Raw genomic sequence first — 283,601 nt, 5'->3', positions numbered from 1 at the left:
TCCACGCACTAAGAGCTGACTGAGTTGACAAAAACACACAGCAGAGAAAGCATGGCTCTTTAAAAGATGGGGCATGTACACCATGGAATACCACGCAGCAGTTAAAAATGAAAGCCTGCCATCTGCAACAAAAGGGAAACCATCATGCTGAGTGAAATAAGCCAGTCACAAAGACAAACACCACATGGTCTCTCTGATCTGAGCAACTAATAGAGTACTTAGCATGTAGACTACAGGAGTGAAACTGACACTCTGAGATGCCCCGACTTTGAACAGCCCTTGCCTTGACGGTAGGGGAACAATGATGTTTTTCTTGTTTGTTTTTGTTCTTTACTTCTTTTTTCCTTCATGCTGATCAGTGAACTCTCTACTTGGTGTAGAGTTAATCTTTTGAATATAAAAATTCACTGAAAATTCATCTGTGTAAAACATAGGAATGGGAAAGCAAGAGGGAAGAGGAAGAAAGGTGGGAGTATGGGCGGGAGGGAAGTGGGGGGGGGGGGGAGGAAGCGTCATGTGCCCAGATCTGTATATATTAAATGCATGAAGTGGTATTCCTTAAAGAAAATTTAAAAAATTAAAAACGATGCTGGGAAAACTGGATGCCCACATTCAGAGGACTCAAACTCCACCCCCCCGCCCCCAACCTGTATTCAATTCAGCTCAGAATGGCTGGGACCCACGTGGAAGAGCTGACACCATGAAACTATTGGAAGAAAACATGGGGGCACCACTTCAAAACACTGGTGTAGGCAGTCATTTTCTGGACAAGACTTCAAAAACACAGGCTTCACAAAAGCCAGCATTAGACAAACTGGATCATATCAAACTAAGCAACAGAAACAATCAACAGGCCGGCGCCGCGGCTCACTAGGCTAATCCTCAGCCAACCGGGACACAGGGTTCTAGTCCCGGTTGAGGCGCCAGATTCTATCGCGGTTGCCCCTCTTCCAGGCCAGCTCTCTGCTGTGGCCCGGGAAGGCAGTGGAGAATGGCCCAAGTGCTTGGGCCCTGCACCCGCATGGGAGACCAGGAGGAAGCGCCTGGCTCCTGGCTTCAGATCGGTGCAGTGCGCTGGCCATAGCGGCCATTTGGGGGGGGGGGGGGGTGAACCATTGGAAGGAAGACCTTTCTCTCTGTCTCTCTTACTGTCTAACTCTGCCTGTCAAAAAAAGAAAAAAGAAACAATCAACAAAGGGAAGAGATGACTAACAGAATAAAAGGAAAATGTTGGCAAGCTATGCTTCTGACAAGGGGTTAACATCCAAAATATATAAACAATTCAAAAAACTCATTGACAACAACAGATTTAAAAATAGGCAAATGATGTGAACAGACACTTCTCAAAAGAGGAAATTCAAATGGCCAAGAAACTTGTAAAAAAAAAAAAAAAAAGCTCAACATCATTACCTTTCAGGGAAATGCAAATCAGAGCACCACCTCACCCCGAGAGAACAGCAATGATCAGAAAGAGGCAGAGAAAAGGGAGCCCCGACGCCCTGCTGTTTAGTGCAGCCCCCAGGAAGAACAGGCGAGAGTTCTCCCAGCATGGCAGAGCTGCCCTGAGACCCAGCTATCCCACTTCCGGGGCTAGACCGGAAATGAAGCCAGCATACCCAGGAGACCCCTGCACTCGCAAGTTCACTGCAGCACGTTCACAACAGCCAAGACACGGAAGCCAGTGTCCAGTGATGGATACGTAGCTAAAAAAAATGTTTCACACGCACACACACACACACACACTATGGAGAGAGTCACAGAAAAGGGATTTTAGTAAAATAAGTCAGACTCAGAAAGACAAATACTTGTGTTGGGGATTTGGGGACTACATCCCCTATCAGAGTCTGTTGAGTTCAGATCGCAGCTCTGCTTCCTGCCAGTGCACCCTGGGAGGCAGCAGGTGATGGCCCATGTACTTGGGCCACTGCCACTCACGTGGCTCCAGCCTGGCCACGCCCCAGCAGTTGTGGGCAGCTGGAGAGTGGATCAGCAGATGGGAGGTCTCTCTGTCTCTCTGCCTTGCAAATAAAATGAAAACAAAGAAAACTTTTAAAATATTAACAATTGTTTAAGATTCCACCCTAGATAGAGGAAAAAAATGAAGATTAAAAAAGTTAAAAGCGAGAGCCCTCACTCCAGCGTCACGTCCACCCTGAATACTTGGTGAACGCACTCCCAAAGTCGGGTCTCTGCTTTAACTTAAAAGCAGTGATTGTGACACTCAGGACAAGGCTGCAGGAGAGACAGTGAGGAGGCCAGGGCTGCCAGCGACGGGGGAGAGGTGAGGACACCGGGCAGTAGACATTCCCTCTGCTGGTGAGGTGATGGGCGTAAGGCCCCACACATCTGCCCAACACAAAGAGTGACTCTCATTAACAATGTATCCATATTGGCTCAAATGGAACAAACATACCTTAACCCAAGGAGGTAGTAAGGGAAACTGAGGCAGAGGGTGAGGCAGTTACTACATGGGAATTCTCTGTTCTTTCTGTGCAGTTCTCTGTAAAGCTGTAACTACTCTTTAAAAAGAGTGGCTGGCGCTGTGGCTTGTTAGGTTAAGCATCTGCCTGTGAAGCTGGCATCTCATATGGGCGCCGGTTCTAGTCCTGGCTGCTCCACTTCCGATCCAGCTCTCTGCTATGGCCTGGGAAAGCAGTAGAAGATGGCCCAAGTCCTTGGGCCCCTGCACCCACGTGGGATACCTGGAAAGAAGCACCTGGCTACTGGCTTCAGATCGGTTCAGCTCCGATTGTTTGGGGAGTGAACCAGCAGATGGAAAACCTTTTTGTCTCTCCCCCATTCTCTCTGTAACTCTGCCTCTCAAGTAAATAAATAAATCTTAAGAAAATAAAAAAGTCTATCCATCAACAATAAACACATCACCCTAAAATGAACATTTCTTTAATAAACATTTTAAAATAAAAAGCAGTTCTCAGTAACACCTGGAGCTCCCTAGGTGGGAGGACCCCCGAAGCGGCTGCAGCACCACAGGGGCCGGCCACAGTGCACAGCCCAGCCCCTGTGGAGGGACCCTGAGGTGCTCCCACCTTTGTCAGGTGGGCAGTCTTCGCTCACCTGCATGAGTTCTCTCGGGCTGTGCTGTCCATGGTGGGAGCCAGGAGACACCCATGGCTGCTAAAGCTAGACACGGGGCTAGTCTGGACGGAGACGTGCTGCATGGGTGAGACACACACCGGACTTCCGAGAGCTGCATGGGTGGAATGGCAAGTGTGAACAGGAAAACAAGGAAACCCACTGGCTTCAAGAGGGAAAATATACATTATTTGGTTAAAAAAAAAAGAATGGGAGCAGGTGTTCGGCTTGGCATTTCAGATGCCCAAGTCCCACATCAGAGTGCCTGACTCTCATCCCAGCTCCAGCTCCTGACTCCAGCTTCCTGGAGTCCCCAGGACTGCAGACCCCAGGAGTGACTGGATTCCTGCCACCCACGTGGGCGACCTGGATTTGCCCCAGGCTCAGGCCCAGCCCAGCCCTGCCCAGCCCAGGCCAGGCCAGCGGACGGCAATTCTGTCACTCTGTCTCCCTCTCCATCTCTTGAGTAAGCAAAACATTTGAAAGAACATCAAGCATCTCAACCAGTCCTGTGCTGATGCCGAGCTGTCGTGATAATATCCTAGATGTGCTGGGTTCCAACCATCAGAACTTCTCTAAGCGGCTGCCAGCACCCCTGATGCAGCGCCCTCATGGTTTGCGTCACGTTTCTTCAGCTGACCCAGACAGGGCAGATGTGCGCAGGAGGACCTGCTGGGCCAGAAGCGCCCGCGGCTCTGCTGCTGCGCGGTGCGGCTGAGGGGGCGGACAGGCTCTATTTCATAGACAGCCGAGTCCCTCTGAGTGTGTACCAGCAAGCGTCGGGAAGGACCCACTGAGCAAGAGGCTCCCAAGGAGGAGCACCCTCTCCTGAATGGTTTGAATTCCTAGTAAGGGCATCTGCATTTATTCAGAAACAAGGGATCATTTTAGAAAGCTCCGTGCACTGGGAAGCCTGGGGGAGCTGCCAGCACGACTCTCGAGGCGGAGGGCCACGTGCTCCCGGCCTGTGGCCCCAGGCACGACCTGGGCTCCAGACAGGAGGAGATACTGAGGTCAGGGACCTGGACCCAGTCTGAGTCTAGGCTTGCCTTCGTGAGGCCTGGGGCAGCTCCCTGAGGCCCTGCGCCCACTTCCCCGTCCACAGCACAGGGTGCAATCCCTCCCACACGCACACAGCCGCACTGAGCAGGCGCCAGCGGCTGGAGCCAGAGCCTCAGTGAGCCACACCCCTCTCCCTCTCTGCACTCACATTGTCGGCCACTGCTGCTGATGGAAGCCAGTCCTGCCCCCTCAGGGACGCCCCCCGGCAGCCCTGGGCTCCACCTCCTCCCACTGCCCACTCTCCAGTGTTGCATCACTCCCGCCAGCAAACAGTCAGCTGTGTGCTCCCGTTTCCAAACCAAACTGCTGACACCCACGTGCGCCTGTCTGCCCTCCTGGGCGCCACACCTGTCAAGTGTGGCGGTCAGTGCTGGCTCTCCAGGCTGCTCTCTCAGCCCACTCCATGTGGCTCTCCTCACCCCGGCACCACACACAGATGCAAGGTCACATTGCTAAACCACAGCGACTTCTGAGTCTACCCCCGACACAACTGCCCCACCACCCCTCCCCTCCCCAGCAGGCTTCATCTGGAAGCTGTCCTGGAGCCACGCGGCCCTGGTTCCTCCCACCTCCCTCGAGAGAGAGACCACCAAAGATAATCACACCCTAGTCCTGCACCTGTGCCTGTGTGATCTTATGTGGCAAAGGGACCTGACAGATGGTGGAATTAAGGACCTCGGGCTGGAAGATCACCCTGAATCCTGGCCCAGTGTAGTCACAGAAGTCCTTATAAGGGAGAGAGGGAGGCAGGGTGGGAGTCAGAGATTGGGGGTGGGGGTGCATGGCTTGGCAGGAGCCTGGGAATGCTGGGAGTCTGTGGCAGCTGGAAAGGACGAGCACATCCCCATCTCCATCCCCATCCCCATCCCCATCCCCATCTCCATCTCCATCTCCATCCTCCCCTGGGCACCCAGCAGAAAGGCAGCCCCATCTACACCTTGACGCCAGCCCAGGGCCTGTGACCTGCAGAACTGTGTTTCAAGCTCCAATGCTGTGGTGCTGTTACGGTGGCACCAGGGTAATGCTGCGATCCTACCTGGTCTTGCAAGTTCAAACGTGGACAGCACTCTACCTAACGTTATCACCTCCAGCCGCACGTCAGTTCTGACATCCAGCTGCCTGCTCGGCGCCATCACGCTCACATCCCAGTTCTGCACCTCTCTCCCCATGCTGTCTCCACTCCTGCCCTCCCTGGCTGCCGTGGTGGCCACAAGGCCTCAGACCCAGGCAGAACCCTCTCTCACACTCTCCCAAGCAGGGGCAGAAGTAAGATCTCCACTCTCAGTTGGAACGAGCCCACCCCTCACCATGTCGCTTCTACACCTCAGTCCAAGCCCACGCTCTTTCCCCTCTGTGACAGCCTCTGCTTTCTAGCTCGGCTCCCTGCCTCCACCCCTGCCCCTTGCAGTATGGGACCCTTAAAACAGAGTGCCATTCTGTGCCCTCGCCTCACTCAGAGTGAGTCACGTCCCCACGGCGGCTGACAGCACCGTTCCTGATGTGCGAGCTCGTCTCTCCTACCCCCCACCTCTGCTTCAGCAGTGCCGGGACGCCCTTGTCACAGATACCCCTCGCTGCTCCTGGGTCGCAGCAGAGTGGTTCTTAGCCCTCTTGGTTGACAGAGCAGGGAGGTGTGCGCACGCACGTGCTATCCCAGGGCCTTTGCACAGGCCATCCCCCCGCTAGCACTCGTCCCCGAAATCCTCATGACCAATTCATTCACTGCCTTTGGGTTTGCTCAATGGTCACCTTCTCAGCCAGGCCTGCCAGATCACCATGAGCTGCCACGTGGCCCGGACACCTCCGTAACGCCCAGCCGTCCTCACTCTGCCCTAAGGCTTGTTTTCCTTTCGACACACTATGTGACTTCTGATTCATCTGTCACGCTTGTGTCCTGCGCCGGACACAAGCAGTGTGTGGTGGACTGGGGAGCTCTGCCTTGCTGACTGGGCTCCAAACACCACCCAGCCCGGAGCGCATTGCATCAGCCCAAAGTGGACAAACAACGTTGCGGAATGTCTGTCCCTGCATACTGAAATGGCTCCATCAAGCACACGGACAGTGGGCGGCAGGAGGCAGGTTTTCCTGGGCTGGAGCTAAGGGGAGGCACCTAGCGAGAGAGCAGTTCAGAGGGTTACATATGGAAACACGTGTAGACATGTACAAGCCCCTGCGTGTTGGCTCACAAGGCCGAGAAGCCACAGTAGCCCGCAGCCACGAGCCCCCCTGCACCCACATCTTGGTCCCTAGCACCAGGCTCCAAATAAAGGAACCAGGGCTCCTCAGAGAAGTGGCTGACTCTTGAGTGAGTCCCGGGCATCTTGTAGTAGCAGAAAGGATGGAAGTGCTCATGACTCACAGCGCCAGGGCCAAGGGCCCCAGGAACCAATGGAAGGACGCCCGATACCCAGCGCTGGAACAAGGCGAGCAGGAAGAGAAAGCAGTGTGGCCACCCCGGATCCCACACTGACATGGACGATGGGTGAATCAGCAGGGAGGGGAGACGGACCCCCAGTGCGTGTGTGCGTGCAGGTGGCAGAGACCCCTCTGCCTCCCCCGAGGTGGGCTGCACAGGGGGCTACCGAGGAGCTCTGGCTTGGTCCCTCTTCAGTAGCACAATCCTGCGTAACAACAGGACGTTAACCGTGGCTGGCGGCTCTGCAGGTCCAAGGCTGAGGGCCCACGACTGCTGACAGCAGAGTGCTGCGAGGCGCAGGGCATCGGGTAGCGAGAGGGGGTGCACGCGTGTGTCTGGACCCTCTGCCCCCTCTCTCGCTCTTCCTGTAGAGCTGCCAGGATGCGGGGACCTTATTCAGGCCTAGTGGCTCCCAAGCCTCTCCCCTCTCGACCCTCCTAACGCCTCACAATGGGGATTCTTGCTCTTTCTCATTTAAAAAAACAAAAACAAACAAACAAACAAACAAAAACCTGTATTTATTTGAAAGGCAGAATAACGGGGTGGGAAGGGGGAGACACAGAGAGAGAGAGGTCTTCCATCTGCTGCTTCACTCCCCAAAGGGCCTCAATGGCCAGGCCAAAGCCAGGAGCCCGGAACCCATCCATACCACCCACGTGGGTGCAGGGGCCCAAGTACTTGGTCACCTTCCACGGCGTTCTCAGGTCCGTAGCAGGGAGCTGATCTCAGGCCCTTCCACTGGGATGCGGGCATGGCAAGCACATGAACACACTCAAGCCACAGCCACATTGCAGGGAGCCCAGTGCCAAACTGGGGTGGGACAAGAGCCCCTACACAGTGGGGAAACAGCTGGGGAGGAAGCTCAGTGCCCCCAGCTTCCAACCAAACCCTGCGCCCGACTGTGATCATGAGAAAAGCCCCAGCAAATCCCAGAAGAGTGACACGCCGCCAAACAGCTGACCTGTGTGCCTCGGACAAGGGAAGCCACAGCCCCGAGGGGATGTGCTGGGCACAGGGAAGCACCCTGGCTGCTGAATGGGGCAGCAGTCCCTCCCCGTGGGCGGTGCCGGGTGTGGGGCCCTGACCCCGAATCAAGTGTGCAGTTTGGTGAAGGTGTCGACCGCGACAAAAGTGCATGTTGATGGGGCCAGTGGGCAGACCAGATGAGGGGTGTGTGGGCACCCCTAACTGGGTGCCTCTTCCCCAAAGAAAAGACTTACTAAGGAAACACAAGGATCCCACAGCGGTACAGCCCAGGCGCACGGCGAGTACTCACACATCCTGATGGCCATTGTTTTCCACCGTCTTCCAATCATGGCAATGACCTGCACACCATTCAACACTCAGGACAGGGCACGCCTGGGCCATGCACTGATCATTTCCAGACAACTGCAAGACGAGTGACACGGAGGGAGCCCTCTGTAGTCCGGCTGCCGCCGCGTTCTGGATTGTGCCGCCACAGACGGGGGCACAGGGGATGCTGGCCAACATTTGTCACTGGCTCAGGGTCAGCACTCTGCGAAGGGCCATCCACATCAGTCCCCAGCCCCCCACAGGGTCCTCCTGTGAGGCCGTGACCCTGATCACTGGCTTGCACCCACAAATGCTGTCTCCAATCCCCCTCCTCAGATAATACCCCAGTAACCATCCTCCCTTCCTGGCCACAGAGCTGTGACATCATCTGACCGCCAAACTGCCCCCTACCATCCTGAGAACTGAGAATTAAGGACCACGTCCCTCTCCCGCCTTCACCTCTGGGGACATTTCTCCCTGAACAGGTGAATGTGGATGGCCATTGTGACATCACAGATGTGGGGGTGGGATGGGACGCACCTCAGGGGACAGGACGGGGTGCCCCCTGGAGACTGGTGTGTACAACCGTCAGAGCCCACGGCACCAGGCCAGGCCGGGGAAATGCCAGTGGAAGAACTTTATCACACACAACGTCCAGTCACCACACACTCAGTAAGCACCTGTGTTCCCGACAGTGCCAGCATTGTCGCAGTGGCCGTGTGGCAGCCCCGATCCCAAGGAACCCCCATTCCGCGTGACACCAACAACAAACCATCAGGGGCCAGGGCTGCCGCCCACAGGGCAGCCCCCCCCCCCCCGGGTGCCAAGGCGGCTGCCTTTGGCCCCAGGCTTTTTCCAGACCACCCTCCCCTCCCATGTCAGCTCATCCGTCCTCTCGCACTGGGGTCTCCTCACAGCCCCTCCTCCCTAACCTGCACTACACATCAGAGGGAATGTTGAGCCAGGGCCTGGGGACCAGTGAGGAGCAGAGTGTGCCACGCGTGGGCAGAGGCAAGCCCCCTCTGTGCTGTGGCTGGAGGTGGGCGTTTATGGCCAAGCAGGCAGAGCCGTATGGGCCGGGGTCCCAGCTCCCTCCCCAGCAGAGCACCTGCCGTGGGCAGATGCTGGCTCCTTCTTAGCGCTCAGCTCACAGCTCAAGTGTCACCCCCAAGCACCCTACACAATAGCAGACCCCCCGCGTGCTTGTCATCAGTGTCCAAGTCTCCTGTTCATTTATTTGCTGACTTGGCTATGTGAGCTAGGAGGTGAGCTCCTTATGCGCAGCGACTCTCATCTCCTGCTCGTCCTGTGTTCCCAGTGCCCAGAGCAGTGTCTGGCACACAGTAGGTACTCAATAAAACCCCGAATGAATCAATTATCTGGGCTTCTGGCTCAAATGCCTGGGCTGTCACCCAGAGTATCAATCTCTGCCATGTTGTGCCTCATGGAGACCATGCTGGTGATGTTTAAAAGCATTCAGTGCCACAGGGTTGGGGATGGTCATTTTAAGTAGGCCCAAGTGTGAGCCACTGAGTGAGAAGTGCCCGCTAGCCTGCGACCTGCCAACACAGCCCTCCTGCAACTGCGGGCTTTACCTCCAATCCACTCCCCCGCTGCCCTGGGTTGGGGGCTGGGCTGCAGGGCCCTGGCTGTGCCCCTGCCCCTTGCTCCATCCTACAGCAGTGTGCTGTCCCGGGCAGACGACCAGGGAAGAGGCTGGGTGTGGTGTTCGGGAGAGCTCTTGCAAGACGCCCCTCCGGCCCCTTCTGCCTGCCTGCTCGGTGGATGTGGCTGATTCCAGCAGGGCAAGGTGGGCCCTCAGTGTGCCTTTGTTCAAGCTGGAGCGGTGGCATTAGGAAACAGGCCGCTCCCTCTGGGTGCTGGCCCAGCTGGGGCGAGCTGACCGGGGCTGGGTTTCAACACTGACTCGAGCCTGTGGCTGGGAGCCTTGGGCAGTTCACAGACTGTACAACTGTTCTTGGCAGGTCTGAACTTGGACCGTGAGGCAACTTGGAGGCTAGAAAGTAGCTGCTTAAGGCAGAGCAGACCCCCGATGAGAAGGAGCTCACACCAGCCCAGCACGGCCGGCCTTCCTCGCTTTTCCTTTTTTTTTTTTTTTGGAATAAGTTTAATAATTTATTTGGAAGCAGCTACAAAATCTCGGGAAAGCTGCAGGAACTGCACAAAGCAGCCCCTTCTCTTCCCCTCCTCTCCCTCTACGGGCAATTTTTCAGAATGGCGGCAGAGTGGCTGGCTAACTGGCCACGCCCCTCGTACTCCAGTATGCATCCCCAAAGGAGGACACACTGACAAGCACCTGGTCCCCTCTGCTCCGTGGGAGTCACCCGCTGGGATTCTCTGTGAAGTGGCCAGGACTGATCTAACCGCTACCCTCTCCACCCCTGGGAAAGATCAGAGTCCAGCCTGATCCTGCCCGCACGCCCCACTGCCCTCTGCTCCAGCCGCAAGGCCCTCCCTCAGTGCCCGCCACCGGTGCCCCTCCTGGCCTCACAGCTTTTCCTGTGTTGTAGTTGAGGTGAAAAAACTCGCCCTGTCCACCCGGGGCAGCCAGTGCATTCACAGTGCCGTGTCACGACCTCTGCCCAGGCCCGAGAAGGAGCACGCCCCCTCCACGGCCTCTCTGGACCCTGCCCCAGGCGCCAGACAGGCATGGCCCAGAACACTCCTTGGACGCTCTTCCCCGCTCCAAGGCCACATCCCGCAGGCTCCCTTCACCTCATGGCCTCAGGGGGCTTTCGCTTTTTTTTTTTTTTTTGAAGCAGGATCTCACTTTGAAAGGGAGGTGTGTATATATAGCTGAGGTACAGAGCGGATGCGGGCAAGGGGTGGGGTGATGTGATGCAAAAGGGTCTTGGCCACTCCTATTATACCACCTTAATGATCGTTAGGCAACAGTGCCCTGGGGCTGGGGTGTTTGCCACCAGGGATTTGAAACTTAAAGACAGCCCAACATGTGGATCGGGGTACGGGGTACACCTCGTGTACCAGTGTACCCTGGGCCCAGCCAGCATGTAGATCAGGGTACAGGGTACACCTCATGTACCCGTGTACCCTGGGCCCAGCCAGCATGTGGATCAGGGTACGGGGTACACCTCGTGTACCCGTGTACTCTGGGGCCCAGCCCAGCATGTGGATCGGGGTACAGGATACACCTCATGTACCAGTGTACCCTGCACTCAGCCCAACATGTGGATCGGGGCACAGGGTACACCTCATGTACCAATGTACCCTGGGGCCAGCCAACATGTGGATCGGGGTACAGGATACACCTCATGTACCAGTGTACCCTGCACTCAGCCAACATGTGGATCGGGGCACAGGGTACACCTCATGTACCAATGTACCCTGGGGCCAGCCAACATGTGGATCAGGGTACGGGGTACACCTCATGTACCCGTGTACCCTGGGGCCCAGCCCAGCATGTGGATCAGGGTACAGGGTACACCTTGTGTACCAGTGTACCCTGGGCCCAGCCCAGCATGTGGATCGGGGTACGGGGTACACCTCATATACCCGTGTACTCTGGGGCCCAGCCCAGCATGTGGATCGGGGTACGAGGTACACCTCGTGTACCCGTGTACTCTGGAGCCCAGCCCAGCATGTGGATCGGGGTACGGGGTACACCTCGTATACCCGTGTACTCTGGGGCCCAGCCCAGCATGTGGATCGGGGTATGGGGTACACCTCGTATACCCGTGTACTCTGGGGCCCAGCCCAGCATGTGGATCGGGGTACGGGGTACACCTCATGTACCAGAATGTGGCTCACGGTAGGTGCTCAGTGATGTTTTACTTGAAGGACTTCACGAATGAATGAATGAACGAGTGAGCGAGTGATGACCCCCACAGCAGCCTCACGCTGGGCCCCTTGACTGTGACACGGGCGGCCCTGGCACGAGGCCCCGCCCGCCCCACACATGCCCGTATATGGACGTGAGGCAGGCACTCAGGCCCTCGTCTGTGAGGTCTCAGGCCTCTCTGACCTCACAGTGCCCAGGGGGGCCCCCCGTGTCTATAAGAGGCCCAGGCCTGGGCCCCTGGCTCACAGCCCACCAAGATCCACCTGCTCACAGGTTGGCTGGCTCAACCAGGGTTGTGCCCCGAGCTCTGAGCCAAGTCTCGGCCAAGTCCACCCGGCACCATGGTCAGATACAGATGCTGCCGCAGCCAGAGCCGGAGCAGATGCCGCCGCCGGAGACGGAGATGCCGCAGACGCAGGAGGCGATGCTGCCGGAGGCGAAGAGTCAGGAGTAAAAGAGGCCCCAGCCCGGGACTGGGGGGGAGGGCGTGGGGGGGGGGAGACCTCGCCCTCAATGCTTTTCTTGCCCCCCACAGAGTGCTGTCGCCGCACGTACACCCTCCGGTGTAGACGATACTAAACGCACAGAACAGCAGACCCACCAGACTCCTGCCTGAGAATTCTACCAGACTTCAAGACCCTCTCGTCACACGCCATCTTCAAGACTTCAAGACCCGCTCTTGACAATGCCATCGTCCCACGACACACAGGAGCCTGCTAAGGAACAATGCCGCCTGTCAATAAATGTTGAGATCATCCCAATCACGCCTCTGTGTCTTTGAGGGACTCGGGCCGGGGAGCTGGGGATGTGCGGCGGAGCCTCCGGGAAGGCCAGGTGGGACAGGGATGGTGTCGCCCAGGGTTTTGTTCCCAACTTAAAACCCATTCCCAAGAAAAGCCTGCCGTCAGCCTCAGGGGATCCCTGCCAGGCAGGGGCCTGTGACCAACCTGAAGGCCAGCTATGCATCTCACCCCACAGCTCATGGCTCAGCGGCCGGAGCTGGGCACCAGTGGAGGCATTCACACCACAGCAACTTCCTGGCAAATGCCACAAAGGGTTTCTTCCAGCCCAGAGGAGCGCGGCTCCCTGAGCAGTTACCCATTCACGGACCCCGTTCCTGCCGGCACACCACTGCCCACCACACCTGTGTCACAGGTATGCTCCAGCCCAACGCTGGAGTTTCCCCGCTCAAAGGCCTCCTTGTTTGTAAGCAGACGATTAAACCAGTTATCAGAAAATCAGGATCAAAATTTTTATTCCTCAGGGCCAGTGCTGTGGTGCAGTGGGTTAAAGCCCTGGCCTGCCAGGCCAGCATCCCATATGGGCGCCAGTTTGAGTCCTGGCTGCTCCACTTCTGATCCAGTTCCCTGCTAACACACCTGGAAAGCAGCAGAGGATGGCTTAAGTCCTTGGGTCCCTACACCCAAGTGGGAGACCTGGAAGAAGCTCCTAGCCCCTGGCTTCAGATTGGCCCAGCTCCAGCCGTTGCGGCCATTTGGGAAGTGAACCAGCAGATGGAAGACCTTTCTCTCTGTGTCTACATCTCTCCCTAACTCCATCTTTAAAATAAAATCTTTGAAATTTTTTTTTATTCCTCATCCGGCAGCCCTGTGGAGTAAGTTTTCAGTGCCCTTGGGTAACTTGGGCAGACAGCAGGTGAGCCAACCTGGGACTGTGTGGAGGAGGGACATTATGATGCCCCTGGAGAGGACAAAGGCCCACCTGGTATGACCCACACTCCCTCAGCCCACATGAGGCACTGCACTGCCTGGACAAGTCAGCACCCAGACCAGGAAGCCCTCCTGGACACTGGGCCACCGGCTCAGGCACAGCCCGGGAACACCACCTCGGTCATGGGTCTTGGGGCACAATCATCTCACAGCACTAGAGTCCAGCTCAGAGCACTTGCTCAGTGACCAGGGACAGGGGACACCTGGTGTCTCATGGCTGGGATCCTCACGCCAGCCAGCCACAAACGGCAGGTGTCCCCCAGTTTTCTCGGGCGAGTAGGCGCACTCCCAAAGCCAGATTCACAGCCCAGCACAGCAGCTTCCAAGGCCCTGCCCTCCTCAGCACTGCTACCCACAGCCAGCCAGACCCCTGGGCAGGCCAGTGGTGGTGGTAAAATGTTCTTTGAGGAGCAGAGACGGGGGAGAGCTCCCACAATGGAAGGGGCTGGGCTGGACCAAAGCCAGAAGCCCAGAGCTCAATCCAAGTCTCCCGCGTGAGCGGCAGGGCTCGGTTACTTGGAGCCACATCACTTGCTTCCTCCTAGGGTATGCGTTAACACGAGGCTGGAGTCAGAAGCCAGAGCCAGGTATTGAACCCAAGAAGTTCATTATGGGATGTAGGTGTCCCAAGTGGCATCTTAACCATCAGGCCCAACGCAAGCTCCGTCTTTGTTTCAGTAACTTAATTGATTCCTGTTTTCATCATCACACTCTAGCTGCGGAGATTCAGACTTAGCAGGATCTGGGGTAAGGCCTAGATGATTCTGTTTTCTTTACATTTCACTTGAGAGGGAGTGAGGGAAGGAGAGGAAAAGAGAGAGAGGTCACTCCTATCCACCAATTTACTCCTCAAATTCCCAAACGGCCGAGACTGGGCTAGGCTGACGCCAAGAGCCAGAAACTCAATCCAGATCTCCCAACGTGAGTGGCAGAGACCTGACTACTTGAGCCATCACTGTCACTTCTCGGGGTCTGCGTTAGCAGAAGATGGAAGTGGGAGTGGAGACAAGACTTGAACCCAGGTACTCCATAAGGGATACGGACATCTTAACCACTAGACCGAACACTTGTCCCATTCATCTTTTTAAAGACTAACTCACTTATTTGAAACACAGAGTGACTTAGAGAAGAAATGGGGAGGGAGAGGGAAGGGAGAAAGAGAATTCATGTTTTAGAGATTTAGATATTTGAAAGAGAGACATCAAGAAGGAGAGAAAGAGAGGGAGGGTCTGGGTGGAAGGGGAAAGAGAGGAAGGAGAGGGGGAGGGGAAGGAGAGGGAGGGAGGGGGAGAGAGGGAGAGAGGGAGAGAGAGAGAGGGAGAGGGAGAGAGGGAGGGAGAGGGAGGGAGGGAGAGGGAGAGGGAGACAGGGAGACAGGGAGAGAGGGAGAGAGGGAGAGGGAAAAGGAGAGAGAGAGAGAGGGAAAGGGAGAGAGGAAGAGGGAGAGAGGGAGACAGGGAGAGGGAGAAAGGGAGACAGGGAGAGGGAGAGAGGGAAAAGGAGAGAGAGAGGGAAAGGGAAAGGGAGAGGGAGAGGGAGAGGGAGAGGGAGAGGGAGAGAGAAGAGAATCCTTCATCTTTTCATCGCTAATTCAGTCTCCAGATCCTGCAACAGCCAGGGTGTTGCAAGGCCAGGCTGAAGCCGGGAGGCCAGAACTCCAGCTGGGTCTCCCATGTGAGTGGCAGGGACCCAAGTACTGGGCCATCATCTGCTGCCTCCCAGGTCACTGCATGGGGCCTGAAGGAGCTGGGATTTGAACTACTCGGACATGGGATGTGGGCACCTCAATCTGTGCCATGGCTCCTGCCCCTGCCACTCCTGTTTCACCAGGTGCCCGGGGGAGTCTGAGAGCCGGCCAATGGGACCTTCCTACGGGAAAATCGCCCAGCGCTTCAGGATCAAGCTTCCCTATCCATTTCCCATTGCCACTGTGACAAAGTACACAAGCTCCATAGCTTAAAGAAGACAAATTTAATATCCTACCATCTGCAGGCAAGAATTCCACAGTGGGCCTCATGGCGCTGGCACCAGGCGATCGACAGGGCTGTGTCCCCTCCGGATGTTCCGGGGCAGGAACACCCATTTCCTGGTCCTCTCCCAGCCTCAGAAGCTGCCTACATCCCCCAGCTGGCGGCCCCCGCCTCCATCTAAAAGCCAGCAGCACAGTGTGTCAGTCTCTCTTCCTGGCACCTCCTGCCTTCCTCTTCCATCTCAGAAGGACCTGGGAGGCCCCTGGACTCACCCTGCTAACCTCTAGGTCTTTAACTTAATCACACCTGCAAGGGAGCACATTCCCTGGTGCGGGGATTAGACTGGGGCCATCTCAGGGAGCTGGGAAGTGGGAAGTGGGTCAAGGGTCTGTGGGTGGCGTCACCGTCTGCCCTCAGCACAGTGACCCTGGGCAACTGGCCCCATCTCTTCAGCCTTGGTGTCCCCCTTGTGGAATGGTGAAATGGTGATGATGACACTGTTGGGAGAGAAATGGTAACTCCCAGGCAGCAGCTTGCCATTACTCTTTGTGTGCACAGAGAGCCAGCACACTTTGGTGCCCCAGACCGTGGCAGGGCTCGGAGGAGATGGGGAAGTCCTTGGAACTGGACAGTAGGGGGTCGCTTGCCCTTCCAGCCTCCATCCCCAGCCCTCAGGGAGGAGGCTGGGCAGAGTGGGGACAATCATGGGGTGGGGCCACGGGGTCATAGTGGGGGCCTCCTTTATATAGGAGCCCTGAGCCCCAGGGGGAGCCCTGCAACATTAACAGCAAGAGCAGGTGGGCAGGCCTCAGCCCTCCCCCCCACCCCCCACCTCTAGGCAGCCCCAGCCTCGGCCCAAGCCGCCTGCCGCCCAACGCAATGGTCCGGTATCGAGCGAGGAGCCCGAGCGAACACCCACACGGGGAACATGGCCCGGAGCATGAAGCCGAGGGCCAGGAGCCGGACCAGGAGCTGACCCCCGAGACCGGCGATGCCTGCGGAAGGGCACACAGAGGCCGCCACCGCCGCAGACAGGGCTCTCGGAAGAGGCTGCACCGGATCCACCGGCGGCGGCGGCGCCGGGTCTGCAGGAGGCGCAGGAGACGCGTTTGCCGGCACCGGAGGAGGCCCCGCAGAGGTTGGCCCGCCCCACCCTGTGCACCCCTGAGGACCCCAGGTCTTTGACACTTGTGTCATTGCAGGGAAGGGCAGGAGGGAGGCTGGGATCTCCCCAACCTGTCAGCCTCCCAAAGGGAAAGCTCCCAACCCCCAGCCCCACCCAGATTCCCGAGGTGGCCCCTCACCCAGAACTTTCTTTTTTGAAAGCCGGCAAACGAACGAGGAGGAGGAGAAGATGCAGGAGGCGCCACTAACCCTTCTGCTACCCTGGCCAGAAGTTTAAGGAAAAGTCAACGGCCAAGAACCAGAGGCGAGGCCCTAACAACCCTCCCACGCCAGATGCTGAAGCCCTGAGCACCCCAGGAGCCCACGAGACCTGCATGAAATGAATAAAGCTTCACAAAGACACTCACTGGCTCCCGACTCTGTGTGGACACATGGCACCGAGCCAGCTTGCGTCTGGGGCGGGCGGGGCGGGCCTGCGGGCTTCCAGGCGGCAGGCATCCTTGCCCACCACACAGCCTCAGGACAATGTCAAGATCCCACTCGTGCTTCCATGGTGCCCAAGGGCCTCTAAACAAACGAGTTTTGCTCTCAACCTAAGACTCTGGTGGTGAAAGCTGTGTTGTGTGCATCCTATAGGGTCCTCACACTCTGGGCTGGTGTCGTGGCACAGCTAATGCGCCTGGGGAAGCAGAAACAGGTGGCCCAAGCGCTAGGGCTCCTGCACCCACGAGGGAGACCTGGATGCAGCCCAGCCCAGCTGCAGGGCTGCAGTCATTTGAGGAGTGAGTGAACCTGTGAATGGAAGCTCTTTTTCTCTGGGTCCCTCCCTCTTTGTAACTATGTTTTCCGTCTCTGGTCTCGAGGGGAAGTGTGGATTGTGCCATCAGAGGATTAGTGACGGCAGAGGCCCCGAGGCGGGAACAAGGTCAGCGTAGAGGGGGAGAGAGCACGAGCCGGATGGTGTGAGGCTGTGCTGGCCAGCGAGTCCCACAGGCTGTGCTGGGGAGACTGCTCCTTCCAGCGTCCCAGGGGCCGTCCCTCAGAGCCCGCCTGAATAGGTAACCAGGCTCTGGGGTCAGGGCACCACCACATGGGGAGGCAGAAGATGGACCCAATCCAAATCGGATCCCTGCAACACAGGGGTCTCCCCTCCGCCTCCCAGGCCGACCCTGACTGCAGGCCTGGGCAGCCTGGCCAAGGGCAGTTCCTCGTGAAGCTCAAGCTTCCGGCTGCCCCTCCCCCACCCCCGGAACCAGGAGGTGAACAATCCCGAGTTCTTTATTCACAACCAGCAGCAGCAGCATTCGGGAGGATACACAGGAGGCCCGGAAGGAAGAGGCACAGCGGCCCAGAGCCCCATCCAGCACGAGCAGGTCAGGGCCGCCGCTCTCTGCCCCGCCCCACCCCCACCCTCACAGACTGGCCACAGCCCTCCCTGGCCCAGGTTCTGGACGGCCCCCCCACCACCACATTTCCACAAATAATCCCCATAACCCTCATCCCAGCTACTAGGGGACTCTCCCAGGGCAGAGGGGCCACAGGGGCGGCCACGAATGTGACGGGGAAGCCGCCCAGGCACTGACCTCCCTGCTCTGCCCTGGGGTGGTGGTAGGAGTGGGCTCAGGCTCAGGGCACCCCCTGTGGGGGGAGCTCTGGGGGGACCCCTTTGTGATGTCAGCTCCCTGCCTTTCACCCTCAGAGCCCCTGCGCTGCCCCAGCTGCCTCCCCTGCTAGTTCAGAGAGGCACAAAGTGGGCAATGGGTTCCCGCTGTGCCAAGCTCAGCACGAGCCACAGCACGGGCCACGGCACGGGCCACAGCCGGGGCCACGAATCCTCCATGAAGAAGCTCGTGGCTTGCGTGAGTCAAGATAACTTCTCCCTGTCTTCTGAGGGTGAGGAAGAGGAAGAGGAGGAGGAAGAGGAGGAGGAAGAGGCGATCCCGGTGCAGGGCAAGCTGTTGCTGATGGAGCCTGAGCGGCAGGAACAGGGCGCTACGGACAGCCCCAGGGCCCAGCAGACCACGTCCAAGCAGACGCGCTCCTGACCACGTCGCCCACGGCAGCCGCGCCAGCCGAGAGGCTCCCTCTGTTGCTCCAGCGAGAACTTTCGGAAGATTCAATAAAAAGTCTCCAAGGAATTGGCCTCCTCTCTGTTCCTTTTCACCACAGCTCTGGTGCATGTGCGCACATGTGTGTGCACGCGTGACTACACGCATGGGCACATGAGGGTGCCTATGGGGGAGGGCGAGGCCAGCTGGCAGGAGAGGCAGGGCTGGTGCCTTGTTTCTGACGCCCATCTGCAGGTTCTCCCGTGCTGGGGGGCAGGGGGCCACTGGGCAGCAGGGGCTGGGAGTCATCCCAGCAGTTCCGGCTTGGGCAGGGGCTGTGCTCTGAGCAGAGTGCCAGTGGGAAGGCACCACCACCCTCTGCGGGACCCCATTCTGCTGCCCTAGCCCAGCACGGTGGGCTCTAGCCTCTGTTCTGATGACCGTGCGACCTGCAGCAGGCCACTGTGCATCTGAGGCTCAGGGTGCCCCCCTCACTTCAACGGGAAGCCAGGGCTGGGGCAGGGAGCCTGCTGGGAGGGACAGGCCTGAGCGAGCGCTCAGCTGAGACAGCACCGTGGCTGGGGTCACCGGGGTCCCACCTGCCTCGCTGGAGGGGTCTGGCTCCTTAGCCACTGATTCTGCTGTCACCCCCACCTGGGGGCTCACTCCTGCCTTCACCGAGGGATCTGGCTGGGGGGACAGAGGCAAGGCCCCTCTCACTGGCAGCTGGGTGCACCTTCGGTTGCCCAGCAGGCCCCTGGCTCCCTTCCCCCCTCTACGCAGAAGAAACGGCAAATGGGCTCTCTGCCCTGTTCCTGGCAAAGGCAGTTGAGGGGGTGGGGAGGAGGCAGTGTCCCCAGAGAGGCCTCTGTTCCCTTGGGGTGGGTTTGAGGGGTAGGAAGGGGCCCTGGGTTACCGGAAATGAGGCAGCTGCAGGTGGCCCAGGGCAAATGGGAGGAAGGAGGAGGCCCTGTTGGCCCAGGACTGCCACCCCACCCCAGCCTCCTCTTCCAAGTGGGTCCCAGAGGCCCACCTGCCCATGCGCTGGCCCAGCAAACATCTGTTAAGCCCCTGCTGTCGATCAAGACCAGCCATGGCGCTGGTCCCCAGGGCCCGGGTGTTGCTAAAACACAGCGTCCAACCTGAGAGGCTTTGCAGTGCCAGGGAGGCAAGGTACGCTGTGTCCCGGGGTGGTGGGGACATCACTTCTCCAAGCGAGGGCTGGGGAGCCTGTGCTGCCACTGGCACACTCCACTTGAAGGGAGGGAAGTGGGGAGGGGTTCAGAGACCAGAGTTCTCAGGGTGTGGGCCGCTCCCCAGAACCAGGCTCGAGCCCCACCAAGGCCCTCAGCAGTCCCTGAGGATCCAGTTCCAGGAGTGACCATCAGAGGCGCCCAGGCCTGGGGGAGCTCACACCCCATATCAGAGCACCTGGGTTTGAGTCCCAGCTCTGCCTGCAATTCCAGCTCCCAGCACACGTGCACCTGGGGAAGCGGCAGTGTTGGCTCCCAAGTAGCTGGGTCTCTGCCACACACACAGGAGACCCAGGTTGAGTTCTGGGATCCTGGCCTCAGCCCGACCCAACCCTGACTGTCGTGGGCATCTGGGGAGTGAACCAGCTGATGGATGATGATCTCTGTCTGTTCGTCTCTCTCTGTGTATGTGTGTATTTGTGTGTGTGTGCCTTTCACATAAATGTTAAAAAACAAAAACACGAGGCAGCCAGGCCTGGATTTGGATCTGGGCTCTGTCCCTAGGAGCTGCGGGCCCAGGGGCTGGTTCCTCAGCCTCTCTCGGCCTGTCCCCTCTTTGCGACATGTGCTCACCTTAGCTGCCCCACGGGCTGCACCTGCTTCTCAGGGCTGCTGTATCAAACTGTCACGTGCGTGGTGGCTTACAGCGGCGGCACTTCCCGCCCGTGGGGCCTCCACGAGGACGCCCTGCCTCCTGCTGTGCACCGGGGTCCGGGCATGGCTGGGCTATGGCTTCACCACTCCAGTCTCTGCCTCCATCTTCACACGGCCTTCCCTTGCCCTGGGGTCCGGGGTGACCGTAAGAGGTGTCCAGGCCCAGGGCTGGTGTGCACACAGCAGTGAAAGGCTGAGGTCCGAGCCCTGGCACCCCTGGATGTAGGGCCCACTCGGACGTCCCCCGCTCGTCCCTAAAGATTCTCAGCTTAGCGCTCCCTGCAAAGCCCCTTGTCCCAGATAAGTTCTCGCGGGCGGGTTCCGGGGCTGGGATGTGGCTGCAGGTTTGGGGCTCCCTGCGAGGCTGGGGCACAAGCTACCTGGAAGGGGTGGGGCTCCGAATCCAGCCCGCAGGCGCTGTTCAGTAAACACAGCAGCTTTCCCCCTGAGCCACGTGACAGGGTTCCTAGGACATGGATGCCAAGAAAGCAGACGGAGCAAAGCCTGTGCGAGGAGACAGCGAGACGCGAGCCTGGGGGCCGGCAGTGGGGCTGCAGCTGGGGGGGGGGGGGGGCAGACTCCGGAGGCCTCAAAGACAGTCAGGCCTTCTTCTCGAGGTGCAGGCAGCGCTGGGGGTGTCTGCCAGGGAGGGGAGTGGGATCCCAGGGGCTGCTGTGGCTGGGCAGGCGTGTCAGGCTCGCGAGGACACAGAGAGGAAGGAAGGAAGGACGCCCCTGTCACCTAAGGCCACCACCCGGGAAGACTGCAGTGACCTGTGTAAGAGCAGACCTCCCCACACACTGGTTTGGACCCTGGCTGAGTCCTGCCAGGCCGGCCCCAGAGCGTCGTGTGCACACTCAGTTGGGCTCGTCTCTCAGCCACCCTAGGAGCTGCCTGTCAGGTCACAGCCACCGTCCCCTCCCTGTGCACACATCCTCCCTCTCACCCACGCCCACCTGCCCAGCGACTGCCACCAGGGCGCGGCTGCGCCCCTGCATCCAGAAAGGAGAGGCGACAGTACGAGCGGAGGCTGTTTATTGGGCCCTTCTTGTGGGCTGGGCCTGTGCCGGCTGCTAGGCCCGGGTTCTCTGAGTTCTCGTCACCTGTGAGGTGGGTACGGTTACAGTCCTCATTCTACAAAGACGAGGACACTGGGACTGTCCAGGGCTGACCGCTACGGCTCAGCCAGACCCAAGGGCCAGGCTCTCAGCCAACACATGGGACAACCCACAGTGGCCCTCAAAGCTGCCCCACCCTGATGCGGGTGGGGGAGGAGGTGGCCTGATCCTGGCCAGGCCCTGTCTGTCACACCCTTGTGTCATCACAATCGGCCACAGCTATATAACCAGGGCCTGCTGGAGCCCCTGGAAAGCGGGGCCTGCTGGGAGAGGAGGAGGAGGCTCTGCCCCTCCAAGCGTGACCTCCCATGGACACCAAGACACAGAGCCTTCCCATCACCCACACTCAGACCCATAGCAGCTCTCGGCCCCAAAGCCACACCTGCAACCAGTGCAAATGCAGCCGTCACTGCCAGAACTGCAGCCCGAGCTGTAGCCGGTGCCAGAACCGCAGCCGCAGCCGCAGCCGCAGCCGCAGCCGTAGCCGCAGCCGGGGCCCGCCTGGCTACCGGGGCCCGCCCAGCCACCAGAGCCAGAGCCCAAGCTGCAGCCTGCCACCGAGGCACCACAAACCAGCCATGCACTCGCACACGCGGCCCACCACCCACTGCAGCAGCTGCCCCAGGAACAGGAAGACCTTGGATGGCAAGGTGAACAAGAGAAAGACGGCCAGGAGGAGCCATCAGGTGTACAAAACCAAGAAACGAAGCTCAGGTACACGCAGGGGGAGGGGCTGCCCCGCTGCATCTCTGCTGCTGTCTCCAACCAGGGTCACAGGGGGCCGTGGGCAGAGGCGGAGGCTGGGCTGGTTCTGCAGATAAAGGTCACTGGCTGCCTGGACAGGAGAACAGCCCACAGGGCAGATTAGCTAGCCCAGTGCGGAGGGGTGGGTGGGAGGCTGGACGGCTAAGCGGGCGGGCTGGTTAGGCGGATAGGCCACAGAAAGTGGCAGGGGAGACTGATGGATCTGCTTCTTTGCACACATGGACGAGTGGACTGGACTGATGCAATGGTTGACGGGGAGGAGGTGGTCAGTCAGCGATGGCTGAAGGATGTGGTTAGATTTTGATAGCTGGGTTGCGTGAGGTTTTGAAGGACAAAGGGTTTAACTAGTTATACAAGGTGGCTAAGCCGAACACTAGACTGGACAGATGAGTGGATGGGTGGGTGACACACTGATAGGTTTATGGGGCGGACGAATGGAGTCACTGAACAATGCTAAGGCTATTGGGGTAAGCTGGAGAAGAATCAGATGATGTTGGGTAAAGGGATGGAATGAGTGAACTAACGAGCAGGTGGACGCGTGGGTAGACTCACAAGAGCCAAGAGGACATGAGTGACAGCTGAGCTCTACCCATGCCGTTCAGCCATTAAAGATCCCTTTCTCACTTCTGTTCCTTAGGCCGCAAATGCAACTGATGAGACGGCACTCCCTGGCTTGTTCCTGCGTCAGCTGCACCTAAATGAGAAATGCCACCACGCATGGAATCTAGGACAGTGTCAACCGTTTTGCAGGAACATGTTACTACGGTGATTTCTATGCAACAATGATTAAAGCTTGTACACTGGAGGACTGTCCTGAGTCAGTGTTTTCATTTCATGAATAAAGGCGTCACGTGTTTCGGGGCTTGCTTCGGAAGCACAAAGCCAGGGAGTTGCCTGTGAGGGACGCTCGGTGCCAGCACCGGGGCTGAGATGCCAAGAGGTCAAAGAGCACTGGAGACCGTCAGGCAGTGCCATCGTCCCCATGCGCTCCCACGTGTGTACGCACACAAGGCCCACATGGTGTTCATGGGATTCACACACAGCAACCCGTCTACGCATGGCAGACAGGGGCAAGAGGGGCCAGGAACATTCCTTTGGAGGCCAGAGCATCCTGAGTTTGATCCTGGCTCCTGTTTACCTGCTGTGTGACCTCAGACTGGTAGCCAGCCTCTCTGAGCCTCCCTTATCCATCCTAGGAACTCATACCAAGCTCAGAGGAGCTCCAACTGTCACCAAGGGCTCCAGTGTGTGCAGGGACGGTGCTAGACTGTGGGACACAGAAACGGGACACGTGTGGCCTGCTCTGATCGGGGTTTCAGTCCAAAGGTCACACAAGCCTTGCTGGTTAGCATTCGCTGTGTCAAAGGGATGGGGTGACTTGGGGGGCAGGTCAGGGAAGGCCCTATGGCAACCTCAGAGAAGAATGCTCCAGGCCAAGGGAGCAGCATGGACAAAAGTCCCAAGAGAGAACGTGGTGTCCCCAACACCCAGAGCAGCCAGCACGAGGTGGGCAGGCGGTGGGTGGACCATGTGGGGGAAGGCCCCTGCTGGGCCACCTGTGGAGGATGTGCAGGCCAGGCAGGAGCGTGAGGAAGACGGGAGTGAGGAAGGGCTCAGCTGGGAGCTGCCAGGCTCCTGGGTGTTTGTTAAGATGCTCTGGCCCACCATGTGGAGATTTGGGAGCGGCACGGAGACCCTGCCACACAGCCTCGGTGGCACCACCAAGCACCGACTTGGTGCGCTGGGGCTGAGGCCCCGAGGGGAGGCGAGGCGAAGGCAGAGGCGTGTCAGCTCTTGCACATGATGGGCAGGTAGACACGGTCGCCCGTGACTCTCAGAAAGGTGCCGGGGCGCTCTCGCTGAGCACCTTGAGGCTCAGCGCCCAGCAAGCCTCTGCCACCAGCGCAGCACAGCCCCAGCGCGGCAGCTTAGCCCCGGACCTTCAAACCCGGCAGCCCTGGGGACCCTGGGCGAGCGCTGTCTGCTCCCGGGACCCCTCTCCTCGTCTAACTACTGGGAGTAACTTTGGCCTCAGGGGATTCGGCCTGACTTGCGCTGAGGGCAGCAGCCGCAGGGCCACTGGGGCAGGTGTAGTCCGGGCGGCAGGGTGTGCAGGGGAAGACCTGCTTTCGGATCTCTGCAGGGGGCCTGCAGCAAAGCCACCTCCCCTCCAGCAGCCACCAGGCCCAGGCCCAGGCCCGGGCCCACAGGGCGACTGGCACTGCTGGGTTCCGACTACACCGCCCCACCTCGGCCTTCCTTCCGTGGGGCCCTCTGTCCTCCGCTCAAACAGGGGAGGCTCCTCCCTCATCAGAGGGCGTGGGGAAGGGCCCTGGGGGCCAGGGCCTCTGCATTCACCCAGCGCACGCCCTCCACAGGTGGCACTGCTGCTCCCACCTCACAGAAGCGGAGGCTCCACGCTGAAACAACTTGATCAGGGCCTCCTGGCGGGTGGCCCTCCCACTGCCACCCAGCCCCTGGCACCAGGCCAAGTCTGTGGATCCTCCAGGGAGCACACGTGGAGAAAGGAGGCAGAGACAGCAGGTCAGAGGGAAGGGCCGGGACTGAGGGCCCCTGCCCCGCCCTGCATGGGCAGTGTCCTTTCACGATGGCTGAGGGCAAGGCCTCCTCTGTACCCCAGGCGCAGCCTGCGCCCGGCAGAGGTTCATGGACTCATCGTTGTCCACATTTCCTGAAACCAACACTCAGACACACAGACAGACAGACACACACACGCGCGGCAGCAGCTGCCCAAACTCACGCAGAGGGACTGCCACACACACCCCCGGCCTGCCCCACACACCCCCGGCCTGCCCTCCACCCCCAGCTCCAGGTGAACACCCCAGGGACTTAGTGTCAGACGCAGGCAGGGGCAAACCGAACCACACGCTCATTCTCTGACTCCCTCGAGGGGCGGGGTGGGCGGAGCCTGGGGCAGGCCTACTGGAAACCCAAACTCAGAAAACGGAAACAGAAGTAAATTCAGCGTCCCACAGTGAACGTGGGCTCTGCAGGTGGCTGGTCTTAGCTCTCCAGTCTGCAGACCCAAACGGAGCGGACACAGCGGGACAGAGCGAGCCCTGGGAACACTGAAACACAGCCTGGCCTCTGGGGGCACCGTCCGCCCACTCACCCAGGCGCTATCCCTCCTGCAGGCCTGCGTGGCTACTCGGGGACCCAGCGGTCCTGGGCTGGGGTGGTGGTGAGAGGCAGGCAGGAAGAAGGCAGAGTGCCGCCTTGAGATGTCCATGTGAGGGAGATGCAGGGGCAGAGACACGGAACCCCCAGCTACACAGACCCAGACTCAAATAGCACGGCCTGGCCCCCGCTGTGTGACCTGGGCCTTTCGCTGAGCCGATCTGAGCCTGGTGGAGAGGACCAAAGGGCCCTGCTACTTTTATTCCTGTACTCCAGTCCTCAGCATGGTGCCCGGCGCAGGGTGGGGGACTAGTAAACATTTGCTAAATAAAAGGAAGAAGGAGCAGGCACTAAGGCGACACAGAGATGGCACCCGTGTACCCATCAAATAGGCAAAGCCAGGAAAAGCGACGCTAGAAGCACGGGCAGACACCGGGGCCACAGAGCTGAACACTGCCGCCGAGCTGGCGGACGTGTGTTGGTGAGCCGCGGGCTGTGCCTGCGGGCGCTGAATACACGCAGACTGCCGCTCACGCACGTGTGCCAAGAGCCCGGCGGGGAGACTGGGGGCCACGGCACATGTGGTAGCAACAAACAACCTGCGTGTCCACTCACAGGGGATGGCCAGTGGACACGCAAGGCCCACGCTGAGGACCCTCACAGAGTTCTTCAAAAGGATGGGGCATCTCTACATGCTAGTGTGTGAGAAGGGCAAAATGAAGCAAGACACACCACGTGTCCAGGCGTGATTCCCACACAGAGCAGCACCGTGTTGTTATGAGCGAAATGCACATTTGTGAGCATACAGGGAAAGATCTGGGAGGATAGAGACCACACTGCTGCCTCAGGGGCAGGAAGCTACTTTCGCAAAGAAGGAACACGTGAACAGGAGCGAGCATCATCGGTGAGCACATCCCACGGGTGCCCACAGGCAAAGCCTTGCTGAAAGTGAACCAGAGACCGCACTGCCAAGGCGGATGCTACATCAGCCCCTGCCCAGGGCTCGCCCCAGGGCTCTCCCCAGAGGGACCCCCTGCCCACGGGCCAGAGGCCATTCCCTTCCGCCTCCTCTCCCGCTGCTGGGGCCTCACGGGGGGTCCCATGGGGTGGTTTACGGGGTGCTCCAGTCCTGCCCCGGGCTAGATGCCACCTTCTCCTGAAACTTAGTCAAGGGCCACCTCCTGCTCAGCCTGCTCAGGACCCTGCCAGCTGAGTCAGGTGCCTCGTCGGGTGCCAGTAGACACTGGGCTTCCCGCGTGGGCAAGTGTGCACTCTGCTGCCGCTTCTCCGCGCCCTGGAAGGATGCCTTGTCCATCTGAGGGAACCGGGTCAAGTTCAACCTCTCGTCACGGAGCCTGCCAGCCTCAGGCCTTGTCCTGCCCCGACCCCCAGCGTCACCCGCCCGCCCAGCTGCAGTGTTTTCTCCTTCTCTGTCATGGCCAGAGGTGAGCGTGCTGCTTCTTGCTGTCAGCTGCTGATGCTTCATCTGCCACTTAGGAAACAAGGTGGCGTGAGCTGCGTGAGCCAGAGGGCTCACGAGAGTGGCATCAAAATGGAACCCCAGGTCCCAAGTGCTCCGCTGCCGACAGGTGCTGCGCCTTGCAGGCAGGGCTTTTGTGACGGTCCTTTGGGCCACCAGGATGAAGCCAACTTGCCGGAATCACACGGCTGGGAGCTGGCAGGCCTGGGCTTCACAAACAGTGCTGTTGGGAAGCCACGAGCCACTGCACCTCTCAGGGAGTGGTTAACACGGAAGCAGAGCCCACCGTCTGTCTGACTTCACTGGTCACCGGGCTGGGAGAGTCTCTCGGGACTGCCGAGCCCAGGGTGCCCCACGAGGCCCCGCCAGCAGCCCGAGTTGGGCTTTCCTCCCAGAACAGTGGGAAAAGTGAAATGAGAGAAGGGACCGGAAGACTGCCACCTGGCCCGGCACAGGGCCTGGGGAATGGAGTGAGGCTAGCCCCAGAATTCAGGCCAGGCCCCTCCCCCCCCAGGCCATGCTCCCTATGGAGCCCTTCCTTGGGACTGTCCCTGTTCCCACTGCAGGGGAGTGTCCCACAGAGCTGGGACTCCAGAGGGCTCTCCCCACACCCAATCCTATGGTGATTCCTGGGCTGTGACGGCTGTCCCATGTCCCTCCCGCTGCCCAACAGGGCCCTGCCGGACTGACCAGACTCGGCCACCCCCTTGGTTCTACACCAACTCTACCTGGCTCCTTGGTGGCCTCAGGCACGCCAGTCAGCCCCGCCATAGGGCCTTGGCACTGGCTATTCCCTCTGCCCCAGGACCTCTCCTTCCTTCTCTCACAAAGACCTCCCTGTCAACGCCACCTCCTCCAAGAGGCTTTCCCTGGTCTTTCGGCTCACCCACACTGTGCCCTCTCTCCTCAGTGCGCTCTCTCTCCTTGTTTCTTTCCAACACAGCCTCAGCATCGTCTGAGATGGCTCCCTCGGTCTGCTCGAGGACCTTCAAGTCCCCGGTACTTGGCATGCACCTGGCACTTCGTACCTACCTGCGGCATAGGTACTGAGAGACTGCAATAGGTCTATCGCTCCCCCCTTTGCAGACGGGAAAACTGAGGCACAGAGAAGCCAAGACACTTGCTCCCCGCCGCATGCTCTATGGAGGGACAGATGTCAGCTCAGAGAGCAGATGCTCGAAGCCCCGCAGCCCAGGGCTCCCAGGGGACGGACTCCCAGGGGACCCTCGCTGGGCGCTGTGTCACGGACGAGGCAGGCCGAGGAGCACTGGGGCAGAGCGCAGGCGCAGAACTGCCTTGCCCAGGGTCTGCTCTTCCCGGCAGGACCTTGCTGAAGCTGGAAAGAGAAACTGAAAAACTGGATTCCTCAGGACAAGATGCTGATGGTCTCCAGCTGCTGGCTGGGCCCCTCAGTGCTGGGCCAGCAGGGCCTGCAAGGTGGGCAGGAGCGTCTCACACCCTGGGCTGACCCTGCTTGCAGTCAGAGCCTGGCACTTTGCTCTGGGCTTGGCATGCCTTGCTGCTCCAGGAGCAGCACAAACTTTCCAGAGCCCATTTTGCAGACGGGGCAAACCAGGCTCCGAGAGGCAAAGTCATTTGCCTAAAGCCACTCAGCTGGGAGAGAGCAGGTCAGGTCTTCCTCTGGAGTCTGAGTTCCCAAGGGGTTCCCGCTGCCTGGCATCCCTCCAGGAACAATGGCCTGGAGACAGATGCCTGGCAATCAGCCAATTTCTTTTTCCCTTGCAGCATCTGGATTTAGTTTCATTTTGAACTCAGGACTTCAGAAACTGAAAGCAAAGTCACGTGACTGTCAGTGGAGGCTCTGAGAACACAGCAGCCTGTGCCTGACACACAGCAATTGTGCAACCTGGCCAGGGTGGAGCAAGGGGCCAGCACTGCTGAGCAGGCCAGGAAACGGAGACTCAGAAGGACCCAAAGCCATGTCAACGCAGAGGCTGAGAGGCCACGACCTGGAACCTCCCCGGCATGTATAAGCTGCAGGGAAGCCAGCAGCTCTGTGCGCCCCTCGTGGTCAGCTCAGGGCCCAGGGGGGTCTGTCTGGGGTCTTTGTCTGCAATAGGTCTATCACTTTTCCAGCAGACATGCCAGGATGGGGACCACCAGGAACGGGGGAGTGGAGAATGAGACTACCGCATAGGGCAAGGGCGAGCAGTGTGGTGTCAGACAGCCTGGATTTGAGTCCCTGCTCAGCCCTTCTGAGCTGTGTGTCCTTAAGTAAGTGACTCCCTCCTCTGAGTCTCAGTTTTCCTCCCTCTGCAATGGGTCAACTGGATTCTGACGTCAATCCGATGATCTCAGGATGTAAAGCAGTGAGCACAGTCAGCTTTGGCCATGCGGTCACAGCAGATGAAGGCAAGGGTGCACGGGGACAGGTGGGAGACACCAGGGAGTGGGAGGGACAAGAGGGAGTGGCCCCAGTCCCCAGCATAGGGGGTAGCTCTCAAGCAGCCACTGAGGCCACCACAGGGGACAGGATGGGCATGTATAGAGCTTCTCTGTGCACGAGTGAGCAAGCACAGGAGCCCACCCTGCCTGGCTGTCTCTTCTGGCCCTGGACCACCTGTCCCCAGCTCAGGTGAGAAGGGGGTCTGGTTTACCCCCCAGAAGCACCCATCTGCCGCCTCAGCCCATGCCCCTGGGGCAGGACTTGGAAAACACACAGGACGAAGCATGTGCGTGCAGCCCCTGGGGTGAGCACCCGACGCACAGTCACTTGCCATCGGCTATCCCCTCCGTTCTCACCCGTTTCCAGCAGACAGCTTCGTCACAGGCGCGGGGCCGCAAGGCTGGAGAGCAGCAGCACTGGAACTGGGTCTGGGCCGAGACGAGCTTTGAACTCTGACGGAGCTTTGTATCTTACACCCCCAGCCCCCAGCAGACACTCCATCCACAGCACCTGACCCCTGGCACAGGCACGGCTCTGCAGCTTCTCTCTGGTCCCCTTGCACGCTTGCCTGCGTGCACGCACACACACACACACACACACACCCGGGATCACACGGATGGGCACACCACGGACCACCACCAGCCTGACACACACAGCCTTGGGAGCTGATGGGGCTCCTCACCAGCTTGTGTCTGGGCCAGACCCGGTCCTGTCCAGGAGGAAACACAGGATTGGCCTCTGCTTGGGGGACTGCACCAGCAGGGAGGCGGGAAGGGGGGCCCCCCGGCCTCCAGGAGAGGAGCCATCTGGGCTGCAGCCCGAGAGCCGCCTGCAGAGGGCAGTGTGTGCCAGCGGGAGGCGGTCACCAAGCCCCCAGCCCGGGTGCCTTCCTTGGGACCCCTCCTGTCCGTGGCTTTGCCCGACAGAATCACTGCATCACACACCTGCACAGGTCACAGCCCTACCCCCCCCATCCAGCCCAGGATGCGGCTGTGCGTTTGGGGGGGGGGGGCGGACTGTGAAGGGCAGTGAAGGAGCCGCGGGGAGGGGAGGCCCAGGTACCCAGGGGCTTGGGGCCCGCACATCTGAAAAGGCCCCGTTTTCCCACTGGAAAGCTGCCTTTCACAGTGCAGTCTGAAGGTTCCCAGCTGCCCCGCTCCCCAGGATGAAGATGCGGAGAGCGGGCGCCGGTCCGGGGCCTGCCCTGCCCTCCCTGGCGCCTCAGTTTCCTCGGCTGTCGCCAGCAGGAGCGCTCGGAGCGGACGGAGGCTGCTGGGGACCTTGCCCAGCCGCGCCCGGTTTCCGAGGAACTCCGCGGCAGCGTCGTCACTGGGTTCTTCTGAAGCCTGTGGTCAAGCAGCCGCTTCCTGGGAAGCGCGAGCAGAGGCTGGGCACCGCGGGACCCCGGGGCGGGTGGCAGGGGCGCAGGGCACCGCGGCCGCCGGGGTTCTGGGACCCCGGGGCGCAGGGCACCGTGGGACCCCGGGGCGGGTGGCAGGGGCGCAGGGCACCGCGGCCGCCGGGGTTCTGGGACCCCGGGGCGCAGGGCACCGTGGGACCCCGGGGCGGGTGACAGGGGCGCAGGGCACCGCGGCCGCCGGGGTTCTGGGACCCCGGGGCGCAGGGCACCGTGGGACCCCGGGGCGGGTGACAGGGGCGCAGGGCGCGAGCCTCCCCGCCCCCAGCCTCAGCGTACGCAGGGACAGCTCGGACCACAGGTCGGGGCGAGCTGCGGGGGCTGCCTGCAGGGGAGCCGAGGGCAGAGCCCCGGCGCCCAGAGCCCACTGGGGAGGGGGCGTGGAGGGACCAGCCCGGGCGGCGCACAGCGCACGGAGGAGCCCCGGGGCCGGCGGGAGCAGGGCGGAGTGGGGACGCCGGCGCTGAAGCGGGATTCCGAGCAGCGCCCAGAGGTTCGGGAGGTGGGGCAGAGGGGTGCCAGGACGGGCGCGAGGCCGCCCGGTGTCCCGGGAGCGTGGAAGAGAAGCTGGGCGCCACCGCGGAAAGAGAAACCGAAAGCGGCGCCTGCGGGGCGGGGCCTTTTTCGGGGGGCGGGGCCTGCGGGGCGGGGCCTCCGCCGGCGCCCGGCCCCGCCCACCAGGCCGGTTAAAAGACTGGTGCAGGGGCGGGGCCTGCGGGGGCGGGCCCGGCGGGGGGCGGTGCCGGCGGGGGCGGTGCCCGCGGGGCGGGGCCTCCGCCGGCACCCAGCCCCGCCCACCAGGCCGGTTAAAAGACTGGTGCAGGGGCGGGCGCCGAGCAGAGCGAGCTGCGGCCGTGGCAGCTGCACGGCTCTCGGCCCCGGAGCATGCGCGAGAGCCGCCCCGGAGCCCCCCGCCGCCCCGCCCGCGGCGCCCCGCGCCCCGCCGCCAGGTGAGCCCGGCACTGGGCGAGGAGGCGGGAGGGAGAAGGGAGGAGAGGCGAGGAAAAGGGCGCCCGGGAGCCGGGCCGGCTTCGGTGGGGTAACGGCCGCCACGCCTCGGGTCCCCGCCGGCCCCACCCAGGCCGCCCCCCGCGCGCGCGCGGGGTTCCCAAAGCGCAGTCTTTTCTCCAGCCTTTGCCCAGCGCGCCCAGCTCGGGCGCCAGTGCCCTGCCTGGCCAGCAGGCGGCGGCCGCGGGGCGGTGAGCGGCGGGCCGGACCGCCGGAGCCGGCACCGGCTTCTCTCCTGCACCCCTCTCCACGCCCCCCTCGGGGCGCCCCGCGCGGAGCTGGACGCCGCCCCCCAGCCCCCGCGCCTGGACGGGCCGAGTGCCTGGAAAGGCCGTGGTCTCGACGAGCCTCCCCTTCCCACGCGCGGCCGCCGCGCCGGCTCACTGCCTCTTCTCCTCGCTAGCGCACCCCCGGACGCTATGGCCCACCCCTCCGGCTGGCCCCTCGTGTAGGATGGTGGCACACAACCAGGTGGCAGCCGACAATGCAGTCTCCTCGGCAGCAGAGCCCCGACGGCGGCCGGAGCCTCCCTCCTCTCCCTCCTCCTCGCCCGCGGCCCCCGCGCGCCCGCGGCCCTGCGCGCCGGCCCCGGCCCCGGCCCCCGGCGACACGCACTTCCGCACATTTCGCTCGCACGCCGACTACCGGCGCATCACGCGCACCAGCGCGCTCCTCGACGCCTGCGGCTTCTACTGGGGGCCCCTGAGCGTGCACGGCGCGCACGAGCGGCTGCGCGCCGAGCCCGTGGGCACCTTCCTGGTGCGCGACAGCCGCCAGCGGAACTGCTTCTTCGCCCTCAGCGTGAAGATGGCCTCGGGCCCCACGAGCATCCGCGTGCACTTCCAGGCCGGCCGCTTCCACCTGGACGGCAGCCGCGAGACCTTCGACTGCCTCTTCGAGCTGCTGGAGCACTACGTGGCGGCGCCGCGCCGCATGCTGGGCGCCCCGCTGCGCCAGCGCCGCGTGCGGCCGCTGCAGGAGCTGTGCCGCCAGCGCATCGTGGCCACCGTGGGCCGCGAGAACCTGGCGCGCATCCCCCTCAACCCCGTCCTGCGCGACTACCTGAGCTCCTTCCCCTTCCAGATCTGACCGGCCGCGCCCACCGGGCAGGCAGCATTAACGGGGTGGGGGGGGTGCCCGCCGTATTATTTCTATTATTATTATTATTTGCCTGCAACCACATGGGTGCCCTCCCGCTGGGGCCGGAGGGAGCGGTGAGGGGGGGGAGGGTGGGCGCGCCCTTCTTGGGCTCCCTCTGGGCTCTCCCTGGTTGGTGTAGCAGCTTAATTTAACCGGATCTGGGGCCAGGACCTGAACTCGCACCCCTACCTCTTCATGTTTACATATACCCAGTATCTTTGCACAAACCAGGGGCTGGGGGAGGGTCTCTGGCTTTATTTTTCTGCTGTGCAGAATCCTATTTTATATTTTTTACAGCCAGTTTAGGTAATAAACTTTATTATGAAAGTTTTTTTTTTTTAAAGAAAAAAGGTTTGGATGGTGTGTACTTTGGGCCAGAGTCGTCCCTGGGAGGCCGGTGGGTCGGACTCCGGGGAAGGCAGCCTGGGTCTGGGGGGGTGGCAGGTGGTCCAGCCTGCTGTGTGCCAGTCCTGTGAGGAGCTCTGGTGGCTGCAGCTCGCCTGGTGCTGTGCAGAGCCACCCTGCCGAGGAGGCACAGGCGCCTGGCCCCATTTCACAGAAGAGAAAACCAAGCGAGGGGGCCGGTTGCCCCGAGGCCGTTTCTCTGTGTGTCCACCCAGGATCTCGGAGATGGGTGACACAGAGAAAACTGGCTGGCTCTGAGACCACAGCAACTTCCAGGAAGAAGGTGGGGGCAGCCGGGAGGAGGGGGCGCCGATGGCGGGGATGTGGGGCAGGGGTGGACTTCCTTCTTCCCGCCCTGTCGGGGCCTGTGTACTTTTTGGTGAACACAGTTTGGAGTCAGAACGAGGCTCTGTGGTCTGCGGCAGAGCGAGGGCCCTGCTGGCGGCTCTGGGTAAATCCCTGTGGCTCCCCAGGCCTCCGCCTGGGCCCTCGCTCAGGTGGGGAGGCCAGGGCTGCTCCGGACGCTGGCCTGGGATGCGGCTTCCACGGCTACTCCTGCGCCCGTGGCCGGCCTGGCAGAGGGGCCGGAGAACTGATTCATTCTCAGGTTAGGCGGCCTCGTGGACACGTGCCACGTTGTCCGGCAGCCTGGACGCACAGAGCTGCAGGGGCCGGGCTTGTCTGGGCTTTGATGGAGTGGGCTCCAGGTGTGAGGCCCGGAGAGCTGGAGGAGCTCACAGCCGCTGCTGCTGCCCAGCCCCCCTAGGAGGGCAGAGTGCGGGGCGGGGGGGCCGAGTGCCGGGGGAGGGGGACATCCCTACTTTTGCTCTTTCAGAACCACCTCCTCGCCCCTCCCTGGCTGCCCCGTGTGGCCTGGGGCGGTGCCTGCAGGGACGGAAGGCAGCCTCTGGAAAGGCCTGAGCACCAGCGGCCCCGTGCCATCCTCCCCGCTAGCCCCCACCTGGCAGATGGCAGAGCAGGGCGCAGGGCCCACGGAGGTGGCCGACCTGTGCTGTCCAGAGGCCACCCCGGGACCTGTGGCGCAGGTACGCGCCCAGGCCCTGCTCGCCCAGGTGGCGCATTCGGCCCTCCCGGCAGCCTAACGGCTTGGCACCCGCTGCAGCTGGGGAAACGGGACCTCATCTCGAGGTGGGGGGAGGAACGCGCAGGCACTCTGCAATAGGTTCAGGGTGTTTTCTTCCCCCTTTGAGAAAAGTTTAAAACCCGAATTTTCATTACACACTGCTGAATACACACACAGTCCGCTTATAAAACCTGAAGCCACAGCTGCCAAGCATAAAGGGCCCTCTGATCGCATTCCCCAAGTGGGCCCCTTCTTCCTTTGTGAGTCATTTTTCAAGAATCCATACTAACACACGTCCAGGGGCGGGGGTGGGGCGGGGGGCGGCTGAGCTGCAGACCTGTGCAGACACCACGCAGGGGAGCGCGGCTGTGTGTGTGTGTGTGTGTGTGTGGCTTCCCCGGTGGTGCAGGCTCTATCTCATTCTCAAACCTCAGCTTCGTGATTCAGCAACACTGACGTCAATTTACAAGAATGAAAAGTGAGAGGAGGGTTTGTGTGTGCAAAGGCCTGAGTTGGGGGCCCCGGGCGCGTTGGCGCTGTGCTCTCCGCTGGGAGTGCATGAGTCGGGGCGGCCCGGGGGCAGGCAGAGAGAGAGCAGCAGCTCCCTGGGCAATGAGGACTGTGCACAGGTGCAGCTGTTAGCTGGGGACTCTTAAGAGTGGAAGCTCACAGAGCAGTGACCTACTCAAGGCCAGCGCGCACTAGGTCCACCCAACCCTAAACACAGTGGAACTCCCAGAAAGTGAGCTGGGGGCGGGGAGCTGGGAATCCCGGGGTTCCTCGGTGCTCCCGACCTTCGGAGCAGTTGCTGTTGCCCCGGCAGAGCAGGAGCTGGTTACAGACATAAAGTGACACACAGCAGGTGCGAGGACACCCGGGGTGGTACAAGCGCCTGCGCACCTGCTGTGTCCCAGGCACCGTGAGATTCCAAGCCCAAAGGGTACAGTAATTCAGGGCTCGATAGGCAGAGAACAAGAACATTCCAAACAGTGACCATGCTCAGAGGACCACGCGGCAGGACGCTTGGACGGTGCAGAGTGACCACAGAGGGGCAACAGAGAGGGCAGGAAGGCTGAGCGGGACCAGAGCCCACAGGTAAAGCAAGAGGGAGAACACCGGAGTGGAGCTTTCTGGGGGGCCTGGGCTGACCTGCTCCACCCTAGGCTGTGAGCACATCCCGCGTGCGCTGGGTTGGAGTGGACACAGGCCGGGAGGCCCGGAGGGACCGGCCTCCTGCCTCTTGCCCTGCATGGCTATTTGGCGAGCCCCCCCCCCCCCCACCAGCGCCAATCAGGCAACCAGCAAGGGCAGGCCATGGGACCATCGGGGTGGAATGCTGGGACCCATGTGGGCTGGGCCTGGAGTGGCCAACCGGGGTAGGGGGGCAGCCATCATCCCTGGAGGCAATGTCACCTATGTGGGCCAGAGCTGGCCTCAAGTTCGGGTAGGAGGCAGAGACCTGAAAGGGGCGGATGGGGCCCCTACAGGTGGGGGTGGAGGTGGGGCGTGGGTGTGGCCAGCGCCACTGGACGCCCGCTGGGCATCACCCTCACCTGGCTCTCCCCCCTGCCCGGCCCCATGGCCTCCCCCGGTGCGGGGACCCCAGGAGATAGCATGGCTGGCGCGGCCTGATTCTGGGAGAAGTTTCAATCAACATCCCTCAGGTTTCACCAAAGCAAATTCACGTTAGCCAAAGAAGACCAAGGCCGGCATTCAAACGGCCCCTCTCGGCCCTGGGACCCGACACACAGCCCTCGCTGGAAACTTGCAGGCTCTACAGCGACCCAGTACAACATCGCCCCTGCCCGACGGCCCCACGCCAACTGTGGCCTCCAGCGGCGCGGAGTGGGCCTGCCCAGGCGCGTGGCCCCAGCACTCACCACACTCCTCCTGTCTTCGGGCCTTTGCACGTGCTGTCCCTGTGTTGCACTGGCGTTCCCCGGAGAGGCCAGGCTAACCGTCGCTCGCACGAGGGAACCGCGCGGCTCCCAGGCTCCACCGCCGCACTGATGACGTCACCGCGCTGCAGGAGCCCCGCCCCGGGTGGGGTGGGGGGGCGGCGCTCGGCCAGGGCCCAAGCCCGCTTGGTCGGTTCGACAGTTCTCGGCTCCCTGGGCTCCTCTGAGCCGCAGTGTCTGGCCACCGGCCTGCAAGCTCGGGGCTCCCGGGGCTCCCGGGAAGACCCCGAGCCCAAGAGAGGCCGTGTCCCAAGGGCACGGAGGGTCACGGCCAATGGGCCCTCCCCCTGCCTCCTGGAGCCCTCACCGAGCCCCCAGTCTGGAGCCTGTCGGTCAGTCCGCGGAAGTTAGAACCAGAAATGCTTAACTTGAGATGGGCCACTTCATCGGAATTGGCCCTCTCTGCCTTTTGATTTTTTTTTAAAAAAAAATTTTAAATTTTTGATGAGTTTTTAACAAATTCAATGTGCTTTGTAGATAGAATTCTAAGAACACAGTGGAGTTCCCTCCCTGCCTGCCCTAAAACAATACTGTTCCCTGAGCCTCTCCTGGGTGCTGCTGCTCTGTCCAGGACCAGCCTTCTGATAAGGAAGGCTTGGGAAGGTGATCAGAGTGCCAAGGGCAGCGCTGGAGCCACGGGCCAGGTGGCCTCCCACCCGCCCAGAGGGGCGATGTCTGTGCTGTGCTTCCCAGCCCTGGGAGCAGCCTGGAGGCCAGTCGGCCGCCGAGCCGGCCAGGGCTCAGAGCACTGCCAGGGCTGCTCGTCACAGGGGCCCTGGGGAAGGGCTCAGGGCGGCCAGCAGCCCTGGCTGCCCGCTGGGGGCCTTGGAAGCAAATAGAAGGGCAGGGATGGGGGAGGGGTCCGTAGCAGGCAGGGCTGGGAGGGAGGCATTGGGGGCTGGCCCCATCTGGGGACCGGCAGGGGCCTGTGCTGTGAGACTCACCCTCCCTCCCATACCTGGGTGCAGCTGGGAGGGGCTGGCTTCCTCACCAACATCTCATGCCGCGAGGCAGCACGGAGGGGCAGGGATGGGGCCCAGGACTTGGGTTCAAGTCTTGGCTCAGTCACCTATGTAACCAGAGTGGCCTCATTTATAAAACGTTAGCATACCCAGCGTGCTCTGCTTCGGAAAGGTGGTGACGATGGTTACTTTCGCATGCTCTCGGCTGCCCAGATGTCCTTGAACAGACAGACCTGGCCGGCCCTGTTCTGGGCTTGCTGCTGGCTAACCTCAGCAGCGGCCACCAGCTGGGTCAGGCACGGTGGGCACTGTCACTCGCGGGATGGAGCCTGCCAAATCCTCACGAAGACCGTGTGAAACCGCAGTGAGTGTTGTTAGCCTCAGGAAGCCAGCACAGCGCTGAAGCAGCGCCCGGGGCCATGCCTCGGGGAGGTGGCCGGGCCAGTGGATCCCAGCACAGGCGGCCTGGGAGCCCACCCTTCTCCAGTCTGAACTCCCGTGCTGAGGTCGTCAGACATCGCCGGAGCTTCGCTTTGCCAATTCTCCGCCAGATCCAGCCAAGGAATAGCCGTCTGGTTATTCTGTTTTCTGTTACTTGGTTTCCTTTTTTTCTTCTTCTTCTTCTTTTTTTTTTTTTGACAGGCAGAGTGGAAAGTGAGAGAGAGAGAGACAGAGAGAAAGGTCTTCCTTTTTGCCGTTGGTTCACCCTCCAATGGCCGCTGCGGCCGGCGCATCTCGCTGATCCAAAGCCAGGAGCCAGGTGCTTCTCCTGGTCTCCCATGTGGGTGCAGGGCCCAAGGACTTGGGCCATCCTCCACTGCCTTCCCGGGCCATAGCAGAGAGCTGGCCTGGAAGAGGGGCAACCAGGACAGAATCCGGTGCCCTGACCGGGACTAGAACCCGGTGTGCCGGCGCCGCAAGGCGGAGGATTAGCCTGTTAAGCCACGGCGCCGGCCGACTTGGTTTCCTTAAGTACGATTTATTTCAAGGGAAATATCACCAGACCGGGAAAGCCAAAATGCCCGCTCCAGTGAGGCAGCGGGTGAACAATACAGCCACGTCCAAACAATGTCAGAAACGCTGCTGTCCTAGGGCTGTCTTGCTCCAGGCTGCCCTGTGTTTGGCTGAAGACGGAGAGGGAGATGAGGTGGGGAAGAAGAGGAAGAGGAAGGTTAGCCCAGGTGGTGAGGGGGACCTGAAGAAACGGGCACGTCTGTGGAAGCCCCAGGAGCCCAGCATCCTGCACTTCAGAGTCCTGCCCAGACCCTGACACCCCTCCACGTGGTCCCAGCCCTAACCCCGAGGAAAGCTCCCAGAATTCTCTCTCCTCAGGACCAAATGGGTCTCCTGGCTGGATAACACGGGGCAATAGAACCTTCACAGACGCCCTAGGGGAAGCTCCTTTGCCCAGCGCCAGGGCTTCCCACCCTTCACCCTAAAGGAGAAAGGGGAGGGAGTAAAGAGACGCCCTCAAAGCCGGGAGTCTGAACACAGACGGCGCGCTCAGCCCTCTGCTCTCCGCCTCGCAAGGTGTATTCTCTCCATTCACCCACGGAACCTCGCTCTCCCCCAGTCCGCGTGACAGGGCACTCCCTGTCCCTTTGTTCTGACGGATGCTCTGTCCCCAGTAAAACCTTATCACTTTGCTGTCTCACGACTGAATTCTTTATTGCGTGAAGGCAAGAACCCCATGTCTTCTCTACAGTGACAGGTTTAGGCGTCCAGGCACTCAGGCCATCTTCCACTGCCTCCCCAGGCGCATTAGCAGGGAGCTGGATTGGAAGTGGAGTCGCCGGGACTCAAACCGGTGCTCTCGTATGGGATGCTAGTGTCACAGGCGGTGGGCTTAACTTGCTGTACAAGGCTGGCTAAACTGTCCCATCTAAACCCAAGACTGAGAGATGACCCACTGTCCCTTATGTGGGAGAACACAGTCTGGCATAGCTGCCAAGCCCTGCACTGATTCTGAGCCTCCCCTGTGAAACAGGGTGGCGTGGGAGGAGGAGGAGGCCCCGGCCCTCGTCCCAGCTTGAGCCACTGAACATGAAACTGTGAAACGCCCAGGCCTGGGCACCTCTGTGTCATTTATGTCACTTTTACCAAGTTCCCTCCACGCTAGCCTGGTGACAGGAAGGGCCACAGTTCCCAGAAGGTGGGTAAAAGTGAAACCACCTCTGGTCCAGCCGGGATGGGCCTGCTCGGGGAGGGGGTGGGGCGGGAATGAGCTCCTGGGTCCCAGAGGCCCTTCAGGGGACCTGAGACCGGAAACAGAGGCCGGTGCTGTGGGCTCCGGCCCCTCGGCAGCCTTTGGAGGGAGCAGGATGTGACTGCCCAGGTCGCGCTTTGACCCCCTTGCAACGCACAGCACCTGGGCATCACTTCAGCCCCCTTTTCTAGCACCTTCTGGGAAGGTTCCGTTTTCTGCCAATTTTTTTTTTAAGGATTTATTTATTAATTGGAAAGGCAGAGATACAGAGAGAAAAGGGGAGAGGGGAGGTCTTCCATCTGCGGCTTTACTTCCCAAATGGACACAATGGCCGAGGCTGTGCTGATCCGAAGCCAGGAGCCAGGAGCGTCTTCTGGGTCTCCCACGTGGGTTCAGGGGCCCAAGCACGTGGGCCATCCTCCCCTGCTTTCCCAGGTACAGCAGCAGGGAGCTGGACCAGAAGTGGAACAGCTGGGACTTGAACCAAAGCCCTTAAGGGATGCTGGCATCAGGTGGCGGCTTCACCCACTACACCACAGTGCCGGCCCGGATCATAGAATTTTCCAGGCATGGACACTGAGGCCTGAGGAGCCAAGGTTCCTTGTCCAGGGCCTTAGGGCTCACAGAAGTCACAGAAGCCGAGCTTGAACCAAGCAAGGTGACTCCAGCACTTTATAGTAGCTCCCATCTGCTAGAAGCTAAAATGTGGCCCCCTTCCCATGGGGCTGACCCCTCGCCCCCAGCCTCCAGGTTCCTCTCTTGCCCCTTGTCGTTTGTGTCACCTGCCCTCCCGTTTCCCTGTGTTCTCTGAGGCTCCTGCAGAAAAGCCTCGATGTTTCCCTTGCTTTCTGTCCTCTTGGGAGAATTCCTACGCAGACTTCAAACCCCAGTGCAGCCATCGCTTCCCCACGGGAGGCTGCCCTGAGCCCCTGTGTGTGCTCCCGCTCAAGCCCACATCAGGTGCCCTGCGGCCCCCCGCCCCATCCCCAGGCAGGACATAAACCTGGCCAATATTCTGAGTGGTCCCTGCAGCATGTGTCCCACACCCACCCCGACACACTGCAGCTACCATGGCCTGTGACAGCACAGAAGTGGGGACTCAGGTTTTGTTCAAACTGGGTGGCGGCACTTGGTTACAAGATACTGCAAGGACACTGTCTGGGGTGAGTGAGGAAGATCCTGGGTGCGGGACAAAGAGAAGAAAGCAAAAGGAGAGAGAGATGGAGCAGGGGGAGAGAAACAGGAGGGAGGGAGAGGGGTGGGGGGAAGGGAGAAGGGAAGGGGAGGGGGGGAGGGGAGGGGAGGGGAGGGGAGGGAAGGCGAGGCGAGGCGAGGAGAGGAGGGGGAGGGGAGGCCAGAGAGGAAAAGGAAAGCAAAACGGAAACACAGACAATCACAGGGCACTCAGATTGGCGAATGAGGGTGGGGGAGTGGATCGTGAATGAGTCGGCGAATGAGTGAATGAATGAGCGAGCGAGGGGAGGACTGAACTGACCAAGGCACACATAACACGAAGGACGCGGGGCTGGCATTTGGTAGAGTGGTTAGGCACACATGTTCCACGCGTCCCTTCACTCCGGCTCCCTCGCTAAGCTGCGCTCCGAGAGGCAGCAGGTCACGCTCAAGTACGTGGGTCCCTGTCGCCCATGTGGGAGGCCTGGATGGAGCTCCCGACTCCTGGCTTCCCCCGGCCCAGTCCTGGCTGTAGCAGCCATTTGGGGAGTGAATCCGTGGATGGAAGATCGGTTTCTCCCTACCCCCTCTCTGTGCTTTTCACATAAATAAAATGCGTAGATTTTTAAAAGGTAACGGTCATTATTACAGACAGGAAATGAAATAGGGCAAATGAGAGAGGGATCAGTGACGGCCGGCCCGGGTCTCAGCCCTCATGTAGCTTCTGCCTGGAAGAGCCTGGGCCCAGCAGCTCGCTGCTCACAGGCTCCTGGCCACGGGGACCTTGGTGGGCTCCAGGCACGCTCCGTGTCCTGAAGGGCTGGTATGTCATTGACCCCAGGAAACCATACCTGTGACGCCATCCCCTCCCGACCAAGAACCCCGGCACTTGGCACCTGCTCCCCGCCAGCCCAGAAAACTGAAAGTAAAAGCCATCCGGGCACCTTGCCCCAGCCTTCCTGTCCCTTAGCTGGTTTCTTAGAAATCAGCTGCCTGCCCTGCCAGTTGCAGCCTGGACTTTCTCCCCACCCCCACCCTACCCCAGGCCCCCTCCTCTGGGTGGTGCTACACTGACAGCAGGGACAGGGAAAGCGGTGGCCCCAGAGAGTGTGGCCACCACACCGGCGCCCTGCAAACATGTATTCAGTGCCTGCTGCGTGCCTGCGGCAGGAGAGCAGAGGACGAGCGGCTTCCCCTGGATGCTGGTCCAGGCTCAGCAGGGCCATGGTTAAGGAAGCCCAGGGATGGCAGGGGAGTGGGAGATGCGGAGTCAGGGCAGGCTCCCTGGAGGAGGCGCTGTCTTCAGGAAGGAGTTCACCCAGGGAGCTGGGGCGAGGGAGCAGCACTGGCCAAGGTCTGGAGCTGTGAGGTCTGGAAACTGTCTTTTATTCTCTCATCACGTAGCACCTGTCCCTGCAGGTGCTGGCACTGAGCCTCAGGGGCCCACAGAGATCATCCGCCCAATGCAGCCCGTGTGCCCGTCACCCTCTACCGTCTCACCAGCCCCTCAGATCTGCTCACGGCTGGGCCCTCGGCTCCCCGTCTGTTCACGCTGCCCCACTGAAATCCTTGGCCAGGCCACCCCTGGGGAGACACAGGTGGCCTGGCAGGCAGCAGCAGGGCTGGGATTCTCAGTCGTTGCCTCCCCCTTCCTCTGGGTGAGGCTCATGGCCCCAAGCACCAGCTGAGCTGAGCGCTGCTGCCCCAGGCCATCAGAGACCATGACCTGGCCACAGGTGGGCATGTCCCAGGCCTGGCCAGAGTTAACCCGGTTGGGGGAGGCGTGTGACCTCAGCTGGACCAGAGACCTTCCCGGGACTTTTCTCCCAAAACTAACAGGGACACTTTCCTGTAAATGGGGACCTGGTGGCAGGTACTGTGACCACTGTGTGAACAGAGTGGAAGGCAGAAGAGGCCTGATGTCCTGTCCGAGCGCCTGCATCCAGCCATGCCTGAAACCCACCTCTGGACCCCTCCAGTTCATGCACCACAACTCCCTTAAGCATTTTTCTTAAATAGCATTTTTCCTTATTTCTTAAAGACTCAGAGGGAGAGGGAGAGAGAGAGAGAGAGAGAGCGAGCACACACTTCCATCTCCTGATTCACTCCCCAAATGCCTACAACAGCCAGGGCTGGGCCAGGCTGAAGCCAGGAGTCTGGAACTCAATTCAGGTTTCCCACGTGGGGGGCAGCGACCCAAGTCCTGGGGCCCTCACCTGCCACCTCCAAGGACACACACCAGCAGGGAGCTGGAGTGGAGCGGCTGGGACTCCAACCTGGAGCTACAATACAGAACGCGCACGTCTCGGGCGGCAACTTAAGCACCGTGCCGAACACCAGCCCCACGTGTCGTCTTTTCTGCTGGTGCCTGTCCAAGTTGTGTTTCTGTCCCTGGCAACCCAAAGAGTCCTGGGTAACCAGAGTTTGAAGAGCAGCAGGGTCAGGAATGGGCTTGGCTGGTATGAAGCAAGAGTGATGAAACGGGCCAGCACTGGGCACAGTGGGGTAAGCCGCTGCCAGTGGCACCAGGATCTCTCTTCCACTTCTGCTCCAGCTCCCTGTTAATGCGTCCGGGAAAGCAGCAGGAGATGGCCCAAGGCCCTGGGCCCCTGTCACTCACATAGGAGACCCAGATGGAGCTCAAGGCTCCTGGCTTCAGCGTGGTCCAGCTCCAGCCATCATGGCCATTTGGGGAGTGAACGAGTGGATGGAAGATCTTTCTGTGTCTCCCAGTCTCTCTATGTCATTATGCCTTGCAAATCAGTAAATAAATGAAACAGAGCCATGTGTCTGGGGAATGACGAAACAAGGCCACCTATGCCGGGAGCTGGGGCCGGGTGATCATGCCCCTCCGAGTGTGTCACAGAGGACGGCGTGAGAGGCCGCGACTGGAACACGGACGCCTGCTCACCACCTCCTGATTCCTGCTTGCTCACAACTGACTTTAGGAAAATAATTCACATTATTATTGCTTCTTAAAAATGTCCTTTGCATTGGCCAAAAATGCAGACGTGACTTTTGAGAGTGGTTTTAGGGTCACGTGAAAAGGGAGGGAAAGGACGGTGCCACGCACCCTCCCCACCGGCAGCCCGCACCTGCCGCGGTCTTTGTTGAACCCACGCATAAAGCTGGAATGCAGACCCTGGATGTTAGCAGCTGCAGGTGCAGGTGTCCTTTCTTTAAGGGAAAGAGAGAGCTTTCCTGCTGCAGCCTACTCTCCTCCTCCTCGCCTTTGGTGAGCGTCCTTCCAGGCAGGACATTCTCACCCCAGAGGCTCAGCACGCCCAGGCAGGGGCCCGGTACGATGGCCGCCATCTCATCCAGTGACATCCAGAGGTGTCCCATTTCACTGGACGGGAAAACTGGGGCTCAGAGGGAGGCCATCTCTCTGGGGTGGGGTAGGGGAGGGCCAATCCCTGCTCAGCACCCTTGAGACAACACACGGCCCAGGGGCTCTGACTCCTGGAGGAGCCCCTGGGGGACCCAGCACTCCAGTCCCTGAGCCTCAGCCATCCGCCAGTGGGCTACGCGGTCTTAGGCGGGTGCTACAGGGGTCGGGCTCTGCCGTGGACCTCCCTGGATTAGGCCTCAGCTCGAGCAGGTGCATGCTGTTCCCATCAAGCCCCACCCTGGGGTTCAACAGGACCAGCAGGACTTCTGGTCTTAACTCTGCAGCCGGACAGAGGCTGAAGAACAGAGACGCTGTGTGGCTCGCCGCAGTCGGTCAAGGCCAGGGTGTGCAGGACGAGAAGTGTCCCAGAAGGAAGTGGGGCCTGCTTGGGTGCCTGCTTTGTGTTCACGACTGGTGCCCCCACCGAGGGGCGGGCCCGGGGAAGGCTGGGGCCGTGGAGTGCAGTGATGGGGTGACGGATGCTGCCACCTGCCCCGGGCACACAGTCCACGCTCGGGAAGGGCTGAAAGACCAGTCCTGTCACTGGATGGGAGATAAAATACGCTTCGTGTGGCACAAGGGCTACTGCTCACCGAGCACCTTCCCGACACGGGGCCCGTGCTGAGCGCCCCACACTCTGCAACCTTCTCAGTAGACGGCGTGAGGGTAGATCCTACAAAGCGGCTTTTGGGTCCAAACCATGCGGTAACGGGCAATTCCCTACGGCCGGAGCTGATTTCATCCTCCTTTACAGATGAGGAAACTGAGGCCTGGAGGAGCCACAACCCGAGGGCCCAGGTTGCCACCTTCTTCCTCTTCTGTGCTCCCCGCCCCGCCCGTACCTGCGCGCCCGTGGTGGCCTGATCTATATTTACATGCCGGTTTCTGTGAACCGGGGAACTGGGCAGTGACTTACTCCACAGTCTTTGCAGCCCCTCAGATATGAGGCATCCAAACCCCTGAGCTTCAGAACCACCCCTCCCCTGCCTAAGTGGAGACCCCGGCCCCAGCCAGACAGAAATGGAAGTCGTGTGCCTGCCTGTCCTAGGGGCCCCTGCCTGGTAGGGGATTTGTGTCCATTTCTCTGAGGGTAACACTGAGGCAAAGCTGTGCCAAGCCCGACTGTCCACTGCTCAGGGGCAGAACAGATTGGGTGGTTTGGGGGGCCTGGGGGGTGGGGTCCCGCCTGGTCCAGTCTGATCTAAGCCCCCCAGGGCAGAGCCCTGTGGACCAGGCATGCTTGGCCGCTTCGGGGGGAGTCGTGGAACCGGCTGAGGGCGGAGTGTTTCCAGGTAGTCAGACCGAGACAGCCGCGGCAGCCGCGGAGGCCGTGGAGGAAGAAGGGGCGGCCTGGTCCCCGCTGCGCGCAGCCCGCCCGCCAGGCACAGCCGGTCTTCGGGGAAGTCGCCGAGTCGGAGTTCCAGGAAGCGATAACGCTTGTTGAAACCCCTTTCTTGTGGCCTGGGCTCGTCACATGGCTCGCTGGGGACCAACGGCAGGCAGGGCAGCAGGCCTGGGCAGGTCTGCACGCTGACACTGAAGTGGGGGGGAGGGGCCGGGCACTGCGGCCACCCCACCCCAGACACCTGCCTTGGGCCCAGAGCACTCCCTGGCCTCCCCCGCCGGCCGTCTGCACCCTGGGGAGCTGGCGCAGTCAGATCCCATCCCCGCCGAGCGGCAAAGGGAGCGAGGAGCCCTGGGCCACAGGCTGCCACGGAGGGGCCTCTGCTGCTCTACCACGAAGCCGGGGACGGCGTCTGGCCCTTCCTTAGCCCCGAGCTGCTGCCACTGGGGCTGGGAGACCCATGTCGGGCACAACAAGATGCTCAGCAGTGCCCTGGTCTCTCCCCATCAGATGCCAGCAGGGCCCACTCCCACCTCCGATTTGTGACACTGAAGATGTCTCTGGACATGGTCAAATGCTCCCGGGGGGGGGGGGGTTGGGCAGAACCCTGGCTTAGGTGCAGTGCCCGGCACGCAGCAGGTGTTCACGATGCTCAGGATGCTGGCTCCGCGAAAGAAGAACAAGATGGGGGGGGGGGGGGGCGGGGGGCAGCACGCAGAGCCCGGGAAGGGGCCAGAAAGACGTCAGAGGAAAGGGGACCCCAGGGCCTCTGCTGGTGAGGAGGCCGGGCAGGAGGCCCACATCCCACATCCGGGTGCCTGGGTTCGAGCCCTGGCTCTGCTCTCGACTCCAGCCTCCTGTTCATGAAGCAGGCGACGGCTCAAGTGCTTGGGTCCCTGCCACCCACGCGGGAGACCCAGGCTGAGTTCCCAGCCTAGCCTGGCCCTGGCTGGTGAGGGCCCTTGGGGAGCGAACCAGTGGCTGGGAGCTCTCCCTGCCTTTCAAGCACATAAATAAATCCATTTCTAACGTAAATCAAGAAGACAAAACTGTCAGTGGAAGTGCTGGAAGAGAAAGTTGAACAGTCTCTGCGGAAGACATTAAGTCAGAGAGGAAAGCCAAGATAATGGAGGGATCACCCCAGACGCTCTAAATTTCCACCCTTGGGAAGCAGAGAGGAGAGTGGGGGGCACTCCGTGTGGGGGGCGGGGGGCGCTCCACCCAACGCTTGCTGCCATGGCAAGACTCGCGCCCCCATTCCGCAGAGCGCATGCACTCCGTGCTCCTTAGTGACTTCCGGGGCCGAGGGGTCTCATCCCAGGAGCCTGCGGCAGGCGGAGCGGCCATAGCACCCAGGCTGCGTCGTATCCCTCAGCACGGCTCCCCTCACCCACGGGAGTTAATGCAGACGCCCTGCTTACCCACCGGGGCTGCGGAGAGCAGAGGGGACGGCAGAGACGGCAGGTGCCGGTGACACTGGCCGTGTCGCGGCCGGATGCAAGACGCAGGAGCCACCGGCCGAGAAGCGGGGGCGCCTTCTAGGACCCACACGTCCTTGGCCCCATCTGGCAAGGAAACCTGTACCTGGCTCCTACAGCCACAGGAACTGAGTTTTGTCAAAACCAAGAACGAATTCGGGAGAGGATGTCCGCGCCCAGAGTCTCCACGTGGGAACCGTGACCCCCCCCCCCCCCCCCCCCCCCCCCCCCGCTGACCACCGGATCGGAACCCAAACCCCACCTCTGCCGGTCACGCTGCACTCAGCTTCTTTAAAACCAAAGCTGGAGAGGCAAAGGCCGTGGCTGGGCCAGGCTGGAGCCAGGAGCTGGGACCTCAGTGCAGACCTCCCACACGGGCGGCAGGGACCCCGTACCCGAGCCGTCACCTGCTGCCTCCCTCGAGTGCATGAGCAGGAAGCTGGAATCCGGAGCCTGCGCCGGGAGCTGAACCCAGCGACTCCGACCTGGCACGCGACGTCCTAACAGGCATCGTAACCACTAGGCTAACCCCCTGCCGGGTCCAAGCTCCCGTCCGCAGTGCCTGTAATAGCACACGCGTGGCTTCTGTGTGCCATGCAGGAACAGACAAGTAACGCGGCAGCTTCAAACAGTGGGCATTTATGATCTCACGCAGCTCCCGACCCGAGGCTGTGGCGGACACGTCAGCCCGGCTGCTGTCACCTGATGGTTTGACTGGGGCTGGACGGCTGGCTGCCCGGAGGCTTGCTCCCAGGGCTGCTGGCTTTCCCCACGAGGCCTGGCCTGGGGGCGACTCCAGCATCCTCACACTCGTAACCCAAGGGCAAGTGTCCTGGGGCAGGGCAGAAGCATGTATTCTTTCTTTTTTCTTTTCTTTTCTTTTTTTTTTTTTTTTTTTAAGATTTATTTATTTGAGAGGCAGAGTTACAGAGAGAGATTGCCATGCCCTGGCTCACTCCTCAGATGCCCTCAAAGGCCAGGGCCGGGCCAGGCCAAAGTAGCAGCCAGGAGCTTCAGCCAGGTCTCCCACATGGGTGCAGGGGCCCAAGCACTTGGACAATTTTCCACTGCTTTCCCAGGCACAGTAGCAAGAAGCTGGATCGGAAGTGGAGCAGCCAGGACTTGAACCAGTCCCCATATGGGATCCCAGCATCGCAGGTGCCATCTTTTATGACCCAGCCTTTGCTATCATCACTGTCATCTACCCTGACACATTCCTTCTTAGCCAAGTAGCCTCAGTTTCCACATCTGAGAAATGGGAAGATGCCATCCGCCAGAAGAATCCTCATAGGCTGACATAAGGTTAAGGTAGTGCCTCTGAGGGACCCAGCTCCCATCTGCCTCCCGCGCTGATACCCAGGCTTGAGTTCCCCCTGGGATCTTCAGCCCAGGAAGACGTGGCCGGGGCAGGGGCTCAGGGAGGGTCTGTGGGCCCGATTCCACCTGTGGCCCCTGTGCTGGGAGGGACACTGCCCTCGCTGGGGTTGATCCTGCTCTCAGGGCCTCCTCTTGCCACCTGCTTCCTTCCCAGCAAGCCCTCTGTCTACCTGGGTGCCCCTAGACAGGGCGCTCCCGCCCCAGGCCACCGTCAGAGCCCACGTGAGGCTGCAGAGCTGCGTCCGGGGCAGAGGGGAGCTCCAGCCCTGCAGCTCGGGGTCTGGAGTCGGGAGTCTGCCGCTCGTAGGGCTCTGCCGTGGCTCCTGCTCCTGTGCCCGGGGAGCACGTTTCCCGCCTTGACTTGTGCATCCCAGCTGAACAACGGGGACAACCTACTGGGGCACACACTTGGCCATTCGCACACCAGACATCAATTAGACACCTATTGTCTTCATGACCAAGTCCTCTGCCCTTAGTGAGCTCACAGCCCAGCAGCAAGACTAACCAAGAGACAGCGTTGATACGCACGGCGCTGGGGAGTAAAACAAAGCAGGAGGGGGGCTAAGAGGGGCTAGGAATTGGTTATTTAACTTGGGAGGTCAGGGGAGGCCCCTCTGAGAAGCAGCGGGGCGGGGAGCCCTGCAGGCAGGGGACAGAGCGGATGCAAAGGCCCTGCGGCAGGTCTAGCAGATGCCTGAGAAGGGGTGGGGAGCAGATGAGGGTGCTGAGGCCACGTGGTGACTGTGCGACCCTGAAGGAGCTAGGTTTCTGCTCCAAGGACAGCTCTGAGCAGAGGGCTGCTGGGAGCACTTGGCAGTGCCCCCGGCTCAGGGCAGGCATCTGTAATTGCTGGCTGCCAATGGGGCCAGGTTAGGCTGCTGCCCATCTGAGTGCAGGCTTGGGTCCTGGCTGCTCCACCGCTGATCCAACTCCCTGCTAATGTACCTGGAAAAAGCAGCGGCAGATGGCCCCACCGCTTGGGCCCCTGCCACCCACATGGGAGACCCGGATGGAGTTCTGGGCTCCTGGCTTCAGTCTGGTCTGCCCTGGCTGTTGCAGTCATTTGAGAAGTGAACCTGTGGGAGGATCTCTCTGTCCCCCTCTCTCTAACTCCACCTTTCAAACATAAATACATCAGTCTTTACAAAGATAAGAATGTTGAACAGGCCCGGAGCACGTGGGGTCCACAGCACAGGCCTGCTCCAGGCTTTCCAAGGTGCCGCCGTGAAACGTTAGCCACGCAAAGGGCAGTTTGCCCTCTTCAGTTTATGGAGAGCTGTGTACGGCTCAGAGAGGTGAGGACATCTGCCTGGTGTTGCACAGCCCAGCTCGCCAGCGCGGAGGTCTCCTGGATCCAGGAGGGTGGCTGCAGGCCTGACCCCTGGGCCTGAGAGTCCTGGGCACAGCGGGCAGGGCGGCCCCTGTGACAAAGGGCATAAGGGTGAGGGTTGCACCCGGGCCTTCTCAGCACACACAGGGGCCTTCAGAAAGTTCGTGGGTAATGTGTGGATTTCAACTGCTTTGCACTGAAAAACATTTATCCTTCTCTAAAACCCTAAGCGGCTGGTGCTGCGGCCCAGCGGTTTTCCATATGAGCTCCGGCTGGGGTGCCAGCTGCCCTGCCTCCGACCCAGCTCCCTGCGAAAGCAGCGGAGGGCGCCCCAAGTGCTTGGGTCCCTGTGCCCGTGTGGGAGACCCGGATGGCCCAGCCCTGGACTTGGCAGCCATCTGGGGAGTGAATGAGCAGCTAAGACGATCTCTGTCTCTCACTCTCTGTAACTTCAAACAGATTCTTTTTTTAAAAAAACTACAAATTTATTTGCGAGGCAAAGAGAAAGAGAGGGAGAGCTCTCATCCATCCATTTACTTCTCACATGTCCTCAGCTGGCGGAGCTGGGCCAGCACTGAAGCCACGAGCCAGGCACGCAGTCCGGGTCTCCTGCACAGGTAGCAGGGACCCAAGGACTCGAGCCATGCCGGCTGCCTCGCGGGCTCTGCGGGGGCAGAAGCTGGTCCAGGCACTTGGGTGTGGGACACCCCCATGTTACCCTGCAGGCCAAATGCCCACCGCTAAACTTAGCCTTGCATTCCGTCTGCCACGAACCCTCTGGAGTCCTCTCGCACTGTGGGCTGCCCGACAGGAAGTGCTGGGCAGGGCGTCGGCTGGTTGAGTCGGCAACTCCACCGGCTCAATGCACCCAGGTTCTGCGCATCTGCGCTCTGACGTCTGTGCTGGGTTTGGCGGAGCCTGGACCTGGGAGGACAAGGAGGCTCCCCGGGCTCCACCCATCTGTCGCCCCGCCACTCTCCCCACGGCTCTGGCCAGGACGGAGCTCCCTGCCCAGGGACGGGTGCTGATTTCTCTGACTGTGCAGTGGGGCAGACCCCCAGAAGAGCAGCCCCAACTCTCCATCCCTCCCCGGACCCGTGCCCTTGGCCACGTGACATGGCCACCGCCCTTGTCAGGAAGTCGCATCCGTGTCCCCATCCCTAGCACCCGGTGGCAGTGGCCACGGGAGGCGACGCAGGGAACGGACATGTGGTGCTGGACTTTGGCGCCCTTTGGCTTCTGCTTGCCGTCGGGGCTGTGAAAACCAAGCCGGAGCTAGCCGGCTGGGCGATGGGGGGAACCTGCCAGTGAGGCGCCCGGCTGACCGCAGGTGCACAGTCAGCCGGAGCGGAGCGGCCCGGCCCCGCCCGGGCCAGGAGACCCAGCGGACGGACCGACGTGCTCAGGAGCAGGAACGGCCGCTTGCCGCTCCGGGCTTGCTCTGCTCCCCATTGATAGCGGATGAGACGGCCTCACACACTCAGCTGCCCATTCGAGGACGGCCCCCCAGAAACATCACCCGTCACTCGCTGCATGCTCCCGGCCATTCCCAGCAGGCTCTGGGCTCCCTGTGGGAACTCAGACTGCCTTGGGCGGCCCCCCGTCCGAGTGTGAGGGGGACTCGTGGACTGAAGCTTGCAGCTCCCCCGTGGGCCAGGGCCTTTGCAGCCAGGGCTGGCTGGAGCCTCCTTCTGCCCTCTACATTCCCCCAAGCCCACACGCTGTGCCCCTGGGCCTTTGCACGTGCTGACTGCCCCTGCTGGACTGCTCTGGCTCGCCTTCGATGGCTTCTCCTGAGACTCGGCCTTTCCAGAACCATCCCCTGGGCTTCCTCTAGCCCGGCCTCCGTCATTGAGCTCTGCACAGAAATGGTCAACGCTTTGGTCCAGCTGCCTCATTCACAGAGAAACGGAGGCCGAGGGAGCAGGTGACTGGCCCAAGGTCACCTGGCCCAGGGTGTCTGGGCTGTGTCCCTGTGGTTTCTGCGTCTTCTTTCCCTCAGCCTCTGGCCCGCAGGAGCCCGGCCATGCCGTGGCAATGCCATGGGGGAGGGGCCTGAGCCCCTCCTGTGAGCCACGTCTGGGGCTAGGAGGGGCTTCCTGAGCTATCCCAGGGAGCGACAGGAACCAGCCCCTCTGCATAGCCCTGCCAGGTGGTCATGGGCAGCGCGAGCACAGGGGCTCAGAGGGAAGAGGCGGGCCAGGTCCCAGGACCAGCAAAGACAGAGCAGGGATTCGAACCCAGACCTCGGTGCACCCACTTCTGCCTTTCTTCATGGCTTCTGGGTGGAGCCAGGGCCAGGCATGCTGAGAGGGGGGTGCAGAGTGCAGGCTGGGCAGGCAAGGGGGAGGTCTCTGTCTGGGGGAGCAGGGGCTGGCGGGGAACCCCCGAGGCAGGAAGAGGCAGAGCAGAAAGTGAAAGGGGCCCAGGCCCAGAATAGCTGCGGTGGCGGAGTGGGGGCTGCAGAGCTGCCGGAAAGAGAAGCCAGGTGGCGCCCTGGAGGCTGGGAGCCCCCGGGGGTGGTGGCCGGGTCCTGGCACCCCGGGCACAGCTCCTGCCCGTGGGGATGGCGAGCCCAGCTCCGCTGCTTCTGGTTGCTGGGCCAGTGGTTTCCCTTCTCTGGGTCTCAACCGGCCAGCGACGCTGCGGACGCCACGGGACTGTCCTGGGGACGGCTCTGGGGACAGCTGAGAAAGCACACGACTTCAGCCTGTCCTGCCTGCCACTCACCTACACGGCTGACCACACACGCGTGCCGGAGCGTGCACAGGCGCGTGGGGACTTTTGCTCGGTCACTGCTGTGTCTCTGAGGCCTCCAGGAGGGCCTGGCACGCAGCAGGTGCTGTGTAAGCGACCGTGGGGGCGGCAGGGACCGTGGAGGGCGGAGAGAGGACCCAGAGAAGACTGTCCCCCAGGCCACGCGTGGGCGGGCACCCCCTTCTGCTTCTCGCTCCTCCCCAAACCATGCGCCACTTTAGTTAACTGGAAAAAGTCACGCACTGCCAGGGCAGGGTCGGTGCGCTGGGATGGGTTTTCCACTCCCGACGGCCCCCAGGCTCCCCCGGCTGCCGTGCAGGGGGCCTTGGCGAGCAGCCTGCCCCGGGGGTGGCAGCTGTGGGGCCGCAGGCAGCAGGGGGAGGTGACAGGAAGCTCGACGGCACAGGCTGTTCCTGGCCTACCCAGAACCTGTTCTCAGGCGAGGACACGCTGTTCGGGGCTGAGCCCTGCACTGCGCCCGCTGGGGCAGGGCGGCGGGAGTGGGGGAGGAGTGTCGCCGGCGTCCAGAGTGGGGACCGGGCCCTGGCCTGGGGATCTTGTGGCATCTCCTTCGCTCTCTACCAGGAACTCGCTTTCCAGGAATCGCTTCCTGTGCCCGCCTGCGGGTAGATGCTTCACAGCCCCGGCCTGGGGAGGCCGAAGGGCCGGCCCCGCCCTGCTCTGCGCTCGCTGGCTCTGCAGCTGGGCCGCTGCAGGCTGTGTCACTCATCTCTCGGGCCTCAGCCTCCTCACCTGCAAACTGGGAAGATTCAGAAGGAAGTTCACGCTTTGTTTTTCTGTTTCACCATTGCTTACGTAAAAAAAAAAAAAAAAAAAGATGTATGTATTTGAAAGTCAGACTGTCAGAGAGAGAGATCTTGCATTTGCTGGTTCAGTCTCCAGATGGCTGGCAACAGCCTGCCCTGGGCCAGACCCAAGCCAGGTTCTTCTTCCAGGTCTCCCATGTGGGTGCAGGGGCCCAAGCACTTGGGCCATCCTCCACTGCTTTCCCAGGTACATTAGCAGGGAGCTGGATTGGAAGTGGAGCAGCGGGGATACGAACCAGTGCTCATATGGAATGCTGGCGCTGCAGGCGGCAGCTTTACCGGCTACAGCACAATGAGGGCCGCCATCAATTACTTGTTAATAAAAGTCATCCTGTTAATCAGCCCAGCTGCTGCCATGGCGGCCATCTGGGGAGTGAACCAGCGGATGGAAGACCTCTCTCTCTGCCTCTGCGTCTCTGTAACTCTGCCTTTCAAATAAATAAATCTTAAAAAAAAAAAAAGTCGCCCTGTTAATGTGAGCAGTCCCGTGGCACGTGGCACAGTGCTGTGCCCCCATTCTCCCACCCTGCCCGGTCTCGTTCCAGAACATCATCCTCACCCTAGACAAAACCTGGAGCCCATCCGCTGTCACCCTGTCCTCCCGCCCAGCTCCTGGCCACCAGCAGTCTGCTCTGTGTCTGTGGATTTGTTCTGGACTTTTCCTGTGCGTGGACTCACATGATACGCGGTCCTTTGTGCCTGGCATTCACTCAGGATAAGGTGTGCAAGCCACACCCCCATGTGGCGGCAGGTGTGTGGATTTCGCTGACTCCTCCTATGTTACACGGGTGACCTTTCAGGAACGCTTCTGGGGTGTGTGCACTGAGGTGGAATGCGGAGGCGTCCTTCCAACAGTGTGTGGCCATGAGGGAGCCCGAGACCACGCATGTGCACCTGTCCGAGACGACCCGGCTGACTGATCCGAGACCACGCACATACACCTGTCCGAGACGACCTGGCTGACTGACCCGAGACCACGCACATAAACCACGCACGTGCACCTGTCCGAGATGACCCAAATGACTGACCCGAGACCACGCACATAAACCACACACGTGCACCTGTCCGAGACGACCCGGCTGACTGACCCAAGACCACGCACATAAACCACGCACGTGCACCTGTCCGAGAAGACCTGGCTGACTGACCCGAGACCACGCGCATACACCTGTCCGAGACGACCCGAATGACTGACCCGAGACCACGCACATAAACCACGCATGTGCACCTGTCCGAGATGACCCGGCTGACTGACCCGAGACCACGCACATAAACCACGCACGTGCACCTGTCCGAGACGACCTGAATGACTGACCCGAGCTCCCAGCTGCTGGCTCGCTCCCCACCTGCCTGGCAGGCCAGGCTGAAGCCAGGAACCAGGGCTTCCCACGCGGGTTTCCTTCATGGGGAGCAGGAACCTGACTGCCTGAGCCCCAGGTCTGCATCAGCAGGAAACTGGAGTCAAAGCCAGGGCCATGGAGGAAGCCCAGGCTCTTCAGTGTGGGGTGCAGGCAGCTCCATCCCCAGGCTAAGCACCCACTGCCACGTCACGCCTTCTCACAGACACCACACACCAACCACACGTCTCCACATACATGGCCTGTACTGCACACACGTGTTCCACTCATATACACATGCCACAGATACGCTCACACACACCCAGCCATAGAGCAGACTGGTCGGGAGCACTTCCGCCTGGCACGCAGGGACATTCCTTGATGGCCGGCTAGGCCCCAGTTCCTGCTCCCTCCTGGACTAAGATCTGCTCAGGGCCCTGCAGGCTGCGCTGGGGACCCCGGGGCCCCAGGAGGCTTTGCTGCAGCCCCCGCTGGCGGCTCTCATCACCCCGGGCCAGGCTTTCCTGGGTTGGTTTCTCTAGACCCTCACAAGGAGCCTGAGAGGTGGGATGCTAAGCCCATCCTGCAGAGGGGCACACTGAGGCCCAGGGCACAGAGGCCACGTCCAGCATCTGTTTGCTTGCTTTCAGGTCCTTGCCCTTACTCAGCTCTGTATGGCTGCCCTGGGGCCGGCCAATGAGGCCGGGTGGAGACTGGGGTGGGGGCATGGTGCTTCTCTCCCTCTGCTCTCGAGCCCCTGTGCAGTAGCAGGGCCTTCTCTGTGGCTCTGGCTCCAAGGGTAAAATCCCTTCTCCATGCAACTTCCTGCTCCTGACCTGGGGCCGATTCCCAGCCTCTGGCGGCCGCATCATGCAATAAAACATTTCCACCCAACCCAATGCCTCAGGGGGTCTGTTTTCCCGAGTGGACCCTGGCTGACATGGGGCCTAGTGGGGACCTGGACTCAGACCACCTGACTCCCAAGGCTGCTGATTTACCCCTACACAACACTGCCTCTCAGTGGAGCCTTCCTTCGAAGGGCATCTCCAGCTGCACCTATACACAGGCATCTCCCACCTGCCTCCTGGTAGAGCTGAGTTGCAATACCAACCGTCACCAGGAGGGGGGCGATCACACAGCAGGAAGTGCTTTGCCACCATGTTTGGAAAGCTTTCCTGAGGCTCTCAGCAAACAGAATCCCTGGCGCCTCCATCCCATATGGGTGCTGGTTCGAGTCCTGACTGCTCCACTTCCTTTTTATTTTTTTTTAAGATTTATTTATTTATTTGAAAGCCAGAGTTACACAGAGAAGGAGAGGCAGACACAGAGAGGGAGGTCTTCCATCCGCTGGTTCACCTCCCAATTGGCTGCAATGGCCAGAGCTATGCCAATCCGAAGCCAGGAGCCAGGAGCTTCTTCTGGGCCTCCCACGTGGGTGCAGGGGCCCAAGGACCTGGGCCATCTTCTACCACTTTCCCAGGCCATAGCAAAGAGCTGGATAGAAAGTTGAGCAGCTGGGATTCGAACCAGCGCCCATATGGTATGCCCCTGCTTCACTTCTGACCCAGGTCCCTGCTAATGTGCCCGGGAAAGCAGCAGAGGGTGGCTCAAGTGCTTGGGCCCCTGCACCTGAGAGCCAGGATGAAGCTCTTGGCCCTGTCATTTGGGGATTGAACCTGGAGATGGAAGCTCTCTTGCTCGCTCGCTCTCTGCCTCTCTGTAACTCTGCCTTTCAAACACATTTTTAAATAAATACATCTTTTAAAAAAAAAAGAGTCCCTGGCAAGAGCAGAGAACTTACGTCTTCCTCTCCCTGCCCAAGCCTCCCGGACAGGGAGCGCAGACGCACACTTTCCAAGCCGCTTTTGCCAAAAACAGCTCCCGCAGGCCCCAGGCACGGAACCTCTGCTCTCCCGCCCTGTGTTCCGCAGGCCCGCAAACCCCTTGGCTGCCCTGTGTGCTGTGCTTCCCCCACTCAGCAGGCAGCGCCCTGCCCGGGCTGGAGGGTCGAGCCAGAAAGACCCCACGCCGGCCCCTGGGAGGCCTCGAGGCGTGGGGTACCTCCCTGCGCTCCGGCCGCCGGCTGCCACACACCGGCCGCACACCTGCCCCGAGGGATTGCCGGGAGGAAATGAGCTAAGGCGCCAGGCTTGGTGCCTACAATGATGCCGGGTCAGTTCCGGCTTTCCCTCTGCTCCGTGGCGTCCAAGGCCACGGACTGCACGTGGAGGCCCCGGCGCCATGACCCAGAGGCCAGGCCCCCGGGACGGCGGCCTCCTCGGGGGCCCTGGCCTTCCGTCCAGCACGGCCACTGAGTCTCCCATTGGAGGGTGGGGACCCCACGAGCACGGGTTCCAGGCCACGAGGCGGAGCCACGTGGCCTCCCTCCATCCCCCTTAATTTTACTGACCGGAGTGGTAGACAGACTGACCGACAGAGCCCCATGCACTGGGCTCACTCCCCAAGTGCTCACAAGGCCGGGGCAGGGCCAGGCTGAGGCTGGGGGAGGGGGGCTGGGTCTCCACTCGGGTCTCCCAAGCACCTGCGCTGTCACCACGCCCCCCCCAGGGTGACCATCAGTAGGAGGAGCCAGGCTGGGCTGCGTCGGGGACGCGGCCACCTAAGCCACCAGGCCAAGTGCCCCACCACCCAGTGTGGCTTCTAGATTTCTGCGCGAAGCCCACTCAGACCCAGGGCAGAAGAGCCCCGCCTCTCAAGGGCTCCGTTCTGAGCGCTCCCCCGTGACGGGGGCTCCCCGGGGCAAGCTCTCTGCCGCGGTGGCCCCGGGGAAAGTCGCGGGCGCCCTGTGCCCCGGGAGGCCGTGCAGGCGCGTGCACCGGGCCCGAGGCCCAGGGCAAAGGCGCAGCGGAACGTGACCTGCGCCCACCGCCGCCTCCCGGCGCCCGCGCCCCCAGGCCCACCTGTGTAAGCAGGCGGAGACGGCGGAGACGGCGGGGACGGGTCCTCCGGCGCCGGTCAGGTGTGCCACCATGGCGTCCTGGGCCTCGCGCCCCGACGGGAGCCTGCCGCCATGGTGTGAGGCCGCGCAGGTGCAGGCGCCGGCGTCCACGTGGCGGGGCGCGGAGGCCCCCTGCCGGCAGCCGCGGGAACTAGCCAGCCCGAGGGCGGACCTGGCTGCGGCCTTGGCCGAGAACTTGGGCGCCTGGGAGGCTGAGCCGCACGCACCGGGCCCGGTGGCTCAGACGCTGTGGCCTAACGCCGGCTGGCGGTTATTGCAAGCTGTTCGCGTGGGGGCAGCTGCTTCTGCAGTCCTGGGGAACTGCAGGGCGTGCACAGTGGTTCCCAAGGAAACAGGCGAGGCTGGCAGGACAGGCACAGCCACAGTGCTCTGTGTCCCACCTGCATTTCGAGCCATCTTTTGGGGTCACTTCGCCTAGCGACCAAGCTGCCGCTTGGAACACCGGCGTCCCACGCTGGAGTGCCTGGGTGCGAGTTCCGGGTCTGCTCCGATTCCAGCTTCCTGGTTAGGTGCGCGCCCTGGGAGGCAGCAGGTGAGGGGTCGAGTGGTGGGAGACCCGGATGGAGTTCCTGGCTCCCGGCTTCCACCTGGCTCAGAACTGGCTGTTGAGGGCATCTGGGGAGTGAAGCAGCAGATGGAAGATCTCCCTGAGTCTGTGCCGTTCAAATAAATAAATAAATAAATCAAACCATCTTTTTTAAAAGGGCGAGTGAACTGTCAAACACAGACACACACAGCACGTGGTGTGGTCTGGGTGTCTGCGTGGATACATCCTAGACCAGTGCTCATGGGGAAGACGGGAGTCACGTGGGAGCCCCACCACGTGCCAGCTGTGCGCTGGGGGCCCGTCACTCATCCCCTCTGAACGCTGTTTCCCTATCTGAGAGCGTCGTGGGTCAGCCGTTCGGGGCAGGCCAGGTGCAGGGGCAACACCTAACAGGATGGAGGGCAGCTGTTACTAATAAGGGTCAAAGAGCCTGCCCTGGGCAGGGACAAGGGAGAAGCCACCGGCCCCTGGACCCCACCCTTCCAGGCCAGCTGGGGGGGAGGGGCAGGGACAGCCAAGCAGCGTCTCAAGGTGGGAGCTGGATGAGAGGGCTATGCAGGCCAGAAGGGAACACGAGAGAGACCCCTGCCCCCTCCCTCCAGCACCCAGCCCCTTCCCTGTGCAGGGCTGGCTGGAGCAGCCTGGCCACAGAACACGTGCACCTGCTGCCCTCCCGCTGCAGGAGGGAGAGGCCACCCCTGGGCCCTGGGAGTCACAGCCAGGAGGGGGAGAGGCAGGGCCCGTCCACCTGCCCCCCCCCCGGTGTCCCCTGGAGGAGGAGGAGCATGGAGGGGGTGGGCAGGGGCCCCTAGGTTGGGGATGCCCTGGGCACTTGGCTTCTTACCCCGCAGTGCCAGGAAGGACGTCTGAATGACTGGCACGTGCACACCAGGGTAAGTCCACTGGGAGCAGGCGGGGCGGGGGGGGGGGGACTCCCATGTGAGAAGCCAGGGCTGCAGCCTGGACGGCACAGAGGGGTCAGGCAGCCAGGCTCGTGGGACCACGTAGCCTTGGCAGTCCGCAGAACGAGCCACATCCTCTGCACCCAGAGGGGTCTGCACGCTGCCCGGGGCTGAGGCCGGGCTCGGAGGAGGGGCAAGGCTCTGGGGAGGCACCTCCTGGCCTGGCCTGGCCGGGGAAGGGGCTGCTTCCCCCGTGACTCACACTTCCTGGGGCCAGCCTCGTCCCTGGGGAGGCGCTTGCCAGGAAGGCCCCCCTCCAGCCCCTGTGCCCTGAGCAGATGTTCCGGCCTCAGCAGCAGCACCCGGCCCAGGCCAGGAAAAGGCTGACCAGCGCTGCCCCGTGGCCTGCAGGGACTGCTCCGGGGGGGGGGGGGGGGAGGGGGACCCATTTTCTGGATGGTGAACTGAGCCTGTGTTCAGCTCGTTGACTGTCCCAGTGCACTTTGGGTGACTTGCCCCCCAAGCCTGCATCCAGGGGCCCCGATGACCCTGTCATCGCCTCCCTTCTCAGCCCCCGCCCGCGCCGTGTGATCTGTCAGCGACCTTGGTGTGCGCTTCCCAGAAACCATCCTAGACGAGGTCTCAGTGACCGTGACGGGGGGGGGGGGGCTCGGGGTTTTTGGACACCTCCCGCCTTCCATGATTGGCTAAGGGGCCCCTACACACACACACACACACACAGGGGGCAGAGCATGAATTCCCAGGGCCACGGGCAGGCCCAGCTGGCTCCAGCAGCGGGTGACGGTGCCTTGACGGAGCTGTGCAGGTGCTGGCCGCCGGCAGGGGATGCTCCCTGGGAGGAGGCAGCTAGGGCATGGGTGGGGACTCGGGCAGAGACCCTGACAACATCTGCAGAGCTGCCGAGTGCTCTCAGCTTGACCGCGGGTTATTTCTGGAAAATGCTGGCTCCTCTTCAACCCGCAGCTGCCCGGAGCCTCCTCGCTGGACGCCCCGTGGGGTCCTCACAGCAGCACAGGGGCATTCGGAACCCAAGTCTGAGCCAGGGACCCTCAGGGAATGCAAACTTGGTGGCCTCCAGCTCCAGGGAGGGCCCTGGAAGACCGTGGGAGCCGACAGGAAGTGAGCGTCACATTAAGACACAGCTTGAGGGTGGCGACAATCGGCAGTGTGGTGGTGCTCAGGAGGAGCTGAGGGCACAACAGCCAGGAGCTGGGGAAAGGGACAGTGGGGGGGGGGGGCAGAAGGGGGCGTGGGCTGGCGACAGTGAGCAGGGTAGGATGGAGGGCAGAGCAGCGTGGCCCAGGCACCAGAGGAGCAGGTGCCCGGAGACCAGGTTGAAGGTCACCGCCACAGACAGGCAGGTTACAGATGAGGCGGCTCAGACCTGAGTGGTGGCCTCAGGGATGGAGAGGATGGACAGGCGTGGGACACAGCCAGGAGGCCGTGCAGGAGCGCACGGGCTAGGGCCGTGCAGGCTGCAGGCTCAGCCAGGGGACCATGCCCCAGAGGGCCCCCTGCTGCTGCAGGAGCTCCCACAAAGCAGCGCCTTGTGGCTCTGGGAGCTCCCTGGGGAGAGGGGAGGAGCTCAGGCTCCTGGCCACATTGCTGAGCTCACACAGGCGTCACACACACTCCGGGGCGCGGCAGGAGGTGGGGTCAGAGAGCACCTGAGGATCCAGGGAAGGGAGGGAATCCCTGGCCCAGGCCCCGTGCTCCAGGCCCAGGCGCAGCCTCCACTCACCTTCAAGGTGAGGCAGAGGGAGGCAGCCTCCACCTTCCTAGGGTGCAGCTCGGGTCACCTGCCCCAGCAGGACACCCCGTCCCCAGCCGCCATCGGACCCCGCCCACGGTGAGCAGCTGCACGGTCTCCCTCGGCCTTGCCTTGCAGGGCTTGGTTCCAGGATCTAAGAGAAGTCATCCGAGGCCCCCAGGGGATGGGGTGCAGCCATCCCAGGTGCGGGAGAGGAAGGACACGGAGGAGGCGTTGGGGACAGCCTCAGCACTCTGCAGGCACTGGATGGGACTGCCAAGGGCCCCGCGAGGGAGCATGGCGAGACCAGCAGGCTGACGGACAGCGCACCTGGGTCCTGGGACCTCCGCTTGCTGTTCAACCGTGCGATCTGGGGAAAGCAACAGAAAAATCCAGTGCTTCGTCTGACTTTGTTCCAAGTTCCCATCCTGCACATGGTCCCAGGGTGCCCCAGGGACAAGACTCAGAGGAGTCTGGAGAATGAGGTCAAGTGGGTCAAGGGGGAACCTTGAACTTGGCAGCTGTCCCTTGCTGTCCTCTGATCTGCCACTGCCCAGCCCCCTGCCCTGGGGTCCCTCGCAGCAGACTCCTGGGCAGGCAGGGGACAGCTTGTGCCCTCTCCCCCCACCCCACCCCCAGACACCTCAGTGCATGTCCCCAGACTCAGGCATCCCTGCCGAGGGCCTCTTTCTGGCTGCACCTCTGCTCTGGAGCCCACAGTCCAGGGCCACACCTGGCAGTGCAGGGCACAGATCTGTCATCCACTCTGAAATGACATCAGGAAGCCCACACTGGGAGGACTCCCTGGCAGGCTGGGAGCACTACCCGAGCAATCAGTGAGCTGCTGGGCCCCAGCTCATCCAAGCCTTTGGTGGCTCCGACTGCCTGCCAGCCACATTGAGTCCCCGCTCTGCCCTTGCCCCTGGCCACCACCCCAGTCTTCTTCCTGGCCCTCATGACTATCTGCTGGGACTGGTGCAGTAGTCTCTTACCCGGTCTCCTGCTCGCCTGGTCTGGCTTCCCCTACAGCAGAGTGAGACTTCTGAAATTTGAACATGATCAAGGCACACTCACGCCCAGTGAGGACATGTCCCAGGGTCCCCACTGCCTGCAGGAGAGCACGCACGTTTGCTCTGGGCCCAGCATCTGGGACCTGGCACCTTGGGTCTGCTCCGCACCAGCACCCCCACCCGGAGCCTCACATCCCAGCTCCGAGGATCTAAGAGAACTAAGATCTAAGAGGATCTAAGAGGATCTAAGAGGAGTCGTCACCCTCAACATTCCCGCCGCGGTGCGCGAACCCTGACTGTGGCCTTGGGCAGCTGTCCCGGCTCCCCAGATGCACTTCCTGTTCCGCTGTCAACGTGACTCCACCTCCAAGGTTGATTCCAGTCTCCTGCAGGGGAGCCTCCAGTCTCAGTGACCAGCAGAGTCCGGTGGACGCCCCTTTAAGCACAGGACAAAAACACAGATACTGGGGGGCAGGAGGCCCACGTGAAAGGCAGGTAGGTGGGGGAGGTGAGATTCACAGCTATCACAGCCCAGCGAGGCCCCGGCTGCCTCACAGCCAACCCGGAGCTCTGAGCTGCCGAGGCTCCTACAGAAGGAACTCTCCACAGGGCCGGCACTGTGGTGCAGTGGGTAAAGCCACCTGCAGCACCAGCATCCCACATGGGCACTGGTTCCAGTCCCCGCTGCTCCACTGCCTATCCAGCTCCCTGCTAATGCACCTGGGAAAGCAGCAGAAGACGGCCCAGGTGCTTGGGTCCCTGCATCGAGACCCGGATGGAGTTCTGGGCTTCTTGGCTTCAGCCTGGACCAGGCAAGGCTGTTGCCACCAGCTGCAGGGTGGCCCAGTGGATGGAAGCGCTCTCTCTCTCTGTAAGTCTGCCTTTCCAATAAACAAGTACATCTTTAGAAAGAAAGAGAGACCTCCTTGTCCCCCTTTCTTTGCAGATGGCTCCCAGCTCAGACTCAAGAGTGAATGCCTCTGATTGGCTGAGCCACACCCTAGCTGCAAAGGAGGCTGGGAAAGTGAGTGTGGGTTCTTCGCCCCAGCCTCAAGGAAAAGGTTTTTCTCCATGTGGGAAGGGGGTTCAGATGGGGGGCGGGGACTCAAAGTGGAGCAAAGCGCAGTTCTTCCTGGAGCTCCCCATCCTGGGAGAGGCACAGTGGAAGCCGTGGGTGACGTGAGGGTGGGCAGGGGCCTCGGGGAGCCCCTGGTCCAGCTGGGAGCACCTTGGAAGGCTTCTCAGAGGTGGTGATGCTGAGTGCTGAGGGACAAACAGGAGTCACAAGAACTTGAGAAAGGGCAGTGTGAGCAAACCCCTGAGGCCAGAGGGGAGATTCCGGGGAGTTCCGGTATCTTGGGGACAACACATGTGGCAGGGCTGCCAAGAGACGAGGCCACGCAGGGGGTGGGGGGCCTGGCTTTGGGGTCCCAGGGCAGGCAAGGGACACGGGCAGACGTCAGTTTGAGGACGGCGCGTCGGATGCAGGGATATGGTAGGAGTCCCGGCCCCCCCAGGCTTGGGCTGGGACCCGGGACTGGCATAGCAGTGGGGACCAGAAAAGGGAATTAGAAGCCCTGATTGGCTTTGGGAGGGAGTGAGCCCCAGGCAAGTCCCTGGCCTGTCCGATGTCCTCAGTTTCCCCATTTGTACACAGAGGCACCGGGTGGTGATCCCTGGGACAGGGACCAAGAGGCGGCGAGGCCACCGGCTTCCCCTTGTCAGATGCACACCTGCCATGTACCAGGGTGGGATGCAGTGCTGAAATGTGGAGGCCTTGGCCTGGCTCTCAGCTGGGCTGGACATGTGCGAAGGACCCAGGTCTGGACTCGCCCCGCAGGGTGCCAGGAAAGAAAGGGACTGGAGTCATCCCTAGCCTCCTCCCACGTCAGCCCCGCTGGGGCCGGGTTTCCCGGGACAATCAATGCCATGGTTCCCGGAACCCTGCCCCAGGAGAGGCCCTAATCCCCCACTCCCGTATTTGCATAGACACAGTAACAGGAAGCAGGATTTGCATCGCCTCATCAGCATAGGCTGGGCTGGCCTGGGCGGCTCGGGGCTTGGTTCCGATGTCCCAGCCTGGCCGGCCCCTGGACAGCAGGCAGAAGTCCCAGCTGGGCATCCCAGCCGGGGCCCGGACAGCTGTGCCGCCCGCAGACCCGGCTGAGGGCAGACGCGCAGACTCCGAGCAGCCAGCTCCAGCCCGGGAAGGGAGGAGGCTGGCAGTGACAGCCGGGAGCTCCCAGGGGCTCAAAGTGCACCACGCTGTCGCCACCCCAGTTCCCAGAAGCCACGAGATTTCCTCCTGCGGGAAGTCTGCTACCTGGCCCCTCTCTGTCCCTTCTGGGCCTTGCTGGAAAGCCGGGGTCGGAGCGGGAAGCTTACGTCTCGGACGCCCCTCACCTCGGCTCAGGCGGGACTCAAGACTTCTCGTGCTGAGCCGGGATCTGAGGCCGGGCGCTCGGGGAGGAGCCAGGGTGAGGTCTCCTGGGAGCCCTGGCCCTCTTGGGCCTCAGTCTCCCCATTGTGCACTGGCGACACCTGCGCCTACCTCTCAGGCGGGGAGGCATTGCACAGACATCAGGGGCTGGCATCCCAGCACTTGTCCTGTCCATCGCAATGCTCATCGCGGTAGGGGGTCAGCACCCCCCCCCCCCCGAGGGCTGCCTCGGGTGCATCCTAGGCGAGCTCCTAGCTTCTGTGCCTTTAAGTGGGAATAAACAGTGGTACCTGCTCCCAAGGGCAGGAGTGAGGGACTGATAGGAGGGCCTCCCCAGGGAGGTGGCCTGTGGCAGCTCTGTCACAGCCCCCGTGGGAAGGGCTGCGTCTATGGGGTCCAGGGAAGGGCTGAGGAAGGTACCTACATGGTGGAGACATCCGAGAAGGCTGCCTGGAGAAGGCCAGGTGTGAGCAGGGAGGAGGACAGCTTTGGTGACCAGGGTGGAAGGGGAGGCATCTGGGCCAGACCTCTTGGCGGGGCTGCAGGCGAGGGGAAGATCGGCCGGGCCCTGGCTGTGGCACCCCCTGCCCCCTACCGCACACAGCCTGGGCACTGCCATTCTCTTCCTTGCTTTCTTCGGCCCCCACCCAGGGGATGCCCCCTCTCCCAGGACCCAGCGGCCACTGTCACAGGAGACGCAGAGCAGCTTGGTGGCCCCATGGCTGGCGGGCTGCACCCTGTTCTTTTTTTTTTTTTTAATGAGATTTATTTATCTATTTGAAAGTCAGAGTTACACTGAGAGAAGGAGAGGCAGAGAGAGAGAGAGAGAGAGAGAGAGAGAGAGAGGAGAGGTCTTCCTTCTGCTGGTTCACTCCCCAGTTGGCCGCAACGACTGGAGCTGGGCCAATCCAAAGCCAGGAGCTTCTTCCGGGTCTCCCACACAGGTGCAGGGGCCCAAGGACTTGGGCCATCCTCTACTGTTTTCCCAGGCCATAGCAGAGAGCTGGATTGGAAGTGGAGCAGCCGGGTCTCGAACCGGCACCCACATGGGACGCCCACACCACAGGCAGCGGCCCTACCCACTATACCACAGCATCGGCCCCCTGAACCCTGTTCTTCCCCAGGGACCCTGTAGCTCCTGCAGGCCCGCCGCTGCCAGCCTGTCCCACGCCGTCTTGTGGACATTCCTCTATGCATCTAATTTACAGAGAAGCAACGACAGGGCTGTGGGTCTCCGTTCCGTACCACCTGCCTTGTCTTTAAGGATACGCTGTAAGCATTTTCTCCGGAATCACCACACTGATGGTCCGTAGACCAGGGAGGCCCGGGGCCATAGATGGGCCACGAAGAATTCCGCCAAGGCTGAGTGTGTGGCCCGAGGAACGGGGATCTGAGTTCCGGTCCTGGTTCCTCTTCCTGGAGCTGTGTGACTCTGGACAAGACCCTCAACCTCTCTGTTTTCCCTTGGCTTCCTGAAAGATGGGGCACAGAGTGGCCACTGCTCTTGCCTTTGGGGACCCTGCGGACATGTGGGAGATGCCACGGCCACAGGGCGGTCCACTGGTGCCACTTGGAGCTGGGCCCCCCGTTCAACGTCTGGGAAGGTAAGAGCTCCGGCAAGATGGCCCCAGGCCTCCTCCTGGGGAGGAGGGGGTTCATACAAGGGTGTGAGGCGGAGGGAGAAGCCCCTTCCACGGGCCGTGTCTGGGTCCTTTCCAGGAGGGCTGCTCACCGACTCCCAGAAGACTGGGGGGCAGGTGGACCACCCGAGAAGCTGAGGGCCTCCGTCCTGGGAGGAACATTCTAGAAGCACGCTCTCCAGACAGGAAGCCATGCCTGTCTGCCCGGAACACCTCCATCATACACCCTCCCTCTGGGCCAGCACTGCCCCTCCCCCACCCTCACCAGCTGTCTTCTGGGCACAGAAAGACTCTTTGGATGGATGGACAGATGGATGCCCAGCCACGCCCCCCTGCACACACACACATACATGGGGCCCCTCGAGAGGGCAAGAAAGCCCCTAGGCAGCCTCCAGCCGCCCAAAATCCCCTGCCCTGAATTCCCCGGCCCGGGGATCACCGCGGTGGCCCTGGTGCTCAGCCCAGGGCAGGTGCAGCCCAGCCTGGCCCGGCGCCCACCCCCGGCCCCTCTGCTCGAGGCTGTGACTTGGGAACACTGCGGCGGGGCGGGGCGGGCGGCACAAGCGACTGTCATCTTCCCTCGGACACTGGGGCGGTCGGAGGTAGCCAGAAGTCACTGAGAAACGGACGGGCAGCCTTGGCTTGGGGCCCGGCTGAGTGCACACTTCACCATCCTGTTATGTTCTGTGGGGGGCGCCCCTCATGCGCTCCCAGTACCTCCGCGCCTGCAGCCCTTCCCCGGCCCTCCCTGCGGCCTCTGACTCCCACCACCGTCCCCCAAAAGCCCTGACTCAAGTCTGCCGGGCTGGGGGAGGAACCGTGACTCAGGGGAACCTGGAGTGACAGATATCTGGGAGTGATTAAGCAGGCCTTGTGGGCGTGTGCATCCCCTGACCTCTGACCTCGCTCTGCACTGAGGCTGCTCCTGCCCCACCCCCTCCCCAGGCAAGGGAGGCAGACACCGATCACTCCATTCATTGATTCACCTCCCTCGTTCGTCCATTCATCGCACCGGATCAATCATCCGGGTGACTCCTCGGCTGGCCCAGCCCTTCATTCATTAGTAATGAGGCCAGCGACCTAGGCCAGGCAGTCCCCTGGGCCCATTGCCCGGCCAAGTGCATTTTCCCATTCAGTCCTCTCAGTGCCCAGGAGGAAGGGCTATTACTGCCCCCATTACACAGAGGGGAAAACCGAGGCCTTGTGAGCGTCGCCGGGCCCCAGGGCTGCGCCTCCCTCTCCAGACTGGGAAGGCCTCGTCTCATGCCTCCAGCCGTGCACGCAGCTGGCAAGGTAGAAGCTGACTGCCTAGGTCTGCCTCGCCCCAGAGGGTGGCCCTTGGCCTACTGCAGACCCCCTCACCGCACTCCTGGACAGTCCCGTCTGCACAGCCAGCTGTCCCGAGGCCACATGAGGTCCCCCAGCCCGAGGCTGGGTTTCCCCCTGGATCGTGGCGCATCCCCGGGGATTTGGATGGCTGAACCAGCCCTGTGTGCCTCTGTCCCCGCCTCTGCCAGGTTTCCCAGCTCATGAACCAAGGCAGAAAACCCACCTGTGCCCGAGCACAAACCCACACTCCCGGGAGGCCTGTCTGTGGACAAGGAGGTGGGTGTGTGGACGGGGAGGGGCTTGGCCTGGGACCTGCCCACGGTAGATCCCCACTTCTCAGGGAGGGGTGGGGTGTGGGGGGCTCCTCTGGACCCCCTGGGCCAGGGGAGCTTGCTGTGGGGCCGCACCAGCAGGGCCCCAGCTTTCATGTTTGAGATCCCAGCCGCTCAGCCGGGAACAGATCTAGACCCCAGGCTCCCCGCCCCACGCCCACTCCACTGTCACCCCCTAGCTGGGCTGAGGCTGCCTCCCTGGGTTAGGGCGAGGACTGGGGGCCCTGCCTGCAGGCCACACCTCTGCTCCTGCTCCCCTCCAGCGTTCCTTGGCTCCAGGTGGGCAAAGGCAAAACTTCAGATCACGCCCTGTCTGCCCGCGCCCTGACTGTGTGGCCTGGAGTTGCGTTTTTATTATTGACCCCCGGGATTTGCTTTGCTTTTTTTCCAGGTGGTCCCTCTGCACCTGTAGGGGATCCGTCCCGGGACCCTGAAGCCCGCAGGTGCCCCGGTGCCCCATGCACAGCCTGCCGCATGCGCTCTGTCACCTCTCGATCATCGGCAGGGCCGGGTCCCATGTGGACACTGGCGCACAGAGGGGACCACGGCGAGGAAAGGGTGCGATTCTCTTCCCGAGGATTTGGGGGCTGCCTGACCCGTGAGCGGGAGCCCGCGGATGCCAGGGCCGGCCGTACCATCGGAGAGGAGAAAGCTGGTGCAGCTGGTGCCAGCCGCAAGCCCTTTCAGGGGAAAGAAACAGGCTGCTTGCTCCCCCACAGCCTGGCTGAGCTCCCTGGGCCCCAGGGTGACGTCCGGCCTCCCCGAACCCGGGACTTCTAAGAAGGTAGAGACAACTGAGGCTCAGAGAGCAGGCGGTGCCCAGGAGGGCAGAGGCGCTCTGCCTGGTGGGCGGGTGGACATGGAAGGGGAGAGGGGACCTCAGTGTGGAGGCTCCTCCCAGCCACCCCTTGGCACCAGCTCCCCGGCCCCCAGGGCTGCAGCCGAAGGGGCTGGCTCTGGAGGCTGCCTGGCTGTGCCCTCCGCGTCCTGGCTGCAGGCCCTGGTGCCCGGCAGACCGCCCCGGGTGTGGCCCCTCCTTCTAGGAACAAGTGACCCCAGGTTTCCTTCAAGGGCACCAGCAAGGCCGTGCAGGTCACAGCCTTTCTTCCCCCAAGCAAGTGGTGGGGAAGAGGGGGAGGGGAAGGGAGGGGGGGAGGAGGGGGAAAGAGGAGGGAGAGGGGAAGAGGGGAGGGGAGGGGAGGAAAAATGAGGTCAGCCGCTGGAGCCCAGACCTTGAGTGCCACGCCTCGTTGCTCTCCCCCCTCCCCCATTCATCAGAAGTGCACTGTGTAGCACCCGCCGCACTTGGGGGCAGGGGGATTTGAAGGCGGGCGTGTCAGAATTCGCAGTCAGGCCTCAAAACCCCCATCGTGCTCGACCGTTTGCGGTCGCCTGCTGCTGCCACCCGCCTGGGCGTTTCAGAGGGGCCGCACACCCTCGGTGCACAACGCACGCTTACTGCAAGCATGAGCGCCTCCAGGGGTGTGCAGGTGAGAGCGGCAGGTGGAACGGAGAACGAACGAGACAGAAGGCGCAGGCGCGAAGGCAGGAGGGAGCCGGGAGTGGGAGAGGGCGAGGAGGGGCCCGGGGGGGCCGGTTTGCCCACTGCCCTCCCCTGCCCCTCGGCCCCTCCCTAACGCACAGTGATGGCTCAAGGAACCGGGTCCCTGCCACTCCCGTGGGAGACCCTGATTGAATCCCAGGCTCCTGGCTTTGGCCTGACCCAGCCCCGGCTGTCGCAGGTGTCTGGGGAGCGAAAGGGCAAATAGAGATCTCCAGCCAGCTGCACGTCCAATAAAATGGAAACATTTCAAACTTGCTGGAATAAATACATAAAGTCACGGCCCCTTGCTTCTCCTTGCGGCCGGCCCACCCGCCCCGCTCGTTCTATTTTTATTTTGTCATGCACTCAGCACTTTCCCGCTCGCTGTAGAATTGATGGGTTTTTCATTTCCTTCGCCGTCTGTCTCCCTTGCCGGGCTCCAGAGGCCCCGGGCCCGGTGCTCAGCAGGTGCTCTGCCAGTGGCTGGGAAACGCACATTCACATCACCAGGAGAGCCAAGCCTTGCCCGCCTGCCCACTGCGGCCTCCCCAAGGCCAAGGCCAGGTGTCAGTGGGGGGGGGGGCAGTGTCCCCAGGCTTTCTGGCAGCAGAAAGCTGGGTTCACCCAGGGCATTGGCAGGAAGTCAGCTCCATCAGTAGCACGGGAGATAAGCCGCTTCGGGAGAAGGCTCTGAGACAGGGCAATCCAAGCAGTTCCAGTGAATTCCTGGGGTGGGTGCGGGGCAGGTGACCTGCTCGGGCCTGGGCACGGCGTGGGGCAGTGGCTGCTTCTGTCCTCCGACCGGCTTCTAGTCCACTGCCCTGAGCTGTGGGACCTGGGGTCAGCGGCAGTCCCCGAGTGCTGGGGGTGTTGGAGGATGGGCTGGGCCCCGGTGTGCAGAGCCTCCCAGCGCCGAGGACACGCCCAGGAAGCAGCAGCTCAGCAGCTGTGTGACCTGGGTAAGTCCCTCAGCCTCTCTGGTCAGGGCCTCGGCTGACCGCACAGATGGCTGGCGAAGTCTCCCGAATGTAGTGAGGCTTAAATGTGCCCGCGTCCCATGTCGGAGAGCCTGGGTTCAAGTCCTGGCTCCGCTCCTGCTTCTAGCTTCCAGCTAATGCAGAGCCTGGGTGCTGGCTTGGGGGAGACCTGCATCCCCCAGCTCCTGGCTTTCGGTGCTGGCCTGGCGCTGGCTGTTGTGTGCATCTGGGGTGTGAATCAGCAGATGGAAGATCTCTCTCTGCTTTGCAAGGAAATAAAAGAAAAAAAAAATGTAAAAAGTGTATGGCAGGTGCTAGCCGACAGGGGCTGGGACGCCGGGTGGCTGGGGTCTCACAGGGCCCAGAGGAGGCCTAGGAACAGTGGGCCGGGGGCCAGACAGGGGCTCGTGTTGGGAAGGCGTTGGGAACTCACGGGGGGGGGGCGGGGTACCAGCCTCGCTAGGGGCCGTGCCGATGCTCCGGGATTTTCAGAGGCTTGGGGCATCTGTGAGCTGCTCACAGACAGCAGAGACAGAGGTCTGGGGGAGGGGGCCCCAGGGGGACAGCAGAAGCGGCTGCGCCCTCCAGCTGGGGAGACAGCTCACCCCGCCTCCGGCACACGTGCCTGCCGCCCGGCTCGCTCCTCTCTGGGAGTTCCCAGGAACGCAAGACTCACCGACGGAGCAGGACAGGACATGAACCCGAGGCTCCAAGGCGTAGAAATGTTGGCAGGAAAGGGGCGGGCGAGGTGCTCCCCGACCCGGGACAGCACGGGAAACCCCTCCGCATGGCTGCCCGAGCGAAGCGATCGCACAGAGGTCGCGGCCACGCGAACGGGCCGGGCCTGGGTGAGCGGGTCAGCTCCCAGCAGCGCTTGCCAGACCTGCAGACAGATGCCAGAAGCTGCCCTTCCCCCACTCTCCCCGCGTGTTCCCCCCCCCCCCCACCTGGTATTTCACCTCCTAACTACGTCACCGCCCACCTGGATTGCACTTTGTCCCCGCCCATCCTGCGTCACCTGTGGGTACGGAACGCACTGCTGCCCCAGTTGAACACCCCAATGGCTGCTCAGGCAGGGCCCCCGCCCGGGGCCTCGGGTCCCGCTGTGTCCCAGTCTCTCCTGCGCCTCGTGCCGCTGCTGCCGTGTGGAGCCCTGGCCAGGCACCTGTGATGGAATGAACTGGAAGGTTCTATGCCCCCAGGAGTGTGGGGGCACGAGGAGTGGGACGCACGAGGGCTCAGCCACTCTCACCCCTTTTCCAGGTGTGGAAATGGCGGCCTGTGGGCGGGCTGGGGTGAGGGTGGGATGGGGGTGCACGGGACAGCAGCTGCGTCTGGTCTGTGTGCCCAGGGAGCAGCGCAGGCCGGCGGGCAGGTGGCTCTCGGTCAAGCGCTGGCAGAACGGAACCAGACTTCAGAAGCGGAAGGGAGAGATTTGCAAACCCAGGGTCACGGAGGTGCCATCCACGCTCCCCGGTGGTGGCAGCAGCCCAAGTACGGCCAGCAGATGAGAGGCGCCGGTCGGCGGATGCACAGCACGGAGCGTGACTCGGCCCCAGACGGGGCCTCAAACAGGACTCCGGGAGCGAGAAGCCAGCCGAGGCAGCGCGCACGAGTCCACAGCCCAACGTGTCTGAACACACAACTCCACGGACACATGAGGGCTTGTGGCCGCCAGGGACCAAGGCAGGGGGAGAGTGCAGGGGGACAGCTTCATGGCCTGGGGTTGCTTCTTTGATGGAATGTTCTGGAACTGGACAGAGTGGGCAGCTGGCGCAATGGTCACAGGCGAACCCCATGCTCCAGAACTGTTTGCTTGAACATGTCTCACTTTATGTTGGGTGAATCTGGCCTCAGTTAACAATCGTGATAGTAATCGGGGGCCTGCTACGCTGCTACGTGGTACGCTGGCCCCCATATCAGAGTGCGGGTTCGAGTCCTGGCTGCTCCCCTTCCGATCCGGCTCCCTGCTGATGTAGCTGGGAAGGCATCAGAAGATGGTTCAAGTGCTCAGGCCCTCTCCACCCGCATGGGAGACCCAGATTGGAGTTCCTGGTTCATGGTTTCCGCCTGGCCCAGCTGCAGCCTTTGCAGCCATTTGGAGAGTGAACCAGCGGATGGAAGGTTTCTCTCTCTCTCTCTCTCTCTCTCTCCTCCCCGTTCTGTCACTCTCAAGCAATTCAGAGCTAAAGGCAGGGTCATTCTGACGCCCACTCCGCACTGGGCAGGCAGCAGTGCAACCACTCTTCTTGATCACCATGGAAACAGGGACAATGCCAGGGCCCGGGCAAGGCGGGTGTGCAGAAGGGCCCCTGCCCTGCGCCCTGCCCCAGCCGAAGGGCCTCTCTGCGCCCGGCCCTTTGCTCCCAGGGACTCGGGAGGTGGCGGAGAGAAAGCGAGAGCCCTGGCTTGGCCCAGAGCACAGCGACGGGGATATTTCTGCTGCCTTGGGGGGAGGGGGCAGCGGGAGGCCTAGGAAGGTGGCCTCGGTTTCCCGGCAGGGGCTGGCTCAAACACGGATCGGGTCGTCTCTTCAGCAAGTAGGGCAGGGGACAGCAGGAAGGCAGGCGCTGCTCTCAACTCCTGGACCTGATGAAGGTGTGGACGCCGGGCTCAGAACGTCACAGACGCAAAACAGGAAGCCCCCGAGACCCAGTCCCCGCTGCAGCCACAGGGGAGGGGAGGGCTGTGGGGGTGGCGAGCCCACCCTGCCCGGGGCTGCCCGGACCTCACCTCCCGATGGAGATGGGCCCACTGACTCTATGCCGGACATTCACAGAGAAGCCAGAGACCCGGCCACTCGCACGGGATGTGCAGCGTCTGACACCTTGGCTTGCCGTTACTCCAGAAGTGCCGTGGGGCACGTGCGCAGCCAGGGTGCAACCAGGTCCCCGGGCTCCAGCCTCCGCCTCCCGCACCTGCTAAGGCTCCAAGTTTCTGTCTGGAGGAGGAGCTTGCTCAGGAGGAAATCAGCTGTCCCCGCCCCTGGACAGCCCTCCACCAACCCGGCCCCCTCTCCATGCCCCGCAGGTTCAGGCCCTGAGTGCCAGGACCCCACAGCACACTGGCTGCGGCTCCTGCTTCCTGGGACACCAGCTGCCCCCAGCACTCGCTCCTCGCAGGCTCGGCTCTCCAGGTTTCCCAGATGAAAACAATGGTATTTGGAACAAACATCCTTCGAGGTGTGACAGGGACAGGAAGGAAATGGGTGGCTGCCGGGACAGAGGAAGGTGGTGCTGATGCTGTGGCCAGGAGTGGCCACGGGGACAGGGTGGGGGCGGGGCTCCAGGAGAAGAAAGGCAGGTGCCAGGGTCCTGCTGCTGGTGGTGGTGGGGACAGGCTGGGGTCCTCGGGGAGAGGATGGAGGGTCCCTGGGGCAGGCTGTGGATGGGGCCTGGGCTGGCTTCTTGCCTGGCGGCTCCATCAGTCAGGGTTCTCCAAGCGACTGGAACTAACAACGGGCAATCAGAAGAGAGGCGTCGGAAGAGGTGCATCATGGGATTGGGCTCGCAGAGGCCATGGAGCTCCACAGGCCGCTGTCCGCAAGGGAAGTCATGGTGTGGGTCCAGCCCGGGTGCCAGGCGGCCCAGCCCAGGCGGGGAGCGGGCCACCCTCCCCCACCCCCACTGACGACAGGGGTCTTCTGTAGCCCACACGGCACCGCAGACACAGCCAGGCTCGGAGCTGCACCGGCCACCTGGGCCTGCTGGGGCCCGGGCGAGCTATGCACCCGGGGAACCAGCACGGCTGCTCTCGACAGGGTTCTGTTGTTTGTTTTAAATTTGAGAGGCAGAGTGACAGAGACAGGCAGGCCCGGGGCGGGGGGGCGGGGGGGAGAGGGATCTCATTTCATTTGCTGGTTCGCTCCCTAAATGCCCACAACAGCCAGGACTGGGTCCAGGTGAAAGCTGCAGGCCTGAGCTCCATCCAGGCCGCCGGCGTGGGGGACAGGGACCCGGCTGGGTCAGGGCCGGGGCTGGGACCAGGCACTCTGATGTGGGGCGTGGGCATTCATTCCCCCAGCCTATTAACCACTGGGCCACGCCCAAACCCACCCTGCAGAGACTGATTCGCCGTGTCCCAGGAGGCCCGGGCAGCTGGTGTGACCCTCGCTGGACTGCGAGGGAGGCCCGGGGCGGGGATCGCCCGTGCCAGGCTGCGCTGAGCCATCACTGAGTTCTCTCGCTTCACCCGCACAGCCAAGGGCCCTGCCCAAGGGGCTCCTGTGTCGCCCGCAGAGGCTGAACTGTGCACTCAAGGCTGCAGGAGGGAGGGCGTCGCGGGCGGCCAGGGACTTGAGCCCCGTCCGCTGCACCGGGGTCTACCCTGCTGCCGAGGTAGCCCTGGATGCGAGGAAGCCGGCAGCGGCTCTGTCTCAGCTCAGGTGCCGGGGGAAGCCTCTGGTTGTGGCAAAGGAGAGCCCTCCAACGCTGCTGCCCCGGCCGATTCTTCCAGAGAATCCTGGCTGGCCTTGGGGAGACCTGCAAGGCCCCAGAGTGCAATAGATAGGATGGGGTTGGAGGCCACGGCCAGGGGCACGGACACACCAGTGTGACCATGGCCCGGGCCCAAGAAGACTGGGTCGAATCAGGGGCAGCTGCTGCCCAGGGCCGGGTCTCTGGGAAACGGGGACTGAGAGAGAGAGTTCCAGCACGCCATGACCTGTGACCTCTGTGCACTGCCATCGGGCGCCCCCAAGATGACCGTTAGGAGCACAAGGACACCAACTGAAACGGCCTAGCTGCAGAGAACCCTGCCGACCTCGTCAGAGACAAAGCCTCGGCTGGGTGTGGACGGGTCTCTGACCCCAGCCGCCCTCCGCTCTAACTCAGGGCGGGGGGGGGGGGGGGGAACCACGACCTGTGGATTTGCTTTTCCTGGGTGTGTGCATGGCGTCTTTCGTTTCTGGGTGGTAACCCCCGCATAAGGACGTGTCTGTCCTAACCCTCGGGGCCCAGGAAGGTGACTTTGTTTAGAACCAGGGTCTTTGTGGAGGAAGTGAAGCATTTCGAGGTCACCCTGGACCAGCGTGGGCCCTAAATCGACGACTGGCATCCTAACCAGGGAAGGCGAGGGGGCTTCGACACAGAGACGCAGGGACGCCAGAGGCCGAGTGTGCGGTCATGTACGCACAAGCTCCCCTCCCCTTTGCCGGGCGCTGCAGGAGGCAGCAGGAGCGACGAGGGCGGCGAGCCACGGGAAGGAGGCGAGTCGGCCAGCACCTTGCGTTTGGGCTCACGGCCCCCAGAGCTGAGAAGAGAACGCTGTTTTCTGCCGGAGCCGCTTGGTTCTCGATCATTCTTCACGGCAGCCCTGGGCAAGGAGGGCGGCAAGGGGCGTGGCTTTGTTTGCAGCAATGAGTTTAAAAAGTCAAGGGACCCGGGGTGAGGTGGCTGTGGGTTGGGTGGGCACAGTTGCTGGCTCGGAGCTGAACCCATGTGGCTATGGTTGGGGGGCCGGGGCCGGGGCTGCTACAGTGGTCCAGGCAGAGGGGCGGCGAGCAGGCCGCGGCTGGGGCCCCAAGGCTGCACGAGGGTTGAGGAGCCTTCACCGCTGGCTTGTGGGGCCCCCTCGAATGAATCCCGGGAAGCCCCGCGTGGACCCAGTGATCCAGAACCCCTCTTCTTTGGAGAAAATCTTTAGATGCTGAGGGCTAATTCCCAGTACCCAAAGTGCCCCGAGGCAGCGGGACAGGGGGGAAGGGGGTTTCCAGCAGCTGCCTGGCCGGGGATGGGCTTTTCCCTGGAGTCACCTGCAGGTGGGACACTGCCACCTGCCCTCCCCTGCCCCCTGCCGCCCCAGGGCACTTCCACCTGCTAATAGCAACTGACCCTCGGCGGGCTGCTTCTATCGGACACCGACTTCCCGTCCCCCCAAACCCAAGGACCCTGCGAGGGCAGGTGGGGGCGCAACCCAAAGGCATGATGGGCTTTTCTCCAAAGCCAGAGAGGAGGAAGGTACCTTCCTCTCCGAGTACCACGCGTGCCCAGGACTGCACAGAGGGCACAAGGGGCTCACTGGCCAGGTCTGTGAGGCCTGGTTCTGGTTTAGGGATGAATGTTCTCAAGGATTCCAACACCATCGACTGCAAACTGTTGCTTCCTCCGTCCTATGCCCGGCCCGGAGATGTTCCGGCTGGAGCAGGCAGGCCTCAGTTTCCCCCTCTGTATGAAGAGAGCCCTTGCACGCAGTAGGGTTGGGGAGGGAGGCAGCTGGAGCCCCAGGACCTGCCCAGCCCGAGGCCGCCTCCGGCCATCTCTGTGGGTTCCCGGCAGGTGAGCCCCTCTAGGATGACACTGACCCATCGGTGCCCACGCGGTCAAGGGCGGGGGCCTCCACGGTCATGGCACCCGGTGGACATGGCCGGGGGGCTCGGACCCCGAGACTCCGAAGGGCTGGGCCTCGCAGTCAGACTTGCAGGGAGCGGACGGCCAGGGGCCAGCAGCCGCGAGCGCTCCGCTCAGCCAGGCCACGGCCTCTCGCGCCCAGGAGCAGCACGCCACATGCTCGGTAGCCTTTTTCTTTTTTATTGCCAAGATCAAATTTACAAGGAAGTTCCAGTTTTCGTTTCCACCCTCGTGTTCAGTACCCACGAAGCGTGACTCACGCTGGCCAGGGCAGGTACTTCCCGAGAACGGCCCGAGGTGCAGGAGCACCGAGACTTCCTGGCCCCTGCCGCTTCCCGGGACAACTTATTTACATACTTTCGGTTCAAGGAAACACAAGGAATTCTAATAATTTATGCCTGACGTCAGCATGACTACATCAAATGTCTCACACTTATTGCGTCTAGAAGAGGGTCAGGGTCAGCTCACCCGTGCCTCTGTCTCAGAGACCTTGGAGAAATGCGCCCTTGGCTCACCCCTGGATGGCTTGTTGACCTCAGAGATGGCCGGGGGCGGCCTCGGGCTGGGCAGGTACTGGGGGTGGGGGCAGCCCCTGCTCCCAGGAAGACGGCCCCCCAGCCCCAGCCTGGCTTTGCAGCTGGCTCCCTACAGGTCCACAGGAGCCCCTCCCCTTGCCCTCTGACCTGCTGGGAGAGGAGTCCCGGCTGCCCAGGTCGCCATGGCAACTCTCAAAGCCCAGGTGCAGAGTCACAGGGCCACCCTGGCTGCAACTCAGCAAACCGGACCGGCCCACCTGGGGACTGGGAGAGCCCTGGCCCAGGCTGCCTCTTCCACACACTCCTGGCTCCGGCTCCTGCCACCTTGTGCCAGACAGGCAGTGTGTTCTGCCTGCCAGCTGTTCCGGTCACGGCATTCCTGAAGACGCAGCTGTGGCCACTGCCACCAAGCCTGCCAAGCCCGGGGCCAGGCAGGGTCCTTCCTCAGAGCCTCAGGGCTGGCTGCCTCCCCTAGACTCCCAGACCTCCCAGTACAAGGATTTGCGCTCTGTCTGCTCCCCTCCAGTGCCGGGGACCCACCCCACAGCTGCCGAGGGGAGCCACCAGCCGCAGCTGAAGCCGGCCTGGGATCGGGCCTGCAGGCCCACCCCGTGTCGGCCGGCGGCAGTGGCCAAAGACGCTGGCCTGGCCCTCCTGGGAACACCGTCACCCCTGCCTGTGGCCGTTCTCCTGGGGTGCCTGGTGGCCACGAGGCCGCTGGAACCACTGGGTTTACGAGGCAGGCGAGGGTCCCGGGCGTGGCTGCGGGGGGCTCCAGGCTGTTCTTTTACAGCAGTGCGGCTGGGCAGGGGAGCCCCGGGCCCACTGCCATTCCTGCTGCGCAGACAGGTGTTCCACAGCCAGCTGTGCGTGGATCTGGGCTAGCCTGCTCCCACGTCCACTCAGCCGTGTCTACAAGGTCAAGCTGGCTGCTGGCGTGCAGGTGCCCCCTGGAGGAGGCGGCCCCTCCCCCAACCAGCCCTGCTCTGTGCTGCAGCTTCCTTCCACCCCCCACTGGCCCTTCGGCCTCCACTGTCTCCTCTCTGCTCCCGCTCAGGCCCCAGGGCCGGGGAGCTGGGTGGACAAGCCGCTGGGGGCCTCTGATGCCTGCAGGGAACGCCGCTTCCTTCCTGAAGCTGGGGTCCCGCCTTCGCGGAGGCCGCCGGCCGGCGCTGCTGGCTTGGCAGGGGGCTGAGGGCAGTGTTCCCCAAACAGGTGGCTGGCGCCATCTCAGAGCATCTCCTGAGGCCGCCCCATGGCCGGGGCGTGGGTGGACGCCCCCGTGGACGCCTCCAGAGGAAAGCTGGGCAAGGTCCCGCCCCCGGCCCCTGGCCACACCCAGTCACTGCGCGGAGGGCGGCCTCGCCACGGGGGTTTTCACTTTTGCAACGTGAACTTGGCCTGGGAGCCGGGGCGGGACGCTCCGGGTGCCTCTGCTCCCACCGCGTCGCCACGGGCGCTGCAAACCCGGCTCCTGCTTGGTCTCCGCGGACAGAGGTGCTGGGCCTCCCGTTTCACAGAAAGCTCTCACCCAGGTCACGCGTGGCCTCCTGGCGGCGGCGGCGGCGGCGGAGAGACTGCCCTCCCGGTTCTGGGTGTACCTGAGAATGTGTGTATCTCCCTTCTTTTTGTTTAAAAAATAATCTGACCTTCGCAGGAATCGTTCCACAGGCTTGCAGAGTTAGGGGCTAACAAAGAAGAATGGACCACTTTCAAAACCGCAGACGGCTACGCTGAGAACTCAAAAAAAAAAGAAAAAATTGGAAGTTGAAGGGAAAATGAAAACGAAATCTTAACCGTCTTACTACACTTCCAACACGGCATCAAACCGTGGCGCTGAGGATTGCGTTTGGACATTTTTTCCACGGAGGTGCTTTTCAAATAAATGCGTCTCATCTGTTGCCAAAGGCAGACATAAATAGCCAGAGGAGATGTTTATCTAAGTCCATTTCTACCAACTTCTACGCAGGTTCCCCCGCGCACGCTGAGGCTGGTGGGAGGGAGGGAGGGGTGCCGGCGGGTCCTGCCCCCGGGGGCTGCCCTCTCCAGGGGGCAATCCCAATGGAACAGTCTCCATTTGCGAGGGGCGCAGGGAGAGGGGGCGGAGATGGCGACAGGCCGTGCGGTGCTGTGGGTGCTCCCCATGTGTCTTGCTAGTTGCCTGCCCCGCGGTGCCTTCCAGTGGGGCCCACACGCACCACGGGAGGCCCCGGCACCCACTCAGTGCTCGGCACATGCGGCCTCCTCGTCCGGGGTCGCCGTGCACCCTGCAGCCGGCACGGGAGGTCCGGGGATGCCGGCCAGGGTGTGGAGGCTGTGAGGGTCGACGGGCGGGACGAGCGTCAGCGACTCCACACTCAGCGAGTCGGCTGTGTCCTCGGAGAGCAGGGAGATGGTGGGCTGCTGCGCGGGGAGGAGGCTGGGGGACAGGTGGGCCGTCTCCACCTCCGCGACCCTGGCCAAGCTCTTGCTGGGCTTGGAGTCTGCTGTTTCGTTGACGATCACCAGCTGGTCAGGAAGGTGAGGCTGAGGCTGTTCCGGGCTCGTGGGGGCATCTGGGTGGCGGGAGAAGAAAACGGGCACACTCAGCGCTGGACGCACCTGCTCACGCCAGTCCCCGGGTGGGAGGTGGCTGTGGGGGGCGTGGCCTGGCCCCATTTCCCCCAGGGTTGCCCAGGCCTGGGGGAGCAGGGTCAAGTCCTGAGGGTTCTAGGGTCTTCTGCCTGACAAGGAACAGTAAATGGGAATGGACTCAGGGGTGCTTACGACCTCGGGTCATTTCCAGAGTCTACACTGGGGACAGTCACCTGCGAGACAGCCCACTGCAGTATTTAAAAAAAAAAAAAAAAAAGTAATGTCTGTAGAACTTTTAGCTTGCAAAGTCACAGTAAAACCCCGGACCCTGTCACCTCGCAGTGCTGAGCGGGCAGCAAGGAGCTGGGCCCGCCCAGGCTTCCCCGGAGGGACCACGGGGAAAGCACACGGCAGCAGGCGGGCAGGCCAGGCTCCACCTGGCGCTGTTTTTCTTTTGGGTGCTTTGCAAAATGATGATGATATTCTGGACAAACGAGAGCCCATCTGCTTCCGAGCGAGGAGCTGGCCTGTGGGCAACACGTGCCAGGACCCGAGACACTGGGCACCCAGAGAGACGTGGAGAAGCGGATGGCGGCGTCCCGCTCAGAAAGCAGATTTGCACTTGACCGGATCCTGGGGCCACCAGGCGGCTGCTCAGAGCTGCAAGTGTGACGGCATTCCGGGCCCAGGGAACAGGGTAGCTGTTTTTTGTTTGTTTGTTTGTTTCTGTTCAATGGATTTTTTTTTTTAGTTTTTTTTTGTTTTTTAATTAAGCCAAAATAAAACAGAAAGGCAAACTGAACATAGAGCAAAAGGAATGGGAAAACCGAGAGCAAAATAAGAGCCAAAGAGCAGCCAGACGGGGCGGGAGGGGCGCCCCACGGAGGAAGCAGAAGCAGTGGAGGGACCCCCCAGAGCAGGTGTCACACATTCCTCCCCACAGCGCTCCGGCGTCCGCTCCAAGGTGCCAACCAATGCTTCCCAGGGCCTGGTTTTGTCTTTAGGGGAAAAAAGGGCCGGGAGGGGGGTGGGCGGAGAGAAAGAGGGAAGGTCCGAGACATCCAAGGCATGGCACTCGGGGGGGGGGTCTGTCCTTGCCCTGAGAGGGTGGCTGTGACCAGAGCTGGACACTGCTGGACACTCACTACACGTGGCCTCTGCTTCCCCTGAGTGTCAACTCCACCCACTCCACTTGGTGAGGACGCTGGGGCCATCCTGCCTGCTGCGCTCAGTGTGGCTCCCTGAGCCGGGCCCACCTGCTCCGGCGGCCTCCACCAGTTAGGCCGTTGAGAAAGCAGGAATCCTGCAAACCCTGCACACTCCATGTGAGTCCCCTCCTGGCCCGGGGCTGCTGTGTGCAGTTCCTGAAAGGGCTGGCTGCTCTCTCTGCCTGCTCCCTAGCGGGGGCTTCTGACAGTAACAACTGGATACTGGAAAGTTGTAGGTACGACTATCCAAAACGCAAGTCACCAAACCACAGTAGGCACACAAAACTGGCCACTTTTTAAGGAAAAGAACCGACACCTTTTATTACAAGCGTGGTTTTCCCTTAAAAAGAGCCTCTTCCTATTTGGGTGCTGGGGAAGCGTGGTCTCTCATCCACCACCTGCAACGCTGCCCCGCCTCTCCACCTGCTTCCTGAGCGCGGCCTCCGACCTGGGCGCGAGGACAGGACTCTGGTCCAGCCGTGGGCTGCACAGGCTCCTGTCGAGGCTGTGGCCTCACTGGCCTGCTGGGGCTTTTGAGTTAGGGTCCAGGCTGAGAGATGGCGGATCTGGAGGAGAGTTTGGCCAGCTAGCCATGGCCGGGGAGACAGAGCCGAGGCTGGAGCAGGCATGAGTGAGGCATGGCCTCCACGGACAGCCAGGCATGGGTCTCCCCTCCCACGTAGCCTCAGACACGCACGTGTGGCCTCAGCGGGTCCCTGGCAGCTGAGTGAGAGTTTCCAGGCAAGCTTTGGTTCGCGGTGCCGAGCCGGGTGGGCGGGGCTGAGTGGTGTGGGGGGAATGTTGAGTCCTGTGCGGCAGGCTCGGGGGACAAGAGCAGAGCAAACGGCTGGGAAACGAAAAAGAAGGCGCGGGGCCCGGCTGACAAGCGGGACTGCCACGGGAGGGGATGCGGCCAGACACACGGCTGCTCTGCGTGAGCGCTGCCGGGAAAGCGGCACCCGTGCACCGCCCGGGGACGTGCCTGCTGGCCTCCATCTGGCCCCTGGCTTTGAGCAACCGGCCGGGGTAAGAGGAAAAGGAAAGTGGCCTCCTGGTGGCTCGTCACAGATCCTCATTCTCCAGCTCACCGCCACCCAACTCCCACGGCCTACCCTGGGGTCCTGCGGGGACTTGGGGCGGGGACTCGGCCTGCTCCTCGGGCGAGTCTGACACTGGGCTGTGTTTCTCGGACAAGGACAGCTTCCAGGCCGCACAGGGCTGGCTTGGAAGAACCGGCGGTAGGGAGAGGGCTGATCAGGGACAAGACAGGGAAGGGCCTGCTTAGGGGGAGCAGAGGAGACGTGACCGGGAGGCTGGCGCAACGGCTGCCCCGTGGCGGGAGGAGGTCGCGGGCCCGCGGGGCTAACGGAGGAGACCTGCCTGAAGTGACTGTGCGTGGGTTGCCGTGGCAGCTGCCGTTCGAAGCACTAAACCCAGTGGCCGCCGTGACTGTCGGCCTCCGACAGGCTGAACACTCGCCGGCATCCTTTCCTGCCACTCCTGACTAGAGGGAAAACACAGCGACAGATCACACAGAGCCTTCAACAACGGCACAGCGCAGGGGACGCGGAGAGAGGGCCACGGAGCAGCAGCGGACGCCAAGCACTGGCCACGGGAGGGGGGGGCGGGAGGGGGGCGGGGCCTGGTGAGGCACCAGCCGCCACCACGGGCAGAGGGGACAGCCGTGTCGCTCTCCGCAGGACAAGACAGGGTTGGGACATTTCAGAACCATGGTGTTCACTCGCGCATCTGGTGTAGGTTACGCACAGAGAAGGTTCGGTCCGGTGGGAAGAAAGACCGGGGGCTGTCGGTCGGCGTGGGCTTGGACAGACACCAATGTCTGTCTGTTCTCGCTGCAGGCCAGAGGTGAACAAACAGAGCCCCCGCGTGCCCAGGGCAGCCTGAGCAGGGCAGGGTGTGTGGCTGGAGGATCAGCGCCAAACCAGCCAAGCAGACCAAGCAGATTTCCAAGTCCTCCGTGTTGTACTGGCGAACGGCAGCAACCCGGCTCCGTGAGTTCCGGGAAAGCACAGGCTGCCCGAGCTGCTCCGTGCCCTCCTCCCTCAGCCCCGGGGAGACCGCTGATCCACACCTGCCGACGCCAGGACCGAGCCACAGCGGGAGAAGCTGAGGCCAGGTGGAGCCACCATGTCAGAGACACACCGCGGACCAGCGAGTACCCCCTGGACCCCGGACTGCACCGAACAAGGCGGACACGGTACACGACGCTGCGCGGATTTTGCCACACACACAAAGCTGGGGAGAAGAGACAAGGCCTCCTTCTCGGAGCTTCTGTCTGGGAGTCCCGTGGACTGAGGTGTGGAGTTAGTGACAGGAGGGCCCGTCTGGGGCTGTGTGGCTCCCCAGTGACCCAAACGGGAGGGGTGTGGTGAGGATGCTGTGCTCAGAGAGGGGCCCAGGGAGCAGGTGCAGTGGGGGGAGCACTGCAGAAGCCCGGATGTTGGCACCACTGGGGATGACACTGCCTCCCTTCCTCCTCCTCTTTCTGTAGGACCTTAGGGAGAGTGGCAGGTGGCCATGGCTCAGAATCTAGTGCGCCTCACAAACCCATGTTTCAAACGGCGGGTGCCCTTCACTGATGTCATTTTCTGATCTCCTCTGCCCAGCAGCTAGCTCACTCTGCACACGTGGGATGTGCATCCAACCTGGAGACCGGAGGCTGCTCCGGGAGCTCCGTGCAGGTCACAGAGCCTTAATCTGGGACGTGGCTTTCTCATCAGAATTGACTCAGTGTGTGCATGTATGTGTGCATGCATAAGCACACGTTACTGGGTGTGTGTGTGTGTCCCTGTGTGAGCATGTGCACTGGCCTGTATGACTGTGAGTGTGTGATGAGCGGCTGGGTGCGAGTGTGTGCGCGCTGGGTGAGTGTGTGCACTGGCACGGGTGTCCCTGTGAGCGTGTGCATGCGTGATACAAGTGTGCACGTATGAGAGTGTGCATGTGTAGGTGCGCATGTGCACATACACGCAGGGGTAACCCGAAGATGCTGCCTATTGCCCCCACATGTGGCTCTAGAATCGGGCCTATCTTCCCTTCCCCACCATTTGTCCTCTGCAACCTCAGCTTCTCCAAACCATGAACCTTAGGGGGTAAAATGCTGACTCCAGGCCTGTAATCTTCTCACTAGGGACAGAGCTGAGGCCTCTCAGGTGGTTATGGTGGATGTATAGGCAACCAGAAGCCTGTGTCCTGGATACGGCCCAGGGCAGGGTATCCAGCGCTCCCACAAGGCCCTGGGCCCTCTGGCACGTGCAGGAGACCCAAGCAGGAGCTGCTGGCGGTGTCTCTGGGTGACCCCTCGGGGGTGCCCTCCACGCGCCAGCTGAGGCGGCGCCACCTGCTCTGGGCCTGCACGTCTGCCCAGATTTGTGCCCCTTGGCCTGAAGTCACTGCTGGGCCCTGGGCCTTGGCCCTAATGGGCCCAGGGACTGCTTCTCAGAGACAGATTGCCCCCTGGTCTGTACCGGGAAGGACAGAACTTACAGGGACCTTAGGGGGACAGGGAGAGGAATGACGGGTCTCCAGCGAGCTGGTGGGCTCGGTGGACTCATGTGGGAGCCCCCCATTCTCGGGGTGTCCTCTCCAGGGCCTCCTGCAGCTGTGCCGTCTGGCTGTGGAGTCCCACACGCTGCCTCCCCCCACTGTAGCTGGTGGCCACACACTGGCCGCGTGGGAGTCCGAGGGTCTGCGCCTCCGCTCACATGTGAGAGCCATGTTTTGCCACCCAACATCCCTGACGCCTGTGCTCAGTAAGGGCTTGACATAAACCTGCTTGTTTAGCCAAAACTAACACAGTCAGAGTGGGGGAGGCCACGAGTGGGCGGGCCTCTCGGGTCCGGCCTCAAGTCCACAAAGCCAAGTGGGGAAGCTGGACTTCCCAAATCCCAGGAGTGCACACTGCAGGCCCGCAGGAAGCTGCGGACATCTGCGTCTCAAACCCAGGCAGGCAGGAAGCCCAAGGCCTTCTGAGCTGATGTAGGCTGGAGGCAGATAACCTACCCGAACATCAGCTCCCTTGTTTGGGCCACGCAGGTCGAACCCACTTAAGCCGGTAGAGGGGCCACGGTATCTGGGGCCTTTCCGTGACAGGGCCCGCCCAGCCCGGCCTGCTGAGGGGCGGTGGTGTGTGGAAGGTGCGCCTTGGAGCCCAGTGCCTGCCACCAAGTGGGCTTGGTTTCAGGAGCAGTGTCTGCTGGGCGCCATGTAGCAGGTGCGCACTGAGGAGGTGGCTATGGTGGGAGCCCGGCCCTGTTAACTGCTGCAGTGCCAGGGTTACCTTTACCCCCCACTATTAACTCAAAAAACCCACCCCTACACACAGTGTGCATGTTTGTGGGGTACACGCCGGCATTCTGACGCTGTATGAAATATGTAATGATTAGAAGAGGGCAATCAGCATTTCCCTTGCCTCCGACATTGACTGCTTCTTTGTCTTGGGAAGATTCACAATGCTCTCTTGAAATTCACAACACATTATTATTAACTAGTATCACCCTACTGTGTTATAGAATTAATCCTGTTTAACCGTAGTTTTTAGTGATATCCTCGTTTAGTTCAAGTCTCCAAAACCATGGGGCAGAGCCATAGAAAGCGGGGCCTGTCTTGTCACCTGGCAGGTGGCAGCTGTCACGCACTCGCCCAGACACCTGACCGTGCAGTGTGGCTGCGGTGGCTGAGAGGCACTCGGAGTGCTGGCTCTGCAGCTGTCTAGGCCCAGGGCAGCGGGGAGTTGCGTGGACCGGCTCGGGCGGGCCCTCCAAGGGTAAGAGATGTCAAACCAGGCAATTGGCAGAAGGGCTCCCCTCCCAGCCTCCCTTCCTTGTCCCTGGTTCCCCCCTGCATACCATCTCACTACACCCACGATGACGACGTAGAACACGGACGCCCCCCGGCCTTGCCACTGGATGGACTGGGGAGGCTGAAGGCAAGCCTGGGGGTCACGGCCTCTGACACCTTCTCTTCCCAGGGGCCAGTGGCTGCGTCCCAGGGCAGCTGGGCTTTCAGTGTTAAGTGACATTAACAAAAAAACAAACCAAAGATCCAAAAACTAGGGACCTGCATGGTACCTCCTGGCTTGCCTGGGGTGCAGACCTGGGAGGTCCTGCCCTCCACTTGTCACCTGGCACCTGCCAGCCAGGCCAACAGTCCCTGGATCCCTAGGATGAGAAGCCGGGTCCTCGGCACTGCAGGGAATGGCAGGGGTAGGAGAAGGCTAAGGAGAAAGAAAGCGGCGCTCAGTGAGACACCGGCTTCCGGCAGAGCCCAAGCCACAGGTGTGGTGCTCGGGGGAGGCTTGGTTTTGATGATGGGGGTCTTTGCTGGCTTTCTTGTTCACTCAGCTGCTGGCTGTGCCTCCCTGAGCATGAAGGCTCCCTCGGGAAGAGACCTTTCGCCCCATGCATGTGTAAATAGGTGTGACTGGGTGCACACACAGGCACAGATACACAACCCTGCACGGGACCAGGACCAAGAGGGACCCTGAGGGCTGCGCTTAGCTTCTGGAGGAAGCTCCGTCTGGACTTCCCAGCTACGAGCCTGGAGCCAGTGATGCCAGTCACCGCTGGAAATATATGTGTGGCCAACCTGGAGTCAAGCTCAGAAACATCTGAGACAGGCGGCCACCTCCCCCCAGCCTGGGCTGCGGCTTGGGGGTGATCTTGGGGCCTGGGCCTTTGGCTGTCAGCACACATGGAGGAGGCACAGGCGAGCAGGGATGCCCTGAGCCATAGGCATGGGCACAGCTGCCCTAACTCTGCTGGGAACACAGGAGCAGAAATGGCTGCAGGGAGAGGCGCGGGTGCCCAGGGAGATCCTGGCACTGCGTAACCCCTGCCCCGCCAGGTCTGTTTTGTTGCAATCCTTGAATCCATAACTTGACGAGATTCAGGTCAGGTGCCCCTACAGCACAACGGGTGAAGGTTCTGGATCAGGGACAGCAAAGGACCTCAGGCTCCTGGACTGGGGGAGCAGCCTGAGTCGCTGGGAACCCCCAGAGCCACAGCGCGATGTTGCCACAGTGTGAAGTGCCACACTGGCCACCAAGGCCCATCTGCACGCGGGCCCCGCTCCCCGAGAGAGAAGCCCAGTGTCTGCTCCCTGGGATCTCACACAGTGAGGCAGCACTCATGTGCAGTGGCTCAGGGTGGTGACTGCGAGGGGTGGGGGGAGGGACCCACTTGTACGTCGGTTCCTGGCTGGCTGCGGGGCCTCCCGCCTGCTCCTGGCTTCTTCCGTGCCGTGCCGGGACTGGTGTAAGTTAGATGGCTGTGCGCCTCCAACTCATCACATAACGGGGCTGCACAGACATGCAAGATTCTCCTCCCAGGGCTGGAACAATGGCCTCTGGGAGAGCCCTCCTTGCGACACCTGGAACTCAGGGGTGCCGATGGGGTGGGCCGGGGCTCAGCCCGCCTGCTGCGGGGGCCCCTCGGCTCTGCAGGCAGGGAAGGCCTTACTGTGCAGCAGCCTTGGCAGGAGCTATTTCTCCCCAGCAACTCGCGGGCGTGTCTGGGGCAGCTCCTCCAGACACCGTGACGAGGAGGAGCTGGGTGACGGTGGTCGTGACTACGGCGGTGAGGAATCGGGGTGCTCCAACAGGCCCCCGCCCTGCCCCGGGCCCATACCTGCAGGACTCTGGGTGGCGGAGGGCGTGGACGATGAGCTGGCGCCTCCTGAGTCACAGTGGCCGGTGCTGCCGCTGGGGCTCCCGCTGGCGGAGGGCGGTGACGGTGAGGACAGGGAGGGCGAGCTGTGCTGGTTCATGCACTGAGCCACGGCGAAGCCTGCAAGACGAGGGAGGAGGTGAGCAAGTGGAGAACTCCCAGGCCTGGCACCGCTGTGTTCAGAGACGCTGCGGGGGGAGCACCCGATCCAAGGGCCACACCAGGGGCCTCAATGTCAAGGCCCCAGATAAGCTCAACCCAGCTCCTTGGAACACCTGGGCTGTTCCCTGAAGCAGCTGACCTCACAGGTCAAGGGGCGGCGCTGGCACACGTGAGGCCGTTCCAAGGAGAAAGGAGCCGTCAGCCATAGGGACGGAGGCAGGCCTGGGAGCCGCAAACCGGGGCCCGAGACGCTGGCTCAGCAGGTCGCTGCCTCTGCCCGGAAAGGACACCCGGCCTCGGGCTCCGCCTGCTGCACCTACTACAGTCTGTTAGAGGACGGGCAGCGGGCCTAGGGTCTGTCTCATGTCCAGCAGGGGGGCGCCCCAGACCCATCAGAGATTCACTCTGCCCCGGAGGGATGTTAACAAGGTTGGAAGCCGCGAAAGCTCTGTGCACAACTACCCATGACCGTTTTGGAGGTCGCTCAGAGCGACGGTGGGGCCTGCACCCACGCTTCTGGGGTCTGCAGCCTGCCTGGCAGTCAGGCCTCTGCACTGCCTGCATTGCCCAGCGGCCAGCTCTGGGCTGACACCTCTTCCAGGAGGCCCTCCAGGTCCTCACCTAACCTCTCCCAGCACTCAGGAAGGCAGAGTGGGGTGGGCAGGGCCTGACTTACACTAAGGCCCCGTGCCTGTTCGGTGAGGAAACTTTTGCTGGGACACAGCCATGATCCTGGGCTCGCACGCTGCCCGTGGCTGTTTCTGCGCTCCGTGGCAGAGCCACGTGGTCGCCTGAGGTGGCTCAGCTGGCACAGCCATATGCCAAGATGGGTGTGGGGTGTGGGGTGTGGGGTGTGGGGTGTGGGCTCTGGGCCCAGGGAAGCCCCATCTAATCACTCATCTGCTGTGGGACCCCAGCCTACCTAGAAACGGGGCCTGCTGTTCCACCCTCCCCTCGGGACCTCGAGAGACCACATGGCTAGCCACGGACAGGCAGGCAGTACCACCAGGTGGGGGAAGTTATTTCTGTCTAAGGCCCAGGTCTGTCAAAGTCAGGGGCCCAGGTGGGTTTTGGGAATGGCACAACAGGTGGACACTGTGAGCTTGAGGCTCGGCGGGTGCAGGGTGGGGCATCTGAGCTACGCACAGGTCTGCCTGCACAGAGGCCAGCAGGCTGGGAGGCCGGGGGTCCGCATCACGGCCAATCACAGCCAGGAGGGAGGAGAGCCCAGGCTCCCTGTCAGAGGTTCGCTCTGCCCTGGAGGGCTGTCTGGGTTGGAAGCAACAGAAGCTCTAGGCACAACACGATGCGACCAGGTGTGTGTGTGCCGGGGCTGCCCGGCCAACATCTGGCAAATCCAGACACCGGGCAGGAAAAGTCCTCGGGGACACTCAGCCACGCCTCGCAGAGCCCGCGTTACAGCTGCTTCCTCCTTCATCACCTACAGTGGTAGCCCCCAGTCTACAAGCTGCTTACTTGCCTCGAACAAGAGTTACCCCAGTACTAATCAAAACATCAAGGCAGCTGCCCCAAGCTGCCCATTTATCGGTGCCACAAGCACAGGGCTGGATGACGCCTCGGCCGCTCCCCGACAACAGCGCCTGCGCCCGCGGGGACGAGAGCAGCCCAGGTCGGTCACACTCCCTTCTTGGCAGCCGCGTCCTTTCTCTTGTCCTCTTCCAAACTCTGGTGAGTTGCCGTGACACCACGTCCTCGGTTTATTGCCATCACACGTCTGGAGTGAGGCGAGTGGGGCCACAGAGAAGGCGCAGGACAGACTGAGGTCATGCCATATCTGGCCGTAACATTGCCACTCACTGTGTGCTCAATAGGATGAAGTAAACAAATACAACCCCAAACCTCTGTCCTCAGCTCTGGGCAGGCACCTGGCCGTCTTTCCCCCACCTGCTACCACAGAAACCCCACCTCCCTCCCTTCCGTCCTCGCGCTGTCCCCGGCGACACTGGGACCCACGAGGGTGCCCAGGCTCTCTCCCATGTCAAGGTGGCGAGCGCTTGGTGGTTGAATCCACCGCATCAGAGGTGAGGAGGCCGTGGGAGAATTGCAGAGGGCCACGGTGCCCCTCCCGCGGGTCCTGATGAGTGAGCTTTGGCGGGGGCCACTGGCAGCTTTCTGGGCTTGAGCCAAGCACACAGGGCCCGCCAAGACATGGCGGACATACAAGCTGCAGGGCACGGGACAGGAGACAGGCAAACAGGCCTCCCACACAGAAGATTCTGGGCTCTCCCTGGGTGTGTCTCAAGAAGAGCCTGCAAACTGGGTGTCAGAGGGCACAGCGTGGATTCCCTGCCAGCTGACCCACCCTGCATGCAGGGGGCCACTGGAGTGCAGCCACACGATGAGTGACAAGGATGTTCGAAGGCCTGGGGGAGGACGGGGAGTGACGACGCACCCCGTGGGCACGGGGCGGGCGTGAGCGGACGGACGCTAACAGACGGACGCGTGTGATGCAGCCTGCCGCTGCCACCACAGCTGCCGGGAGGAGGGATTCAGGCTGGAGCAAGGGGCACGCAAAGCGCAGCCTGCGTGCTCCCCGCAGTGACAAAGGCTGGCGCTGGCCCGGAGCACGGGCAACACCAGGGTAACTGAAGCAGCTCATGGAAATGCAGTTACAAAGACAAGCTTATTTGGGTTCCCCCAATTTTGAAAACCATGCCTTTTTTTCCCCTCTAATACGCATTTTCTACAAAGCTTTTGCAACCCCCCTACCCCTGTAGACTGGAGGCAGGGACGCTGAAGCGGTGAGACCCAGGTGCTGCGGCTGAGCCGAGCTTGTGTTTTCTGTGCTTGGCGGCTTTTCCCAAGGTGCTACTAGGAATATTATTTTAAACTAGGGACAAAAAGGGAGGCTGGGGAGAGGAACACAGACTGGAGCTCCGGGCCCTGATGGCCACAACCCCCACCTGTGCTGGCCTCTGCTCCATCAGCTCCCCACAGGACGTGGCTGGATGCTTCCGAAGCGGGTGGACCGCGCCGATGGTGAAACACATCCCCCGCTCTCCAGAGCCCCCGGTCTTCCTGCTGCCCCCGGCAGCGCTCTGCCCATTATCCTGCAAAGATGAACTAAGGAACAACTCTGGCATTCTTCAAGCACAAAAATACCACGCAAAGGTCAGCCTTCTATTTTGGGCCTACTGATAGTGGGAGTACCGCACTTGGAGTCAGAACAGCGGATTTGAGTCTAAGCTCTATTCAAAGGGGAGCGGTGCTGTGGTGCAGCTGTGTTAAGGCGCTGGCATCCCATATGGGCACTGGTTCGAGTCCTGGCTGCTCCTCTTCCTATCCAGCTCTCTGCTATGGGCTGGGAAAGCAGCAGTAGATGGTGGCCCAAGTCCTTGGGCCCCTGCACCCGCTTGAGAGACCTGGGAGAAGCTCCTGGCTCCTGGCTCTGGATCAACACAGCTACGGCCACTGTGGTCATTCGGGGAGTGAACCATGGATGGATGACCTTTCTCTCTCTCTGGTTCTACTTATCTCTATAAATCTTTCAAATAAATAAAATACATCTTTAAAACAAACAAACATAACACTGTGGCTTTGGAAGCTTGGATCAGGCCCCTCTCTCCTGTGGGCCTCTGGGCGTTTACGTTTCCCTGCCAGATATGGGTTCTATGAGTCAGGACGCAGGGCCCACCATGGGGCCCCAGGGCCGGCAGCTGAGTTTTGCTTTGCTCACATCAAGTCTGTATTTGCTGTAGGGACCATTTACACCCTGGTGGCTTTGGCCTACAGATTCGGGTTTCTGGCTGCTTCTTCAGAAATGAAAAGATCTAGGGGGCTGGCACTGTGGCATCGTGGGTAAAGCCACCGCCCGCAGCACCAGCATCCCATACAGGTACTGGTTTCAGTCTTGGCTATTTCACTTCCGATCCAGCTCCCCTCTAGTGGTCTGGGAAAGCACTAGAAGACGACCCAAATGCTTGGGACCCTGCATCCCTGTGGAAGACCCAGAAGAAGCTCCTGGCTCCTGGCTTCAGCCTGGCTCAGACCCGGCCATTGCAACCACTTAGGGAGCAAACCAGTGGATGGAAGATCTCTGTCTCTCTCTGCCTCTCTCTGTAATTCTGCCTTTCAAATAAAATTTTTTTTTATAAAAAACATGAAAAGTTCTGGGGCAGCTATGTGGCACAGAGGGTTAAGCTGCTCCTTGCAATTCCTGCATTGCATATCAGAGTGCTGGTTCCACTGCTGGCTGCTCCACTTCTGATCCGGCTTCCGGCTAACACAAGACATTAGCAGTAGATGAAGGCCCAAGCACTTGGGATCCTGCCACTCACATGCGAGACTTGGATGGAGCTCTTGGCTCCTGGCGTCAGCTTTCCTGGCATTTTTGTGGGCATTTGGGAGTGAACCAGTAGATGCAAGCTCTCTCTCGCTGTTACTTTTGCTTTTCAAATAAATGAATGAAAGAATAAATGCATATTTTTTAAGAAATGAAAAGAGATCTGGCCTCACTGAGCACCACTGCACACAGAGGCTCAGGGAGGTGCCCTCCTAAGTTGACTGGCATGGCCTCGTTTGCATTTTCAGTTGGTCGTCTCAGCTTTCCATCCTGAGATTCTTGGTCAAATCCACAGAACCCAGGACCATTCTAGCCCTCGGAGACCTTATGAGCCAGGTCCCTTCTCAAGCCCCAGAATCCTTGGGCGGGTGTGGGGAATGATGGAAACGTGGCCACCTGCCACCAGTGGCCAGGCCGGCGTGCAGACAGGATCCGCCTGCTCTCCACTCTGCTGACAGCTCCCTGTGCCTCCGCTTGGTCTGCACACAACCCTTCCCAGCCTCTGGGGCTCTCTCTGCTCAGGGCTGGCTTGGGCAGGAGTTCTGGTAACAGAAGGGGTACACTGTGCTGTCCTCTGCTGGCCTGGAGCCAGTGCTGGGGTTCTGTCAGCTGTGTGTCAGTCAGCCTGCCCAAGCGAGGCCAAGGTCTGCCCCTCTTCTCACAGCGAGTGCCGGGAGCCTCTGGGTTGAGATGGCGTGGGGACAGTGCCCCTGGCCTTGCTGGCTGTGTCCCAACAGCACTCCCCCTCTCCCTCCGAGCCGCAGTCACAACCGCTGGCAGCTGAGCATGGCCATGGGACCAGGTTGTGGTCAAAGACTAGAAAGGGAAGCAGCTGTGGGATTTCCAAGAAGGTTCTTTTTTTAAGATTTATATTTTTATTTATTTGAAAGGCAGAGCTACAGAGAGGCAGAGGCAGAGAGACAGAGAGAGAGAGAGAAAGAAAGAGGTCTTCCATTCGCTGGCTCACTCCCCAAATGACCACAATGGTAGGAGCTGGGCCGATTGGAAGTGAGGAGCCAGGAGCTTCCTTGGGGTCTTCTGCATGGGTGTAGGGGCTCAAGCACTTGGGCCATCCTCCACTGCCTTCCCAGGCCATAGCAGAGAGCTGGATCAGAAGTGGAGCAGCTAAGACTCAAACCAGCACCCATATGGGAAGCCAGCACTGAAGGTAGCGGCTTCATCCACAATGCCACAGTGCTGGCCACAGCCAAGAAGGTTCTTTACAAGAAGGGTGGGGGGGTACATCCTCCTCCATTCAGCTTCCTAAATTATGGATGTGATGGCTAGAAACCCAGCAGCCATCTTGGACCATGAGGATGAACCACATTAGAGAAGGCAGAGCAGTGGGCAGGAAGGAGCTTGGGCCCTTGACGCCTCCGTGTAGTCCCTGACCACCTACACTCAGGCTCCTTTTATCTGCAAGGGACAGGAACCCACCCTTAACTGATACAGATGAAAAAAGGCTTTGTGAGCGCAGGGAGGCGAGCCGAGTGCCCGAGGAACAGGCCTGGGGACCTCCAGGGCTTCCGGTGCAGGGATGGCTGCTCTGGGCCTGCTGCAGGAATCTGGACACAGAGGTAAAGACAAGGAGGGGATGGGGCAAGTGAGACCGGAGGTGACCTTCTGTGGCCTCCCAGCTCTCTAAGAAATGCTCTCTCAACTCCTTCCTGGGTGCTACAGGCAAGCTTTCTGCAGGAAACCAGCCAAGCTGTTTCTGTCTGTGCCCAACGCAGGCCACAAGGATACTTCGAGAAGGCCAGGACCTGGACAGAGGGGAACCAACAGAAACTAACCAGGGGGAGGGGCTTGGTCTGGGCTGGTGGGAAAACTAGGCGGGGGGGGGGGGGGGGGAGCCTTGAGCCCAAAGTTCCCTAATCTCCAGGTGAGCAAGGAGGCCCCAGACGGCCCTGCTAAGAGTGGGCGTCATTTGTTTCACTGGAACTACCCAGAGGAGACGAGCGGCTGCCTGACCCCAGGGGGATGTTTCAGGCTAGGAAGTCAGAAAGGCAGCTGAGCGCAGGGGGAGTTCTCGGAGCACACAGAGCTGGCCCGGGGCCCACACAGATCCTCCACCCTGACGGCCACGACCTTGCCCCTGCCTCTGCCTCACCCCCACGGGCACGCGGACCTCTCGTCTGCTTCTAGGAAGCCTGGGAGAGGCTGAGAGCTCAGAACCCAACCCGTGGACGCTAACGCCCGAGAGCCACTAAAACAGAAGCCAGATGATGAGAGCCGGGACTAAAGGTGGACGGGGAGAGCAAGTGCCCGCAGGACGGTGTCCAGCTCTGGGAAGGTCATGTCGCCATCTAGCTCCGAGCTTCCTGGGAGCCAAGACCTTGGGGACAGCTACCCCCAGTGGCTTTGCCCTCCTGACACACTGGCCCAGTAAGCCCTGGGGCACGGCCTCAAACACAGCTTCATGGAAGAAACAGCTGCCTGACGGGACTCGCGGCCGCCCTGGGCAAAGCTAACCCCAAGCAGCCCCCTTGCAGGCTTTTTTTTTTTTTTTTTTTTTTTTTTTTAAGATTTATGTATTTATTTGGAAGAGTTACAGAGAGGCAGAGGCAGAGGGAGAGAGAAAGGTCTTCTGGCTGCTGGTTCACCCTCCAGTTGGCAGCAACGGCTGGAGCTGCACTGATCCGAAGCCAGGAGCCAGGAGCTTCCTCTGGGTCTCCCACGTGGGTGCAGGGGCCCAAGGACTTGGGCCTTCCTGTACTGCTCTCCCAGGCCACAGCAGAGAGCTGGGTTGGAAGTGGAGCAGCCAGGACTCGAACCGGTGCCCATACAGGATGCCAGCACTGCTTTACCTGCTATGCCACAGTGATGGCCCCTCTCGCAGGCTTTTATCTAAACAACACAAAGGCTATTTGCACACACAATGGAGATGGGACTGCTCGGCTGGCACAGAACCTTCTTCCTCAAGGAGGGCGCCTCTTTTTCCAGACACCGTGGGGCTCCTGGGTCTGAAAACCACCGGTTCGGCAATGGTGGGGGAACATAGCACACAGGGAAGGGCTGCCAGTGGAAGGGTATTTCCAAAAGCCTTTGAGGGATGCAATGAAAAGATAATTTCATTTTGGCGCAAAAAAATTTTGAGGGGACGGCACAGTGGTGCAGTGGGTTAGGCCACTGCCTGCGACACTGGCATCCCATATGGGTGCTAGTTTGAGTCCTAGCTGCTCCACTTCCAATCCAGCTTCCTGCTAATGCTCCTGGGAAGGCAGTGGGTGATGGTTCAAGTCTTTGGGACCCTGCTACCCACGTGGGAGATCAGGATGGAGTTCCAGGCTCCTGGCTTCAGTGTGGCCCAGCCCTGGCCGGTGCGGCCATTTCCAGCAGATGGAAGATTCCCTCCCTCTCTCTCTCTCTCTCTCTCTGTAACTCTGCCTTTTAAATAAATAAATACAACTCTTCAAACAAATTTTTGAAACCCATGCATACGAGAGCTCTTCAGAAAGCCCCCGTGTGACTGCTGAGAAAGTGCTACAGGGTCAGCGGTCTGCACGGTCGCCTGTTTTCTCTCACTTGACACAGACGTGGGCTCCGCGTGGACAGTTCTACCAGGAAGACAAGGGCACAGGCAGGCTCATCAGTCTGCCCCAGTGAGGCGACAGGGACAGGCAGAGGCTGGGGGGAAGCAGCTGGTGAGGGCGGGCGGGCGAGCTTCTGACCGCTGCTGCCCGACAACATAGGCCTCGCAGATGCCACCATTTCCAGGTCTTCCAGAGAAGCTGGGTGTCTGAAATCTACAGAAACGTTTCTGGCATTTAAAATGTACTGACGTCTTAACTGGCATCCTTCTTTAAAAACCAGAAGCGGGCAACCTTGGGAAAGCCAAACCAATCACGCCTCGTCTGGGTGGGCCCCGAACTTCTGTCTGGGGCTGAGACGGGGGTCTCCTGGCCTCCGCTGGGAGCCTAGGGGATCACACGCTGGGGCTGCCTTGTCCAAACCCCTGCCATCAGTGGCTTCAGAACCTCGGGTACACCACTAAAGTGAACCTCAGACGATGGTGCGTCAAATAAGAAAGTCCAGGGCCGGCGCTGCGGCTCACTAGGCTAATCCTCCGCCTTGCGGCGCCGGCACACCGGGTTCTAGTCCCGGTCGGGGCACCGATCCTGTCCCGGTTGCCCCTCTTCCAGGCCAGCTCTCTGCTGTGGCCAGGGAGTGCAGTGGAGGATGGCCCAGGTACTTGGGCCCTGCACCCCATGGGAGACCAGGAGAAGCACCTGGCTCCTGCCATCGGATCGGCGCGCTGCGCCGGCCGCAGCCCGCCTGCCGCGGCGGCCATTGGAGGGTGAACCAATGGCAAAAGGAAGACCTTTCTCTCTGTCTCTCTCTCACTGTCCACTCTGCCTGTCAAAAATAAAAAAAATAAAATAAAAAAAAAAAAAAAAAGAAAGTCCAGTTTTCAGAGACTTCTCTCAGCCAAAACTCTCTAATTTGGGGGTAGAGCTGCCTGCCCCAATGTTTATGTATGCCTATTCCAGATGGAGAAGCATGGAGCAAAACCGGCCGAGGACAAGGGAGAAGCAACTGGTGCGTGCGTTCTCTGTGTCCGAGTGAATGAGGCCCGGGGCGCGGTTCCCCGAGCTCGCCTTTCATTAGCAAACCCATCCCGAGGCTGCAGCTCAGGTTTCTGACGATGCAGTATTCATATTTTCTCACCACCCATAGCGATGCTGGGAAACAGTAAAAAATCAATTGGCCTCGTGACCTCGCACACAAACTGAAGACAGCAAGTGCGGCCGCGGCCTGATTTCTCCCTCGCTGGCTCCTTCGCCGGCTCTGCCCTTTCACCTCCCAGTGCTATCTGCCGGGTCCCGTGGGCCACAGAGGAGGGGTGAGGACGGGACTGGGTCTGAGACTTCAGCCGGCTGGTAAGATCGACAGGGAGGCAGCTTCCCGTCGGTGCACCCGGTTCAGGGGGCGGCTCTGCAGCCACCCTGGGCCAGATGCAGGTGCTGGGAGCCGGTGAATGGGGGCCCTGCCGGAAAGGTGACCTTAGGATGATGGCACGCAGGGGCCACGTCACCCACAACCGTTCAGAGAGCACGTGTTGGGGGCACTGAGGAGGAAGCAGGGTTCAGATTCAAGTCCAACAACGGTGCACCCATGGCGGTCCTTGGGAGGCCCGGATTCTCACCCAGAATCACCCTGATTCTCCCGGCACGTTCACTGGTCTGCCTACTCGCTGCTGGGACTCTGCTGATGGGGGACAGGGAAGACGGGCATGTTTGCCCAAAGACCCATGCTCTCAGTCTCCCTCAAGTGAGGCTCAGACCCTGGGCTTAGGGGCCATGGAAGGGCTCTCCACACCCACACCCCCTCAGGGGTGGTGGTCCTCCCATTTTCTTCCTGTGTCCTGGCCCTGAAGAACCCATGTCCTGTCCAGCCCAGGGGGGCAGATCTGCAAACCAGGCACCTGGGGAAGAGAAGTTTCTAAGGCTTCTCTCGACCAAGCCTGAGCCTTACCGACCCTTGCATCACTGACTGGCTGCACCTCAAAATGCGTAAAAACTTTTATTGCTGGTTGCTTTAAAGGGATAACATGTCCAACATAGAAAAATAGCTGGGAGTGTGCAGCACCGTTTAGCCTACAGCTCCTTATCCATGGATAAATCCTCTTGGATTTTAAGGACTATACTTGAAAACCTGCAGGAAAGAAAAAATGGTTTTCAGTATCTTGCTTTCTCTCTGTGCCACCTCTGGGCTAAGTGTGCCCTTAGAAACCTGTCTACTGTCGGGTGCGGAACCCGCCCCCAGCAGGAGAGATCCAAGACCTAAGGGTGCTTTCGCTGTGCGGAGTGGGAGTGGGGGGCTGTGTGGTCTTTATGCGTGCAGCCGTGCGGGTACTCCTTTCCTGCCTCGGACACAGGCGCCTCTCCAGACCCCAGAGGGATGGCTGGCATGTGGATGGCTGGCACCAGGAGGGCACGGGATCTCTGGGAGTCTCTCATGCTGGGACACCCTAGCGTCAGATTTGTTTAAAAGTGAAGGTTGCCAGGACCTGGGCTTTCTTCCCAAGCACTGGGCCCCTGCCTCGCCCGGCCCCTGCCCTCCTCCGATGGCATTACCGTCTGTACATTAGCAAGCAAAGAGCTCCACAACAGTCTCTCAGCCAAGGCACTAGCAAGGTCATCAGCGAGCGTCTAAACAGGGCTGAAAGCAGCGACAGGGAGGCAGGTTAGACCGCGGCCAGGGGCTCGGTGACCCCTGACTACTCGGTGCTCAGAGCCTAAGGGAGTGGAACTGGGGAGCTACTGGGCTGGGCCAGGTCGGGCTGGCCCCCTGAGCTTCTGGCTGGCCAAGGACCAGCTCTTTCCAGGAGGCCTCACGTCCCACGAGCTCTGTTCCATGGGGGAAGGCACAGGGTGTGTCACTCACACGGACATCTACGCCCTGCCCTGCGTGTTCCGTGAGGTGGCAGTGTGAAAAAGGGGCCAGGGAAGCTGCTCTGGCAAAAAGCACGTGCCGCTGACGCAAGAGGCGAGGCAGAGAGCCGCGCGCCCGCTCCCGTGGCTGCGCTCGCCAGGACTGGCAGCTTGCAGGGTGGGGCGGTCAACTTCTGCACGTCACTGAGGCGCTCCACCGTGTGTTCTAACAGATTGGGGCTGGGCCAGCCCCGTGGATGACGACGCTCTATCACACATCATCTCCATCTACAGAAAGAACAGATGACACCATCTGGAGCTACGCAGGGCAGATACGATCAGGCAGTGTGTGTGGAGCCGCACACAGACCGAGATGCCTATCAGCCCAGGGCAAGCTCCAGAGGCCCGTAACTGAGGGTGCTGAGCGCACGGGGCTCTGCAGCTTCTGCCCTGGCAGGCTCGTGGGACACGGCCAACAGACGCTGTGTGTGTGGCGTCCGTCACCTGCAGGGCAGAAGCCCTGGGGATTCCTGGTGCTGGGCCTGCAGCTTCTGCCCGGGGTGCAGGACTCAGAGGTGGAAGGGGGCCGGGGACCTGGCCGTTCCCAGGGGTATGTGACTGGGGGGGGGCCCGCTTCCCTCGGGAGCCCCTATCCTTTCTCTCATGTAGGGTGGGGTGACGCCACATCTCACAGGGCTCGTGAGGACTTGGGTCAACAGGGCCTACGTGTCCAGGTGGTGCTCCAGGGTTTCACTACTTAACTGGAGTTTACGGGGCCTAGGACTTGGGCCCAAGGAGGCCAGAGCTGGAGGTTTTCATTTGTACCAGTGTCTCTAGACCCAGGGCTAAGGGCAGAAGTGGCTCAGCTCTTGAGAGAAAGAACGCGACGCAAGACGAGGCTCTTCTTCCTGTTCCTCAGGTTGAGAGACTGGGACACCAGACAGCTTTCCTAAAGCAATGTGATGCGCTAAGCTTAAGGGTCTTAGATAACACACAGCCTGTGAGAAAGGGGAGTTCCTGCGGTTTTCACCTAGACTCTCAGAATCTCGAGTTACGGCGCGTTGAAGGCCGAGGATGGTGCGTCTGCCAGTTCTTCTCCAAGGCAGAGTTGAACGCGGTAGGTGGAACTGTGTCAAAGGACAATATTCAGGGAGGCTGGGCCTGTCAGCGCTGCCGTCTCGCCTCGGTCCACACGGGTCCACTCGCAGGGCAGACCTCTGTCCCCACGATCCCCACGGCCACAGTTCCGGGAGGAAGGCAGGGAACGGCCAGCTGTGGACTCCAGCGAGGGACTCTAATTCTCCATGTCTCCTGGTCCTGCCACGCAGGCGCACACCTGGGCGTGCTCTCTCACCAGCTTAGACACCCTTCGTTCTGGAAGCTGGTGCCTGGGAAACGGCCGTGCCACTCGAGGGCCGTGGGTCTGCTCAGAAAGCCCACGGAAAAGGAGCCTCCCAGGACCTGCGGGGGCTTCTCAGATCTCTTTTCCCTCTGTGCTTCATTGCAAAAGCTAAGCTAATGTGTTCAACATTAACATCACCCTGGCTACCCCACATCTGTAGTTTTGACTTATTCTTTTTTAGTATTATTAATATTTCATCATAAAAGTATTGATTTCCTTTAACTAAGAGACTTAAAGTTTGCTGCATCCTTAAGCGTGATTTTATTATGTCTTGGGGCCAAATGTTTTTCCTCCCCTCAAAAAACACTTTTCCTTTGATATAATGCGTGTCGAGAAGGAGGAAGAATTGGTTCACGGAATTCTGCATCACAGGCAGCTTTTAAGGGATGTATCCAATAAGTGAACTGGAGAGACAGTATGTGTCCCTGTCAAGGCTTTTCCATGCTTTAGAGGTGAGAAACGGAGCACGACGTGTGTATTACAATGTCAGATCGCTTCAAGAGAGGCAGACCTGGGAAACTCACATCAACTCGGGACAGGACCCCCAAGCTCACCAAGTCCTTAGAAACGCCCCAGGAATCATCAAACCCACATTCCCACACTGCCGACCTCTTGCTTCCTTAAAGAAAGGCAACAGAAAATGAGGAGGCGTCCTGCAGCCTTGGGGCTGCCAGCCACTGTTCCCTTGTCTGCAGAAATTGCCGGAAGGCGATGCCAGTGACAGGTTAGAGAAAGGAGGCTCCGTCTCCCGGAGCCCATCCAGGAAGCAGGCGGAGGGCAGTGCCTGGCAGAACAAGCCCGGCGCTCCGGAATGTTTAAATATTGAACACCCTTTCTCCCTCCTCCGCATTCATTATTAACTCGGACCTGCATCGCTATGTGCACTGACTTCACTGCTTCCCAAGAATCCAAGACACAATGGACGACGCTCAGGGGCCCGTGGGCAGGGGCAGAGCGCGGATTTGGGTTTCTTCCCTTCATGCCCTCGCTGGAGATCCTTTACGGTCAGCCCCACGTTCTCAGAGCCATGAGTTCCTGGAAGTGTCTCAGCCTCTCAGTGACCCCTGGCGCCCGAATGCAGAGTGTCCCGAATATTGACAGCTGCACTTTCTTCCCCTCCCCACCACGGCAGCAGCGTCCTGCGGACACACAGGACAGAAGCTGTCACCGCAGCACAGCGAAGCTGTGGGAGCACCGCCCGGCCGAGCGTCTGCTATGGCTCCCAGCTGTGACTGTGTAGCAGCAACGCGTAGGGTGCCGTGTGCGTGCGACGGGAAGAAGTCTACCCATAGCTAGCAGATGGCCTCTGCCTGGTTTCTGGACACCTGTTCTGACACGTGACACCTGGGCCAGTAGCCAAGCAAACTTGCAGCCGGAGCCCATGTCATGCCTCCAGGACATTAGTGTGTGGCATCCCAAGCAGAAAGCTAAATCCTTCCAGAAAACATGGCAGCGCCTGCTCTCGGGGACAAACAAGGGGGCGGGGTGGCCCATCATAGCCTCCCATCGAGAGGAGAGAGGAGCCGAGCCTGGATCTGCCGGCGGGGTGAGCTGGTCACAGCCCTCCTTTCTCCTGGGCTTTTATCTGTTCGAGTGAAACTGTCCCAGAAGACCAGCTCAAGGCTTCCACTTTCCTCACAGAGACAGCACGGCATTGGAGATCGATGCTCTGCCCTGCAAGGCGGCTAAATTTATCCTTCCCTGCATCCTGCTCTCTCCCTGCGCTGGGCTGGCGAGCTGCGCTGTCCCGGCCCTGCTGAGTGAGGTGTACGCCGGCCTACGTGGCTTCCTAGCAGGGAGCACGCACGCTCCCAGCCCTGCCCGCGCTCAGCACACACACAGGACCCTCTGTTTTTCCCAGGGCTCACTGCTGCCCGGTTCTTGGAAGTCCCCACAAACAGAGCTCTGGAGGCCTGAGCTCTTCGCTCATCTGCAACCCCCAGCGTGTACCCTGCGGAGTGGCCAGGTTGGCTCCGTGCAGCGGCTCCGGAGGCTCTTGGCCTGCACAGTGGCGCGCGCCCTTCGTCTGAGTGCCTTTCGCAGCAGTGGGATGGTGCGGGCTGCCGGGGGCTTAGACGACTGAACTAAATCAGAGATTTCCTTCTCTCCAGTTGCGCTTGGCAGGCTGCCCTGTGAGTGAAATTTCCCTGATTTAACGCCCGATGCCTGGAGGGCCCCGTATTTCTGAGATCTCGATCTGTCTGTGTGGCCGTGGAGAACATGCCCCAAACAGACAGCCTGAGCTATGGCTTCCATTTTGCTGTTAACCCGTGCACTCTGCCTTTTTGGCAGGAATGAGAAATCGGGAAAGACGCCAGCGCCCACGCTGGCAGGTGCACAGGCACACACGCGGCGGCTCTGCCCGACACCGTTTTCAGAGGCTCACCGGAAACACGGAGCCGGACCTCTGTGTGCGGATCTGCACCGCAGGCTGATCCAAGGGGAAGCAGCAACAACTTCCCTTGCCAGTACAAGCAGACTGCGAATTCTGACCAAGCCCACGGGCATGGGTTGCACTGGGTCTCCCTCGCATACTTCTGCTGAAGCGCCAAACCCTCAGCTTGGGACCCGATTAGGAAACGGGGTCATTTTACAGGTGCGCGTGAGCTAAGATGACGTCACCAGGGTGGGCCCTAATCCAGTCTGACCGAGCCTCATAAACAGAGCTCCGCAGGCAGGAGAAAGGACACCATGTGGAGATGAAGGCAGAGCCTGGGGTGACGCCTATGCAAGCCAAGAAGCCCCCGAGACGGCCAGCAGAGAGACCTGCGTCAGACTTCTCTCCCAGGGAGCCAACTGTGCTGACACCCACATCTTGGACGTTTGGCCTTCGGAGCAAGATAACACGTTTCTGTTGTTTAACCGGCCCAGCTGTGGTCCTTCGTCACAGCTGCCTCCGGAAGTGAACACCCAGATGACCGACAAGTAGGCAGCCATTAAAAATGAGGGGGGGGGGAGGCAGGTGTTGTGGTAAAGCAGGTTAGGCCATCACTAGAAATGCCTGCATCCTATATCAGAGTGCCTGGGATGAAGCCCCCCCGCTGCTTCCGATCCCGCTCCCTGACAGTGCACCTGGAAGGCGCAGATGACAGCCCAAACACTTGGGTCACTGCCACCCATGTGGGAGACCTCCACAGAGTTCCTAGTTCCTGGGTCCAGCTTGGTCCAGCCCCAGCTGTTGTGGGCATTTAAGGAATGAACCAGAGGATGGAAGAGCTCTGTGTCCCCCTCTCTGTTACTCTTTCAAATGGATACTTTTTTTTTTTTTTTTTTAAATGAGGTCTAGCAAGAGGCCGCCTACAGCATGGGGAACTGCTCTGATAACAATGGCAATGGAGTTAAACACAAAACCTTGTGACCCAGCAGCTCCACTGTGTGGGCCACACACGTGCACAGAAGGCGCACCTGAGCATGCCCACTGCAGACCTGGTTGGGCAGTGAAAGCCCAGGGTGACCTAAACTCTCAGCCAGAGAAACAAAGTATCCACACTGCAGAAGACGGCACAGCCATGAAAACGGAGACACAGACTCTAAGTGCTAATACAAGACAGACTTCCGATACACAGGGTTGGCCAAAAACAAACACTAAGCAAGCTGGAGCAGGGTATAATACTGATTCTCTTTAGGTTATTTTAGAAAGCCGTCCAGACCTTAAGACAATTCCAGATGTGTAACTCCTTATCCTACAGCCCTGTAGTCAGCTGTGCCCTGGAATGCAGCCATGCTGGAGTTAAAAGCAATGTGCTGCACTCACACACATGATACATATTACGTTACATCTTCAGCTGAGTCCTGAGCAGCTAAATCCAAAAATATTACATTTCTGGAGAAAAAAAATGAATACTGACAATAACTGGTATGAACAACTCTGAAAAATAGCCCATAAATAGTTCAGTGAAGGTTTATGACAACAAGTGAGCTAGGAAAAACTGGAGTTCAGAATTGCTAAGGGAACAGCGCAGTGGAGTAGCGGGTAAGGCTGCCTGCCGTCTGCAGTGCCAGCATCCCATATGGGCACCTGGTTGAGTCCTAGCTGCTCCACTTCTGATCCAGCTCTGCTATGGCCTGGAAAAAACAACAGAAGATGGCCCAAATGCTTGGGCCCCTGCACCCTCGTGGGAGATCCGGAAGAAGCTCCTGGCTCCTGGCTTTGGACTGGCACAGCTCTGGCAGTTGCAGCCATCTGGGGAGTGAACCAGGAGATGGAAGACCTCTCTCTTTTTCTCTGCCTCTGCCTCTCTGTAACTCTTTCAAATAAAAATAAACAAATCTTAAAAAAAAGAAATTGTTGAGAAGAGGCTGTGGCCATGGACCTGTGCACTGGCTGCACACATACACATGTGAGATGCAACTACAGAGAAGGTTCTGGAAGGCAATCAGCCAGCCCTGACTGTGGGTATCTGGGGAGGGGAGGCAACTGGAGAAGAAGAGTCAAAAGGAATTCAAGCCTCACTTTTAAATGAAGAATCAACTTATATATTTCTTGGGTATATATTTTTTAAAGATTTATTTTATTTATTTGAAAGACAGAGTTACAGAGAGAGGTAGAGACAGAGAGAGAGGTCGTCCATCTGCTGGTTCACTCCCCAGATGGCTGCAACGACTGGAGCTGTGCCGATCCAGAGCCAGGAGCTTCTTCTGGGTCTCCCACATGGGTGCAGGGGCCCAAGGACTTGGGCTATCTTCTAGTGCTATCCCAAGCCAAAGCAGAGATCTGGACTGGAAGTGGAGCAGCCGAGACACGAACTGGCGCCCATATGGGATGCCCACACTTCAGGCCAGGGCGTTAACCCGCTGCGCTATAGCGCCGGCCCCAGGTATAATATTTTTTTTTTTTTTAAGGAAATGAGAGAATAACAACAGGCAAGACGCAGATGAAAAGCCAGCTGAAATGTTCATGGTATTTTCTCCTACACTGGTGGGATTGTGAGTGTTTTCTTCTCCCTGTAGCTTTACAGTTTTCCCTCGTAATTTCCAACATTCACAGATTAATGCACAAAAATTAATGCAACGGGCGTGCAGTAACAGTGAAACAGCTGACTGGTCCATCCACTCCTGTCACCGTCAGCTCGTCCGCAGGCCTGGGTGACCTCGCGGGGCCACGTCCTGCTACCTCCCCGGCCTGCCACCCTTGGCGTCCACACTCTGACAGCCCGGCAGTGCCGGCCCTGCACCGCCGCCATGAAATATGGCCCCTTCCCGGGCCTCTGCTAACACACTCGTCGCTTTGATTCATCCTCTCTAAGTCTCTCTGTCCTTTATTCTTCTGCCCTCCTTGCCCTTTGATTGCTTTTTGGGAGTTTATCATGCTGAACTTTTACCCCTTTCCAGGAAACCCTGTTATTTTTTTTCTTCCTTTCACAATTAATAAATAATTATGAGAGCGCTTCTTTGGACAGAACTACATCCTGCCTTCTGAGCAGGACGGCAGGAGCTTTGCTTTTGCGGCCCCTCTAGGCCTGTGCTGGGGGCACGTGCCCTGTCCCAGCGGGGCAGCCGCCTTCTCCCAGACCCTTGCGCTGGCTGTGCTTTCATGGCTGCCCTCCAGGTAGGGGATGTTGGCTTTGGAGACAACAGACATGAGTTGAAACCCCAGCCTTGATGCTGCCGGGGCTACAGCCCCGGGCCTCAGTCTCCCTGGGTCTAGCACGGGAATAATCCCTAACCCAGACAGCATTATGAGGACACGCCCGTGCTCGGCACGGCAGCTGATATACGGCAACTGCTCCATCACCAGCGGCTGCTGTGAACTTCCAGCACCAGCTATGGCGGTGTGCCTTCTCCTCCGACAGCCTTCTCCCGCACAGAGAGGGACACAGCTGGCCCCCACTACCTCCAGGACACACTGTGCAGCATCTGGGCTCATACAGCGTGTTGCCGGCATGCTGGTCACTTCCAGGGCAACTGGCAGTGCCGCTCACCTGCTCTCTGCCTCGACTCCACCACACTAGGTGCTCACGGCTGGGAGTCTCCTACCTGCTGGCTTTCCCAGAAGTCACAATTCTGAGGTCAGACCACAATCAACAGATTTCTGGAAAGGTAAGAAATGCAAACTTACCTCATAATTTACAGGAAAGAAAAGGGAACAAGAGGCTATTTTACCAGCAAGAACAGAGTTTTTTCGTCAAAGTCAAGAAGAGATGGAAAAAAGGCAAATTTGGGGGAAGAGGAAGGGTGCCAGGTGAGTCTGGACAGCATCAAGGTTTCCAAATTATTCTGGAATGTGTTGCGAGTTCCAATTTTTCCCCCCATTTGGACTTGTTTAAGGAAAATGTTACACAAATCAGACTATTTTATGATAAAAATGGGACACAAATGAGATCGCGTGGTCTTTATGTGCTGTCTGATGACAGCGCTGTGACGGGCTAGCTAGCTTAGAATGGTGTTTTAAATCCACAGTTTGATTGAGATGTACTTCATACACCCAGCAATGCACCCACCGAAAGGGTACAAGTCACTGCGTTTTAGTGCAGTCACAAAGTTGTGTGGCTCTCAACACATTCCACTTTTAAAAACATTTCCATCACTCTCATAAGGGGTTTGCTGACAACCTGTGGCAGGGGACTGCACCCAGCCAGCCTCTCTCTCCCTCCGCAGAGCGGGTCTGTTACCTGTCCTTAGAAAGGCCTTCCACTTCACACTCTGTGGTTCATTCTCCTGGGGTACAAAAGACTTCATTCTTCAAATCAGGCCCAAGCCCAAGGAACTTCCTTTCCAACAGAATCCATCCCCAGACCGAGGCCAGGTCAGCTCCTCCTGACCTGCCCTGTGCCCACAAGGGGAGGAGGTGTCAGCAACAGAAGGGGTCTCAGGCCCCCCTACTCTGGTCAGGGCAGGAATCCATGACAAAGGCTGCTGGGTGGCAGGTGCCACAGAAGCAGGTCTGGGAACCTTGGGCCAAAGCAGCTAGGGCTCTCCAATCCCGGGATGTCCATCTGGGGCACAAAGCCGCTCAGCTCTGTTTGTCCTCCTCCTAGCTCACCCTCCCTTGCTTGGAGAAGTCTTCCTGGACCCCGATCCAGGTCCGTGTCCTTTCCCGGTGCTCCCCCAGCTGCAGGGCACCGATCACGGTGGGCAGCTGTCTCTGGTGCCCTGTGCCTGGGGCCTCCGAAAGGACTGATCTCTTTGGTTCACCTCTGAGTCCGCAGTGAAAATGTCTGTCACACACGAGGGTAATTCAAACAGTTCATGGAAAACTGAAGTAGAAAAACTATTTTGGTCTAAAAATTTTGAAAGCCACGTGTGGTTTCTCATGATAAGCATTTCCATGAACGTTTTGAAGATTCCTTGTAGAAGGGGATATTAAAGGTTTGCTGGCTCCATCCATCCACCCACATACCCACCCCACCCCCTGTCTATCCATTCACTGCATTCCTATCACCAACGACAGGCCTGGGACAGCCCAGGAGCTGGGACTTCCTGGGGGTTACAATTCAGTCACGGGATAGGACAGGATCGGGTAGTGGGGGGAGAGGATGAGGAAGACAGAATATGGGACGGGGTGTGCGCTTAAGAATAGGGTTGAGCACGTTGGGTGTCTGGAGAGCTAGGAGTGGCGGCAGGGCTGTTGTCACCCAGGCCCGCAGGAAGGACCCTCTGAGAAGGCGGAGGGGGAGTCTGAGGACTGACATGCAGTAGGTGGGGACAGAGCCACGCAGGTACTTGGGGAGAGCATTCCAAGCAGAAGCTACTAATGCAGACCCCCAGCAGGGGTGCTCAGCAGCCTGGAAGCTGCTGGGGCTGCCCTGGAGAGGGCCAGAGGACAGTGTGGAGGTGAGGTCAGTCTTGGGGGGGGAACAGGGATCAGACTGTGTGGGTCCTGGGCCACCTAAGTGAGACAGGAGCCACTGGTGGCACAGGCACAGGCACAGGAGATAACTATCTGACTTACACCTTAATGGGATCATCTTAGCTATGGTGACCAGAGGGCAAGGCCAGAGTAGCGGGCTGATTTTGAAGCCACTGAAGTAGCCAAACCTGGCCAAGGCCAAGTGCCAGCAAACACCATCCTGGAAGCCCACTGTGGCATCTGCCCATTTTTGTCAATGAAGATGTGCTGGAGGCCAGCTCGTGGCTGTTTCTGGCTGCAATGGTAGAGTCTTGTTGAGATGTAGACCCTATGTCTCAAAATAGCCTGAAATATTTACTATCTGGCCCTTTAAGAAAAAGTTAGGGGCCGGCGCTGTGGCATAGTGGGTAAGGCTGCCGCCTGCAGTGCCAGCATCCCATATGGGTGCCGGTTCCAGTCCTGGCTGTTCCACTTCCCATCCAGCTCTCTGCTATGGCCTGGGAAAGCAGTAGAAGATGGCCCAGGTCCTTGGGCCCCTCCACCCACGTGGGAGACCAGAAGCAGCTCCTGGCTCTTGGCTTCAGATTGGAGCAGCTCCGGCCGTTGTGGCCAACTGGGGAGTGAACCAGTGGGTGGAAGACTTCTCTCTCTCTCTCTCTCTGCCTCTCCTCTCTGTGTAACTCTGCCTTTCAAATAAATAAATAAATCTTAAAAAAGAAAAGAAGTTAGCTAGGCCCTAGCCCAGGAGACGGGTGTGGCAGTGAGTGGTTCTGGGTTCCTTCTGCACTTCCTAGGTAGAGCCCATAGGTGTAGGGTGGCACTGGACGTGCAGAACAGAGGTCAAGGATAATGCCCAGCCTTGGCCTTGGCCCAGACGAGTAGGCTTGAGCCCCAGCTGTTCTCAAGGTTTCTCAGCCATCCCTTCCTTCTAGCTCAGCGTGGGTCATTAGGTTCCCTGGGCAGCCCAGCCTGGGGCCGGCCCCTGTGAGCACCTGTTTCACTGCTCCAAGATCTGCAAGTGTTTTTCTTGTTTGTTTGTTTGTTTGTTCTTTTCAGAGTAGGACCTTTGCTGCCTTGCTTGAAGCCCCTTGGGTCCCCTGGTGAAGTCCACGATGGTTTGGCTGGCACAGGAGCCCACTGCTGCGTGGCTTCAGCTCCCGCTGCTCTGTTTCCCACCCTTCTGCTGCTTGTGGACCCCAGGTGTGCACATGGTTTTCAAATCCTGCTCAGGCCACCTGCCACGATGTGCCAGGCTTCACCCAAGACATTCTTGAACACCTCTTTCTGGAGGCCTCTGCGCTGTCCGGGCTGCACCTTCACAGTGGAGATCAGATCATGCTGCACATGGTTCAGCGTCACTTCCCAAGGATGCTGTGAAGCCCTTGAGAGCAGGGCCTTCTAGGACCCTGTACTCCCTCGTTTTTGGAGAAGAGCATGGCGCGGAGCCATGCCCATGGTGAGTCTGCTGCCAGTGTGACAAGCTTTGAGCAACTGGCCTCTCCTGAAACTGGGCTCAGTGCACTGAACCTATTCTACTCTCATACCCAGAACCTCTTCCACCAGAGGCACGCCAGGGCGCACCTGCTCCTCCAGCAGGGATGCCCCAGGCCTCCGAGCTGACAATTCATCCCCGGGCTACAGAGCAAGCGGGCACAAGGACACATCAGCTCCATGGGAGGAGGAATGTCAATCACGTGGTGCACCACGCCAGACTGTCCACAGTGCGTCCTCAGGAAGGAATGGGACCCAAGGGCACAGCAGTTGACTCAAACTCACCAACAAGAAACTCAGTGAGATCCTTCCATCTCTATCCAGTTCTCGGCTGGAATGGACATGGAACTGCCCTGGTGGGCGTCACAGAACACCAGCGGACTTCTTACATTCTGGTTTAACTGGGCTGGGCTTGGATAGCTTTTCACAGGTGTACATTGAACCAATTCAGGGCCTCCAGCTGGGGAACCTTCTGCCAGTGCTGGGACTCCATGCTTCCCAAAAAGCTATGCCTCTGGGTAGCTGGGCTCCATCAAGGTGGACCTGTGACCTCTCGGGGTTGAAGGACAGCTGAAGGACACCTGACTCCTTTGTAGCTGTGGCCTTCTAGTTGGCTGGCTCCCCAAACAGGTAGCTGGTGGAGCCATGGAGGTCTAGGAGGGAGAAGGGACAGGAGCTAGGAGCTGACCCGAAGGCCATGCTAAACTGAGCAGGCCTCATCATCCCTGGCGACAGGACAACGAGGCCAGTTTCCAGCCTGAGGCCACAGAGACACTCCTGGAGCTGGGTGATGTGTTGCTCCTCCAGCTCCTCCGGGATAGTGTAGCTCAGCACATGATGGAGGCTGGGAGGCCACCAGGCAAGTGGTTTGATGACGAAGTGCCCAGTGCCAGGGACAGGACCACTCTCAAGGCGTGGCTGTGGGTTTCCAGCTGTCTGCGGATTCCAAGTCAATAACAGAGGCAGTTCTCCAAGGGGCTGGAGAGCTGTGCGGTTTTGCTCTCTGGCAGGCCTCTGAGCCACACCAGGGACAACACGGGGTAGGGAATGACAGGGAAAGATGAGGACACAGCAAGGGAGACTGGGTAAAGAGGAGCTGGGACAAGACACCGACTTGGCTATGTACTGGCTGTGCAACTCCAGGGAAGTTGCTTAACCACCCTGACCTTAGGAAACCAACTGGAGAATGAGTGTATTACGGTACTCCTGAAAGGTGCTGGAAAATGAAATGAAAAAATCAGAGTTTGCTGTGAAAAGATTTTGAGATCCATCCATACAAAGGTCTTCAAAGAGTTCATGGAGGGGCTGGCATGGCGTAGAGGGTTAAGGAACAGCTTAATCCGTATTGCAGTGCCAGCTGGAGTCCTGGCTGCTCTGCTTCTGATCCAGATTCCTAGTAACGCACCCGAGAGAGCAGCAGATGATGGCCCAAGTCCTTGGGCTCTGCCACCCACAGGGCAGACCTGGATGGAGTTCCTGGCTCCTAGCTTTTCCCAGTCCCAGCTTTCATGGCCTTTTGGGGAGTGAATCAGTGGATAGAAGCTCTCTCTCTGTAACTGCCTTTAAAATAATAAAATAAAACCAATCTTCAAAAAAATTCACGGAAATGCATCTTACAAAAACAACTATGCATGGATTTTCAATTTTTGCATTCAAATGAACTTCTCTTTTAATTCCATTTCTCCATGAACTCTTTGAAGTCCTCTTGGATGGCTGCCTCTCCCCAGGGAGGTCCTGAAGATGAGACCATGGATGCACGGAATGTGCTGGGTTCAGGGCTTGAAACAAAGCGGGGGCCACCCCTGGGAGCCAGCTGTGCCTGCGCCGCCCTCACTCGTGCCCCAGGGCCCTGCCCGTGCTGGCTCCAGCCTGGTTAGTCTGGTTAGCGGGCACAGGAGCCTGGACAGCCCTGAGGACTGCTGGCCAGACACTGGCAGTCAAGACCCGACTAATTAGCAGTTAGTCTGGTGTCCCCACAGGCTTGTGTGTTAAAGGCTTGTCAACGGTTCTGAGAGGGTAGACTCAATCCAGGTGTGATGTTCCGAGGTGGGGCCTCTGGGGAGTGATTAGATTGGATTAAGGTATCAGGGTGGAGACCCCACGATCATGGTGGCTTTATAGGGAGGAACACAGACAGACACACGCTCCCCCTTGCCATGTGAGCTCTGCACTGCTTAGGGGCCCTGCCAGCAAGCACGGATCATCAGGTGCTGAACCAACGGCTCCAAACTGAGCCAAAAGAAACCTCCTTCCTTCCTAAGCAGCCTGCCTCAGGGATTTCGTTATAGTAAGGTAAAGCCGACTAACACAGCACTGTGCCCCGGGCCTCCCTGGGCCTCCCTGGTGCAGGGTCTGCCTCCGTGCTACTCCAGCGACTCCTTCCACAATCTGCCCACTCACTGGGCAGGGAAGCGGCCTCCCATCGCCGCGAGGGGAGGCCAGGTTCCCTGACACAAGCTAGGCAGTTAGTGCTGCGATCATATGTGGCGGTGTCAATAACTCACACACAGTGCTGGGCACACAGCAGGTGCTCAAGAAACGCTTGCTGAGTAAAAGAAGGAGTGGAACCACAAACTCTCCTGAGCTCAACAATCTCCCAAACTCACATAACCGAAAGGCTTAACAACATTCTGGGTCAGTCCCGGAACTTTCCAGAAAGCTTCTGAATTTGCCACTGTGTGCGCCTCCACTGCTCAGGCCCGTGCTTGGCTGGGGCACCGGCATCTGCCAGTGTAGGCCGGAGCCTGATTATTGTTCTTTTAAGCAGCTCCCTGGCTGACGGTAGAGATGCAGCTGCTGACTCTCACACCTGCAGGGCAGGTGTCAGCGGGCAAGAGCCTGGACAGCCCTGAGGACTGCTGGCCAGACACTGGCAGTCAAGACCCGACTAATTAGCAGGTGAACTCAGGAGGCTCCCGGGAGGGGCTGCGGGTGAGACCCACAGTGCCCCAGCTTCCAACCACGGCTCCTTCAGGGCAAGGCTGCGAATTTCTTCAGTTCCCTCGGCCTCAAGGAGTGTCCCTGGACACTGGGCCTGGACGACCTAGGACTGTTTCAGCAACACCATCTGCCACGCGTGGCCTTAGGTGAGTCCCTTTACTTTGGGCCTCAGACCCCTTGCTGGTCACGTGAGCCTGGATTACGGGGACAGCCTAATGCCAGCAGCACAGGCAGGGCGCCTCGCCAAGTGCTCTGCTGAGTGATGCCCACACCACTGGGATGGTTCGGGGACAGAGAGTAAAGCAGGACCACTTCCTGGCAGTGTGACCTTGTTGGTCACCTCCCACCACGGTTACTGCACTCCTGGAGAGGAAATGCCCTGTCTCCCTGAGGACCACACAGTGTGTGGGACTGCACCAGCCCTGGGAGCTGGGCTGCCACAACCAGGTGAGTGCTCAAGCCCCCTGCTGCCTGTGCCGGCCGAGGGCACACCCCCACCCAGCTGCTCTCAGCTTCTGGGGCAGCCCCAGTGCTCCCACACTGCTCTCTCCCATTCACTGCCCACCCTTCCAGGGCAAGAGCTAAGCAAGCACATCCAGGTCCATGGTCCCTGAGTCCAGGACAGCCAAGATGAAATCCACATCACCAGGGGCCCTGCTCCACTTCCCCAGCCCCTGGTGCCAGCACTCCAGTGGCACAGGTCCTCTGGGGGACTTCCCCCTCACCGGGTATCCCTGGTGTAAGTCTTCATGCCATGTCTGCCTCCCTCCCACGGCTGTCACCTGCAGGAGGCCTAGGACAGGCTGCTGGAGGTGGTCAGTGCACACTTGCTGGGGGCCCGGAGGTCTGCTGGCCATGTGCCCTCTCTATGGCTGACAGAGCCCGAGTTCCCCATGCAGGGGCCTGGAGGTGCTGGGCAAGCTGTCCTACTGGCCTGCCACCCTGAGCTCGCAACCTCGCACAGACACGACACCACAGCGTGCCTAGCTACTGCCTCCCTATTCCGGTGACTGGTGACCCCGCACTGGCATAGTGGGTACGCAGTGCTCGCCCTGCTGAGTTCCTGCCCGTGCGAGGCAGCGCCCATCATCAGTCCCACCGTACACTAGAGGCCATCAGGTGCAGGGCGTGGCACAACTCCCTGACATCACACTGTGGTTCCTGGGTGGCTCTGACTCCAGGATGGGTGCCCCAACCTCCCCACAGCAGGGGCTCCCTTGGCATGGATGTGGCATGGTTTCAACAGCACTGTGATACACTAGGCACACAGCAGTGCCTAGCCTGAGCAGTGGTGCCTATGAAGCTGTTTCTTATGGGTCTTCAGGCTAGGCCAGCACCCAGGGCCCCTCTGCTGGCCATGGTGGAGACAGGGGACACAGCGGATTCTGCATTTGCCCTTTGCTAGTGGTGGAATGTGGCAGGCAGAGAGAGGGACAAGGGACAGCCCATTATCTCCAGCGGCCGGGTGCTACTCCAGGACACGAGAACACAGCTCTGAGCTGCTGGGTGTTCCCTGGGGCTTCAGGCTGCAAGTCTGGCCAAGAAAATCACATTTTTCCAAAATGCCCAGGATTCTGTAAATGTCAGCTATTTCAGAACATTTTCCAGGTTCCTGAGGGTGGGAGGGGGGTCTCCGGGGGAGGCTCATTCCTTCAACACCTACTCTTCCTGCCACCTGGATGTTTAAGGAGGCCACCAGCAATCCAAGGGGCTGGAGCATGGAACCCAGTGGTCACGCAACTGTCGCCTGTGAGGTCAGAAAGCCTCAACAGAAGGGGGCTGTACCTCAGATGCTCTGCAGGAAAGAGAGAACCGGAAGGGGAGCTAACTGTTCCCTCAGGAGGCCAGAGGAAGTGCTAGAAAGCAGTGAGCTCTGAGATTCGGCCGAGGGACCTGCTTGCCCCAGCGGTCAAAGTGGGATTGGTGTCACTGCCGCTGTCACACACTGACCTTGTCACTTGATGAAGACCAGCTAGCCTGGTGCCTTGCACAGAGTTGGCATGCAACGAACGACACTTCTATCCCGCACTGCTGGAAGTATACCAGGTACGCCGTGTACCTCAACTCTGACCAGCGAGCAAATGGCTTGGGAGGAGTCATGGCAAATCAGTCCAAAGTTAGTGTTCACAGTCAAGCGTCTCACACCCAGACCACAGTGTGAATTCTCACACTCCACGTGGAGACCGAGGTGGCAGCTCTGGAGGACTGAACTCACAGCAAGGAGCCACAGAGGCAGTCCAAACAGTTCGTCAGGCCCGGCCTTGGAAAAGGCTTCGGCGAGGAGGCCGAGGCTTCGGGAGCCAGGCTGCGAGAGTGTGAAAGATGCCTCACGGTGGCCATTCCCATCATCTGGGAGAACGCTGACTCTCGGCCCTTCGGGAATTTGAGATGTTAGAAAAAATAACACTGTGTGTATCCTGGAAGAAAAGCACATTTCTATAAAATGCCGTGGCTGGACAGCCGCGAATAAAGGATGCTGTATTTGAGTCCTGGGATGCTGGCTACAGAGAGAAACCTCAGCAGAGGTGAGGAGCAGGACCTGCTGGTGGCTCCGTCATGCCAGTCTCGGCGGCTTTCTTGGGGACAACTCCAAGCCATGGGGATGGGGTGGGGGGCTCTGGAGACTCCTGTCAGTCCCTGAAGCCTGCTGCACAGAACAATAGCCCCGAGCAAGCAGGATGGTTGGCTCAGAGGTGTGGATTATCAAAATGCCCTGCCTAGCTAAATGCCCAGAGGACATTCAGAGACAGAGAAACTGATGCTCTTTGTATTCTGCCTTGAACTAGCCCTGTGGCTTCCCTCTACCCCCACCCACATGCTTCACTGGTCACCAAATCCTGTTAGTTCCGCAGCCCAGCTATTTCTGGATCTGTTCGTGGTTCCGTACCCTAGGGAAACCCTTGCGCAAGACCTTCAGTGGCGCCTACGATTTGTTGAGGGACACAAAACTGGCCACAACCTAAACATCCACCAATTAGGGACTGGTTAAATACACAATGGGCTGCTCAGATGAGGGACTGCAGCAGCTGAGGCCGAATGAGGGCGCTCTTAGGAACGGACGTGAGAAGTCCGCTGAGTTGAGTGAAAGCAGTTAGGGTTAACAACTGGTATGGCCCTATGAAGTGAGTCAGGACACGTGTAAGTGCCCAGGCAAAGTCAGGGGAGGCCACACACCAGCCTGGGGAAGGTGGCCTGCTACCTCATCTGTAAGGGGGGCAGAGCGCCACCTCCTGCACAGGTGGTGAGCGTGAGGTGAAGGGATTCATCTCCCGTGTCTCTTTCCAGTCTCCCCCCTCCCCTGCCCTTCCCAACTTCAGCCAGTCAAAACCCAAGCCCACTGCTGCCCTCAGCCGGTCAAGAGCCAAGTCCATTGCTGCTCCTGCCCCTCATCCTTGCCTACCTGGGGACACGCGAAGGCTTCTGCTGCTTCCAGGACAATAGTACGACCCTGCCTAGCTTTCACTCCACTGCCCCTTGGCACACACCACTCCCCTCGATGCAAGCAGCCCATGGCCACCTCCCTCTCTGTGCGACCTGGCTAAGTCTGTTGTAGCCGTCCGGCTGTCTCTGTATGCCCAGCACAGTATTTATCTGATTCACAAAAAAGCCTCCGTAAACTCCCGCTCACCACATCTTCCTTTGCCTGAGCGCAATCGAAGGATCGCTCAGGAATTCCTCGGAACTGTAACAGCTCGTTTTAAAAGATGCCAGCTCTGCCCCCTCTACTGGTCCTTCTCCACCACGTGGTCCCCTGCCCTGGTTCCGCAGAGTGGCCGTCCAGGGCACACAGAGAGCACAGTGACTCCCGCCTCTGCCACACCAGCATCTCCGCCTGCGCTTTTCTCATTCTTGGCGGGTCCACACGGATGAACTCACTTTCCCTCTGGCCCACTCGTGCTCAGCCGTACTACTCATTCGGCTTCTCATTTTCTCCGATTCGAGGCGTGAGCACTATGAGTCGTTCTCGGGAAAGAGGCAAAGTTGTTCTCAATCCCTGTTCCATGGAGCACGCTGGGGTTCCTAGAGGTCGTCACCAATCCAATCAGGGTGGCTTTCATGAATGTTCACCGTTTTGGAGTTTTCAGCCATAAATGAGCTTAATCTTGGGCATCTGTTACCATTTGTCTGCTAATGAGGACTGGCAGTTGGTGAAACAAGTGACTTGGAAGCAAAAAATAAACATCAGTAGAAAATGGCTTTGGCAAGTCTCTGCAAATAACTATGAACTTTCCCTTCAGCCCAGGGGCCAGATCAGGGCTTCACACTTGGAGGGGAACGGATGCCACAGCACGGGTCACGGGCTTCCCAGCGTGCACCTGCCCCCAGGCATCCTGCTGCCCAATAATCCTTAGAATGGAAGACATGGCAGTTCACACAGTGGGAAGCGGGCAGCTCTGGTCTGAATCCCAGGCTGGCCACCTGTGAGCTGGGTGCCATTGGGTCAAAGTGCTCAGCTTCTCTGGATTCAGGCTTCCCCACCCATACACTGGGAAATGACACCAGCCTCCCAAAGCCTGCCCCGCGCAGGCTGGCACTGCAGACAGGATGGCAGTCTGTGCTGGGTGCAGGGACAGGATGTGTGCTGGGCTGCTGGCCTCAGGCAGGAGTCCGTGCCCCTCTCTGGCCCTGGCCCTGCCTCCGCGAGCTGCAGACCACAGGACAGATCCCCTGCCCTGAGTCCTCAGGCCCTCTGCTGTGTGAGAAGGAACGTTCTGTCCGCTCCATCACAGCCAGTGTCTCACAGCACCTAACGAAGGTCTTTCAGAACAAATCTGTACTGGTGCCTGTGATGCTCGGATCACCAATTTTGCATGTGCAAACTCTTTTAATGTGTAGAGTGGGAACCTATGATCTAGGGTCCTGACAGAAATTACTGAGTGCAGAGACCCTTTGCTGGCTGCTGTTTGAGGATTAAGCACTGCTCTGGGCATGCAGGTGAATAAACTCATTTTCTGTGCGTGATGAAGTGACGTTTTCATCGCTGTTTCTTGTTCTCCCAGTTGTGATAGAATACACACAACACAGTTCCCCAGCTCGAGCATTTCCAAATGACAGGTCGATAGCACTGAGGACACGCCCACCCCCATTTTTCCTATGAAAAGACTGAGGCCCAGTGAGGTGAATCAGTTGGCTCAAGATCATGCACCAAGGACAGGGTGCAGTAGGAAGCTGGGGCTTGAACCCAGACTGTCTAGTTCCAGGCCTTATGCTTCCGTAATGCTCTGCTGCTGGGAAAAGAATCCCCACAGCGACAGACAGCAAGAACGAGGGAAAGGCGGACGCTAGAACTGACTTGATGGTGACCTCAGAGCGGCCAGATTTGTGAATGCTCTCTCTTCTGGGCGTCGTTCCATCTCTTCCAACTGTTCTGAGATAACTGTGCTGGGAGATAGCACTGGGTGGGAGCTTGTCCCATGTGCAGGGGCAGGCCCATGCTGGTGAGCGCAGACGGGCGTGGGGCTGGGCCTCTCACTGAGGCACAGCCACAGTCACATGGGTGGCTGAAGATGGGGTCTGGTCTCCCACTCCTCTCCATAAGCAGACGGGGAGTGTCCCCACCATCTGACACGCCATTACATGCAGCAGGCTCCCGGCACGGGCACGTGTGCAGTCGAGGCAGGTGGTGGCCTCAGAAGTGACCCAACATGCACTTCTCCCGCCTCTACCTCCTAGGAAAGGTGTCTGGGGCACGATGGTTGTGCTGCTCGCTGTGGGACCACAGTTCTCAAGGGAGGGGGCTGCCATTGTGTCCACTGGGCGGGGGTCTTTGGGAGCATGTTTATTAAATTAGCTGAGAGGCAGTGAGACAGAGACTGGCACTGAGAGCACTCCTCTCTGCAGTTTACTCCTCAAACGCCTGCGATGACTGGGGTTAGCCTGGACCCAAGGCCAGGAGCCGGGAGCTCCATCCAGGTCTCCCACATGGGTGGCAGGGACCCAGAAACTGCAGCCATCACCTGCTGCCTCCCAGGGTCTGCACCGACAGGAACAGAACCCAGGCCCTTGGTGCTGGGCGCAGGCATCTTCACCTCCAAGCCAAACACCCGCCCTGGGGGACCTGTTCTAGGGGAATCCTGCAGGCCCTGGCTTGAGAACCTGGTTCCTTTCCGAGCTGGGTGCCCCCAGCTCCAGGGCACCTGAAGAGCTTTTTCTCCCTGGCCGTCCTAGAGGCCCTGAAAAGAGGCCTAACACACAGGGGACCCTTGGACTCGGCTCAGGCCCAATTTCTGAGCAGGCTCGGGTGCGTCCCCACCCCGCCACTTGCAGGCTCGTGCCAGGGACCTTGGCTTCTCTTGCTGAGGCAGGAACACGGACTCTCCTGTCTACTTTCTGTTCATGACAGGCCAGGGACGAACTTGTGCAAGAAGGGTTGTTCGCTGCGACCCTGCACTGCTGCCCTGGTTCGGAAGTGCTGGTCTCAGGAGACAGCATTTTGCAAGTCTGCCCTTGACCTCTGTGACCTCAGCCTGCCTCCCAGAGCTCCAAGGTCTTGGCCTGGGCCTCATGGTCCTCTGTACAGAACAGGGCAAGCGAGATCAGCTTTCAGGGAGGCCAGGAGGAGCCATCAGCACCTGTCAAAGCTGATTCTTCCAACTGCAGACGCACTTTCACACACAGGGATGACTTCTGCCCCAACGTGCTTAAGAGCTGGAGCTGGCAATGTGGATGTGCCCCCCACCCTCCCCTTGAATGCTCAGGTGCCCGTGATTACCAGAGTTGGGGAACTCACTTCAGATGTGTGAAAGCAGAAACTAAGAGGCATTGGGTTCAGCAGGGTGCTGGGACTCTGGGTCTGAGCGGGGTGACTTGGGGTCAAGGGATTGCGGGGGGGAGGGGTGGATATTGTGTGACTTTAGGGAGGACAGTCCCTCTCAGGCACAAAGGGAAAAATGGTAAAATCTTCCCAGGGTTGTTGGGAAGTGATAAAAAATAGATAAGGTGCTTAGCAGCTCAATATATTTTGCTTACAAGTGGAGGGGTTGGGGCCGGCATTGTGGCGCAATGGGTTAATAAAGCCATCGCCTGACACTAGTGTCTATTTCAGTACTGGTTTGTGTCCCAGCTGCTCCACTTCTCACCCAGCTCCCTGCTAATGTGCATGACAAGTCAGTGGAAGATGGCCCAAGTGGGGTTGGTGCTGTGGGTAAAGCCGCTGCCTGCAGTGCTGGCATCCCATATGGGCACCAGTTCCAGGACCAGGTGCTCCACTTCCTATCCAGCTCTCTGCTGTGGCCTGGGAAAGCAGTGGAGGATGGCCCAAGTCCTTGGGCCCCTGCACCCCTGTGGGAGACCCAGAAGAAGTTCCTGGCTCCTGGCTTCAGATTGGTGCAGCTCTGGCTGTTGAGGCCATTTGGGGAGTGAACCAGCGGATGGAAGACCTCTCTCCGCCTCTGCCTCTCTGTGTAAACTCTGCCTTTCAAATAAATAAGTAAATCTTTAAAAAAAATTTTTTTTAAAAATGGCCCAAGTACCTGGGCCCCTGCCACCCACGTGGGAGACCTGGATAAAGTACCTGGCTCCTGGCTTTGATCTGGCCCAGCCCTGGCTGATGCCAGAAAAACCTCTCTGTGTCTCCCCCCCTCTCTCTGTAACTCTGCATTTCAAATAAATAAATAAATCTTAAAAAAAAAAAAACAAACAGAAAACAAATGGAGGGGTCCTCGATTCTGGGTGGCAATCGAATTTCCCACCTCACTAGCCCATCGGCCCATGGCTCTGGCTGCAGACACTGCAGGACGGGGCAGGCTCTCCTTCCTGTGTGACTCCAGAAAGGGTATTTTTTGCCTTGAGGAGCTGGAAGGAGAAAATTGGCTCCAGTTTTATAATCGGAAACAAGAAAAATAACAGAGCTAGAAACTCAGTTTCTGGGAAACATCACCACGGGATGGCATTGGCACCTAGTGTGCATCCCCAGGAGAGGGAAGACAAGCGACATCGGTGAGTTAAACATTGATGTTTTTTTTCTTTTTTGGCTGTCAGTCGGTGGCTTTGTGGTTAGCTCCGCTGGCTCCGAGCGCTGTAGTCTTCGCGTTCTTCGTCAGTTACTCAGCTGCCAGAGGCTGGCCCTGGCACGGCCAGGCTTCTCTACAGAACCCTGAGGTGCCAGGTCAGGCTGACAGTCGGTCTGTTTGCCTTTGATAAAGACAACACCTGTGACAAGCTCAGTGCTCCCAGCTGCTCCAGGACAGACACGGCTCCCCCAACCCAAAAGGAGGCTGGGGCGAGGAACGAGGTAGACAGAGCGTGGCCCTTAGGGGACTTAGTCCTTAGCTGGCCCCCAAATCCATCGCCAACTGGGGACAGGAACCAGAGTGGAGCCAGAGGTGCCTGGGCCACAGGAGCTTACGGCCTGCTGGGAAAACAAGGCTGGAGAAACTCGCCCAGCCCCATCCCCTGCCTCCCCCCGGCAGTGCACCCACCACGCAGTCACTGCTGCTTGTTGAGCATCTGTGCACCAACGCCGGCGCGGTCAAGGAGAGGAAACAAGGCCTCTCCCCCCAAGTGCCTTTTCCTTTCTGCAGGACCGTGGCAGCAAGCAAGAAAATAAACATGGCAACTGGAGTTGCAGATAAGGGCTACGAAGGCCGTGGGAAAAGACTGGCAACTCTTCAGCAAGTTAAGTGATCGTCTGACCTCGCTTCCACTCCTAGATATACATCCCAAAGAAACGAAAACAGATGTTCAAACAAAGCCCTGTACACAAATGTTCCCAGCAGCACTGTGCACGGTGGCCAGAAGGTGGAAAGAACCAAAGTGTCCATCAAGGGAGGAGCAGAGAAACAGGGCGCGGGCCGGCCATACCGTGCGCGTTATTTGCCATTGAGAGAAACGAAGTTGTGACACACGCTAACCTGTGCGTGGATGCTGAGGCCATTACGGGAAGCGAAAGCAGCCAGGCACCAAGGGCTACGTGCTGGGCGACTGACGGGACATGCCCAGGGCAGGGAACTCTGAAGACAGAGGGGGAGCAGGAAGAGGAGGGGACAGGCAGGGGCTGCTTAATGGCTGCGGGCTTCCATTCTGAGGGGAACTATTGTGTGTGTACTCACTGCCCTGAGTGGTTCCCCTTCAATGGTTAGTTAGTTCTGTGTTATGTGAACGTCACCTCAAGCTAACCAATGAGAACCAGCTGCTGTGCAGACGGCGTGCGGTGGCCTGCATTCGGGCAAGGGCCCTGCAGAGGTACCTGAGCAAAGCCCTGAACGCTAAGCCAGGCCCAGCCAGGCAGAGGGTTCCAGGCACGGGGAGGCACAGAGATGGAAGCCCTGAAACACAATGTGTTTGGGCCTGTTAAGGCCTGGCCAGAAAGCTTGTGTGGCTGTTAACCCTGAGCTGTGTTATGTGTCCACAAAGAGGAGGGGAGAGGGGAGTGAGCAGCCGACCCCAGGACAGGGGGACGTGGAGGCTTTGACACAGAGGAGGCAGCAGTGACACAGGCAGGCCTAGTCCCTGTCCGAGTTACAAGGCTGGTGATAAACAACGTGGGGAGAGGGGCCACTAGGCCCTGCTCGGTAAGGGCCACTGCCTGTCAACCTGCCTGGCTACTGTCAGGGCCTCCCCCCCACACCCGGCCAGTGAACACCTGGGGCAGCCGCCACTCCCCAGCGGCCTCCTAATGCGGCCTCCAGGGCAGAAGGCGCCCAGCAAGGAGTAACGCGCTGCTCTTGGAGGTCAGAGCCTGCCCTCGGGATGAAGGCTGTGGCCCATGGGACCCCAGGGTCACTCCAGGGAACAGCTTCTGCTCTGGGGGAGAGGCTGTCCTTGTGGGCTAGTTTTGGACACGCCTGCCTTGGCAGCCCCAGGACAGCAGCTGTTGCTGTGGGTCACTGGGACGGGTCCAGGAGGGCCCTGACCATAGGGCTGTGGCACCTCATAGCCACCGAAGGCTCCGGTCTAGACCTGGTTGAGCCTGCTCACTCCCACATGCTGGCCACCATGGGCCCCTCCCTCCCTGGCCAAGGGCACACACAGCCTCTGCCCTCATGGAGCAGAAATGCCGTGGCTGAGAGCCATCAACATAAAAGTGGCCAGTGGAGTTTGTGATTTCTTCCTAAGCCAAGTGGAAAAAGGAAAACATACCCAAGTGCTAGTCACCTATTAGCCCCGATTAACGTGCTCCTGTAGCAGCTCCTCCCAGGAGGTGAAAGGTGTATTTTCATCAAACGCAGTCACTGACAGCCTCTCCCGGAAGACCAACTGCTCTCTGACCACCACCCGGACTCACAGATGCGAGAAGATGGGTCCCCAGAAAGCAGACTGCTCCAGCAGTCGCCCCAAGGCTTGCGGCCGGCACTGGTTCCTTCCTTGCGAATCCTCCCCCAGGCCTGGGATGGGGACAACACCACTGTGGAGGTGCGAGGGGTCACACACAGGAGGCCTCCTGGGCCTTGCTCTGATGATCAGCGCCCCCACAGCCCTCGCCCAGCCTGCGCTTTGCCTTCTGCACTGCACTTCTGAGGAAGGAGAGGGCACGACATCCAGTCAGCGTGCGACCACCCCGACCTCCTACCTGGGGACACCTGCCCCGGCCACCCATCTGGCTCACCTTGGCGACAGACAGGAAGCACAGGAATGCTGCTCAAGACCCTCCCCTGCTGCCCCAGGTGGGGCGGGGGGCGTCTCGGACTCCTTGTTCAAAGGTCCCAGATGAAACCACCAGAGGTTTAGGGCCCCAGAAGGCATCTCGTTGTCTTTTTGGTGCTCAGACGAGGAGAAGCAGATGGGATCGCCCCTGAGGTTCAGTCTTCATTTGACCAACACTGAATCTAAGGCACGATACTAGGTGCTGAGATAGAGTGGTGCACAGGACAGACCAGGTCCACCCATGCAGGTGACGATCTACCCGGGAGACTATGACCAGGTACACTAATGCCTGGGCCAAGTAAGGAATGGTTGCCAGGCTAATGTGATGGCGGGGGGCGGGGGGGGGGGGTAACCCAAGCCGGGGACTAAGCAGAAAAGGCCTCTGTGGTGGCAGCCACTTGGTGCAGCAGCTGAAGTTACTGCCTCAACACTGGCATCACACATCAGAGCGCTCGGTTCAAGTCCCAGCTCCTCTGCTTCGATCCAGCCTCCTGCTGAGGTGCACCCTGGGAGACAGCAGATGATGGCTCAAGTTCTTGAGTCCTGGCCACCTGCATGGGAGACCTGGATGGGGTTTCCAACTCCTGGCTTTGCCTGGCTCCACCTTGGCTATTGTAGGCATTTGGGGAGTAAACCAGCGGGTCAAAGGTCTCTCTGTCTCTCTCCGCCTTCCAAAGAGAATGAACATAAAGATTCAGAGACCATGTATAGATACACAGGCAAAACTTCCAACAAAATAAAATACACAAGCAGGAGAGATGGCCTCTGTGAGGAGGCAGCCACACCGAGACCTGGAGAACAACGGATGCAAAGGCCCTGAGGCAGGCAGGGGCTCAGTGACTGCCTCACAGCAGGGGCTCTCAAAGCCTGCTCTGGGGATTGGTGTTTCCGCAAAAACAAGACACCACTTTCCTCTTAAACTCATTTCCCAGGGGCATACGGGAAAGTTCTTCAGAGGCCACGCAACGTATGCTGCCACAAGGGAGCCAAAGCAGGAGCAGAGGGAAATCCAGCTGTCTTCCATTAAGCCAGACACTAAGGAGACTTGAAAATTATAAAACAATTTTTGTTTGTTTTGGAAAACAGTTATTGTTCACATAAGTTCACAGGCAATGGCTTTACTAAATGAGTACATCTTACAAGCAAGGCCACAAATATTGGTACAAGTCACATCGACTAAAGCCCTCTGGGTTTCTCAGGACAGCTCTGAGGCGGGTGGACCTCCAGCGTCAGCAGGCCAGGGCACGGATGGAGCGAGCAGCGTGGCAGGGGCCAGCCCTCCTGGTCCTCACACGGACCAGAGGGACAGACGTGGGGTTTACTCCACGTGCAAGGGGAAGCTACTGGGAGGCTGGCAGCAGGGTCCTGGCATGATCTGGTGTATGTTCTAGAAGGATCCTGCCGGCTGAATGGAAGGGAGGGGACACTGAGGACGCTGCTGCTGCGATTCTGGAAGCCACGTGGGAGGAGCAAGGGGAAGGACTTTCTGGGGGTCGAGGAAGTGCTGGGTGCGCGGAGGGGGAAGAGAAGGACTAGGGATGCTTCCCGGATGCCGAGTGTCGCTGTGGGAGCCCTGCCTACTGAGAAGGCAGGCAGGGAGGGGCAGGAGCTGAGGTCACTCCTGTTCACGCCACGCCATGGCGGAGTGGCAGCGAGGCCTCTCTCCTGCAAGGGACGTGAGTGGCACCTCCATGGGCAGTCAGGGGAGAGACCCAGCCAAGGGTTAGATGGCCATCTGCAGAGGCTACCTCTGACTTGCTATAGTCCCACTCGGCACTGCCGCCCGGGCCAGTGTAGGCCCTGATGATCTCCCAGCTCCCCTGGGAGCCCCGGCAGGGCGGGCGAGGTGAGAAGTCAGCACGCAGAGCGGCACACAGAGAGACGACAACACAAGTCCCGAAGGAGGCCACACTTGGCTCAGCCGCTTGTTCCAGGGAGGACTGGGTGGGGGTAAGCCTGGTGCTTTTCTCCTTAACCAGGAAGTCTCCAAACTCAAAGAGGCCCCATGACCTAAGGGAAAGAACTTCTACGGCCACTCTGCCTTCAGTTAGCCTGGGCTCTCAGCCCTCAGTTAGGTATACTCAGTGACCGTTGCTGTAGAATGGGAAGCAACCTGGAGAACTTTTTAACAAAGAATCCTCCTGGCCCTGGCCCTGGCCCAGGCAGAATTGTCTCGCATTTCCTAGCTGAGAACAGAGGTGGTGCCACGATAAGTCTCGCAGCCTAGGGTTGGTTTTGAGAATGCAAACAATTCACAAGGCAAGTGAACTGTGGCACTTTTCTCGAGCGTTCACGTTGGGACGGAGAGCAACATGGTCAGAGCCTTTTCCCTTGGACCCAGCAGACGCACTGTTGGGAATTTATCCCCCAGACATGAGAAATTTCTACAACTACACAAAGACACCTCAAGGGTGTTCACTGTGACACTGTAAAAGCAAAACACTGGAAATGGCACAGAGATCTTTGATGAATACGAAAGGGTTAGGAAAGTGTTTGGCTCATCTGCAAGTCAAAATGCCACACAGTGAGGATGACGTCGACTCATCTGGGCGACTGTGCAAGCCGGTCCATCAGTCAGTGAAGCGGGTGCAGAACCACATACCCCATGCCTTCCCATACGACTTACAAATACACGCTCCCACAGGATATGCAAGAAACTGTTCACTGTGGTTACTTGCAGAGCAAAGAAGGCCTATGTTTGGATCCTTAAAAATCACATGTCCACAGCTTATACATTTTAACGTGGATGAATCAAATGAAACAATCGAGAATAAACCATACGCGGTGCCGGTGGGCAGTGGAGGAGGTTTGGGCGCTGGATTTGGGGCAGTTCTGACAGCCACCCTATGTTCTGAAGTCCCTAACTGCTTTGGAAAACATTTCGCACAGTGCAAGCCGCAGCCCTCCGTGTGGAGGGACAGCGCTGTGGGGGTGGGGAGTGTGGCCGGCTCTCTTTCGAGGGACCAGGGTGCACACGGACTGCTGAAGCAGACCTGTCAGAGCAGAAGAGAGCCCGTCTGCAGGAGAGGTTCTTCCTGCTCTGCCAGCCCCACCTTGAACTCTCCCCTCAAGTGCGTCCTTGGGGAGGGCAGGGGCAGGGTGAGAGGAGTGCTGGTCAGAGTGGGGAGAGATGTTCCAGGTCGGAGAAACGGACGCTGCCCAGGGCCATCCTCTCAAGCGTCACTTCCTTGGGCCCCGAACAGGAACCACGGGCGCTCTCTCCTGCAAGTCACCCTACGTGGAGAAGGAAGCTGTTCTCCCACGACCTCACCACTACTGGTTTCAGTATGTCCAAGAACTTTCAAAGAAACTGCTGCGTGTGAATTCTGGGAAGCCCTTCCACACACCACCAAAGCGAACCCCACAGGGAAAGGCAGGACTGACTTGTGTGCTTGCGTGTAACCTGGCCCTCTGGTAAGTTCTGAGTGGCTGGTGCTTCACGGTGCCTGGGTTCTGAGCAAGGAAGGGCAGCTCACGGAGGCGCAGGCGAGGCGACGCTCTCCAGCCCCACCCAGAAGGGCACGAGCCACGGCGCAGGCTCTGGGACTGGCTTACCTGGCACCTTGTCCACAGACGCGAACACTGAGCGCTGAACCGTGGGGTCGCTGCTGCCCCGGCGGCCCTGGTCGTAGAAGCGGAAAGGCAGGTGCTGGGTGGAGGTGGAGGAGCCGAGTCCAAAGCCCAGGACTTCGGTTGTTGGCTGGATCGGGAGGTCCAGGAGGGCTACGGGCAAACCACACCACAGTACACTCTCAGTATGCAGGACGGGAGGTGGTGACGTGACCTGGCAGGGAGGGGGGGTTGTGTGACGTGACCCAGGGGCTGGCTCATTTGTGGAGTGAACCAGTACATGGAAGATTTCTGTCTTCCTCTGCCTTTCAAATAAACAGAATCAATGAATAATAGTAAAGATAATAATAAAAGATCTACTAAGGCTCAAAAAACAACTGTGTGTTTGACAAGGGGTTCAGGCCAAGAATGGGGCTAAGAAAAAAGGGGTCCCAGGCCAGCCTCCACACTGTATTCACGGCTTCAGTGCATAAAGGACTCTCATCAAGGCTTGCCTGCTGGTTCCACCTCAGACCCTAATGCATGTGGGACCAATTCTGTCTTGAAAATCCTCTCTCTCTCTCTCTCTCTCTCTCACACACACACACACACACACACAACCATCCCTCAGTATCTGTGGGGTTCCAGATCCTCTACCCAAACCAAAATCCGAGGATGTTCAAGTTCTTTATGTAAAACGGGACTGGCATATAACTTATGTACATCTTCCCAAAGGGGTTAAATCATCTCTGGGTGACTCAACACCGGACACAATGTAACCGCCACATGCACAGTCATCACACAATGTTAGACCAATGATGAGAAGGCCTCTATGTGCTCAGTGCACTTGTCATTGCGAATGTGGTACCTGCGCACGTGGGCTGTGTGCACGAGAGCGTGCGTGTGAGACAGCACATCTGTGCATGGACAGGTGTATTTATGGGGCATGTCTCTCTGTCTCAGCTGCTGTTCTCCCTTTCACAAACAAGTCTCATGATATGTCAATTTGGAGGGGCTTTTAAAAATCAATTTAAGAAATACCCAAGGCGTTAGTTCCAACAGCCACTTTGCAGCATAATTCTCAATTTTCAAATGAAATATCTGGCCTTCATGCCGGCCATGAGAAATTGCTTTACATTAAAAAAAAAAATGCCTCTGAAAATAAATCTTGAAAGAAAGGGGCTGAATGATTGAAGCCACTCTGCACATTACCAAATGCTGCTGCAAAGATTTTGGAGGCCACGTTTCAGCCAAATGAGAGTAAGGTGGGGAGGACCACGCGGGAGGCAGGCCCTGCGCCTCGACAAGGAAGGCCTGCAGCTGGAAATAACCCAGCCGATGGAGTGTTTATTTTTAGGTTATTTCTTCAGAAATTCCCCCGCCCCCACAGCGACCTCACGGGAATGGTTGCTGGTGCCTGGACCCGGCGGCCCGGAGCAAAGCTGCCTGTCGTGTGGGGGTTCGCAGGAGGCCTCCCCACTGAAGAGAACACCACGAGCCTCAGTGAGCACCAGCACCTTCAGTTCAGGGCCTCGCTGAGGACCCCCGTCCTCAGCAAGCAGGGCTGCCCCTCAAGAGAGCCGGGCAGGAACGAGCTCCGCGGCCACCTTGCTGCCCGCGGGACTTTGGGGCAGCAAGCCTCTATCTGACCCTCAGTTTGCTCCTTTGTAAAATGGGTGGAACAGACCCTACTGAAGAGGATCCCAGGTGGGACAGGAGAGTCTAAGCACTTTGCGGCCACAGCCTTGGGAACAGCAGTGCAGAGGAGTGACACACGGTCCCTCACTGAGGGCTCCTGCCTGCTAGGGAGGGCTGGCTCTCAGACCTACAAGCCAAGCCCTTCTGGAAACCAGACACCGAGCAAGTATGACGTGAGGAGCAGCTTCCCTGAACTATTTGTGTCCACTTCCAGAGGAGCTACGGGGGTTCTCGACGTCCGCGCTGGGGCGGCTCCCGCCCCCAGGGCAAGGACGGCTGTGGGCCAGCCCCTCACCAGCGATCCTCTGCATCTTCATGCGTCGTGCCTGGATGCGGCCCTTGGCCAGGCGCTGCTTGGCGATGATGCAGCGGATGTGGTCCGAGAAGACGAAGGTGGCCTGCAGGATGGGGAAGGGCCTGGAGTGCGGGCTGGACGCGGGCTTGTGCACGGTGATGTTGAGGGCGCGGCTGTCATCCTCCACGCCAGTCACCTGCATGTCCTGCGGGGAGGAACCAAGGCACAGCGTGCATGTCCTGCTCAGCGGCCGCGGGTCTGAGTCTCAGCCACAGAGGGGCCTGGGCCAACCCCGCTCTGAAGGGGACCTCCAGAGACAAAGAGGGGCACAAACCAGACCAGGTCCAGAAGACAGGCCGGAGGCCTAAGTGCTCCAAAGGAGCCAACACTGCCTGTGGTGGCTAGGACCTGTTTCTAGGAGGACTTTTATTTTTTAATACTTATTTTAAAATTTATTTAAAATAAATTTCATTTACTTGAAGGGCAGAGTGTCTCTCTCTCTCTCTCTCACAAACACACAGACACACACACAATCTTCTATCAGATGGTTTCCTTCCAAAATGCCTACAACAGGCAGGGTTGGGCCCGAATGCAGGCAGGAATGAGGAGCTCCCTCCGGGTCTCCCACATGGGTGGCAGGAACCCAAGCCCTTGAGCCAACATCTGCTGCCTTCCAGGATGCACCAGCAGGAAGCTGGATCAGAAGGGGACTGGAGCCAGCACTCTGCTATGGACTGCAGGTATGTCAAGTAGCAGCCAAACCCTCCTTCTTGAGAACCTGAGTCAGATGCTGACCAAAAGGGGACAGCAGCCTCTTTCAGGGGCCACTGGTAACTTAGCAGGCAAACTAACAGTTCTGAGAAACCGGAGGTAACAAGCCAAGACCCCTGTCACCATCTGGCATGATCTCAGATAATCACTCATTTCCTAATCAATTTCCTCCTGCTTTCTCTTAGGAAGGGATCACTGGAATCCAGTTGTGTGCCTTTGGGAAACTTCTGGTCTCCAAAGGAAAAAGCAGACTCTGAGAAGGGCCAGGGAGGGCTGCACTTGGCAGTGATCTGAAGAGCGCTCTGTGTGAAAGGTGGACTAGAAACTGGTGTCACACGTGTGCCGGGGAGAAGTCCAGTCCGAAACCTCAGAACGGACTCTACCCAGAGCACCTGCTCCCCACCAAGCTTTGAGGTGACTGAGATAGAAGCACAGACAGGAGGCAGACACAGAGTCCGAACGGCTGGAGGAAGTGGGGACATGCTGAAGAAGCTGTACACCAGATGCACGCTGGGGATGGTTCCCAGCCATCTCCTTTGGCACGGGCCCTTTGGAAATAACGCGCTGGAGAGGCCGACGTTGGATGAGACATTTTACACACTGGACGCAGGGAGCGAGGCACGTAGCCTGACCTGACACACAGTGGCTACTGGAAGATGACCAAAAGCGTTGGTTGAAGTCCAGCTTCCTGCTAACTTCCTGGGAAAGCAGCAGAGGATGGCCCAAGTGCTTGGGTCCATACCACCCACATGGGAGGCCCGGATGAAGCTCCTGGCTCCTGGCTTTGGCCTGACCCCACCCTGGCAGTTGCGGCCGTTTGGGGACTGAACCAGCAGATGGAAGACCTCTCTTTCTCCCTGTCTCTCCCCACCCCCGACAACTCTGCCTTTCAAATAAACAAATCTTGAAGAAAACAAAGAAAAACACAAATCCCTCAAAAAACCAAAGTTTATGTGGCTTTCATTGTCTGATGGAGGAAATGGATTAGTCTTTCAGGGACAGGAAAACACTAAATTCTAAAGGAAACTGACCATAAGCTTTGCTACATACACATAAGTCACCTAACACACAAATGTCTTACATGGAAGTCTTTTTTTTTTTGGGGGGGGGGGGTGGGGCAGGCAGAGTTAGACAGTGAAGGAGAGAGACAGATAAAAAGGTCTTCCTTCCATTGGATCACTCCCCCAAATGGCCGCTACAGCTGATGTGCTGCACAGATCCGAAGCCAGGAGCCAGGTGCTTCCCCTGGTCTCCCATGCAGGTGCAGGGCCCAAGCACTTGGGCCATCCTCCACTGCCTTCCCAGGCCACAGAAGAGAGGTGGACTGGAAGAGGAGCAAATGGGACAGAATCTGGCACCACAACTGGGACTAGAACCCGGGGTGCCAACGCCACAGGTGGAGGATTAGCCTAGTGAGCCGTGGTGCCAGCCGGAAGTCTTTTTTAAAATGAGAAGTTCTGGCTAGCGCTGTGGCGCAGTGGGTTAAATCCCTGGCCTATAGTGCCGGCATCCCATATGGGCGCCAGTTCTAGTCCCGGCTGCTTCTCTTCCGATCCAGTTCTCTGCTATGGCCTGGAAAAGCAGTAGAGGATGGCCCAAGGTCTTCGGCCCCTGCACCCACATGGGAGACCTGAAAGAAGCTCCTGGCCCCTGGCTTCAGATCGGCACAGCTCCCTCAGCTGTTGCAGTCATCTGGGGAGTGAACCAGTGGATGGAACCACTCTCTCTGTCTCTACCTCTCTCTGTAACTTTGTCTTTCAAATAAAATAAATCTTTAAAAAAAAATAAAGTAAAATGAGAAGCTCTGGGCAGGTTTGGCACAGTGGTTTGGATGTTACCTGGGACACTTGCCTTCCATGTTGGAGTGCCTGAGTTTGAGTCCTGGCTTCGTTTTTTTTTTTTTTTTAAGATTTATTTATTTATTTGAAAGTCAGAGCTACACACAGAGAGAAGGAAAGGCAGGGAAAGAGAGAGGTCTTCTATCTGCTGGTTCACTCCCCAATTGGCCACAATGGCCAGAGCTGTGCTGATCAGAAGCCAGGAGCCAGGAGCTTCTTCTGGGTCTTCCACGAGGGTGCAGGGGCCCAAGGACTTGGGCCATCTTCTACTGCTTTCCCAGGCCATAGCAGAGAGCTAGGTTGGAAGTGGAGCGCCAGGATCCGAACTGGTGCCCATATGGGATGCCAGCACTGCAGGCAGCAGCCCCACCTGCTACACCACAGCACCAGCCCCCTGGCTTCACTTTCAATCCTGCTAATGTCTAACCTCAGAAAGCAGCAGCTGATGGCTCAAGTATCTGGGTTCCTGCCACCCACGTGGGAGACCCAGATTGAGCTCCTAGCTTCAGCCTGGCCCTGCTCCAGCTGTTCCAGGCATTTGCATTGGGGAACCAGCAAATGGAAGACCTCTGTCTGTCTACCGGTCTTTACCTTTCAAATAAAATAAAAATAAAAATAAATAAAATGAGATTCTTCTGTAGTGGTTTCTCACATCATCCTCTGGAAAAGACAGTATAAAAATAGAAAGGCCTTGAAAAAGAGGACATTGGGGCTGAGGCTGCAGGAGCTTCTTCAAACACATGGGTGGTTCTTGTGGAGAACCAGCCACAGCCAGCAGGTCATCCTGCGGCCAGGCAGAGGTGAGTCAGCCTGGGCAGGGCCTTACAAGAAATCAGGACTGGGGGCCAGCACTGTGGTGCGGGGAGCTGAGCCTGCAATGCCAGTATCCCCTATCACAGCGCCAGTTCAAGTCCCAGCTTCTCTGCTTCCGATCCAGCTAATGTGCCCAGGAAGGCAGTGTGAGACGGCCCAAGGACTGGGGCCCTGGCTACCCATGTGGGTAACCCGAATGGAGCTCAGGGCCCCTGGCTTGGTCCCGTGCAGGCCTAGCTGTTGCGGCCACTTGGGGAGTGAACCAGTGGCTGGAAGATGTCTTTCTCTTTAGGTCTTTAAAAATAAATAAAGAAATCTTAACAAAACAGAAAGGTGTTAGGACCATCGAGCAAAGACACAGACTGCCTGGAAGCAGACTTGGCTGTGTCTCCGGACTTGTGGGGGGAGGGGCGTGGCAAGGGGAGAGCTGGAGCGCTGTTCTCAGCCACGCATCACGCTGACAAATAGGACAAAACCTCAAGCTCCAACTCGGTCCCTGGCATTCAGAGCCTAGCTCTGCTGAACAAGGGATGAGGCAAGGGGAACTCTCCTGAGTTGCTGTGGCAACCATCACTGTGGAGAGGAATTGGGCGGTCTCTATCGACAGGTGCCCCCAGTTTCTTGGTTACCTGCCTAGGGAAGTCTTGCTCAGGTGCACCAGGAAATAACACGGTCATGGCAGTATGGCTGGAAGAGGCTACACACGCCTTGCTACAGTTATGCAACTGAGTGAAAACAGCACAGTTTAGAATATGGCCAATGTCCGGCGCCGTAGCTTAACAGGCTAATCCTCCACCTTGCGGCGCCAGCACACTGGGTTCTAGTCCCGGTTGGGGCGCCGGATTCTATCCCAGTTGCCCCTCTTCCAGGCCAGCTCCCTGCTATGGCCCGGGAAGGCAGTGGAGGATGGCCCAAGTGCTTGGGCCCTACACCCACGTGGGAGACCAGGAGAAGCACCTGGCTCCTGGCTTCGGATCAGCGAGATGCACTGGCTGCAGAGGCCATTGGAGGGTGGACCAACGGCAAAAAGGAAGACCTTTCTCTCTGTCTCTCTCTCTCTCACTATCCACTCTGCCTGTCAAAAAAAAAAAAAAAAAAAAAAAAAAAAGAACATGGTCAATGTGACACCATAAATCATACTCTGTTTTTCTCAAGTAATATGTTCGGTAATCCCTCAGGATCCACAGGGCCTTGGTGCTGGGAACCCTCGTGGCTACCAAAATCTACAGGTACTCAGGTCCCTCATGTAAAATGGCAAAGTATTTGCATATAACCTATGCAATGCTTTCCTGCACCCTTCAGACCACCTCCAGGTTATCTGTAACACCTAATACAGTGAAAATGCTGTGTGAATAGTGTTATGCTGCATCGCTTAGGGAATAACACGAGAAGGCAAAACGCCTTTAGATGTTCAGCACACACACCACTGTCCCCCATTAAGTTTGCAGATGTAGAAGCTGTGGATACAAAGGGCTGACTACACACAATTCTAAAAAACAGCCGCTGTTGTCACAGTCACCCATGCACTTGGCAGACGGCCAGGTGTGGAAGGACAAGACTGACGACACAGGTTATCTCCTGCAGCGGGGAGAGGACTGACGGTTTTGGTCAGGGTGCCTTGGCCCGTATCTGTGCACCTGTGCAAGGCTTTGGTGTTTTCAGGGACAAGCTCCATTTATATTCCCTGTACCATTACAAGTTAGTTGTAAAATGGGGACGGGGCTTAGGGTGCTACCCGTGACCCTGGAGTTCCACATGCACACCAGCTCAAGTCCCAGCTGCTCCACTTCTGATCCAGCTCCCTGCTAACGCATCTGGGGCAGCAGAGGAAGACGGCCTGAGTCCTCGGGCCCCTGCCACCCATGTGGGAGGCCTGGATGGGGTTCTGGGCTTCAGCCTGCCCCAGACATCGCTGTTGCCGCCATTTGGGGAGTGAACCAATAGATGAAGACCTCTCTCTTCCTCTCTCTGTCTCTGTCTCTCTGCAACTCTGCCTTTGAAATAAGCTGTTTGTCAAGATGATGGCATTTTGCGTGTGAGGGAAGAGAGTCTGGGGCTCTCGGCCATCTTACCTGCAGAAGACCTGCGAATTTGACCACTCCCCAGCCCAGTCTGGACACATCCGGCTCCACCAAACTCATCTGGTAAATGTCAACAGCCAGGAAGCGCTGGGCCATGCCGCCATCCTTGGTGACCACCGTGCACGCGATCAAGTCGCTGTTGTCTAGGAGAGAGAGTGGAGAGCAGAATGAGGCTCGGTCCAGCTGCCCGGGCTGAAGGACACGTCCAGGCTGCCTCTGGTTCTCCTGTGCCGCAGGGCTCCGTGGTAAGGGGTCAGGTCTCATGTCACCCAGACCAGGGTTCGAGCCTCTCCTCAGTGAGTTATACTTGGCTGAGTCTCTTTACCTCTCTGGGCCTCAGATTGCCGATCTAAAAAACTGGGATAATGCCTACCCCCTCAAAATGCTTTACCTACAAAGGAGCTCCTACCACAGCTTCAAAACATCCAGCATCCCAAGACTCCCAGGCACGCTGCCGCACTTCCTTAAGACCTGGTGGCAGCTGACAGGTGGGATGGTGTTTGCCTCAACTACAAGAAGACAGGCAAACAACAGTCCCTGCTCTGTGCCAGGAACACCAAGTCCTCCCATGGCGCCTAGCAATGCACAGCCACGTACTCCACCACACGGTGTGGGATCCTGGGCAAGGCACCCGGCCCCTAGGAAACACAGTTTTCCCATCTGTAAAATGGGAAAGCTGTCACCTGTCTTATGGTGCTTGGTGCACTGGCTGAGAACAGAAAAGAAAACCATTTAGTGTGGGGTCTTGTGCACAGGGGGTTCCTGGCACAGGCCTGGACCCCGCCTCCCAATTCCACGTCTAAGTTAGTGTGTGTCCTTGACGACTCAGGAAACAGGACTGCTCGAGATACCCTGGACTACTTGGAGTTCCCTCCAATGGAATCCTCTGCCATGCATGTTTGAAACGAAACAGCTGAACCAGGAAACGACCAAAATGTCCCCAAATAGGGGAATATTTTGCGTATGCTTTTTTTCCCATTAGGCGGAAAATTATATACCCATTTCAAAGTTATGTTTAACCAGACTGTGAACAGTGGTTACCTGTGGGGAGGGAAGTGAGAATTGGGGGAGGAGTGTGTGTGGGGGAGTACGAATGGGAGAACTTTCATTTTTGTTCCATGTGCCGCTAGTATTGCTTCAGATGATTTAAAAATGATAAAGTATTCAAGATATTCTTTTGAAATACACCTAAAAACCTATATAAAATCATATTTACAAATAACTGTGATAACAGTGGAAAACATTACAATTTTAAACATTTTATTACTTTGAGTTGATATGTTATGGAAGAAAAAAAGTATTCCTACCAAGAAGTATCAGTGAGAGCAGTGTGCCCAAACATTAACAGAAACCTGATTAGGAGGAAGGGTAAGGAGTTGGGGGTGGGATTTCCTTATAGCCATATACTTTATATACCACTACATTTGCCCATTTTCAGTACCCACTTTGAGCTTGTTCTGCATTATTATCTTCCTGTTGTCGAATGTGTCACTCAGCCCACTAAGTCATGCTTGGAGCACTCGGACCAAAGACTGGCCTTAAACTTATGAGGGGTAAGGAGGCAACACAAGATTCAGGTCCCAAACGTACAGATAGTGACCTGGAGCGCAGGTGTTCTCCCCTCCCCCTGCCCCTCTTCCATCTGTATCTAAGGATGATGGGTAAGCTCGTTCCCCCTCTAGCAAACCCTAAGACACACAGCTCAGTTCTATCCTGAGGGTTAAGTGTAACCTGTCCCGGATTCTTGCTTTGAGTGGATGTTTCCAGCCCCTCCTCCCAGCTTTTGCAGGCCTCGTGTTTGTGTCTGCTCCCCAGCATAGCATCACCCCCGCAAGCCAGATGCCTCCAGAGTTGAACACCAGCACCAAACGTCCGTCCCTCTCTCTATGTCAGTCTTCTGATTAACTAGAGCCAAAACTCTTCTTGCTTTCCCAACAGCCTGACAAAGGATTTTTTTTTTTGGGGGGGGGGGGATTTTCTTTTTTGGGATTAAAAATATATTTATTTAAAGCAGGAAGACAGAGGGAGAAGAGACAGAGAGACAGATTTTCCACCTGTTGGTTTACTCCCCAAATGCCCACAACAAGCAGGGGTGAGTCAGGTGGAGGCTAGGAGCTCAGAACTCAATCTGGATGTCCCCTGTGGGTGCAGGGACTCCAGCGCTTGGGCCATCAATGCTCCCTTCCAGGGAGCACATCAACAGGAGGCTGGATCAGAAGTAGGGGAGCCAGGACTTGAAACCAGGCCCTCCAATATGGTACGAGGACATCCCAAATGGTGGTTTAACCACCAGATCACTGCCTGCCATTAAAAGGTTTTTTGTTTTTTTTTTTAAAATATGTTTTACCCTGAATTTTAACTTCCAAACTGGATATCTAGTGTTCTGAATTATCAAAAATAGACATGATCATACTCATTCTCATAAAAATTTTCCATGAGGTTTATTTTCTTTAGCAATACTGAAAACGTTTTTTTTCAGTAAGAATATTTTACCTTTTAAAAATAGGGGGAAAAGATAGCTGCTTTTTCTTCTCGCTCCTCTTTCCCTCTCAGACAGGACAAACTTGGCTGTCCTCTGTTCTCAGTGCACAGGTGAGGTCTGTCCGAGGGCTCGGCCTGGACAAGCAGTCACAATCATGTGTGTGAGCGACAGTGGGGTCTGGCCACAGGCAATCCCTCACACAGCCCAACTGCCTTACAGGCCTGGGGGGAGCTCAGCGCTGCCACCTCCACCACAAAGCACAGAAAAGGAAGGACAAAACCCCAAAGCGGAACTGCTCTCAGCAGGGCAGTTGCGACATGAAAGCCCCGTGAGAGCCGCGGAGGATTTCGCGAGAAGCCTGAAAGGTGGCCGTGGCGGGCCAGGGTGCTTCTCACAGTGGCGGGGGCAGTTAAGGAGAAACACAGTAGCTCCGAGAGAAGGTGCCCTTTGGCGAGATCAAGGAAATGCTGGTTTGAGGTGACTCCTGTGGGCCACTTGGCTGTCCCCTCCCAACCCCCAGCTGCTTACCCGCTGGCTGTGCCCATTCCCATCCGTGGCTCTGAGGGACAAGGCAGTTTGCCTGCAGACCGTCACAGCATCTTGGGGGGAGGAGCAGCCTAGGAGGGTGGTCCGGGGAGCTCAATTGTGCCCACTCTCTAAGGCCTTGGCACACAGCCTTCCCCCACGCACATGTGGATGCTGCCCGGACTCCAAGGGAGCGTGCTGGGTGCTGAGGTCCTGGGAGGGTCACTGGCATGTGGGAGGGACTCAGCAGCAGGCAGCTCTGTCACAGTGTGCAGCAGCCTCGGCAACCTCCTGCCTGACTCTTGGGAGCACCTGTGGCAGAGAGGCCAGTGCAGGTGACAGGTGTCACGAGGCTCTGTGGTCACCTATCAAGACACCTTCCAGATCTCACTGCCCATCTGCATCTGCTGGTTCCCTCCCCAACCAGCTTCACCTCAAAGGGGGTGGGGCACAGGACTCCGTAGCAAAACTGCAGAACACAGTGTGGGATCTAAGAGGCAGAGATGAACAGAGCAGTGAATGGGAAGGAGTCAAAGACTGGGGAACGGAGACAGCCAGTAAGCACACCGCAGCTGCTCAGCTTCGTGAGAAATCAGGGACTAAATCAAGACATGATCCTATCTTCTACTCACTGGGTTGGCAGAAATAAAAAATGGTAACATCAGGTGTTGGTACGGATGAAGAGAAACTGGCACTCTTACCAGCTGCAAGTAGGAGAACAAATCAGCCCAGCCATTCTGAAGGGCAAATTAGCATTATTTATTAAAACTGAAAGTTTCACATCCTATGACTTCGTGACTGGTATATTCCCAAGAAAGACGCATGCGTGGGCCAAGAGATATCAAGAGCAACCTGTGGGTCTATGAAGACCCACCTGTCCAGCGATGAGGGAAAACCTCGGTAAAACATGCTCGTTCATTTGGTGCAAATCTGCGTGCCAATGGCCTGGAAGGAACCGGCAGGTCACGTAATACCATTGCGTCTCCAGAGGAAAGAGCTGGGTGGGAAGCACAGTCGAATGCTGACTTTCGTGCATGTGTGATGTGCTCACTTGCAAAAGGGAAAATGTGTTATCTGCAGCCCTCCAAGCTCTCACGAGGCTACATTCTCCCTGCCTTCTCTCTCGCAGGGGGCAGCACGCCACCCATGTTGCCTGTGTTATACTTTTGCTACCGACTGTGTATTATGGCGACACATTGGCAAAGAGAACCTCCTGGTACTTCCTCTCTCATGGCAGGGAAGAAGACCATGAAGAAAGAAAAAAAAAACTTTTATTAAATTACAGCCTAAAGCTTGTTCTTTTGATAAAAAGGGAAATCTAAGGGCTAGAGAGTTTCTAAAACTAGTACCGGTCTGAGACGTTTTCCTTGGCATAACCGAATGGGCTGGTGGGGCATGGAAATGGGTTTCCTGATGGTCTGTACTCCGGAAAGGTGAATACAGCAGTAAGCCCTGCCCTGTGTGCTCTTCTTAAGTAGCTTCTTCCCTTCAAGTGGTGGGGTCCACATCTTTTCTCCTGGACTTAGGAGGGTCTCTGTGATTGGCTGGACTTAAAGAGTACCACGGAAGTGATGCCATATGACTTCTGAGGTCAGATCCTAAAAATGTTCTGGAACCTACCCACCATGCTGTGGGGAAGCCCAAGCAGCCACTGAGACGGTTGAGGGAGAAGCGAGGTCCCAGGCCCACAGCCAGCCCCTTGTGGATCCTCGAGTCCCCAGCTGGAGGGGCAGAGACTGAGCAATTTGCCTGGAACCCTGGGCAAGGTAAATATGTGTGAGCCAATGAGCACCGCTGTGTTAAGCCACTAGTGTGTAAGTGGCTATTTTCAGCACCAGATCATTACAACAGTGGTTTACGTTAATCCATGCTGTATCCCGGCAGACTTAACATGCTACCCCGCGTTAGGCACCAGCCAGGGCCCATACACCACATCTCAGCAGGCCTGCTGGGGAGAGAGCGTGGGCTGGCTCCTCTGCATGCTCAGAGGCTTTGCAGGATTAAGCAGAACGAAGGGAAACTCGTGCAGAAACTCCCAACAGAATGGAAGCGTGGGGAAAGACGGGAGAAAAGGAAAAGGTATGGAAGAGCTGCCTTGCCAGGAAACGCAGAATTAGAACAACCTGGCCTGGTACAAACAACCTGGCTTCTGGAGCCACGGAGACCAGCCTCCAACCCCAGCTCCGGGGGAGGGCATTCCGGGGCTGTGGCGTAAGCCGCCACTTGGTATATCCACATCCAGGGTCAGTGTGCCTGGGTCAGCTCTCGCTGCTCCATGCTTCCAATCTAGCTCCTTGCTAATGTGACTGGGAAAGCAGCAGATGACGGCTCAAGTATCTGGGTGACCCAGATGGAGTTCCTGGCTTCTGGCTTTATGAAAGACCTCTCTTTCTCTCAATCCACCTTTCAAATAAATAAATAAATCTTTAAAAAAATATATCCCAGCTCTGTCATTAACAATGGAGTGACCGTGGGTAGGCCACCTCCTTCTCTGAGTCTCAGGTTCCTCACTGACAGAAAAGACCTGACCCTTGTGGGACTCTCACAGTGGTCTGAGAGGGGCCTGGGCCGTGCCCGCACCCACTGCAGAGACACCTGTGGTGGTCGCTGCCCGAGGTGGCTGGGGCACCTCTCAGCACAAACCCTGACTTTCATCAGAACCCTGTGTCTGAGTGCAGGCTCCTGGCGGAGTGAGTCCCTGCCGAAGGGGCGATGCATCATAGCGCGGGACCATTTCTCAGAAGGTCTGTGGGTCAGGGAGCAGGCAAGACACAGGACCGCCGGAGGCCTCCCCTTATCCCTGGGCCCACGCTGTCCCTCCCCTACACCTGCCACTCTCGAATTCCCCATTTACTTGTTCTTGATGGAGCCAGGCCTCCCTGACCAGGGGCGGCTGAGGGCCCCGGGGAGGCAGGACCCTGACCTGTTCCTGGCTGGGGAGGAGGGCCAACCAGGACCCTCTTGACTGGCAGTTTTTGCAGGCCCTGGGCTGCAGCCCTTCTCCACGGCTCCTCTGACTGGCTGTAGCTCATTACTGAGCAATAACTGGGGCTGACTGACTTGCGCTGTATTTAAATGATCCCTTCATAATAAAATATGGATGGCAATACCGTAATTTAAATCTTGGCATTGGTGGCTCTATACTGGTGGCTCCAACTCCATTTAGAATCGAAGAAATCTCTGGCCAGCTGAATTCCTGTGCTTTGAAATCTGACACTCTGGGTTTCAGGCCACAGCGAAGTTCTATCAGCAATAGAGTGAGCAGAACCAAACCTTCTGGAGAGGCCAGGTCGCGCAGGGAACAGGGCACATGGCCTCCCTGAGTCGCCCGGGGGGCTCCAAGAAGGCAAGCAAGGCCCAGAGCAGGACCTCACAGCCGTCGGGAGGCCAGAAAGGTACAGGGCTCCATTGTCAAGGGAGCCCCAAGGCCTGCACCTAGGCCGACTCAGTTTCCATCGGCAAGGCAGGAAGATGATGAGGATCGCTGACGGTCACTGGAGGTGGCCATTACAGGCTTTGGTTGTCTGAAGCCGCACACCAAGAGAATCAGGCGGAGGGTTTGAGGCAGGGCCCTCACTCCTGTGACTATCAGCGGCAGCAGCTCCGACGCTGCCCACGTTTACCAAGTGCTTTTTGTATGCCAAGCCCAGAGCCGCTGCTCGACATGGTCCCAGTCGGGTGGGCACGCCGATCCAGAGGACACAGAGTGCTGGAGGCCAAGCAACTTCCCAAGGACACGCTCCGATGTGCACATGTGACCTTCATACCCTTCGGAACAAGCGAAGGAAACTGGGCTTCCAGGGGCACCAGCAAATGCCAGCTCAGCCTGGAGGTTTGACCCCACCTGAATGCTCCGAGGCTGCCCTTGGCAAGTCCCCCTTCCCTGGGCACTCGACGGGCCCCTCAGCAGCAGACCTCAGCCCTTCTCCGACTCCCGTGGCACTCGAGGGAGTGACACAGAGCGTCGGCTGCTGTGGGGCTCTTTTCAGATGCAGAGACACACGGTAAGCAAGACAGGCCGCAGCCCTGCCCTTGTGGGGCTGTCAGACCAGTACCCTGGACACTCTGGGAATCAGGCTGTGTGGAGGTGGCACTGAATAACGCTTGTTGGTGACTTAAGGGACAGCTACCCAGGGACAGATGCAGTTGAGGGGCAAGGCCCGAAGTAGTCACTAATGGAGGCTGATGAGTCGTGGGGCTCCTGTCACAGACTCACTGGGAAGAGGGGGGCACAGGGGAGAAGCAGGCCCAGGCTGTAGGTCAACCAGAAGTCCAATGGGAAGGTGCCATTAAAAATACACTCCAAGAGACCAGCACAGCAACACAGTGGGTTAACCCACAGCCTGCAGCACCAACATCCCATACGGGTGCCGGTTCGAGTCAAAGCTGCTTCACTTCCAATCCAGCTCCTTGCTAATACACCCAGGAAAGCAGTGGAAGACCGCCCATGTTCTTGGGCCCCTGCTGCCCACGTGGGAGACCCAGAAGAAGTTTCTGGCTCCTGGCTTCGGCCTGGCCGAGCTTGGGCTGTTGCGGCCATTTGGGGGAGTGAACCGGCAGATGGAAGGTCTCTCCCTGTCTCTCCTCCTCTCTCTCTGCTTCTCTGTTTTCAAATAAATAAATAAATAAATAGATCTTTAAAATCCACTCCAAAATGAAATCGCTAGCATTGGTGGGCATAAAAAGTGGCTTCCATCAGGTGTTCTTGGGAGTTAACTTGAGGGCTTTGACAAGGAAGAATGCCCAGATTCAAAGGCAGGCTGCAGAGTCGATACCCAGGCCCTCCTGAGCCCCAGCAGATTCCTGAGGGGGCTTCCATGGCCTCCACCACTCCTAGACCAAAAGGAGGTAGAGACCTGATTGTTCCCACTGAGGGTGTGAACTGGCATGCTCAATTAGCTTGGCTGCTTCTCCTGACAGTCAAATCAATCCTTTGAAGAAAATTAAGTAACCATTTCTCCATCAACCCAGCAACAGCTTATGGGTTATTTGCTGCAAGCAGCAATCAATTACTTTGTCGTCTTGAAGCTCCCTAAAGCATTCCTTCCCAGCACGGCAAGGGGCAGCTGTGCGGTGCAGAATTTCCTGGATGGAGTGGCTCTTGGCAGATTTCTACTGCCAGGCCTACGAGCCGAGCCTCCTTAACAATAAAGAAAAAAATACTGCTGCTCTTCCCGGGATTTGCAAAGGAGAGCAGCAATTAGCTGTGGAGACAGGAGGCCATTTGTCAAAATCCAGAAATCCAGGGACACAGTGATCGGCTGCTTTTTCTAAGATTTCCACCATGATGGCTGATGGCCTGGGCTATGGCCTCAGCTACCTTGCTGATGCCCTGGCCTTGGGCCTCCTCTCCACGTGCCTGGCCCTTCCACAGCGCCAAGAGCAACTGGCTGAGGCACTGAAAACTCTGTGCTATCCTAACACATTCCAGTCGTTTCCCTACCCATAAACACTGTTCTATGAGCCGGGCCTGGGGCTGCCTGCCTGGAGGTGAGTGCTAGCTCAAACACTTCCTTTTTCTTTTTTCTTTTTTTTTTCTTTAGACATTCTATTAAAATACAGCATACTTATCAAGAAATGTATGTAAGTTGTACAGATCCCACTCATAACCAATACCCAAGATAAGAACAAAGCATTACTGGACCCCGAGAGTTCTCACTAACCCCCCTTCCATTTCTTCTTCTTTTTTAATGTGTGAAATAAGAGTAAATTGTTATTCACAGGGTATCAGTGAAGTGGTATTTGCCAAGTTCAAACACTTTCTAGCTGTGTTGATCCCCAGCACGAGGCTTTGCAGGCTTTGCGTCACTTGCCTTATCTGAGGGTTGGGGTAATAAAAGGACTTCCCAGATCTACTTCATGATACACTAACTGGATTAGTGAGGGGGGAAGTGTGCCGAGGCCTGAAGTTTACTTGGAAATGCATTTTAAAAAATAAGGTGGATTGATGGAGGAACAGGTATGTGATAGAATAAGTATGGCAAGAGAGTAGTGGTACAATGTACGTGGAGGGTATACAAGGTTTCACTGCACAAGGCTTCCAGGTTGACTGTATGAGAGCATTTCAGAAACTTCATGGAAAAATAAAGTATATTTTGATGCAAAAAATTATCAAAAGCCATAATAGTTTCTTCACATGCATTTTCCACAAACTTTGAAGATCTCTTATACATGATTTCGAAAGCTTCTTGCACCAAATAAACATTTTAGTTCCATGTTCTCACAAACTTAAAAAATTTACGCTATGTATTTTTATTGCATTATGTTGTTTGCTTATTTATTTATATTTGAAAGGAAAGCAGAGAGAGAGTTTCCATCTATTAGTTCACTCCCCAAGTGCCTGCAATAGCCAGAGTTGGACCAGGCTGAAGCCCAGAACTCCATCTGGGTCTCCCCATGGGTGGCAGGGACCTGACCTGAGCCATCACCAGGCTGGATTGGAAAAGGAAGGGAGATTTGAACCTGGAACCCCAGTATGGGATGCCAGTGTTGGAAGCGGTGTCTTAATTACTGTGCCAACCTTCCACCCCTTCCATAAACTTTTTTAAGTACTCCTGTAGACGCAAAAGATGTCAAAATAAAATGTTGCGGGAGAAACAGACTTCATGGAGTTGTAAAGTTTAGACAAGTTACGACAGCATGTCTGACCTGTGGCTGGCCCAATAAACTTCACCTGCTCTATCATCACTCTTCATTTTCTACCTTCTTCACAACTCTTATATGGTTATTACATGATTCCCCCTTCACCGTGAATGTCCATTTGGTTCCCAAGTTTGAACACCAGGGACTTGACCAGGAAGTGTTCAGATGCAAGGGGATACCCAAGGTGCTCCTTCTAGCATTCCTTAACCCTACAGAATCTTAGTGTCTTCGGGAACTCCAGGGCCACCAAGGATACTCGACCAGTGCTCACTTGGCAGACACAGGTGAGTCAGTCGGTCATTTGGTCCTGCAGTCATGGGAGCAGGCACCACGTGACGGAAGGCTGCCAACTGGCCCAGGAGCAAGAACTGTCTGGAAGGAGAGCCACTGGTGTCATTTTCAGACCCAGAGCCCAGGGCGTGGGGAGGCTGGGCACCCTGCTGCAGGTGCCCCCAGGCTGGGGGGTGGCGCTGTGCTCAGGCTCAGCTCCACCTGCTTCCACACCTGGGGTTTTCTACAGCTCTATGGCTAGGAGTCCTTCCTCCCAGCTTACAACACACAGGCCACATCTAGTAAAATAAGCAAAGTGGTTTCTCACAAAGCAGCCAGGACAACCGACCCCGTCTCCATCTTTCCCCCTTGGAAGCTTCCCAGAGGCCCTCCTCCCGGTGGCACAGAGTGGAAATTTCACCTTCTTGCTCCCACATGTCCAGAACATGCACGGGACAGCTCCTTCTGATTGCCTGAGCCTATCCAGTGGGGGGCACCTAGCGGAAGCTTTCCCGGTTGGGTCCCTTCTTGGCATTCTGCCAAGTTCACAAATAGACAACTCAGTGAAAATGACATTACCAGAAACAGGACCCAAATGAGCAGTAATTCCAAGTAGAGCATGGCACGGCCCTTATCAAGCGACACACAGCTGCCACCAGACGCACAGATCTGATCTTATAATGCAGTGGTGACCACACTTATCTCTGCAGCGGCTCCCCGGAATGCCACATTTGCATAGTACATTGCATAATTTCCTCTCTGAAAATGGCCCTGTTCAGCATGGGTAAATAAAGTTACCTAACTCTGTGAGGCAGCCGAATGGAATACTTGAGATTTCCAAGAAAAGATTTGAATACCTCAGCTGCTCACTATGCAGTGCAAGACAGAGCCAGAAGCCACTTTCGGTACAGCTCCCTCCTCCTGCTGCTGCGCAGCCTGCAGCTGGTGAGCAAGGGCAGGCTGGGTCTCAGGGGGCTGCCAAGGTGCCCCTGCACAGGATGTGGTCACAGGGCCCCTCCACATGGCATCTGCCTGGCGGCTGCTAAGTGCCAGACACTGGGCTACAGGGATGAAGGAGGCAGAAACGCCCCTGCTCTGGGTGACCTTTCTGGGCCTCGGTTTCTTTATCTGAGAAACGGAGACGCCACAGCAGTGATGTCCAGGACCAGCGATGGAGGTGTGCGAAGGGCTTCTGGTTTTTCTCCGCGTGTGCGGTTGTGGACACACCTCTCCTTTCTCACTCTGGACAAAGATTCTTGGAACTAGGGCCGTATCCTCTCTTTCCCACGGACTTCCTCTTTCAGGGACTCCACTGGAAGAGCGCCCAAGGGAGCGGGGGTGACGGTAACGGGGTCGCTGTGAAGGCTCGCTGGCGACAGGGAGCAGCTCCCTGAATCTAACTCGGCAAGGACAAGCAGGATTGGGTGGGAAGGAGAAGGGGCCTGGGGCTGACGTGCAGCTGGGCCGGTTTTGAGGCTGTGCAGCCTCAGTGGAGGCAAACCTGAGTGGGCCCGCGTTCCCTCGTTTCTCCAACTAAGAGGGTGGACGACACCACTCACCTCGTCTCTGATGGGAAAGAGCATCTACACTTCCTACCAGGGGACACATTTACGGCCGTCTGGCAGAGATTCGTTCACATGGTGAATGCTTACCGGCACCGCAGGCTGATTTTTAATTAGCTTGTGGGAATTCGGTATCCTTCAAACATTCACAGTAAAATATGGGAGACCTCTGGTGGCGACAAGCCGTGCCTCTGGGCTTCAAGAGAAGCTGTAGCCCTCACAAACCAAACTCCCTGCCTCGTGCTTTTAATCTCTCGTGTTCAAACTGATTACCATTAAACTTTTGGCACCAGCACAACACTTTCAAAGGCATGTGATTTAAAGTGATATGGTTAATATGAAACTAAATCTTATCAGCCTAACTCTGCGTAATAATACACACCCCTTCAGATGGCCTTCCTTAAACTAGTAAACCAGGTTTAAAACATGATAAAAATTGATAAGCTCAACTAATATCTCTGGTTTTTTTCTTTTAAGCAAACTTGCATGTGAACTACGCAATTAAATTCACGAAGAACAAAATAAGGAAGAGAACTCCATCCCTTCTAGAAGCCTTTACAGTATATTCTAGAATGTCAATTCCATGTGAGCCAGGCCATAGTAGGTGCTCAGGCCTACCTGGGGCAAGGTGCTGGTGAGACACAGTTAAAAGGCCCCGTCCCTGCTCTCAGGGAGCTCACAGGCCAGGGAGAGGAGAATGAATGAGACACGTGCAGTGTGATGGGCTTGACAGCCAAGGACAAGCAGGGGCTGAAGCTCCTAGACCAGAGGGTGGGGTGTGACTACAGAGGCTGGGGGCTTATGATAACCATGTGCGTGTAAAACAGATGCCCAGTGCCGGTTCAAATCCTGGCTGCTCCACTTCCAATCCAGCTCTCTGCTACGGCCCGGGAAAGCAGTGGAAGATGGCCCAAGTCCTTGGGCCCCTGCACCCGCGTGGGAGACCTAGAAGAAGCTCCTGGCTCCTGGTTTCAGATCAGGGCAGGTCTGGCTGTTGCGGCCAACTGGGGAGTGAACCAGCAGATGGAAGACCTCTTGCTCTCTCTGCTTCTGCCTCTCTATAACTCTGCCTTTAAAATAAGTAAAGAAAATATTTTCAAAAATATTTTTTAAAAAAGGTGGTGGAGCTTTATTAAAAAAAAAAAAAGCAGATGCCTGGGAACTGCAGTCATTGTCATGGCAACTAAACACTCCTGCCTATGGTTAGGCACTGAAATTTAATTCGGGTCTTCAACTGCGAGTTTATAATTAAGACACAGACTGGAACTTTTAATATGCATGAACAAGCGGGTTAGTAAGGATATTTAAAAAAAAAAGATTTTCCATTTGGTCGTTTATTAAATTCACCGAGTACTTAGTGCCTCTGCTATGGGCCAGGAACAATCCCAGGTGTGAGGGATTGGGGGAGGAAAGTGAAGCTGCCGCCCTTGCGAGCCAGTCGGCAGGTGCAGACTATGACCCAGCAGCCATGCTGAAGCTGTGTAACCCATGCCAGCACAACAGGAAGACACTACTCAGCCTGTGCACAGACTCTCCTCAAACACTGCTTACAAATCCTGCCAAGACACTGGTGCCAAAAATCCCACCCATCTGCAAACCCATACATGCTAACAGCCAATGATCGGTTTTAGCGTACTGAGTGTGTCACAAGCACCCGGCACTGTGCTACGCATTCAAAACCACTCAGTGCCCGAGTTACCAGTGTCTGCACACTACAGAAGAGAAAATACAGACGTGAGAGAGCCAGCCACTGGCCCGAGGTCACGCTGCTAATACCACGATCTTCAGTGAGGTCAATTCCCAGGACCCCGGCAGGAAATACCCACAATGACTCGGATCCAAGTTCCTCCACACACACTTGAAACCAAACCCCAAACCACTGGAGAAGATTCTGTGGGCCACACTAAGTTAGACGAACACGGCCGCCTCGGCAAAGACATCGGCTGCTTCCAGAGGACAGCCGAGGTGACTTCACTCTGGCCAGGCTGCGTGAACGGCACTGCCTTCAGCTGCTCTTGCTGGGTTGTTGGCAGCGAAAAACCCACTCACAGGGAGAGGAAGGGAAAGGTTCCGCAGAGACTGGAGATTTCGCAAGGACAACAGGAGGCAATAATAGGTGACAAAAAAGCTCGAACTCCCTGTTGCTGAGTGCCCTGCAGATCTACTTCCATGCTAAAACACGGCTGGCCCCCAAATCCCACGCCTCCATGCACACCGGGAGCGCAAGGATGAGGTTACGGAGTCAACTCTGTTAGGCAAAAGGGAGGGAAAATGCTAGTCAGGTGGTCCTTATGAGTCCCAGGCAGGGCTGCAGGTGGGCACCAGGCAGGGGTGCGGAGCCTTCCCACTGCAACCCCTACTGATTCTGCTTCCTGCCTAGGCTGGGCGCTGCCGCACTGCGGCCACCTGTGAAGAGTGGGGACAGTGGCCCTGAGCTTCGGGCAGTGAGGGATGGAGAGTCAGGGCCACTGAGCATCACAGCTGTAGTCCCCACTCTCGCTCCGCACACCCTGATTAGCACGACCACGGTTGGCAGCTGAGGAGCTGGGCTCACAAGGACTCCAGCACAACCTGACAGTGCTGCCCAAGGCTCTCCACCTGTGCTAACTACACACGCAGCTACTTAAAATTCCATTCATTCAAGTGAAGAAAATTCAAAATGATTTTCCAGTGCCACACTAGCCGCAAGTGGCTAAGCACCTGAAATGTGGCTGGCGTGACAGAGGAACGAAACTTTTTACGTTTACTTAATGTGGATTGTCATTGACTTTTTTTTTTTTTTTTTTTTTGACAGGCAGAGTGGACAGTGAGAGAGAGACAGAGAGAAAGGTCTTCCTTTTGCCATTGGTTCACCCTCCAATGGCCGCCGCTGTAGGCGCGCTGTGGCCGGCGCACTGCGCTGATCCGATGGCAGGAGCCAGGTGCTTATCCCAGTCTCCCATGGGGTGCAGGGCCCAAGGACTTGGGCCATCCTCCACTGCACTCCCGGGCCATAGCAGAGAGCTGGCCTGGAAGAGGGGCAACCGGGACAGGATCGGTGCCCCGACCGGGACTAGAACCTGGTGTGCCGGCGCCGCAGGTGGAGGATTAGCCTAGTGAGCCGCGGCGCCGGCCTTGTCATTGACTTTTGACAGCTGCTGAGGTTCATGGCTACCCTCGCTGGACAGTGAAGAGGAGACAGGACAGGAAGCACAGTCCCTTCCCGGCTGCACATCTGTCACTCTCGAGAACAACCAGGCCCAGAATACCTTGGCGATAGGGAAGTGGCTGGACCCAGCGCACTGGAGCTCCCTGACCTAGAAGGGACAGCGGCCGGGCCACACACACCCCAGGCTCTCAGCTCACAGCCTGGGGGTCACCTGGGCCGACAGGCCCGCTGCAGAGCCCACGGAACGGCTCTCTTCCCTTGTCATACAGTGAGTAGGCTCTAAAGGAACAAGGCCGAAGCTCACTGCACCGCTGGTCTCACTGGGGCCTCCTGGGGATGAGCTATCCTGAGGGTTAACTGTGAGGGTCTCCCTCTGCTCTGGGCCCAGCACTGGGCCAGGAAAAGCTCACTGAATGAGTGACGTGTTGAGGGTCTCCAGCACACCCAGCACCTGGACGGGAACGTGCAGACGACTGAAGAGGCTGGAGCTCAGACGCACTGGCTTGGGTGGAGCCAGGGTTTCCAAAGTGAGGACCGCTGGTAGCCTGGAGACCTGGGCGCCGGCACAAAGCACAGAGGTCACGACTCCAGGGTCACTGGGCTGACGCTACGGGTTGGGCCCGGGGAAAGTCTTTTGATATGTGCTCTGGAGACCTGTTGGATCCCCATCTGATCACATGCGGTCACACTGAGGCCCGGCACTCTCGGCTCTTAGTGCTGGGACTAAGATCTTACTGTAGAGCCTGAGGGGGACTTAGCAGAGATGTGATCTGCTGGCCGCTGGCCACTCAGTCTCCCCATTCCAGCGCACACCCACACGGCCCTTCTGCAGGGAGTGGGCTGCAGCATCTCATGCATGTGTCCATCTTCTCCCCACCCCGCTGCTTTTTGAGGGGTAGGCACTGAGCCACCATGCTGTGAGCCCTGTGCTGGACAGTGCTGCGGGGGCCCCCACCAATCCTTAGAGCTGTGGCTCCCAGACAGTCGTATGTGGAGTCACCCTCCAGGATCTTTAAAACCAACGATGCCAGCTCCGCCCCCAGGACATCTGATCTCATTGCCGTGAGCCTGACTTGGGAGACGGGAGTCTTAGAGCGCTCTGGGCCCAGCCACTACTACACAGCACAGTTCACGCATCATGGCCTTGGTGTCTGGCACCGACACTCTTACCGCATCCCCACGGGCCAGGGGTGAGGATGGACTTGCCCGAGGCCAATCCCTGGCCAATGCAGAACTCAGCTGAGTTTGATCCTGAGGCTGTAGCTCCTGCTATTATGCTGCAAGGAACTGACAGTCCAGCGGGGATTCAAACAGAACAAAACCCCAAATCGTCTTCCTCCTCTGACTCTGACATCCCTGGGCAAGGCGTTTCAGGCCATTCATAAAACAGGCATCCAATGGGGAACGTCTCAGGCTCCGGGAGCGCTCACGCACGACACACGGGTAAACGTGGTGCGGCCGCTGTTGTGCGATCCCAGGTCTGTTGAATCGCTTACGGCATCCGCGAGTTAATCGGAACAGCCCAAACTCAAGTCTGTGTCAGCGCTCTTTGCCATTAATGATTCAGGTAAGGAAGGACGTAAAATAATAGGGCAGGGAAAGAAATTAATTGAGCTAAGCCTTTTAAAAATATTTCTGATACATCAAATTCTAATGAAAGATTAACACACACAATGGAAATATTAAAAGGCACTTACAGAGGCTCCTAGAACAGAGCGAGCAAGAAAACCCCGTCAAGGGTGCGGGAGTTGATTAAATCTTTCAGAGAAGGGAACTGGTAATTGATGGGAGGCATTTACTCACAGCTGTGAATTTAAATCAGGAAAACAGCCCCTGGTTATCACGCTTTCCTGGAGGCCGAATCGAAGAAAGCCTTCCAGCCGGGCTTACCCTTGAACCTGCAAGTCAAGTCCACTTCTAGAGTTTTGTGCTAGGGTCATCTCTAGCCTTAGAGATGGCCACACAGACTCAGTTACAGAGAAGTTCAAATGCATGGTCAACTCATGACACGATGTTACACAGTTTTTAAAAAGTGCTGTTAACATGGTATTTCCTAAACTTTAGTCATTTCTTTACCACTCTAAGAATTTTTCCATAGTTGTACCATCTGCAACATTTATTTGGTATGTCCTTTAAAGTACGTCCCTCCCTTTGTACTTAAATCTATTTTAAAAAGAGCTTTGTTTTGCATTTATATAAAGGCAAAAATTAACATCATCTGTCAACAGAAGACGTAACTGTAAGGCCAAAATAGGCACATGTGTGCCAATAAAAAGATGTCCCAACTGCTATTCTGTGACGCGTGCAGCTACACAGAATGGCTGGGCACAGCAAGGTCATCAAACAGCATGGACAGGGCGACCTCAGTTTTGGAAAACTCATGACGTTATCTATGGGTTATGGTAGGATTACAAATGTTTTTTTTTAAAAATCCTTGTCTCCATTTTTTTTAATTCTCTACAGTGGACTGATAATACTTGTATAATCAAAAAAAAGAATTTAGAGCAATGTCAGTGGCCTCGTATTTTCCCCTTTGGCACACATGCAGGCTTAAGGACCATACTGGTCAGCCAGGTGTTGAGAGGGGTAGAGATTGCCTGGTTTGCTTTTCTACGACTAAAAGGTATTTGCACAGTACTTGTGCAGTTGAAAGCTAATGAAAAACAGTAACTTTCAAAGCAAAGATCCCATTGGGTGCTCATCTTGTGCCACTGCTATGCTTCTAGCTCTTAACTTGCTCAAAGACCAAGAGGGCTTGTAACAAATTCTCAGCTGTGCCCACTGCCTGCTTCCTTGAATGGTTCTGGCCAGCACACAGCCCAGCGGTCCCCTTCCTTCCCAGAAGACAGCTGTTGGAGGCCAGCATGCCAGGACCCATGGAGGTGGGGAGAGCCCAGGACCCAGAGTCAGACGAGGGAAGTGGCTGGGATCAGGGCTTCGACTGCACAGCCTTTTCTCTTGCTCACTCGCACTCTCCTTCCTTCACTCGGCGCCCTTTTCTTTCTTCTCTCCGGTTCTCGCTCTTCAAGCCTGACCTAGAAAAGGCAGGCTTTCCACACTCTACAACATTACCACCCACTTTTTCCTGCTACTGACATCAAAGATCCCAAGCTCACACATTTGAAACAGAATGTCATTTAAAAGTTTACCCACTTGAAAAAAGAGAGAGAGAGAGAGAGAGAGAGAGAGAGAGAGATTAGCCACTGTTCGGAGAAGAAACAAGTCATGGAAAATGTGACTTTTGCTCTGGTTCTGCTGGATCACACCTCCCAAGGAGAAAGTAGAAACTTCAAAGGCATCCCCAGGGCTGCGGGAGCCCAGGGCTGCAAAAGGTTAAGTGTGCCTTTGTGGCTGATCCACCGGTGGGCAGCTTTTTCCGTTAGGTGCCTCAAGGCCCACGGCCCCTTTAACCCAGCTCCCACTTCTTCATCACCAACCATCACTCGATTCATTCTACAGACTTTATTTACATGTGATTCACGGAAGATTCACGGCAGCCACGCAGACCCAGTTTTTCACATTTGAGCTCTTTGATGACCTGCACAGCAGAAGCAGGAGAGAGAGGAGAGAAGGCATATTTGGGCAGAGGGGGCCCAAGGCAGGCCTGCAGGGCTCCAAGGAGGAGAAGGAAGGTCTTTTTTTTTTTTTTTTCTCAAGAACTCAGATATAAAAGAGACACACAAGGTCACTTCTTAGGAAGAGAACTGCCTGGTGCGGTCTGGAAAAAGTGTGTGAGTGTGTGTATGTGTGTGAGAGAGTTGGTGGGAGGAGGCGGGGCCGCAGGCTTCAGAGGGTGAAGCACCCGGGTCTCTCACCCCGCCCCTCCCCGCTGCCGTCTCAGCAGCTGGAGCTAGAGGACCCGTTAAGCCACAACAGCACACTGCCTCCTCCCACAGCCCTGCCCCTGTAGGTGAGGCTGACCCTGGCCTCGACACTGTTGACTGTAATCACACGTCGGGCTGGAAACTTGTCAGGCATGGCCTGCCTGGGGCTGGTGCCGGACTTCTGGGCCCTGCCTTAGGAACCCTGACTCATGGCATCTTGCAGTTTCCGGGGGAGCCCCTGGAGCCTGCATCTTCTCTCATCCAAAGGTGTTGCAGCAAGGTGGCTTGTAAGGGCAGACACAGGCTAGGAGGGGCCCTGTGGAGCTAGCAAGCACGGGGGGTCAGGGGGAGGCTGTGACCAGGGCCTCACCTAGATGAATGGTGTCAGCCCTGGGACAGAAATAAGCTGCCAGGGCCCTTGCAAGTGACAAGATCCCCGCCCCCAAAGGCCCTCATCACCCCATCCCCCACCACGGGTCAGGAAGCTGGTGATATCTGCTCCTAACTACCCTGCATCATACCCACTGGTCCATCCTGCGTCCCACGTGGTCTGGGTCACTGTCCTATCACTCCAAGCCCAGCCAGAAAGGAACATTCTCTGCTGCTGCCTCCAGTCCTGCTCCCATCACTCCCAGGCGAGGCTGTGGAAGGGGTACACTTTCCTTTTGAGGGTCCCCTTCTCCACAGTGCCACTGCCCAGGGGCCCCTGGCTCTGCGTCCACCCTCCACTCAGTCTCCAGGACACCCTGACTTCGCCCACCATACCGTGCCCTCGGCCTGGCATCTGTCCACCCATCCCCAATGGCTGAATGATGTTTACTTCTTCAAAAACAAGTTCCCTTTGCTTCAAGAGATATTACTTGGTGGCTACTCAGAGCTGGGTAGCACAGACATAAAGGCAAAGGTAACCCATCACTGCCTATCTTTAACTAAGGAAAGCAGGGAAAGGGAGACGGTCAAGTTCAAGCAACAACATGGACGTGTCCAGCAAAGCCTGCCCACACTGGCTGTCCAGGCTCACTTCAAGGGATGGCAGGTAGAGTCCCTTTCTCCCGTGCTTCAGTGGGTTGGCTGAGTAGGTCTCGCTGAACCCACAGGAGATGACGGGGCATCCACGCAGTGCCCCAGAGGCAAAGGCTGGGGGCGGGCAAAGGAGAAGACTCCTGGGATGGGTCTGGATGGGTGTTCTGGGTGAAGATGGCTGTCGCCCTGGCTCTACTTTGCTCTACGGGGGTGAGGGTGGGGCACTGCCTGCCTCCTGGCCTGTTTCCTACTAGACTAAGAGCCACGGTGACTCTTAGGATGACAATGACAGGCCAAGCACTGGACCAGCACATTGAGTGATTCCCATAGCCATGTCGTTGTACAGATGAGGCCCTCAGAGTGTCGGGGACGTGCCGAAGGTCACACAGCTAGTGGAGCACAGACCTGCTCCTGGAACCCTGGTGAGATTCTGACTTGAGTCCCTACTCTCACCACCCCCGCACCAAGATTAAAACAAAGGAAGGGAGACAGCCAGAAAGCAAGAAGGAGCTCAGAAGCTTTGGGGAGAAAAGCTGATACTGGTGATGCTCAGACTGGAAATGCCTACAGGGTCTCCGTGTGCTCTTCAGGAGCTGATTTGTGGCCAAGGGTGGAGGGGCCCCGTGGCGAGAGAGGCCAGCAGTGGGGAGGCCCTTCTGAGGAAGCGAACCCACGGCAGCTGGGGGCCCTGTCACTCAGATCTGCCACCTTCTCTGTGAAGCTGACTTAGCGGGAACAGCTCGGCCTCATCTGACGGCAGGGGAGTGGCCAGAAAGCCCAGCAGGTTATTTTTGTGGCCCCGGACACAGAACTTGAGTTCGCACCTGTCAGGGGCCCGCTGTGCTCAAGGCTTTCCCAGCAATTTCCCTCATTTTCCCAACGAGGAAAACCTCAGCCTTAGGTTAAGTGATGTGTGGAAGCCGCTGGGGTGCCTCCGTGCCAGTTCCCTTGCTCTGCAGGGGCTGCCCCCCAGGTCAACCCTCCAGAGGCAGACTCTGGGTGCACAGGGAGCTGCTGGGGGCTCACCGTGGCGCTCACGCTGCCACGCAGGCCCGCCTCACCGAGAGGCCCACACGGCACAGGCCTGTGGGCTTTGCTGGACGGCCACACGCTGTTTCCTTCTTGCCCTTGGAAAGAACTGGGCTCTTTCTCAACACCAGTTATCAATCTCCCGGTTCTTTTAATGGAAGCTGTTCATGGTATGAGTAGGGGTAGGTACACACCTAGCAAGAAAACTGCTCATCTCAGGCCTTTACTGAGAAAGGGGCTTTCAAGGCACAGTCCACGAGCGCTAGCGCCTTCTAAGACGCTGGCCTAGAAGGGGGTGGGGAGTTACTGGAAGACACGCAGGGAGCCATCGGCTCAGGGCTCCCCAGAGGGGCTGCAGCTGCCCGGGCACATCTGTCACACGCCATGGGTCCCCCACCACTCCTTTTCTGACTGGCCTCGGGATGAATCCACAAACAAGGGGAAGGAACGAGCCATCTCTAGCTCTTCTTCACGTCCAGAATTTCAGAGGGAATGACGGATGGGCCGACCGCCTGGCTGAGGCAGCTCTGATCACATCGGGGCAGGTCCGTTCCCCGTCCTAGGGCTCTTCCGGAGAAGCAGACTTGAGGCACAGGCTGTCCGAATTTATGCAATGGTGTATCAGGCAGAGGACCGAATAACTAAGCAAGCAGATCCCTGGGACGATTATAAAATAAACCAACACCAAGCGCAGGGTTGGGAATGTCTAAACAGATACTCTTGAGTGTGAAGGATGGTGGAGCTCTGCGAGAACACTGCTGTGTGCCCCCCCTCCACACCCAGGAAGGAGGCAGGAACTCCAACTGCAGGAAGTCTTGTCTGGTGCCTCTCAGATGAGCAAAGATAGGGACGAACAACGGAGCAGAAGCCAGGGGTGCTTGGTTCACAGCGGTGCCCCTGCACCCACACAGCAAGCCGTGTCCTACGCCCCCTGGCAGGAGGCCTTGGTGTTCTGACCAGTGTCCTCTCCTGAGCAGGGCCCCCTCCCCGGCCATCTGGGCTATGGAAGGTAGAATTCCTGCAGACACCTTTGACCAACTCACCAGGCCGACGGTGGCCGACATGGGAGAGAGGTGAGGACACAGGTATCTCCCTAGGCTATCAGCAGGAGGCTCGATGGGAACAGATGCCTTTGTGAAGGGCGGTTTGATAAGAGCTGTCATAAATATGTGTCTACCTCTGAACCCAGCAAGCTCATGGCTGGGAAGCCTGCACTGATGACCAGAGTGGCTCACGAGGCTGGCACTCCTGTTGCTGAGCAACAGTGACCAACTGGACACAGCCCAGTGCCCCCCACGGGGACGGCTGCCAAGGGCCAGCACTCGGGGCATCCCTACTTCATACGGTAGGGTGCAGGTAAGCTCCACCCCCCGTCCTGACTCAGGGAACTCCCACTTTAGGGTGCCAAAACCAAGTGTAAAAACTACAGCTGAAGTCATCCACCCGCAAATATTTCCTGAGCGCCTACCAAGTGCCAGTCCTGGGGTGACAGAGTGACAGGGGTAAACCGGACAGAGCAAGTGTCTCCAGGAAGATGAGCACAAAGGTGTGGGGGGCAAGGAGCCTGAGGAGGAGCTGCCGGGTGGGTGGGCGGGGCAGGAGGACTTTCACTTTTGACTCAACACACTGGGTGTTATTCATGCGTTTTACAATGTGCACAGTTTATTCTCTATTACTTGGCTGCCTAAAAGGTACTTCTTCAAACAGCAAAAGGAAAAGCCACGAGCACCTGTGGCAGCACCTCTACCTGACAGGGCCCAGGTTGGGTGCCTGCTCTATGTGTGAGCGAGGGGGCAGAGACGGCAGCAGGTGTGTGCCCATTTCCCAGCCAATGCCCAGGCACCCTGAGCAGAGTAGGCTCTCAGGACGCCATCACAGGGCACCACACTCCACTTTGGAGACGGCCCCAGCCAGGGCTGCGGTCAAGGGCACACATTCAAGCCCGGAGTTGTGTATCAGAGGGCACAAAATCCAACTCTCCCGAGAGCACGACGCTTCCTCAGCCTGCCCCCATGGTGGTCACCATGAGCGTTCTCCCCACAGCGTTCTCTGGATCTGAGAAAACACCCAGACATAGTCCAGGGTCCACCCCCTTCTCTCTCAGGGTCCTTCCCACCCCAGCTGTACAAACACATGGAGAATGGCCTGCGAGCATCAGCCACAGCACCCGGAGCAGGCACATCTCAGACCTCAGGCTCGGGGCAGCCTGACTCCCAGGGCAGGCCCAGGGCACGGACTTGGCAACAGAGAGGGAAGCAAGTGCCCTAACTGGACACCTGGGTTAGCCGTGTGACCGCTTGTGCCCTTGGTGTCGAGAAGCTGTTACCTGCCTCAGAAGTACAAGAGGATTCCATGGGGTTTCTTTCAGCGGAAACCTAACGGGCCCAGTCGCGCACTCACCAGGCGCAGTTACCCACGCTGAGGGGCGGGGCTCTTGGCCAACCAAGACCAAATTTACGGAGTTCTTCCCTTTCCTTTTCAGTTTCGGGCCTTTGCTCAGATTTCTTGCACGTTCTTCAGCTTTATTCCTGCTTTGAGGTAGGAGCAGGGTGCTCCCAGTGACCCCAAGCACCCAGAGTGTGGTTGCTGACCCAAGAGGGACAGGCAGGGACAGTCACTGCTGACCTTTGAAGTCACCATGCCCCTCAGCCCATCTTCCCAGCCCCTGCCAGCCTGGAAGCCACCGGGGCAGTGACGAGCAGCGTGTCCCTCCCAGTAGCGGTGCAGCCTTGCCTCTCTCTCACTGCGGCCTGCCTTGGACAGCGGGGAGGTGCTGTGCGCCAGGCATCGTGTGCAGCTTCCGCCAGCCTGGTTTCTGAGTGACGTGGCCAGCAGGGTTCCTGCTGCCCCACGGCGGGCATTCCAGTGAGCAGAAGTCAATCTGGACTGTGTGAAAGCCGGGGAGATACGAATGTGAATTTCTAAGTGCAGTGCACACGGCACACGACCCCTGGGACCAGGGTCCCGCACATGGTGAGACAACGCCGCTTCTGATCAAAACGTGAGCTGGTTCTTAGCTCTGGCAGGAACAGAGGATAACGGCAGAGTAAAGCCTGCCTGGTGCTGGAACACGCGGCACTATTCTCAATATTTTAAGTGCCTTTTCTCACCAAATCCTCCTTTAGGGCCTTAGGTCTTTGGGCCTCATGGTCCCCATTTTATAGCTGAAGAAACACAGACTTGGAAAGATGAAGAGCAGCCACAGCCTCATGGCAGACTTGGGACTTGGCTGAATCTGCTTGTGACCCAGTGTGTGGCCTTCTCATCTCCAAAGGGACCCAACCACGCGGCCTGCCAGTTTCTATTTCACAGAAAGCATCCTGTGAGTGCATTATGCAAGCCACAGACGTGGCCCCCCCAACCCCGCCCACCCAATTAAGGCCTGCCATGTGCAAATTCGACTGTCCCATTCCACCGACAGCCAGACTGGGTGCCACTTCCTGGGATCCAACTGGACCCAGGACGCAGGCTTTGAGGCCCTGTCCAGGCAGGGACCCAGCACTGGTCCCTGCTGGGAAGGGTGTTGGAGAGGCGACCTCCAACCCCCCAGACTGCTGCAGAGGGGCTTCTGGAGCTGGCTGCTGTCCCCTTCGCCTGACAAAGGTCCCCCTCTCTCTGATTCATACACAGGGCCAAGGAGAGGCCTCCCTAAATGCGAGGCCACGTGGCTCGTGAGTTATTCCAGGCACAGCCATCTGGCTGCGGGCCCTTTCTGCCTTCGGGATTGATGGCCTGGCATTGATTTTCCTCAAGGGAATCACCACCCAGCTCTGGCCGCTTCTTCCCAGCGGCGTCCTCGCCGGGAACTGAACAAGGGCAGGCTTCCCGAGGGAACAGTGGGGTGCTCTGATTTACCACCCACCCCGATGTGCTGAGTGACCTGAACGTTTAACACTGCCTCCCTCCGCCCTGGAGGTGAGTTGGAGCTGGGCGGGTTCCGAAGATGAACACCAGGCCCTCTAATTGACTCTGGATTGAATTCCAACTTCCCAATTCGAAAAGAGATGGCCCCAAAGTCAGGAACTGCTCAGACGTGGATCACACCCTCGGGCCCCAGAACGGGTCCGCTCTGTGAAAACGAGAGCCATGGCCTCCGTTGTGGCCCCCGTTGCAGATCCCACCCAGCTTCTCATTTGCACTCTGGGGTGTCTGGCAACTCTTCACTGAGCACCGCCCTGGGAGCCACCTGTGAGTAGAGGAGCTGGGGCTCCAATAACCACATGGAATCCCAAAACTACACACAGTAGAGAATGCTGGCAAAGTCAGACCAGGGGGTCAGGAAAGGTTTCACTGGTAAGGGACTGTCTGTAGAGAGCTGAGGGATGTCAGGGAGGTGACCAAGCACAGAAGACCGTGATGGCAGAGGGAGAGGCTGGGCTAGGGGCCAGCAGCAAAAGGGAGCAGTCCTCATATCACAGAACTGGAAGAGGCCGGTGTGGCTGGGCCACAGAGAGGGCTGAGCGTCAGGCAGCACACGTCTTGCTCGGCCCTGTCAGGCTCCCGCCTTTGCTCCACTGGCAAACAGCAAAAACCAGCAGAGGGCTGAGGTTGGACGTGGCTGCAGACAGAGGCAGGAGCTGTGCCTTCCTCCCCCCAGCAGAAGGCAGGGTTGTGCCCTCCGCCCCGCCCCGAAGGTGAAAAGCCCATCGCCAGTCTCCATTCAGGGCAGAGTAAACACGAGAATGGGGCATCAGAACCAAACTTCTCCCTCTACAGGGCAGTCCCCATGGAGGTCCCCCCACCCTCCCAGCTGATGGGGAGCAGGAGAGAGGACTGGGGCCAAGGGCTAGGGCAGTGGGTTTGTTCTAAGCCTCTAGCACCACCTTTAGCTGGAACCAGAGGTCAGGGGAAACCGAGAGGTGTGAGGGCTCATGCTGAGGAAGGACACGGCTCCAGGGCTGCCAACAGCAGGCAGCGCTACCGTGACTGAGCTGGTGCTGCCTAGGGCTCCAGTCAAATGAAGTGGGCGCAGGGGCTGGCTGGGTTCCTCCCACCTGGGAGGCCTCAGTACCTGGCACACAACCACGTGACCACTCTCATTACCCCACATTGGGTCAGCTTTGGGTTTGCAGGGCCTCTCAGAGCCTTCGACGGGCTCCCATGGGCCTGGTATCACAGGCGCTGGGATAGGCGAGGCAAACCCAAAGATCTGCTGGAGGACAAGCTGAAGCCTAAACCCCAGTGGGAGCTCCCAGTTTTGCCTTAATTGGGTGGCGAGGCCAGGTCTCCAGCTCCCACCATTTCCAGTGCTAAGTGCAATCCCACACCCAAACAACCGTGCGGCCTCTCCAGCTGCCCGCACCGAGGGCTCATCCCCACCCAGTTCATTGTAAACTCACTGGGACTGCAGCCTGTCAACGGAGTTCCCGTCACCCAGGATCACGCAGGGAGTGGGGCGGCTGGCACTTGTGTTCTTGAGATACACTCTCTTCACAGCAGGAGGAGAAGTGCGACCCTGGACCTAGGCCTTCCAGGGAAGCAAGCGATAGCCATGTAGCAGCGCCAGTGCTTGGCCATGCTGGGTAACTGTGAACCAGCAGATCTGGGTTTGCACGAAGCAAGTTACTGTGATTTCTTGTGTGCACCCAGCACGTGCTGGCGTGCACAGCTCCTAAGGTTGCCGTGGGCTTGTTTTTCAACAAGAGCCATCCAGACGGAGGGAGGCGTTTGCAGAACTGCAGAGCTCATGCATCTACTCGAGGCCTGAATGTTTTTTCCACCATGGTAAACAATGTTCTCATTTTTTGAAAAAGCAAACAAGCAAACACAACATTTATTTTATTTCATTTTTTAAAACCAGCCGCTTTAGTCAAGGACTAACATTTTGTAGCAAACCATTTAATGACTGGAGCTCTCTAATCCTTTCCTGGAGAAAGGTCCCTTTCAAACCCAAATGTGGGCTTTGGGTTAAAATTTCTCCTGGCCAAAACTGGCTGGAGAGAAGCCCATTCTCTCTGGCTCAGAACTGTGGTCCTCAACTAATGAATGCGCTGGGGAATTAAGCGGCTTGTGGCTTGAGGACCCGCAAAGTGGTTGCCTCCAGTTGGGAAGTGGTCTAGGACTGGGGGTCAGGTGGCCATGGAGGATGACCTTGGAACCTCTGGGGGCAAAAAGGAAAGAAGAGTTTGGGGATCAGTGAGCCTGAGCCACCTGGGAGAGCCCCAATAACAAGACATGGGCAGGATGGAGAAGACTGGCAGGAAAGGAGGCCAGGGCTGGGCCAGAGACCAGGGCCATCCTAGGGATAGCACAGCGGCAGGGGCAGGGCAGAGAAAAGTCCGAACCTGTACCACTGAAGTACAGATAAAAGGTGACTGGTATTTCAGAGATCCACGGGCCTGCTGGGCATGCTCACCCCTCCACTGGGGCTGAAAGGTCAGAGGGGTCTGCCAGGGTACCTGCGATGGTGGGAGAGGCCCAGGCCACCTAACGCCAAAGCACCCAAAGGTGACTGTCCCTTGCTTGTTCTTGGGGAGTCCTCAATTGTAGTGTGCTTGCAGAGCCTCCGCCTCCCTCTCCAGCCACAGCTGCTGCCAGTTCCCACAATCTCCTTGTCATGAGTAAAACGGGCTGCAGAAGTGTCCACAGCCTAGTCCTCAGGATCTGAACACGGGACATCCCAACCGGATTTCTACGTGTAATTAGATGGAAAGCCTAGGGACAGGGAGATTAGTTTAGATAATTTCGGGGAGTCCAATCTAACCAGGAAGGGTTTTTCAAAGTGGAAGAGCGAGTCAGAATGATTCACTGGGGGCCAGCGCTGTGGCGTAGTGGGTAAAGCCGCCGGCTGCAGTGCCAGCATCCCATATGGGAGCTGGTTCGAATCCTGGCTACTCCACTTCTGATCCAGCTCTCTGCTGATAGCCTGGGAAAGCAGTAGAGGATGGCTCAAGTCCTTGGGCCCTTGCACCCACGTGGGAGACCTAGAAGAACCTCCTGGCTCCTGGCTTCAGACTGGCACAGCTCCCAGCTGTTGCAGCAAATTGGGGAGTGAACCAGTGGTTAGAAGAGCTCTCTCTCTCTCTCTGTCCTTCCTTCTCTGTTTAACTCTTTCAAATAAATAAATAGATCTTTAAAAAAAAAAGAAGAAGAAGAAGAAGAAGAAGAAAAAGAATACTGTGCGGTGAGGACTGATCCATGCTGCCAGCCTTGAAGATGGAAGAAGGGGCCATGAGCCACAGAATGCAGGTGGCCTCTGGAATCCAGACACGTGAGACAGCGGCTCCTCCCAGGGAGCTTCGGCAAGGAACACCACCGCCTGGATTTGCTCCCAGTGAGACCTGGCTCACGCTGCTGAGCTCCAGGACGGTGTGATAATGAACAGGTGATGTTTCAGGCTGCTACGTTTGTAGGGATTCATCACCATCTCATGTCCTAGATGTGGCTGCTGACCAGGTCTCCAAAGGCACCTTGGCTTCTTGACTTCACATAAGCCCCCTGCCTGGAGTAGCCCTGCCAGGCTTGGCGCCTGTAGAACACTCAGAACGCTTGGCTCAACAGCTCGGGCTCTCAGAAGTCAGCCTTGTCCTCATTCACCCCCGACCCCCAGCAAAGACTGCGCTACTCTCTGTCCTTCCAGTTGTATCCCGCAGTTTCCCCCTCCAAGCACCTACAACCACCATCCACTGCTGTGCCCTGCCACACACAACCAGCGGCCTGCAGGTAGCAGGGCTGTGCCTGAGCCTGCTTTGCGTTTGTGGCACCTAGCACGCTGCCCATCGCTCCATCAGTTGGGGGCGAGAGAACTGGAGTTCAGTGTGCACGTGTTACAGAGCGAATGCTGCGCTTGCGTCCTGGCTCCCCTCCTCCTGACTGTGGGAAGGTTACTTAGTCTCTCTGTGCTTCGGCTTCCTTGTCTGTAAAATGGGGAGCGTAACAGGAGCGACCCTGCCAGGCTGTGAGGGCTGCATGAGTTCCGCTGTGTCAAACACGCACCCAGGCCTGGCCCGAGCACACGTGTCACTGGACAGTATTCTCGATCGCTACTGTGAAGATGCCACAGTGAAAAGGAAGCAGCTTGAAACCAGGGCTGCATAAATCTCGCCTGGAACCTTCTGCGAGCCACTGCCTAGGACGCACATTTCCACCTCCCACTTCCTCTCTGTCAGAGTCTGGTTCGGGGCTCGTGGCAGTGGAGGCAGCAAAGGAAGGGGCCCAGCAGGGAACAGAGAAAGCCGTGGCTCTTCGTGCATTTTGTTGCTCTGGAGAATGCAAACCAGAGCTGGGAGAGATGCAAGTTTTATGAGAAACCAGTTAAAGGCTAAAGGTTAACTGGAGTCATTTAAGTGACATGCATATTTCCTGGCTCTGCCCAGCTCTGGAAAACCCCAAATGCATCTTAAAAAAAAATGCAAAGCATATTATAAAATGTGAAGGCCTGGGACTGGGGAGTGAAGAAAGATGAATGTGAAAGACCATCCGACCGAAAAACCAGGAGGCTTCGTGGGGCTTCCCTGCGTGAGAATTTGGTAGGGAGAGGAAAGAAAGCTCTCTCACCTTGACCCCTAGAGTGAAAGATGGTGGCCCAGACTGGGTCAAGGGGCAGAGGTAAAGACGGAATGGGAACACGGAGCTCTTAGTTATCACCAAATGATTTCCAAAGTCACGAGGGCTGGGGGAGACTGGCTCAGCCCCAAGACTCTGAGCCTCTCCTTTCTCACTCCAGTCTGGACAGTTCTGCGGCAGGTACCGGCATTGGTTCCAGACAACCAGGAGAGTCAGACACAGGCTGGAGTTCCAGTGATGCCGAGTTGTGAGCTCCACAAGGGAACCTGCTGCCCAGCCCACACAGTAAGTGATTACAGACAAGGCCAAACGCGGAGCAGTTCAGCAGCCGCCTGACACATGTGGCTGGGAGCGCTGTGTACAGGGCTCCCCATCTCCAGGCCCTTCCTCTCTCAGACCGGGTGCTCAAGCTTGAGAAGCCAGGCGATTTGTCTTCAACTTAGGTAGAGGCACACTGTTTGCACAGTTAACTTACAGACTCCTCGACATGCATACAGGATGGAGCAGCAGAGGGAAGGGAGAGTCTCACACGCGACAGACTGGCTGGCTGCACACCACTGGAGGAGGCGGGGGCAGGTGGGAATGCGAGCCTCCCTCACAGGCCTGGCTCCTGCCTCACCCCCCGGTGCCCCTCCTGGTGCGCGGCATGATCCTGCGAGGTGGAGGGAACCCCGCTGCAAACATGGCCGGCCTCCTCGGCTACTGCACATTGCTTGTGCACAGAGCCGACCACAGCCCTGGCGTGCCGATAGGATTTTAATCTCGGACTGAAGAACTCCATTGCAGGCCCTTTGGGGACAGCAAGCCCTGGGCTGGGATCCACTGGCCTCCCACTACCGCTCTGCCCTGGCCCATGGAGTCAGCAGCAGATTGGAGGCCCTGAGAGCAGGTTCTCTGTTACGTAGCGGCAGACGAGGGCAGGGTGGCAAACCAATGTCCACTTGCGTTTCCAGGCAGGTCCACGTGGAAAAGACAATTTAAGTTTTTAAATGTCCCAAGCTCAGTACTCTGTACATTCCTTAACAGCTTAGCAGAGACAACATGTGACATGCATTGGAAACTGGACTGTGCCATTGATCGTGCCGGTCACCAGGAATGCGAGAGCTTCACTGAGGAACTCTGGAGTTTAAGAAGTGAACAGTCATCCTGCCATACTCAAAGTGCTTCCGATGGCCCTTTCCACCTGCCTCTGGGGTTCCAGTGGCAACACTTCCTGGCACTTACACCTGCACTGAACAGAGCTGTCCCTCCTAAGAGAAGCTGGGAAGAAGGTGCTATTCCACTACCCCCCTTCCTGTTCTGCCCAGTGGGAATGGGCTGGGCTGGAGGGCAGGGCCAGGGAGCAGGCCAGACCCTGGGGAAAGTGGCAGCCCAGAGTCCTGGGCTGGGAGAGAGGAGGCAGCTTTCTCCTGAGTGAGACTTCTGTAAAGGTCACACTGTCTGTTGATGATTCCGCCTCCCCAGAGATTTGTTTGGGTGTTTTGCGGTTGATCAGCCATTGGGGCCAGAAGCCAAGCCTCCTCCCCTCCTGGGGCCCGAGCAGTCACTGAGTTCTGTGTCATCCCTGGTGGCTGGGCCAGGTGGTGGAGGTGGGCGTGTGGTGGGTGGTGGGTGGGAATCTGATGGCTTCGAGATGAGGAGCACAGTGTAGGCAGAGCCTTAGGCAGCCTCGTGAGTGGGCTGCCGCGAGGGATGACCTGAAACTCAATGTTAGGCCTCATCCTGGATCCCCCAACAAACTCCTGCCAGGAGGCTGACTGGTGGCACCGTGAGGCAAAGCAGGGGCTGAGGCCACTAGGAAGCTGGCAGTCCAGGGTGGGACTCTCTGGACCTCGGTATGACTGGGGCAGCACTGTGAGGGACAGACGGGGAGATAGACATTACGCAGGGCCCTGCAGGTGACAAGTGGACTCTGACGTCACTTTCACAGAGGGGGAGCAGCCAGTCTGAGGGCCACATAAGGCCCGCAAAGTCATTGGGTCTGGCCCTGCTGGTGGGACTCAAAACCCAATAAATCTATGGCAGACTAATTTTTAGGTTGATCAATTTGCAGGGCCCATGAATGATGGGACCCACATGGCCTCTGGCAGAGCAAAGGTCCTCCGCCCCTGCTTCACCAGAAGGAGAAAGGGCGGTGGAGGGGGCCGGTGCTCCGTGAAAGGGCTGTTTCCAGGGTCCTGACCCGAAAGACAGTGAGAGGGGGCTGGATTTTCCATCTCCTTGATGCCTGAACTGGAGGGACTGGCTGAGGGCTGGTTGTCGGGAGGAGAGAATGTGACTCAGACTTGGACCTACGTGGAGGACGGGGTTTGACTAAGACGCCTGCAGCCAGCTCTTCAGCCCGCTGAGCTGTAGATGCTTTGCTGACTGCCTCTGTCTACTGGGCTCTACAAAGTCCCACCGGGCACTGCACTCGGCACAGCGGCCGCATCTCACACTCCTGATGGACGGCCCAGGAAGTACAGCCAGGGAGTCTGGAGGCGCTGAGACACTGCCAGGGGTGCGGGTGCGGGGAACACCCTGAGACACAGCTGCATCCAGAACCCACCCACTTCCACTTCCGAGGGCTGTGCGGTGCCTCAGGACGGGCTGCACTCAGCACATCCAAGCCACCAGGGCCCTCCCTGCCAGCCGTGGCCCCACTTTCAAATGCGTGGGAAGGACTGGGCTTTTAAAGTGTAGAATGTCTTCAAGCAGAAACAATCACTTAATAGGCAAGGAAGGGAACAGCTCAAAACCCAGTCTACTATTCACATGCCTCATTCCCCTGCGGCACAGACTGGAATCTAGAAATCTTGCTCTGTACAGGGGAGGAAAAAAAGCCGACTTTTGGTCTTTTTCAGAACCGTCCCAGATCCACTTCAATGCATACGCAACAGAAGAGGGCAAAGTCATTAGGTGACCTTGTGATCTCGGCAGGGCATCCTCTCGAATGCTCAGCTGTGACTGTACGTTTATAAAACAGGGCAAGATTACAGGAATATACATTAAACTACATCAATGAGTGCTACTGAGAAAAAAAAAGAGGTCCAGCAGACAGGTACCAATCAAATAATCAATACACAGGAAGCAGCTACATCACCCTGCTTTAAAAGAACCAAATAATGCTGCAATTGGATTTCCTTAAAAATTTTCCACTTGAGCAAAACTGACAGCTGTATTATAATCACATTTCCAGTCAGTTTATAAGATACAAATTTCATTTCTCCATATTTCTACTTCATTTCTGAAAAGTGGCCAGCAACATTATTCATCAAGCACACAGAGAAGAAGTCTAATTCATAAAGAAAGGGGAAATGCTGTTAATTCCATGTTTTCCATTTCCTCAGAGAATTGGTGGTTTAATTCAAACATGATTTTTTTTCGATTGGTCTAATTCAGGGTCCGAGTTTCAAAGTGGGGCAAGGAAAAGAAAAACAGGGGAGACGAGAGGTATTTCGGCTCTTAGAGAGTAATATGACTGGTGTTGCTCAGCTGTTGAATTAAGACAACCTACATTTTTAGAAGGAACAACCTGGGTTCAACGCACTGGGAAGCTAAGTACTGTAATGAACAAGCCTCATTCTTCCAACTCACAGTCCAACTGCCTCAAATTACTCCAGACAACACCAAGACACACCACGTTCATGCTAATGAGAGTCTTTAAGTGTTGATGAATAATTAAAGTGACTGCTCGAGCGTCAATCGGTTCAATCCAACAAAGCCTCTTCCCTGTGCCTACTACGCACCGGGCACTGTGCCGGGCACTGTGCCAGGCACTAGGGCTACACAAGGTGGTAACGTGTGCAAGGGGAGCAGGGGCTGGGAGGGCACCCAGGCAGACAGGCTGTGTCCTGCAGGAGGCCGCAGATGTGGGCGCCAGGAACTGGACGACTGCCTGGGAGATGCTGCACAGGGAAGCGGGGCGGAGAGCCTGGCTGGGGGACGAGAGGCTGCAGAGACTAGTGAGCTGGTGAGCCCCTAATCATCAAGTTCCAGGAGGTCAGGAGTGACTCCAAGTTGGCAGGTCAGGTGCCCAAACATCTACATGCTGAGAGACCTCATGTGGGCTGTGCTGCCTTTAAAGACAAAATATGGGGGGGGGGGGGGCTAGCACTGAGGGACAGTGGGTTAAATCACCATTCACAACGCTAGCATCCACAAGCACCAGTTCAAGTCCCAGCTGCTTCACTTCCATCCAGTTTCCAGCTAATGTGCCTGGGAAAGCAGTGGAAGATGACCCAAGTGCTTGGGCCCCTGCACTCTCATGGAGACCCAGGTGGAGCTCCAGGATTCTGGCTTAGGCCTGGCCCAACTCTGACATTGCAGCCATTTGGGGAGTGAACCAGTGGATGGATGGAGAATGGATCTTGATATCTCTGTGTCTCTGTCTCTGTCTCTGTCTCCCTCCCTCCCTCCCTCCCTCCCTCCCTCTCTTTCCTTCCCTCCCTGTAACTCTTTCAAATAAATAAAGACAAAATATGGGTGTATGGGGGGGGGTGCAGGCCAAAGAACCACAAATCACACCAGCCTTGTCATCCAACTCTTCCAAGGCACAGACGTGTTAGCCTCTTGGGTTTCGCATGAACAACATCAGTCCACTTCAGCATCCGCATTCAACAAGTCACTTCCCCAGGGCCCCACTCTGGGATGCCTGCACTGAACAGCCCGCAAGGAGCAATGTGGGTCCCCCCACTGTGGTTTCAGTTCTGCTCCAATCAGTTAGCACCCAGGTTCCTGAAAGTCATCTTTCCAAGAAACTTATCTTCTCAGTAACCAGTCTGAAATGACTTCCTCCACTTTTCAATGTGTCCCCTGGAAAAAAGACAGCTCGGAGGCTTTGCTTTGTCAGAACTCCTCCAGAGAACCTTCTAGGGAAAAAGCACATCTTTCATTGCCCAACACACAGTCAAGGTGATGAACGCTACTGCGTATACTGAGTGTGATGAGTGTGTACTAACTATAATGCTAGCATTTTCTAGAGATTCTTTTATTTAAAAAGATCTATTTGAAAGGCAGAATTACAGAGAGAGGGAAAGACAGCGAGATCTTCCATCTGCTGCTTCACTCCCCAAATGGCTCTAACAGCCAGAGCTGGGCCAGGCTGAAGCCAGGAACCAGGAGCTTCTTCCAGGTCTCCCACGTGGGTGCAGGGCCCAAGCACTGGGGCCATCTTCCACTGCTTTCCCAGGCTCATTAGCAGGAAGCTGAATCGGAAGTGGAGCAGCCAGGACTTCAATTAGCGCCCACACCGGATGCTGGTGTTGCAGGCGGTGGCTTTATCCACTACACCACAGTGTCGGCCCCAAGATTTTCCCATAATCTACAGGATGGTCCACAAGTGCTATCAGCCCCTCTCTGTGGATGAGGAGGAATGGCTTAGAGAGATGAACTAATTCACATAACCCCAGAGCTGGAGTTCAAACTCAGGCTTTTACGAATCCAAGAACTCAGTTCCTACACATTTAACACTCCCAAAAGTTGGTGCTGTAGGGTAGCAAGTTAAGCCGCCAGCTGTAATGCCAGCATCCCACATGGACGCCAGTCTGAGACTCGGTTGCTCTACTTCTGATCCACCTCCTTGCTAATGCACCTGGGAAGGCAGCAGAGGGTGGCCCACATGCTTGCGCTCCTGCACCCACATGGAGACCCAGAGGAAGCTCCTGGCTCCTGGCATTGGCCTGGCTCAGCCCCAGTCATTACTGCCATTTGGGGAGTGAATGAGCAGATGGAAGATCTCTCTATCTCTGACTCTCTCTCTCTCTCTTTCTTTCTGTAACTTTGCCTTTCAAATAAATAAATCTTTTTTAAAAAAAACCCCATATAATAGTCCCCATTTATTAAATGTTGTCTTTTCAAGAATTCAATCTTTTAAAAAAAAAGATTTACTTATTTCTTTGAAAGTCAGAGTTACACAGAAGAGAGGCAGAGAGAGGCAGAGAGAGGCAGACAGACAGAGAGAGAGAGAGAGAGAGAGAGAGAGGTTCTCCATCCATTGGTTCACTCCCCACTTGGCTGCATCGGCTGGAACTGCGCTGATCTGAAGCCAGGAGCCAGGAGCTTCCTCCAGGTCTCCCATGTGAGTGCAGGGACCCAAGGACTTGAGCCATCTTCTACTGCTTTCCCAGGCTGTAGCAGAGAGCTGAATCAGAAGTGGAGCAGCTGGGACTTGAACTGGCGCCCATACGGGATGACAGCACTGCAGGCATTGGCTTTACCCACTATACCCCAGCGCTGGCGCCAAGAATTCAAACTTTCTCGCCTCTTCCTTAAGCTATTTATTATTTTTTAAAAAGATTTATTTATTTATTGTAAAGGCAGAGAGACAGAAAGGTCTTCCATCCACTGGTTCACTCCCCAAATGCCCACAACACCAGGGCTGGGTCAGGCCCGAACCAGGAGCCAGGGTGGCTGACACCCAGCCTCTTGGTCCATCATCTGCTGCCTCCCAGGAGCACTGGCAGAGGCTGGGTCTAAAGCAGAGGTGGGATTTGATCTCAGGGCATTCCAATATGGGCACTGGGTGTACCAAGCAGTGGCTTAACCCTCTGTAACACAACGCCTGCTCTTTACCTTTATTTTGAAAAAATGTTAAGCTTCCAAGAAACTTTAAAGAATAATACAATGAAAACACATATGCCCTTCACCTTGATTTTTTTTTTTTGCATTAAATAGATAATTTATTTTCACCTTGATTGATCAATTGCTAATACAAGGGCACTTAAAGTTTGTGGAGAGGTCTGTGCTGTGGCGTAGCAGATTAAGCCATATGATGCCAGCCTATGATGCCAGCATCCCATATGGTGCTAGTTCATGTCCCTGCTGCACCACTTCTGATCTGGCTCCCTACTCATGGCCTGGGAGAAGCAACAGACGATGGCCCAAGTGCTTGAGCCCCTGCCAACCTGGCTCCTGGCTTTCACCTGGTTCAGCCCCAGCCATTGCAGCCATCTGAAGAGTGAACCAGTGGATGGAAGACCTCTCTTTCTCTCTCTCTCTCTTTCTCTATAATTCTGATTTTCAAATAAATAAATCTTTTTTAAAAATCTTGTGGAAAATGGACTTAAATGATGAGTTTATGTTCACCCACTGACAGGGAACATGAGCTGGGTTTGATCGTTGTGAGACAGGTTAGTTTTACCCTACTGATGATGCACTGTTGCCATGGTAATCCTGCTTGGTCCAGAGGAACCACAGGTTCAGATATCTGGTGTATGTGCTTGGGGTGAAGCTACCATCTGGGGATTATGAATGAACTCCGCCCAGGCGGAGTGATACAGCAGCACCAAAGGAGCCTTGGTTGGCCTCCAATAGCCAGCCCCCATCGTCACTGTCAGCTGCTAGTTATTGGGACAGGGGTCCGGTGTGGACAGCCCTTCGTCCTGGGAAAGGGGGCCGCTCTCCTGCCCATCACGCAATGTATTTTCATGGGGAACCTGGTGCTAAACCATTTGAGAACGACCTGCTTCTGTGCTGGGGTTTCATCCGCAGCAGAACAGCTCCCTTGCTGCAATTTATTGAAAGTCAGCCCTCGACACAAGGGTGTGTAACAAGTGGAAAAAAAAATTTAAAAAACATTAAGATGAGTTTACTGTGGTGCCAAAAATAATGAAAGCCACGTGTAGCTTTTCATAATACACATTTCCCATTAAGGTTTTGAAGACCCTTTGCATTTAGCAACATTGGCTTCCTCTCTCATTGTACCCACAACTCACACTCTTCTTCTTTTTAAAGATGTATTTATTTGAAAGGCAGAGTTAGAGAGGGAGTCAGAGAGAGAGGTCTTCCATCCACTCTTCTTTTCTAAGTCCTTCCAAAGAGGTAGGCGTCTGCTTACCCCTGAACATACTGGCCCCCACTTCCTAAGAACAAGGACATACTCCCACTGAAGTATAATGCCACTACCTTTCCCAAGAACTGTCAAATGGATCTCATTACATTGCTCAATCACAATGCATATGCAAATTCCCCGCACTTCCACAGAAACGCCCTTCAAAGCCAGTAATGTTCTCAATCCAAGATCCGATTCAGGTAGACAGTCGTGGTTCTCTCCATTTCGATAATCTAAGAACCCCTATTTTGTCTTCCTAGACTTTTACATTTTTGAAAGCCTGGGTTAGCTGTCTTCTAGAATGTTCCACATTCTGGATTTTTCATTGCCTTTGTGATTTATGCTATTTTTTCATTCTGGCTTGGATGAGGCACACGACAATGACTGAACCATCAGCAAAATAGGCCAACATAGAGAATTTTCCAGAACTGACAGGACCATAAAAACCATCATTGACCTTGCAAGAAAAACAAATCAATGAGCTCACATTTTCATGAACTTAGAATCAAAACACATAACTTGCTTGGGGAGCTTCATAATACTTTTGCTGGAAATGGATCTCCAGGCAATCAGATGAAGACAGCCAGGGACTTCCACTTTGCCTAAAAGCTCTCGCCTGCAAGGGAGCCGGAATGAAGCATGCAGATGCTAGGAACTGGGGTGGGATGGAGGCATCCTTTAGGTCTCTTGTGACATTCACGTTCACGTTCATTTTCATCAGCAAATGAGGGACACAAAGAGGGGGGACCGGGTCTGGATATCAAACGCGGATCAAGAACTTGGATGTGCTTCCGTGGGCCTTGTAGTGCTGCACAACGTCCTTGTTCTGAGAACAAGTGGTTTAGGGTGGACAGGGGCAGCCTGAGCACAGGCCCGAGGCGGGAGCAGGCCTGGTGTGTCTAAGGAAGAGCAGGGAGGCTGGGGTGGAGGAGGCGGTGTCACACGAGGTGCATCTGGGGGGCACTGTAAATAGCTCCAATTTTATTCGGGCATTCTGAGCAAAGGGACCCAATCTGACTTGTATCTAAAAGGAGTCCTGCTGTGTTGAGAGTAAACTGTAGGGGATAAGGCAGATGCAAGCCACTGGATAAGAAGCTCCAGTAATAGCCCTGGTGAAAGATGGTGGCAGATGACATCACCTACTAGGGGTGGAGCTGGGAGAGATCATAAGAACTGGGTATATGTGGAGGGGAGGACTAGACGTGCTGACCAAGTGGAGCCAAGGAATTGCAAGTGGGCTTCGAGTCAAAGAGGGAAGATGAGGGTGAGCCCAAGGTTTTGCCACCAGATTGAGGCAACTTCCAACAGAGATGGGGAGGCTGTGTGAGTCAGGGCTGTGTTCAGGGCAAGCCTGAGATACTGAGCAGGCAGCTGGATACACAGGCCTGGGTTCAGTGGAGGCTCATGGCTGGAGACAGAGGGGGCTGTAGGGATGGGCAACGCTCCCCACCCCACGCAAGGAGGTTGCCAACTACTGCTGTGGGGACATACGCCCCACATGGCCAGATCTTTTAATATCCAAAGTGACAGCCAGCTAGGTTTCTACAGTAAAATATCCTGATTTTAAAATGTTGGTAAACAACACAAAATTTGCTTGAAACACCCTCTGGGCCACTAGACTACACCTGTGGGCGTGTCTGCCTGAGGAAGGCAGTTTTCCACCTCGATGCCCCACTTACAATTATTCTACTCTCGTTTCATCAGTAAGAACACTGAGGCTCAGAGAGGTGAACTGATTTGTACCAGGTTGCACAGCCAGACAGAAACAGAGCTGAGGTTCACCTGGCATTTTTCTGAGACCCAAGGCTACTTCCTCTATATGCTCACCTAGCTCTTCTGAAGAGGCAAGTCCCAGGCTAGAAATAGCCCCAGGAGAACAGAGGGGAGGCCCACAGCAGCCGCCATTGCCAGGAGGTGAGCACACTGGCATGGTATACAGTTGTCGATTGGCTTCAAAGGTGCAGTGGTTTGGGCCCCATGGACACAACAGGATGGGCCTCCACGTGATGAAGAGCCCGGTACCCAGATCAGAGCGGCACTCAAGGACAGTGTGCTGGGACAAATCAGTGTGTGCAAACCGCGTGTGGACACCACTGGGTGGACAGCGCTTCTGTAGCTCCTTGCTGTAACACTGCCCTGGTCCATAAATCTACTCTTCACAGAGCCCAGAGAGGGCCTTTTGAGACACAAATCTGATCAAGTCAGCCAGTTAAAAACGCTTTCCCTGTTTTTGGGATAAACCCTGAATCCTTCATCCACCCACAGGGCCTGCACAGCCCACTTCCCGGCCTCAGCTCAGCATCCTCTTCAGCATTGCTGACCCTACCTGCAAGCATTTCGGAGCTCTCATTAGCCCCAGCACCTTTACTACTGCTGTGCCCCTTCCCGGCACCCACACCCAGTCAGGCCTCAGAGGGGTCACTGCCCCTCATCTGCTCTCGCAGTACCTGGGGCGGCAGCCACCCAACTGGATCTGCATGGCGTTGTGATCATGTGATCCAAGGCTGACAGCTCGCCCAGGCTTGGCACTCTACCTAGCTCGTGGGGCCTGTCCTCCCACATGAGACGGTAAGCTCTAGAAGACAGGCTGGTTTTTGCTCCGTAATTGGTCTGTGCTTGCATTTTTTTAAATACACACCCATATGAGAGCTCCGTATGTGGGTGTACGGTTGCTGCTACTGTTTCTTAGAAAGATTCTCTCTCGAGGTTGTGTGGCACAGCAGGTTAAGCCACTGCCTGTGACACTAGCACCTCACGTGCACTGGTTCAGGTCCCAGCTGCTCTACTTCCCATCCAGCTCCCAGCTAACTGCCTGGGAAAAGCAGTGGAAGACGACCCAAGCGCTTGGGGCCCTGCCACACACATGGGAGACCTGCATGGAGTTCCAGGCTTCTGGTTTCAGCCTGGTCCAGCCCTCTCTCTCTCTCTTTCTCTCTGTAATTCTGCCTTTCAAATAAACGAGTAAGTCTTTAAGAAAAGAAAGAAAAAGGCAGGCAGGCAGTCCAGCCGACCCTCACGGTGAAAGGCTGCCTCCCTACCGCCTTCCCTGGTATTAACAATGTCCTTCATTTTCTAAAATGGTAGTCCATAAACACCTTTGTTCCCCAAACAAATCACGGCCTGGTTAAAAGAGGAAAATAAACGCAGCAATCCACGCCCAGCAGCTCTATCCTGTTTCACTACAGCTGGGCCAGGGAACACTGAGGTGTGGGAACTGCTGTGTGCCCTACAGTGGGGATCTCCAGGCCCCACGAGCTAGGAGGAGCGCCAAGCCTGGGTGGGAACCGCTGTGTGCCCTACAGTGGGGATCTCCAGGCTAGGAGGAGTGCCAAGCCTGGGTGAGCCATCAGCCTTGGAGCGCCGAAGATTTGCAGACCTTCCTCTGGAGGCTCAGGCCCCTCTCAGCCCACAGGAAGCACGCCACGAACAGGCTGCCGGGGCGGGGGAGAGAGGGGTCCCTGGAGGAAAAGCCGGCAACCAGGCTACACCAGGCTGAGGCGGAAGACCCAGTGATGGTGGAATGTTGTGTGGGACATCTCACTGTATGGCACTTACGGTACAGGCTACTGAGCCCCACAGTGGTGAAATCTATGAAGTGACGTGGACAACTCTTTCTGAGGGGCCAACACTAGGAAGCTGACTGCCCCTGAACACCCGGGAAACTCCCGCACAGCACCCCTTGCCCAGGGGCCCAGCTCCTCAGACCTGGCCCTTCTGAGCCCAAGACTGCCGTCCTTAACCCTGCCCCTAGCACAAAAGCTAAGAGTCAACCTACACCTCTCACACTGCCATCAAGGGTCAGCTGCAAAACAGTCCCCAGCCTGTCCTGCCTCCCCGTGCCCCTCAGCCCAACCTCCACCCTGGCCTCTCTGCAACTATACCAGGAACGGTTCTACACATAACTTCACATGCATTCGCTCGCTGACTCCTCCCACCTCTGGTCTCAGATGACGAAACAGAGGCACCAGGATACGAGGCTGTCCGTCTTAGCCCTAGGCTCTAAGATGATACGGCTGCCAAGTGGCAAGGGCACAGCCTGGCTCCCAAGTCCTCTAGCCCTTCAGCACAGTGCAAAGGCCTCTGCCGTAGCCGTCAGCCTGGACAGGGCCAGGTCCAGAAGTGTCCTTGAGGGACAGAAGGCCCTGGGGAGAATCCTGAAATTGAGATCTGCCCATCCCAGCCGCCATGCCTCCTTGCTCATGTGCAGCCACAGTGGCCTCCAACAGGATTCTGGGACACGCCACACTCTCTCGCTGTAGCCGCACCTTTGCCGTCCTCACTTGTGGATCTGCTCCCAGGCCCTCCCGGCCCCTCCCTCCCCAGCCTCTGAGGCCTCCTCCCAGTGATCCTCTGGCACGGGCCCTCGTTTCTCATATCTGCTGAGCCCCCTCCCCCTGTGAGCAAGCACTCTCTCACTTCCTTCACTGCTCCATTCTCTCCCTCCTGTTCCAGCCCCTCAAGACCGGAGGACACGCCACGCCTGGCTGAGGCTCACTGTCACATCCCAATTCCCAGCACGGTGTCTGACACAGAGCAGGTGCTCTAGAAACAGCTGAATGAAGGAGTGGACTTTCACTGCAGACGGGCGCAGCACATGCCCATGTGATCCGGGCTGGAAGGGCACCTGGACATGCGTGGTTACCCAGTGTCTCCAGGAAGTCAGGACGACGCTAGCACTTGCCTCTACCAGGATCATCTTGCTATTTGGGGCCTGGCAGGAATCCTCTCAGAAGGCTCTCTGGCCAGTCCCAGGCAGGAATCCGTGACCTCTCCTCGACCCTACTTGTCCTCTGAGTAATCCTGTCAAGGCGTGCTGCGATGAATGAGTCCCACGGCCTGGGTCAGCTCCAGTACCCTCCCTCTGGCCAAAGCAGCCGGGCTGTCTTCCCTACTTCAACACACAGTGCCATCACACAAGGGATGAAGTGGTTTGGGTATCTCAGGAAATGCTCCTGCAGACATTACTCACGCTGAAAATGCCAGCCCCCTGGAGCCTGGCGGTACAAGTCGTATCTCGCTCATTCAGCACATGCAGCAGGGACAGTCTCCCGCTCTCACTCACCAAGCACCTATTATGCACCAAGCCTGTGCTGTGTGCTGCACACTCACTGTCTCATCGGAACTTCTCAAAAGCCTTTCTTGGAAGGTCTTTTAAAGTCATTTTAAAGTGAAGGCCACTGGGCCTGGGAGTGTGTCACAAATCAGATTACTCCAATTACAGCCAGGGCTGCAAAATCATGTCAGCGGGGCCATGCTGACAGCACAGGGGAACACACAGGCTTCAGCTGGAGGGGCTGCCCAAAGCAGCAGCTGGGACTCGGGAAGTTCTCCATAGGCAAACGGTGGCACCCAATTCAATTAAGAAGAGGAACGCAAAGTCCTTATCTGCTAGAGAAGTGGTTATCAGTGCAACACTGTGGTGTCTTCCATCTGCTTTATACACGGGGTAGGTGGGGGCAACATGGAGACTCACGATGCCATTCTCTTTATGAATCTATCATTTCCGACGTTCCCCCCTTCCCTGCCTTCCCCTGTCTGCTCTGCCCTTCCTGCCTCCTCCCTTCCGCCTCCCTTCAGCACAGTCTGCTGGGCTGCAGGTTCATGACCTTCGCCCCGTGCTGCTCTCCCCTCGAGCAAAAAACAGAATGGCCTCTGCTTGAACAGGGTCACCACATCTTTGCTGCTCCTTGTCAGAAGCCACCATTGTGCCAGGCCTGCCACCCCTGGCCCAGCGGGGCGTGCTCTCTTACCACAGGGTGACACTCCCGTCACCTCCTCCTGCTGTGTGGAGCCCATTCCTTTAGGCTTATCAGACCATATCAAGCTAGATAAAGCTGACCAATCTCAAGCATTTCTCCCTGAGTCAGCTGTCTCTAGCACATGGGAGAGACATAAACATGCCCAGCTTCGGTCACTTAGCAGCTAGGAACCCCTTCACCTGCCCTTCACCCATGGTACTTCTATTTTTTGTATTCATAGAAGGCATTTTGCAAAATACAAAGTATGGAGATTTCTCCCCCAATAGTAGGCTAGACACCCCAGCATTTATTACCTCTCTCTCTCTAACACACAAACACACGCACACACAAAACACACAGCCAACCAACAACACATGCACATCTTATTCTGGTACTATGTGCTTTTAAAATCCACAATCCCTAGTCTTTTCTGCTCTCTTTAGCAAAAGGCATAATTTGCAATCAGTCTGGGTAAAGACAGACAGCCATTACTTTCTTAATGGCCAACTACCCAAAAGGGCTCAGTTAAGTGATCTCAACTAGCAATCTAATCAATTAAAATTGATAAGTGAAATACTTTTAACCTTTCTTTCAGCAGGCCACTCCTGGGGGGAGGAGAAGGAATGTGAGTTCCCAGCATAAAATTTAATTCCCTTTCACGGTGCAAACATTCCTGCTGCCTGATGGAGTGGCTCCTTTAAGGCAAGCTGTTTCCCTTTCTCGTCCTGAATCAAATCAGACAAAGACTGGTTTGTGATTCTCTCCAGCCAATGCAATCAATTTTCATCCTTACAGAAAGCCCTGTGGCCATTTCTCAAGGGTGGAAGGGCCGAGGGAGATGGGCATGGCGTGGACAGGGGAAATAGCTTCTTTGTTCTTCCAAGGAACGGAGCGAGGGAACAGCAAGGAGGCCAGAAACAGACCCAGCCAGCAGAGTCCCACTCCTGCCCCTGCCTCACCGAGCTCCTGGGGGTGGGTGTGCGTGGGTGTGCGTGTGCTCTGCTCGGCAGGAGCCTCACCTCACCAACTCGAGCCCGTAACTGACACGGGTGCTGAGCACAGCCATGTGCAAGGCGCTACCCTTGGTCACCTTATACGGTTCGTCTTATATGTTCTACACCGTGCATCTTGTATTCACCCACTCCTCAAACCAATCCTATCACCTAAGACAGGCGAGGAACGGGAGGCTGTGGCAGCGTCTGGGATCTGCTCGGGCACACGGAGCAGGGCAGGGATGTCTGGCTGAAATGCCACCACTCAGGGCTCTACAGCTCGACTGCTAGAGCCACAATACTGACCAGTTCTGTCACATCTCAATGAATGCTCGGCGGATTTTACTCTATGGAAATGACACCTCAATCAAGTTGATTTGGAGTAACACCAATCCTACACGGAGTGGCCACCTGCTGTTTCTGCCTGCCCAGCCTCATCCATCCCTTCTTTGTGACTTCCCTCTGAGCGCCTCCTCCTTCCTCACTCTTAGATAATGGTTTCCAAAGGGACTGGCCTTACCAATAGCTCCACAGCTGCCATGGGACTCTGGCCTAGCCAGTGGACCACATTTTTCTGACCACTGACCAGTACAGGGATGGTCAGAAGTCCCAGGGTCTGCATCCCACACTGGAACCCCCAGGTTTGAGTCCCAGCTCAGGTTCCAGCTCCCTGCTAATGTACACCTTGGGGAGCAACAGGTGATGGTTCAAGTACTTGGGTCCCTATCACCAACAGGAGAGACCAGGATGGATTTCCAGGCTCCTGGCTTTGACCTGGCCCAGCCCTGGCTGTGTGGACGTTTTGCGAGTGAACCAGCAGATGGAAGATCTCTGCCTGTCTCTCTGCCTTTCAAAAACAATGAACATAAACAATTTTAAATAAGCTGTAAGGAAGGAGACGCTCTGTCGGGACTGCTCAGCTGGCTCAGTGATCACTGGGCTGCTGATGGCCACGTTGCCCCATGTGGTGCGAGGGCTCCTGAGGAAGGTGGACATGAAGGTCGGAGAGCAGCAGCTCCAGACAACACCGCTCAGTACCAGGCACACCCGTGCCCAAAGGTGTCAATCGTGGTCGTTCCAAGAACAGCAGCCAGGTCTTCTTCCTTAATCCAGACTAACTCGGGTTTTCTATCTCTTACAACCAAAGACCCCTAATGCACCATGATGCCTGAGAGAACAAAAACCCTGCTGTCCACGGACAGCATACGCAGGCCCCGGGGGACGGGAGGAACGGAGGGTTCCGGAAACACGGCCGGCTCTGTGTCCACGGACACATTTGCCTCTCAGCCTCACACTGAACAGGAGACCACCGAGGCGAGGCGTGCTGACGCAAGCAGCCCCAGGTTGTCCGCTGAGCGCGTTTCTCTGGCTCCCAACGCCCTCATCCTGACCTAAGTGCAGGCGATCTGCTGTCTGCGAGCTAGCCTTGTTTAGCAGAAGAGTCCTTCTGTTGCTGGGGTCACACAGAAAACCCTGAGTATGCATGACCTACCAGGCGGGGGCTGCCGCGGCCACACAGAGGGCACGGAGCCAGGGGCTGTGCCACCCTTGCCGGATCCCCCACTCTGCACCAACGTTTCAGCAACCCCCTGGTCTCCAAAGAACAGAACCTGCAAACTGGCCTCAAGGGGCCCGGAATCTGGGGCCCCTTAGAACATGCACCCTGTTAACCAGGGCCACAGATAGATAGATGGCGGCACAGAACGCAGGACGAGACCTGGCCCTCCCAGGCACGTGGGAGTGAGCACAGCAGTGTCCTGGTCCCTGGGCCCTGCCACTCACTCAGATCCAGGACATCGTCAGTTTTGATGAGGTCTTCCTCCCGAGTCAGGGGCAGCTGGGTCTCAGGCTCGCCGCGCAGCTGTAGTGACAGGGATCGCAGCATGAAGAACACCCGGATGGCCTGGGCAGACAGTGCAGAGTGAGAGAAGGTAAAATTGCAGCAGCGTTTCTGTAGATGCCCCTACCGAGGAGCCCTAATGTAACAAAAAACAAACACGTGGAACAAAGCCTGCCTCTCCCAGTCCAGGGGTTCTGGAGCTTTCAGAGCAAGACAACCAGAGGGGCAGCCCATTCCCAGCGAGCTACAGGCTCAGGTTTGGGCCACATCACCACAACTGAGCACTCCCAGGACCTGGCCTCCAAGAGTCATGTGACCTTCACCACTTGCTCCCTGCCCAGCAGTCAGCCTCCCTTCACAGAGAGGCAACCTCAGAAGCCAAAGCCACCTGCCTGCGGCCGTGTCTCGAGGGACAGCTAGAATCGCAGGCTTCTCCAACTACACGATCAGGCATGGGGAGACTCAAACCACAAGCATTTCCAGTTCCTGTGAAGCTGGGGGAGGCAGAAGAAGGTGACACACACACACGGGGAAGATCCAGTTAAAATCCGACCCCTGCCCTGTTCCTCCCTGGATGAGCCCCCCACCTCCTGGCCCCTTTGGCCTTATGACAGGGACTGTGCCACGGATGGCTCCGGGTAGGTGCCGCTGGCATGGTGGAAGCTGGCAGTTCCCTGAATGCCCCTTGGACCGCCCCAGCCAGTCCTCTGGTGGCAGAGGTGGCTCCCCAGCACCAGGATTCCTGGCCCACTGCAGAGGTTTCTGGTCGGAACCCAGTGTGGCCATCAGACATTTTCAGAGAGAAGAAAAAAAGCAGAGTCCCTCAAAGCCAGTCAAGTGTGTGCAGAAAGCAGCCTGCAGCCCCGGAACAGGCTTGCCACCAACCAGAGCCAGGAAGCAGAGGGGCGCCCAGGTCTCTCCTCGGCACAGAGCAGATGGGGACAACTGAGACGGAACACTTGAGGGAAACCAGCTTACGTCAGACGGACGAGCTCTGCAAGGGATTCCCAGCTCCGCTGTGCTGGGCAAGGTCCTTAGGGAGCTTCATTTTCCTCATCTGTGAGGCGGACATAATAACCCTCACTTGCAGGGCTACTAGGTTCTGAGATAATGTTGGAAGGGAAGCAGCCAGCACAGTGCCCCATGAGGGGTGGCTATCCGATCACCTGAGAGGCAGCAGGCTGGGCACAGAGGAAGGTGCTGGGACAAAGCCCCCTCACTAGGGCAAGCTGCACAGAGAGAATTCCAGTGCACCTCTGAGAGCTGAGTCCTGGCCGAAGGGGAGGCTGCCCCTAGCACAGCAGGGTGCCTTCCAAAAACAAGAAAGTGCATCAATTACTGCCAGCCAAGAGCTGCTAAGGATGCTAATTAGCAATGCTAACGCTGTGGACACAGAACACTGGGAAAGCAACCCTACTTCCTGGGTCTATTTGGAAGCGACACAGTCTTCTTTGTAAACCACACAGCACAGAAGATAAGATGTATATTTTAATGATGGTGGTGATGCTGGTGCTAATGCCAACCTCAGTATTGGATTTGATTGTTCTTTTTCATTTTTTAAAGTTTTATTTATTGAAAGCTGGTAGTGGGGGGTAGGAGTTGGGCAGGAAGCAGGAGGGAGAAATTTTCCATCTTCTGGTTCACTTCTGAAATGCCCTCAGCAGCCAGGGCTGTGCCAGGCCAAAGCCTAGCATATGAGCCATCACCTGCTGCCTCCCAGGGTGCATACTGGCAAGAAGCTGTATCAGAGCAAAGGTGGTACTTGAACCCAGGTATTCTGATATAGGATGTGGGTGCCCCAACTGGCTGCTTCACACCTGTGTCACAATTTCCCTCTTTTCTTAACAGTTTTTACAACTAGTCTTCAAAAATATATCTGCAATCATCAGAAGAAAAAAACAAAGGCGTCCCCCCCAAATTTTTTTTAAAAAAGCCTCCTATTTATTAAGTATCTGTTGTGCGCCAGGCCAGGAATGGTAGGCACCTGATTGCAGCATTGAGGTCTCGTGGGAGAAGAGGTGGAGCTGTGAGGGTAGAATGAGCTCACAGCTCACAGCTGCTGCTGGCTGAGCTGGGTCTGAGCTCAGTCGCCTCTGATGCCTGTGTCCCTGGACCAAATGCCAGCCCGGCTGCACAAAGCCTAAGATGTGGGCTGGACACTTGAAATATTTGGTAGTACAATCTCTCAAAGGAGTCATGGTCTCGGGGATGAAGGAAAAAAGAAAAGGGCCCATCGTGGTCAGGTCCAAGCCAAGGGGCTGCTGCTTCATTTCGGCGTCAGAACTCCACTCTTCTCAGGGGCCAGAGCAAAGAACTCCAGCAGGACCACAGCCAGGAAAGAGAAAATAGAAGCGTGTGTGGCTCTCTGCAGCCAGCACTCTGCAAACCTGAAGCTTTCCAACAAACATAACAGGAGTTAGGAATTTGGCTCCTAATGTAGGCCTTTTTGGTAAAACATCTGCTTCTGCTCTATAAAAGACAAATGGAAGGTATTTCCAGGAATACAAATAACAATAATAAAATAACTGAAAACATAAAATAGAATATTAAACTATAAAATAAAATCTCCCAATTCTTGCCCTGGTTCCTGCCCCAATTCCTAAGAGAAGGAAGAGGACATGAGAAGCCTGAGCCCCTGAATGTAAAAAAAAGTGAATTCCCACAGAGCGGGGTGGGCCACTTGAGCGAAAGGTGGCTCCCACAGCGGGGTTGGAAAGGCCTGCCAGGTCTGTTGACCGCCCCACAGCTCCAAAAAAAACCCACAAAATCCCGAGGCGGTACAGGTGTTTGTAGAGTGGTTAATAATGATGTCACTTGGGATACTTGCATCCCATTTCAGAGAACTGGGTGTGAGCCACAGCTCCACTTCTAACCCAACTTCCTCCTGGCGTGTACCCTGGGAGGCAACAGTAACGATGGCTCAAGTACTGGAGTCCCTGACACCCCCATGGGAAATGCAGTCTGAGTTCTGGGCTCCTAGCTCTGGCCTGACCCATCCCTGACTGGTGTGGGCACGTGGGAAGTGAACCTGCATATGGAAGATTTCCTGTCTTTTTCTCTCTTGCGAATAAAATCAAAGTAGATGAGTACAAATTTTTTTAAAAAAACAAAACCAACATGAGGACAAGGGCCGTACAATCCATCCCACCACCCATCAAGGTGGTAACCCACAGCCTGCCAGGTGCTGTCTGGGGTGGTCCGGTGTCATCTCATGCAAGTCTGTTAATGACCCTGTGTGCTCCCCATTTTACAGAGGGGACCAATGCCAAGGATGTCAAGCGGCCTGTCCAAGGTCACTCAGCCAGTAACTGGATTCCAAAGTCTATGTCTGCCCTTGCACACTCCTTGGCTTTCAAAAGATTGAAGGCTTAAGACCTAGGGTTTCATCAAGAGCTTTTTGTTTTGTTGCTAAATAAAGATGCAAATCTGAAAGTATTTCTAAGAGGGAAAAAGAAGTTACTCTCTCGGACTCTTCCAGAGAAGATCAGGAAGATGGCTCTGGGAGACTACAGACTTGGAAAGGGGCAGCGGCCAAACAAAGTCAACTAGAAAGAAGAGGCGTCTCCAGTGTCCTTGCTCTGATTCGCCCGCGAGAAAACCGGCAAGCTCCGTGGACCCAGGGTTGTGTCCAGTGAGCAGGGGCAGCAGGACAGCACTGGAGGTACACAGACCTTGGCTTTTCTGGGGCTTAAAGAAACACATGAATTCCCCAGGCTTGCGCTCCAGAAACGGAGTACCGATGGGCTGTCCACCACGAGGGGGCCACGAGCGGGCACAGGTGAGGCCTGACCTGGGACTGGCTCTGGAACACACACTCAGTTCCCACCCTGCTGCTTCCTCGCCACATTCGCAAGCTGCTCAGAGTCGGCGGCGACAGTCACCCAGGTTAGAAGCCCCGAGAGGCTGGGGCATGGCTGTGAAAGTCAGTCATTCTTAAGAGAGCTGAAGCAGTGGACATGGGCACGGCCCATTGGGAAAGCAATTTGGCGATGTGCAGAGAGGCACCAAAAAAATGCTCCTACCCTTTGAACCAGAAAGTCCGCTTCTGGGAACTTAGCCTAAAGAAATAATTCAAGAGAAAGAAAACACTATATTCACCAAGCGGCTCATTACAGCTTAGTCGAGAATAATGTAATACTGGAAGCAATCAAAACGTCTACTAGCAGGCAAATGTCTGAGTCAATTACAGCAGAAGTCACCAGTTAAATCTTCATGCAGTCCTCAGAAATGAGACTTATAAAACTGGACCACGGCATGGGAAACGCCTTGGGCTGCAGTGGAGAGAGGGACTAGAGGGGGCGAAGTGCGGGGAGCATGACCAGGGCACTCTCTCCGCGACGTGAACACAGATGAGGGCAGACACGGAAAATGTCCACTACTGTTTGTCTAGGGAGACGAAATCGTGGGAAGCTTTTTCCTTTTCCTTTCAAAACTTCATGCGATGTTATTGTACTTTCTTCAATGTGCAATGCACATCCAAAAAGTAAAGCAAAATATTCCATTTCCTCAAGGTCAATAGCAATAAACACAAAAATTGCTTGTGGTTTTACAGGAAACAGAATATGGGGACAAATGAGGCCTAGTGCAAACACATTTATTTCAATAATGGTTTCCAAGATTACTGTACAAAGAGGGCTGGTGCTTGCATTCAGATTTGGACATTCACCTAAAAGCTCCTCTCCCTAACTCTCTGTTTGTCCTGTAGACGCGGACCTCAGGAGGCCAGGATGGTAACAGAGCCCACGTCTTGCCCAGACGGGCTGCAATGCTCCACTGCTGCTCCCCAGCACTTCCCGCGCCGTGTGCCAGGTGCTGCACCCCTGCCTCACAGCCACTGTCCTGCCTGCTTGGGGCAGCAGCTGAGAGGAAATCACCGGCAACCAGAGGCTCAGGGAAGTTGGAAAACCTGCTCAAGGTCACCCTACCAGAGTCGGTCTGCTTAGCAAGTCGGTGACCTTAACTGTCGCTCCACACGGGGAGCCCAAGTCCAGAGTTCTGCCTGAACGTTCTCATTGGACCCCAGGGACCCAGTGACCTTCATTCCTCCCGCACAGGCTCTCCCTGGCAGCACGGCTCAGCGGCACGCAGGCCCGTTCAGTCTTAACGTTATCTGTTCACTGTTCCAGCCCTGGGCCTTGCACAGTGCCTGCTCCTAGAAAAAGCTCACCAAACCCATGACATGGAAGGATACACGGGGTCATTTACAAAGTACAAGAGGGGGAAGGGCTTCGGGGCAGACGCCTCCCCAGTGCCGATGAAGCCCAGCCGCCCTCCTGCTCTCCCCTCGCCGGCTCTCGCGCATCTCGGGAACCTTGCAAGCGCTGTTCCTGTCTGCGAAGGTGTCCTTGAACTCTCAGTGCAGGTCCGTGACCCCGCAGCTTTCAGCACCGATGCTGCCTGCAGGGCAGTTTTTCACTGATCGCTCCTCAAGCCCTGGTCTCGTCAGGTCCCTCCACCCAGAGTCCTGCCGCGGTTTGATCTCACACCTGCTATCTGTCTACTTGTTGGTGAACTTCGCCTCTCAGGTGCACACAGCAGGGACACCTGCCCCGTCCCTACCCCCGATGTAGCCAAGCACTTGGCACACAGTAGGGAAGCAGCAGCTCTCGGATGAACATGTGACTGAATATTTTAAGAGTTATGAATGATTTGCCAGTGAGAGTTGCTTGAGTTTCCCTGCTGTTTCCTGAAGGAAAACAAAGCGTGGGATTTCTGAAAAGGACCAACCTCTGACAAAATTTAAAAATTCTAGTTGGTCGGGGGAAGAAAGAGAGAAAGAAGAAAAACCTTCGATTCCAAAACCTTTGATTCCAAAGAGGTAAAGCGGAATGCTCTTTGGATACAAGCAAAAAAGTTGAAACAAACCACATAAGCCTTCAATTGCTTGCTAAACCATACACTTCCTTTAGCTGAAATTCAAAGCAAACTGCTGTGTGCTGATTTCTGAAACGGCCTTGAAGAGCTAAGCTTCCGGATGATTCCAGACAGCTGCCTTGCAACAGGAACTGGACTGAGGTGAGGGCCTAAAGTCCCCTTCAGAAATCAATTCTTCAGTCACAGAAGGAAGCTTCTGCAAAGCAGAGGCCTCTGCTCTGGGTGCCCGCAGTGTTCTTGTCGCTCTGCTGACCGGGGACCCTGGGAGTGGCGAGTTGCTTCTGTGAACTGGGCAGACAAGGGTTCAACAAGAGACCTCACAGTCCCAGGAGTTGTGCATCCCATCTGGGAGGGAGGTGAGTGGCTCACCCTGGGAACCTGTGACTTCATGAGGTCTGAGTGGCAAGGGGAGAGAGAATAACCATCACGAAGCACCCGAGAGCAGCCCGAGTGCTGGCTGCCGAGTCCTCAACTATCTCTGTGAACACATACTGCAGCGTGGACACACGGCCTGCTGTTTCTCTCATTTCTCCACTGTGGCTCTGAACCACCTGTCCCAAGCCAGCAGGATGTGATGTTAGCAAACAGCGCTCACAGGTGACGGTCAGGGCCCTGTAGCCTCACCACTTCCTGCTTGGCTCCAGCTGCAGTCACCTCCTTGGAGATGCTGCCACATGCCACACCTCTGGGCCTCAGGCTACTCCTGCGCTGTCTCTCTGTGTCTGTCCCACCTCCCTCCCCAGGAAGGGTTAGGGTCCTGGCCCCATGCCACTTCGGTAAGGGTCTGGCCAAATGCCCTGCTACTGCCTTTTTCTACCTCACCCTCTGCTCTGATTCCCGGAGACTGTTTTGGACAGCCCAGTGTGCAGCTCTCAGTGGGGCTGGGGGTGGGGGTGGCATCACGGTGCTGCAGTCTGGGCTCTGGAGGTCACACTGCCTGGCCGACTCCTGGCTGTTACTACCTGGGTGACTTAGAGCAAATCTGTTAACCTCCTCCTGCCTTACCTTCCTTTACTAAGGTGAGTGATCACATGAGAAAATCCACATACAGAACTGACAGGAGTGATTCGCTTTGTAACAAAGGGTGCACTCTCGTAAAAACACTAAGAAAAAGCCTGGTGAGCCATGAACCAGAAGAAGGCAGAGTATAACCCAGGGCAACCGCTCTCAGCATCCCACCCTTGGGACCTTCTGGCCCGGGGGGGGGGGGGGGGGACCCAGCACGGGACTCTGCAGCCTGGGTCAGCACCCCTCAGGCCAGCCAAAAGTTTAGGTAAGTGTACAGCCCACAGAGCAGTTGCTGACAGGGTACACGCTTGTCAGAATCACCTCCCCTAAAATCGACACCCAGTAGGAACACTGCCACCCACAAACAAAACCGTATGCTGGCCGGGGGGCTGCGGCACTGGTCGGGAGCTCAGGAAAGGAAGACGCCAGCGGCTCGGACAGGGCGGGGCCTGTGGTGAGGTCTGTGGGTTGCATCAGGCAGCTGGGAATGTGGATCAAGACAAGACACATGGGTCCTACTTCCTCTGCACCCCTAGGTGCTGAGGCAGAAGCACCCGCTGCAGGGAGGTGTGGGGGCGGCCTGCAGATCCTCGGGTGGGAGGAGCACCCACGTCATGTCTGCTTTTCCAAATCCAAAAATGAAACACCTCTGCTGCCCTCCCACACAGCCTCGCAAGGGAAGCCCCATGTGCTGGAGCCCTCTAAGTTATCCACTCACTTTCACGTCTCCAGGAAAGGATTTCTAGGAAAAGGCTACGGTGCTTTCTAAGAAAGCGAGCGTGATCTTACGAGGGAGATAAAGTACCATGAACGGCCTCACCGACACTGCTTCCTAGAGCGGGGCTGCAGACTAGAAGCGCTGAGGACGGAAGCACACGGTCAGCTGCTTCTGAGAACCGTCTGCCCCCAGAACGCGGGGCTCCCGCAGGCCACCAAGAACCCCTTTCGTTTGCGCATGCCTAGCTCCAAGATCTGTCAGCTCTCTCCGCATCACGTCACCTCGGGGGTCCTGAGATCTCCGAGCAAAGCTCTCCCACCCACCTCCTCCGTGCTGGAAGCACCGTGCTTGTCCCCTCCTGGCTCCCACTGAGGACTCAGGGGTGTGCTGTGCACAGCAAAGGGCCAGACACAGTGGAATCCCAACCCCTGCCTTTCAAAGGGCCATATCCTTGGGGAAGCCACATCTGGTGGCCAGTGTGTGGCAGGTGCTGCCAACGCTGCATGTAAGCTCCTGTTGAAGCAGGCTTTTGACTTGACCCCCAGCCAGGGAGCGGTCCTAGGGGTCCAGTGGTACTCACCCGCCGGGTCTTCTCCACGTCACCACACGGCAGGCGCTTCACGAAGTCAATGCCCGTCAGCGGCGTGCCCGTCGGGGGCAGCAGAATGGAGGCATCCATCATGAGATACTCCACATTCATGGGCTTCATCTAGGAGAGACACCACAGCAAAACTCAAAGAGGGCCGCTCACTTTGGGGAGATGGGACAGGCTACCCAGGCCAGCGAGGGATGCAGGGGAAGGCTGGAGGCAGCAGCTCCAGCTCTCTAAGGTACACACACTTCCTTTAACTGAAGCGGCTGCTCAGGGACTCTTGGGACGCTGCTTTCTGACTAGAAGCTCTGCTTTCTCATCCTCTCATCACCCAAACGTAGGAACGGGGCTCTCAGGGAGGAGGCAGCTGCCTTGCTTGGAGGCTGCCCCTGCGAGTGCTGCCTACCTGCAACCTGCTCCTCTCTGCCCTTCCCATGCCGACTACAGCTTAGGTTTCATGAGCACTACCCATGGGGTAGGCTGGGCCTGGAGGGACGCTTCCCGCTGTGCTGCTAGGAGAACCGAGTTTCAGAGAAGAGAAAGAATGGACTTGGGTCACTCAGTTGGCTGGTGGCAGAGCCAAGGCACGAGCCCAGGCCTGCCTTGCTCCAGGCGGCCGTGCCCCCCACCCCCAGTCCTGGGATTTCCACCCAGGACCTGTGTTCCCCCTTCCTTCACATCTTCCCCAGGATAACAGACAGTACTTACGGAGCATCTACGCACTGCCAGGCACCTGCCAGGCTCACCTTCTGCTAGATGCCGGTGCCCATATCTCAGAGGATAACACCGAGTGCAGGGGAGCACTTGCCCACAGTTACAAGGCAGAGCTCTGCCTCCTTCCACACTACCTCCATGGAGCCTTCCTCGATGACTAAGACACAGGGTCGCATCAACTCCCCTCCTGATTCCGACCACTTAGTGCACATGTTGGTTGAACGCTAACACTTTATTTAGCCAGCGTCCTAATTAAGGAATGGCATGACACAGAAGAAAGTTGTCTATAGAATCAAGTTGATTCTCTTTTCAAAAAGGGGGCAGCAAACAGATCATGTTCCCTTCCTGACACATAAAGTTGAGGGAAGATGGCAAGGACGCGGTGAGGGCCCAGCTGTCCAGAAACCCGGCAAGCAGGCCAGGGGCCAGGAAGCCACTCAGGGCACGCTGCTTGCCTTCCTCTTTAGAGGGCCAGCCCCATCCGCCGACACCGCCCTTAGCACTGGCCCGCCTGCACCACCTTCCCACCTGCCCTGCCGGCTTGACATGCCGTCTATTGTTTGCCATCACTTCCATGCCCTTACCCTGAGTTTAAGCCTGCTGTGAGGGAAGCCAGCTGGCAGGGCCCATTAAGCCTCTTCCATTAAACCAGAGGTACTGGGCCAGTGCTGGGGTGCAGCGGGTTAAGCTGCGGCCAGCAATGCCAGCATTCCATGTGAGTACTGGTTCAAGTCCTGGCTGTTCCACTTCCAATCCAGCCCCTGGCTAATGTGCCTGGAAAAACAGCCGAAGATGGCCTGAGTATGTGGGCCCCTGCCACCATTGTGGGAGACCCAGAGAGAGTTCTGGGCTCCTGGCTTTGGCCTGGCCCAGCCCCAGCCACTGCAGACATTTGGAGAGTGAACCAACAGATGGAAGCACACACTCTCTCTCTAACTTTGCCTTTCAAATGAATAAGTAAATCTTAAAAAAAAAAAAAAAAAAAAGCCCCTAGAGGCGCTAAGGGAAATGAGGGGAGGGCTAAAAGCTAAGCCATGGCTTTAGCACAACAGCCTCCAGCCAGGAAGCCGAGTTGAGGATGGCCTTCAGCCAAAGGCTCAGGCTGTGTCGTCTTTGTATTACTCTAGAATACCAGGCACTGGGCAAGACATGCCATAAACACTTGATTAAAACAAACAAAACCCAGGAAGCTTCCTAGGGTGGGAGGGGGAGGAAATGAATGCTTGTAGTACAAGCACACTACACGAGACACCTCGCCGAGTAGCTCTGATCAGCCTGGGCAGTGCCGTGCTGTGGACACCGTCCTACAGATGAAAGTACCCAAAGCTCAGATGTTAAGCAACCTGCCTAGGGTCACACAGGAACAAGCAACAAAAGCAGGGGCTTAGAGCCTGAGCTTCTCCACACTGCCACGTGATGCGAGTCTCACGTTTCCAACTGGGGACCACACCTGGGGAACCGTTGCAGAAGAGGGAAAAGCAGGTAAGACAAGATGGTAAATAACCAGGAGACCCACCCCCCTCTAACTGCTGGTCAGGGGGTGGGAGGCTGAGCCACTTTTTTTTTTTTTTTTTTTTTTTTTGACAGGCAGAGTGGACAGTGAGAGAGAAGGACAGAGAGAAAGGTCTTCCTTTTGCTGTTGGTTCACCCTCCAATGGCCGCCATGGTGCGCTGCGGCCGGCGCACCGCACTGATCCAGAGGCAGGAGCCAGGTGCTTCTCCTGGTCTCCCATGGGGTGCAGGGTAGGCCATCCTCCACTGCACTCCCTGGACACAACAGAGAGCTGGCCTGGAAGAGGGGCAACCGGGATAGAATCCGGCGCCCTGATCCGGCACTGCAGGCAGAGGATTAGCCTATTGAGCCGCGGCGCTGGCCTGAGCCACTCTTCTAAGCGCTGTGGACACAACAGGAGGAGGCCAGCCTCATGCGTCAGCCCATGCGTGAGCAGCAGCAGGAGGCTGAGTGCTACTGGGGCCTCTCTGAAGGTGAATGAGGACCATTCACACCTTTCCATGAAACAGCCCCCGGCTGGCCCTGTGTTGAGCGAGGGTGCTGAGGCACAGCTGTGCACCCAGTGAACGAGCTAGGAAGCCAGGGAGCCACTTAGTGCGAGCTGCCTTTTTCTTTTTGACACTTTAAACACTTAGGTTTATTATAAACTTCCCAAATCACTTTACGCTTTGGTGAATAATGTCCACAAAAAGGATCATTTATCATCTATTTGTTATTTACTAAGGCAGGTGCCAAGGATGCAGACAAACATGCAACACAACAGAGGCCTGTCACTGAACACAGCACACCTCCCTGTCCTCCCCACAGGGACAGCGGGTGGGCCGCACAGGCACTGTGGATGTGTGCTATACGCTGGAACATTCCAGTGACGCGGCAAAGCCAGAGGCAGCCTAACACACAGAGCGGGCAGGGCACTGGGAGGGGAAGTGCCTGGCTGGGGGAGCCTGGCTCTGCTACCCACTGGCCGGACAGATCTGGGGACATCAATCAACCTGTCTGCCCGTGTCCTCTTGGGCAAAAAGGGGACAAGGATGACGACAGTAGCTCTTCCCGCAGCTAATGATGTTCACCATGCACAAAGTGCTTTACATACTGGACAAGGAATAAGCCCTCATCCAAAGACACCCCCATGGCCAACACTATTCTGAATCAAAGTGGATCTTTCTGAACCCTCCTACTGACACAGCCGGTAGGAATCAGAAATCTGAGCAGCGCAGGGATCAAAGGCACCATTTTCCACAGACTTCCCCACCAATCTGCCATTTGGTCAGAGGCCCCAGATCAGAGGGGCCCTGGGTGCAGCAGGCCGCAGGTGCGTGGCCACTCAGGTGTGACCCCCACTCAGGTGTGACCCTCACTTACTGTCATGCTCCTGTATTCATCTTCAAACATGTCCAGAAAAATTTCTTCTCCCTAAAAAGAGAGGAGAGGGAAGAGAAGATTATTCATATTTTTTCCATAAACAACAAAGTATTACAAACCCCAGTTCGCGGCTTTGGGGCCATATGTTTCTCATTAGCAAGTTCTCGTAAATCACTAGGATCTAAAACACACACGTGACACACACACACACTCAAAGGAAAGACCAAATAGCAAATGGCACCCTCAAAGCTGTTCTTTATTTTTTTTTAAAGCATATCACGTTAGAGTTCTTCTCTCACAGGAAAAAAAAAACCAACAAAATAACATTATTCATATTTAAATATAGAAACGGTTAATATTTCAAGTGTTTAACATCCTCTAGGTGTCGATAATGGCTGAGAAAATGGGAAATCCGGGTGAAGTTGCCACATTAAATACGCGAGGCCCACACCTCGGAAAGGAGGGAATTCAGCATGCTTAATACCACAGTTCTGCAGCTGCTTCCATTTGTTTCTGGGTTGTACCTGGAGGGTCTTGGAGTTCCTTCAGGCCCAGGAGGGGCAAGTAGGAGCCTGGATCTGAGACATACACCCCAGAGACCAAGTCCCAGTTTTGCTTCTTGGAGCCACTCTGTTTTGCAGCAAGCACAAGCTGACAGCCCATGCCTGCTGGGCCGTGAGTGTTGTGTGTTAACTCACATGAAGCACAGGCCACAGAGCTTTGCCACACAGCCATGTAACTGTTCACCATTGTCACAACTGCTATGGACGACAGTGAGAACACACCTGCGTCCTCTCTCATAAATCCTCAATCAAACCTTACACACACACACACACACACAGTCAGGGTGGGCAAGGAAATAAGTCCTTTTTATTTGAAGCACCAATAAGCCTGAACATTTTTACAAGGCACAGGTCTCACAGATAGAATAAGCCTAGAAAACACAAGAAAGCTTCAGAGACATCCTTCTAGGGGGGTAAACCCCACAGGATAAAGGCAGGAGAGGAGAATCTAGGTTGAGAAAAGGGAGCCTAAATTCAATATAGCTCTCCTTTTGTTAACAGAAAAGGAACCACCCTCTGGGAAGATGCCAAGCCTATGTCTTCCTGATCTTGCCATGTAAAAGCTATCTACGGGGAAATAAATGCAAAGATGACCACCACAAGCGTGAGGTTTCCACTCCCCCAGCCTCAGCTGGTCGGAGCATGTCCAGTGTGGCTGTGAGGGTCTGAGGGGGAATCTGGGGTCTTCTACCACAGTGCGTGGCCTCGCCTGTGCAAGGCCACTGCCACAGGATGGAGGCATCCGAGCCTGACAGGATGGATTTCCAGGTTACAGGACCTCATTTTATCTCAACAAACACTGACCACAATGGGAAGTGGCTGAAAAAGATTCCTGCAAAGAAACAGCAGTCGCAGGAAATGAAGCCAGCACAGGTGAGCAACAAGAAAATGGCACTGCTGACCCCTCTCCCCAACCAGGAAGGCCTCCATGAGCCACCTTAAGAGGGTTAACATGAAGGCTGGGCCACCCACATGCCACAGCAGAGTGCCTGCGTTCAGAACCTGACTCTCCCAACTCCAGCTTCCTCCTAATGCAGACTCTGGGAGACAGCAGTGACGGCCAACCAGGTGGGAGACCTGGGTTCAGCTCCAGGCTGCTAGCTCTGGCCTTGGCCCAGCTCCACCTGTTGCAGGCATTTGGGAATGAACTAGCAGATGTGACCTCTAAAAAAAAAATTAAAATTAAGCAAAATGGAAGACACGCGCCCTTCATTTACATGTATAGGACTGGACACCACAACCCTGTTTCTACAGGACACCCACACCACTGTCCACTTGTGCTCTGCCAATTACCTTGTAAAAATGTCGCACCAGGTGAACACTTTCTTCCCTCGCACCCTGTTAAGAGAAGGAAGGAGTAAAGGGGGAGGTCTTACAGAGAGGAACGGTCAGTTATGAACCTAAAATCTGAGTCTACGTAAAACATGCTGGGACTGTATCCTTAATATATACAATGGTTCTTATAAGGAGAGAGGGAGGAAGGGAGATAGAGGTTAAAATGAAAAGGGCAGGGGCCAGTGCCGTGGCATAGTGGGTTAAAGCCCTGGCCAGAAGTGCTGGCATCCCATATGGGCGCCAGTTCTAGTCCCAGCTGCTCCTCTTCCAATCCAGTTCTCTGCTATGGCCTGGGATAGCAGTAGAAGATGGCCCAAGTCCTTGGGCCCTGTACCCACATGGGAGACCCAGAAGAAGCTCCTGGCTCCTGGCTTCGGATCAGCACAGCTCTGGCCATTGCAGCCATCTGGGGAGTGAACCAGTGGATGGAAGACCTCTCTCTCTGTCTCTGCCTCTCTCTCTAACTCCGTCTTTCAAATAAATAAAATAAATCTTTAAAAAAAAAAAAAGATGAAAAGGGCAAAATGATAGGCAATTCAATGATATGACATGGAAAGTTAACAGACAGCTAACTGGGGAGAACGGGTGATAAAATAGGGCTATTACGGCTCTATTTTTATAAAACAAAAAAAAGTGTGTATATACGTCATGTTGTGTTTGTGCATTAAGAGTGCATTTGGGGTGGACATTGTGGTACAGCAAGTTAAGCGATTGCTTGAGGTGCCTGCATCCCATGTTGGAGTGGCTGCGATGGAGCCCCACTTCCACTTCCGGCAATGTGCACTTTGGGAGGCAGCAGATGACGGCTTGAGTACCTGGGTCCTTGCCACCCACAAGGAAAACCTGGATGGAACTTCTGGATTCCGGGTTCCTCCAGGCCCAGCCCTAACTGTTGGGGCATTTGAGTAATCATTCAGCAAGTGGAGGAACTCTGTCAATCTGCCTTTCAAATAAATAAAAATAATCAAACTTAAAACCTACAGACATAGAAGAAAGTATCAACTATAGATATTACTTTGGCCTCTTTGTATTTCCTATATTTTCTAAGATACAGAGGTAAAATAAAGGGGAGGAGGAATGAGAAGAAACAAAAGCAACTGAAAACTTAATGAATGTGTATTTTAGCATATAAAACTATAAATCGTTATATGTGTATATATAAAAGTTTTATAATACAAAAGAAAAGTACTTCACTCCTGGGGACAAAGGCTGGGTCATGTAATTATTCTAGCAGAACTGCTCCAATCCAGTGGCCAGGGGTACTCTGCGAGCCAGTCTGAGCAAGTGGGTGGGGCACGGCCTCGGGGGTCTTGGCCCTGCTGTGGCTATCAAGCGCTGAGGACACGGTGGATCAGGCGCTCCTGTCTGGATGCCAGCAGCGTCCCTCCCACCTGCTCCCACCTTCCGCAGCCCGGGAAGGGGAGGGAGGAGAGGCCCTGACCTCCAGGCAGGCCAGGTGCACGTCCTTGAGGATGCAGCCAGAGCCGGTGAGGACTTGCTGCTTCAGGAGCAGGCAGCTCAGCTCCAGGGTCGCCAGCCGGATCTTCCCATCTGCAGGGCAAACCAGGGTCAGGGCAGAGCACCCGGGCAGAGCACCCGGGCAGAGCACCCGGAACACAGGGTGCTCATCTGACAGGCAGACCGGGCAAGGGCCCCAGTATCCAGTGGAGATTCAGAGGGAAGTGCTGAATGCCACGCCCCTCCAGTCAGCCGCAATTCCATGTTCCCATCACAGCCACCTTCACCCAGCACCTCCCTGAAGTCCCTTTACCAGGGAGAGGCGAGCAGAATGGGAGAGCCTGGCCCCAGACAGGCCCGCTATGCTTGCTGTGCTAGGCTAGCATCGTTTCCTCCTTTTCAGCGATGCACACTCCCACTTTACTTTGGACACCCCCGCTCCACGCTGAGTCATGTGATTTGTGTGGAGCTGGTCTCCCCTCCCCTACCATTTGCTGCGCCACCAGGCAACGTGCCAGGTAGCACAGAGGGTGGGGCTGTAGTGGGGCCACGTGGCCCAAGTGTGATACATCACACAGCCACCTCCCCACCGGTATTTTTGATCTCTGGAGGGCATTCTGCAAATAGAATTTGAGACCTCCCTTCCATCTAGACTGTCCAAACCGAAGTGTCTCCCACAGAGCAGGTCTGGAGCCCCGAGAGACAAAGAGACAGCTGGAGAGGCAGGCAGTTATCTTGCCAACCCAGAACGTGGCAGAGTCCAAAGACAGTCTTGAAAACCCTGCTTGATATCCTGGATTCAGCTACGCCTGAAGCCAGACCCCAAAAGGCTCTATAAGCCAACAACAGTTTTGCTTGTTAGCCTGGCTACTCCTGTCGTATCGTTTAAGCCAGTCCGAGCTGGGGATCTGTCAACTGCACCAAGTTCTGACTAACACAGCTCGCTATGCTACCCAACTGTGAGCCAGGCATGGCGCCAGGGGCTGTTAAGGAACCTCTATACATCTCTCGCAGTAGGTACCCTGAGGACTGTGGCAGACTCTGCTGCTCGGAACGCCAGAACCCACATCTGACATCTCTCCGGGGAGCAAGCCTAACTGGTGCCCAAAGGACAGCCGCTCCTTCCTGATGAAAGGTCCCAGTGTGCCCAGAGGGGCCAGGAAAGGAGAAGTCTCCAGGCCATGCCTCCAAGGCTTCGGAAACATCAAGGGCCAGGCTGGGCCACCGAGGACCACGGAGGCAGGTACACCCCATACGCCTCTCTGCCCACCCTTTGTCCAAGTGGAAAAAGATGAGAAAATCTGCCTGAAAATGAAAAAGCCACATATTCATACATGCAAAACAGGCCTTCTAAACAGGATTCAAACCCAGGGACTCCCCCCGACACAAAAGACCACTTATTTTTCTACCTTCTGCCTGATGCTGCCTCCAGGCAAGTGGAATTGATTCTCCACTGGAAATCCCACTACCTTTGCATGCTCTGGCCAAGGAGGTGACCATGACTGTCAAGGGGGACAGGGGCCAGCCCGCCCCTCCCTCCTCAGCGGATCTCTCAGACCTTGTGCCCGCACTGCCACCACCTCTCCTCTGCAGGGCTGTCCCATACAGCAGCCCTGAGAAGCCCGCTGTCCCTCCTGACCCTAGCAGTCCTCTCCTGACACCCAGGCACACTCCATCTGCCTCATTCACCCAGTTCCCAATGGGGTACACTGCTCCTGCCACCCTCGTCCAACAGCACCATCCTCGCAAAAAGACACGGCTCCTGGGCCTCTCAGCTGTCACTGACCCCACCGACCACCTCCCCATCCCATGCCATGACCCCTCCTCTGAGCTCTAGCCCCTTTTCCACATGGGAAACACTCTCGTGGGACTTCACAGACCATGGGCTGCGGCTCCTAGGAAGCAGGAGGTGCCGAGGCTGGCTTGCAGGAGGCTCTCGGGAAACATCTGTTGGTGAATATATACTCCCAGGCCTGCTGACATGAAGTCACTAGCTGGGCTCTCTAGCCTATCACTCACCAGCACAGCTATGCTCTGCCTCCAGCTACCACCTGGACCCCACTCCCCACGCAAACACAACCTCCCAAGCCCTGCACTGCCCTACGCCTTCCTCGCCGGGTGCTCCTGACCGTACTCTCAGCGGCTCTCTCAGCAGCTCAGTAAGACCCTTCGCCATGCACACCCACGCTGCCGTCCCTCTCCTTGCAATCAGGCGTTCTCAGCCTCGGCACTGGTGGCATTTCGGGCCAGACGATTTTCTGTCTTTAGCCACTAAATGCCAGTTGCACCCTTACTTGTGATGACCCAAAATGTCTCCAGACATTGCCGACTGTCCCTGGGAGGGGGACAGCCCCAGCTGAGAAACACTGCATGCTATTTCCAGCCCTCTTCTGTCTACAGATTGGTGTTGCCCAAAACCTCTGAGCTGGGCTGCGTGTAGATCCTGGGCTAATGTTACGTTATCAACAGCAGCTGATCAAAACTTCCCCACCTCCTCCCCTCTCTCAGACTCTCAGCCCAGCTCATTCTCAGGAAGTGGCTTTGGGTCACCTAGACAGAAAGGCCACAGGCACTGGCAAAACTGGCAAGAGAAGGGCTAGGTGTGGAGAGAGACCAAGGAGAGGGTAAGGGGATGGGAATGGGGAGACAACCCAGAGAGGAACAGGCAGGAGGGTCTCTGTGGCCCAGGTCGTGGGCTCAGGGATAAGGGGAAGGCTGACTGGATCCTCAGCGAGGCCGTGGTACCCAGCCGGAGGGCCCGGTCCTTCTGACTCCACGGCCCTGGGCGTAGAGGACACCCTGGGCGGGCACCTGGCTGGGCAGCGTTGTTCATGATCCTGATGAGTCTCTCGGCCAGCAGATGGTTGTAGGAGGTCTTCTCAGCCACACTGGGCACCGGAAGCTGGATTCGCTCTAATTTTTCAGGATCCATTCCTGGAAAGGAGGAAGGGGAGAATGGAAACAGAGCTGCCTTACGAAGAGGCCCCGCACAGCGGGCTTTCCTCAGCTCCAGCCACCATCTTCAGGGCTTCTGTCACGCTACAACTTGCAAGTGGTGATAGAAAATGTGTGTTTTAATGCACAGGCACAGTTGACTTGCAGGAAACTTGGAGATGAGTTGGAGCAGCCTTGATGCGGTAACTGACAGGAGCTGGAAGACCAAGCTCAGCCTGCTACTAAATCCTGGCCAGTGGCTCTGACTGCCCGAGGCTGCCCTTCCTTTGCTCCTTAGAAAGGCAGACTGAGGGCAGGCACTCAGCCTGGTGGGGAAGACACTGCTGCAGATGCCTGCGCTCCACACTGCAGAGCCTTGCTTCCACACTTGACTCTGCTCCTCACTCCAGCTTCCTGCTAGTGCAGACACAGAGAGGCAGTGGTGATGGTTCAAATGATGGAGTCCCTGCCATTCATGTGGGAGCCTGGACTGAGCGCCCAGCTCCTGGCTTTGGCTTGACCCAGTGTCAGCCATTGTGGACATCTGAGGAGTGAACCAGCAGATGGGAGCTATCTCTCAAATTAAAAAAAAAAAATCATTTTATAAAGAGAGATTGACAGAAACTTAAGTGTTGAAGACACACTAGCCCCAAATGATGACATTCATAAGCAGAAGAATGGAAACAGGAGAAACTTCTACAGAGTCCACGTCACTGCCCTCTGGTGCCAGGTGTGCGTGCCACCTGCGCCCCACACTCAGGGAAACACAGAGACCAGACACAAGGGAAAGCATCACGTCCAACAACTGCCCCCAGCACCAAATCCATGAGCTGAGCCCGACACTCAGCAAACACACAGGGGCAAGCAGGTCCAGGGGTCGGTGAGGCAGACACACCCTGACGGGGTGGAGAAAGCAGGAAGAAAGAAAGGTGCAGGCACAGTGAAGCCAACAAGGCAGGTCTGTCATTAAGAGGCAAAGGAATGATTTCTCCTGTGCAAACCCACAGCGTTTAAAAGACAAAGGAGGAAGCAGGGGGTAAGGGGGAGGGGACGGGGCAAAGAGCAACACTGGCACCTGTGAGCCCCGTTATCATTTTTCCCAAAGAAAGTCCAGGAGCTGGGACAACAGGAAGACCCACCAGGGACTCTAGAATAGTCCAGGCCTAGACTAGTACTTACCCTCTCAGCTACTCAAAACATGGCTCTTGAAAAATACACTTGCAGAAACAAACATTTCACTTAATCCAAGCTTAGAGAACCGAATGGACTGTTTATGCGTAAAGCACGTCTTTTCCTGTTATTCTACAAAAGGGGGGAAGGTGGCACTTCTCGGAACTCTTGAAATCAGGCCCTTGAGTGCCAGATGACGCTTCACTTAGAACCCTGACCGAACAGCGGGGGACAGCACCGAGGAGCTGACCGTCTGGACTCTAAGTAACTCCTACACACGCGCTGACGTAATAAACCGTAACAATACATCTTGCTTTATTGAATTTCTTCCAGCTCCGAGAGGCCAAGTCATACCAAGGAGATGACATGGGTGAGGTACACGGCCTGTGGGCTCCGGTAGGGGAGGACTCTCGTGCCCCATACATGCAGCTGCATCAAGAAACCTGGCTGCAGAGAAAGATTCTGTGTTCCCTCTTGGTGCTAGGTGCCTGCCGCTGAGGCAGCCTGACTCACTGAACAGCAAGAGCAGCGTCAACTGACGGTTTCTGGCTTCTGCGTTTCCCAGATGCGGATGCTGTCCTAAGAAGTCTATCCTCGAATTCCTGGTCCTTTGAGAATTTCGGGTTAGTGGCTCTGGGGAAAGCCCCGGGCTCCTCCAGCTTGCAGTCACACCCCCAACTTGATGAGCAGCCCATCAGTCAGAGCAGAGGGAGGAGCCCAGCGCCCCTGGAATGCAGCCCCAGCCTGCAGAAGCAGAGGCAAACTTGCATTTCCAGGGGGAGCTCTGTTTTGTCTCTTTCCTATTATTGCCTTCCCCCACCCAGAATTTCTGGAAAATGAGGAAATCTGTGGCAGAATCTTTTCATGACAGGAAGAAAAATGCTCCGAGGTTATCCTGATCTTTCTCAATTGGTGGCTCGGCTCTCTGGGAAGGGAGTGTCCCAGAGGACCAAAACACTTCAATCTGGCCCAGAATCCACGTCCAGCTCTTTCTTTAGAAAGGAAGTCGAGACCCAGAGATGTTAAGCCATTTGTCCAAGGTCACAGAGCAAGGTAGAGGCACAGCTTGAACAGCCTCTAGATGATTCCAGAAGTGGAAAGGGTCCAGCTAGGAAGAGAGAGCACCAGCCTCGCTGTGAGCCACCCATAAAAACAGCACACAGGGTGCCAACAACAGCTACTGACCATGCTAGCACCACCTCCCGGGGGGAGGGGGGGGACAGCAGGTGCAGGAGGCAATCTGGATACTGAACCTCGCAGAACCTCCATCTCCTCACCTGTACAATGGGGATGATTACGTAACTGCCCAGCCCAGAATCAAACGAGAAACAGCTTGCGGCCCCGGGTCACTCACATTAGTGTACACAGGTGAGGATTTTCAGTGTGCACATGGCTGAGTGTGCTTGTTTATTGTGTTACAAAAGGAAAGAAAGAGCAAAAGCATACAAATGAAGAACAACCTAGGGAGAGCTAAAACAGAGCGAAAGAGGAAGGCCCAAGGAGGGGACGCTGAGCTGTTGAGAGACTGACCCAGGCTGTACTGGCAAGATGAAAGGGAACCTGCCTGGAGCAGGACAAGGAGAGGAGGGGTCAGAGCCAGCAGGCAGGTGAGGGGGGAAGGGCAGGCAAGCTCAGACGCCAGGACCCCTGGAGGGTGACTGCCTGAGGGACAGCTAGTGGAGGCGACAAGATCTGGCTGTGATCTGGCGGACTGCTGCCCGCCCCACGGACAGACCCAGCAGCGCCATGCCTTTCATGGGAGCCCATGTCACGTAACACACGACAAAACTTGGTAAAGCAAACCCCTGAGCATCTGCATTCTCTGAATTCCCTTCTAGGCCAGGTGCCTCATCACCTCTCCCGTCATCTCTCTCTGCCACCACGGCTTCCAGGTTCCTCTGAAGTATCCCACCCCGGCCTTGGCTTTCCAGACCTGTGCAGCAAGAGGGACGCTGCGGGCACTCCTCTGGGTCCAGCCGCCTCGGGGAGCAGCTGGTGGCCCTCGACCACCACGTGCTTCTCAATGCACTCAAATGCATTTAACAACAAAAAGCCCAGGTCTCTGGGTAAAGACGGGGTGTCTGAGAGAAAGAAGCTGGGGGAACCAGCTAAGGCAACAGGGTTTCCTTCACAGACCACGAAGACACGGTAACCATTAGCCAGGCACGTGGTGTGCACTGCTTTGTTGAATCCTTACAACTTTCTGGGAAGCAGACAACACAACTGCATTTAACAGACGAGGGAAATGAGCCTCAAAGACGCGAAGCCTTGTCCCAGGACGCCTCGCCTGCTTCCTGGTTTCCCTCTACCTGCCTAAGCTATGTGTGTCATGGCATCTAGCAGAGTTCTGATCATAGACAACCATGCAGAAGTATTTGTTGAATTAATTAGGTTTTAAGGGAGTTCAGTAAACTTGATCACAGTTAGTCATTTGGGTCAAATACAGTGTTCTGATCAGACACATCTCCACCCTGCGGAAAACACACATGGAGCAGAAGCCGCAGAGCGGCACAGCCCAGCGGGCACCCTCACATCTAAGGCGCAACAGGACTGCTAGCAGCTGGCTATCTGAAGTGGTGCAACTGCAGGCAACAGAAAAAACAAACACAGTCCCATTGTTTTCTTCAGCAATCATTTTGTCATCACACTTTGCTTAGGAAGGCACTTAATTTGCAGAAGAGCTTTGATTTGGGCTGAAACCACCTGCCTGAATGAATCAGGCCAATGTCACCTTAGGATGGGGATTCACACACACGTGACCATGTGTGTGAGGATACACCTGCACACACACAGACCCTGTGGTTTTCAGTTACAGAAAGGCGGGTTTTGTTACAAATCCCAGCGTTTCTTTGCCAGTCATTTTCCTCTGATTGAAATAAATGCAGTGGATAACATGTTGTCCTGTCTGCTTAGCACTTCAGTGCCTGGCGATAGGCAAATTCCAAAGAAACCCTGACAGCTTCCCAAGGCCGGGAAGATGCCCTGGGCAGCCGATTTCCAGCAGGTCCCAGGCTATCCTGCTCCCTCCCCACCACATGGCCTGGGGCCCTCGGGGTTCAGAGCCTGCACTGCTGCCCAAATGAATCAGAGAGGGTATCCCCTCTCCATAAGGTGGGGGTGGGGGTGGAACTCCCAAAGGACCCAATCCAAAGAGTCCACACTGGAAGGGAAGGGTGTGGCTGTGTGGGGTCAGTAACTGGTTACCAAGCTTCTTCTAAGTTCCTGGAATTCTCCCCATCTGTAGTGCCCCTATTCAGGGCAGGGGTGCCAAAGACATAGGCCAAATCTACATGGAAAGATTCAGACTGACAGTCCTGGATAAAGACGTGATCACTCCAGGTAAGCAACGTAAAACGTTTTCACATTTCCTCTGACCACGCAATCTCCTTGGCTGCTGCCACACAAGCACTGCCAGCTTTGGAAAACTGGGTAGCAGCTATTTCGAAAGCTGACAGATGTTGGGCCCCTTTCCAAGGTCCTTCCAGTTCTGATTGTGTGGCAGCTGAAAGCCACAGGGTGTTTTGCCAGCTCTATGCATGGCAAAAGCTTCTCTTCACCCGCTTACCTTTCAACCTTTCCCATACCTCTCAGCCACATTCCAGTAACTTCTCCACAAAGAACACATGACAGTGGGGCCACGGTTCCTGCTGGGAAGCCATGGAAATGGAAGGGGCAGGATTGGAAGGGTGGTGGATAAAAAGCTGCCCGATTCACACTGCCCCAGCCCCATTTTGGCTCAGGGCTCTGCAGACAAGACCCAAAAGGGAAGGCTGCACTTGCTATCACAGACGTGAGCCAGCATCCATTGTGCGGCCCAGCTGAGTCCGACAACCAATGCTTTCCGCCAGCCATTCAATCCATGGTAGGATATTCATTTGGGGCATCGTGTAATCTATGAGGATTTATTGAAAGGTCTAGGTTCACGTTTGGTTTTCATTAACATTGCTTTTATGTTAAAAATTATCTCACTAGGAAAAATCTATCAGAAAGGGACCATCTTATTTGGGGGAAGCTTGAGTATCTGGAAAAAAAGGGGTTGACGGTCAAGTGCAGCTAAACAGCCTGCCACCTGACCAGACAACCACCACCACCACCACCACCAAACAACCCACTGTGCCAACAGGCTAGGACTAGAGCATGAGCCAGGGGCAGCTCCCCCACCAGGCAGCCTCCCCAGGCCAGCAGGTCTCAGGATGACAAACTTAAACTTTCCGGTCTCTTCTCTAAACCTGCTTCATGGCCCACACCCACTAGTCTGTGAAACAGTCCCACCATCTATTATGCGGAGGCAGGAGGCAGGAGCATGGGACAGGACTTCCTGTCCCCAGCCCTGCTCCTCTCCGTCCTGGTTAACAGCACTGCACGGCCGCTCGAGCCAAACTACAGGACCCACCTGGGACTCATCCCTTTCCCTCAGCCCCCACAGCCAATCCAGCAGCAGCCCCCAGCTCCACCGCCGAAGCTATCACAAGTCCTTCCAGCTTCCCCTCTCTGCAGCCAACACCCCAATCCAATCCACAGGACCTCTTGCCTGGACCACTGCAACAGCCTCCTAACCAGTCTCCCAGCTTTCCCTATGGTATACCCCCTCATCCCCACTCATCTACTTTCCATCAGTAGCCAGATGGTTCTCTGAAAAACTTCTTTCTGATCACAGCATTTTCCTACTTAGAAGTCATCTGGCACTCCCCACTGCTCTTAGGATAAAGTTAACATTACTTTTCATGGTCTTCCAAAGCTCTTCATGATGTGGTGCCTGCTCACCCAGCCAGACTCACGTCGGTCAGTGCTCTGGCCCTCAGATACACAAGCTCTTTCCCACCACAGGGCCCCTGCACATGCTGTTCCCTTTGCCTAGATGGCTCTTGCCCCAGATCTTTGCAGAGACGGCTCTTTTTCTATTATTATTCTAAGTTTTCTTTTATGTATTTGAGAGATAATGACAGAGAGGGAAAGACAGAGGGAGAGGTCTTCCATCCGTTGGTGCACTTCCCAAATAGCCACAACAGCTGGAGCCGAGGGGATCTGAAGCCAGGAGCCAGGAGTTTCTTCCAGGTCTCCCACATGGGAGCAGGACCCAAGCACTTGGGCCATCTTCTGCTGCTTTTCCAGGCCATTAGCAGGGAGTGGGATTGGAAGAGGAGCAGCTGGGACTTGAACCAGCTCACAATTGAGACGCCAGCCCTGCAGGCAGAGGCTTAGCCTATTAGCCTACTATGTCACAGCACTGGCCCCAAGAGGGCTCTTTCTCACTCCTTGGGCCCCAGTTCTCATGATTTCTCATCCAAGAAGCTTTCCCTGACCATCCTTGCTAGTAACCCCTGTACCACCACCACTAGTTACTGTTCCTCACTCCATCCTGCCCAGTCCTTTCTGCCACTTCTCATAACTTCTCCTTTATCACGTGAACAAGACTTGTCAGACTTGGTTCAGGGTGTACCATGGTGTGCTGCACACAGCAAACCTCAGCGCATAACTGCTGAACCACATGAAGAGCCTCTGGACGTCACCTTCACAACACTGGCCACATCTCCCACCCCTCTCGTCTTCTGGCTGAGACTACCGGGAACCTGCCTGGAAGGATGCACAGTGATCAGATCACTTCCCGGCCAGTGGCCTTCAGCAGCCCCACCCCACCCCCATGCTTGTCCCGGCTCCCCTTCAAGCTGGTTCCAGCCCATCTGCCTGTCAAAGAGCACACCACCCACCACAGGCCCGTGGCCTGCCCTGATGAACACATGGTGGTCCCACAGATGGGCCAGGCTGCGCCCCCTCTTGCTCTGCCCCCTCCCAACCCTCTGGTGGCTTTGTTCTCGGTTCCCTGAATCAGTGGCCCAGGAGCTGGCAGGGCCTCCGCCTGTCACCAGGCACATGGCCTTTCTGCTGTGTTGAACGGTCTCTCTGTAGGGCTTTTCTACCACACCAATGCTCTTTAGGGCCAGGGCCCTGGTCTGCCTGGAGTTTGTGGCCCTACACTAAGCACTTCGCCTAGCACAGAGCAGGCATTCCACATGCATTTGTTGAATGACTACATGAATAAATTCATCACGAACAATTTGATCACACGGTCTTTTGGAACTAAAGAGTTCAGAAAAGCAGATGGTCCCTTTCGAAGCAGGCAAACACTGGAGCCACATGGATTTGATGACATCTGCCTACTTGAAAAACCTTCAGGACCTCCCACTGCATGGATTGTAAACTGATACAAATACTTCAGAAAATAGTTTGGTGACCTCTTTAAAAAATAAAAATAAAAGCAAACACGCACTTCCCATATGGCTCGGTCATTCCATTGCCAGGTTTTACCCAAGAGCAAAGGACATACACGTCCACACCAAAACATTCTTAACAGCTTTATGTATAATGGTCAAACGCTGGAGACAAAATCCCATTAAGAGATGGACAGATAAACTGTGGTACATTCATACAATGCTATACTATTTAACAATCAGAAGAAATGACACACTGATACTCCCAGCATCATGGGCGGGCCTTAAAAAATCCTAGATTGAAATGTCACACGAAAAAGAGTACACATTACAAGGTTTTGTTTATAGGGAATTCTAGAAAATGCACACTCGTATCTACTGTTGTGTGGGGAGAAGGGTATGAGAGACTAGGAAGGGCATGAGGAAACTTGGAGCAATGCATGTGTACAATGTCTGAGTGTACTCATGGCTTCAGGGGTGTTAACATCAAAACATTTTAAATTGTAGACTTCAAACATGGGAGGTGTATTACATATCAATTGTAACTCAATAAAACTTTAGAAAAAAAAAATGCCGGGGCTTCCAGCCAAGATGGATTGGATTTACCCTCCTGACCAAAGCAACTCGGAAAATGAGACGAAATATACAAAACAAGGGTAGCAGACCCTTGACAGGACACCAGGAAGCACAGGAGTGTGACCCAGGGAGGGGAGACTGTTTCCCAATTCATTCCAGAAGGTGAGCATAACTCTGACAGCAAAAACAGAGACAGACAGAAGACTACAGACCAGTACCATTCACGAATACAGATACAAAAAGCCTTAATAAAATGTCAGCAAACCAAACCTAGCAACGTATATACAGTGCTCCATCAGCAGGTAACCCAGAGTGAACCTCATCTGAAACCACTGGAAAGAGCTTCTAGCACAAAGGTGACTTCTGGCTGGACCCTGGACCAACAAACCCAAGTTCAACAGCTGGTGACGCCGGGGAGAGCAAATGGCAGGAAAATTCTCGGATGAATAAAGGAAGGTGGTGGACTGTCCAGGGTCAGGTAGGTGTGTCGGTACCAGCCAGGCGGCCAGGCTTCAAGAAAGCGTCCCAGACACAAGGCTGAGCCCCAGGGACTGAATATGTTCTATGTGACCCTGACCCCCAGCCCAAACTGAATATTCCAGATTTAAACACAGCCCAAACTGGAACATTCAGATTTGCTACCCAAGAATTTAAAATTTCAGGGGCCAGCCCTGTGTGGCATAGGGAGTTAATGCCTTGTCCAGAAGCACCAGCATCCCATATGGGTGCCGATTCTAGTCCCAGCTGCTCCACTTCGATCCAGCTCTCTGCTATGGCCTGGAAAAGCAGTAGGAGGATGGCCCAAGTCCTCGGGCCCCTGCACCCATGTGGGAGACCCGGAAGAAACTCTTGGCACCTGGCTTCGGATCGGCATAGCTCCGGCCATTGTGGCCATCTGGGGAGTGAACCAGTAGATGGGAGACTTCTCTCTCTGCCTCTCCTCTCTGACTTTCGAATAAATAAATAAATCTATAAAAGAAAAAAAAAAAGAATTTAAAATTTCAGTGGAGGAGATTCCCTGCCTGGGATTCAGTGAGATCAACTCAGTGCCCTTGACACAAGCCCCATCCATGAATGCCTGTTGCTCAGGAGCCCAAAGCTGGTGGCTTCGTGTCTTCCGTTAAGCTTTTCAGCAACTTCTTGGGTCCTGTGAGCTGCCACAGTGTCTTCAAGAGGCTCCCTGTAGCTCGGGTCAGCCAGAGGCAGTTTCCGTTGCAACCAGAAGAAATTAGAGAGTTCAGTGAGTACGACAGTGGCCACAAGTTTCATATTATGAAAGAGTTCTGTCACTACAGAAAACACTGGAAAACCGTGGGCCACAGTCAAGGACCTGTGAACGCAAGTCCTGGGAATCAGATCAGGAAATGCGGGTGAAATATGGATTCCACAAATGACAGTATGGGAGGACAGAGTTTAAGGGAGAGAAGAAGGCACAAAAGTTTTTTTTTTCTTTTTTTTTTTTAAAGATTCATTTCTTTATTTGAAAGAAAGAGGGACAAACGGAGAGGTCTTCCATCTACTGGTTCCCTCCTCAAATGCCTTGAACAGGCCAGGCCCTGGAATTCCACCGGAGTCTCCCTCCAGGGAACTAAGTACTTGGGTCATCACCTGCCGCCTTCCCAGGCACATTAATGGGAAGCTGGATTGGAAGCAGAGTAGATGGAACTCAAACTGGCCCTCTCCTATGGGATCAAATGTCCCAAGCACTGGTTTACCCTGCTGTGCTACGATGTTCACCCCTGCACTGAAAGTTTCTGAGCAGGGACAAGATATGTCTAAAGCAATCTTATACTAAGAGGATTCTCTGGCAAGCTATAAAGGATGGAGTATAAACTGGCGATATGTTTGACCCTCAGGGAGGCCGTTCATTGGTCCAGGCATGAGATAATGGCCACTGGAATGACGCACTCAGACCTCTCTCACTCCCATGCGGTTTCTTACCGCCAGAACCTGGCTTGGAGGTGGGTGCTCAGTGAGCACTCAAAGTAAGTTAATCGAGAGGTGAATGAAGATTAGTGACAGGGATCAAAGGAGGGGAAGAACGGGTGTCTGGCGTAGGGGTCAAGACGCTGGTTAGGATGCGCACGAACCACAGCAGAACAGCTGGGTTTGATCCCTGGCTCCAACTCCTGACTCCAGTTTCCTACCTGTGTGAACCCTGGGAGGCAGTGGTGATGGCTGGGGTGGCTGGGTTCTTGCCGCCCACACAGAAGACCTGGACTGAGTTCCCATCCCCGGCTTTGGTCCCCTAGTTGTTGTGAGCATTTGGGGGATGGGCCAGCAGATGGGAGCCCCCTCTCTCTTTCAAATAAATAAATAAAAATTAGGGGGGAAAAAGGAGAGAAAGGTAAATTTCATGAGTTTCAACCTTGGTTGGTAATTTCATATGAAACAGAATGGCAGGAAGTCTGACAGGGCAGGGTGTGTTCTCGGGTGCAAACGTCAGGCGAGATTGTTGGAAGGCACTGCTGAGCGCTTCCACAGGAGTCTGACCGGCAGCAGGAGTTAACAGTGCAGAGCCAGCATGAGGAGGACACGGAGTGTGGGGCCTGGGAGTGAGTGGAGGGCCGCCCGTGGGTGGTGCTCAGTTTGACTCATGGAGTTCCCCTTGCTTCCTGGAACGGAGGGCTCCTGTGTGCCAGGTGCCGAAAAGCATCACAGGGGCCACGAGAGTGACAGAGACGGACAGAAATGTCAGCGGCATGTGGAGCCGCCACGCTTCTTATAAACGTCCCAGGCATGGCTACCACGCCGTGCCCAGGCCACGGCAGGAAAAGCCAGGGAACAGTGCCATTCCAGACGGGGAGGGCCCAGACAAACAGAGCAATACAAAGAACATGTGAAACCATGCGCTGACCCATGAAGACGTGAGAAGAGCCAGACAGGACAGACAACACGGACACGTCTGTCAGCAGCTGCAAGGAAGGGGGCAGTCATGGAGATGAAGTCCACCAGTACACGACAACCTAGGTCTGCAGGGCGAAAGAAGAGGGGAGTCAGAGACAGAGGAGGAGGGCAGCCCTTCTTGCTAAATGAGCAGCTTCAAAAAGTTCACAGAAACAGAACTGAAACTGTGCTGTGCTGCAAAATGCTTTGAAATCCACGCAGTTTTTCCATAATATCCATTTTCTACGAACTTTCTGAGAAGCTGTCACTTATTCCTTTGTCACCAATTTACATTTTTTAAAAGTTTATTTATTTGAAAGGCAGAGTTAGGGGCCGGCGCTGTGGCTCACTTGCTTAATCCTCCATCTGCGGCGCCGGCATCCCATATGGGTGCCGGTTCTAGTCCCAGTTTCTCCTTTTCCAGTCCAGCTCTCTGCTGTGGCCTGGGAAGGCAGTGGAGGATGGCCCAAATGCTTGGGCCCCTGCACCCGCATGGGAGACCAGGAGGAAGCACCTGGCTCCTGGCTTCAGATTGGCACAGTGCCGGCCATGGCAGCCATTTGGGGAGTGAACCAACGGAAGGAAGACCTTTCTCTCTGTCTCTGTCTATAACTCTGCCAAATAAATTAAAAAAAAAAAAAAAAGAAGAAAAGAAAAGAAAGGCAGAGTTACAGAAAGAAGCAGAGAGAGAGAGAGAGAGAGAGAGAGAGAGAGAGCAATCTTCCATCTGCTGGTTAACTCCCCAAATGGCCACAACAGCTGGACCTGAGCCAATGTGAAGCCAGGAGCTTCTTCTGTGTCTCCCATGGGGGTGCAGAGGACCAAACACTTGGGCCATCCTCCACTGCCCTGTCAGGTGCATTAGCAGGGAGCTGGATCAGAAGTGGAACAGCCGGGCCTCTAACTGGTGCCCGTATGGGATGCTGGTGCTGCAGGCTGGGTCTTTAACCTGCTGTGGCACAGCGCTGGCCCTTCACATTTATTACGATGAATGACTTGAGAATAGTTATGCTGAGTGCGCTGTACTGTCTTTAGCCACAGGCTGTCTTAGTGGAAATCACCTCTGTCTATCCTCAGGAAGCATATGACTGCAATGTCTCATGGATGTCAAGCCCAGCTCTTGGTGGGGGGGCTAGAAAGGGTCTTACTGAACTCTTCCCCGAGGAGACCCTGCAACAGAGGCTTCAGAACACACCGTGTTCAGCCGCAGGGGGGCAAACACCAGTGGCGGCTCCCAGCAGTCGGCAGGGAAGGGGCCAGTGAGCGAGTCCTAATGAACTCCATCAGGGCTACGGGAGCTGGATCCTGGCCACGCAGCCTCAACAGGGGAAGCCAGAGAACCACACAAGGCCTCAGAAAGGAAACCTAAACTTCCACAAAACCCACCCTGGTCTTTCTGAGCAAGAATATCAAGTGCTATAAATAGCAAAACCAAGATTACAATTTGACTGATTTCAGTTCTGATGTTAGGAGGGAGCTTGGGCGCTAAGTCGGTGCTGAAGCAAGGGGTAGAAAGCAAACCACAGTGTGAAGACATCATACTGGCTTAGACAACCAACACTACCCTCTCCCTCATATGGTCTGACTAACAAATGCCTGTGGTTCAGTCCACAGAACACACCTGAGCAATTCTAACATGGCTGCACAGCAGTCTCGTGGGAGCCTGCGGGAGCCAGGGAAGAAACTCCGCCCAGAGTGCCCTCCTTCTCCTCCGTGCAGCAGAGGGGAGGAAGCCCGCAAGCAGTGGAGTCCCAGGCCGGAAGGCAGGTGAGCGAGCGTGCTTACCTTTATTGTGAGACATGGCATAGAGGAGGCAGAGCACGAAGAGGGCGTGGTAATCATCATCTGGGCTGTCCAGGGCGTGGTACACCATATCCAGGAAGGGTCTGGAAAGGAGGAGGGGCATACATGTGTGAACTCTGCTCGCAGGGCACTCGCTTCCCTTGCCTCTCGTGGCAACTACATGGAGTGAGTCCATTGTGTGCCAGTCCAGCACGAGGCACTGCGAGCTCTAGGACAAATGAGACGTGGACGCTGCCGTCTAGAGGGGTAACTAGACAGAACAGATCACACAGTCATTCGACAACTTTTCTCCTGGTGTCCCTAACACTGGGGATCGATGACACACATTCCTGGCTCTTGGGCACTGCTGCACCACTCAGCAGAGACTGAACAGACACACATTCTCTCTTCAAAACCATGTGGGTCACAAAAGAATGAAGGAAATAGGGCAGTGTGATGGGCAGTTGCTACCAGACAAGGCACAAACAACCCTGTGAACAAGTTCAAGAGCACGGACCCGGGGCTGGACTGCCTGGGTTAGAATTCTAATCCTGCCTCTGCTTCCCTGCAAACCCCTGGGCAAGTGACTTAAAATCCCTCTGATGGAGATCAGAACCCTGCGGGACTACCGTGAGGATGGGAAAAGGCACTCAGCACGAGGGCAGGCGCCGAGGAGGGGCCGACACGTGGGAGCTTGGCTGATCTGAAGCCAAGAACTTCTTCGGGGTCTCCCACACGGGTGCAGGGGCCCAAGAACTGGGGCCATCTTCTACTGCTTTCCCAGGTGCATTAGCAGGGAGCTGGATCAGAAGCAGAGCAGCCAGGAGTTGCACTGGTGCCCATATGGGATGCTGGCACTGCCACAGCACCAGCCCCATACTTTCATAATTTTTAAAAGATATTTCTTTAAGATTACAATGTTTGGAAGGTTTTTCACTTCTGAGGCCTAACCCTAGAAAGCAGGTATAGCCAGTAATGCATGGGAAATACAAGAAGAATTCTGCTTTCCTATGCTGTCTCTGTGGGCAGGTGGATCCAAGCCAAGTTCTGGTCCACGCCCTGGAGGGCACATGGCCACGGTCCCTCACCCTCAGCACCTCCTGGCTCTCAGGCTGGGACTTGGCAGATGGAAGTCCGCCTGATTTTTGACAATCAGGAGACAGGAACTCCCCACTACAGTCAGGCTCTTTCCTGGCCTGTGGTCTCACAGCAGAGCAGAGAGCTGGCCCAACAATCCCCAGGCCCACCATGGCCAACTCCAGGCCCCTGAGTCAGCTTCTATGCCATGGTCAAAGATGCCAGTCACGAGTCACCCAAAGTCAAGTGACAATCCCAGTCAACCCTAAGTCAACTCCTCTTCATTAAAACTCAGAGAAAAAGGAGTTACCCACCGCAGCATTCCAATGTAGCATTTAGGTCTGTTTGTTACCTTTTTACTGAGCATTGCGGGTGTTTTTCTTAGCAAAGATACAGTACCATGGTACTACGCAAAGTATGTGCTTGGCTTCCGTTTATGAGTTCAGAAACTGATCTCATCATAGCTGTAATTCACTTAAAGCAGCAAAAATATTCTACTCTTCCAAAATTTTCCCTCTTGCTTAGCAGCCTCCACTGCTACTCATCGTGGGCTTTCCAGTATTCGCCACCTAACTAATGCTGTGCCAAGCATCTAAAGGCTGGCCCCACCTTCTGTGTTTAGAATGACTTCCTTAATTTCCAGAACTTCAGAACTTCATTTTAGCTGCCAAGCAAAACCACAAAGGTCTTTATAATAACTGATAGCCCACAGTAGAAACTAGTAGAAACTAAAAATGGCTCTCTTGCACTTCTGATAAAAATCAACTCCATCTGTTACACAGCTGAAACATTTGTCATGCAGAGATAGAAACAAGATGTAGAGGGAAACCTTGACGTGCTCACTGCAGGCTGGCTAAACAAAGAGGATGGGCACTGTGGCTCTCTGCCAGCCCACCCTGAGGGCCCATCACGTGCACTTAGGAAGCTAGCGCAAGGGCTAAGCAGTGGGAAGGCTTCCCAAAAGCTTATCGCATGCTCTGGGGGCAACACCACTGTGGAGCAGGTGGGGCCACAGCAAGGTTCCAGGAAACATGACTTGGCCGAGGGTGCAGGAAATGTAGCTTCAGCAGGACACCATGGAACTGACCTGTCAGGCAAAGGTCAAAGGTGAACAGCAGCTTTGTGTCATGCCTGCTGGGTCCTGCAGGGAGCTTTGTGGTTGGAGGGTGCAGGGCAGTACATGAGTGAGGCAGAGAGGTCAAGCCCAGCTCCCAAGGGGATCCCTCCTGGGGAGAGCAGAGCAGATGTGGAGCGGCCAGCGTGAGGCACAGACCACAACCTTTACCTAGGGCCCACCTCCCAGATGCTACCCTGCGCATTCTCCAAGGGGCAATCACTACAGCACTGAGTGACAGCTCTGTCCCCAAGCCTCCCAGGAAGAGCCCTGTCTTCAGGTGGCCAATGGCTAGAGCTAGAGGAGGAAACAAAGGAAGGGAAGCAGTGCAGCCTGGCCATCTGGTGGGTGGCAGAGTCCAGTGCCGCAGCTGAGCCCATCTCCTGCTGACGCAGCGAGCCCCAGCGGCAGCACGTGGCCTGAGCTCTGGGCGGGGCCCGGGGCTGTACCTGCTCCATTGCACACGCTCGGAGCTCGTGGCGGCAGCACTCTTCTCCTCGTCCGTGGTGTTCTGCTCCTGCACGGAGCTGCAGGCGGCCAGCTCCGAGAGCTTGCTGCGCTCCATGATCACCATTTCGATCTCTGGAAGCAAACATGAGGTGGGGGTCAGCCCAGAGGGCTTCACAGCACTAGGTCTACCCAGGGACTCAGATCCGGGAACAGGCACACGTAAATCGCTCCTAACGTGTCAAGCAATGCCCATCGACGGCGACAGAAACACCAGCAACATGCTGGAGGAGAAATGAGGCAGAGGCCAAAACTGCTCTCTCAGCCATCTTGGCAGCACCAGGAACCAAGTGCCTGGGCTTGACAACAGAACACACGCTACCATCGTTTATTTCATTTCAAGATTAAAGATATTTATTTTACTTTACTGGTACTTCATTTCTGCCCCAAAGGATCTGAGGCAGCCTCACAGACGTGCTATGTGGCTAATCACACATAATGCAAGTCAGGGGAATGTTCAGAAGCTGTCCACACACTGGAGGAGGCTCTGACACGCCTGAAGCCTTTTGTTTCCCTCCCATCTACAACGTGCAGAGGGAACGGGGAGGTTAGGAACTTTTTTTTTCACCCCCAATTAAATACGGGCAACTTGTAGCAGCCCATGTAAACATGGGGCGCGTTTTTATTTTCCGGGCAGAGTTTGGTAGAACACTGTTAGTCTCGGGGTGGTGGAGGCTGCATTTGCAGGTGCCCTCCTCTCGGAGTTCTCTGCCCCGTGGGATGTGCAGTCAGCCAGCCCTTGGCACTCGGGGTTCGGGTCACTTCCCCACCTCGGGGAGACACACTGGGGAATGACAAGATGCTGAAAGGTGAGCCTGCGTTTCTGCTTTGAGACAGCACACCGAGGGCTCTGCTGGGGCCTTCACCGTGGTCTCCCCGGCACTGGCCTCTGCTTCCTTGCTTGCCACGCTAACCCAGATGATTTGAAATGGAAATAAGCTCATGTTAACCTTCTGTTCAAAACTCCCAATGCTTCCCATCACACTCAGGACGAAATCCAAATGCCTTCCCACAGCCTCAAGGCCTCGCACAGCCTGGCCCCCGGCCACTGCTGATCTCACCCACTGGCCCTCTTCTGCCTCGCTGGCTCATGTCACTCCAGTGATGCAAGCGTCTCTCTAGAGGACACCAGACTTGCTTCTGCCCCAGGACCTTGGCACGGCTGTTTCTTCTGCCTGCAGGCCTGTGACCCTAGGGCTCCCCTATCTGGGCGTGACTCGGTCACAGTGTTCAAGACTCAGCTCAAATGTCACCTCCTTGGAGACATCTTTTTGGATGGCCTCTCCAACTGTGCTTTTCAGATCATCACTGACTACACTGCATACCTTGTTCGGATTTCATTACTTTCTGCCCAGAGTCTTTTTCCCATTCCAAAATCCCATTCATTCAGGTGTCATTCATAGGCCTCTCTGGGCTGACAGAGTTTCTTAGAGTTTTTTCCCTTTTGATGAGCTTGACAATTTGAGAATGGGTTAGGGATTTTGAAGGATCCCTGGATCTGGGTTTGTCAGATGTTTTTCTGGCAATGAGATGGGGGTTATGGGCTGGGAAGGAGGCCATGAAAGAAAGTGCCCTTCTCTCGGAGCCGGCACTGTGGCACAGCGGGTTAAGGCCCCAGCCTGCAGCGCCGGCATCCCATATGTACACTGGTTCAAGTCCCAGCTGCTCCTCTTCTGATCCAGCTCTCTGCTATGGCCTGGAAAAGCAGTACAAGATGGCCCAAGTCCTTGTCTTAAGACAGACAAGCAAAAACAAAGTGCCCTTCTCACCACATCACACCAAGGGCCACTGGAACAAGACTTGTGACTGCTCAACTTTATGCTCGGCTGAGCTCATCTAACACTCCTCTGCTTTCTCCACTGTGAAGCTACTCCCTCCTCCTCCCTCCTCACTGTGTCCTGGGGAAGGAAGTCACGAGGCACAGGCCACACCTGAAGATTGGGGAGCTGTGCCCAACCTCCGCGAGTGTCCGCCTCTGTTATCTGCAACTCCTCTGCAGACTTGTCCCTGCCTGCCCACCTCGATTCCATTTCCCAGCATCGGCAGCCATAGGATGTGCTGTCCTCCACTGTTCCGCCTGTAGCCTGCCCGCCTCTGCTGTAAGGTGGGCTTCAGCAAGGCAGCGGCCTTCTCTGTCCGCAGCAGCTAACAGGTATCTCCTGAATGGATGACTGGTCTCACCCAACAAGGGAAGTTCTGGCAGTGGGTAGGGCTGGCACTGACTCCTGGCGGCTGTGACACGCAGCCCCCAGTCGTCCACCGGCATGTGCACAAAGTGTTCTTGTGGGGAGACGTCTCACACCACCTCCCCTCTTACCAGAACTCTGTTAGGCACAAGTGCATTTGCGACCCCCGGCTGGAGTGCACCCCACACATGGGACCTGAACTGGGAGACTTGTATGGTCCGGCTCCTGCCTCCCAACCTGACGGGAGGCCAGATGCCAGAGACGGGAGTCTCCTGCCCAGCCACAGACTGCGCCCTCACGAGGCAGGTGCCTCTGCTGGAATCCAAAGGGCTGTTGCAGCAATCACTTGGCCTGGTTTTGCTCAAACTACAGTCGCCTGCTTCCCTTTCTGATTTTTGTCATTTCTCTGTAATACTTATTTATTTCATCTGAACTATCTCATTGCTTTCCCATTTAAATAAAGCTTAAAAAGGAAACTTTAAATCACTGTTACACCCCCCAGGCAAGCAATCTCACTTGTAGAGATTTATCTGGACGATCCAACAATATGAAAATGTCCATACACAAGAATACTCACAGCACTATTATTTGTAATTGCAAAATACTGGAAACTACCTAAATGCCCAGGCGTGAGAGACTGGCTGAATAAACTGTAGGCCATGCAGTGCAGCTGGGAAGAAGAATGAGGAAGGCCTCCGTGAGCCGACAAGGAGCGGCTTGTGGAGACACAGAAGTGAGCGGGGCCAAGGAGCACATGCAGCATGCTGCCCAAGTATAAGAAGCAGGGGCAGAGAGGGGTCGGCACAGGGGTGCAGCTGGTGAAGCACCGCCTGCGAGGCCAGCGTCCCATATGTGCACCAAGTCAAGTCCTAGCTCCCTTCTAATGTGAATGGGAAAGCAGCAGAACACGGCCCAAGTACTTGGCTCCTTGCCACCCACATAGGAGACCCAGATGGAGTTCCAGGTTCCTGGCTTCAGCCTGGCCCAGCTCCGGCCCTTTGGAGAATGAACCAGCAGGTGGAAGATCTCCCTTTCTGTCCCTTCCTCTCTCTCTGTAACTCTGCCTTCCAAATAAATCAGAAGAAGAAGAAGGCAGAGAGAGCACATGGAAAGCTGGTATCCACAGTGGAGAGAAACACAGGAAAGAGACTCCAGAAAACCAGCAGGCCAGCTGCCCACAGCGGTGCAGAGAAAGGACAGGGGACATGCACGAGGGGAAGGCCACTTCTTTGGACGTAAGATCTTGCAATTCTGATGGTTAATACTCTATTAAATAAGTATTTTTAAGCAATTAAATCAATAAGAATGGAAAGGAGTACCCTAAACTGAAAAGAAATTATTTATTCAAAATAAATACCACACCTTCCCCAGGAAGCTAACACCAGCAGTGATGCAGATGGTAGTGGACTGGAAACCCGCAGTCTGGGGATGGTGAAGACCAGGCAGGGCTGGGGGAGGGAGAGCTGCAGCCATACCCTGGACTCTGTTTTATATATCAAGCCATCCGGGTGAAGCAATCCGAAAGCTTTTATATTATAGCATTGAGCAGATCAATGTGTGGATGTTGTTGGGAGCCAGGGCTCGCTCTGCGGAAGGGACACACAGATGTGGACTGGGCAAGACATGAATGTGACTGGGACTGCTGGCAACCGTATGTCTCACAATCCCTGAAATGTTCACGTGTCAGCATGTGTGTATGTTTTCACATGTTTGCACATATGCTTCAGTGTGCCTTTTGTGTATGTATGTGCATGTGTGCCCTACTTCTGCCTACTGCATGCATATGTATGCACGCATCAGTGTGTGCACACATGTCCTAGCTGTGTCCACTGAAAGATGCAAACACAAAGATCCCCCAGGGGCCATGAGCACCACTGGCACCCAGATCTTGACTTCTAACTACTGGCCACTGGGAGGCGCTAGGGCAGAGAAATGACCAATTTCACGGATGGGTGGAGTAAGTACAGGATGAACACTGAATGGCCCAGTATACCAAAAAGCTTTATGGGAATGACTGAAGAAAAAATGATGGGGCTTACCCCACGACACAGCTGCCAGCTAGCTCCCACGGGCCACCTCTGGAATGCTTTGGACACCAAATAATGAAACACAAGCTACTAGGAAACGAGTTCACGAGTCCATGCTGGCAAGAGGTAGATGAGCAATGCATGGGGAGAGAGGACGGATCCTGCTTGCAGGAGAATGCCCAAGGCTGACTCTGAAACAGGAAGACGGTACTGAAGCTTGAAAGTCAGCTCACCACCAGCACGGCAGAGACTGGGTCAGGCACACATCACCCTGGGAGGGAATTTTAACGAAATGCAGGGTATCACAGCGCACTGTTCCAAGGAATCTCCTCCCAGACTGCTCATCAGCTGCAAAGCACACTTAGAGTAATTACACAGCAGAGAAACCGGGCAACGCGGAAGCAGACGACCACCGTGGACATGAGCCAGGTGGCACAGAGGACATCCCGGGCCTCAGCATGTGATACCCCCGGGAGGGCCAGGGCGGCACTCACGTCACATCCTAGCCAGGAGTGCAGGGCCTGGGTCTAACCATAGGGAACATCAGGCAGAGACAAAACGAGCAACGCTTTATTAGAACTAAAAGGGAGGTTCTGAATTCTCCAAGAAAAGCGAACGTGGTCAAAGCAAAGACGACGTGGAAATGTCCCAGAGCAAAGCTGGAGACACGGCACCTGAAGGCACTGTCTGCCCTGCACTGGATCTCATCCCGGAGGGGAAATTCACCTTAAAGGACAACAGGCCAGGGACACAACCACAACGGTTGGAAATCTTAGACAAATGGATAAGCAAAGTGTAGTACATCATACAGTGTAATATTACTCAGCCTTAAAAAGAAAGGAAATCCTAACCCATGCAACACATGGATGAACTTGAAGACATTATTAAGTGAAGTAAGCTGGATATGTATACATATTTTATTTTTATTTTTTTTATTTTTTATTTTTTTTGACAGGCAGAGTGGACAGTGAGAGAGAGAGACAGAGAGAAAGGTCCTCCTTTTGCCGTTGGTTCACCCTCCAATGGCCACCGCGGCCGGTGCGCTGTGGCCGGTGCACCGCGCTGATCCTAATCCAGGAGCCAGGTGCTTCTCCTGGTTTCCCATGGGGTGCAGGGCCCAAGCACTTGGGCCATCCTCCACTGCACTCCCTGGCCACAGCAGAGAGCTGGCCTGGAAGAGGGGCAACCGGGACAGAATCTGGCACCCCGACCGAGACTAGAACCCGGTGTGCTGGCGCCGCAAGGCAGAGGATTAGCCTAGTGAGCCGCGGCGCTGGCTGGATATGTATATATTTTTAAAAAACTGTATGATTTCACTTATATGAGGTGGCTGCTGCAGTTGTCAAACCCACAGAGATAGAAGGCAGAACCGTGGGTACCAGGAGCTAGGGGGAGGGGAAATAGGGAGTTACCATTTAATGGGTACAGAGTTTCAGTTTTGTAAGATAACAGTCACGGACAGGGATGGTGGTGATGGTTACACAACACTGAACAGGATGAACACTACTGAGCTTTACACTGGGGGCCAATGTTGCGGCACAGCAGGATAAGCTGCCATTTGCAACACAGGCACTGGTTCAAGTCCTGGCTGCTCCACTTCTTTTTTTTTTAAGATTTATTTATTTATTTATTTGACAGTAGAATTACAGACAGTGAGAGAGAGAGACAGAGAGAAAGGTCTTTCATTTGCTGGTTCACTCCCCAAATGTCTGCAACGGTCAGAGCCGAGCTGATCTGAAGCCAGGAGCCAGGAGCTTCTTATGTGTCTTCCATGTGGGTGCAGGGGCCCAAGCACTTGAGCCATCTTCTACTGCTTTCCCAGGCCATGGCAGAGAGCTGGATCGGAAATGGAGAGCTGGGACTCGAACCAGCACCCATATGGGATGTAGGTGCTGCAGGTCAGGGCTTTAATACACTGGACCATAGCGCTGGCCCGTCTACTTCTGATCCAGCTTCCTGTTAATGTGCCTGGAAAAGCAGTCGATGACGGTTGATACACTTGGTACCTTGCCATCCATGTGGGAGAACTGGATGGGATCCTTGGCTCCTGATTTCAGCACGGTCCAGCCCTGGCTATCGTAGCCATTCAGGGAGTGGACCGGTAGACGGAAGATTTTTCTGTCTTTCCTTCTTTCACTTTTACTCTGCCTTTCAAATATTTTTAAAAACCAATTTCCCTATGCATAATTTTTAAAAATGGTTATGATGGTAGACTTTATGTTATGTGGATTTTATCACACTTGTTTTCAAAGGTAGGGAAGGCCACATCTGTCAGGGAGCCGGGCAGTAGCTGTGCTGGGAGGAGCCAGTAGAGGCCACCATAGCCTGAGGACCCTCAGGGCAAGGACAGGGACTGCTCCCTCCTGAGACGGCTCTGGCCAGATCCTTGAGTTTCCTTGGTTCTCTCACACACGGACTTCTGAAGTAACAGCAATAACTTATCAACCTGCCTGGGATGATGCACATCCTAATCTGATGAGTATTTGGTAAGTGAAGTGCTTTTCAGAGAAATGACAGGCATGACCTCCTAACAGTCTTTGACTCAACAGATCAAGGATTTTCTCAATTGTCCCAGAAATCACAGCAAGGACAGATGCTAAGAAGCGGGAAGTTGAGCACAAGACCTCCAAAGGAGGGTGAAGGGAAAGGGGAAACGCAGGGCTGGTTACCTAGGAGATGAGGGGAGGAATGCACGCTACGGGCTGGCTTTGGAGCAGAATGTCAAGAAGCAGAACAGCTGTGGCGATGGCAGCGAGGGTGCACTGAGGACTTCGGGGCCCTTCCTTTGTTTTTCATTATCTTCCACTGAACAGTCAGGCTCTGCAGCCACAGTGGTTTCTGGGAAGCTGCTCTTCAGAAGATCTGTCCTAACTCACCTTCAGTCTTCCTCCTTATTACATCAGCTAAGCCCAGTGAAGAGCTGGCAGGCCCACATCTCCCTGCTACAGCAGCCAATCTCCCCCGCTAACACACGCTCATGTCTCCCCTGGTAATACACGCACACCCCCACTTATTCGTTATAGAAACAACAGAGAAGTGGGTGCCACAGAGACTCTCCAGGTCCCCAAGCACAGAGTCCATCCAACCAAACTCAAACACAGCGCTGCCCTCATGTTGGCCGGGCTCCTCCTCAGCGCTCCCGCACCTTGTCACAGTGTGGATGTCCTCACGTACGACAACCTGAGGGCTGGGCCCTCAGAAGCCCTCTCTGAAGGAGAAAAGCACAGAGAGGGTGCTGACTTGCCGACGGTCACACAGCTGCACAGGGGCAGGGTAGGACTCAACCCCCGAAGTCTGTACAGTCAGTCCCTGGCTCACCCCAGTCAGAACGCTGCCAGCCTCGGGTTGGCTCCGGCTTTGCAAGAGGAGCCACAAACACCACCAGGTTCCATCCATTCTGGTAGACTTGGGGCAAAAAGCCAATGCTGGGCTCCAGCCTCTCAGGTATCCCTCAGATCCGAGCTGCCCTGGCAGGTTCAAAGTCAGTCCTGTTGCCTTCACTCTGTTCTTTCTGGAACTCCAAGAAGGGAGCAGGCTCTGAAGGTCAGGCTGTGCAAGGAACGCCTGCCTTTCTCCACAAGCCAAACACGAACGCCAAACTCTGCTTTTCAAACTACTATTTCCCACCATTCAATCTCTTATCTCAGCTCTGCTTATTAAGTTACTGCTTAAATGAGTCCAACAGGCGATGGCTGTCCTCTCAGACCGGGGCAAGCGAAGAAGTGAGCCTGCTCCCTGGCTGCTCGGGCTTCCTGGGAAGGGCAAGCACTTCTGGATCCAGGGACTGAGACGTCCCTCTGCTTCCTTTTGATAGCCAACGCTGCCAATTGAGGGGCCCTGTGATTTCTTGGCTTCTGAGTGAGTCGCCCGTTACTGGGACCTGAGGCAGAGCAAACGTCTTTGCAAACTGGGGACAGCCGTGGATGGGCCTGGGGCACACATTCACTTCTCACAACTTCCTCATCCAGGTTTAAATGTGGAGGAGGTGTGATTCTGGGTGCTGCCCTCGTGAAAAACACACACTCATGCCACATTCAAATCGGGTCATGGCAAAACCGTGTCTCATGAGCACATGCTGTCTTGACTCGTGTGTTTTACTGTACCTTTTAAAGTCAAGATTTCACTACAACAACAGGGCGGGGGAGGGCTGCGGCAGCATCTCTTTCCGTAGAGATCCCTGTGTCTATTACAACCATGCTGTCGCGAAGCCCCTAGATGCAGGGACAAGAACAGTAGCTTTCTAGAGAAGAAGTCAGACAGAGGTGAAAACGGCTGTGTCCACCTCAACAGCAAGGGAGGAGACGGCCCTGAGAGGGGTGAAGGGAACCTGGAAGAAAACGTAGATCTGGGGAGAGGAGGAGTTCGGGGGGATTCTGCGTTCCTATTGGCCCAGCATCCACACTCTCTGCTTCGCTAAAAGCACCTGTTTGTATGAGGAGCCACTGTAGGGGAAGCACGTGACCCAGACTCGCCAATCAAGGCAACATATCCCTCCATGGGCAGTGGGACATGGTTACACGCCAGCTTGTATCTTGATGCTGCTCGCTCCCAGGACTTGGGCTACAGCCACAGGGAAGGGGAAGCTCCCTTTCCACTGCGTGGCCAAGCTGGCCAGAAGTGAGCCTGCTGCTGCTGCTGGCCACTGCTGCAGCTGGGTCCAGCCTCACCCAAGCCCCCAGTTACATGACCTGCAAGTACCCTTTTTTGTGTAAGCTGGTGTGAACTGGACTTCTAAAATGTCTTCATTGAAAGAAAAAAAAAAAAAAAAGGACTGTGTGAATTAAGTTGTTTTTAATATTCCTAACTACCAAATGGGGAACTTAAAGTACAGAGCTCAAGGGGACTGCCACAGGCACCTGGGACACCTGGATGCTGAGACAGGACCACTGGCATCTCCCCATCTCCTAGACAACTCCCCCTTTACATCTGCAGCATGAATGAAGAAGTGTGCCTGACACCCTCGCAAGTGACAGGAACTCAGTTTCCCTCCAGCACAGATACAGTGTGAGGACAGAACCCGACCCACCACAGCTTCAAACAGGAAAATAACTGGGAGATCAACTGTATGACTGCAGAAGTTCCAGGATGCAACTGCTATGGGCCATCAGGATGACCTGAGAAAACCGTGTTTGCTTATGGTGGGCTGTGTGGGAAGATGACAGCTCCATCACATTTTGAAAAAATGAATTCAAGAAATTAGGAGAGAACCAAAACTGCCACACAGGTCATTGGGAGCCATGCTTGGCCAAACTCTGAAATCAGTGTTAGCTGTCCCAAAAAAGCCTCTGGAGAAATTCTTCAGCCCTGTTTGGTACTGTCTGGCCAAGTAGATGCCTGGAAAATCTGCTTTGAGCAGCTGACGGGAAGTTCTCCCCTCGACTCCTGCCCAGGGCAGCCGGGCCGCGCATCCAGTAGAACTGACAGCAGCCTCGCCAGGCTGGTCTGCAGCCCCATGTGAGCTAGGACTAGCCCACCCGATGCTTAGCTGCACTGCACTTTTGGGGCCAAAGCTGCCCTGTCCAGAACTCTGTTAGTCACGGCTAAAGCCTAGTTAGAGAGCATCCCTTAAAAGGACTGGAACGTAAGTGGCAGCATCTTTCCAAAACAAAATTGGTGAGAACACAGTGTGCACACCAAGGGGAAGACAACCATTTCTCCCCCAGCGTGGCTGCACGGTAGCTAAACCTAAGGTTTCAGCAGACAACCTTCTCCCACGTTAACACAAAAATTCAAGATGACCTAAATGAGGAAGTAAGTATGAATTACCTTGTGTTTGTCCCTCACCTCCCCACCAGAGAGCTATGTGTGGGCAAAGGTTTCCCAGACCAAAAAGAGAATTCCAAAACCAACATGCTGACTGTGAACTTTAGGTAGGAGTAAAGCAGGCTGGAGACAGCCTTGCAAAGAGGCCCGGTGGTAGCACAGAGAGGTTCTGGTCACATGCACTGAGATGCGATTGCGTCCTGACTGACACACTGCTAAGAAAATCATACTGGGCCAGCAGGGATCAGGGCTGGGCTGGGTTCTGACTGCAGAGTCACAGGCAACATTCAAAGGCAAATGAACCCACACTCACTGATTCTGTGGGCAGCTCTGTGCTACAGCAGCAGATGTCCAGGACTGGGGCCTCGCCAGAGGCCATGCCAATGGGCTGGGGAGAGTCGGCTTCAGAGCAGCCCCGGCAAGTCCAGGCCCAGAAGGCCAGCTGGCAAGAAGTGCTGCTCCCCACACCCCGAGTGCAGCACGGCCAAGCCTAGCCCAGGAGGTGTGGCTGGGCCCTCCCAGAGCAACCAGGACCCCCTGCTCCACTTTCACCTAGCATCCACACCCCATCACCTCTCCACACCCTAAGTGCCTTGAGGCCACAGCCAGAGACCCCATCTGTGTGGCTGTGAGCCCAGCCCATGACACAACCAACTGGAAAGTTCAAGTCTGCTTGATCCCAGAGCAAAAGCTCTCCAGTTCAGGGAGTTTCTAGTATCTCAATGAGGAGGTGGGGAAAAAAAAAAAAAAAAAAACACAAACCAAACATCTCAGACCAGGGCAAAAAGAGGCGTGGGTAATTCTGTTTACTGAATGCTCATGACCACATCCAAGTGTACCACACTCTCAACAGATAAGACTTAGAAAAACCTTGTTGTAAGAATCTAAGGGATCATTCTTGATTATGGGATTCCAAAAATACATAATCTAGGAAAAGCAAGTAATTTCACTAAATGTGGGCCCTCTTTTCTTTCCACACTGTGTTGGACACAAATCATAATCCCAGGTCATCAGGAACAGTAACAGCAGCCATAGGGACAAAGATGATGACAATAAAACTAGCAGCAGCAACAACAAACACTGATCAGCATTTGATTAAGGGTCAGACACTGTGAGTGGTTTATGCTGTGGATTCACATCATTTTCACAATAACACTGCACAGTGGGTACTGCTGTGGCCCTCCTGTTACTGAAACATCTCACTCTAGGTCACCCACAGAAGGGGGGGAGAGGGGGCTTGTCCCAGATCCATCATGGCACAGGCCACAGCTCCCTCCAACTGGCTGTGTATATAGAATAAGCTATACAGTGGGCATAGGAAATGAGAGAGCACCACTGGACACATGTGGGGCAGCAGGACAGGGCGGACAAGAGCACAGCCTCACTGGCTGGCGGGCATGGGGGTGTTCACGGGGGTACTCACCTTCACTCTCCCCACTCGTCTTCACGCCTGCAGGACCACCCTCTGTACCTTTAGCCTTCTCGGCATCTTCCTGGGCATCCTCGGTGGGCCCTTTCTCCTCGTCTTCCTCCTCCCCAACATTTTTGTAATTGGGTCTCTTTTGCACCCGCCTCTTGCCCTTGTGCTTGTTCATCTCAAGGGACCGTTCAAGTGTCTCAGGGGGCTTAACGAAGCACCGAATGCTGGGCTTGGCCTAGGGAAGTCCAACAAAAGCAACACATGAACACTGGAATTGCACTGCACACGATCAAGCTAACTGCAAGTTTCTGCCTAAGAAATTCATCGCTAAGCAGCATTTGTTGCTTGGGACACTCACATCCCATCCTGGACTGCCTGGTTCAAGGCCAAGCCCCTCAGCTTCAGATCCAGCTCCTTGTTAATACACACTCAGAGAGGCAGCAGATGGCGGCTCAGGTACTTGGGTCCCTGCCACCCGTGTGGGAGACCCAGATGAAGCTCCTGGCTCTGGCCTAGGAGCCCCAGCATTGTAGGCATTTGGAGAATGAGCAAATGAATGGAAAATCTCTTTGTGTCTGTCTGCATCTCTCTGCTTTTTCCTTTCAAATAAAACAAAAACAAAAAGAGGGACCAGTGTTATGATGCAGCCAGGTAAGGCAGCACTTGCGAAGCTGGCATCCAATATCAGGTGCTGGTTAGGGTCCCAGGTGCTCTGCTTCTGATACAGCTTTGTGCTCATGCCCCTGGGAAAGCAGCAAGTAAGGCCCAAGCACTCGGGGCCCTGCCATTCACATGGGAGGACAGTACGGCGCTCCTGGCTCCTGGCTTCAGCCTGGCCCCAGCCCTGGCTCTTGTGACCATCTGAAGAGTGAACAAGTGGATAGATGAGCTCTTTCAAATAAATTAAAAAAAAAAATTTTTTTTTTTTTAAAGAATAACTAAAAACAAAGAGCCAGGTATGCTAGACTTAGTCACATGGTGGCTCTCTTCAGAAAGGGAAGCTGATAAGCTCTGGGAATGCACTGAAGGCCAACCGGCCCCAAGGGAAGGAGTTAATCCCTGGAAAATCAGAGACTCCAAAGAGTGATGAAGGAGCCCGTGTCCCACGCGGTTCATGTCCCATATGGCAGCATCTCAGTCTTTTTTTTTTAAAGATGTATTTAGAGTTATACAGAAAGAGGAGAGGCAGAGAAAGAGGTCCTCCATCCAATGGTTCACTCCCCTATCGGCCGCAACAGCCGAAGCTGTGCCGATCCAAAGCCAGGAGCCAGGCGCTTCTTCTGGGCCTCCTGTTACTGAAAAATCTCACTCTAGGTCACCCACAGAAGAGGGTAGGGCTTGTCCCAGATCCATCATGGCACAGGCCACAGCTCCCTCCAACTGGCTGGGTATACAGAATAAGCTATACAGTGGGCATCAGAAATGAAATGAAATGAAATGAAACGCGGGTGCAGGGGCCCAAGGACTTGGGCCGTCTTCTTACTGCTTTTACAGGCCATAGCCGAGAGCTGGATCAGAAGTGGAGCAGCTGGGACTAGAACTTGTGCCCATATGGGATGCCAGCACTGCAGGCCAGGGCATTAACCCGCTGAACCACAGCGCCGGCCCCAGGAATCTCAGTCATTACAACAATGACAAACTTTACAGCTGAGAACAGAGAGGCTCCAAGAGTTAGCAACTTCCCCAGTGCCACATGACTCCGCAGAGTCCGAGTCAGGACCAAAGCTTGCCCAAGTCCAGAACAAAGGACAGACATGCAAACGGACCAGGCATGGGAAGGAACGAAGACAAGAGAAAACGCATTTGCTCTGGGGCAGGGTTCAGACTGAAGTTTGTGTCCATACTCTGGATGATGCTCAGCTATCATTTCCTCATTTTAAAAAAGTCTGAAAATAAACTTTTCCATTATCTTGATGCTGATGATCTATCTTCTGAGTTCACCTCCCAACAGCCACCAACTGTAATCTGGGGGCCATGGTACTTTGCCAATAAGTGGAATGTGCTCAAAGAACACAGATTAATTTCAATAATGCTCAAAACAAAACCCAATTAAAAGCTAAATTAGCATACAAATTCAAACATTAATTTTTATTTACCCACTTTAGATTATTCAAAAACGACAGAAAAATAGAAACATGATTCTACTATGTAGGAAACTCTGATAGCAATTACAGACACCAACCAGCCCGGGTCCAGAGATGGGAGCCTTCTGAGATGTGGGGCGTGACAGACAGCATCCATCAGAGCAAACGTAGGAGGCTGTGTGACCAAGTGCAGCCCTGGCTGCCCTCCATCCTCTGCTGAAGGACCTACACCCAGGAAGTGAGGGTCCCAAGACAGAAACACCCCCTCCCTCCCATCACTGCCTACCGCCAGGGAATCCTAAAGCATGCCACACAGGAATCAAGGCTTTCAGAAACATGCCGCACTCCATAGCAGAGTGCCACGTTCGAGTCTTGGCTTCTCTGCTTCCAATCCAGCTCCCCACTAATGTGCACCCTGGGAGGCAGCAGAAAGATGGCTCAGGTACTTGGGCCGCTGCCCCCTACATGGGAGGCCTGTTTGGAGTTATAAGCACCTGGCCTTGACCCAGCCCAAACGCGGCTGCTGCGGCCATTTAGGGGGTGACCCAGCTGATGGAAGATCACTCTATGCTTCTCTCTGCATTTCAGATAAAATGAAAATGAATTCTTTCTTTTTTTTTTTTTTAAGGCTTTTAGAAACAGAAAACTGAGAGCCAAACACCCCCTTGTTAGAAGGTACTAGAATTCACACGGATGCACGGAGATACCCCTCCCTGAGCTCTGCACGGACTCACACGTACAAGACAACTGGCAGAACTGAGGAAGCGAAACGTGTTTGGGCTCAGGGTAGGTCACAGTGGTCTGACCCCAGCCTCTGAGCCTGAGGTTCCTTGTCTAAAACAGTGGGTAACTGGCTTCCTAGAACCAAAACCAAACATGGACACAAAGCTCTTCAGGGCCTGGACAAACAGATCCAACACCTGGTTCCCTTCCTTCCTTTCCCTGCCTGGATCCGAAAGGCTCTGTAGGAATGAATTAGAAAACTTCCAAGAGGCAAGTGCTTAGCCTAATGGTTAAGATGCCCATGTCCCACATTATATGGCCTGGTTTTGATTCCTGGCTATGGCTCCCAACTCCCGCTTCCTTCTAATGTAGACCCTGGGAGGTCCTTATCATCCACATGGGAGACGGGATAGAGTTCCCAGCTTCTGACTTTGGCCCTGGTCCAGCCCTGGCTATGGTGGGCATTTGGGGAGGGAACCAGTAGAGGGGAGTTCTCTCTGTCCCCTCTGTGCCTCTGCCTCTCAGATTTAAAACAACAACAACTTTCCAAAGGGATCTGCTTTTCTCAATGATCAGGCATTTATAGGGAGGGGGAAAGGACATGCTTACTGGGGAAATTTCAAACATTTAAAATGCAACCATCCAGTAAGTAGCTGGAAATAACCTAAATCTCCATTGACAGGGGAGTGGTTAGGTAATCATGGGCCATCAGTCCATACAGTGGGAATCCACAGAGATGTTAAAAAGTCTCGGGGGCAGTGCTATGGCGCAGCAGGTAAAGCCACCCTCTGCAGTGCCGGCATCCCACAACGGGCACCTGTTTGAGTCCCAGCTGCTTCTCTTCTGATCCAGCTTTCGGCTAATGGCCTCAGAAAGCAGTGGAAGATGGCCCAAGTGCTTGGGCTCCTGCACCCGTGTGGGAGACCTGGAAGAAGCTCCTGGCTCTTGACTTTGAATCAGCACAGCTCCAGCCAATGTGGCCAATTGGGGAGTGAACCAGCATATGGAAGATCTCTCTCTCTCTCTCTCTCTCTCTCTCTCTCTGCCTCTCCTTCTCTGTGTAACTCTGACTTTCAAATAAATGAAAAAGTCTTTAAAAAAAAAAAAGCCTTTTGACCTTCATATTCCTAGAAATATGGATATAAAAACAACCACCAGGATGGAAAAGCAAGAATCAAGCATACAATAGGGCCTTTCAGGTAAAGCTTTTCAAAGGCTACACATGGTGGTATGAAGTCAACTTTTCCTGGAAAAATGCACATGTGTGTTTTAGCATCTTATCTTTGGGGAGAGAAAGCAGGCCCAGGCACTCGTGTGTGCACAAGTACATGTATTTATTATTTTGTACTTTTCCAATTGGTTTGAAATGTCTAGTCATATATACATATTAACTTTTTAAAAAAAAATTATTTATTTACTTGAGAGGCAGAATAACAGAGGGGGAAACAGAGAGAGATCTCCCATCCACTGGTTCACTCCCCAAAATGGCTGCAACTACTGGAGCTAGGCCAATCTGAAGCCAGGAACTTGTTCTGGCATGGGAGGGCATGGGTCTCCCATGCAGGTGCAGGGTCCAAGCACTTGGGCCATCTTCTACTGCTTTCCCAAGCCTTCAGGAGGGAGCTGGATCAGAAGTGGAGCAGCCAGGATACGAACTGGTGCCCATATGGGATGCCAGGGCTGCAGGAGATGCTTAACCTACTATGCCACTGCACCAGCCCCCCATGTATTAACTTTTTTTAAAGATTTTATTTATTTATTTAAGAGGTAGAGTTACAGAGAGAGAGAGAAAGAGAGAGAGGTCTTTCTTCCATTGGTTCACACCCCAGATGGCCGCAACGGCTGGAGCTGCACCAATCTGAAGCCAGGAGCCAGGTGCTTCCTCCCGGTCTCCCACACGGGTGCAGGGTCCCACGGATTTCGGCCATCCTCTACCTCCTTCCCAGGCCACAGCAGAGAGCTGGATTGGAAGGGGGGCAGCAGGGACTAGAACCGGCACCCATATGGGATTCCGGCGCCACAGGCAAAGATTAACCCATGTATTAACTTTAAAAAAAAAATTCAACAGAGGTCTGGACATTGGATTACAGACCATTTTTGTCTTTTGATTCTTTTTAACTAAGACATCTGCCTTTTTTCTTGATGCTAACAGCATCAGAATCCCAGGCATTATGGAGAAGCTGGGAGAATTTGGCTGGGAAATGGCAGCCGCGGGACCGTTCCTGTTCTCCAGCCTCCCACTGCACAATCCCGGCCATTCCAGCCTGAGGGTGGCCAGGATGCGGGTCCCTGTCCATCTCTTCCACACTGTGCCCTCAGCACTGCACTGCGGAGCCCAGGGCAGGGGCTCAGCACGCTGCCCACTGAGCTCACGCTGCAGGATGAATACGTGCACTGTTCCATATCAGAAGTGAAAGATGGAACGATGTGAAAGGAGGAAAGAACGGAGGGAGGGGGAAACACCGCCTACACTCTTAGGAGCTGACTTGGCAAAGTTAAAGAGCAAGCTCAATGAAACTAAACAGAGTGGGGAAGCCCATTTCAGAGCCAAACATCCAAACGCTGGGGCCAGCGCTGGGGCGTAGTGGGCTGAGCCTCCGCCTGAGGCGAGGGCATCCCATTTGGGTGCTGGTTTGTGTCCCGGCTACTCCTCTTCCAATCCAGCTCTCTGCCGGTGGCCTGGGAAGGCAATGGAAGACAGCCCAAGAGCTTTCCCCCTGCACCTGCAGGGGAGACGGGGAGGAGGCTCCTGGCTCCTGGCTCCAGATCAACTCAGCTCCGGCCACTGTGGCCAAACATTTGGAGAGTGAACCAGTGTGCATGGAAGACCTTTCTCTTTGTCTCTGTCTGTAACTCTAAATCTTAAATAAACGTTCTAAAAATCCAAAGGCCTCTGGGTGTTTCTTCTCAAAGGGAAAGAGCACAGTGCGTGTCCAAGAGGAAAGCACGAAGAGACAAGCCCCATGTTTCCCAAACGCCACAAGTTCAGGCTTTGCCAGTAGCTGTGGGGGGGTGGGGGTGAAGTAGGAGGGCCCCCTGCCAACTGCAGTAGCTCAGCAGATACCTAAGTAGAAAACTTAGTGGGACCCTGAGCTTTGTGGCTGGACCTTTGGGGTAGCTTCTGGGGTGAAGGCCAGTGAAGGGTTGACAGTGGGATTTCAGGGTGCCCTGAGGGCTAGCTCCTCCCAGTAAAGGGTCTGCAGCTGCCCGCTGGCTAATGCTGCCCTCCCTGGCCTTGCCCCTCAACCTAAGGCTCTGCTCCCAGCTTGCTTCCACAGTCAAATACTCCAGGGAAGCAGAATACCCTGGGGTCAGCGATGACTAAGGCCTCTCAGGGAAAGGGGACTCTGAGCGTGGGCTCTTCAAGGGCAGCCTCAGGTCAGGAGGGACTTATGGTGGAGGTGGTAAGGCAGCACCACGGACAGCACGGAGATCACGCAGGGGTCTTGCACAAGGTCTGTGTGCACAGCTGAGAAGGACCTGGACATGGGCTGCAGCCAAGCAATCAGTCAACAATTCAGTGAACAGTTAGAGAACAAAACTGTGGATGGAGTAGACACAGATGTGTATGTACGTCATGTGCTCCAGAGTTGATAGGTATTTACATGAAAATACAGAGAGAAAGATCGAGAAGGACACACGAACCGAGAACAGTGGTTCCCCTTCAGAACGATACTGAGGTTGGGGGAACTTTCACTTTCTACTCTAACTGCTTCTACATCATTCAGTTGTTTTACACCAAGAAAAGTATTATCAGTACCATGTAAAGGTAAAAAATCCCTTTAAAGAATGTAGTTAATGTCACTAAGCTACACTTTTTAAAGTGGTTAGGAGGGCAAATTTTCGGGCCAGTGTTGTGGCATAGCAGGTGAATCTGTTGCCTACAATACCCACATCCCATATGGATGCTCATCTGTGTCCTGGCTGATCCACTTACAATCAGATCCCTGCTAATAGCCTGGGAAAAGCAGCGAAAGATGGCCCAATTGTTTGGGCCCCTGGCACCCATGTGGGAAACTTGGAAGAAGCTCCTGGCTCCTGGCATCGGCCTGGCTCAGCACTGGCCATTGTGGCCATCTGGGGAGTGAAGCAGCAGATGGAAGACCTTTCTCTCTAACTCCCTTTCAAGAAAAAAAAAAAAGATGGTAATTTTCTTTTAAAGATTTATTCACTTATTTGAGAGGTAGAGTTACAGAGAGAGAGAGGAAGAGACAGAGAGAGAAGTCTTCCATCTGTTGGTTCACTCCCCCAAATGGCCACAATGGCCAGAGCTTGCCTGATCCAAAGCCAAGGGCCAGGAGCTTCTTCCGAGTCTTCCACGCAGGTGCAGGGGCCCAAGTCCTTGGACCATCTTCCACTGCTTTCCTAGGCCATAGCAGAGAGCTACATCGAAACAGGAGCAGCCAGCACATGAACCGACGCCCATATGGAACGCCAGCACCACAGGCAGAAGCTTACTTTACTACATCAAGAGCCAGCCCCAAAAGATGGTAAATTTTTATGCTATGTTTATCTCACCAAAACTTTTAAAAAACAAAATTTTTAAAAAATTATTTGAGAGACAGAGAGAGCAAACAAGCAATCCCACATCTACTGGTTCTTTTTTTTTTTTTTGACAGGCAGAGTGGATAGTGAGAGAGACAGAGAGAAAGGTCTTCCTTTTGCCGTTGGTTCACCCTCCAATGGCCACCGCGGCTGGCGTGCTGCGGCCGGCGCACCGCGCTGATCCGATGGCAGGAGCCAGGTGCTTCTCCTGGTCTCCCATGGGGTGCAGGGCCCAAGCACTTGGGCCATCCTCCACTGCACTCCCTGGCCACAGCAGAGAGCTGGCCTGGAAGAGGGGCAACCGGGACAGAATCCGGTGCCCCGACCAGGACTAGAACCCGGTGTGCCGGCGCCACAAGGTGGAGGATTAGCCTAGTGAGCCGCGGCGCCGGCCCTGGTTCATTATTTAAATGTCCACAATGGCTGGGATTGGGCCAGGCCAGGGCTGGGAGGTGGGAACTCAGTCCATGTCTTCCATGTGGGTGGCAGGGACCAATCACTTGAGCCCATCATTGCTGTGTCCCAGAGTGTACGTTAACAGGAGGCTAGAGTCAGGAGCTGGAGTCAGGTGACAAATCCAGGTACTCTGATAAAGGCGGCAGGTGTCTCAACTGCTAGGCCAAACGGTGATGATCTCGTGTGGGCGAGAGGGTACTAGCTACAGACTGAGGTGCTGCATGGGATGCTAGACATGTTCTTTATAACGACCCAAATTACACACAATACAATCACACGGACAAAGTCATCAAGCAGTACACCTAAGATTACTACACTGTTATGTCCTTTATCACATTTGTTAGCCCTCAATTCAAAAAGCAAGTTGACCCAGAGGATTTTCAATAGAGGCAGGATTGGTAATGCCCTAAACACAGCTAGGAGCAAATTAACGGCCAGGAGAGCTGTGTTCACCGGAGACCCCTGCTGCGACTATTCCTCCCCTGAGCACCGATGACGATGCCGCAAGCGCTGGGGAAGGGCAGAGACAGTGCCACCATGTGCCACAGCACAGCCCAGTCACAGGCGGGGAGAAAAAGGTTCCCACAGGACTGATGGTGGCACCGGGGAAGGCGCAGGGAGCTTAGCAGGGCTTACAGAGCTGCTAAGAGGTACCAAGAGGTAGCCCATTTTCTGGGTATGCTTTCCAGCTGTAAGCAACCATCAGGAACACGTGAGCCCTTGGAGTGTGACCGCCCTGTTCTGGGCACTTTATTCACATCGTCTTACTTTATTCTCTCAAGAACCCAAAGGGGAGGGCACTACACAGCACAAGCACTGCCCAGGGCCATCCCCCAGCAACAGGCAGAGCCACAATTTGACTCCAGGAAGACCAGCACAGTGCACTGGCTCCCTCCCACACTCAGTGCCTCCCAGCATGGGGCCAGCTTTCACTCATTAGGTAGTCCTCTGACCTGCCAGTGATGTTGCTTCCACAACATGTCATCACGTCAAATTTGTATCTCCTGTGCACAGTCTAAATGTCCCAGGAGTCACAGTGGCCCGAGTTGGCACCAACTGTAACCGACAGCAATGCAGCACATAGCTTTCCAACTGGCTGCAAAGGGAAGACGCCAGCAGAGAGAACGATGCTCATTTCAGGGTGGCAGGATCAGAGGCCACAAACACCAGGGTGATACATGGGTGCAAGATGTATGCCGAACCCTGAGTGCCGGGGGGCTGCTAAGCCACAGCCCGAACATGCATCCGGAGTGCACAATCCCAACCACATCAGCAAGGCGACTGGATAACACTGCCAAATGTAATGGGAAAACAGAACAGATGGAGCGGGAAACATGAAGAGGTAGCAGGCCTCTTCGATTAAGGAGTGACATGGCATTCTTCTCCACCAACGGGCCCATTGTCAGGGGGCGCTGCAGCTGCAGAGGCATGAACCAAGACAATGCCCGTTTGCCTAGAATCAGACCTCACTCTCAGAGCTCCCAGGACTGGCAGCTGGAGGCGAAAAGTGCTCACGCCCGGCACTCAAGTTCTGAGACAAGCAGCCACCACCCTCAAGACCGTGCTGCGATTTCTCCTGGGAAATCAACCTCCAGTGGCTGCAACAGGCCAGGTTAGCCTTCCTCGCCTTCTACACTCCAGCCATCTTTTCTGTTCCTCTCAACACCTACCGCCACGTCTGGCACCTTCTCTGGCATTCAGTCACTGGCTAATAAACACGGGACTGGAAGTGGTGCAGCCGGGATATGAACTGGCACCCATCGGAATGCTGGCGCTGCAGGTGGTAGCGGCTTTACCCGGTGCACCGCAAGCATCATTTCTTTGGGAAGAGCTTTTTCTTTTTTAACTGTATTTTACAATCCCACATAAGATAGTGAATTCTGGTATCTAAATCATCCAGTCCAGAACTATGATCCCCAGCACACACACTAAACTGGAAATGACTGGAAGACTCGGTGCAGTGGGTCACACACATCTTACAGCAGTCAGGGTTTGAGTTCTGATTTTTTCTGCTTGCCATCCAGCTTCCTGTTAATTCACACCCTGAGAAGCAGCAGGTAACAGCTCAAGCCTTGGGTCCTTGCCACCCATGTAGGAAATTCTAAAGGAGTTCTGGGCTCCTGGCTTCAGCCTGGCCCAGCCCTGGCTGTGATGGGCATCTGGGCAGTAAGACAGCAGATGGAAGATTCCCGTCTGTCTCTGCTGCTCTGCCTTTGAAATAAGCAAAAATGTAAAGCCTGGAAGCGCCTGTCATTGCAGCCAGTGATGAAGGAAACGGAACAAGAGGATCATGGGATACGGCTGGATTCCTGCAATGCCAACGGGATGGCCATTTCCCTCCTGGAAGCCGTGGTTTCCCCCTGGGCAGAGCATGATGGTAACACCCTCTGGCTCTCAGGGTGATGATGATTATGGGATGAGGCAGGCCCGTCTGTTCTAAAGGGAGCAAGGCCCCCTCATCAGGAGCCACCGTCTCTCCCGACCACACAGCCAGAGGGTTCCCAGGCGTCTTTGACCCGCCCTTTTCCTAGCTTTCCTCCCTGCCCAGCCCCACCCTCTGCAGGGCTGGGTCCCGCTGGGCAGTTCTCAAACACAAGGTCCACTCCTGCACCAGCACCTCCCAACCCAGCAATCCTTCCAGCTCCTTCCCAGATCCCATCTGAAACCTGTGTGGACACATTTGTTTATTGTCTGTCCCTGAGAGGCTGTCTGGACAGGGACATGTGTCTTGCTCATTCCGAATCCCCTGCGGCCAGCTCGGCGCCTGCCCGCAGCGTGTGGGTGCCCAATAAATACTTGCGGCAGGGAGTCCAGAGGGTGAGCCAGGCAGCCTGCGCTCAGCAGACAGGCGCTGCTCTTATCAGGAGTGACCCATCTGTAACTCAAGTGTCACTCAGAACAATAGCATCTGAGTCAATAAAAAGCCCTGTAATGTTAGCTTTTTTGTCTCTGCCTCTGAAGCTATCAATTTGTCCCCATGCTTATCTGGAGGCTCCCAGGAGGCTCTCCTGAAACGAGGCCGTGAATTTCTACCTAACAGCAGCGGTCAGCGGGCACCCGCACCCAGGCAGCCGGACCTGCTTGCGAATCACCTGCTGGGGTGCAGGCAAGAGACGCGTGACTCACACCATTAGGCCAATGCCGCCTCACTCGTGTCAGATCTGCGGGAGTGCCAAGAAACGAAAAGGGGCTCCAGGAAGTGAACGGAGAGGCCCCTTGGCACCCACCTACAGGCCCCGTGGCCTCTGTTCCAGGTGAAGCTTCCCCGAGCACAGCCAGGTTGCCTGGCTCGAGGACGCTGGCAATAACCCAGTCTGGAGCTCCGTGGCTTATTAGAGACGCACGGCTTCCCCCGCTGAGACCCGACCTCTAGACCAGCAATGTGCGCTGCAGGAACCGCGCTGAGCGCTGGGAAACAGGCAAGGAGGGTCCTCTCTGCCTCAGCATCAATGCCCGAGTCCCCCCATGGCCTGCAGGCTCCACACGCCTCGGACCCTCATCCCCTCACTAACCCCATCTCGTCCTTTCTGCCCCCTTGACACATTGCTCCTTGTCGGTCCTCCAACACTCCAGACGCCATCCTGCCTCAGGGCCTTTGCACTGCCTGTTCTTTTTATCCAAAATGCTCTTCTTCCAGTCACCTCTGTATTTCAGGCCTAAGCTCCTTCTCAGGGAGGCCAACCGTGGCCACCTTATTAGGACGTGTACCCACCTAAGCCTCGACATGCTGCCCCAGGTCCCTCTGTCCCTTCCTGCTCAACTTGTCTAGAGCTCCTCACATCTAACACGTGGTAACGCTTATGTCACTGCTCCTCTGTCTGATCAGAGGCTCCCAGGGGTCAGGGGTATTTGTTTAATTCACTGACACATCTCCAGGGTCTAGAACAGTGCCTGGCAAATGGCAGGTACCAGTAAATTGTTGACCCCAATTCAATAATTCAAAAGTCTGGATGAAAGTCACAAGGAGGCCAGCCTGGTAAGGAAAACCAGCAATGCCCCAAGGCACAGGCACCAGGAGTGATGGGTGCCTCGTTCGTCCCTACCCTCCATTTCCTGATTTTAGCACAAACCTGGAAGAAGTCACGAATGGTTAATGGAGGGTAGGGACGGTCCCCAGTGGGCAGAGGGGTTCACACCACTCACAGCACAGCGCTGGCTCATCCTGTGTCTGTCACAGCCTCCTCTATTACCCACGGCCCTGCCCACTGTGGCAGCTCTGCTCTTCCCTACTGGCTCCTCCAAGAAGTGGTGATTCTAAAGGCCTGCCCCTTCCCTGGGTGCCAGAGCAGGTGCAGCACCCTCGCCTGGAGGCTTGGTCCCCTGTGGCCCTGGCCACAGGCTACTCCCTTCATAGCCTCACTACAGGGGGCTCCCAGCAGCTGTCCAGCCCACCTTCCGCTCCTGGAGACAGGGACAGGCACCTGCTTCCAAGCTAACGATGCCTCCTTGACGGGTTGAACATGCTACCCTCTGGATTTTCTTGTATTCTCTCAAACCTTCCTAGATGCACACAGCCTACTTAATACTTATGAAGGTGGTAATGGTGCCTCCGAGCTATAAATTCATCGAGGGATTAGAGGAGAGACCACAACTGCGCACAGAAAGGGAAAATACACCCAGTTCCAACTCTTCTGTGGGAGTGTTTGAGACTGGTCAGTGAAGGCCCCTGGCTTAGAGAGGTCTGTTTCCCGTCAGTCTTCACATGAACCCTCTCCCAGAGGCTCCGTGCTTCCAGGAAGAAGACTCTGTGCTTCCAACCAGCACTGATAAGCTGGGGGCCACCAGAGGGCAAACGGGAACTCTAATCCTGGTTGGAAGGGGTGCTAGATGGCCTGACGCACTCTGTACGCAGGAGACGCCACGGCTGTCAGATGCACGCCCAGGCTGGGAAGACGGCCCTGCAGCAGCAGCGCGGGCCCAAGGCCACCGTGAAGGCTCTGAACCTGCAAACATCCAGAAGAGCAAGGCTGCTCCTCTGTTAGTCCTGGGGGAGTATTCTGCGAGGCAGAGGGTCCAGCTACTACAGATGACAGGCATCACGCAAAGAACTGTGGCCAGCATTTTCTGTCTACACTCACTCTTCCGGATCGGCAGGGAATCATGTGGGGACCTCTACAACGAGCCAAACCGGCACCTACAGAGGGATGGCCAACGTCTTCATTTTGGGACAAGCAAGCCTATTGTGCCCCAGAATCCTTACATCCCATCCTGAATTCCCAGCCAACCACCACGCAAACACACACATTAGCAATCAAAGACCTGCACTTTTTAGAGATTCAGTCTGGGGCCAGCTGGGTTGAAGTGCACCACACACACACAGAGGGCTCAGCCACTGTCAGTCAATGGTGACGCTGAATATTAGTGCTGTCTCTGTCATGGTCACTGCTGTCACCGTTGCTAACGCTTCTCTCCCTGCGTCTGCGTCTGGTCAGGAGGCACCTCCCCAAGGGACGCACTGTGCTTGCTTCCAGATTCCTCATTCCAGATACCCCTGGGAAGCCAGGAAGGGAGGTTCCAGGCAGGGTGTGAGGGGATGCTCAGCCTCCGAAACGAAGGTCCTCACGCAGACAGCTCCTCACTTACCAGGAAAGAGCTCCCATCAGCTGGTTCACTTCCCAAATGCCCACAAAGGCCAGGACTTGGTTGGGCCACAGCCAGAAGCCAAGAACCCAATTTCTTGAGCCATCGCTGCAGCCTCCCAGGGTCTACACCAGCCATAAGCTGGAGTCTAGAGTCAGAGTCAGAGCCGCTTACTGAATCCAGGATGGGATTTGGGACACTGGCATCTTAGCTGGTGTCTTACACACTAAGGTAAGTGCCCATCTGTCTTAGGGGTTTGAGATGCTGTGAAAGCCCTGTACATTCAGTAGGAAGCCTGCTTCAAATGCTGAATTGTGATCTTTTCCTGGGCTAACAATACAGAACAACCATTCTGCTCTTCAGTTCAGTATTCAATACATTACACGAGATGGTCAACACTGTGACACAATCGACTTTGCATTAGAGGATTTTTTTTTTACTATCAACTATTTTTTTCAGTATCTAGTAGTATGACAGGTTTTTTAAAATATTTATTTATGTGAAAAACACAGTGACAGCCAGAGAGAAAGAGAGAGAGAAAGATCTTCTGTCCACTGCTTCACTCCCCAAATGGCCTAAAAAGCCAGGTTGAGGCCAGGGTAAAGATAGGAGACAGGAACTCCAATCTTGTTTCCCACATAGATGGCAGAGATCCAAGTACTTGCACTATCTTTTGCTGCCTTCCCAGCTGCATTAGCAAGAAGCTGGATCAGGAGCCAAGTAGACAGGTCTTTTTTTAAAAAAATGTATTTATTTATTTGAAAGGCAGAGTTACAAAGAGGCAGAGGCAAATAGAGAGAGAGAGGTCTTCCATCCACTGGTTCACTCCCCAAATGGCCATAACAGCTGAAGCTGCGCCGATTTGAAGCCAGAAGCCAGGAGCTTCTTCCAGGTCTCCCACACAGGTGCAGGGGCCCAAGGACTTGGGCCATCTTCTAATGCTTTCCTAGGCCAAGGCAGAGAGCTGGATTGGAAGTGGAGCAGCCAGGACTTGAACTGGCGCTCATATGTTATGCCAGCACTGCAGGCAGCAGCTTTACTCGCTAAGCCACAGCACCAGCCCCTAGCCAGGTCTTGAATCAGAACTCTAATATGGGACGCCATGCATGATTTTGCACAACTGTATGTCAGTGTGACTGTTCTGCGCACATTTAGAGCAGGCTAGGCCGAGCTCTGGTGTTCAACAGATTAGGTGTTTTGCCATGCCACATTTTCAAGTTGACACAGATTTCTCAGGATGGACTCCATCAGGAGCTGAGGAGCATCTGTAATTCCATATGTAAAATCTGCCCACAGTGGGTGCTAAGCTTTGCAATAAGCACTTTGCACGGCATTTACTCCTCATCACAAGCCCATTCTTATTACTCTCCCTGTAGAGGTGAGGAAACTGAGGTCTGCAAGGTCAATAACCCAGCCAGGGCCTACAGAAGTGGAGCCGGGCCCTGAGAGCACAGTGGTCTGGCTCCAGAGCATTCAGCGGCCTCGCAGGCGCCACTGGAAACAACCCCTCCAGCTCTCCGCAAACACTGCCTCAGGGCACAGAGAAGGTGGCACCGCAGGGCAGGCTGGCAAGCAACCACGGCCCTGGGAGTTGTTACGAGAAGGTCCCAAGAGCCCTTGTGAGCCTTGCCCACTGAGTCACTCGTTCCTGCACGGGGCGCCTGCTCATCATCTCTGGCAAGCCCCATGAGGGCACAGGCCACACAGCCATCTCCTGGCCACGGCCCCCACGCCCATGGTGGGAAACCCAGTGGGAACAGGGCCGTCCCTCTCCTGGGCTCCCCCACAATTCTAATCTCCCAGCACAAGCACACAACAGACGCCTGCCGAAGGAACGAATGAGGCAATGCCAACACTGAAGAACCATTCCTCAGCAACCCAGTGTGGAAACAAATCCTTAAAACACCTGCGAGTAATGACGCCTCCCCACACTCTAACCTGTCTGCTCACTTGGCCAAAATAATGTGACGCTGGCAGCCTCAGAGTGACTGTTTCTCCAGACAAGAAATACTGCCTGTCCTGCGGCAGAATTCAGGGAGAACCGTCCCTTAGCAGGAACCATATGATTTTAATGCACGGACGAATTTCAATTAGACATTTATCTAAGCAAGCTGATGTGTTTTAAATTTAACCCTAAATTACAGTCCTTTTAAATAACTCTGCGCTCCCCTCTGCTTCTCTCTCTTCAATTTTGGTTTGGTTTTGTGAAAGGTCTGCTGGTAAAAATGAAGCAATACCAGTAACTTATCTACAAATTACGGGAAGGAGAAAGTAGGTTAAAAAAGACCAAGAAACTTAAAACAAGTCTGATCAAACCACATCCGAGTTAGGCAGGAAGCAACAGGAGACTTCTAGCTCACAGGGAGGGAAGGTGAATCTCACCAGGACTGCTGTCACACAACTCACGGGTGGCATTCACCTTGCGCTCGACTTGAACCAGCAAACTACAACCAGCCGTCCCTAACCGGAAGTGGGGAGCCGACACTTTCACTTGAGCTAGAGATTCTTTCTACACCAGAAAGAGCTTCATTTTCAGTTCAGGAGCCCACCACAACCAACGAGCAGGTCCCGAAGACAGGCTGTGTGTCTCTCACGGTGGAGGCGGAGACCTTCGCCCCAAGACGAGGCCCACAGGGGGACAGACCAGTTCTCCTACAGGCGCCCTGGGGTAGGAAGGTCCCACTGAAGCACGTATCCTAAGTGGAGGGCGCCAGGGACCGTCTGCAATGTGCTCAATCTGTACAATGTGCAGACCCCTCGTTATCAGTGTCAGTATTCCACTTGTGACCCTGTACCAGACTTCTGCAAGCTGTTAGCAGTGAGAGACGTGGGGGAAGATCTCTCTGTGAGTCTGCAACTCTCAATAAAAAATCCAATTCAACAACTGCATACTGGAAGATGAACAGATGAGAAAATGCGGTAGTCACTTGTAATGGAATATTACTCAGCCTTTAAAAAGGAAGAAGGAAGAAGGGTGGGAATTGCGATGCAGCAGGTCAGGTTACTCCTTGAGGCACCCACATCCCGTATCGGAGTGCAGGTTAGAGTCCTGTTACTCCGCTTCCAACCCAACTAATGCTTCCTATCCCGCCTAATGCTCTTGGGAAGGCAGCAGAAGATGGTGCAAGTACCTGGGTTCTGTGGGAAACCCAGATGGAATTCCTGGCTCCTGTTCAGCCTAGACAAGCCCTGGCTATTGTAGCATTTTGGGAGGGAACCAGTAGATACAAGATCTCTCTTTCTCTCTCCCTCTCTTTCTGTCATTCTTTCAAATAAATCAATAAAATCCTTAAAAAAAATAAAAAGGGAGAGGCATGGTGGTTAAAGAGAATGACATCCCATACAGGAATGCATGAGTTCAAGTCCCAGTTCCCCTCCTGATTCCAACATCCTGCCACTATGCACCTTGGGAAGCAGCAAGTAATGACTCAAGTGGGTGGGTTCCCGCCACCCATGTGGGAAATCCAGATTGAGTTCCTGGCTCCTAGCTTTGGCCTGACCTAGTCCCACCTGTTGCAGGCATCTGAGTAGAAAATCAGCATGGGGGAGATCACCTGGTCTGTCTACACTCCTCTTTCTTTCTCTCCGTTCCTCTGCCTTCCAAATAAATAAACGCATTAAAAAATAAATAAATAAAAAGGAGGAAACAACATGGTTCAACTCAGGAGGATACTAAGTAAACAATCTAGGCCAAGGGCAGAAAGACAGATACTGCATGGCCCTACTTATATGAGGTATCTAAGATCATTAAACTTAGAGAAGCAGAGAGCAGAGTGGTGGCTACAGGGGCTGGGCCTAGGGGAAACAGAGAGCTGCTGTTCAGTGGGTACAAAGTTCCGGTTATGCAGGTGGCTCAGCAGCACGTGGACAGTGCACTGGGCTTCACGGTGGGTGAGTTTCAGAGATCTGCTGGCAAAAATGGCCTACAAGCAACAATAATGTATTATGCACACCAAAAGAAAAAGTCTCATTTAAGTGTTCTTGCTTCAATTTTAAAAACTCCTGTAGGAGTGGACTGTAGCCTAGCAGTGAAACGACACTTGCATCTCACATCAGACACCTTGGGTCTGACTCCCAACTCCAGCTCCTGATTCCGGCTTCCTACTAATGCAGACCCTGGGAGGCAGCGGTGACAGCTCAAGCATTTGGGTCCCTGACACCTACAAGGGAGATCTGGATTGAGTTCCCAGCTCCTGGCTTCAGCCCCGGGCCAGCCCCAGCCATTGTTGTCATTTGGAGAATGAATAACAGGATGGGAGTGCTCTCTTTCTCTCTAATAAATAAAAATGTAAAAAATTTTCAATCATAAAACCCTTGCAAACCCAAAGCCCCCACTATCTCTGGGTTCTTCTCTTCATCAAGTCTGGTGCCAGGGCTATGGCACAGCGGGTAAAGCTGCCTCCTGCAGTGCTAGCATCCCATATGGGCACCAGTTAGAGTCCCAGCTGCTCCACTTCCGATTCAGCTCTCCGCTATGGCCTGGGAAAACAGTGGAAGATGGCTCAAGTCCTTGGGTCCCTGCATCCACGTGGGAGACCAAGAAGCTCCTGGCTCCTGGCTTCGGATCAGCTCAGCTCCAGTCATTGCTGAGTGAACCAGTGGATGGAAGATTTCTGCCCCCCACACCCTCTCTCTCTGCCTCTGCTTCTTTATAACTCTGCCTTTCAAATAAATAAATAAATCTTGAAAAAAAAAAAACAAAAAACACCAAGTCGAACTTTGGCACTGCACCACTGTCTTACTGTGATGAAACCTTAGCCTATCGCAGGGTCTGGGAAACACTAGACACACAAAGTGCGAAGGGAGCCCCTCCATCTCAGACTGTTGTGACTGTAGGTGGACTGTCAGTACCAGGCTGGCTGCAGACGAAGCCAAGTTAATGGCGAACACATGGCCCTGTGAAGCTTCCTGCAGAGACACGTGCACAGTGGGGAACAGATCTTCTGACTGTCCAAAAAATTCCAGAAATCCAGACTGTATGTGAAACTTCCTAAATTTAATGTTGGCAGTTCATAAAGTACTCTTTTAAAGCTCCAAAGAAGGGCCGACGCTGTGGCGCAGTAGACTAATCCTCCACCTGCAGTGCTGGCATCCCATACAGGCACTGATTCTAGTCCCGGCTGCTCCTCTTCTGATCCAGCTCTCTGCGATGGTCTGGGAAAGCAGTAGAAAATGGCCCAAGTGCTTGGGCACCTGCACCCATATGGGAGATACGGAAAAAGCTTCTTGTTGGGGCCGGCACTGTGGCGTAGTGGGTAAAGCGCCGGTTCAAGTCCCGGCTGCTCCACTTCCAATCCAGCTCTCTGCTATGGTCTGGGAAAGCAGTAGAAAATGGCCCAAGTGCTTGGGCACCTGCACCCATATGGGAGATACGGAAAAAGTTTCTTGTTGGGGCCGGCACTGTGGCGTAGCGGGTAAAGCGCCGGTTCAAGTCCCGGCTGCTCCACTTCCAATCCAGTTCTCCGCTTTGGCCTGGGAAAGCAGAAGATGGCCCAAGCCCTTGGGCCCCTGCACCCACGTGGGAGACATGGAAGAAGCTCCTGGTTCCTGATCAGCGCAGCTCTGGCCATTGCGGCCAATTGGGGAGTGAATCAGTGAATGGAAGACCTCTCTCTCTGTGCCTCTGCCTCTCCTTCTCTCTATGTGTAACATGTAACTCTGACTTTCAAATAAATACATAAATCTTAAAAAAAAAAAAAAAAAAAAAAAAGATGCTCCTGGCTTCGGCTCGGCTCGGCTCGGCTCAGCTCAGCTCAAGTTGCTGTGGCCATTTGGAAAGTGAAACAGCAAATGGAAGACCTTTCTCTCTGTCTCTCCCTCTCACTGTGTGTAACTCTACATTTCAATAAATAAAAATCTAAAGCTCCAAAGAGTAAACCAAACAGGTGTGATGGGCTGGTTGCCACCTGCTGGACATTCTGATACGCTCTGTAAATACAGGTTCTTCCCATTCGCACCAGCAGTCTCCAGAGCAAGACTCACTCTCCCTGTTTTCCAACCGGGGGGAAACACTTGCTCAGGGTCACCCAGTTGGCAGGGCACATGGCCTCAGCATCCTGTTGCTTGCTTTCATTTGGCAAAAGCTAGTTGGAGAAGTTGCAGGAAATTATCTCCAGAGACACAGACACTGCGTCAGTGGCGCGCTTTCCAGACCACGTGTTGTCATGAGATGGGCCACTGGGGCGTCTCTCCTGTCCCACACCGCTCATTTTCCCTGCAGGTTGAGCCCACTCACCAGATGCTCTTCCATCCTGACAGAGCATGTGTGAGGGCTGAGACAGTACCCTTGCTTGTCTGTGGGACCCACATCTGTTCTCCTACTTTATGCAAAGCTCCAACGCAACAGGGACGATTTATGACTTTGCACATCCCCAGAGCTAGCAAGATGCCTGGCCCAAAGAAAGGACTTGTAAACACTTGCTGAACAAATCAAGAAAGGATAGGCCAGATGGCAGCCAGAAAAAGACCCTATTCAATGCAGCTGGGCTAACATTCCCATCAATAAGGATGCAAAGTTTCCAGGAACCTTTTCAAAGGTTCCAATGCTCCCCCTGAAGAGCAAAATGGCCTGGTGAGACCACTGGACACCAGAAAACTCAGAAGGACAGAGGATTCTTATAATGTCGTCCATGCAGTGCCAGTCTTTCACCTCTAGGATGACGTCCCACTCACTCACCCACGTGTGCAACAGAGGCTCCTGTCCCAGGGTGAGCCTGGCCCTTAAATCTGCGTGGCGTCTACCAGCGCCCCCAGCTGCACAGACAGACTCTGTAGGAAACGCCCCGTACACAGCACTCTGTGTTCATCTCGGACAAGGAGACCAAGCCCACACAGCAGCCGATCCGATCCCAGGCAAGCTGCCTGCTTCATGGTGCTTGGAGAGGGTGAGATGGTTGACAAGAGGGGACCAGGCATTGGGGCTTCCTTGGTGGATGTATGATAGGGGCACAGGTACAGAGGCAAGAACACAGAGCACACTGAGGGAAAAGTGCCCTGGAGCAACACCGAGCTGGCGTGGCGCTCAGGACAGATGAGCCAGAGGACGGCAGGGATGGCAGTAAAGACAAGAGGACAAGCTGGGGAGCCCAGGGAGCAGTCACAACGCTTGCCTTCCACCAGGTGCTTGCCTTCAGTAGGGCACAAAGCATAACCACGCTCCTGCAGACCACACACGTGCTCCATAGTTCACTGATAACTTAAAACTAGAGAGATTTTGTGTAAAATGCAGACTTGCAGCTTGTCTGGAAACATGAAAAAACCTGACAATACTACATCCACATTCCTGCAGAGCAGCACAGGCTGGGGCAGAACAGCTAATAACCAAGGAGGCCTGTGCTCTCCAACTGCCCAGTCCCCTCCGCTCCCCACTGTCTCACAGGAGGCCTCCAGCATCGCTGGACAACCTCTGAAGACATCGTGTCTTAGGCATTTTCTCACTGTGTCTCAGAGTAACACAACGCAACGTTCAATGATGCATGATCAATCAAACCCCCTCTTACTAGCTGACCCCAGGTTTCTCAGGTATGCATTTCAAGACCTTGATTAGGCTCCTTCAATCCCAGACCAGCTCAAGCCTCATCGTCACTGTAGAATCAGAATGTTGGCTTCTGATTTTAGAGAAACACACAGATTAACAAAACCAGCGGTGGCTTCTCATCACGACTAACGACTTACAGAGCTTCTCTGAACATCCTGCTCAGCCTTTGCGTACATCTCAGACAGGTCACCGTTCAGAATGACTTCAGCTAACGAGTTCACCAGCGGTGCGTGATGTATAATTAGGAAGACCTGGTGAGAAAGAAGAAATGGGATTTGCCTTGATGTGTGCAGTCTTCCACCCTTCCTTCCCGGATCCCATAAGCCCTGTGTGAAGCGGCAATGCAAAGCCTGGGCCACATTCAGGAGAATCAGTTCTACTCTGCTGAAGTTGGCTTCTCCTTCACACCCTTGGCTGGTGGCTCTTCCTCGGGAGGAAGTGTATTAATGCAAGACTGTCCCTCATGGCTGGGGGAAGCCAAATCTGGCAGAAGCGGAGCAATGTGGGAAAGGAACAGCCAAACCAGCACACTCCTTCCTTTCCATGGGCATTTTAGCGTCAAATTCAATTATGCTAAGACCAGAAGGCACCATCCCGATCCGTACTTATATGGGAAGTGGGGAGTTTTGTTCCAGTCAAAGACCTGGCAGAGGGAAGCCTGTGTGGAGATTCTGTTGCTTGAATGAGCTCCGACCCTGAGGCAGATTTAGCTCTGGGACTCCACGCCAGCGGTGGTAGGTGTGGAAACAGAGGGGAAGAAAAGCCACCAGGCCAAAGGCAGATCCAGTTATACTAAGACGCAAAGATCAGAAGGCTCTGGGCTGGGACGGCCCTGCCACCCCACCCTGTTGCCCAATGTTCCTAGGAGCAGCTTCAGGAGTCAGAGTATTCAAAACTGCCTGGCAAAGCTGCTCTGGCCACATTTGCCCTCTTGTTTTAGATATAAAGGCAACACAGCCTGTGGGTTTCAATCATTTGCATACAGATAGGCAGTGTGCGTGTTTGTATTTGCTTGTTTATAGATGCACAGAACAGGGTTTCTCAATGTTGGCACTACTGACATTTTGGGCTCTAATTCTGTGGCATGGGGCTGTCCCGGCACAGAAAAGCATCTAGCAGCATCCCTGGCCTCTACCCGCTAAACGCCAGCAGCACCTGGTCCCTCAGCCATGACAGCTGAAAACTGCCAGACGTTGCCAGATGTCCACCTCTGCTGAGAGCCCTGGGCAGAAAACTCTCAGGACACTGGAAACCCTGGCACTGTAGCTGTCTCTGGGGCTAGAAATCAGACGCCAGGACTTGAAAATGAAGGAAAACTTGGTTTTCATCTGGTTGAACTTTGTAACCTTAAAAACTTTTTTTATTAAAAAAAAATATTGCTAGGGCCAGTGCTGTGGCCTAGCAGGTAAAGCTGCTGCCTACAGTGCTGGCATCCCATATGGACGCTGGTTCAAGTCCCAGCTGCTTCACTTCCGATACAGCTCTCTGCTATGGCCTGGGAAAGCAGTAGAAGATGGCCCAAGTCCTTGGACCCCTGCACCCATGTGGGAGACCGGGAAGAAGCTCCTGGGTTCAGATCGGTGTAGCTCCAGCCATTGTGGCCAATTGGGGAGTGAACCAGCGGATGGAAGACCCTCTCTCTCTCTCTCTGCCTCTCCTCTGACTTTCAAGTAAATAAATAAATCTCTAATATATATATATATATGTGTGTGTGTGTGTGTATATATATATGGAAAAATGAAACAAAAACCAGTAAAGAAGAAGAAAGGCAGAAATTCACACAGGCCACCCTGGGGGCATGACTTGAATGCCCGGGGATAGGAGAGGGTGGGCAACTTTTCCTTATGTTTCTACTGCTTGAACAGGGGCACACTATTATTCAAATAAAATAGTTAAACTCAAATTACGTAAAAGAGAACAGCCAAACGTGGCACCTATCTAACCAATAAAAGCACATCTGTTTAAAAAACAAACAAACAAACAGGGAACCCTTTGCTGTCACCCAGGCTCTATTAAGCTATCCCAGGTCTGGGGCTGTGACAGACACTCCAACACTGGATGATGCATGTTTTTCCCTTTATCATAGCAAATTATTGCCATCAGACTACAAAACCAAACCCAATCACCGAGTGCATTCCTTCTACAAATATCTGTCACGTACCTTTTATGAATGGGGCCTTATCTGATCATTTATTCATTCCATTATTCAATCCACAGACATTCTCTGCGCGCTACTAAGGCCCCTGGACAAAACCCAGTGATTCCTGCCCGAGGATGCACGTTGTGCTCCTTTTTCCTGGCTCTGACAAGGATAGGGGTGGGGAGGGGGATAAACCATGGCAGGTGCACGGTAGTGCACAGGGTGCAAGTGGAGAGCTGGGCTGGGCTGCCAGCACCAGGCTCAGGCAGACAGCATCACTTGCCACACTAAATTAATGTCACCAGTGTGAATTTTCCTGGGTTTGCAGCTGTGCTTGTAAAATAATTGGTAAGGATGCACTGATTCATAGGGCTGTAGGGGCTTTAAGGACTGAAGAATTATCCCTGGCTCTGGGTTCTCACATATGTGAGCCACATTATAATTAAGCTACATGAAAATGCAAAGGGAGGGAGGGCTTGGATGTTTTATCTTTAAAAAGGATCTATTACTCAATTTTGAGGAACACTGAATTACAGACTAGGTTTTTCGCCAGATATTGAAACAAGTAATTAGATGCCTGGCAACTGATCCTCCGCTAAGGAAACAAGAGAAAGACGGCTCTCTACAAGAAGGTGCAGCCCCTCTCCACTCACGTCCCAGCCACGCTCCCTGGAGAAGACCCTGCCTGAGCAAGGCTCGAGCAGCTACAGAGGCCCGAGGATGCCTTCCATGGCACTCCTGAGGCTGAGCAACTAGTCTCTTGGTCCTGCCAGCCTCCCAGAATCCACAGCAGGAGATGCCGACAGATTCGTAACGAGGCGGCAGAAAAAGTCGCCAGGAGAGGCTGAGGTTTATACTAAGCTCCAAGGCACAGAGGGGCATTGAGAGAGCCGGCACCATACAGAGCTCTGGGCAAACAGAGCCCCAGGACTCCAGGATGTGAGCAGTGGTCAGGCCACGTCCTGATCCCCATCACCCTGCCCGCTGCAGTGTGTAGTTCGGGCAAAGGGGGAGACAGCTTCACCCTCGGCTCATGACGGCAGGATATCAGCTAGAGGAGTCTCTCATCGAAGGAAACACATACCGGGGCCACTGCAGAAGGGGCACAGAGCTGTGACCAAACATCTGACTACTTGCCAGTCTAATGAGATGGCCTGAGAGTCGGCGCTGCTTGTAATAAAAATATTTGTAAAGTTATGTAACTGGGTCACCATGGAGTTTTTCCCTTCTTGTAAATATTACATAATTACAAGAAGGAAACACACTTGTTTAAGGAGGGGAGACAGACAAATTGGCTCAAGACACAAATCTGGGAGCTGAGGCTGCTATAACATCCCTTTTGGACAATAATCTGGGAACCAGAACCACAACAAAACCGTCGACAGCCTCGCGACAGGAAGTTTGCTAAACCAAGGCTGCTGTGTGGATGTGCACGGTGGGTCCTATGGTTTGGGGGCCTATTTCAAAACCTTGTGAGTAAGAGCCAGGCAGCCTACAGATCCAGGCTGTCAGAATGCTCCCTCGTTGTGTTGGAAATCCTGGGTCTCGTAAAAATCAAATACACAAAGGCAAAGTTCAATTTCTTTTCCACTTCTCTCTGAATTTCCCTCTCCTGCTGTGAAGATGATACCTACGCGGTGTCTGGCACGCAGAACGCCCCTTACTCACTTTGAGATGGGGACCTGTGAGAGAAGACGGACAATGTGACACGAGGGCTTTCTGGAGCAGCAGTGCTCCACGGGACCCAGGCGAGGGTCAACATACCTGCGACAGGAGATACAGAGACACGGGCAGGCTGATCTTCGGCCGCTCTCCTCCCTAGGAAGGTTGGGGGGAAGAAAAGGGGGAGTCCAGGTCACAAAAGCAAGCCACACGGAATGATGACGCCAGAGTAGTCTGAACAAAAGTGCCCTGGCGTTGTCCATGACACTAGGGCTGCCCTGGTGCTGGTCAAAAACCCACTGGGCAGACACACACAGCCCAGCTCCACGCCACACGGCTTGCGGGGCCGCTGCCTTCCTGCCTGAGCACTGTGTCACTCCCTGCGGGTTAGAAGCCTACCCAGCAGAGCGCGCTCCCTGAACTGCCCCAGGCGCGGGAAGGCGGGCCCAGGCGACCCACTCTTGGGAAGGCAATCAACAAACGCCAGGGATGGGCCGGCTGCGCACTCTGGGCTCAGAAGAGCCCTCATCACTCCGAGCTCTAAGGCGCCTCACCTCACATCCACCCTGTGAAGGAGGGGCCTTTAGGCCCTCACCTGCAGCTGAAGAAACCGACTCAGGGAGGGTGATGCCTCGTCCAAGGTCACAGAGTTAGGAAAGGCAAGAGGCAGACTTTGAACCCAGGTCTGAAACCTCCAATTCCCAGGCATGGCCTCTGCCACCAGAGCTGTCCCTGCAGGTCTAACTGCAACTGTGATCACACTGCATTTATTGATTTGTGGCAAGCATGCCCACACTTCATTCCCAAAGGAGGATGATACCCCCTCGGGACTCAGGAGCCGCAGCTCCCGCGCGGTGACCAGCTGGCTGGTCCTACTTCCTGCTGCAGCCTCTGAACTCTGCAGGGACTGGACAGAGACACACACACCCCGCCCCCGGCTCCCTAAAGCAGTGACTCTCGTGGGAGCATCCTGGGATCAGCAGCACAGCATCCCCAGGGAGCAGTTAATGTGCAGGTTCCCGGCCCCACCCTGACCTGCTGAACCAGAATCCCTGGGACGGGGAGGGAGTACCTGCACCCACCCTCCCCTAGGGGCCTCTCAAGTCACTCCCCGGGCAGTCACCCAGTGCTGTCCCTGCCCGTTCATTCCGTGCCAGTTTGGTTGCTGTGGGGATCGTCTCCAAGTCAATCAGCTCTGGCAACTATCTGAAAAATCATGAGCAGGACAACGCCTCCGGGAAGGATGGGCGGAAACCGAAATCCTAAACCCATCAATCAGGTCGCCTGTGAGTTTCTGATTCCTTTTCCCCTTTACAATTCCCACCCCCACCCGTCTCTCAGAAAGGGGAGGAAAGGAAAGGAAAATCAGGAAGCTTCAGAGGGACTCCCTGTGGCCCAGGGCCCTTTGCAAGATGACCATCTGGCAGGGCGACGCTGCAGGCCCACCTTGTCATGGTTCTCCAGGGAGTACACGTAGAGGGGCAGGAAGAGCCTGTTGAGCAGGTGGTCAGTGAGCACGTCATTGAGGAACTCGCAGTTGATGATGAGGATGTCGTTGAGGTAGTGCAGGTGGTCCAGGTGCTCGGCCACCAGGTCACTCAGTTTCCCCCGGTTCCTGTGCCTGCATGGAGAAAGGACCGCCTCAGCCTCAAAGCCAAAGAGCAGAGCCTTTGGGTCCAGAATCACCAGCCTGGGACCTAGGTCAAGGGTGCATGTGCGCTCATACTACCAATACGTGAGCAAGTATCAGGAGACACTGGTTCCAGCCCCTACTCAGAGACACAAGGGAACATGAACAGGGACTCCTGGGGTCCCCTGTTGTGCGGGGGCCTTGGGACCACCCTCCTCACCATAGCCCAGAAAAATGGGGTGAACAAAGCAAAACCAGCCCAGCTCTTAGAGCTATCCATAGCACAAGGGGAGGCAACTAGCCACGTGGCAAGACCTCATCTACTTGGACAAGCACTACTCTTGCAGCAACAAACCCTGGTGACCCAAAGCTCCCAAGGAACACAAAAGTGGAGCTGTGCTCAGTAGCTGCGTCTGCAGCACCGGCCCCAGCCGCACGTGGCGCACGGGGCGAGGAGGCGACGTCCCTGCCCGCAGGCCTCTGCCCCACGGCAGTCCCTCCAACGCCAGCGGCGGGCGCACGGGGCTCCTGGAGTCAGCCTCACACCCAGGAACAGGGGGTCCCTTCACCACCCCAAAGCACCATCTAGCTAGGGTCAGACACTGTGCTTCTATTAGTTTCTGAGTGACAGTCATTTTACAGAAGGCACCATGAAACAGAAAATAAAAGTCAAAAGAAATCAAAGGCTCCTATAATGCCACCACTAACAGACGTCTAATATGAACACCTTGACTGCTGGTAGCCTCCAGTCTGCTCTTCCACAGTCTCTTCTCTGCTGACAGCCAGTGTAAAGTGCAGGTGTTAGGATCTAGCTGTAAAACGGCATCAACTCCACGTCTTTGACTTTATTTCAGGTAATATCCCTTATATTTTAATAAGATATTTAATAAATATGCATAGTACATCCATGTTGGAAAGTCTAACAGGAACCCACAGTGTACCCGAGATAATGACCCTTCATACGCAAGGCTTCCCATGTTTGCCCTGGGAGATATTTTTATTAGGATATGTAATGCACTTCACTTTTTGATACTTTAATTAAAAACATTTTACCAAAGTAGGGTATGCAAATGGGTTCAGACTCAAGTAGTATTGAAAAGTTGCTGACTCCGAACAGCAGCTGCTGGCCCAGCCTCCACCACGCTCCCTCCTCCAGCCAAGACAGTTTCTAACGCTCTGAGCTCTGTCTGCAGGTAGCTCCCCCATGTCCTGTAGAATCTGCGTGGCCCTCCGTTTCATGACTGCGCCATGCTGACACCATCTGTGGGCCTCCCGTGAGACAGAGCTGTGTTCCTGCCACCTCTGCCCCAGTAGTCGCTGTGGGTAACTGGCGTGGGAGTCCTAACTGCTCCCTGCAGAGCCGAGAGAAGACCGCACGTTACGTCTGCATCCAGGGCTGCTGGTGTCCGTGTGGGCTCCTCCTCCCCTAAATGCCAGGGAGCAGCCATCGAGCTGGCCTTGCTTCCTGCCCAGCACCGCCAACACCGTCGCTGTCTTGCTCTTCTCCCTCTGAGCTCCTTCCTGGGTCCCTCCAGCATCCCGGCCCCCATCTCGCAGCACCGACCGCCAGGCCTGGGCACAGCTGTCACTCTGGGGCAGTGGTTCCCAACTGAGCGGGACTTGTGCCTTAAAGGGGGCCTTTGGCAATGTCCAGAGACATCTGTGGTTCTCACACTAGGGAAGGGGTGGGTGCTTCTGGTGTCCAGCAGGCAGAGGCCAGGGAAGCTGTGTTCCCTCCCAAATGCCTCTCTCAAAGTACTTAGTGCCAAGGCGGAGGAGGACAAAATCACTACCTTCGAGCGTTTTTTAAGCAGATGTAATTCACACACCATAAGTCTGCCCATTCACAGTATACAAACAATAACTTACTCAGTTGTCCAACCGTCCTCACCATCGCCTTGAGCACAGTCTCATCCTCTCTGCAGAAAGCCCTCTGCTCACCAGCACGGCTTCCCACAGCCCCCAGGGCCGCCTCTCTCCCCGACCCCAAGCCCCAGGAACCTGCTCATCTAGACCCTGAGGATCAGCCTCTTCTGAGCATTTTGTACCGATGAACCGGCAACGTGTGACCCTGTGTGTCTGTTCCTTAGCACGAGGCTGGCAGGCTCACCCGTGTCTGGGCACGAGCCGGGACTCTGCTCCTTCCTACTATCTAATGTCACTCTACTGGACAGACGGCCAGACCAGAGTCTGATTATCTGTGCGCCAGCTGACGGATCACCCTCACCTCCTGACCCCCTGCCGGAGAGCCTGCATTTACCTCCCTTGCTCTTTCTGGGAGGCCTCTAAATCCTCATTAGCTTCCCGCTGAGCGAGCAGGTGAGCGGGACCTTCTGCAGAAGTCTGTGCTCTGCCTGCACACAGGGGAGCACGGCTCCTCCCCGCCGGCCGCCCGTCCACCCGCTCAGCAGGCCGGGAACGTCACTTACTCCTCGTCAGTCTGCACACAGTTATCGAGCTCGATCACGTGGCTCCCGATGAACCAGACCAGGTTGGAGAAGTACGGGACAGCAGTTTTATCTCTGATATAGTGCAGCATGGCCTGGTTATCCACTGAGAAAATTCACAAAAGGAAAAAAAGTCAAGTTACCAAAAATAACTCGGCAGAGATTAAAAAAAAAACCCAACAAACCAAAAAAAAAAAAAAACACACTGAAAAAGCCCTCTGCTATAATCTGAAATTGTCTTCCCTAGAAATACTTGAAAATGTTTATCTTATTCATAAAATTATCAAGGCAGTGCTTATGCTATTTTTATAATTATTAAAGTAAATCAGTTGGGCTAAACATTTGTCGTGCCTTGTTCAGGCTGCTTATCAGCAGTGGATTTAACTAGGACTGCAACGAGAATGCCCACATTCTCAAGCCAGCTGCCTGATTTACATGTAAGGATAAGTCAAGAAAGCAGAAAACCAGAAGTTAAAAACTTACATGACACTGGAATAAGGAACACGGGAATCGTCATTGAAGGAAAGGCAAAAAACAGACAACAATTAACAGGGTTAGGAACTGGGAAGGTGAGACAGCGCGCAGAGGAAGAGCAAGCTGGGGCGGGCGGCGTCTAAACCGAGATACACAGGTTAGAAGAGAACATGAGGGAACAGAGCGAGGCCAGCGGGACTGACCCCAGCCTGGGCCCGGCTCGCAAGCTCGGAAGCCTGCCAGGTGGCCCAGGGAGGGAAGCCCCCAGCCCGGTGTGTGTGCCAGGGAGCCCGGGCCTCAGTCCCTAAAGGAGTGGCTATTTTTTGGCTCCAGCTGACTCCTGCCTGGCAGGACCGAGGTCCAGGAAGAGCCAGATCTCCATCCTCGAGTCAGAAACCCAGACTGTCCTGCAAGATCTTCCAAGTTTTAAAGATAGGCAACTGTGTACTCTTCCAAAAGCACTCGAAGTCCACAGAGACGTGCCTGAGGGCTGGGCTTGCCTTCAAGCCCCCAGTTTGCAGCTCTGGATAGAGAGGCTCTTAACTGAATGTCCTCGCAGAACGAGGCTGGACTGAGTCCCTGGGGAGCCCCCCACCCGACTCAGGGTCATCTCAAGTATTAAGATCATGACTCAAGAAGACCAAAGCCAGGCAGTGACCTGGCACCAGGCACAACTTCCAGGGCATGGCCTTTGCAAGGCAGTTCCAGCTGAGGACACTGTGGCCGGCCAGCCTTCGTGCCAGCACAGAGGAGCTGGCCAAAGCCTTCTCCTGCACGCACTGTTTTGCGCAGGAAGTAAATCGTAAAATAAATAAATAAATAAATACCCAGGAATTTGGAAGTGCTGGGCTGTACAGCCAGTTAGGAATACAATACTGCCCCCTGTTGTTTGTGAGGTGAAATGTCTAAAGATAAAATACCCCCTCCCTAACATGAAAGATACAGTATTTGGATAAAACACCCCCTAACTGTACTGAAGTATACATATAATTTACAAGCCAAGACATAAAAATGTAACTCTCCCGTTCAAAAGGCAACTTTGCTTTTCCAGTCCGAATCCCACTTGCCTCGCGGGACACCTGCCTTCAGTGCTAGAGCTTGAACATGCGCAAAGGGCAGCGGCAGAGTGACAGAGGGGCCGGCCTTCCATGAGCCATGCAGCCCCGGGCTACCAGAGATGAGCACCCCTTCCTCCCCCGCCCCGTGCCTTTGGGCGAAGTGTGTGCAGACACACGGGAGTGAGCCCTTGTAGTCACATCACCAGGCCCGAGCCCACCAGGAAACTTACCTTTGTAGACATTCAAAGTTATGGTTCTTACAGCAATTCTAACCATGCTTTCAGGGTGGTTGAAAAACTTGATGGCTTCCGTGTACAGGGCAAAGTCATTGGTGTGCTAAAACAAAGATGGACCACAGATGAGGTACGGCCCCACGAGGCGGGCCCTGCCCCGGGCGCTGGGAGCCATCAGAGACCTCCAAATGAGACAGTGTTGCCGCCATGAACCTCAAGTCCGTGGTTCATTCCCGACAGGGCGTGTGAGAAGGGAGGCGAGGCCATGGGAGAACAGAGCAGAGTCCAGATACCAACTCAGGTCTGGGTCCACACCCGCCCAGCACGCGGCTGTGTGAGGCGATCCTTTCTCATCTGTAGAACGGGGATGGTAATATCCCCTTCACTGCTGTTGGGACGAAATGGGATCACTTCGAGTGCAGCGCTTACGCCTGCACCTGACACCTAGTGTGCGCCTGGTGGCAGCCTGGCCACGCTCCCTCCGTGCTGCTGCAGCTCCGCCGGATTAAATGCACAGCTCTGGGGAAACACAAAGGTGTAAACTGTGCCCGGGAGGGGGAGGCCCGAGGAGCCTGCTGCTGGTTAGAAGGGATAAGGAGCCACAGAAACCCCGTGCACCGGGAGCTGGCGCTGGCGTCCCCAGGGACAGGCTCTGCTGCCCTCCTGTGGCCAAGCTTCCCCGGGGGCTCCGGGATCCACTCTGAGGACACCCAGAGCAGCGCAGACAGTGAGGGGTGGGCAGGCAGCCACTGCTCAACCTCCAGACCAGTCTTCGCAGGCTGGCCGTGGGGATGAGAGTGCGAGACAGCACTGACAAAGACCACGCTGCTCCAAGGAGATACCAAGCCAGCCCCCGGCATGTGGCAACCTTTACACGGGTCCCCATGGAAGGGAAAACCAGGCCCACCCCATGAAACAAGGCCCTGAGTCTCCTCTGACAGCCAGGAGGCCGCTCCTGCAAGGCGTCTCTCTCAGCCCACAGCCCAGCTTCGCTCCCCCAGCCTGGGGCACAGAGCCCAGCGGCACCAAGTGGAGCGGAATCCAGGCACTCTCTGGCTTGAGCTTCCACGGCACCTTTGGGAATGTGCCGACACACTCCATCTGATCTTGGGTGCTTACTGAGCACCTACGATGTGCTGGGTGCTGGCCCACACAAGAATTCTCCAAGTCGCCATCATTTTAGGGTTGTGAGTTAGTGTTTCTTCCCTCTGAAGGCAGCTCTTCTCCCCTGGGGGGAGGCACAGTGGCAGTGAGCACTCCGGAATGCTCCATAGCGTCCACTCCACAGTGAAAATCAACGCTCAGGCTGCTGTCGCCACATCAGAAGGAACTCGGACAATGTGTCTGCGACTGTGGTCTTAGGCTGTGCAGGGTCTGTGACTGGCAATCCGAGGACAGCTGGGACTGCCTCACGCCATGTCTACGGCCTCTGTCAGCCCCTCCCACTGACTCAGGGCTGCGCGGTGGGACCTGAAGAACATGGTGGAAGCGACCCTGTGTGACTTCTGCTGCCTGGGCCATGAGAGGCATTGCATTTGCTCAAGTCCCCCAGGTCACTTGCTCAGGGGAAGCCACTGGCTAAACCACGAGGACACTCGAGCAGTCCTGTGAAGATGTGGACTTAAAGGGAACCAAGGCCTCCCACCCACAGCCAGCATCAGCTGGCCACTCGTGGGACTAGGCTGCCTGGAAGGCCATCCTCCAAGCCCAGATGACAGCCTCCTGAGACACCTAGCCCAAGCTGCCCTGCCAGGCCAATCCCAAATTCCAGACACGCTGTGAGAAAAACTGGATGGGATTCTGACCAGTGGGGCCTGAGGGGAAGTCTGGTGGCAGGCAGGCTTCTGAGAGGTCAAAGTGGATACAAGAAGGGAAGTGATATTTGGAGCTGCTGCAGCCATCTTGTGCCCATGAGGGGCTAACTCAGAGCAGATGGCAGCAGTTGGGTAAGCAGAGCAAGAAGACAGAAAAGCCTGGGTCTGTGACGCTGTGAGTGAGCCACAGGATGAAGCAGCCTCAGGACAGTGGTGTACGTTCTCTGTGAGACAACCTGATCACACTGTTCAAGTTCCTTTTAATTGTGAGAGCAGATAGTACTGATTTAGGTTGTTAATAACTCTCCTATGGAATATGGGACATCCACCTGTAGACAGCAGCAAGGTCTGTGATGTTAGGGAGTCAGGTGCATACTGGGTGCTCTGAAAACATCACCTCATTTAATCCGTTCCCTCAACACCCTGCATAAGGCACATGTGGGAAAAAGTGTACAGAAAAAGTGGTTTCTTGGGGCACAAGCTTTGAAATCGATGCACAGCTTTTTCAGAGTGCACAGTTTCCATGGACTGTTTGAAGCCACACCCCCTAGACACTCTATCTGCCTTTCTCAAATGAGGAAACAGGCTCAGACAGAGACCAGGACTCCCCTGGGTCACACAGCAGGGAAGTGGCAAAGCCGGGCCTCATGGGAGTTCCTGTTTTCCCACAGGGCAACATGACCCCAAGACACGTCTAGATACTTCTGTCAAGGATAATGCTCAGTACAAACTGAATTTCACACCACAAAGGTAGTTTGCTGAATTAAAAAAAAACTTTTTTTTAAAGTACGCCAAAGTCAGATAGTGCTGTCATGCAAATCAGACGCACAGCACATGCACATGGCACTCACACATGGTGCACGCATGAGCAGCACACACGGCACATGCACATGGCACTCACACATGGCACATTCACACGGTGCACGGCACATGGTGCACGCATGAGCGGCACACACGGCACATGCATGAGCAGCACACACATGGCACATTCACACGGTACACAGCACATGGTGCACGCATGAGCAGCACACGTACACCGCCCGCACAAGCGCGAGCGGCCCTCTGGCCATCACTCACCTCATTGTAGAAGAAATGGACGGTGTGGTTGTTGAGCTTCAAGGAGAGTGTTTTCAGGAACGATATGTAGTACGCCATAATCTCCTCGTCGGAAAAGTCAAACTTATGGACGATGATAGAATTCACGTAGTTATTCGAGAGCAAATAATCTAGAGGAGAAAAAGCAAAGCCAAACAGACAAGGTAACCGGTGCTGTAGGAAGGACTAGCAGAGACGCTGGGCGACGAGCAGGTGGGCGACGCAGGGCGACAACGCACTGAATCCGTTATGCTCTGTGTGGTCAGGATTAAACCAACAGGGAGCAGCTGAACCTTTAACCCGCAAACAAATCATCTACAAGCTCAGAGGCAAGGCCATTCCAAGGAGAGAAACCAGGCAGTCTCTTCACCTCGCTGGCAAAGTCCAATAAGGACGTGGGGTGGGGAAGACACGAGGTGCGGGCATCGTCACAGACCACCCACAGAGGACGATGAACAGACTGTGTTTCATAAACAGCTACCCCATTTGACATAAAAAAACCACATCATCAGCACCACGCTGTGGCACAGTGGGTTAATGTTGGCATCCCATATGGGCGCCGGTTCCTGTCCTGGCTGCTCCACTTCCAATCCAGTTCCCTACTGCTGGCCTTGGAAGGCAGCAGAAGTTGGCCCAAGTGCCTGGGCCCCTAAACCCAAGTGGGAGACCCGGACGAAGCACCTGGCTCCTGGCTTCGGCTGGGCTTGGCCCTGGCTGCTACAACCATTAGGGGAGTGAACCAGGGATAGAATAGACTCTCTTTCTCTGTGTGTCTCCTCTCTCTCTAACTCAGCGTTTCAAATTAATCAATTAATTACACACACACACACACCCCATCACGCCCGAATGCCACAATGGGCTCCACGTGGCTTTTCCTGCGTATATGGCTACTGGATTTCACAGTAGCCTGCAGGGGCGCGCTTGCTCCTCCCTCTGTGCAGGTGAGTGCAGAGAGCTCGGAGGGTCTCACCACCTGGCTGGAGGACACAACAGGCAGTCCAGAGGAGGAGACGAACCTAGGTCTGATGTCAGACCTCATGTCTATCACAGACTAATAAAAGCTGACGATGAAAACTGGGTGCTGGGGCCAGCGCTGTGGCACAGTGGGTAAACGCCCTGGCCCGAAGCGCCAGCATCCCATACAGGCACCAGTTCTAGTCCCGGCTGCTCCACTTCCAATCCAGCTCTCTGCTAAGGCCTGGGAAAGTAGTAGAAGATGGCCCAAGTCCATGGGCCCCTGCACCTGCATGGGAGACCCAGAAGAAGCTCCTGGCTCCTGGCTTCGGATCGGCACATCTCCAGCCATTACGGCCAATTGGGGAGTGAATCAGCGGATGGAAGATATCTCTCTCTCTCTCTGTTTCTACCTCTCTGTAACTCTGCCTTTCAAATAAATAAAATAAATCTTTAAAAAAAAAAAAAAAGAAAACAAAACAGAACTGGGGCTGAGGGTGAGGGCCTGGGCACCCCGGGGCTGACTGACAGCCCCCCACTCCCACCCCTCCAAGCTCCGGGCCGCTGGCTCCCGTGGAAATGCGGGCCCAGCGTGGCCAGAGCTTCCTCCTGGGGAAGGGACACTGAGACAGAGATTTTAGGGCTGCATCTCTGGGTCTTCAAATGCTGGATCCTGAACAACACAGCTTCAGAGCTGTGCTCCCCAGCACACAGCTCCATCCACAGCTACAGCCTGGAGCCTGCCATTCCACACCTTGACCTTGGCCCTGGCTCCCCTCTGAGTACTTGAGAAAAACCCTACAGAGGTGCTGCTGGCCCAGTCTGGGCTGTCAGCGTGAGTACTGCACTGGCTCCCCTGTCTCCCCACAAATGACAGTGACCTGTGACCTCCGCACCTACAGGTGAGTCGGGTGGCGGCAGAGCCTCAGGCCGGCAGCAAAGCCTGGCCCCAAGCTTATCAGACGCATCGAGGCTCGAGCCCCGGGCCCCAGCCCTAGCCCCCAATCCCAGCATCCTGTGGAAGAAAGCTTCAGAGTTTCCCACACGTACTCGTGGTTGAGAGCCACAGGGAAGAAACGTGGACTCTGCCCAGGTCTAGCTCCCACCTCTGCACAGCCTAGCTCTGCAGCCTAGCGCAAGCTGCTCACCCTCCCCATTCCCAGTCTCCCTGACTGGCAAATAGCACAGTAGCCCCACCATCCCAGAGATGCCGTGAGCAGTAAGAGATCAGGCACAAAACAGTCAAGTCAAAGAGACTGTACAGCACACTGGACACACACTGTCCACATGTTGTCCGCACACTGGATGCACACTGTCCACACATTGGACACACACTGGATGCACACTGTCCATATACTGTCCTGACGCTGTCCACACATTGGACACACACTGGATGCACACTGTCCATATACTGTCCTGACGCTGTCCACACATTGGACACACACTGTCCACACTGGACGCATACTGGGCACACACTGAACACACTGTCCACGCACTGGACACACTGGATGCACACTGTCCACACACTTATCTGCACTAGATGCACACTGCCCACACACTGGACACACTGCCCACACACTGTCCATACACTATTCATACATCGTCTGCACACTAGACACACACTGCCCACACACTGGACACGAAATGGATGCACACCACCCACACACTGGATGCACACTGCCCACACACTGGGGCACAAAGCAAGCACTGGACGGTGTTCACTATGTGGTTGGTCCCAGGGCTGCTCTGTGGAGACTGCTCATTTCTTTTTTTTTTTTTTTTTTTTTTTTTTTGACAGAGTGGACAGTGAGAGAGAGAGAGAGAGAGAAAGGTCTTCCTTTTTGCCGTTGGTTCACCCTCCAATGGCCGCTGTGGACGGCTCATCGCGCTGATCCAAAGCCAGGAGCCAGGTGCTTCTCCTGGTCTCCCATGGGGTGCAAGGCCCAAGCACTTGGGCCATCCTCCACTGCCTTCCCAGGCCATAGCAGAGAGCTGGCCTGGAAGAGGGGCAACCGGGATAGAATCCGGTGCCCCAACCGGGACTAGAACCCGGTGTGCCAGCGCCACAAGGCGGAGGATTAGCCTGTTAAGCCACGGCGCTAGCAGAGACTGCTCATTTCCACCACCTCACCCCAGGGCCACACACTGGATGCACACTGTCCACACATAAGACGCACACTGTCTACACACTGTCCACATACTGTATGTACACTGCCCACACACCGGACGCACACTGCCCACACACTGGGGCACAAAGCAAGCACTGAACGGTGTTCACTACGCAGTTCGTTCCAGGGCTGCTCTGTGGAGACTGCTCATTTTCACCCCATCACCCCAGGGCCACACACTGTCCACACACCGGACGCACACTGCCCACACACTGAGGCACAAAGCAAGCACTGAACGGTGTTCACTATGTGGTTCACCCCAGGGCTGCTCTGTGGAGACTGCTCATTTCCACCACCTCACCCCAGGGCCACACACTGGATGCACACTGTCCACACACCGGACGCACACTGTCCACACACCGGACGTACACTGCCCACACACTGGGGCACAAAGCAAGCACTGGACGGTGTTCACTATGTGGTTCACCCCAGGGCTGCTCTTTGGAGACTGCTCATTTCCACCACCTCACCCCAGGGCCACACTGTCACACTGAGGTCAGAGATGACTGAACACTGTCTGGAATCACCGAAAAACCACCACGAGCCAGGTGGGATGAGCTCAGGGCCAGGACGGGGCGGTGCCACAGGCCCTTAGCTGGGCCCTCGCTGGAAGCCCCCTGAGTCACCGCATCACCCTCTGAGCAGGCCGGGCAGACCAGCTGTGCAGGCCGGGGTCTGCAAAAGACATTCAGAGCCTCCTGGTCGCACCCATTCTTAAAGGGGCTCTTAAGGCCACTCTAAAAGAGCCGCTGGGTCAGTGGCGGGGGTGGGGGAGCTAAGACCATTCATGCTTTTCATAGGAGGTCATATATATCACCAATCGAAACACAGCTCGATGTATGTGGGAACGGACACCTAAGACATACGTGTCCGTGGGACTGACCCGTCTGTACCTCACGAGGCTCAGGGGTCCAGCTTCATGACCTGCACCCAGGTTCACACGCAGGGCAGGCATCAGACAGCTCCAGCTCTCAGACAGCTCCCCCGGCCTCGCCAGGCAGAACCCGGCCCCAAAGGCAGCCCTGTTCTCATTCCACCGCCACAGACGCACTGTGCCTCTGCCCGAGCTGCCCGTCAGCTGAGCCACACATCCGGCCGCGCCTGGCCTCTCACTCGCTGCCACGTCTGAGAGATTCCCACGGGGCTCTGTGTGGGGATCCTTCCTCTGTAGGCGTGAGCACCTCTTTCTTGCTGCACAGCAGTCTGGTTCTGAAGTGTCCACAACTGGCCCCTCCACCCGAAGTCCACTCAGAACAGGCGATGCTGAGACCTGGCACACTTCTTTACTGCTCTGTGTCGTTGTGACTGCACCTGGGGACTGCTGGGAGTGGGAGGGCCTGACAGGAGCAGCGACTGCGGAGTCTAGCGGGGCCCGCTGACCTGCCACCGGCTTCCAGAGCAGACGCTGAGGCCTGCAGCTTCCGCTGTGCAACCTGAGTCTCTCGGCCGCATCCTGCACCTGGGGCGGCCACGAATTCATCCGCACCCAGAGGGACTTTTCCTGGGCCCCTGAGAGACAGCCTGTGGGTGGAGGGGCCTCTGGTGTTCGGCTGGGATTTTTGCACTATGCCCTCACTGTGTGGCTGACTTTCTGTGGGGTCCTCTGAGAATACACCCGAGAGACTTGGGTCTCTGTCACTGAGGTCAGCAAACCCTAGGCAGCAGGAGCACCTGTGAAGCGGCAGCCCATGGTCATGTGAAGCAGCATATGGTGCTTAATCCGAACCAGGGAGGCTTGCTGGGCGGGGCGAGGAGATCAGAGATACACTGGGAAGGAGGGGAAAAGTTAAGCCGACAGCAAAATGGTTTGTGCACGTTGACGTGTCAGGGAGAGATTCTACAGACAGCTGACAGCCTGGATTTCTGTAACGCTTGCTTTTTGGTACTGTACGAGGAGGATGCGTCCAATGACTGGAGAGGAAAAACAAAGGCCATCTACCCTCTCTCACCGCCTGCAAAGCCAGGTTGTGCAGACGGTGCATCCGGTCCTTTCTGCAGCGTTCAGCCATGCTGTAAGGCAAGAGGCGCCCGACTGGGCTCCTCACAGCTCCGAGCCCTTTCCGCTCCCAGTACAAGAAAAGCCCGGCTCACAAACAACAGTCCAACCCAGAAGCAGGGAGGGCACAGGTGGCTCCCATGCAGAGGAGAACGGGGCAGGGGACGCTGGGCAAAGGATGAGAGCTCCAATTATGCAAGACAAACAGATTCTGGGGATCTGACGCACAGCATAGTGACCCCAGGGGACAGCACCGAACTGTCTACATACTGTGCGCGCCTTTGAGAGCAGACCCAAAGCATTCTCAGCACACACAAAAAAGACAGCCACGTCAGGCACTGGCCATATTGATTACTTCACTGTGGTGATTATTTCACAAAACACACATATCGAACATCAGGTTGTACACCTTTAACAGACACGGTAGGGGCTGGCGCTGTGGCGCAGTGGGTCAAAGCCCTGGCCTGCAGCTCTAGCATCCCATGGGGATGGTGGTTCAAGTCCCAGCTGCTCCACTTCCCATTCAGCTCTCTGCTAGTGTGCCTAGGAAAGCAGTGGAGGACGGCCCAAGTCCTTGAGCCCCTCCACCTACATGGGAGACCTGGAAGAGGCTCCTGGCTCTGGATCTGCTCAGCTCCAGCTGTTGCAGCCATTTGGGGAGTAGGCCAGTAGATGAAAGACTTTCTCTCTTTCAAATAAAAATAAATATTAAAAAAAAAAAACAGACATAGTAAAAGGGCTAGCGCTGTGGCACAATGGATTAAGCTGCCATCTGCAGTGCCAGTATACCATGTGGGTACCGGTTCTAGTCCTAGCTGCTTCACTTCCAGTCCACCTCTCTGCTATAGCCTGGGAAAGCAGTGGAAGATGGCCCAAGTCCTTGGGCCCCTGCACCCACGTGGGAGACCCGGAAGAAGCTCCTGGATCCTGGCTTTGGCATGGCCTAGCCCTGGCTGTTGTGGCCATGTGGGGAGTGAACCAGTGGATGGAAGACCTCTCTCTCTCCCCCTCTATCTTCTATAATTCTGTCAACTAAATAAATAAATAAATCTTAAAAAAAAATAGACATAGTGAAAAGCCACAATTTTTGATTACCCAAACCCCCTCTTTAATGTAACAGTCCTGTGCCTGGCTGGACTGGTTAAGGCTGCCGGGAAGAGCTCTGCATTAAATGAGAAAACCCACACGGTGGACACTTCCTGTCCACCGGCCGTGTGCTAGGCGCCGCGTGCCTGCCCTCACACCGCCCCTGGGGACCCTCGCCTCCGCAGCCTCCGTTCCCACTTGGCAGACACACAGACCGCAGCTGGGCGCCTGTGGCAGACAGAGGCCAGGCCCTGGCCGGACCCGAGTCCAGCCTGCACTGCTGAGCAGCTCTCCACCTCTGAGTTTTCAGAAACCACACTTGTTTCACATCCAGCAAAACAGAAGCTGACAACAAGGGAAACCATGTAGGGAGAAATGAGTCAACCCACACTTGTCAGCCGGCAGTCCAGACAGGAGTGAGGGGCATCGCTGGGGCAGCAGCACCACCTAGTGGCCACTGCCAAGAGCACGTGCAGCAGCTCTTGTCCAACTCTGCCTCCTTGCCACCATCTCCACCTCCCTCTGGCCACCTCTTCTGAGGACCCAGATACAGATATCTGGTCCCTTGTCTTCTCTGCCCTGCTTCTCACTGGCAGGACCTAGGGCTTGGCAGCTCTTGTTGGAAAAGCAAAGCACGGAGCATTAGACTGTCAGCCTGGGCACTGTTGACAGGGTGGGCCTCTGCTGTGGGGGCCTGCCCTGTGCACCACGGATGGCAAACAGGACCCTGGCCTTGACCTTCTACACATCAGCAGCTCCCTCTCCACCTGGATCACGACAACCAAGAATATCTCCAGACAATGCCCAACGTCCCATGTCCCGGGGCTGGGGGTGGGGCTCAACACCTCCAGTTGAGGATCACTGAGCTAATGAGCCTGGGCCTCCATGTGTCTTCTTGGGCCAGGGCCTCAAGCTCTTCTCAGTGTGGACGCCAGCAGCACCAGCCTCTGCCTCTCAGATGAAGAAACGGGGTTGGCAAGTGTAGGCACTAAGCTCAGAGAGCTCACTGACGAGTCCGGCAGTGGGGCTGGAGCCAGAGGGCTGGGGGCAGAAGGCCACACCGCTGCCTGCTCCCATGTGGGGCTCTTCCTCACCCTGCTGACTATTCAGCACCTGCAGCTAACAAGAAGTCACGGAAGAGACGCCAACACAGCAGAATGGTACAGCAGAGGGGAACCTCTCCACGCCCTGTCACACGGGGATACACACGGTGTCAGGGACTGGACTGGGTCCCACATAAATTGCAAATGCTGAAGTCCTGAACCCCACTGCGACCCTATCTAGAGACAGAGCTCTTAGGGGGTCACTATGGTTAAAGGAGCTCAGGAGGGTGGGACCCTAACCTGCCAGGCCCGGTGTCCTGCGGGAAGAGGAGACACCAGAGATTGCTCGCTCTCCATCACACACGCACAGAAGAAACATTGCACACAGGGAGAAGGTGGCTGCTAGGGTTGAGTGTGTCCCCACAGCTCATGTGTGGAGACTCTAACAGCTCAGAGGGCCGTGCTGGGAGGGTGCACGTCACAGGGCAGGGCCCTCATGATGGGCTGTGCCTTCTTCCCGTGACTTCTCACTGCCAAGACTGTCTCGGTCCCGGGAAGGCAGGCTGCTATACAGCACGGGCACCACTCGCCTCCCCGCCTTGTGCATATGCCCACTTGCCCTTCCACTTTCCACCAGGAGTGCAAAAGGCACAAGGAGCTCACCAGTGCGATGCCCAACCTGGACTTCCCAGCTGCCAGCGCCGTGAGCCAAAATCAACCTCTTTCCTTTATTCGTGGCCTAGTCTTGGGACTTTGTTACAGCAACAGGAAATGAACTGAAACACCGGCCATCTGCGAGCCAGGAAGAACGCCCACACCAGAAACCCCGCCTGTGACAGCAGCGTCATCTTAGACGTCCACCCTCCAGAACTGTAAGAAGGCAAACTCCACGGCTCAAGACATCGAGCCAGTGACCTGCAGCCAGGGTAGCCCAAGCAGGCTGACACACAAGGCACACACACAGACACACAGAAGTGCGCCCCGCCCCCCCGATGCCCAGCAGTGCAGAGGCGCGTGCCAGCCGTGTGCTTACACAGTGAGGTCTCGTGACTGATATTCTCAAAGAGAATGTTCAGGGTCTGCAGCAACTGGACACACACATAGCGGCCCGACTTCTGCCGCAGGATGTTCAAGAAGAAAACGAACATGTTCTTCTCCAGGAAGAAGCTGTGGAGAGAGCAGGAAAGGGTCAGCGGTTCGCTTCCAGACATCGCTGAGAGTCGCAGCACACGCAGCACACCCGGCCCTGCCAGGCTCTCCAGCGCCGCCACATTGCACGGCCTTGTGAGCCTGGCTTCCACAGCTGCCGGCTCCCAGGCACTGCCCAGCAAGGTTAACGTGCAACCTTTCTGCTCTCTGCCCAGACCAGGAGAACAGTGCCGGTTCCGGGAAGCCAGGGACTGGCACTAGGACACAGCAGGAAAGGATCTTCGCCTCGGAAGCTCACACTTGTGAACTCAACAGGCAGCACTTCCCATCCGTTATTCTGGGTCCCAAGTTTTCCTTACCAAGCCTCTTTGCTCTGCTCTCTCGAGTTAAGAAACCCACACCTGGAATTCCCTGCAAAGGCTACGATAACGCTGGTTAGAAGGGCATTGGTTTCCAAATCGTCAGGTTTGCGGTTCCCCTATCTAGGGGAAAGGAACGGGAAGGAAACTCAAAGCTGCTGACGTGGCACGGGACCCTCGTCGGGCCCCAGGTCCGCTCTGCCTCTCTCCTGAGCAGGCCACTTGTCTGCATGCAGGCCCTGGGGGTACACGCTGGGAACAGAACCGCCCCCTACTCCCAAATGCCTCTCGTAAAGGGAGGCAGTGTTCCTCCCTGTGTGCTCTACGTTCCGGACAGGACCCGGCAGCCTCTGCTCTGGCGGCCTCAGAGGAAACCCCGCAGTCACGTGCGTGTGCTGGTCCACTCGGTCTTGAGCATCTCTCACCTTTTGTCTGCTGGCACACAGAGCAAGGATCATAGGCCTGGCCCGTGCTCCGTGCCCTGTAACTGCCTTGAATCCAGGAAAGTGGTGTTTAATGAGCAAATATCATCCCAACTACCCCCAAAATCTCTTCCAACTGTGGCCCCGGCAGCATGGCTGCCTCTGACCCTTTATGTATGCCTTCGCCGCAGGGTGCACGCAGAGTGACTCCGAGAATCGCCGTCCGGTCACTACCGCGCAGCAGCCAGCTCCGGGACAGTGCCCGGGCTGCTGCGCAATGTGAAGCCTGCACTCTGAAAAACCCCTTAGGGGAGGAGGCAGCCCTGAGCAAAGCGGCTGATTCCAGGGGAGGGCAGGGAAAAAAACACAAGATCAGCCAACGCAGCTCTCAGCACCAGGAAGTAAGGAGCGGGAGATCTGGATGGAGTTCCTGTGCCCGGCTTCAGGCTCACCCAGGCCTGGCCACTGCGGCCATTTGAGGAGTGACCCAGAGGATGGGAGATAGCTCTCTCTGGCTCTGGCTCTGGCTCTCTGACTCTTTGGCTCTCTGTCACTCTGCTTTAAAAAAAAATAAAAATAAAAAAATTTTTTAAAAAGCACTTAAAATGCATAGGCAAAAGGGAGAAAAGAGTCACTTTACAGTAGAAAAATGTGGCAGATGCCAGCTTAACGAGGTGATGAAGGTTACCATCCCCGGAGAGGCAGTGTGGACATCACCCACGCCCTGTGACAATGGGATGAGAAGGGCACTTCCTGTCTCCAACCCCATCATGAGAAAATGACCCGACAGACACAAACCCAAACTGGGGGACAAGCCACAGGATGCCTGGATGGCATTTTTAGGGGAAGACTAAGAAACCACCACAGACAGCAAGAGACAGGGAAAGTGTGGTCACTAACTACACTGCGGGAGCCCGGATGGGGTCCCGGAGCGGAAAGAGGGTATTAATGAACAACTGGCCAGATTCAAATCGAGTCCAAAGTTTACTTCAAAGTGCCGTGCCAAGGTCCGTTTCTGAGTTTTGACAAATGCACCGTGGTGGTGTGTTAACAATTGGCTCAGGCACGAGGCCTGGCAGTGACAATGCCATTAGCAGAGGACCTGGGTTCAGCCCCCAGCTACATCTCCAGACTCTAGCTTCCTGCTAATGCACACCCTGGGAGTCAGCATGACGGCTCAAGGGACTGGGTTCCTGCCACTCACTTGGGAGACCTGAACTGAGTTCCTAGCTCCCGGTGTCAGCTCAGCCCTCACTGTACTGGGCATCTGAGGGACTGAACCAGCAGGTGGGCGCTCACCTGTCGGATGCTGTCTCTGTCTCTCCCTTTCTCCAAAACACTGATATTGATGATGAGGAAAACTGGGTACATGGGAACCTCCTGAACTACCTCTGTAACTTTTCTGCGAATCTAAAATTATTCCAAAATTGCAAAATTTATTTAAAATAAAACTTTTTTGGGGGATTCTGTTGGACAGTCATTTAAGGCTCACTGGGATTCTAACTGCTGTTTTTCTAAAAAGACATATGACCTATAAAAGTCTATTTCCATAAAAGGGACACAGTTTTTTGTTTGTTTTTATTATCTGAGAAGCAGAGAGAGAAAAATAGAGGTCCCATCCACTGGTTCATTTCCCAAATGCCTGCAGTGGCCAGAGTTGGGCCAGGCCAAAGCTGGGAGCCAGGAATTCAACCCAGGTCTCCCCTGTAGCTGGTGGGAAGTCACACGCCAGCGCTATCACATGCTGTCTCGCAGGGTGCACATGACTGGGAAGTGAGAATCAAGAGTTGGAGCCAGGGACTGAAACTGGGTACTCCAACCCGGGGCACGGGCATCTGAACTGATGTTTCCACGGCTAGGCCGAACACCTACCCCACCTTTGCTTCCGAGCCTCCTGGGAGGCTGGCCTGCTTTTACCAGGTGCTGTGAGTTATTCGGCACCCACTCGGTGCAGGCGCTAGCTGGGGAGACTCTCCCGGGAAGGTGAGGAAACAGGCTTGGGAAGATAAAGAGCCCGGCCCAAGCCTGCAAGTGTAAGGACAAGGATAAACTGGCTCACGGGCTCTGGGTGGAGACACTGCTGCATCACTACTAGCTGTGTGACCTTGACCAGAACCAAGGACACCAATGGGGCCTCCACTGGGGCAGGTGGGAGGCCCAGCTGGGTCAGCTCAGCACTGTGCCTGGCCCCCAGGAAGCCCAGTGACTGTGGGCCTGGGAGTCCCCCAGGGCGAGTCCCTCTGTTCACCCAAACTCCAACCACTCCGGATATTTTCCCCTTCAAAGGGGCAGATGGTCAGACACTACTTGGAAAATTACCCCTGACATGTCCAGGCTTTCTAGAGACACTCATTTCCATAACTCCTCCAATTCAAGGACATTTTATACAGACAGATCACTTGGGCAAGACCAAATTAGCGTCAAGCTCTGACATCATCAGCAATGACTCACAGTACACACTCGGGAAAACATTCAAAAGAAGACAAGGAACCAAAAACAAAACGCACGAGAAACTCTTACTCAAATACAGAGCTGTCATTCTGATCTCCCCAGATCAGGATCTCGGTGATAGAACGGATGGTCTCCACCAGCAGGTTCCGGTTCTGTTCTGTGACTGTGGTGTTTTTGGTCAAAACGTGGTACAGATACCTGAGAGAAAGGCCAGGAGAGAAAACAGAAGAAACTGATGAGACATAACTCGCCACCAAGAAAAATGGCAGGTGATGCTTTGAAGCCACACACACCAGGGACACACCGACCCAAACCCTCCAGACAGCCAGCCTCAGACCTCGACGTGCCCGGGAGTCACCTGGAGGCCTGGATAACGTGGGGGCTGCTGGAGCCCGCCAGCAGACTGCTAAGGGCTCAGCAGAACTGGGTGAAGAGCAGGCATCGGCCTGTTTCACACATTCCCGGTGATTCCGATGCTCAGGGCCAAATGCCTAACCCAGGCCCACTGCCAGGTTGACGCTGAGATTGACAAAGTGGCCATGGCTTAGAGAAGGTGGGTTCCACAGCCAAAGGCTGGGACAAAAATCCTGCGCCAAAAAGATTACAATGGGGTGGTGTGATCCCAGCCAAGTGCAGCACACCATCAGAATTTAGGGCCCAAGCTAAGCGCTGTGCAGTCCAGAGGCAACGAGTTTATTTACTGAGTATAGACTGTGAAATTCAGGATGAAATGGCTGGAGAGCCTACAGCACTGGAGTTCATCCATTCTGACAGGCCAGGAAGCCAGCCACTGGGGCAGAGACAGACACAGCCCAGTCCTCACGGTCCCTCTGCTGGTAGTGCAGAACACCAAAAAACCAGAGGTCAGAGCTGAGCAATGCAGGGACCAGCAATCCAGCCACTTATCCTCCCTTTTCAAAGGTTTATTTTATTTATTTGAAAAGCAGGGTGACAGAGAGAGAGAGAGAGTCAGAGAGAAAGAGATCTTTCATCTGCTGGTTCTCTCTCACATGGCAGCAATGGCTGGGGACTGGAAGTGGAGCAGCTGGGACTGAAACCAGTGTTCCCATACAGGACGCCAGCCCTGCAAGTGGTGGTTTAACCTGCTGCACCACGTCAGCCTCCTGGCACTGCTTTACGACTTCTCTGAGGGCCCGCATCTGACGAAGAAGCCTCGGGGTTGGGACGCAGAAACACACCCCGGGGAGAGACTCCGGAAAAGCGGCCTCCTGCTTTCTCTTGTAGGAATGCTCAGTTTGGGGGTGGGGAGAGCAGGACAGGGAGATCAGACCTAAAGTCTCTGAACTGGGGGAAGACAGAAAGAGGCAGAACCTCGCAGATGGACACTACAAATAATCTGCGACTTTAAGGTAGTAGATTTTTGAAGTCTTTAAGGTCTGGGGATTATTTAGTAGTTTTCTGTGATTTTTTTTTTTTTAGATATTTATTTTATTTATTTGAAAGAGTTACAGAGAGAGGTAGAGACACACACACACACACACAGAGAGAGAGAGAGAGAGACAGAGAGCGAGGTCTTCCATCCGCTGGTTCACTCCCCAGATGGCTGCAACAGCCGGAGCTGCACTGATCCGAAGCCAGGAGCCTCTTCCAGGTCTCCCATGTGGGCGCAGGGGCCCAAGGCCTTGGGCCATTTTCTACTGCTTTCCCAGGCCATAGCAGAGAGCTGGATTGGAAGAGGAGCAGCCGGGACTAGAACCGGCGCCCATATGGGATGCCGGTGCTTCAGGTCAAGGCTTTAACCCACTGCACCACAGTGCTGGCCCTGCTGATGGCCATGTTTTAAGACACAGTACTTGCAAAATCAAGCATTTAATGAGTTTAATTAATTAGAAGTTGTAAGAAATTTTTAACCTGCACCAACTAGAATAGCCCTCCCAAATAACAAATTGCTCAGTGCACCAATCTACTGAAAGAGTGGCATGTGGGGGACCAGGTCAGGTACCCTCTGTGGTAAGGTTCACACAGAACATGAACTACCCTGGGGTTGGTCACAGGGGACCCCTCACAGCTGTTCCCATTGTATCTCAACTACATCTTCCCCAAGAGCAGTTTTCCAAATAGCAATCCACAGGCCTCCTGCGTCAGAATCACCTGTCTATGTCACTGCCTAGCCCAGCACCACTGCACCTGTCTATGTCACTCCCTATCCCAGCGCCACTGACTCTACACTCCCTGTGCCATCCGCGGGTGCTCTCCCAGGGACAAGGCACTGCCAGCAGTGTGGGGGAGGGAAAGGTTCTCCCTGACTCTGGAGTTTTCTTCTCTTCTCATCAGCATCACACACAACACTGCCGGCCACTGGGAGGCAGCAGCCTGGGTGAGCAGGCCTGCTCTGAAGACCCTAGACAAGGATGGGATAAACTCCTCGGGACCAGGCTGGAATCCAGCTTACTGGGCTTTCTGCCTCCAGGCCCCGGACAGGTCCCGGATCACGGGCACCTCTGTACACTCACACCTGCCCTGTGTCCTTGGACAAGGCATGCCACTGCTCAGGGTCCTCCAAGTGGCCCTAACTGTGCAGGCCTCCTCACTGATCATTCTGCAGACTCAGTGGGAATGCCTAGGAAGAGCCAGACACCGCGCCTGGCACGCAGCGAGCACGCCACAGAGCACGGTTACACTGTGATCACTCTGACAGGGGCCACATTAACATCCTTGCCAAATCAGTCAAAGAACATTCTAGGAACTGGGGCCAGTGAGTGGGCATGGTGAGTTAAGAATATTCTAGGAACTGGATCTGGTTAAGGAAAGAGGACCTCAGAGAGAAGTGGTGATAGGAAGGTCCGGACAAACCAGAGCAGGAAGTGGACAGTCTGTCTCATTTCCTGAGAGGCAGCAGAGCACGCTGGGGCCAGCATGCCTGGGCCTAAGCACTTACTACTGGTGGCTCTTGAGCAAGTTACTCCATCTCTGTGCACCTCAATTATCTCACCTATGAAGTGGGAGCAGCAACAGTACCTAAATACTTTAGTATCTATCTGTTAGGGTGTCGGGAGGAATTAAGTAAGAGACAGCTAACCAAACCAAGTATTAATATCATTGCTTCCATTACATAGCTGGGGCGGCAGGGGAGGTGGGGGGGAGGGGGGGATGGTAAATCCTCAAGAGTCCAGGAGCTCTCATGGGCCTGGCTCTGTGGGAAGATTGCCCTTGACAGTCAGACCCACCGCACTCTGGGGACATGCCCACTATTGCCACTGCACAGGCCAAGACAGCCTTGAGGCCTGGGGATGTCCAGCAGCATGGGCATGGTCTGCTGGTTCCACTGGTTCCATGCCTCCCCAATACTTCATGTGCCCTGGCTCTCTCAGGGGAACCATTCTGCTGGGCGGACAGTGACATGGCATCTGGGTTTGACTGCATGATCATTTATGAAGTGAGTGCCTTCTCATAGCAGGGAAAGCCACTACCTGCAACACCAGAACCCCATATGGGTGCTAGTTTGAGGTCCAGCTGCTCCATTTCAGATCTAGCTCCCTGCTAATGACCTTGGAAAAGCAGCTGAAGATGACCCAAATGCTTGGGCCCCTGGTACCCTTGTGGGAGAGCCAGATGAAGCTTCAGGCTCCTGGCTTCAGCCTGGCCCAGCCTTGGCTGTTGCAGCCATCTGGGGAATGAACCAGCAGATAGAAGATCGACTGCTCACTTGTGCGCGCTCTCTGTCTCTTCCAAACTCTTTCAAATAAATAAATCTTGTTTAAAAAATCTTCTTTCCTGAGCTGCCTGTAGAAGTCCTTTGCCCATATTTTATTAGCCCAGGTGTCTTTTTCTTAGTTATTTGGTCCTTTTTTTTAAAAAAGATTCAATATTTATTTGAAAGTAAGAGCTACAGAGATAGAGACAGAGATCTTCCATCCGCCGATTCGCTCCTCAGATTGTCACAACAGCCAGGGTTGGGCCAGCCTGAAGCCAGGAGTCAGGAGCTTTCTATGGGTCTCCCGGAGGGGTGGCAGGGACCCAAGCACTTGGGCCATCTTCTGCTGCCTTCCCAGGCCATTACCAAGGAACTGGATTGGAAGTGGAGCAGCCGAGACACAAACCGGTACCATATTGGATGCTAGCACTGCAGGCGGTGGCTGTACCCTCTATACCCCAACACCAGCCCTGGTCATGTTCTTATATACTCTGAACAAAAATTCCTCACTGCTTATACACACTACAAACCTCTTCTCTGACTGTAGCTTGCCATTTTGCTCTATTATAGTGGTCTTTTGATGAACATAGGTTCTTAATTTTAATGAAAACCGGTTTGTCAATATTTCCCATGGATAGTATTTTTTGTATGAAGCTTAAGAAATCCTTTCCAGGCTGGTGCCATGGCTCAACAGGCTAATCCTCTGCCTAGCGGCGCCGGCACACCAGGTTCTAGTCCCGGTCGGGGCGCCAGATTCTGTCCTGTCCCGGTTGCCCCTCTTCCAGGCCAGCTCTCTGCTGTGGCCCGGAAAGGCAGTGGAGGATGGCCCAACTGCTTGGGCCCTGCACCCGCATGGGAGACCAGGAAAAGCACCTGGCTCCTGCCTTCAGATCAGCACGGTGTGCCGCAGTGCGCCTACCGCGGCGGCCATTGAAGGGTGAACCAACGGCAAAGGAAGACCTTTCTCTCTGTCTCTCTCTCTCTCACTGTCCACTCTGCCTGTCAAAAAAAAAAAAAAAAAAGGAAATCCTTTCCTACCCAAGGTCATGAAGAACTGCCATTTTCCTCTAGTGAAGTTCTGGTTTTATCCTTCATGTTTCGACCTAGAATACATCTGGAACTGATTTTTGTGTATAGTATGAGGTATGGGCCAAATTAACATTTTCTCTGTGGAGATCTAGTTGACCCAGCACCATTTACAGAAAAGGCCCTCATTTCCGTGTCACCTGTGCCACTCATCAGGGGACTCCATGAGTGAGCTTCTTTCTGGATGCTCCAGTTTCACTGGTTTATTTCTCTATCCTTGTGCCAACACCAGGCTGGCTGATTAGAGCAGCTTTACCATAACTCTGGCTGTGCGGTACTAGAAGCCCTCTACCTTCTCTATCTTTGCAACATTGTAATAGCTATTCTTGTTCTTCTACATTTCCATACACATTTAAAAATCACATTCTCAATTTCCACAAGCACACTACTAAGATTTCTGAGACTGCCCTAAAGCTATAGCTAAATCTGGAGAGAACTGAATACTTACAACAGTGTAGTAATATGATATTCACAGCATTTCCTCCCCCGTTTGCTGGGTAAGGTCCTGCACATCTTTTGTGAAGATCTACTCCTAGGTCACTGTTTCCTGGTGCACCTGTGAAAGCCGCTGTTTGAACACCCATTGCCTCCTGCCTGTTGCTGGAACAGAGAAACGCCCTCGGGGCTCCCGGCTCTGAGCTCCATGATGCTTCGCCTGCACTGCTCGTGTCTCTGTCCCCACCCTGCCCTAGCATCCTGGTCCAGGAAATGCCTTAGGGGAAAGTCTTCTGTATGTCTGGAGCAGCTGTGGGCAGTGAGGGGCAGTGGTAATGCTGCATCTAATTGCAGAGTTCTGTAAGATCAAATAATTCAATTGTCCTAGAGATACACAATTTTAAGACTTTCTGACTACAAACGCAGCACCAATCTTAGAAAGGCTGAAACCTTTGACCACAGCAGAAGAGAAGAAATGGTGGATCGTGCCACGGCCTGGAGCAGCCGCCAGCCGCCAGCAGTGCAGCTGCTGTCTAGGCCTCTGGGTCTTTTTCTCTGAGGTGGGTATTTACCTAGTTGGGCTCACGTTGCATACCCATTGGCATGACCCATCTTTCTTCCTACCTCAGCTAAAATAAAACCACTTTTGTTATTGACCACTGCGTGCAAGCATCTGTAGTGGCTACCAAGCATAAGCCACATTCCTGAGGGCTTAGGAGTCCTAGCTGGTGAGGAACCAACAATGCCACAGTGACCATCTCTGCCAGCAAAGCGGCGGCCCTATCTCAGAGCAGTTTCTAAGACAGTATGATCACCTTGGACATCCACGGCAAGTCAGGATCGTCCTCCTACAAATGTAAGGACTGTCACAATGACATTTCCTCCCCCAGTCTCTGCGTGGGTTTAATCTGCATCATGGTAGGAACAGCTGAAGCTTACTAGTGCCAGGCTCTGTTCTGAGCTGCAGCTCCGTTCACGCAGCTACCCCTGCAAGAACGCTGTGGTGCTGATGCCCGATGCACGGGGGAGCTGAGGCTCTGGGAGCCAACACAGCCTGGACAAAGCCAGGAGGGGGACCTGGCAGTCGGACTCCAGACGCCATGCTTAGAGGCGTCCCACAGAGACAATGCAAATAACAAACAGCACTGCCGTTAGCTAGGCATGTACATGTGCATGTCTGGCACACAAGAAAACCAAGAGATACACAGCAGTCTGAAAAGGCCACAGCGGGCCTTACGGAAAGTCCTTCCAGCCGACTCATACTCCATTCCCTCGGAAAAGAGCCAGCATCCTCACGTCCACAACAGCAGCTCCGCAGATGTCAAGTCCACTCGCAGGCCCTCGCACGGGAGCAAACTCTACACCAACAGAGAAGCTGGAGAGGCTGAAATGCCTGGAGACCAAAGAGTTGCAGCCTCCTGCCAACATGCAACCCACACTCTAGAGGTTTATCGCCAAGGGCTACGGACAAACCCTGCTTTCTCCAGAGACCCACGCCTTGACAGGTGAAACCGCTGCATTGAAGAAGTCCCACGCCTCACAGAAATCAGTCACTTTGTCCATCTCAGCAACAGAAGCGCCAGGTCCCAGTCTGTCCTCAGTGACTGCACTTTCTGAGGACAGCTGCGAGTTCTGTGACCTGTACCATATTATGCCACTGTGCTCAAACGGGAGCAGTGGAAATGCTAAGCAGAGTGACAGGAAGTCTATGGGCCTAGAAACCCACCCTCAGTGCACACACACCTCCAGTAACAGCAGCCCAGGTGTCGGAAAGACGGGGGACATGGAGCCTACGTCTGCTTGGCCTGCTCGGCACCAGCACAGAGACCCTCCACACACTCCCTAGCACAGCCCACTCTGTGCCTTGAAAACCACCATCCAGCAGGCCCAGGAGCAGCCACGCGGGGCGGAGTCAGCCTTGGGAACCAGGGAAAGGTGTTCACAGGCTCCTCGTGGTGAATCACTCGGCAGAGATGTCCAACGCGGCTGGCAGGTGAGGCTGGGCGTGGGATACTTGGTGAGGGTGGGGGCAGGACTTACCTCCCTAGAGAAGTCACTGCACTGCCACAGGCACTGCGACCAAGCAAGCAAGCGCAGGTGGTTGCTAAAAAGCTGGCCAGCACGGGCCTCTTCCACTCGGCCTCTGTCAGCTCTTTGTTGCCGCTTCCTCTGTCCCTGTCCCGTGCCGGCAGCCAACAGTGCCCAGCAGAACAAGCCGCACAGGTCCCTACCCCCCTGAAGTCTGTGCACATTCGGAGAGACAGAGAGAATCTAACATGGTCAGACCACCGGAGCTGGCAAGGAGACGTGCCTGAGGAACCCTGGGCCCTTTCCGGGAGCCAAGTCAAGGCCGGGATGAAGCTCAAGAACCTGCGGGACCTGACAGGGCCCCAGCCCTGGTGGATGCAGAGAGTAAATGAAGTGTTAACAGAGCGGGGCAGGGAGAACAAGCCCAGGGAAGTGAGGTGACAGCAAAGCTCTCGTGGGGAACTTTCATGTAAGAGCGGGCTATGCACATGGATGGGCAGAAAGGAGAGAGAAAGGGAGCTCAAGTAGACAGAGCAAAGGCGCAGACACGTGAGTGTGCAAGGTGTGTGCCAGTGAGCGACAGAGAAGCGTGGCCACAGCAGGCTGCTGAGGTGACTTGAGCGTGGACACTGGCCTCTAGTCTGGCCCCCCTCCAGGCCATTGTCCCAACTGTAGCCAGACCACAGCACTCCTCTTGGTCAAAAAACACAAAGCCTTCCATGGCTCCCCACTGCCCACAGTCTAACTTCCAGATTCCTTACCATGTTTACAAAGCCCAGGGGACCTGGCCTCTAGTGACCTCCTGTGCCCCTCACTCCTCTGCCCTTGGGTCCTAAACTTCCCCTTGCCCCAGCCCTGGGCCTCACAAGCTCTCCCTGACGGAAAGACCCAGCTCTGCCGATGTGCCCAGTTCCCCACCCTGGGCTTTCTCAAACCCCTCTGAAACATGCTCCCACCTCCTGCCTGCTGACAACTGCTCAGCACCCAGGTCTCCAGTTATGTGCCTACCAAGGAGTTGCTGAGCCTCTGCGCTCCCAAACAACATAGGCTGGAACAGAGCCGGGGGTGCTCTGAAGGGCCAGGAGAACTTAGACTTGACACAGTCTGTCCTACTATGTGAAATGAACATACCATAAGAAAATCAGTCCGGCAACCTTCACCCCAGACTCTGAAACTTTGGGTGCTATCTTAGCCAAAAGTTGAATATGCCAAGTGTAGGTGAGCACCTGCCTGCTAGGTAGACATTCCTCCCCTTCTGTGGGTAACAACCATGCTCCCTCCAACGGGAAGCACCCTTTCCCTCACTGTCCACCAGCTTGGGTGCAGCTCCAGGCAGGGCATGTGAGGAAGGCTTGGCCACTTAGCACACCTCACACCCCTGGGGATGGCACAAGACCCAGGCTGGTCCAGCGTGCTTAACTCTCGGCTGCTGGCAATACGAAGAAAAGCGACTGTCTGTTTTCCAGGGATTGCCCAACTGCTGTGCTGTGAACCGGAGCCTGACAAGGACACCAACGTGGAAGGAAGCAGAGCTGAGAAGGGGAAGGAGACAGATTCCATACTGCTTCGTCTAACCACTGCACTTCACCATGGCTGTGTCCGGACAGGCCATTCAACAGAGCCCACTTGGGGTTTAAGGCAATTCCAGCTGGGTTGCTGTCACCTGTAGCCAAGAGTCTTGAGCCACTCACAAAGGTGACCAAAACTAAGGCCAAATACAACATAACGAGTTCCACCTGCCACGCACTGGCAATCTCTGGTAGAGATGCCGTTTCAGTAGCTGTCAAGTGACACCATCGGTAGGGGCTCTGCTGGCAGTGGCACAGCCTTGCCACCACAAGTCTGGGCAAAGCACCACTCGTGATGCGGAGCAAACAGCTTCCTGACTATTTCAATCCGCCTCGACGGAATCACCAACCCGGCTCCGCAGACAAAGCCACAGGTAGTTTCTCATGGGTTAGCCACAGCAAAACCCTGTCTCACAGGACAGGTCCCTTCCGGTTTACGAGCTGGGAATGTCAGAAAGAATAACTTGGTTTTAAAGGGGTCTCTAGCTCTCTGTAACTATCTTCTAAATCCTTCTGTAAATCTCAAATTGTTCTAAAAGATAAGTCTTTTAAGAAAATAGAAGAAAGCATTCAGGCCAGTGCTGTGGCTTAACAGGCTAATCCTCCGCCTTGCGGCGCCGGCACACCGGGTTCTAGTCCTGGTTGGGGCGCTGGATTCTGTCCCAGTTGCCCCTCTTCCAGGCCAGCTCTCTGCTATGGCCCAGGAAGGCAGTGGAGGATGGCCCAAGTCCTTGGGCCCTGCACCCACATGGGAGACCAGGAAAAGCACCTGGCTCCTGGCTTCGGATCAGCGAGATGCGCCGGCCGCAGTGGCCATTGGAGGGTGAACCAATGGCAAAGGAAGACCTTTCTCTCTGTCTCTCTCACTGTCCACTCTGCCTGTCAAAAAAAAAAAAAAAAAGGCATAAAGGCATCCAGATGCATTGTGTGCCAAACTATCAATTCTAAACTGTCTTAAGTTTCTAAACTTCTCTCCACACGCTGCTCTAGGCCAGAGCGAATGTTTTAGGAACCGTCACCTGTCACTGGAAGAGTGAATGATTTGTTCTGGTTCGCCCAGGACTAAGCCACTGTTAGTGCTGAAAGGCCACGTCCCGGAAGACCTCTCAGCCCTCCCAGTGGTCACCCCGCGTGTCACATCACACCCAAGTCCATTCCTACCCCCAGCCCCGTTCCCACAGCAACCAGCTCCCCCTCCTCATGCCACAGAACTCAGGGTCCCAGCAATGGTGACCCCTCCGTGGCGACTCGTGCCCGTCCCTGGAGACTCACTCTGGTAGGGCCTCCACCAAAAAGTGCCTAAGAAGGGTTCCCACGGAGCCCTGCGCCAGCTGCGACGCCAGCCCTGACACACTGGACAGTCATGGACTCTATGGCTGTCCCCACCCCCACCCCCCGCGGCAGCCTGCAAGCCCCCTCAGGAAAGGAGCTGTCCAAGACAGTTCCTGCTGGCACCAAGCTCAGAGCAGCGCAGGCCCGGGTGGGCCCCGGCTGCCCATGGCTCTCTTTTCCACGTCACACTGGACGTCTCAAGGCCCACAGCAGCACACAAATGGCCGGGTTCTTCAGGCTGTAATACGGATTAAGCAGATCTGTCCGACCAGGGCAGCAGCTTAGGTTTCCGACGGGTCCAGGACCTAAACAATGAATGTGGGCAGATCCCAGGACACTGCGAAGGAACCCGAGAACCTTTACGGCTGGCAAGGGTACCCCGCGAGCAACTGGTCTGAGGCAAGCTAAAGCCTCCCCAGACTGCGCGGCCAGGAGACCGCATTCAGAAAGAAGCATAGTGCGTGCAACCTAGGGCAAGCGCCTTGAGCTCCTGGAACCTTAGTTCCCACTTCCAAAAAATCGCAATAGTAACAGTTCCTGCAGTGAACAGGCTCTGGGGGGGGGGGGGGGGGTGCTGCTAAAGGAAAGAATGTCACAGGAAGTCCTTAACAAGTACCTGCGGCAGATAAAGCAGTCAAGAAACATTCAAGGAACTTAAAAGGGCGAGAGACAGGCAGTTAGGCAAGAGCCCAGGGGCACCTGCGTGCTGGCAGAGGCCTCCCCGGGGTCCCCAGCCTCCCCTAGGACACACCCACCCACTCACTAAATTCCTCCAAGTCCTCAAGCCGCTCCCTCTCCCCAGGCCCGCCAGCTGCCCTCCCTTTCAAGACCACGAACATTTATGAAACACCTGCTCACTGCACTGCCAGAAAGACACAGCGGAGAATCCCTAGGGGCCAAACGAAAGCCCCCATCGGATCCTCCTGTTGCCCTCCACCTCCCAAATTCCTGTTAGTCCTCTCGAATCTCAGATCCCTAGGGGACCAGCCCCTCCTCTCTACTCCCCCTGTCAGCGGCCCCCCCCCATTTCCTCCCCGAAGTCACCGCCACTCAAAGGTCTTCACTTCCCTGTCACGGCCCCCACACCTGCGTGTCCACCTGCATGCTCCGCTCCTAACTCATTTTTTCATTCTTTAAGCATCCACGGAGCTCCTACTGTGTGCTAAACGCTAGGAACCCAGCTGTGAACAAACCAAGAGTGTCTGGCCTCGTGGAAGCAGCAGTTTAAGAAACTGAAAAGGAGTACACACAACGGGCTAAGAGCAGCTCCGGATGAACCGACCCGAAAGGTCAGCGGGGGAGGGAACGGGCTGGGGGAGTGGTCTGAGAGCGCTCCTCAGGCCAAGGAAGCCGGCCACCACCATGGGCTACAGCTCGGTCTCTTTCCCCCATTCGCAGATGGGGAAAACTCGGAGAGGTGAAATTTGTCCGCAGTCACACAGTCGGGAAAAATCAGGATTGGAAGGCAGGGCTGACTGCAAAGCCACGCTCTTAATCTGTTCCTCGCTGTGCTCGCCTGCAACCCCAGGGCCCTGCTTGCCACCTGTCTTCCCCCACACCTCTAGTTCTGCTTGCCCTCTGCTGAGGCTCCCCCCAGAAAAATACCCCGTTCCTTTCATTTCTGCCCTGTACACGTTGTGAGCTGTATCTTCATTTTCTTATCCAACGAACCCTCAGAACGATCGCAGGAAGCAGGCGCTGTCACTCTACCCACTACACACCTGCGGCAACTGAGGCCTAAATTCACACCTAGACTCGAATCCAGAGCTGCCCGGCTCCACAATCCAAGCCTTGGATCGTCCAGACTACAAAGCACCCCCACCCCCACCCACCCCGGGAGAGAGCCTGGTGACCACCGTCCGCCCCGCGCAGGAACCAAGTCCGCATCCGTAACCGAAACCTCATCCCCTTACTTGACAGGTCGAGCGGTTGAGACTACAAGAAACCAAGCGACTCGTCCAAGGTCACACAGCCGGGAGCGCCGGGGTCAGGGTTCGAACCCGAGTCCTCGCTCACAACCACCCAGCCTCCTCCGGCGCCCCTCTCGGCCTCCGCCGCCAACCTCGGCTCTCACCCGGCCCTGCGCCCCCCGCACGGGGCTCTGCGCCCCCATCCCCAGTTCTCATCCGCGGCCTCCCCCTCCGCCCCCTACACACTTACTTGAGGTGGTCCAAGGAATGGATGTTGCGGGAGGACTTGCCATGGCCCCCGCCCACCCAGCTCCGCGAGCGGCCAAACATGTCGGCGGCCCCGGCCCGTCGCTCTCCTCACGGTCTCATGCCCCAGCAGCCGAGCGGCCTGGCGCCCGCGGCGGCAGCTCAAGCGGAGGAGGCAGCGGCGGAGGTGGTAAAGGGACCGCCAACCACCTCCCTCCCCGGCCCGCAGCCCCGCACTGACATTCAGCCGGAACCGGCCGTTCGACCGCCGCGCTTTACGGCCGCCAGTACGAGGAACTCTGGGAAATGAAGTCCACTCGCAAAGCCCCTGACGACGAGACTCTACGAACGGACTACAAGTGCCGGCGTGCACCACGCGGCCTCCGAGAAAAGGCGGGCCGAGAGGCGAGGAGGCGGGGCGAGAGGAAGAGAGGCGGCCAAGTAGTCCGAGTAGGCGGGAATGGAATCCTGTGGGCGGAGTCCCAAGGGAATTGTTGAAGATCAATAATCCTCGCGGTGTAAACAATTATTAGCTTTATGACAAAAGTAGGAATAGCTAGTGCATGGCGTATAGTGCGTGCCACTGTCCTTAGCACTCTACATATATTAGGATGTTTAATTCTCACGACAACCCTATGAGATGGATATTATTATTATCCCCATTTTATCATCCAGAAAACTGAGTCAGAGATGAGCTGACTTGCCCGAGGTCAGGCACTTAGTAAGTGGCAGAACCAGGGTACAACCCAGGTATCCTTATTTTCATCTCCCCAGTAAACCAAAACTGTACCTGATCTGGAAATGGCTCCTCTTGTCCTTGTCTTTCTCTACTTCAACGAAAAATATATAGAAAGGCCTGCAAGCAACGATGTGGCAACTCTGAACACCCTGTACTTTCAAAAGATCTCTCTGGTCTTCACCCAAATCCAAGCCATTTCCCAAACCAAGAAAAGAAACACTCAGCTTTCTATGGGAGCCAAGAAAACACATTCGTTTTCTGCCCGGGGAAGCAACACTTTCTGTTCACCATCCTCTTCCTCATTCACTTCTTTTTTTGACAGGCAGAGTGGACAGTGAGAGAGAGAGACAGGGGGAAAGGTCTTCCTTTACCGTTGGTTCACCCTCCAATGGCCGCTGCAGCCGGCGCACCGCGCTGATCCGAAGGCAGGAGCCAGGTGCTTCTCCTGGTCTCCCATGGGGTGCAGGCCCAAGCACTTGGGCCATCCTCCACTGCCTTCCCGGGCCATAGCAGAGAGCTGGCCTGGAAGAGGAGCAACTGGGACAGAATCCGGTGCCCCGACCGGGACTAGAACCCGGTGTGCCGGCGCCGCAAGGCGGAGGATTAGCCTAGTAAGCCGCGGCGCCGGTCCCTCATTCACTTCTACATCTCACGGTTAAGCCGCCTGCGTCCCACGACCTGTGTCGGGCTAGGAGCCAACATTCACCACGCAGGCCGGCACACAGCAGGTGTTCGGCAAACACTGGCAGAGCGAATGGACCAGGGTTTATTTCACCTTTGGCAGCTGGAGGAATGGAGACCAGTGCTGGGTTAATGGTTTGCCTTGTAATTCAAGTGACAGAAAGCCAAAGAGGGGGAAAAGGGAAAAGGCCAGACCTGGCCTCGGAAGACACACCCAGCCTGGTAGGTTGGAGTCCCTTCACTTCCTGGGCCTCAATCCCTCCGCTGTAACACGCTCCACTGCTTTTTTTCTGCTGTGAGCCAGCGATGCGCGTGAGGCACCCAGCTCAGTGTGGTCTCAGATTGAAAGGCTTCTGCAGCCACCTTGGGGGTGCTTTCGGCACGGCAGACTCCCAAAAGACCTGCAAGGGCTGCCCGCGAACATGGGAATTGGTGGAAGACAGACTCGCTTTTGTCTGTTCGTTGTTTGAATGTTTACCCACTTGCCTATGGTTGCCGCTTTGTAAGAGTCTAGAATGTATGTATGTATGTATGTATGTATGTATTTATGACACACAGGCAGACACAGCGAGCTCCCATGCGCTCTGGTTCACTCCTGAATGTTGGCAGCCAGAAGCTGGGAACTCAATCCGGGTCTTCCACACGGGTGGCAGGGATCCGGTCACCTGGCCGACGTGCCCCTTGCCTTCCAAGTCTGCACTGGCTGAAGCAGGGAGGCAGAGCTGGAGCCAGGAATCCAACGCAGGCATTCTGATGTGGGCCCCGGGCAGCTTAACCGCTAGGGCAAAGACAGCTGCCCACGAGCACATACACACATGCCCACACACACACATGCATACATACAATCGCACATACACACATGGACATACACTATACACACATGCACACACATGCATACGTACAATCGCACATACGGACATACACTATACACATACACACACATGCATACATACAATCGCACATACACACATGGACATACACTATACACACATACACACACATGCATGCATACGTACAATCGCATATACGGACATACACTATACACATACACACACATGCATACGTACAATCGCACATACACACATGGACATACACTATACACACACGCACACACATGCATGCATACGTACAATCGCACACACACACACACACACTATC

The 283,601-nt window shown here is 56.1% G+C and overlaps 3 protein-coding genes across 4 annotated transcripts; 2 read left to right on the top strand and 1 right to left on the bottom strand.

The window, feature by feature from the left end:
- Positions 1-18,266: 18,266 nt before the first annotated feature.
- Positions 18,267-18,554, top strand: PRM3 (protamine 3). Its single transcript, XM_062179697.1, has one exon. The coding sequence runs from the start codon at positions 18,267-18,269 to the stop codon at positions 18,552-18,554; it is 288 nt and encodes a 95-aa protein (XP_062035681.1).
- Positions 18,555-31,724: 13,170 nt separating this feature from the next.
- Positions 31,725-32,976, top strand: SOCS1 (suppressor of cytokine signaling 1). The gene is made up of 2 exons (XM_062180498.1): positions 31,725-31,739; positions 32,201-32,976. The coding sequence occupies exon 2, from the start codon at positions 32,251-32,253 to the stop codon at positions 32,884-32,886; it is 636 nt and encodes a 211-aa protein (XP_062036482.1). The 5' UTR covers positions 31,725-31,739; positions 32,201-32,250; the 3' UTR covers positions 32,887-32,976.
- A 43,575-nt stretch (positions 32,977-76,551) lies between these two features.
- CLEC16A (C-type lectin domain containing 16A) lies at positions 76,552-281,248 on the bottom strand. Of its 2 annotated transcripts, XM_062180006.1 has the most exons (24): positions 281,028-281,248; positions 268,833-268,961; positions 265,416-265,549; positions 257,118-257,266; positions 254,224-254,329; positions 252,444-252,567; positions 249,831-250,005; positions 248,487-248,540; positions 244,720-244,833; positions 223,661-223,892; positions 212,204-212,336; positions 209,567-209,667; positions 196,818-196,940; positions 193,990-194,099; positions 192,507-192,551; positions 190,651-190,701; positions 187,050-187,178; positions 178,812-178,932; positions 133,471-133,622; positions 127,977-128,181; positions 125,990-126,157; positions 87,351-87,509; positions 82,084-82,207; positions 79,394-79,476 (listed from the first exon to the last, which is right to left on the bottom strand). In XM_062180006.1, the coding sequence occupies exons 1-23, from the start codon at positions 281,105-281,107 to the stop codon at positions 82,131-82,133; spliced, it is 2,871 nt and encodes a 956-aa protein (XP_062035990.1). In that variant the 5' UTR covers positions 281,108-281,248; the 3' UTR covers positions 79,394-79,476; positions 82,084-82,130. The 2 variants fall into 2 exon arrangements, with proteins under 2 accessions (XP_062035989.1, XP_062035990.1); XM_062180005.1 differs by lacking the exon at positions 82,084-82,207 and having other exon boundaries at positions 76,552-79,476.
- Between the last annotated feature and the right edge of the window lie 2,353 nt (positions 281,249-283,601).

Source organism: Lepus europaeus, chromosome 21, assembly GCF_033115175.1.
Source record: "Lepus europaeus isolate LE1 chromosome 21, mLepTim1.pri, whole genome shotgun sequence".
In the NCBI taxonomy this organism is placed as follows: Eukaryota; Metazoa; Chordata; class Mammalia; order Lagomorpha; family Leporidae; genus Lepus; species Lepus europaeus.
Note: the sequence above shows the minus strand (reverse complement) of the source record. Positions and strands in the feature narration are given on the sequence as shown.

Bases quoted from the DNA above. Each gene is read 5' to 3' on its own strand.
- PRM3 (XM_062179697.1), top strand. From the start codon at position 18,267: ATGGGTTCCCGCTGTGCCAAGCTCAGCACGAGCCACAGCACGGGCCAC.
- SOCS1 (XM_062180498.1), top strand. From the start codon at position 32,251: ATGGTGGCACACAACCAGGTGGCAGCCGACAATGCAGTCTCCTCGGCA.
- CLEC16A (XM_062180005.1), bottom strand. From the start codon at position 281,107: ATGTTTGGCCGCTCGCGGAGCTGGGTGGGCGGGGGCCATGGCAAGTCC. The intron at 212,337-223,660 runs GTGAGTACCCCC...GTTTGCTTCCAG, and splicing joins GACGAGTGGGGAGAGTGAAG to AGATCGAAATGGTGATCATG. The intron at 128,182-133,470 runs GTAAGATGGCCG...TCCTCCCCGCAG, and splicing joins AATTCGCAGGTCTTCTGCAG to GACATGCAGGTGACTGGCGT.